Source organism: Neolamprologus brichardi, chromosome 15, assembly GCF_056152115.1.
Source record: "Neolamprologus brichardi isolate AB-2024 chromosome 15, ASM5615211v1, whole genome shotgun sequence".
NCBI classification, from domain to species: Eukaryota; Metazoa; Chordata; class Actinopteri; order Cichliformes; family Cichlidae; genus Neolamprologus; species Neolamprologus brichardi.
Window position 1 is genome coordinate 12,762,169 of NC_142118.1, and position 248,116 is coordinate 13,010,284.

The 248,116-nt window shown below is 40.7% G+C and overlaps 9 protein-coding genes across 13 annotated transcripts; 4 read left to right on the plus strand and 5 right to left on the minus strand.

The window, feature by feature from the left end:
- Window positions 1-3,835: 3,835 nt before the first annotated feature.
- On the minus strand, window positions 3,836-9,250 carry mycn (MYCN proto-oncogene, bHLH transcription factor). The gene is made up of 3 exons (XM_006792506.3): window positions 9,105-9,250; window positions 8,047-8,683; window positions 3,836-5,889 (listed from the first exon to the last, which is right to left on the minus strand). Exons 2-3 carry the CDS (start codon window positions 8,660-8,662, stop codon window positions 5,093-5,095), a joined length of 1,413 nt encoding a protein of 470 aa, XP_006792569.1. The 5' UTR covers window positions 8,663-8,683; window positions 9,105-9,250; the 3' UTR covers window positions 3,836-5,092.
- Window positions 9,251-72,132: 62,882 nt separating this feature from the next.
- Window positions 72,133-75,871, minus strand: mrpl19 (mitochondrial ribosomal protein L19). Of its 2 annotated transcripts, none has more exons than XM_006792507.3 (6): window positions 75,454-75,871; window positions 74,319-74,439; window positions 74,081-74,199; window positions 73,847-73,981; window positions 72,956-73,137; window positions 72,133-72,656 (listed from the first exon to the last, which is right to left on the minus strand). In XM_006792507.3, exons 1-6 carry the CDS (start codon window positions 75,632-75,634, stop codon window positions 72,435-72,437), a joined length of 960 nt encoding a protein of 319 aa, XP_006792570.2. In that variant the 5' UTR covers window positions 75,635-75,871; the 3' UTR covers window positions 72,133-72,434. The 2 variants fall into 2 exon arrangements, with proteins under 2 accessions (XP_006792570.2, XP_087708221.1); XM_087852095.1 differs by lacking the exon at window positions 75,454-75,871 and adding an exon at window positions 74,668-74,900.
- On the plus strand, window positions 75,540-152,161 carry eva1aa (eva-1 homolog A, regulator of programmed cell death a). Its single transcript, XM_006792508.3, has 8 exons — window positions 75,540-75,835; window positions 99,168-99,391; window positions 101,253-101,376; window positions 103,652-103,804; window positions 111,288-111,431; window positions 145,223-145,357; window positions 148,730-148,912; window positions 150,163-152,161. Exons 1-8 carry the CDS (start codon window positions 75,727-75,729, stop codon window positions 150,540-150,542), a joined length of 1,452 nt encoding a protein of 483 aa, XP_006792571.2. The 5' UTR covers window positions 75,540-75,726; the 3' UTR covers window positions 150,543-152,161.
- Window positions 152,162-152,802: 641 nt separating this feature from the next.
- Window positions 152,803-158,040, plus strand: efhc1 (EF-hand domain (C-terminal) containing 1). Its single transcript, XM_006792510.2, has 10 exons — window positions 152,803-153,014; window positions 154,481-154,702; window positions 154,786-155,073; window positions 155,179-155,328; window positions 155,548-155,734; window positions 156,026-156,252; window positions 156,791-156,931; window positions 157,199-157,412; window positions 157,615-157,824; window positions 157,900-158,040. The coding sequence occupies exons 1-9, from the start codon at window positions 152,949-152,951 to the stop codon at window positions 157,794-157,796; spliced, it is 1,677 nt and encodes a 558-aa protein (XP_006792573.2). The 5' UTR covers window positions 152,803-152,948; the 3' UTR covers window positions 157,797-157,824; window positions 157,900-158,040.
- Window positions 158,041-158,110: 70 nt separating this feature from the next.
- On the minus strand, window positions 158,111-165,935 carry tram2 (translocation associated membrane protein 2). The gene is made up of 11 exons (XM_006792512.3): window positions 165,734-165,935; window positions 163,507-163,570; window positions 163,197-163,306; window positions 162,097-162,213; window positions 161,903-161,961; window positions 160,911-160,995; window positions 160,659-160,729; window positions 160,118-160,222; window positions 159,677-159,820; window positions 159,193-159,350; window positions 158,111-158,990 (listed from the first exon to the last, which is right to left on the minus strand). Exons 1-11 carry the CDS (start codon window positions 165,851-165,853, stop codon window positions 158,914-158,916), a joined length of 1,110 nt encoding a protein of 369 aa, XP_006792575.1. The 5' UTR covers window positions 165,854-165,935; the 3' UTR covers window positions 158,111-158,913.
- A 3,183-nt stretch (window positions 165,936-169,118) lies between these two features.
- On the minus strand, window positions 169,119-174,794 carry xkr5a (XK related 5a). The gene is made up of 7 exons (XM_006792513.2): window positions 174,546-174,794; window positions 173,289-173,472; window positions 172,910-173,094; window positions 172,603-172,815; window positions 172,113-172,282; window positions 171,774-171,885; window positions 169,119-171,297 (listed from the first exon to the last, which is right to left on the minus strand). Exons 1-7 carry the CDS (start codon window positions 174,676-174,678, stop codon window positions 170,354-170,356), a joined length of 1,941 nt encoding a protein of 646 aa, XP_006792576.1. The 5' UTR covers window positions 174,679-174,794; the 3' UTR covers window positions 169,119-170,353.
- A 1,653-nt stretch (window positions 174,795-176,447) lies between these two features.
- On the minus strand, window positions 176,448-184,995 carry prdm1c (PR domain containing 1c, with ZNF domain). Of its 3 annotated transcripts, XM_035908499.2 has the most exons (8): window positions 184,798-184,995; window positions 182,929-183,180; window positions 181,471-181,590; window positions 180,251-180,503; window positions 177,819-178,834; window positions 177,520-177,648; window positions 177,272-177,332; window positions 176,916-177,132 (listed from the first exon to the last, which is right to left on the minus strand). In XM_035908499.2, exons 1-8 carry the CDS (start codon window positions 184,822-184,824, stop codon window positions 177,023-177,025), a joined length of 1,968 nt encoding a protein of 655 aa, XP_035764392.2. In that variant the 5' UTR covers window positions 184,825-184,995; the 3' UTR covers window positions 176,916-177,022. The 3 variants fall into 3 exon arrangements, with proteins under 3 accessions (XP_006792577.2, XP_035764390.2, XP_035764392.2); XM_006792514.3 differs by having other exon boundaries at window positions 176,448-177,332; XM_035908497.2 differs by lacking the exon at window positions 182,929-183,180 and having other exon boundaries at window positions 176,448-177,332.
- Window positions 184,996-196,696: 11,701 nt separating this feature from the next.
- Window positions 196,697-207,647, plus strand: prep (prolyl endopeptidase). The gene is made up of 14 exons (XM_006792515.3): window positions 196,697-196,904; window positions 197,230-197,304; window positions 198,629-198,762; window positions 198,879-199,009; window positions 199,263-199,472; window positions 201,044-201,165; window positions 201,286-201,391; window positions 201,476-201,667; window positions 201,789-201,986; window positions 202,271-202,374; window positions 203,874-204,105; window positions 204,484-204,615; window positions 204,718-204,874; window positions 206,553-207,647. Exons 1-14 carry the CDS (start codon window positions 196,767-196,769, stop codon window positions 206,845-206,847), a joined length of 2,226 nt encoding a protein of 741 aa, XP_006792578.1. The 5' UTR covers window positions 196,697-196,766; the 3' UTR covers window positions 206,848-207,647.
- Window positions 207,648-210,298: 2,651 nt separating this feature from the next.
- On the plus strand, window positions 210,299-233,733 carry lin28b (lin-28 homolog B (C. elegans)). Of its 2 annotated transcripts, none has more exons than XM_035908501.2 (4): window positions 210,299-210,670; window positions 217,819-218,012; window positions 228,109-228,296; window positions 232,345-233,733. In XM_035908501.2, the coding sequence occupies exons 1-4, from the start codon at window positions 210,475-210,477 to the stop codon at window positions 232,655-232,657; spliced, it is 891 nt and encodes a 296-aa protein (XP_035764394.1). In that variant the 5' UTR covers window positions 210,299-210,474; the 3' UTR covers window positions 232,658-233,733. The 2 variants fall into 2 exon arrangements, with proteins under 2 accessions (XP_035764394.1, XP_006792579.1); XM_006792516.3 differs by lacking the exon at window positions 210,299-210,670 and adding an exon at window positions 216,769-217,048.
- The last annotated feature ends 14,383 nt before the right edge of the window (window positions 233,734-248,116 follow it).

The following is a 248,116-nucleotide window of genomic DNA, read 5'->3' on the forward strand; positions in this document are numbered from 1 at the left end:
TGAAGCCTCTCTCTGGGTTATCAGTCATCCCTGTTTCATGAGAATGATGTTGATCTTACATTTGCACTCCGACTTAGGAAATGGTACTAAAGGCTGTCGCTACACAGATGAGAACTAAGAGCACCCACTTCAAAGTACACTCCAGGCCAAAAAATGACTCGCTGCTAGGGACATTTCCCCCGGGCCATTCACCCACAAGCTCATCCCAAGCTACACTGGACCCTGTGAAGGTGAGACTGTCACCAGTCCTACAGCAGTTTAACTTAAACTCCCTGCATCTATGTGCATACATCCCACGTTCCATGTTTCCCAAGTCAATCCCGTGCACTTTAGTCCTCTGCCCCCGCCACATACTCTTGTCTTGTATTTGCTTCTCTGTGTTAATAATAAAGCTTGTGAAAACCTTAACACTGTTCCATTTGTGTCTGCACTTGGGTCCACTCCCACATAATGGCCTCCGAGCCCTCTTGACACTAGTAGCTTAATATTCTTTTAAACTTTTAGAAGTTCAGCAGCTGACAGCAAGTTCAGGCTGGTTTGTGGCATTCTTGTGGCTTTAACTGTTAGATGTCATAGAAGCTGAGGCAGTTGGCACAGCTGGCTAATTGTCTGTGGCTCATAACAGTGACTTGAAAGAATTATGTAACTTATGTAAGAGGAAGGCACTTAAATGATCAATACCCCCTAAACAGCTAGATTCAAGATCAATATAGTGTAAGCATTTGCCAGGGGAATGGGTTAATGGAGGAAGTGTATAAATGTCAGCGTAGATACATTACTGAATATATGTGCATTGGATGACTGTTGAAACAAAATTTACTGGCCCGGAGCTGTTTGCGTAATTACTGATGTGGTAAGGCTTTTCCTCTTTGTTTTCTTTCTATTGTTACCACTCTCTCTCTTCCCATCTTGTCTTAATCATTACCTTTTCTTACTTTTTATCGCTCTTTCTTTTTCAGTCTTTCTTAACTGCCCTCCTTCACTTTTGCTTTCTTGTTGTAGGTGCTGTGTTGTGCAGCCAAGGCCGTTTCTTCCTCAGAACGCACTCTTGAAAGGCTATTCATGTATTCTTCAATGACACCCTATTACATTTGTGTGAGAGGCTGTGTGTGTGTGTGTGTGTGTGTGTGTGTGTGTGTGTGCGTGTGTGTGTGTGTGTGTGTGTGTGTGTGTGTGTGTGTGAGAGAGAGAGAGAGAGAGGGAGATGCAGAAAGAAAAATAAAGAGAGAGAAAGGTATTCCAGGGGGGCCATGCTACAGTGCCATCTGTATGCAAATCTCCTCAGACTTTGGTAAACTTTGATCAAACACTCAGGCCTTCTTTTCTCTTGCTGTACTCCCTCCCTCTTTTCCTCCCTCCCTCTCTTGCTTAGCTGTCCACTATGTGTTCTGCAATTACTGTAGCTCCACAGCTCTTTGTCACGGCTGCATATTACTCAGCTAGGGCAATGAGTTCCCTGGAGGAACTGCCTCCACCACGCGCACACATCCATGTTTTCTGCCCCAATACCCCCCCCCACCCCCGATACCCTCCTTGTTTCAGGCTGTACCTACAATAAGCCCAACACACACCATTTCTGAGCACCTGCGACCGTGCTGGACTCCATAACAGATGGTGACACCCCTTCACCCCCACCCCCTGCCCCTTACACGCATGCACGACACACACAGATAAAGGGGCTCTCGCCATACGGAGCTTATTGTGGCACATGTGTGATGGGCATGCCATTGCGCAGAGCTTGGCCACATTTCATGCACACATACACACTTGTGTATGGATACATACGCTATTGTATTCCTACATTTAGGAAGGTTAATATGTTGAACACAGATCTGGTGTCCAACAGCACAATGGAAACGTTGTGGCTAGTCTTAATGGCGGGGGTAATGAAGATCTCAAAGTAGATGACACAAACCCGCAACACGCGACACCATCTCCTGTGTAGCTTTAATGCACATCCATCAATGGGGTCTAAGCCCATTAGAGTTGCATCGTGTGTGTGTGTGTGTGTGTGTGTGCCTGTGTGCGTGTGTCTGAGCAGTTCAGGACAGGCAGTCAGCGGGCAGAGAGATAATGGATATTAATCAGGCAAAAGCCATGGCCATATGTCTGTTTAACGCAGAAGATGGCTACTCCCTTCTAAAACAATTAGCCTCATTTTAGAGAGCAGATAGCTTAGCTGGGAGCGTGAATGGCTGTCTGTTGCTCTGCGTTAGCCCTGTCATGGACTGGTGACATGTCAAGGGTGTACCCTTATTCTCGCCCAAAGTCAGCTGTAATATCCACCCCACTTATGTCAGGTTGGCTAAGTTGTTAAGGGAAAAGGCTGTTAAATTGCAACTGGAACATGTGAGATTCAAGAAGAAGCATGTAAAACAATGCATGAGCATATCCGAGCCAGTCTGTATTGGCAGGGGGTTTGGTGCTGAACACTATGAGGTGAAATTAAAGTTAATCTTACCATCTGAACCAAACAATCTCTCTCTGCTGTGATACGTTGTTTTTCTTTTTACCCCCATTTATTTTTCTGCGTTATTGTCTATGAGCTTGTTTTTATCCTATAACCAGGCAGGATAAGTCATTAGGCAGATGGTAAGGGGAAGTCCCATGAGAGGACACACACATGCACGCACACACAGGGTCTCCTGTCCTGTACGCACACATGTACAGTTAGTATGCACAAAGACACCAGACCCCTGTTATGTAATCCACCAGTGCCACTCCCCCACTGAGAAGCTCAGTGTTGTACTGTCTCAACTCCCAAACAAAGTCATCTGTCTTCATATACCCCTGTCTCTCACATAGGCCTCATACCTTAGGACCATCTTGGTTCTGCAAGTAGCTAAATGACAATTGTGCTTCTGAAAAATTAAACGCCAGAGTGTTCGTTCTAGAAAGGAAGTAATATATCACTTTTGGTGAAAGAGAAACAATCATTGATCATGTTGTCCTATCTATCTTTTTAAAGGGATCACTGCAATTCATCAGCAGTGTGTATTTTATGTTGTATTAGTGCACTTCTCTCTTTCTTATACCCTCTGTGAGCACACTGCTGTGCTAAATGGCTATACAGACCGTGGCAACAGATTTCTCTTTCAGCCATCTCCAGAGAGCGCCTGAACAGACTCGTGAAAGGCGCATATTTGGGCTAAGGCCCAACACAGGATGCACAGAGGGAAGGAGGAGAGAGAAAAAGGGGAAGAGGAGGTGGGGAGGGGCAAAGCCATGTGGCCTATGTTGGTAAACAGTATCCAGCCTTGTCCTGGCATCGTGGCAGGCAGCGCACAACACCGGAGATATCAGGCGCCGGGGCCACACACAGACCACAACAAAAGGTAGACACACATTTGCATTCATACACACACACTCGGGCAGAAATACACAGACTACTAACAGACAAATAAAAGCCTCACTCTCGTGTCTGCCACTCAGCAGCTGCTCCAGTTTCCATAGCAACAGCCTGAACAATGTAGTAGGAAGAGCTGCGCTGGTGAGAGAGGAAAATAGAGAGGTGTGTGTGTCTGTGTGTGTGTGTGTGTGTGTGAACTGAAGTGAGTGAGTGTGTAGGTGTGTGTGTGGGTGGGTGTGAGAGGCTATGCAGGGGGAGGTAGCTGCAGGGTGCGGAGACAGAGAGCATTCAGAAGACACTCGCTTCCTTTGTCAGGATGAGTCTTTGAGAGCAGCACAACAAATACAGAAATGTGGAGGCAAACAGGGAAGTAAACAGATTGAGGCAGATATGAAAGGGTGACGGGGTTTAAAAAAAAATCCACAAAGGCAAAGATGAAGATTTTATGATATCTATTTATTTTTCAAAATGAGGTATTTCAAAGTGCTATGAGTTGCAGCACTAAATGTACATTTTAAATTGAAAAAAAAAAAAACACAAAAAAAACAAACATCTTATATCTGTTTACCCAGTTCTATGCACCCGATAGCAAATATAAACAAAAATAAAGGAAGAAAGAAAAAAAAAGGTCAGGTACATGAGGATAGAACACATTTTCTGTACAAAAGAATTATTTGAGATAGAAGAAAAAATGACGAGATAAAGTGATATCTACCAGGAACTCATTTTCATACGAAAATATAAGTATCAAATTTAGTATGTATCAGGTTCACACTAAAAGCATAAAAGGTGTGTTGAATTAGTAATATAATACAATACAAAGAAAGGGAAGAGAAAAAAAACAATATATTGTTATATTACAAAGTTTCATGACTCTCAAAATTGAGGCCTTACAGTACTTTTAAAGGTATATAAACTTCCAGTCTAAATGTTGGCAGCTTTCTGACATGTATATATATATAAAAAAAGAACAAGGACAAACTGTATTACAAAACAAGGCAGATCTGAGTGTATTTTGTCTGTACACTATTGTTATATACAAAAGTGTCGGCTAGCAAGGTGCGCAGTTATACATCCACTGACTTGGTTTGAGCACCAGTGTGAGAAGAGTGAGGGAAAGAGGACCTGTAGTGGCATTGTTTATGTGACGCCTCAGTCATCAGTCTTTTCAGTTTTGCAGTGGTGAAGGCAAAGTAAGTGTGCACTTCTTCTTGTACATGAACTCTCCAAGCAAAGTGCCCTCCAACACCCGTCCCTGTGGGAATAACTAGATTCCAGGCTGGTGTCACAGTGAGTACAAAAAAAGTACAAATAGAAATTATATTTTTTCAAAAACAGAAGAAGGGAAGACCAAAAAAAGTGTGTCCTCTCTCCTTCCTCATGCTTTTTTGTTTTTCGTGTGTGTGTGTGTGTGTGTGCATTTTTAATCTTTCTTTAATGTGACTGGATTGAAAAAAAGTAAACCCTAAACATTCTTAACGTCAACAAATGTGCAAAAAAAGTGGCGGCAGTGAAAGTCCGAGCATCCCCCCGCCCCCGGCACCCCGCCCCTCCAAGGTGTGTGTTGACATCTGAGCATAAACATCCTCTGAGATGTTGTGTTGGTGTGTGCACGTGTGCAACAGATATGGAGGCCTCTGTGTGCATCTTCTTGTGTATCAGACTTGAGTTGATGCAGAGGGGTGGGGGTGGGGGGGGTCGTCCAGGGTATATTGTGAGTGTTTGTGTTGTAGCAGTTGTCTGTTAGCGAGTCCTTGCGTGCTCCAGCCTGCGCATCAGCTGTTGTCTCCGGACCTGGAGCCTTTCTTTCTCCTGCTGGAGCCTCATCTCTTCCGTCTCTAGCGAGTTCACATATTCGGTGGCCTTCTTAAGGATGAGCACCTTCGCCGCCTTCTCGTTGTGCGCCAGCTCCGGCACGTGGTCGCGCAGCGTCAGGAAGCTGGATCGCAGGTCGTTGCGGCGCTGGCGCTCCAGAATGTTGTGGTTGCGTCGGCGCTCGCTGTCCTCTGAGTCGGAGCTGCCTCTCGGGCTGCTGTCCCCGCTGGAGCTGCGCTTGCTGCGCACCCCTGATGTGCTGGTGACTGAACTGCAGGATGAGGAGGAAGATGAGGAGGATGAAGAGATGGTTCTGGAAGGAAGGCGCGGGGCATCAGACATCTTTTGCTTCTTTGGAGGCGGGGTTGGGTCATCGTCTGAAGCATAGGGTGAGGGGGCTGCGTAGTTATGTTGCTGCTGGTGGACTGAACTTCTCTTCAAGATGAGCTCCTGAGGAGCTCGGCTGACGAATCGACTCACCACACCGGAACCGGACCCTGAGACAATTCCTTTTGCATCTTGACTTTTGGGGTGTACAGAGATGGTGACAGTGCCTGACGCCATGGGTGATGCCTTGGTGATTGTAGAGCGCCTCTTCTCTACTGTGACTACATCAATCTCCTCCTCTTCTTCTTCTTCGTCTTCTTCCTCCTCCTCTTCTTCTTCTTCGTCTTCCTCTTCTTCTTCTTCTTCATCTTCCTCTTCTTCATCTTCGTCTTCCTCTTCTGAGAAAAGAAAACAACGTGAGTGATTAATTGCTCTGACACAGCACTATTCCATCTGTGTGTGCCAGCAAGTGGCAGGTATACATGTGAGCGAGATCAAGGTGTAAGAGAAAGAATGTTGCTCAATACTGTTTGCACAAGCAGAAACCTCTTAATGCTTAGTGTCAGTCATTTGGTAACTAATCTATTCTGCAGGAATTGACACGTTCAGTGTCAGCGCTGAGCAGACAGGCTGGATTTCTGCCTTTCATTCTCCCTCCCTTATTCAAAACTTTCTTAATCTTCTCTGGAGATGAGACAGCTTTAGTCTGGTGCTTTCAGTCTAACGGCACACCTCCACTCACGCTGAAAGTGTGCCAGTAGAATCAGACGCATTAAGAACTTAGGTTTAACTCTGACCTCTGAAGTTAAAAATCTCATTTCCACCTGAGCTCTTGATCTTAATACATGTGCTAATGTTGAGCTGAGCAGGTGACCCTTATCATCCACGGGTGCTTTTGGAGGTGACAAGAAGTGACCGACCAGAAGCAGAGCGTGAGGCCCCATTAAAATGCCTTTGTTATAATGGCTCCCATTATCAGCTCAGGAGCATCTGAGGAGTGTGGCATTTTACAGCTTATGGTAACCCACTTCAGACACTACTGCACCAGAATGTCTGAACACACATGCCGCACACACACACACAGAGTTTATTCCTGTCATCACAACAAAGCTGGGCACAGCTGGCTGGATGAGGGGGTGTCCCTGATTTTGCCACATGTGTGGCTGGGATTTAGCTCTTGTTGTTTGAAATTCAGAATGGAACAACTCTTTAATTGAGGTGGAATGAATATAAAGAGAAGAAAGTCAATTCATGTCTCAGCGGATATTAGTTTCAGTTTGTAAACAGGAAAATGAAGAGGAGCAGTGCCTGACCCTGCTTTTCCTGCGAACAGCTTCTGTTTTTTGTTTGTTTGTTTTTTAAATGGGGGTCCTCACAGTTTATCTTTTAGGGTCAGTTTCCCCTTAATGTAAAAGTGCACAAGGCGTGCTGCACAACGAAGAATGGGTCGCTTCAAACGCCAGAAGCGCAGTGGCGGGCGGCAGTGTGCGCTGGACGGTGGGGCGGCAGGCGATCGGATCACCACCCTTTAAGCTCCAGACCTGGAGGGGCGCCAGGGAGACAGCTGTCGAGATGGAGCGCTTGTTCAAAGCTGTCACCCCCTCCCTCCCACACACACACACGCACACACACGCCTAAAAGAAGCTCTCCTCCGTCCTCTTTTATTCGCTGTAGAGGAGGTGTTTGGCAAGGTTGGCTGAGTCTATCCTCTGTGCCAAGCTGGGGGGCTTTGTACTACAGTTCCACAACGAAAACACGCTGATAAGGGCTGGTGTTTGTTTAGGGAACTTATAAAAGACCGGTGATGGAAGTCTTAGTTTTTAAGTACACATAACATTCATTACCCAATCTAAACACATCTAACATTATGATCCTGACACAAATCCCGTATTTCCGTTTGAGACATTATTTCTTGTTTTCTCTTTCTGAGTATTAATTTTAGATATCCCCTCATCTCGGGCGGCAGTTGGCTCAGACTGTCTGTCTCAGACTGTGGAGTAAGTGTCAGTTTGTCACCCACTGTGCGCAAATTGTCCCTCAATTCATGCGTAATGAAAGCGTTCACGGTACCGTGAACCTGACACTTTATCAGCTCATCGCATTATTAAACACCTTTTCATCTCCTCCCACAACCTGGTCTGACTGTGTGTGTGTGTGTGTGTGTGTGTGTGTGTGTGTGTGTGTGTGTATGTGTGATGTCTTTTTGTTTGGCTCAGATGCCAGCTGAGTTCAGTAAGTCACAGAATTCCCCATTTTACCGCCATCTGCCGGATGGAGACCTTGTTGATTACATAAACCTCGTTCACTGTGTCACTACTCCACTGCGCGATCGTGCGTGTGCGTGCGTGTGTGTGTGTGTTATATCTAACGAGGTAATCCGATTCTAGACCAGTCATATGAACAATCTGCACTCACTCCGATTTGTTAGGGTAGGGGCTTACAACAAAAACAACAGCAACAACAACAACCAACACAACCAACTACTACTACTACTAGTAATAATAATAATAATAATAATAATAATAATAATAATAATAACGTCTTCAAATCCTTACCGGAGTCGCTAGGCGCGCTCCCGTGCACCGTGGATGTTATAATGGTCCCAGATGAGTCCCTGGTGCTGTTTTTCTTGTTGATCGGGAAAGGGAACACTACTGTGGGGTCCACACACTCTGACATCGAGTTGCGGCTCACCACCTCCTGCGCCTTGACGCACACACTCCTGCTGCCTGCTGTCGCCGTGGAAATAGCTTTGCCGAGTTTCTCCGTAACCACCCGTTCCAGCTTTTCCCTGGCAGAAAAGCCACTCCACATACAGTCCTGGATGATGATGCTATTGGGATTAGAATCCAAAGCGGAGCCGAACAGATCGTCGGATGCTCCCCATATATCGTCCCCAGGCAGGAGCAGCAGCTCGGATGCCCAGTCCAGTGGGTCCCCTAACCCGAAGCCAAGGGGGTCTGCTTCCAGCGATGCAGTTGCCGGCTCTCCCGGTAGCGCGGCGCGGCTTGGAGAGAGGGGCGGAGTGGGCAGCAACTCGAATTTCTTCCAGATGTCCTCCCCCGGTGGCGCAGAGTCGGGACCGCAGAAGTAGAAGTCCTCATCCGGATAGAAACACGGTTGTAAGGAGTCAAACTCCAAATCGGAGTTTTTACTTATGATCGCCGGCATTCTATCCCACAATCGAAAAACCTGTGAAGAGACAAAAGCTGATTTAGTCCTCAGTGAAAGAGCGTCTCGTCACATTCCTTCTCTCCTCTATCACACCTGAAAACGGCACTGTAGAAAGAGCATGAGCCAAAGCCCACACACAGACCCATTCTGCTTGACTGAATTCCGCACTAACTCTTCTGTGGGGTTTAAAAACCACAAAAATCTCAGAGGAGAATGTGCGTAAATGTGACCATGACGCACAGGCGGTGCAAAATGACTTTTGACGCACGATTCACTAAAGACCCCCCAAGAAAAACGATTAAGAAACAAAAAGCATGCTTACCAAAAAATAAATCAATCAAATGACAACAATGAAATCGAGCAGACACTATGTTTTGCCTAAAATGGGAGAGAATAATAACATTTGTACGTTAAGCTGCTGAAGTGTGAAGACACTCACCTTGTCCTGGCTTGGGATGATGTACGAAATAAAAATTTCTCGTATCTCGCAGTCAGTAATACAGAGACCAGAATCTGAGCAGTCATCTACTTTGGGAGCAAACACAGTCCTCTGACACACTTTCTGGATGGCCACAGAGTGTTATACACTCAGTAAAGCGCTAGGAAGCTCCTCCCTCTCAAAGCGGGGGTCGGGCTTTCGTTTTGATGGACGCGGGAGACAGGAGCTTTCTTTCAAGGTGAATGGAGAAAACAGCCTAAACATCGTGAGCAAGAACGAAAGCCGGGGGGGATGAAAAAGGGAAAAGGATGCAAAAGAAAAGTGTAAATGAGAGAGTATTCTCATCATGCATTATTGATACAATCAGGCAAACTGTCTTATCTGGTCAATGGGGTGTCATAGGAAACTGAAGCAGAAGCAAGACAAAGTGCAAGCTGGTGCTAGTGAGCTTTACCCCAACTGTTTTATCTCTGTTTATAATTAATTAATTGATTATTAATTGAGTTTTTGAGTTGAGAAAACAAAATAAAACAAAAGAAGAAACATTCTGGGATGAAAGTAACAGAAACCAACATAATACATTATTCTTTTATAAAACGTATTTTAGAACAGGGTAACCCTCAGCTTTATAAATGCAATCCATGTGTTTATGTATTTGTTTAAGTTGTTACGAACACGAGTCAGTAATTCAAAATTATGTTAAGAGATGTTTTCCTACACAGCAAACCCTCCTGGCCCTGTAGCTGTCCTGTAGAGCTCTAAATGTCATCTTCTCTTTTGTCTGTGGACCACCAGCATCTCAGGATGAAAGACAAAGTAGGGCTCACTGCGCCCTCACACGGACACACCCCAAAACAGCAGTGGAAACGCGCTCTAACACGAGCGAGCGAGCAAGACAAAGACATAAAAACACCAGATCGGAGTTTTTTTTTCTCTCCGCCAAAATTAAAGACAGAATGCAAGTCGGGAAAAATACCAAACTTCTCCTGGGTTTGAAGGAGGAGCATTTTCAGGGACAACCGGCTGTGCAGGAGAGATTTCAGCTGTCTCCGGGATAAGACAAAATTCAAGAAGAGCTTGTTACGTAACCCCAAGCAGTGGTTGTAGTTGGAGTCATTCCCATTCCCTTTTTAATGACAGCTTTAGGAAGAATGGCGCATCTGTAATTATGCGCACAGGCACAGGCGTACACACACAGTCCTGATACTGACTTGCAGAGAAAACGTTTACAAAGCAGATTCCGGTTCAACGCCAGCTGTGGGCAGGAAGAGTGACGGCTTCCAGTTATTTTCAGACAAACAATGGAAGATGATAAAAACAGCATTTAATATTTTGAGATTCTATCTTTTTTTTCCTCTTATGAACAATTGATATTAATCATAAATGTGACTGCAATCATATATTTCTTAATGAATTAAAAAAAAAATGATGTTTGAAATTTAGAGCTACCAGACATTTCATAACAGAAAAAGTCAATTTTAGTTTATCAACAAACTTTTTTTTTTTTTGTGAGGGGTTGAGGTTGAGTTCAAAGGACTAAAGCCAGCGAAAAGTGAGAATCTGCAGCTGTTTGGTGTACGGAGTAATAGGGAGTTTCCTGGGACTGCAGCTCCCAGGAACATGGAGAGATGGGGGTTTGGAGTAAGAAACGCCATGAAATCATGGTTCTTGCCAGTTAGATCCTTTTTATTTCTCTCAAACTACTGTTGAGCTTGACCCTTCGGCAGCTTCCTGTACTGTGAAACAGGGCAGCGAGTGGGAGTGAGAACAGAAGGAAAAGGGTTTTTTTGTATTTATTTATTTATTTATTGTCCACTGTGGATCAGTTGAGCACAGGAAGCTGTTTACTGCTCCTATGGACCAAAAAAAAAAAAAACTGTCAAAGAAAAGTAATGCTGGTTTCATGGTGTTATGAAGTGTCTTGGCATAGAGTTAAAACACTTGCTGAACCAGATGAGATGAAGAGATGCACACACACATTTCTTTGCATTGAAATTGCCCAGATGTTCTTAAAATATTATCACCTGCTATTTGAAGTAACACCAGAAAGCTATTCTCATTCCCAGCCTAAATAAGATAAAGAGGCAACTCCAGCTCTTTCCCTGAAGTTGTCAAATGTAAATTAACGTGTTGCTTAATATGTAGCTCACTAGAATCCATAATTACATAGACAAAAAGACAGATTTGCTAGGTGGAATAATGCTGGAGGAATAATGCTTTCCTTGTTTTTATGACAATTTGCATGCCCAGTGCCCCCTCCCAGCATTCACCACTGGACCGGGACATGGATGGTTAAGCAATTAGGCCAGTTTTGATAAAAGATTCATAAGTCACCACAGTGGATAGCACAAATACAAGCATGTTGTGAGTAAATTCTACAGCTTTGACAGGCTGTGTGCAGTCAGAGAGCATTCATACGATATTAATATTTGAATTGTGCGCATCAGAATGTGTGCGTGTGGTGGCTGCGTACGTGTGTGTTGATTCTTACTGATGTCACATATCATTCAGAGCAAACATTCAGTGATGTAGTGGACTTGAAGATATGGTATACGTGATCACATCACCACGACTTGCAAATATTCATAAGCTGTCCACGTTGTATGTTCTCCTTGAGTGTTTTGGAAATGAACTTGTTTACTTCTTTAAAACATCGTATACATGTATGTTAGATGTGTATGATTAAAACACGTGGTTTATTGACTTTAAGTCCTAATTTAAACTAGGCTTCTGTTTTAAATCACTCCTGCCCGATGATATTGAAAATCTGTATGTTTCATATGGGTGTTTCAGCATGTTTTTGCAAGTATCTAAATCTTTAAGGTGTATTTAGAGTCGAGACAGTCGTTTCACAGTGTCATCACCAGAAAATCCTTGTACAAATCCAGCAATTTCAGGTCATAAATTAACCTGTGCTCTGCTCAGTCTGTGTAAGGCATTGAGTCTCTTTTTCTGTAATCGTGTCAGGTCAGGTTGCACAGTGGCAATCCTCTGCTAAAACAAACCAATTCCAAGAAGAGGCTGTATTTGTTCTCGAGCCACACCATTAGATTTCAGCTCCAGCAAGTCCCCCATCCCGTAGACCACACCTAAACAGCAGAGCCTACACACCCACTCCTTCCCCCACCACCTTCACATTTACCTCACCCCCAAGGTAAAATAGGTGGTAACCTTATCCCTAAGGTCCACCTGAGGAAGCAGTGTCTGAGATCTAGTGGCATCTAGTGGTTAGGGTTACAGACTGCAGCCAGAATGCCCTTCGCTTCATGCTCCCCTCACACATGTTTTAAGGAAATTTCACTAAAAATGCACACATACACAAACACACACACAAATGCAGGAGACTCTCTTTAGAGCCAGTGTTTGGTTTGCCCATTTTAGGCTACTGTAGAAACAAAGAGGTGCAAAATGTAGGGATTCAAGTAAAGGGGCCTGCTACATCTGTAGAACTAGAATGGATTGGGTGGAGGAACAGCTGGGGGACGATATGGGTATATCAGTATAACAGTCAACTCCAATAAGGCTGATTTTTTTGAATGCCTTCAGAGTTTGATGACCAACCTGCGAAAACTGTATTTAACAAATAGCAGAAACTCATTTAAAGGTTTTGGCTCTTGATGTAACTCTGAGCTTTGGTGCTTTTTTTTTTTTTTTTTTTTTACAGATTTCTCTTTAGTGTGTGTGTGTGTCCAGAAGTCAGGATGTAAAAAGCAACTTAGCTAAGTCCACAAAAGAAACATAAGGCTGCAGCATGCTCTTTTTCAAATGCCTAGCAGTGAAACAGCCAATCACAGCCATTTACCAATGGTTTGATCTAGGAAAGTACTAACCTCTTTCTTATTGCTTATAGCAATCGATCCCCCTACACAATGCACCTTTAACAGAAACCTTCACAGAAATCCAACCGCTTCAGTCTCATTTGAAGTTACTGATCCACCCTTTTTTTCTTTATTTCTTGGAACTGGTTCAAGAGGACAGTGTAATATATAATTTATGCTTTATGAGTTTTTAATCCTCTTTAGAGTCAAGCTAGCATGCAGTTTAAGGCTAGCCAAATGTCGTGCATGGACACCGTGGTTGATTTTCTGTTAAGGAGCACGCGTGTCTATTCCAAAAGTCCTGAGTGGAATCTGACCGTTCACATGCAGCAGATGATGATTCAGGTTAAAGGAAGCCTTTTATTTTTAATGCTGCCGCCAATTATGACTTCACCAGGATTTTGTAAGACACTTAACTTTGTAAGGGAAAGAAGGAGCGAGTTGCAACAAAGCCCTGAGGAATTTCTATGAGATTTCTATTGCCATTCCTCGGTGAAAAACCCCGCCAAAAACATTTTTCGACCATTAGAAAGCCATGTAAACCAATATGACAGATATGCTTGGAAAAATGTTTGGTTTCCCATGTCTATTTTTGGTCCTTGTTTTCCCATCAGGACTATTTTGGGAAGAATAAACTTGCTGAGGAAGTAGTTTGGCCTTTAGATATTACATTTTGAGAGTGCCAAACGTGTGCCTGTGTGAAGAAGTGTCTTGTTAGATCTTGCCCTCAAACTGTGTCTTAAGTATGCCTACAGGTCTACCTGTGCAATTAAACTCGGCACATCACATGATTCATGAAGCATGTAAACATCACTTTTTCCACTTGAGTAATGCTTCTGAATATTATTTTCAGGTTTTCTACTGCAATCTATTCCACCCAGGTTAATGCTTCCTTTGTCGTGCTCCGAGATCCTTGAAGGTGCGAGAGAATACAACAGCACGCTGACCCCCTGGGAGACATTTCCATGTAAAGTCTAGAAAGCCACAGAAAATATTTTGCAACAGAAAAGCAAATTTGCATGACTATGTTTCAAAAGCAAAGCCATTGTAACTACAGATAGTGTCATCATATCTCAGTGTGCGAAAAGATACAGGTTTACTTGGTTGGCTTCATCGAAGGTTACTGCCAAGGGAGTACAGAAACACATCAACTGTTAGGATCTTTACTTGCCAGTGTCAGCTCAGGAATGCATAAAAAGATGTCATGCAAATGATGAGCAGGCATCCAGCCACAGTGTGGGAGCTTATTCAGAGATAAAGTGATATGAGCATTTACTTTTTTTTTTGTTTGGGTTTTCACCTTTTTTTTTTGATGATGTTAAAGAAAAAGATTTCAAAAGGTGTTTGCACTGAGGAACAACCCCATCGTGAAAGTGGGACTAGATGTTACCTGTATCGTAGATCTCCCGTATCAGGGAGTTGTTTATTTATTCATTAAATTGATCAGTTCTGGTCTTCAACAGTTCCCATAAAGCGTAAAATAGGATGCAGCATTGGGTGTAATTGTCCATCGCTGTTGTGGCATGGATCACATTGCAAGTTATGGATCAAGTCGCGACCGTAAACCAAACTCCAGGCCTCCCAACGATGCACAATTGGAAATCAATATGAGATAAACTAACAGCATGGGTCACGCTAATGTGATCCACTGAGTCTGATCTGCTCTTTTCACAGAGAGGTGGAAAATTTATCCATCACTCCATCACTTGGACACTATCACAGGGAAAACGCGCGCCCACGGCCCCACTGCACCTATTTACAAAAAGCTCGCCAGACACAGCCTGGGAGCAGGGCTTAGCCGTTTAAAGTGGTGAGTGTAAATTCAGTTTTGCCTTGACAGCTTTATAGGCCCATTGTTGCTCTCTTGTGGAAAAAAGGGAGGATTTTGGTGTGTTTGTGGAGCTGTGAATCAGGGGAAGGAAGCCTTATTTAACTGATATTGGTGTGGGTATCAGTCACACGCACACAGAAAAACCACAGACTGTTAAATAAACTCTAGTCTGATAAGAAAAGCCATACAATAAGCAACTCTCCGATGCCTGCTCATTAGAAAGAGAGAATGGCCACCTGACTCAGCAGTGTCTTTCAGCTCGTTGTTGTGTTTTTAGACAGCAGTGTCACTGTTTTAGTTCATTCTGAGCATTCTCATCGGGGTACATTTGGCTGTAGCACGCACCTGTTTTTGAGGAAAGAGCTGGACAAACATGGACCACCAGGTCAGGACAGACACATTTAGAAACTAAGTAGTGAGCTTCCTAGAGACACCCCAATAAATTCCAGTAGAGAATAATCCGTATGTAATGAATATGCAGAAATTTGTAAGATGACAGGATTTGTTTGTGGTTTTTGTTTCTCTTCCAAATACTGTTGACCAATCACATCTGAGCAGTCTTTGGTTGCATGCAATTAAGCAGTCCACGTGAAGAGCAAAAGAGGGAATGCATACAAAAATGCATTCCTAAAACCAGTGACAATCATCTGACAACAATTTAGGTTCTTATTTGTTTCTTTTGCGAATTCATCAGCTTCTTAAAGAGTGTCCAGCAGATTAGACTGGAATGAATCATCAGATGACAAACGTCCGGTTCCCAGATGAGTTGGACAAAATCACACCTCCAATTGAACTGTAATAGCGTTTGCTATCTCCCGAATATGCAAACAGGTAGTTGTTTCAAATATGTTTACCACAAACACTCTCAGTGCGGTGTTTACACCTGCTTTCTGCTTCTCTTACTATTAAAAACGTTAAGGTTGCTGCCAGAATTCAACCCAAAATACCTCAGGTTCACCACTCTCATTTTCATTTTGTGCACATCCTACAAATACAAATATAAACAAATATATCCCACAAGTATAAACTTTCCTTCTTCAGTTTTTTGCAGCAGCAACCACAATAGCCTTGTTCAACGCAGCATTTCAACACAGGCTATCTTAAAACATTAACGGATCTTGTTTTGTGTGCTAACAAATCAGCAGTACACGTGCTGAAAGTGACATTCATGACTGCGGGTGACCTCCAGTGACTGGTTAGTGCAGCTGTTGCTTAGTTTTGATAGCGGGACAGATAACGCATTATGCATTTGTGTAATGATAACATTACCAGCTTGACTGTGACTCAAGATAAACGGTCATGTGGGTTTTGAAGGGGGAAAAGGAGCTAGATAGCTTTACGCTAAATGACTTGTTTATTGATGAACACCGATGGAGACAGCGATATCAAAAGTCTTTGTTTGGATTTGTCTTTACCTCACACATGCAAGCACTGCATGTTCCCTAACACCACCCTCATGTATATGTACAGGTATTAAAATCTTTCACTTCCCCTCCATATTATGTATATTCATAAACAGATAATCTGCACAGTACCAGCTCTTGGCCCCAGTGAACCCGGGAAAGCTCTGATGGAGGTCAATGAGCTCTTTTTAGCATCCTCCCCCTCCTCCTCGGCCCGTCTTTATCTCCTTGCGTTTGTTTTGATCCTCAGGGGTCATTAGCAAGACTAAATGTTTGTCTGCTCACAAAGGGAGATGGTTAATATGTTTCAACGCATCCATTTGTCAGGCTTCTTGCCTCTTGCTGCACACTGTGTGAAAGGAGAGCTTAGCATCTCAACTGGCATTTCAAGACTTGCAAGCATTTCAACACCTCCGGCAGGAGAGGCCCACAGTGCGTCTGCGTGTGCGTTCACATGTGAACATTTGTTTATGCACGTATGTGCGTGTCTAAATACATTCCTCCTCGAGGGTTGGGTTCCCAGCCTCCTAGTCTATATATCACCCTTGAGATCATCAATGTGCAGTTTGAAGAGACTGAAAAAAACTGAGAACTTTTTGCTTCCTGCAGACATGATCCATCCTGTCGGTCTGCTCTAGTCAGATTAGTGTGACTTACGAGAATTAGGAAGGGGTTGAGCAGAAGAGAGAAAATGAAGAAAGGAGAAGAAGAAAGACAAAAAAGAGAAGAGAAGAAAGAAGAATTATTTGCTTGCAAGGCAAGCAAAGGAAACCAATGTAATAAATTTTAAGTGAATGGTTGTGTTGACAGGAAGTAGTGTCGTTAGCACCGTTTTAATGATATCATTGGTGATTTGTTGAACTCTGGCCTGAACAGGAAGTCGGCCGTCCAGAAAAATGTCTGTGCTAGCAACGTCCAGCTATCAGCGGGCAAAGGATCCATTTGTCTCTGCGATGAGTGATTCTTTCCTCCTGTGCTGGACCCTCTGACAGTATTCAGAGCTCATAATTTTAACTACCAAACGTCAGGTCTGTTGAACTGTCACCACACTAAGACAAATAAGGTCCCAAACAAATAAAGCAATTATATAAAATAAATCATGTATTGTCAGAATATTGAACGATACAATATGTTTGGTAGTTTGGTAAAACTGAAAATTAAAACTGCATAATTGAAGCTATAATGAAATGTAGTAGAGATGCACAGTCTGGAAAAACCTATAAATGCAAGAATGTCTAATGATTACATTACATACAGTAACTGGCCACTTCATTAGTTACATCCATTCATCAACTGATTGACAAAATCTTTGAATAAAAAAACGCGTTAGCTATCTAATGCATTGAGGCATGTAGACATGGTCAAGGCAACCTGCTAAAGTTCCAACCGAGGATCAAGATTAGGAAGAAAGGGGAGTTTAGTGACTTTGAATGTGGTATGGTATATGCCAGACAGGCTGCTTCTCTACTAGGATTTTCCCACAAACAACCATCACCAGGATTTACAGAGAATGATCCAAAAAAGAGAAAATATCCAGTGAGTGACAGCTCTCTGGGAAAAAAATGCCTTGTTGGTCCCAGAGGTCCAAGGAGACTGGCCAGACTGCTTCAATCTGATAATAAGGTGACTCATAAAATCCACTTGTTACAACCAAGGATTGCAGAATGCACAGCATGCGAAACCCTGAAGCAGATGTGCTACAGCACCAGAAGATCACACCAGGTGCCATTCCTGCAAGCTAAGAACACAACACTGAGGCTACAATTTACAACAGAAGACAAGAGAAGATTGAAGAAACTTGCCTACTCAGATCAGTCTCAGTTGTGCTGCAATATTTGGATGGTGTGGTGAGGATTTTAAGCAATATTAAAGCTTGTATCCTGCCTTGTCTCAACAGTTCAGCCAGCTAGTGGCAGTGTAATGGCGTGTGGGTATATTTTCTTGGCATATTTTGGGTTCTTTTAGTACCAGCTGAGCACGAGCATTTTTTAAATATCTCAGCCTACCTAACCATGCCCATCCCTTTTTAACCACAGTGTGCCCATCTTTTAATACATACTTTCAGCAGGCTAATGTGCCATGTATTGGACTAAAAACTGGTTGTGCCTAATGTATGAAATACAATAAGAGTAGCATATACCAGTAGCATGTGTACGGTATGGACTAAGCGTGTGTTTAAGCGCCTCGTTGCTAAACGGCAGTTATTTCCTAATGAGATGTAAATGACTGTAGGAGGTGGTCCCCCACTCACTCAGTGGGACGCCTTTCCACTTTTGAAGTCCTGATTTTGGGGGTCTAGGCGTTGTCATAGTGATGCTTCAACTGACGGTCCCCCTGATGGTCTCTAGAGAATTGGCTTTGGTTGGAGTATTGACAGGCATGTGGCAGCCTTGGTTTATTTCTTCTCTTTTCCTCTCCTCCCCTCACTCTCACATCATCCTCCCTTAAGCTTTTAATATGAAAGCATGCCTGGCACACAAAAATGACTGTTGTAAGCAACAAAAAATGTCAATTCCCGTTGGCATTAAACACTTAGATTAAAAATGTGCAATGTATGCAAAGCACATTATATATAGAAGCTTTGTTTGCATGATGTGTTTTGAAGTTTCTGAAGTTTGAAATGAAAGCTGGGGATATAAATACCTCACGTGAGGTAAAAGAACAGAAGAGCATCAGTATGCAGCTTCCAGTTGCACATTTCTTTCGTTCTGTGCATTCAGTGACTTTGAGTCTCCTCACAAAGGACAGTTGCGCTGCAGGAAAATGAACGTAGAGGGCATCAAGTTCAGTTTGACCACCAACAAGGTAATATGCCAGACATACCATGCTGTTCCATCTGTTCATGGTTTAGTGCGCATGGAAATTAAAGGCATGCCACCTGCTGGAATGTAATGCTCATTTGTTTATATGACACATGGATGTTATGCACAGAAATGCACATACTGGAAGAAAAAATGGACAGAAACACACTGTGAGATGAACAAGTGGCAGACATAATCAGAGAAAGAGATAATGGGATGATTAATATTCAAGATTCAGGGACACTGTGTTCCCACTACAACCCACTGACCCACCAGATCGCCCTGTCTTGTCATCATTGATCATCTTTTGCTGTCAATTGATGTGATTGTGTTGGAACGGAAGGTCTTTGTGGATAAATTCCTGACAGGCACCAGTAGCCTACAGGCCTGTGACCTTTATGCCCTCCACAAGGTCAAGAGCCTCACCCTTCCCTTCTAAAAAAAACTTGCTCGACAGCCTTCCCCCCTTCCTCCATCTTTTCCGACTTCCATCATGTGATTCACTAATCAATTAAGCTGCATTTTTGTGTGAGGTCATGCCAACGTTTCCTCCTCCTTTTTCCTCTTTATGTGCCTGTGTTCTTTTTAAGGTATGAAATTAGCAATCTTTTATATATATTCTCTCTCTCTATATATATAAGATCCTGTATAAGATCTGGTGCTTGATTGGATGTTATTGGTATTAGTCATGGTCATGTGACTGTTCTCAGGCGATTTAAGATGATGTTGCCTGGTTTTACCGTCATGCAATGAATCTGCTGTGTGCAAACTATTATTTCTCTGCACCTTTCCCACAGGATGAGGAGGATGTGTGAGGATTGTTTTTTGTTCATTTATTGAATATGCAGAGTATGCTTATCCTCAAATAGAACTTTTTTACTCTCCCAGAGCACTCAAAGCACTTTATACAACATGCCACATTCACACAAGCACTTTCTTCTATGCTTTCTAACTAACATTCAGACTCCGATGGATGCATCGGAGAGCAACTTGGGGTTATTATCTTGCCCAAGGATATTCGGCATGCAGACTGGGGGAGGCAGGGATAAAACCACCAACTTTCAACCAGCAGATGACCTGCTCTACCTCCTGAGCTGCAGCAGAAGGAGTTGAAGAAAGAGTTGTTACAGTATATGGACAAAAGTACTGGGCCACCTATACATTGCACTTACAGAAGCTGCTCAGCCAATCGAAACCCATGCCATGAAGCTCCCAGTTATCATGCAGATGTTAATCCCAACAAAGCATTGGTGACTTTTACACATTATGAGCCTTACCACTCAGTTACACTTTACAATAATACCCCTTACATCATCGAATATTTAGAAGAAATGACATTTAATGACTTGCTGCTGTGGTGGCATCCTATTCATAGTACCACCCGCCTGTGGCAATGGGACTGAAAACACTGGAATTTACCAATTAGCAGCTGTGTCTTACAAGAGGCTTGATAGGACTGTGCCTCTGAAACAATAATGATATGCTGTTAGGTTGCAAACAAATGAGGTAAAAAATAATATAATGCCAGAACTGAAGAATCACCTGGTTCCTTTGAAAAGAGATGTGATAAACTGTTTTAGCTGTATCTTATAATCGGCATCTCTGACTGTTACATTCTTGAACATTACACTTCCATCTTTTCTGACCATACAAACTCACATCCTCCAAGCAGGACCGGTGTGTGTCTGTATGTATGTGTGTGTCCCATAAGATTTCCACGAGGCCACTGAGGCCCATTATCTCACTTAGTAATCACTGTGCTAAATTTAACATGGGGGATAAGGGGAAATCAGGCCCAAATCAAAGGGCCTGTTATCTGCTCAGTGCTTATAGCGCAGATTATGAAACATCACGGTGATCTGATAAACATATGGGCAAAGAGCAGGGCACAAACATCTGCATGCCTGCTGGCCACACAGGAACAGGGAAGACTTTATCCCACTGCAAGCCCCCAGTGAAAAAGAGGAAGCTGGCCAAAAGGGAAGTGTAGACACAATATCAGAATGTGTATGTTTGTGTGTGTGAGAGAGCTAGTTTCTAGTAAACCTCCTGGCAATGACATGCTTGGCAAAGGGTTGAGGAAACAGTCCCTAAGTTACCTTTGGACTGATTGTGTTTGAGTTGCGGAAAGGAGGGAGGGAATGGGTGTTTTTGGTAAATGGGTGGGTGGTGAGGACTTGGATGGAGGAGAACAGGAAGACAGATCGCCTATGGCGAGCAGGACTTCCTGTTAGATCCAGGTCAGTAAGTTGCAGCATGACACTAGGAGGGGAAATGGTCTGTAATCGCAACAATCAACGTGATTAGCGTGAGCAAGCTGCAGTGCCAGACCTCAGTCTGCCACCCAGGTTGTTGCTAGCCTGCAAGCACCCTCAGCATCGCTGCATGGGAATGGACAGGGTGGGAATGCAGGAGACTGGATCCCTTTTCACACCTCAAAGTGTCACAATTTTATAATAATAATGGATTGCATTTATATAGCACTTTTCAAGACCCTCAAAGCGCTGTCCAATTGTACAATTCCACTATTCATTCACACACTGGTGGAGGCAAGCTACAGTTGTAGCGAGGCTGCCATATCGCGCCATCAGCCCCTCTGGCCATCACCACTAGGCGAAGTGTCTTGCCCAAGGACACAACGACCAAGACTGTCCGAGCAGGGGCTCAAACCAGCAACCTTCCGATTACAAGGCGAACGGCCAACTCTTGAGCCACAATTTTATATTTGATCCAGTTAATTTTGATATATTCCAACTGCAATTTTTCAAGCATACCTCAGCAATCTATATGGCATAGATGCATATGCTACCTCCTGTCATCATCACCGATGAGGGCTTTAGTATTCTGGTTTTATACTTCACATTAATTTGTTTTACAGATGGGACGGGTGTGTCTGCCACTGTAATGTCATATCTGCTGCAAGCTTTACAAGAAACATGTATGCATGCGTCTTTTATCTTTTTTTTAAAAAATCTTTCGTCCTCTTCAGTCCCCTCTCCTGTTATTTTCAAAAACACCTAAAAAGTGTTGTCATGTTGAGTATATGTCTCTGTTAGACCTCATTTCAACCTTCTTCCCAGAATGTGTTGCTGCAGATCATAATTCTTGTAATTACTCCAAAAGCTAAAACCCTACAAAAGGTTTTCAGACTTAAAATGAACTAAAACATGCCTCATTCTGAGTGTAAAGACACAAGAAAAAGTCTGTGGCTAAAAAGATGGAGAGATCCCTTATCCCCGAAGCCATTAGTTCAATATTTTGACCTTATTTAGAATATGAATTGTGGGAAAAAAACAACAGCTTCCTCTTTTATGGGGTCAGAAAAGAAACCAGCGCTATGTCAGAAACAAACAGCTTGCTTTTGGGAAAGAAATCCCCAATAGTGTCTACTAGTTGTTTTATGTTACAGCCCACTTTTGAACAACCAAGATCAGGGTTAGGCAAATATATAATGCAATCAAGTGCAAGGACATGAAAGGTCAAGGTGGATAGGTAGAAAAATGTCACAAATCACAAAATTTAGGCCCAAGATATGAAAATAAACATAAAAAACATAAAATGAAAGCTCTTTTGTAGTTAATTAAGAGAACAAGAAAGCAGCCTTGTGCCCTGCTGCATCTAGTGAGTGCTCATTTGTCTGTGACTTAGCATTCCCAGAGTATCCATCTCTTTGTGTCTAAACAGGCTGTCAATCACCACGCTGGCACTTCCTGTTTACCTGTCCCATTGACCTCCTCTTTGGAGAGTCACCGGTGCTGAGTGCTCCAGGCAGCCCTGAGGACATGCACTCACATGGCCAGCTTCAAAGTTAAGGCAAAGTTTACCCAGAGTTGAGCTTCCACAGGCTGCCCCGCTGTTCACTGGGGTTGTGTGCTCAGATAAGAAGGCTGCTTCCTGGTCTAAACATACACAGACAAAGAGAAAACAAAGAAGAAGGACAGGCAGAAAGAAAAAAAGAGGAGGCTTGGAGGCAAACAGCGAAGTCTTATCGCAGGTATCATTTGTTTGAAAAGTGAATCAATAATTTAGAGAGGGCGTGGATGTGTGGATGTTTGGTTTATGACGATATGTTGCCCAAGCTACCAAATGAAACTATAGAATTGATGGGGTGTGGGGGGGTTTGTAGTTTTTCCAATACAAAAATATTTGTACACCCAAGTCATTACATTTTATTTATATAGCACCAAAACTAAACAACAGTCAGCTCAAGGCGCTTTATGTTGTGAGGTAAGGACATCAGAAAATTAAAACACAGTCTTTTAGGTTTTCATTACATTTTTTGCACCGTTTTTTAATGTTGTTTGTTTTTTAAAACTCACACTTTAAATTGTACTCAGGCTTAAGGTTACGGTGAGGCCACTTTGAGTGATGGTTGTATATGAAACTGGCAGCTGTAGCTGCTAGCTAATGCTGTGCCTCACCTCAGCTAATTTTAGTCACTGAACTCCCCCTCTTGCTATGTGGTTAATTATGCTCAGCGTTTCCGAAAAGGTCTTTGTTAAGGTTTTTTGTGAGTGAAATTGAAGTATTTTTTTTGTAGGTCACTTAGGAATAATTAGCATGGGTCTGTGTAGCCTGTGTATGGTCACTTCTGGCTGCAAAATAACAAGATGTGATGGCCACAGTGCTAAACTTAGCTTCAAATAGAGGGATTCGGAAACACCAGTTACCCTCCTGTTGTATTAATTACATGGCTGCAGAAGCAGTGTTTGCTGTGGCATTAAACCATACTATCACAACAGTCATCTGGCCTAAACCACCAGGAATAAAAATATTTAGGAGAAAGCAAATAGCATTATGTAAATGATACACAACAGCAACAAATGATATGAAAAACGGAGACGGACAAATTCGAAAAGTTCCAAATTTAAATTCTTATGAGTATTTTGTAACATCATGAGCAGCTGTGTTTTATTTTGCCTGAGCCGCTCTCATGGATGAACAACATGCCACCATCATGCGGTGTTCTTCATAATTTAGCATTAATTGAGACTTAAACTACAGGAGTTCAGCAGCCCAGCATGTTCCCGTCGTTAGACGCAGTGCTGACCGCACAGTGAACTAGGAATATAATGGCTGTTCTGTTCCTGCCATCTCTCAATGTAATGGTACTGTAAACTAACAACTCAAAAGCCCCTTGAGCCACATTGCCTTGCTGCCGTGGTATTTCTACAACAAATTAGAGAGGCAAACTTAAATATTGGGTCGCCTGTCAGCATGATGGGTGAAAGGAAAAAAGAGGCAATTAAAGGCTAATGTATTTCAATTAGTGGCTAACTTTTAAAGGAAAAGCGGACTTCCGCATAGAACAAGTCCAAACATGGGTCATCAGAGAGTGGGTTGCTTTTGGTGTTTGGGGTTTAGGGGCAGTGTAAGCATCAACAAGGCCATGTAGCTATTAGCAAATGAGAAGTAATGTCCCCTGAATGATGGTGATAATGATGCTGTGGACAAAACATTGGATTTTGATTGGCCCCTCTCTGTGAATAGGTCCCAGTACACACAGGAAGTGCTTGTTTGTTCCAAGCTGCACTATTTCCTGTCGGACTGGCTGTGTGTGTGTGTGTGTGTGTGTGTGTGTGTGTGGGGTGGGGGGGGGGGGGGGTGTTTTCCACTGTGATAATCAGTAGAGGGATATGTGCGTGCATGCACCTTACTTCTCAATTTTCCTTCTTTAGTTGGCGGTTCAAAGAGCCACTCCTCGCCAGGGCGGAAGCTCCTCGCAACCTAGAATGAGATCAGTGTGCATCCAACAAGGGACTTCCTCCCCACACAGGAAGTGGAGGTGCTGCTGAGAGGGAAAGGGCTCTTCCTCTGCCACCCCCGTTCCTCCAAGCCCTGCTCCTCCCTCGTCCTCCTCCATGATCCGTGTTTTGTCTCAGAAATAACATAAAGCATTGCTCATGCTCACTCCCGCTCCCCTTTTTCTGACCAAGCAGGAAGTGCAGCCTGTTATGTTTACATAACAGAGGTCCTCTCTCCCGCCAAAGCCACCCAATGGCCCCTGGGAAACGGGAATCCCCAGACTTCATCTGCTCACATTTGTGAAGTGGACACCCATCACAGATTGACAGAGAAATGTGTCTGCATGTGTATATGGGAGAGAGGCTTCCGGTGGGAGCAAAGAGAGAGAGAACAGAAGAGCATCTGTGCTGATGTTGATGATCCTTTCCTGAGAAGGTTTTTCTTTTACTTAAGTTGACCCCTGCTGCAATGGAAGAAGAACTGGATGTGCTCTTGTTCAAGAGCCCCCCATCATTTCCCATTGTGCCATTTGGCTTTGGCACTTATCTCTTTGCACATGATTCCAATAGTGAAGATTTGCACTCAATGTGCGCTTGAAGCTGGGAGATATGAATGCTATCGGTGATGGATAACACACTATGTCTGCCTTGTTCTGGGGGGAGATGTGAACACTCATGAGGCTCATGTGACTAGCAATGGGTCCACAGAGAGAGGGTCTATCCATCTGAGGCCCCCAGAAAACTGCCCGTTGGCCATTATGGAACAAATGAAGACTTTTGAGTGTGTGGAAGGGAAGTGGATATTTAGTTCACTGGTGGCGGGGCTAGATTAATGTGTTTCTGTCCATGGATTTAAGTGTGTGTAACAAAAGTCTTGATGTGGTGTTACAATCAAATGTTCAGATTATTTTTCTTTCATTATAAATAAATTTGGAAATTTACAATTCCTTTTAAACAGAAACACTTCAGAGAAAAATCTTAAAAATAAGAATACAACAGAGAAAAAAAATGGCAGACGCCTTTGCAAAACAACAAACTTTCTGACTTTTCTTTTTTTACATTTTTGTGTCAACTGCAGAAACAATTGGCCTCATAGAAGAGCAATTTTGGATCCTTGCTCTAAACTGATTTATCTTGTTTTTCAGTCTAATTATCCAGATTCTTTTAACTGTGCAAACTTGCCATAAATCATTCATTTCAGACTAATGAATCCCACCTGTTCATAAAGAGGTGAACGTTTGTGACTCTTGAGTGGTTTAGGCTAGATGAAGTTAGATGTTTTCAAGGCAGGGCAGTGTGTGCCTAATCACCGAGTATTTGGAAATAGTTCAGCTTGTTTCAGGTAATGTTACACTGTCTTCAGACAGCATATAGACTCGGACAGCTGTTGGCGCAGCACAACCAACTGCTGGAATATAGACGCTCCTGCAGATCTATGTGTTTGCTTGAATAAAAGGATTTCCTGTTTTGTTTTGATAAATTGCTGCCAAGTAACTCTATCCCATTTGTTTTTGTTGTTTTGTGGATTCTATTCAGTGCATGTGTTCACGTACTATATCTATGCCCGTGTTTATCCACAGATTTGTTTAGAGTGTGAAATGCTTCTACGCGTCCTGCTGTTGAAGAACTTGTCCTTGGCTCTGCAGATCCACTCACAGAGTGGAGAGTTTGAGTAGCTGCCATGAGGACTTATGGCCTCAGGACCTGTTGGTGGAGGTCAGAGAGTACAAGAGGCGACAGCTGTAGAACTGTTGAGAGCCCGGTGCAGCATGAATACTGCCGGTTACAGCCAGCATCGCACGCACACACGGATACATACACACCCACACACTCAACACACACAGCGATCAGATCCTTATCTAAAAGATACATTGTTTGGAAGTTGCTGGAGGACCGCCTCACAGGATATAGCCCACTGTTAGAAAGTGTGTCTGTGTTTGCGCGTGTGTTACACAGGATTGTATAGGACGTGATCAAAAAAGCTGAGGCCTTTTATTGCAGTTTTTGCTGATCTGCAGCCTGTTTGAATGGATTTCCATGATTTATGTCAGTCTTTGAACTTTTTTGAGTAGTTGATGTGGTCATTCAGTATCCAGGAGCCCCGTTTGTCTTCTATAAGTCAAACTGCTACTATCAAAACTGTAACATATAAAACAGATATAACTACACAGAATTTTCTAAAGTTTTTGGTGCCAGCTAACCCTGCAGGGGTGGAGAGAGTCTCCGTCAGATCCAGGCTCAAGAGGGGGCAGGAAACCGCCGTGGCCAGTTTGGGCTTAAGAGGAAAGAGAAGAATAAAAAGCGGAACACAGAGAGGCCACCAACAATAAAAATAGAAAAAGGAAAACTATGGGAGAAATTGTAGATAATCACCATTAATAGTGGCATGTAAAGGCATCAGTAATGAAAAGAGCTGAGTGAAGAAGTCCTCAGTCCATCACAGAAAACCCCCAGCAGCATGAGTCTATTGCAGTGCAACTAAGATTTGCTCTAGGGTCAGCTGATCCTGTCCTAATGTCACCATATTCAAAACCTGCCTTTTTCAGAGAGGAACGTTTTAAGCCTAAAATTAGAGGCAGTGTCTGTCTCCTGAACCCAACTTGGAACCTGGTTCAACAGAAGAGGAACTAACAGCTGAAGACTCTGCCTCCCATTCTACTTTTAGGTAGTCTAGGAATCTCCGAGAACAAAGTGCTATATTTAGATAAAAGAGTGCTCTGATGTATTTTAGATACGATGGGGTCGCATCAGGACTCTGGACTTTGTATGTGAGGAGAAGAGTTTAAATAGGAATTTAGAATTTAAGAGACACTGAAGAGACACTAAGACAAAGGGCATTTAGTACTTTTGCTGCTGCATATTACGCTAACTGAAAGTATTGCATCATCATATGGACTTAAAATAGTCCAACCTGGAAGTAGTCAAATTAAATATTGTCCCTATAGAGACAAATGAACAGATTAAATAAATAAGGGGGTCTAGCATTCATATTCATGTGGTCACCTAGCAAATGAGCATTGTTTTACTAAATGATTCATATCACCTTTTCTCATTGTTGGAACCAGTCAGTGTTAGTCAGTGTTAAATGAAGCAGTAATGAGCAATCAGCAAGTTAATACATTAAACACAGCAAGCAAGATAATCAAACTGTTAATGGAGGCTTTAAAGCGCCATAATTACCTTTCAATTTCTGAAAGTGTTCTTTTTTAAAAAACAGCTGCTGGAAGCAGCACATTTAGGTTAGCGTTTAGAGTATCGCTTGTTTGAAGCTAATATGAACGGTTGCTTAATTTCTAGAAATTTCTGAATGTAGTGGGATAAAACTGTAAGGGACCTTTCCCCATTGAAGACCAGAAGGTTTTCAACATTTGGCTATATGTTATGGAGTTATTTAGTGGCATTTTTGTAACTTAACTATGACATGGTCATGTGAGCTTCAGACACAGATGTACCTGCCAATCTGCGGATATCAAGACAGCTATTGTTAAAAAATAAAATAAAAAATTGTATTGATATGTGAATTTGAATATTTTGTCACCAAATTGCTATCCAGTAATTTATCCAGTAATTAATTTCAGTTTACTGAAAGACCATTTTGGCCCCTTACATGCAAAGCCCTCTTCTCTCCAGCGGGGAGTTGGATTGCTGACCTGGATGCCCAGAAAGAGGTGTTGCAGCTGGAGCTTTACTCTAGAGAAGATGCTGGTGCTGGTGGGAGCAGCTGTTGTGTGTTAGACTGTCAACACAGTAATGAAAAAGGAGGGGTGGAGGCTGGGGGGGTTAAATCAGGCACAAGGAGTTTTGGTTGAAGTTTGTTCTCATTTTACATTAGTATCTGCTTTGCTTTACTTAAGAAAGTTTGATTACGAGTAACATTAATCCGGCAGAAAAATAATGCCAGACACCCCCAGAGCAGTTTGAGGAGATTGTGTTTGCATAACAATCTTAGTTAGCCACATTTTCGGAGGTTTTTCCGTGTTGAACATCTTACGCCCCAGCCAAGCCCACCGGCATGTCAGAACACTGAAGTCCACATCAAGCCCTTCATCGCCATCATCGTCAGGGTCTTGGATCACTGAACCGCCCCTGTTCCTGTTCTCATGGGAACTTCCCCTCCCTTCAATGAGCTGCCTGGTTCACCTCTCAGCACTGCCTGCTCTAGGGTTAACTCCACAGGTCAAAGGTCACAGGATCACAGGCTCCACAATGCCTCAGATTGTTGATTGTTGATCCTAATGCTGGTGCTGTGAGGAGGGGTAGGATTGTGCGTGCGTGTGTGTGTGTGTGTGCAAGTTTGCATTTGTTTGATTGTGTGTATATGTTTCTATTTGTGCATGTGACACAAGTGCCTCTGTGCATGCGTGTGTGAGCGTGTTAGTTTTTGTGTGTGCATCCGCCGATGTTTGCATGTGTGCAAAAGGAGAAACCTGATTGGCCGGACCACCGTAGCAGATGAAACTTGATGGACTGCAGGCTCCCTAAGCTCCTGTTGATGGGGATTTGGAGGCCTGTCTTTGAGGGGGGAAATTCAATTTCCTCCCCCTGCTCACCAGAACTGTTTGGATAGCTTGGCCTGGGATTGGAGAGGGTGTGTGACACTCCAGATTACCCACTCACTGAGAGGCAGCCGGGAAGGTGGTGTCTGATCTGCAGCATGGCATGACTCAACGCAAGAGGAATGTGGCACAACAGAGAGCTGTCAATCTGTCAGTGTTTTTATTTTTATTTATTTTATCTGTTTCCAAGTGAGCTACAACACATCCTAAGAATTTTCATGTGAATATAAATGCTTTATTTAACAGTGGATCACATGAGTGCAATCTGTATTCAAATTAATCCATTATTGACATCTGCTTTATTGATTGAGCATGATCAATAGTTTTGTTGAAAATAGTTTTGTTAAGAACAGTTTAGTGATAAGTCCCACAGATTAATTATTCTTTCTTCTAGATTGCTACTAACAAAATTGTAAGATATGAACAGGATATAGCTACACAGTTACTGCAACTTTCTACAATTTTTGCATCAGTTTTATGAATGTAAGTCAGCTCAAAAAATAGTTTTTTTTTTTTGTTTTTTAGAGAGAATCCCCATGAACATGCATTTGGCAGGGGTGGAACAGATCTCCAGCAGAACCAAGCTCAAGATGGGCAGGACGCAGGAAGAAAGAAAAGAAGAATATAGAGAGGCTACTTCAAATGAAAAGAGAAAATCACAAACTATAGGAGAACAGAGACAGTTTATATTAAGCGATATATTTAGTAGTGTACATACCTCAGACTTAAAGAAAAACTCTAAAGTATTTGTATGCACTTGCTTTGGTTCTTGTTTTGTTACTTTCTGCTATCCTGTAAGTTCTCTAATAATGCCACACAAAACGTACCTCGAATACAGCCATGCAAAAAAGAAGGTTTTCACAAGACACCCTTACTGCTTCCATAAGAATTTAGAGGGTAAGTAGCGGACAGGTGCTTTTACTCAAATGCACCTGATTAAGTGATCATCAGCGAGTATGACCACCTTTGCAAAAGCGTAACTTTTGACTGTTTGCTGGTCTAAAGCATCGAGGTGTGTGTTAACAAAATGCTACAATCTTCCCAGGAGCAGATACTTCATCTGATTCAACTCCCAACTGTGCAACGCTCTGAGAAATTGCAAAAAGTCCAAGACCTACATCTCATACTCTAAAGGCCTTAGCTAGCATTTAAAATGTGGTTTGTTTGGAAGCATTTGCATCCCTCTAAAAATGCAGCTTAGGTTTGCAAAGTTGGAGCTGAACAAACCTCAAGAGTTCAGGAACAACGTCAAGACCAAAGTGGAGATATCAACACAAACACCTCGCAACAACCGCCAAGCGCGGTGGTGGAGAGGTGATGATTGCGGCTTGTTTTGCAGCCTAAGCCTAGACTTCAGTCTGACTAAAATGTGGTTGGCCCTTAGCACTTTCCCCTATAAAAACAACACTTGATCACCTCCCCTGTACCCTTTATGACAAGCTCTGACTCCTCTGTATATATCAGTAAAGACATGGTTTGATGACCAGTAGAATAAATAGCAGGTTTTTCCAAGGGTAGCCAACTTCCATATTTGCAACAGACTACTTCCTGTGACAATGATGACAGCAGCAGAGAACATTTCCCTAGTTTCAGTAAAATTATTTCATCAGTTCAGAGACGTTTGATGAAAAATGACGCTAAAAGAGTGTCCAGTGCAATTTATTGGTCCTAACCTGTCTGTGTGTGACAAGACGAGAGTGAGAGCAAGCTGTCATTGCAAGCAGTCTTCATGCAGCTAAACCTTTTTTCATTCTTGCTGGTGTTCTGTGCAGGATAACTTATATTGGCTTCTTTTTTGCTTCTTCCACATTCCCATCGCTTCACAAAATTATTGTTGGAAAAAGATTGTATTTTATATAATTGAACAGCTGGGTATAGTAATGCACTGACAAAGCTGTGCTAAATAACCAAACTTTAAATAATGTATTTGCACTTGGTGCAGCTAAAGGAATTTTCTTTAACTGGTCATACTGAACATCTAGTGAGCCTTTTGACTGATAACATGATTTCTATACTGCACCGAGGGACTGCACGGACTATGCATACAAACACACAAACGAGCATAAATACAAACCTATTGGGGATTATGTTCCACCTCATAAGGAATGTCAATTACCTCAGCTTTGCGTTGACTGTTGCTGTTTGTTTGTTTGCCCCCGCTGGAAAGCTGTGATAGAAATCAAGAAGGTGGTGTTGTGCCGATGACACTTGAGCCGTTTGCCTCCTCATTACCTCCGGCCGTCCCTCTCTCACCTAGCCGTAAAATGGAGGAATGTCTTTAAAGCCTCATCCAGTTTTACTGGAGTGCTGACCATTTCATCACATGCAGATGTTGCCATATGTGTTGTTTGCACACAGATGTGTGTGTGTGTGTGTGTGTGTGTGTGTGTGTGTGTGTGTGTGTGTGTGTGTGTGTGTGTGTGTGTGTGTGTGTGTTCCGTGAGGTAGAGAGACCGAAAGGCTTATATGCTCTTCATGGGTCATAGCATGTTACCACTCCTTTTGTTGGATAAGTGTGTTTTGCTTGAAGTCTCAATTTATTGCCAGAACAAGAGGGAAGAGTAAAGAACAGGAAGAATAAAAAAAAAATGGTGGGTTATATTTCAAAACATGCAGTGTCATTAAAAATAAAAATAAAGTCATGGTGAGGAGCAACAATGGAATAAGTAGCAGTGAAGGGATAAAACTTATGTTATAGTCTTTGGTCATTTTATTTTGTTAAATACAGGCACACCAACACACACATTACAAGAAGAAGCACCATGATTGTTTATGTAGTTATTCTAACACATCTTTGAACACGACTCAGCCTGTCAGAGTCAAAGACGAGAGCCGGCATGACTAAGATTATTTCAGTGATTACTGGAATGAAACTTCAGAGATAAAGGGGGGTGGCGAGGAATGTGTGCCTACTGTAAACTGACTCTGTTTTCAGTATACACACTGTAATACCTTAAAAAAGAATAAATCAGACACAAAAATGCCAGTTGTTAAGGTAAAACGGATGAGAAGTCTTTAGTTGGGAAACAAAAAGAGTTCACAAACAGCAGGCTAACTCAGGAGCTTGACGTCTGTATAATACCGCAACAGTTTAAGTTTCAGCTCATGTCAGGTTTAGCAGAATGTAAGTAAGGAAACCAATCAGCAGATTAATTTTCTGTTCATTCATCCTTGTCTCTCTATTGATCTATTGGTATTGTTAAGCACAATACATGAAATACAATTAAAATCTGAATAAATTCAATTAATTCAGACACTAACAAAAATGGTTGAAAACTATTAAAATAATATTTGTTTTACTTGAATATTAGACTGATATCTAATTAACTTGCAAGTATTTTCATAACTCATTATTATTAAAAGGCAAAAAAAAAAGGAAACATTTCTCTTGTTTCAACTCCTCAGATTTACATATTCTCTCATTTTCTCCTTATAACTTCAAGTTTAATGTCTCTCTGAGTGTTGGTCAGGAAAAAGAGACATTTGTGTACCCCTAATTATACAGCAATAAAAAATGCAGTGTCATATCAGGGTGACCAGCCAGATAAGCGTAGTTTGCTTTACACTGGCTTTCCTTTCCTTTCCTTTCCTTTCCTTTCCTTTCCTTTCCTTTCCTTTCCTTTCCTTTCGTGTTCCATCTCATTTCATCTGTACTCATCTGAACAGCTCCTGTAACTAATCAGGTGTAAACCACACGTCTGGGCAGAAACCGGATGCCACTGGTGTTTCAAGTATCCCTCACACTTTGTGACTTCTGCTTCTGTGAGAAGGAGAAGGGGGGAAAAAAGGGGGAGAGAAAAAAAGCGTGTGCAGGTATGAAAGACTTATCAATGTCTTTGATCTGTATTAGTTTATTTGGCTATATATCAGTCAGCCTTCACTAGCCTCCTCTTGTCTTCCGGCCGTGACTTCCTGTTTCAGATTAGTTCACCATCCTGCCCACCTCAGTGTTTCACGATGCAACAGCACTCGGGGATCACAGGTCAGAGGGTAAAGGTCGAGCGAAGAACGTTATAACAATGTCCAGACTTAGAGCAACTGACCAGTGATTTGACGGTAATGAAATGGTTGAAAGGAAACTGTCCGTCAATGGGAAATCTGAAAACAATTTGACTGCATTAAGGCATTTAAAGCGTCTCCACTGATTTCCCCATTGGCTTCTCATCAGTACCCCACGCACACACACACACACACACACATACACACACACACACACACACACACACACACACTGTGTGCAGTCAGCCCTACACAATTATGCATTCACTTGTCTTTTTGCTTCTTCATTTACACATTTGTTTATTCATGTCCTGATTTACTGCCGTCTTTGCTTTGATCCAGCTGTCACCTGCTTTGTGAAAGAGCTTTTTTCCCATGTGTCACTGTGTATGGATGTACATATTTTATATATTGAAGTAGCTTCAATGGTGTAAGGATGTCTTATAGTTAACTGACCTCCACATAACCAGAATCTGCTTCCCCCCTCTAATTTACTCATCTGTCAATTGCCCAATAACACAGAACACATGATTTATAACCAGCTCATTTTCCGGAAATGCAAAAGCTCCTGTAAATCTGCATCTTTACATTTTCGAAAGTGTAGACTAAAGGCTGAGCAGCATACTTTTGGCGCGACGCAACATCTGCCTATTTGCAGAGTATAAAATGTTTATGAACACTTTCTCTAAATGCTGCTCCTGTTGAATATGAAAATATTCCTCTGTTTATGCATCCCCACCCATGTTTAGCATATGTTCATGACTAAACCATTCCACAGCTACCACCAGGGCAGTGTGTAAGCCTCTGTGCTCCATAAACAAGGCCTTTTCTCTGAAACGCCAAACCATTTGCCCTTGGCTGGCTTTAGTGGTTCCCATAAAGGAGCCCGCTGATGCCTCTTTTAATTGCAGCATGTAATCTGACTTAAACACAAGGCTGATAATAGTACTGTCTATGAGGAGGTTAGGATTAGAAAGGCCCCTGATTCCTACCAGCTCTCTTATTATCCTCTCAGCCCTGGCCGCAAGGAACCGAATGGCCGACATGCTTGTTTCAAGCAGTGCCAGTTTCTCTGTGACTCATCTAGGTTGAGAAACATTTGAGGAGAATGGAGCCCCTGTTTTGGTGTGTCAGCGTGCTGCTTGTGGCTCTCTGACAGATTGCCGTGAGACGTGAAGGCGAATCTGCCTCCACGCTGTGCGAGTATGGAAAATACACACATCTTCACCTCAAGTTATGCAGCCTGACCAAACTCTCAGGGAGCTGCTGTAACTGTTCAATTTAGGCTGCATATTTGAGGTCAGTGGAAGTAAAAAAAAAATACACAGTGAGGCATTCTTAAAGGTGGAGATGACATTTTTACTGTCACTGCAGTGCTCGGCATTTCCCAAAGACATCAATATCAAGCTCTATTCTTCAAACATAGAAAAATAGAAGATGTGAATAATCGCATCTCGTATCCTCCTATCATTTGATGTATTACAGGAAAGAACCGAGACGGTTCCTATTACATATTGCTTTGGAACTGCTCCCTGGATTGAGAGGGTGTTTGAGTGAGAGTTCTATATATGGCTGCAAGTATGCTTTATACTGTGTCTAGGACTACTTTTCATTTAATTTTGATTGTGATAAACACAAATATGATAAGAAAATCTATATTAAACATTGTCTGGTTGAAAATTCTGTACCTTTGACCTTTCCTCTGTGACTCCTAACCCTGTCTCCTAGTTTTCCCTCATCTATTTGCATCCTTCTGTCTAAATGACAGAAGGATGCCAAATTGGACACAAAACTGGACTGAAAACCAGTAGCAACAGCACTTATGGAGTAATTAATCCAAATTTTAAATATGGGCTGGGGCTGCATTGCATCCTTGTCAAAATTGATAGAATTATGAACCAGAAAAGTACAGTTTATTAGTCTACCATCCACCATGCATCCACTTTCTGGAATGTTATCTAGTTTTTCAATATGAGAATAATTTTCAACACACTGTCAATATTATAAAACCGTACCTCAAAAGAAAAAAAAAAACACATTAGAAGACTTTGAGTCATGGATTTGCCTCCCCAGACTTCAGACCTTAACAGTGTGGGATCACAATCTTAACAGAAACCAGAACAAAAGATAGCCAACATCCAAAGAAGAGGTTTCAATGTCCTTCAAGAGGGAAAATTACCGTTTTTTTTCCCCCGCACTATAAGGCGCACTTAAAATCCTTTAATTTTCTAAAAAATTGACAGTGCTCCTTATAATCTGGTGCGTCTTATGTATGAATTTTGGTTGTGCTTACTGACCTCAAACTGATTTTATGTGGTACACGGCGCTCCAAAATCTGTCAAAAATGTTTTAGTACGACTTTGGTAAGTTACGAAGCCGCACCGCTTGATGGATAATCGGAGCATTACGGCTACCATAGTCAGGAGCCTCGCGGAGTAATCTGGGTCCAAAACTTCAGGTCCCAAAGTCAAACTTACACTGCAGCATCGCTGAGAGTTAAAAAAAATGTCTAGAAGATTTCATCTTTGATAAAACGATCAGTTTTCCTGCTTTACCAGGTGTAACGAAACGAAAACGAAAGTTTAACATCCAGGCATCCATGAAAACAGAATTTATTAAATTTAACAGAGTTAGAAGTTAGCAGGAAGTTAACGAAAACAGACCCGTTCATCGACAGTGCGCCTTATACTCCTTATGGCCCAAAAAATACGGTATTCTTGAAGACAACTTAAAGAAAAAAGGAGGTCATACCAAAAATTGACTTTCAGCTTATTACAATTGTACAAACTCTATTTTTGTTTTATATAGGCTGTATTATCATCTGTTTTTGCACATTTCAAAAATTGCTGCGCCTATTTCCCATTTTACTAACAAAATATAAATAAATTAATATAAAGAAAAGACTTTTGCACAGTACTGTATTGTAAGCACTCATTTTCTGTAAGTTATTTTAGATAAAAGTAGCAGCTAATCGAATACATGCAAATATTTGTACTCTAATTCCTAAATACTCTTATAGATTTATAGATTAGTTTTTCATGTGCTCAAACACCGATGCACCAGGGAATATTCACCCCAAACTCTCTAATCAATGAACATGTTTAATTCTAATCATCTGCTACAGTCACCCGCCATATTGATTCTCAGTCCCTAGACTCGGAATTGCACCAGCTTTAAAAGAAGCAGACTTTGCACATGCTAGATGTCCACGCTGCCACACTTGTGTATTCAAACACATAGATTGGAGCTGTTTGATGATGGCAGGAGGAACCTTTGTGTTTATTGATCCTCCTTTGTTTGAAGGACAAGGTCAGCGGGTCATCTGTCACAGAGCTGGAGGCGACAGTGACACGCACACACACTTCAAACAGAACTGACAGCCCATACAGCGGACAGACGTATTTGGTTAATGGGGGTCATCGGGGAGTTTAGGTTGTAGTTAGGGCACAGCTAACATTGTTAGACATTTGATCATGTTGGATCGGAGATCACGGAGGTTACAGGAGATAACTCGAACTACAAAGGTTGTCTGTCCTGTCAACAGGTTCCTAGTGATTTCTTCACCTTTTGCATCATCTAGCTTAAACCCTGCAAATGATTAGACTGTGGACGATGTAAGTATCTGGAGTGGTTAAGCTGAATAATCAGTATCTAATAACTGGGGGTGAGTTACACACGACAGCAATCAAGACTCAGTGCACAAATATTTGGGTATTGAAAGAAACTGAGAAGGCCTATTTTAAGTCCACATCACTTTATTCCTGTTATATCAGCACTTGAGCTGAAATGAGAGAGCGCGTTACTTGAGTGTGTTACTGAATGTGAAGCACGCCGCTGACACAGCCTGAGAAGCATTCCTGCTATGCTTTATTCTGTTTCCGCGCCACTACATCCTCACTTTGACATTTGGCTGTGATAAGAGGAAAGCCTTGAATCCCACACATATCCACAGTGAATTCCAACCACTGGATTCTGACTCCACTCCCACACTGCAGCATACAGTAAAACTGCTGCGTAGTCCTTGGACAATGCTCGGATTCAGGCTGTATGCATGAGGCCTTTTCTCATTTCCTATCGCTAGCATCTGCAATGCTAATGACTGGCTGAGTGTGTTTCTCCCTGGCAGAGAGAGGTTGCATTTTCTCTATACAGCCCTGTCTGCAGATTTCTTTTTTTTCTTGCAGATGCGTAGGCAGCACAACTTAAGCTGCATCAAAGCTCTAGACGTCAAAAGAAGCCGTAGGTCTCAGCTGAGCGCAGAATGTTGCACAATCTTGGTAGTGAATTGAAAGATCACTTACAGCACGTCTTTATGGTTGTTCCATTAGATATTCATCGTGCAGAGAAAAGCAGTACAGTTTTCACTGTGTGAGCTGCAGCTGTGGGACACTTTGTTGTACTTTCTCAGATGTGCAGCTTGATTTCCCTTCAGGTTCAGATTCCACCTTGGTATTAAACACCTCCTTGTAAAGCCATAGTCTACTCCCACCACAAGTTCATAGGAACTCCACTGGGTTTACTCAACCTGAGAAAGGTTCCCAATCATTCTTGACCATATCCTCCCCTTCATGCATTCACTTCTCCCATATTTTCAAATGTCTCTCTCCATCTCTCCCTCTAAATGCTCCCCATGTCTCTCTCCACCGCTTTCAGATTTACACACACAATCTGAGCGGACAGGGAGATTTTTTTTCTCCCTTTTTTTTCAGCCCATAGACTTTGTTGTATCAGTGTCAGTTTTGACTTTCCTCCCTCAGTAAGGAGGATTGCTGGTGGCGGAGAGCCGCGCCGGAGGTGACTTCCTGTTTAACAGCTGGGCCCTTGTTCGGCCCAGGCTTCGGCTGCACTATGATAATCTCCCATGAGTCTTTCCACATGGGCAGAGAAGCCGCCGTGTCGCACCACTGTTTTTCCTGCTTTCCAACAAAGAAGAAAAGGTGATTGTGTTAAGACCTCTCAGCCCCTTCTTGGGGTCCAAATGTTTGTGTAGCATGTGTGTCTGTGAGTGAGCTGTGAATCATTTTGCTACCAGGATGAATGCATGAATCAGCCTTTCAGTAAGTATGTAAAACAGTGGCTGGCTGAGGTGTATGGATTTGGAGCATTCAGCTGTCACCAGCTGACCTCACCACAGACACACTTTGTGCTCAGACACAGAGGAAACAGGGCTTCTCTCTATCCCAGTCCCCCCTTTGGAGAACACTTACACCCCAGTTGGTTATCCTTCTGTGCTCTGTGTCCATGTTGGTTGTAGGCAACTACCATCCTTTTAAAAAAATCTTTTTTTCCCAACATTCTCTGCATCCCCCCCTTGCCATGACCTTTGGCCAGTCACAAGCCACGGAGCGCCCCTGGGCACAGGAACTCACCCGCGCAGAGGTCACCTGAGGTCGCTTTACTCTGCCTGGATCCTTGTGTGCACTGATAGGACTTTGATGGCTTATTAGGGAATGTAATGGTAGGTAAAATGGTGGGAGTCCCAGCCTCCGTCACCTGCTGGGAAAGTTGACTATCAAGGCTGTTATTAGAGGAATTACAGAGGAAGTAAGAAAACACAGATCCAGACTTTTCTTAATAATTAAAAGTAAGGATCTGGGTTAGTTTTTAGTCAAAGGATGTTTAGATTTAAATCTCTGCTGGAAAGTAAATCGGCTGTAGTTTTTTGAAGCTGTAGATTTTATTCTTGGATTTATCGTTCCGTTTAATCCAAGTGATACTTTTGGGGTTAATAAATAAGTCCTGTTGTACAAGAAGACACATGCAACCAAAGAGCCACACTGCTGGTTTCACACAGTGCTATTCTGAACTTCATTTCCAACTGAAAGGCAGATGACACACGTGCAGCTATGATTGGACGAGACAGCTGCTCCCAGGATGTACAGAGGGCTTTGACTGGCCTTGGCAGCTGCCCACGCCGAGCTTAGTTTTAGTGCTTGCTAAGTGTGTGTGTGCATTATCAGTGAGGTCACCGTTTTACCATACCGCACTAATGCTTTTGAGCTGATGTTTATCCCGCTAATCAAGTAAAGGCTTTGACTGCTGTGGCCATCACTGAAAGGAGGGTTGTTCAAAAAAGCTGAACTGTGCGTTTGTGTTCAGCACCTGATTTAAACATTAATGAACCGCACTGTGCTCAGTGAGTTTCAATTTGCAGAAGTGCTTGATTTTGATGCGATTTTTCGTTTTCAGTCTAAAAAGTATAATTGTATACTTCAGCATTTTCGAGGGCTCTGCGTCACAAGTCAGGAAAATGTGCTCCAAACAGAGTCCAGCAGCCATCGTAGCTCACTTGCAGAGAAAGAGGTGTTGTGAAACATCCACTTACCAGTTGTCGAGAACAGTGTGCTCACAGTAGATCCCTAAAACACACAGGGAATGTGAGAACTCTGAACAGACGGAACCCCAAGAATGCCAAACATCTACACGCACGCACACACACACACACAGTTATTCTTGATCACAAAGTGATACAACACCAAAAAGTCAACAGCTCCCATCTTTCTTTTTGTCTGTCGTTTGGTTAGAGATGTGACAACAGCTGAAACAGATTACATAATCGTCCCGATGCTGTATTGCAGTGCCACCGCTGCAGAAGGAGAAGTGCCACCGTCGGCCCCACTACAGATGGCAGTCCCGACTGCCCACACCTGTGAATCATTATGATTCAAACTGTTTATTTGGCTTTTCTTAAGTGCTACCAGTGTTTCCTCTGCGCATTTGTGTCCCCCCTCTGAAAAGGAGAGACTCCCACCACCCCACCTAAACAGTATGTCCCTTTGGGCGATGCAAAGTTTCGACATGACCACCAACAAAATAGTCCCAAATTAACCCACAGGACACGCTCCATCTTCCACCCTCACCCCAACCCCCGTCTTTTCCTCGGGCTGTCCACTTCTAGAAATACTCTGGCACTTTAGCACAAATAAAGGAGTAATTCAAACAAGCCCTTGAAAAGAATATGCTGGCCTGTTGTTTGCTTGGGTTTGTTGGGGGGAGTTTCTTTCTTTTCCTTTTTTCAAGGAAAATCTCTCTCTATGCTATTTTTAATTTATTTGTGTGTTTGTTGTTGCCAACACAGAAGAGGAGACTGCTATCTATTAAGTTAAACATTGCTCTCAGTCATCCAAACAGCAGCGTTCAGCGGGTGACTCAAGCCTGTGGTCAAAATTTATGGCTGCACGCTCCAGCTTTAAGTTGGTAGGATGATGCACCCGAAGCTCTGGCCTTGGCTGATGTCGTCCGTGGTGATAAAATGATTTTCCAGCCCCAGCCCTTTTCAGACAGATTTATTTGAGAGTAGAAATTCACCCAGAGTGGTTCAAGAAAAACTGGAGCACTAATGTACCTAAAAACTCCATCTCATTAACAAACAGCGCAGTGCCAGCACCATCCTGCCGGTGCTTGCAGGTGCTAACGAGGTCCACTCAATTTGCTAATGAGATAATAAGCTAGCTAATGAGGCCCTGAAAGAAGGTCATGATGTAATGGAATACCCAGCTCACACCAACACAGCAATATCAAAGATGAACTCTTCTGGGGAATTAAAGAGCTTAAAATGAATACGCACTAAAGTGGTCTATTATAACTCATCCCTGATGGGGATGTTTCTTAATAGGAGCTTCGATAGGAATAGTCGCTAAGAGCTTATGATAATAAAATGGGATAAAACAAGAGGGAGGGGAAATTGCCTAACGTTTGTGTTTGCAAATTGTCTGAGATACTGTGAATGATTAGCTTATACAGATATAAAGGCAGCTGGTTACAAGGAAAATTACAGAATGACAAAATCTTTTTTGTAATCAGTGTGGACCTGACAATAACTGAGCTTATCCATTAATTTTATGACAGTTTCAAACTTGCGTCAAGGTTCTGATGTTGTTTAAATATTTGTCAGTTTTTTTCATAAGCAGCTGGGGGCAAAATATGTGTGTACAATAAAAGTGTTTAGCCCATATTTGTTAGCGGAGTGGGGAGGGGGGGGGGGGGGGGGTGAACCACTAAAAGAAATGTATTAACTTACCACAGTAATTTTGCCACACTCAGGTGATTACTGTATTTCTTCTGCCTATATGTCTGTGTTACCCCATGCTTTCCTTTGCACATAAAAGTGCACACGCACTATATAGCACATATGTTTTTCTGTGAATACATGTGTGAGCAATGTTCTCTTTGATAAATTTTTCTATGATTCAGTGAAAAAATTCCCTGATTGCTGTTGTGCTGCTTTAGAAAACGTAGAAGCTGGAAGCAGACATAATCCTTTGCGCCTCTCGTTGCACTGCCTCCCCATCAAAAGAGCGCTGATTATTTGGAACTCCGCTGGGAAAAGGAATGGAAGATGGGAAGTTGGTATGGAGGAGGCGGAACAGATACGCCCACTTAGAAAAAGGAAAGTAACCAGTGAAGTACGGCTAAATGAAAGAATATGTGCGCTACTGGTCTGCGAGGCAAGCGCAGCATGTACGTAATTAAGAGCACCCTAGATTCCAATCACAGCCCAGGCAAACAGAAAAAAAGTTTAATAAATATTAAACTTTCATAATTCATAAAATTTTGGGGTCTACAAACTTATTTATTTATTCACCTAAAACTTTTCAAGAGCCCAGAAAAGCTGAACTATAAATCTACTAATATATGAGCCTCTACATGTAGGGGAAGCAGCACTATAGATCAATGAGCTGATTCAATAATTTCATGCAAGCAGCCACATCTAGGTACATTTTGCTAACATCTGCATATCCCTTACAAATTAAATGTTTCATTGTAGAATATGCAGCTTGCATTTAATTGCATACTACTCCTTGGATGCTTTTATTAAAGTGCGAGGGAACTGACATTGCATTATTGGATTCTTCACATCGTATAACCACAAAACAGACTTGATGTTGTTTGCCATATTCATAATAATAATAATAATAATAATAATAATAATAATAAAGCCAGATGTCCTGACTCACTGATGGCAAAGCATTCTTAGTGTGACGGTGTGCGTTTGGAAATCCCAAAATAGATTAGGGAGTGTATCCGCACATTCTCTACTCATGTTTTCAATCTTCCTGTCCATTTGTCCATCATGCAGCAGTGTAGCGCTTCCTCTCTGTTTCGCCGCGGTGATGAGTGCAAAGCCAATAAAAAGTCAAACAGGAAGCTGAGCAGAGACTCTCTGATTGTTATTGAGGTGTCTGGACCAGGAGTCCCAATTGCACATCCGCTGTGCTTTTTCCCCTTTTATTAACACACACACACACACACACACACACACACACACACACACACACACACACACACACACACAAAGATAGACAACAGCTAAAACAAAGTAAACAGAGGCGTGGAAATGAACTTGTTCCAGTCGTTATGCAGACGTTCAAGGAGATGGAGCACGCAATCATTTTCAACCAAGTCCCCACGTTGTCGTGCACAAAAATATGCAAACATATATATATATACCCTGTGGGCTCATAATAAGTGTGGAAGTGAGTGGAGGTGACAATACAGAGACAGGAAGACCTAGCTGCTGGATATGTAATGGAAACATCCCAAGTACGAGCCAAGAATTACTGGAACATTAATGTTTTGTTATTTCCTACACAGCATGCTCGAAAGGGTGCGGCGTAGGAATGGCGCATCAAAATCAAGATTAATCACATAGCCAGATTAAATAATGGAAAGGCCTCAAAGGGAACTGCACACAGTAAGTTTAAGTGGTCTTGTGTCCCTGACAGGGTGGGATGTGAAAGGCTGGTGACCCACCAGGAGCCACCCGGTGAAAGGCCAAGGCCTGGGCTGTAACCCTGGAAGGAAGTGTAGGTTCTGCAAAGCATATGAGGGACAGGATGTGTCAGGGAAGTCCCCAATAGATTGTTTCATTTGTCATTATTGTTATTAAGGCTATAACATTGTGTGTTTATCAACTTCTTATATATTCATTTCCATTCTTTAAACAATATATGTTCATACGTATCCCTATGGTAATAAATTAAACTGCAAACTCTTTTAAATATTTTTTTTCTTGTTTTTTTTATTTGATTGGAGATATTTGAACATCCATCTTTACTTTCTATAAAACATTAAGGCTAGGTGAAACTAAGGATGCACTTTTTATTTCTTTTGTTGATGCTATGGAGAATGCCAATATCAACATAGTGTGATATGCATTAAAGAACATTTTTGTACCAACAAGCTGATTTCCAAAGAACTATTTGCATAATGTATCTGGCATGATGCTCAATGGAAACCTAAAAATTTTGAGGAAACTGGAAAAGCATGATGGAGGCTGTGTCATGATTTGGGCTACACGTCAGTCAAAACTGACAAATAACAAATGAAGAAAAGTACGATCACATTTTGATCCACCATGCAATACCATGTAGAAAGCATCTGATTGGCAGTAGCTTTGTTTTCAATGTGACAAGGAGCCCAAACACAATGCCAATGCAGCAAAAGCATACCTGGGAAGGAAAGAAAAATCACAGTGCAACACTAGCAGTCATGGATTGGCCTCCCCAGAGCACAGACCTCCATGTTATTGAGGCAGCAAACATCCAAAGAAGAGTTTTGAATGTTCTTCAACAAGCCCGGAGAACTATTCCTTAAGACTACTCAGGAAAATTACAAGACAGCTTGCCTAAGAGAGTTAAGAAATGTCGCATTTATACCAAATATTGATTTTCAATCTTGTTAGAAGGTTTTTGCACAGTACTATATTCTGTTGAAGTCTACATCGCATACCACTAGCAGAACTTTACATCTCATCATACAGGGAGAGCAAATATATCATAGGGGGTGCAAACAACAAGCTATTTTTGTTTATTTGTAACTTAATTCTGAGTTAACAGTAAAGAAACACATTTTCAAATGAGTCAACCATGATAGAAATACAAGGTCAAGGTCAAGGTAACTTTATTTATACCCATAGGCAAGGTAAATTTGCTTTACAGAAAAAAAAAAATGACAGCATTTGGCATCCCTTTAAAAACACACATACCTAGTAAAGATATAAACCTCACTGTGGCACATATATAGTAATTTTAATATTTCGAATCAAAAACAGTTCTTATTTAATTCAGTGACAGCAACGGGGACAAAGCTATTTTTATAACGCTTTGTCCTGCATCTCGGAAATAGAAACCTCCGTCCTGAGGGAAGAAGCTGAAATTCACCCCTTAGAGGATGGGAACCATTTTTAAGGATTGATAAAGCCATCCTCTGTACCTGCTTAGAGTACAGGGAGGCTAAACAAGACTGTGGCTCACCTATCAGACGACTGGACCATCTCACTATCTGATTTAAAGAGTTTTTCTCTGTGACAGAGGTCTAACCAAACCATGCCACCAAACAAAAGGATAAAGCAGACTCAATAAAAGAACGATAAAACAAGGTTAAAATTTTTTGGTCAATGTGGAAATGAGCAGGTTTCCTAAGACAATAAAGGTGCTGGTGACCCTTTTTACAAACTGATTTGCAATTTTGATCAAAGTTCAGTTTTTCATTGATTATGGTCCCAAGATATTTATATGATTGTACTTGCTCTATTTTCTGACCTTTAATTAAAGTGACTGCGTGCCCATTTTGTTGTTTCCTAAAATCAATCACCATATCTTTTGTTTTAGATACGTTCAGCTGGAGATAAGACTCCTCACACCACTGAACAAAGTCATCAATGACTGGACCGCGGTTAGTTTCACCCTTTCAGTAAGCTGACAATAACAGAGTCATCTGCATATTTAATAATGACCCTGTTTTCATGTCTGCTCTGACACATATTTGTATAGAGAATGAATAATAAGGGTAATAAGATGCACCCTTGAGGAGAACCTGTGGAGGAGAACACTGGGTCCGACAGAATCCCATTTATTCTCACTCTTTGTGACCTGTCAGTTAAAAAATCTAAAATCCAGCCCACCAGGTTTTTCCTGATTCCAAACTGTTCTAAAAGTCTTTTAATTAAAATATGGGGCTGTATTGTATTAAAAGCCGAAGAAAAATCAATGAAAAGAAGTCTTGCAAAAGTCTTTTAATTAAAATATGGGGCTGTATTGTATTAAAAGCCGAAGAAAAATCAATGAAAAGAAGTCTTGCAAAAGTCCCTTTACTCTCTACATGTTTAAGAATCAGATTTAGTAAAGTCAAACGTGCGTCCTCCACTCCTCTATTGGGCCTATATGCAAACTGCATTGGATCCAGCTGATGTTCAGTCTCTTTCATAATCACATTTCTGATGACTTTTTCAAAGACTTTCATTACAACTGAAGTGAGGGCAACAGGCCTGAAGTCGTTTAGAATTTTTGGACGACTAGATTTAGGGACAGGAACCACGACTGCTTCTTTCCAAAGAGAGGGCACATGTTGTGTTTGCAAGGATTTATTAAAAATACTTTCCCTGCTTCTCTAATTCTTTTCTAAATTCTGTGAAATTAAACACTGGGGTGTCCTTAACTCTCTTAATGTTACCTTCGCGTTACCTTAATGACAGCAAAATGTGACGGGGAGAGGGGGTTTCTGAAAAGATCTTTACATATAGGTAAGATTTTGTACATGGAACTGAAGCAAACGCTTACCATATACCTCAGCATTCACTCAGCTGCACTGACATTCCAGCATCAGTCCCATTAGCACCAGAGTGTGTGAAAGCATCTTTTGTATGTTTCTCACTCCCTCATGCTGCTGCACCCTTTTTCACTCTCTCAGTGTGTTGTGGCTCCAATAGCGTGCTTCTCCCTGCTTTTACGCAACATTCAGCGTCACATGCGACCTTGTGCCAGTTTCGCTGCAATGTGCCAACCTTTTAGGCAGCAGTACCATCCCTCCAGCCTACAGTATGGACATATATTGTGCTCTCAACCACATTCAGTTGTGTTTGCTGCTAATTACATGCATATAAATTGCATGTGGGGAGGGTTTGGGGGCTGGGGGGGGGGGGGGGGGGCAAAAGCAATTACTTATTTCCACACTCTCCGGATAATCTGTTCGGTCATACACACCTCTGTACACATGCACACACCCTAATGTGTCTTCATAAGCCAAAAACAAGCCGCTGTTTTATGGCCTCTGGAATATGTTTATATCATAAGTGAGTTTATAGATTTGAGAGCATCATAAAAAGTGAGTGAGTATAGGAGCTGCATGCCAGACCTCAAGCTCGGTATAAACAGCTCAGTGTGTCTTAATTGAAAGTCTCACAGACACACAACTTGTTTTCTCTGGGAATCATCTGGGGAGAGGCTCTGGGGTGTTGCTGGATCAGCAGCTACATGCAAAAGCTTGCGCAAAAAAAAAGGCAGCAATTATGGACAAATGGTTGAGATTTAATTTAGTTTCAGTTCAAATTTCTCACTTCGTTCTCTCATGATGTCAGCCTGTAAAACCCTTGAGAGCGGTGGCTCCAGTGAAATAGGTCACAACATGCAAACTAGAGGTTTGTGTCATAATCAATTGGCCAAAACCGCTGACTCATTCTTTTATAAAAAAAAAGTGATGGTGTAAATTATCGTCTGTGTGATCTGACAAAACCACTCTGCTAACTGAATAAATCAGGTGTAAATAAATGAGGAATGATAATCGGCGACATGTAAACAGGCAGGTCTTGACCCGGTCGTTGATTTTGGAGCACATTCCCATGTTATCCGTGGAACGGCATGACCTGCAATAATAAATGAGCGGAGTTTTCTAATTTGGCTTGGATTCTGTCAAAGGTCAGAGAGCACCGCCTCTGTGCCTTTGAGCCCTTTCTTGGGGGTCAGTGGAGGTGAGGGAATAGCCACAGGCAAGAGCACACAAATGCAAACACTCATGCAAATACATGAATGCACTCTGCTCGTTTCCAGCAAGGTCAACACATAGTTGTTGGTGCTTTCAGTCATTTGAATTCATATGGGCTGGACTTCAGAGGTCATAGCAAGTGTCAGCTTTATTTCTTTTAGTCCGCACTGCTTGGCACTGTACTATAGTTGTATATAAGAAAGTCCAATTCAGACATTGCATCTCTGGACAAAGGCAAGCTGAGCAGATCAAAGCTGTTCCTTTTGCTCTGGGTTTTTTCATTCATGCTCACACAGAAAGGCGGCACCCCTCTTGGCCCTCTGACCCTATGAACTGTGCGTGTACAGAGCCAAGGCGGAACTAAACGGGTGGCTCCGGCGGCGTCATGAGAAGAGTTCGCCGTCATCCATGCAGAATGCGTGTCAGGAGATTGGGTAACTCTGCCAGGGGAATAAAAGGCAGGCAGCACACACTACACACATTGTTGAAACAGAAGACATCTCACTTACACGAGACAAGTTCATAGTGTGTGTGTGTGTGTGTGTGTGTGTGTGATGGGTCCTGTGTGCATAAACGAGGTATCTGCCCATTTGCGTTCATGAGTATTTCCCTATTAGTGTTTATGTATTACTGGGTATATAAAACTGTGTGTGTCTGCGGACATGTCTGTTATTGCGTATGTTCAAGAGATTATCCGTATATACTTCTGTGTAAGGGTGTGGTTATGGCTCTGGTAGTAAGCCATCTACAAGCTAAAAATATTTAGCTGATGCAAATAAGTTCTCATTGCTCAATGAGCCACAGTTAGAGTTGCACTTGTGGGTATGTGCGTCCAAGCGTGTGTGCATCATTTATCATCTGATCTTTGTTTTTCTTCCAAACCGTGTTAGTGTTTACCTGTAGCTCTTATCTGATCTTTGACCACAGGCCAACGCCACAGTAGGATTCTGTTTAATTTATCTGAGAGACAAAGTGCTGGGGACTCACGTGTCCCAGTGGGGACCGAAACAAAGGCAGAAGAGAAGAAAATGTGTCATAGACATCACAGTGAAGTCTACAGACATAGCTGAAACATTCCTGCCTTGAGGAAAAGCTTCTGGTTTGCTAACTATGGCCGGTCATGATGGATGTGACTTTGGCCGTTTCTCTCTGTCTCTCTCTCACTTGTTAATCCAAATCCCAGCATCACCCTGGAATTGCTATCGACTTCCCCACCAGAGCAGAGGCAGCTCAATGCCACTTGAAAATACAGTTTTGCTGCAGTTTGTGACATGCTATGCATTAACCACAGACTATAGAAAAGATGGATGTAGCCACCCTGATAGCCCCTATTAATTTGTCTGCTACCGCTTTGAAGCCCCAAGTCTGGCACCTTGGCTTTCCCCATCTTTCAAAAGAGGGTAGAGGTTCGAGCATGATAAATCAAAACATCCACCAGGACTGTTAGTAGCTGAGGTATGTTGCGGGCAATGCAGGTACCAGTTTTTAATGAAAAGAAAGTGAAGAATAAAAAGAGAAGCTATCGCTCTTTCTGCTGCATCAATACAGCTCTTTTAAAAGTGTGAGTCCAAATGTGATATGCTGTATGAGCACTTAACCAAAAATAAAAGCTCTTTTAATAAATGCATTTAGAGATGTGTTTAGTATCATATTTCATGGTAACCATTAAATTTTTTCCCCTAATATCTTCACATAAAATCAAATGTCATCCATGAAATTCACATCAAAATATATTTGATGTCGCAAACCACTAATTTAAAGATATATGAGATGTAGGGATTATGCTCCCTAGCTGTTTCTGCTCTTTCGTTGTTTAGTTGAAAAGTCTTTGTTCTTTTTTATATCTTCATCATCATCATCATCATCATCATCAATGTCGATACCATGACGTCTAGCCGTATCCTTTTCCTCTGTGCCTCGCAGTGCTAAAAAACAACAGTCATCCAGACAGCGCACACAGTCTGTCCCATTATGGGTTTCCTGACTCACATTCCTGCCAAACGACCCAGCCGACTGATGCCCGGTGCAGGACGTGCATTCCCATCCTCACACTGATCCGCATACATGCTTCAAACCATACCCATACTATGAAAACATCCGGGACCTCAGTGGAACGTCGCCTGGCGACCCCTCATGTCTCTCAACCAGCTGCCTCACATAATCAGGAGCTTTGAGGAGACACCCGGGAACAGCGGCATTCCCCTGGATATCATTCCCATTCTCGCCAGCGTTGCTGTCAGCATGGGTAAAAGGGGCTCAGGTTCGGCTAGAGCTAAAGTAATGGGATGGACAGATGTTTAGATGTGAGGGACCGGGTCTCCCTGGGGACCCTTACAGCAGTACAGTCTGACAGAAAGCAATCAGCTTGATGTCGGGGAACAGAATACTGCACTGTACATTTACAGAAAGAACTGCAATATGAGCCAGGGCAGAGATTAAGATATAGGGATGGATAAGGAGAGAAACTAGCTGAAAAGTGAGCAAAAATAGTGGAGGTATGCAGCCCAAAAAAATGACTGAGCCAGGGACCAAAAACGAAAAGAAAAAAGTAAATATGTAAGAAAACCAGTGGATTTAGCAAAAGAAGGAAATATATAAAAGCAAGCAGCACTGAATTAGGTGCAAACATTTTTGGATAGGCATCTGAGTGAGACTGTGAGTATGACAGAAAGGGGTAGAGTAAATGGGAGTGAGGGAGGGGGGAGCACAGATAAAAATGAGTCATGTTCACAGCAGTGCAGGGGGAAACAGCTGAGAGATTTTGGGGTGCGTCTTTGGCTCTGATCATACTTTTATTTTGGCTGAAGTAAGGTGATACTGAGCAAAAAGGGTCTCTCTCTCCCTCTCCCTCTATCTATTTCTTCCTGCCTCTCTCACCCACACACACACACACACACTCCTTCTCTATTTCTCCCACCCCTCCTCCCATTCGTCCATGCCAAGTTTTTCATCCCGGGAGGTGAAGTGAGTGTTTCCACATGTGGTAGGCCAGTGCTACCAGTTTGGCATGTAACACTGACTCAACACAAAGCCCCCTTATAGAAACACAAGAACAAACAGGAAAGAGGGAATGATTACCTCATAGCACTTCACTTTTAACTTGAAGGCTCGGATTAACAAGAAAAAGAAGCGGTGAGAAGGAGAGCAGAGACAGGTCAGAGTGTCCCTGAATATGCCACAGTAGTTTTAACTCATGTTATCTTAGTGATCCTTTTTTCTTCGGTCCAGACATCCACTTTTTTTTTTTTTAAAAATCTAAAGATATCATCTTTGTTCCTAAGAATCATTAGCGTGACTCAAATAACAGTAATATCAATCCGCTAGCAGCTGCAGTTTAATGAACACTGACAGAAAGGATGCGTGAGGAGTTCAGTTTCTCTTTTCTGTTTGGGACAGCACAGCTTTGTTTAGACCGGTTTGTTTTTTTGACAGTGAGATATTTATTTCCAGTTACTTTGTAATTCTATTGCAAGATGCTTTGTGTGGATTTTGTGCAGTTTTTTTAGAAAAGACATTTTAAGATCTGCTTCAATTTAAAGAAGGAACCAGAAATCCTCTTGTGATGAGATCAAACCAGCCACAATGCCAATAAGTTTTCAGACCACACCCATTGCTTGTCCTCAGCCTTTATTTTGATGGCTTTGTTGTGACACTCTGATGTTGAGAAAATCTGTCCACAGACAGACAAACAGCGTATAAACTCCTGACGAAGCAGACAAAACCATCTTTGTGTTATTCCCCATATAGTTTGTGTCCCCAGCACCACATTTTGCCGAATACACACACACACACGCACGGTCTCATAATGTGAAAACAATAGCTACGCTATCATTGCCGGTAAATATTATATGTTTGCCCACCACTTGAAGGTACGTCATACGTGAGGTTACAAATATATGAAAACGTAAAATGAGTGTGGAACAGGAGGGGCATTGGCGCATCTACCCATCAATTTCTAACTTGGCCTACATTTTCATAACACAGCTGCAGTATTCAAGAGCACCTTTCAGGTAGTTCCTGCAATAGTAGTAGTTTTGAGGACCACATTTTTGCAACATTGACGCACACAAAAAATAACCTTACAAGGTGAAGCCACTACCACACATCCTGATAAAAAACAGAATGTACTGATTTTCTTACTGTGGCGAAATGTCTGCAGCCACTTGTCCTATTTAGAACATGTGTATTTCCTTGAGATGACTTAATATTTTCATGCTTGTTATATTCCATGCATGCTCTTTTGTCAGAATTGGAAGAACAAGAAAAGCTCTCTATAATTCCAGCTTGGAACTCTGCCTTATTTCTTGGTGGCATAGATTCAACAAGACACTGAAAACATTCCTCAGATTTTGGTCCATATTGACACGATAGCGTCAAACAGTTGCTGCAGATTTCCCGGCTGCACATTCATGATGCAAATCTTCTTTTCCATCACATCTCAAAGGTGCTTTATTGAATTGAGATCTATTGCGTGTGGGGGTCATTTGAGTACAGTGACGTCACGATAGTCAAATCAAGAAACCTTTTCGAGTTGATTTGAGCTTTGTGACATGGTACATTATCCCTCTGGTAGCAGCCACCAGAAGACATGCTTCAGTAACAATACTCATTTAAGTTGTGGCTTTTAAACTATTAAATGTGTCAAAAAAAAAATGCCTCACACCATTGCACCAACGCCAGGTGCCTGAACTGTTCACAGAAGGCAAGATGGATTACCCATCATTTTGAATGTCATGTTACAGCAGAAATTAAGACTCATCAGACCAACCAACCATCTGTTGGTCAGTTTTGATGAGCCTTTGTGAACTATAGTTGACAGGAGTGGCACCCAAAATGCTGCTGTAACCTGTCTGCTTCAAGGTTTGAAATGCTGTGCAATCAAAGATGCCTTGGTTGTAATGTGTTACTGTTGTCTTTCTATCAGCTCACAGTACTCTGTCCATTCTTCTCTGATCTGTAGCATCAACAAGACATTTATGCCAGAGAACTGCTGCCCTCTGGTTATTTTCTCTCTTTCAGATCATTCTCTATAAACCCAAGAGATGGTTGTGTGGGAAAATAAACCCATCTGGCACCAGCCACTACTACCATGTTCAGAGTCACTTAAATCACCTTTCTTCCCAATTCTGATGCTCAGTTTGAACTTCAGCAGGTCATCTTTACCTAAATGTGCACTAAGTTGAGTTTGGTGTCCCTGGTGGCCAGAAAGAGTATTTAATCTGGAAACAGGCAAAGCACTTCCAAAGGAGGCATTTAAGTTGCTATAACAGTAATCTGTTAAAGTGTCTGTTCTTCTGTGCAAGAGCCTGACACCTATGCTTTTCCTGTTTAACAAATGTCCACCCTGAAAACTGATAGCATAGCATTTGTATCCTTTCAAATTCAGATAAATGTCTGAGTCAAAGAAGAGACCTGCAGTTTTTTTCACAACATTTTTTTTGCACACAAAATAAATAGTAATGTCACTAGCACTTTTGAATTTTGATCATTTATTGAATAAAGGCTCTTAGGACACTTGGAATGGGACCTGAACGCTGCTATCTGTGATGGAAACTGAGCTTGGTGGAATCGGGGCAGTAGGCCGGGTAGAGGAAGGGATGAAAGAAAGTGAGAGGATAGTGCACAAACACACACACACACACAGTTGCCCGCACACACACTTTTCTCTGTTGTCCATTAGTGCCTGCCACCATCACAGTGGGGGGGCTGTGGCCTCTGCATAGCCTGAGAGTGCTAAAGGCTAATCCTACAGGAATGCTCCAGGAATGTGAAAGTTGAGTCAGGGATCGAACAAGAGAGGGGCGGAGAAGAAGTGGTGGTGGTGGGGGTCAGAAAGAAAAAAAGGGGGGACTTAGAAAAAAGGTTTGCATTCAGAAATAATGAAATGAAAGAGAGAGAAAGAGAAAAGGGGAAGGATGGTGGGAGTGGGGGGCGTTCAGAAAGAGAGGTGCAGAGGAGACGCTGAAAGAAAACAAAAAGAAGAGTCTGATAAAAGAAAAATGACAGTGAAAGGGAACAAAGATAGAAGAGACACAGGTTGGCAGAACGGCTGATTGCAGAGTGTCTGGTTCAAAGATAAACAGAGGGATGCTTTCTTTTTTCATTGAAATAGCTGTTACAGAAACAAGGCCAAGAAAACCTGCTGGATGTTTTTTTAAAGGTGTCTTCTGTCCGTCAGTTAAGCAGATCATTCAGATAGTTTTACTGGAAGTGTGTGAGCTTGTCTTGTCATGAAACAAGAAACGAACTTTGTGCATACTTTCATCACAATGGCAGTTAGGCGTCCACCGTTGCTGCTTAGCTGTCAGGATGAGTTTGTACTTGCTCCCGCTCTTTGCTTCCTGGTTCCTGCGACAAATATGGTTTTTCCAGCGCTTCAGCGTGCTGTGACGTACCTTTACCAGCACAGAATGGAATGTTCTCCCATGGTCTTTGACACCCTCATAGGTATTTCTCCGAAAGGGTGGCAGAGACTTCCCTATAACATTTTTGGCACAGGTCCATTAACAAAGACAAAAAGAAAGTATTTCTTTGTGTACCACATCCATGCTTGATACTGAAAGTAAAATCATAGCATAAAAACAGTAAGAGGACTGTATTAAATATATATATATATATATATATATATATATACATACACATACCTGAAGGGCAGGTGTGCCCAGGTGTGCTTGTGTAGATAAGCATTTGCATAAAAAGAAAAGCTGTCTACACTGCAGTTAGGTGTTTTCTTTGACTGGTCGCTCTTGTGCAACAGTAATTACAGTTAGGGTTACGGTTACAGTTAAAGTTGCTGACAAAACACAGCAGCCAGCACTTGGGAAATGCAGCTGCTTCATTATCTTTATTTGTGTGCATGGGTTTGTGTACATATAAGCAAAAGTGTTTGTGCTGAAAAGAAATAAAAGATGCATTGCTGATAAGACCGTTTAACCATTAATGCTGAATCGCTTTAACATAAACTCTCATATCATACTAAAACTTAAAGTTTTGAACCTCAGCTAATACATACTGACATGTGTAAAAGTTTTGAAGCACCCCTCATTCCTTTATATTTTGTTCCCAAGGTGTCAGACCGTTTCAGTCCAATTTATGTACCTGGACATTTTTAAGACAAATGTTGTGTTTGTTAAGCACTCAACATTATGAAAACTATGAATCACTGACCTATCGATCATTCAAGCATAAAAGGGACTTAACTCAAGCAATGAAGTAGTGTTGTGTCTACACATAATAGTCAACTGAAATTGTATCTTTAGGCAATTTGCTACTAGCAGCCTAACACCAAAAAACACAATTTGTTTCCATCCATCCATCCATCCGCTTCCGCTTATCCTTTTCAGGGTCGCGGGGGGCGCTGGAGCCTATCCCAGCTGTCATAGGGCGAGAGGCAGGGTACACCCTGGACAGGTCGCCAGTCTGTCGCAGGGCCAACACACAGAGACAGACAACCATTCACACTCACATTCACTCGCACATTCACACCTAGTGGCAATTTGGATTTTCCAATTAACCTATCCCCACAAACTGCATGTCTTTGGACGGTGGGAGGAAGCCGGAGTACCCGGAGGGAACCCACGCAAACACGGGGAGAACATGCAAACTCCACACAGAAAGACCCCGGCCTGATGTTGGAATTAAACTCAGGACCTTCTTGCTGTGCGGCAACAGTGCTAACCACCGTGCCACCGTGCTGCCTCAATTTGTTTCCATTTCTTTAATTGAATCTACAAAAAATGCCAAAGACACTACAGGATGACAGGCATAAAATAGTGTTTTGCACCAACAATGTGATTCCCAAAGAGCTCTTACCAAAATCATGGCATACGTTTGAGGAAATTGGACAAGTGGAGGACAAAAGAAGAAGAGGCAAGCCTGAAAACCTTTCTATGGCAGATGCACAGTATCTGAAAGTCATGTTACTAAGAAAGAGGACAAATTCTGCAAAGACCTAACACAGGACCTGAGAGATGGTTGCCCTTCAGCTGTACTGAAAACCAGTGGGAATGACGTGGCTCTGATTTCTTATGACGTGATGAATTCCAATTTTTTCATCATCAGTAGGTATAGATGAGGTCAGGAAAACAGTGCAATAATGAGTGGCTATAGTCATCTGTTTGTTTGTCATCCCTGACATGGTTTGGAGCTGCATAGTCAAAATTGATGTAATTATATGAATGCAAAAAAGTACCATCAAATTTTGACCCAATGTGCAATATAATATGGAAAGTTTCTGACTGGCAACAGATTCCCTCTTTCACCATGAGAATGATCCCAAACAAGCATCCAGTCAGTGGAAACATACCTGGATAGTCATAAGTAGGCCTCCACAGAGCCTGAACCTCAACAAGAGAAAACAGCCAACATCCAAAGAAGAGCTTTGAATGTCATTCAAGAAGTCCGGAGAACTATTCCTGAAGACTACTTAGGGAAATTTCATCAAGGAGAGTCCACTTGGAAGAACTGGACATGATTTATTGAGATAGAGAAATGTATTTGACGATTAGATGGAATCCCAGCAGTGACAGGACTTAGGACAGGACCTGCTGGAGTCTAGGCGCTGGTGATGGTGGTGAAGATGAAGACTGAGGATTGAATAGAGCTCTGGCTGATGTGTCTGAGGTGGAGATGGGGAGGAGGTGGAATGCATACAAGACAGTCTGAAAGGGAGAATGACGGAGAGCAAATATTTAAACCACGCAAAGCGGAGGCTGATTAGCTCAAAGAAGGCTGGCGAGAAGATGATTGGACTAGAGTTGTGATGTCAGTATTGAGACTGACAGCGTGGGAAGCGGTAGACGTGTAAACAGAAAAGTAGCCGAACACCCAGGAACCCAGACATTCCTTAATGAACTTACACATAAGCTTGATTACAAGAAAGCTGTCTGAATGTCTGCTACATAATGCATTGAGAATAATCACGTAAAAATATAGTCTAGTGCATCAGCTTCATGTTATGACTAGTTATGTGTGTCTGTGTGTATTGTAGTAGAAGTTGTCAGGAAGTCCTCTCATCATTAGTCCCTCTGGCTCGGTTTGGTTCTGTGGTCACGGGTTTCCCCCAGAGACAAACTTCTTCAGTTACCCAAGGACAGCCTTCAGACATAAAAACAATACCACAGTGGGAGAAAGAGAGAGTGAGCATTGAGGGTGGGACTGGAGGTGGTAAATGGTGAATGTTTGAAGCCAGTGGAGAGTGAGTGGGAGAGGAAGAGAGCAGATGGAAGCTGAGTGGTGGTGAGAGATTTTAAGAGCCAGGGATATAGAGCAGAGACAATAGGACAGAAAGGGACAGAGTCATGCAGATGGAGGAAGTCCGCTTATAAAAGGTTTCCTGTCTCACTGAGCTTCCCTACTTCTGATGGCTTTTCACTGTGGCCTGCTTGACACCAATTAAACTTAGTCTGGGACTAAGTGACCCCCACCCACCCACGGTGGACACAGGAGACAGACGGCCATGCACTTTGATGGCTTTGAGCTGCATAAGACGGCTTCCTATGTCAGAACACAAACACACTAAACATGCAGACAGCCACCAGCCAGATATTTTTAGATCTTCTGACACTTAAACTTGAACTGAAAACAGATTTTTTTTTTTTTTTTTTGTTTACATAAAAACTACACTGAAAAAAAAAACTCTCAAGGAACAATTAAATCACACAATGGATCATGATGAATGAAATATTCAAGTTACCAACAAGAATTGTGGAATATGTTAAGAACCAAACAACACGAGAACAATCAGTGGAAACCAAAATAATCAACCCTTTTCGGACTGGATTTAAAATCATATCAATAATTAACACTTAAAAGTGAAATCTCAGATTGATCCGGCTTGTGTCATAATACAGCCACGTCCTTCTTATGGCTTCCACGTGCCTGTGTGCATTCCTAACATCGTCTGGGCATGTTCCTGATGAGACAGCAGATGGTGTCCTGGGGGATCTTCTCCCAGACCTGGATTAAAGGAATGAATGAGCATTTTGACAGTCTGTGGTGTTCTTTGGGAGCATGACATGCACTAGTCCCAAAGGTTCTCCATTGGAATCAGGTCTGGGGATCATGAGGGCCAGTCAGTGGCATTACAGCCTTTGTTACTGATGGCATAACACTCACTAGAGTCTTTCTTCTCTACTACATGTGCATAGTATGAACCTGCTCTGATCTGTGAAGAGAACTAGGCACCGGTTCTGCTGTTCACTGATGAATCCCATTCAAGCTGCATGGAGCTGGTCTCTGAGGAGAGGTCCCACTAAAAGGATATCAAGCCCTTATGATACCCTTATGGTCCCTGTTTCTGAATATTTAGTCAGAAACACACACATGAGTAGTTCTCTTCCTGTTCCTCCTCACAGAAGGAAGCAGATACTGATCTCACTGCTGGGGTGATACCCTTCTACAGCTTGTCAAACTTTAAAACACAGCCTATCTTCTGTTATCTTGTCTACACTCTTGAGACTGTGCTGAGAGACACAGCAAACTTTCTTGTGACATCATATAATGATTGTGTCATCCTGTAGAAGCTGAACTACCTGTGAAACCTGAATGGGCTCCCATCTCATGCTACCAGTAGTGAAAACAAAAACGAACAAAAAGCAAAACTCTTCCCAGAGGAATAAGGAGAGAGCAATGGTCAGAAGCCACTACATGCAAAACTATTACCTTTTGGAGAGGTTCTCTTGTTGTTGGCTCTCTAGTGCACTTGTTATCACTGCCATTTGCGCCAAAGCAGGTGAAGTCGAGTTCCAATCGTTTATGCTTTCTATCTGGACAAACTGGGTTCCTTGTAGTTTAACTGACTTTGTGTTAAAGTGTGATGGTCATGTGATCAAATTTTTCATATAAAGTGACAGCAGATGCACATTTTGTCATTGACAAATTGATGTTTAAAGTTCTTTTTAAAGTTCTTTTCAGATATTTTAATATTAAACCTTTGGAGCTTTACATGCCAGTGTTTCATTAACATTTGAGGGTTGGAGAATTTCCACTGAATTTAGCACTGGTCTCTAAAGCAAACCTTTGCAAAAATTGTTTCTTTTTGGCTGGGGGTGGGGGTTTACCACATGAATTAGCCTTTACTTCTAAAACAAGACCACTCCAATCAGTTTCAGAATATAACCTAACACGCCGATACTCCTGCAGCAGAACAACTGCCAGCTTTGCAATTTGCGATTGAACTCAGGAAAGAATTCTCTATTTGTGAGAGCCTGAAGAACCAGAAGGGTTTGGGATAAAGTGTAAAGCATTGCGGAGGAAGATTAGAGAATGGGTGGAGGCCGGGTGAAGGCTGGTTGTAGGCAGGGGTTAGACGAACTGAACACTGGGCCCAAATCCCGGACACAGCATGGCACGCTCCAGGCTTCATCCCGCCCCTCTTCAAAGAACTCTGAAATCTCTCCAGAGCCACTCAGACAAATTACAGTAATAAACAACAAGTCACCCCACCACAACACATACACACCTCCCAGGGGGAAAACTAACAGGCAGGATCCCGTTGCCCTGGCGACTGAACCCTGACCAGCCCGCCCTGCTGCTGACCGTCTGTTTCCAACTTTGTTTGTTTATTTGTTTACTCAAAGACACCAGAGACAGCGGCAGTAAGGAAGGTTATCGTCACAGAGCTTAGATCGAGAGGAACTGGAAAAAATGGAGAACCTCTAATTACATGTGATTTTGTGGGGCTAGAGTATTTGATTAGGAAAGATAAGCTGGACTGTGAGTGGGCTCTAATGACTGACTGGCCTACGGGAAATCTGGGTGTGCTTTGTTCATTTGTCTTCTTACTGTAAGTCACAAGTATCTATAAAAGCTGTAATTGTATTCTCATTTTACACAGCTTGCATAAAGATGAAAGAAAAACCCTTTGTTCTCTCTCATGTCTGTTTTCAAACAAAAGTCCATCTTGATGCTAAGAGATATCTGAAAGCACCTCAGATACACACTGACTCATTCCACCTAGCTACTGGTAAGTATTTTCCAAGAGCTCTGTTTTGGAACTGATCAGTGACTCTTATCTGCTTTTGCAATTTGTCAATAAGAGCCTGTTAACTTGTGTTTTGATAGGGGAGGAGGCTAAAACACATTCTGCGTGTCATCATCCCCACCCATTTTTGTCAGCAGTAAAACCTTGAAATGTATCAAAAGATAAAGAAATTTACCACTCATGTACTTGTCCACAGGTAGAAGTCTTTACCATGCCTCCAAGGCCAACAGCACTCAGAAGGTGTGGAATTTGACAGTAACTCACAGCCTTCTACTGTAGCTCACATTCACATGGAAGCGCTAACAGAAAACCTATGAAGGCTCAGGAGAAGAGTGGGCGATCAATCACAGCTCTCTTCTTTTATCTGGTTTAGCTAAGAGGAAAGCCAGATAAACACTCTCTGCTACGATGTCTCCAAGGTCAATCCCCGTGTGACATTTAAGCCTCACTGGAGATCCACCAGACACCCAGGTGACAGAGGGAGAACAAGATGCACAGGCGGAGAAGAAGAGGCAAGGGCGGATAGGCTGAAAGGCGCAGATCTTAAACGTAAATGTTTAAGTTCAGGAGCTGAGAGGGTGTGTACCTCCCAGAGCTTCTCTCGGGCTTATCAATCACTCTGATATCAGACAGTCATGGAAGGAATGTCAACAGCACTAACCTCTAACCCCATGTGTGAAGGCATTACAGTGGAGCACTGACCCCCAGGCAGGACTGCTCTAATGGAGATTTTATGGATGGTGTTTCACTTTATAGAGACTCAGAGCCTTACAGGGCGGCTCTGGGAGCCAGATGTGTTATATGGACAAAGTGGGTCAATTACTTGAGAATGAAAGAGCACTGGAATGCTTTTCTCAGGTAAAGGCACTAATATGTCAGTTAAATTTTACTCAAAGCAAAGAAGAATACTCACATAAAACAGCAAGTCAGTCTCCCACAAAACACATTTTCATTCGGCTAATTTGCTTGTTGTGTTCACTGTAACAAATTACTGTAAAAATACAGGAAATGTTTAACAGTAATGTGCCGCTGTTTGTGAATATACAGTCATGTGGGGGGAAAAAGGTTTTCACAGAATACCGTGCAGTCCTGTGAAAAACTAAGTGCAACATTACTGCTTCCACAGGCAGACCGTGCAGTGCACAAAGAAACTCTAAAACACATCTCAGACTTTACTGGAATCATTTAGTAAGTTAAATGTCAAAGTTTATTATGGTAAAATTCGTTTATTTTTAAAACTATGGCATCTATGACTTTTTTTGTAAAGGTTACCAGGCGAAAGCCTCTTCTCAGTAAACACACAAAGTAGAATTTGCAATGTTGCATCTGACAAGCCATCTGGACCAATGTTCTTTGAACAGATGAAAGCCCACAGTGGAGCCGTGTGGCCATAATGCACAGTACTTCATTTGGAGAAAACCAAATTTAACATATGAGCGCAAACACCTCATGTAAAATGTCAAGCACGGTGGTGGTGGGGTGATGACTTGGGTTTGTTTTACAGCCAAATGACCCGGGGACCTTGTAGTCACCGCGAACTCCTCTGCATATCAAAGAGTCAAATGTGAAGCCATCTGTCTGACAACTAAACTCAGCTGAAATTTACCTCTCTTAAGAGAGCTGTACACACATGAATACCCACAAAAATCAATAGACTTAGGTAATCTTTTGAAGAAGAGACGGCAATGATACAACTTCAATGATGCAAGATTCTGATAAAGCCATCCAGGAGGTAAATAGTTTCTTTTTCATGACTGTTTTCAGATATTGCAAATACTGACACATTTTATAAAAAAATATTAGCAGCAAGCTACACTACACGATTTGTATAATTTATTATAGTTGTAATGGCTGTATCCGATTTTATTTTATATCACACTTTGATTGTTGCGAATGATGTCATTTCCACTGTTTGTTTGACCAAGAACAATGTGAACGTCGGAACGGGCCACAGTGACCGAGTGCCCTGCAGCAATTTATGACATCCCTCGAGTGTTCATCTTCAGGGTCATTGTTAAACTGTTGAATACAGCAGACTCACCATAACTATGCTGTGGAAGGAAGTTGAGAAATTAAGGAAGCTGATATGTTGTCTGTCATAGTTTAAGAAAAAATGCTTGTAATCTAATGGAATAATTGCCTTTACAACTTGAATTTTTCATATACAACAACAAGCAACATGTTTATACATATACACAAGACAATAATAATGAGAACAATAAGGAAGCTCTGAAAAACTATGAAGGTTATGGTGATAGTGATCAAAGTAATGACGTCAGATGTAGTCATTACTGTGAGAACTCCAACAGCTGTGAAGACGGTGTAGATAAGCGGAGACTAGGCTGATCAACGACATTCTGGTCTCATTGCTCTTCCATTAGTCAAATTTCAGTTTAACCCATAGGGGGCATTAGACTATTTCCTGGGTCAAGACAAAGGAAAGAGTCTAATGTACATTGTTTCTGTGAAAACACCTGTCCCAGTTCAAATCCCTGAACCATAGAAAAGTGACTAATTCACTTCATACTGACTTAATTGACAGGAGGTGACGAAAAGCGGGGCATCTTAATGCGACTGTAACAGTATTTCCAGATTATTTTTTTGTTTCTGCAGATTTTTTTTCAACAACTTCTTCTTCTGGGTTTTGGGTGACAAAGAATAAGAGAACCAAAAAGTAAGTATGGGATTAAAAAAAATGTACATTTTAAAAATTGTTCCAACTCTGTGTGGAAACACTCATGGGAAAACAAGAAAGAAACAGAGATACACAGACAGAAAGTGAAGACAGTGAAAGGAATGATGGTGCAAGACGGAGAGTTAGTGCAAGAGAGTGAGATAAAGGGACAAGAAAAAGGCACAGAGAACGAGAGAGAAGAGAGATCAAATGTCAAGTCCACTGTGGTCCATTTTGCCCGGAGACAGCTGCAGCCACAACTGACAAATCCAGAGGGGCCCCCTTCCTCTATAGGCACCGGGAAAGCACCGGGAATTATCAAGCGTCTCAGCTCTCTCCGCTCCTTAGGGAAGCTTGCTCTCACTCTCTCCCTCCCTGTCTCGCTCTTTAGTTAAAGGAGAAGAGGGTCATGGCCAGTCCCACTTTCAGAGCCTCCACTGATACCCCTGCTCCGCATTAGTTCAGCCAGCTCCCCAGGAATCCTAAAAGAGGGTAAATCCTGAAGATTCAGGGGGCACGGTTCTCTCCCACCCTCCCATGCTTCCTTCTTCTACTTCCATATGTTCTCTCATAATGATTTGTATGCGCGTGTTAAAGGAATGTGGAAGTAAGAGGTGGGGGAAAGTGTGAACAGCTGTGATGAACTGTCGTCTGGGGCATGATAATATACCCATGTCATTAAGGCTGGACATTGCTACAGCTTACATCTGTATGCACGTTTAGGTAGCTTTTAAAACAAGTAGTTCAAAGGAGGCCACAGCTTGGCGATACCCGCTGCGTCCGTTAACTAAGGAGAATAAAATGAAAGTGAAATTAATACAACCTACTGCCAGAGAGAAAGAAAAAAAAAGCAGACTGCGGATATTGGTGTGTTAAAAAGGGGTAATCGGGTGTGTGTGCTGGGAGGAGGAAGGGGGAAGGAGAAGCAGTAGCTACAAGGGTGAGAAAGGTAGGAGGTTTTGATGTTTGGAAAAGGAGTGCAGCAGGGGAGCACATCATAATGTATCTATTGAAGTTCAGAGCTCTGTGTTGGATACAGTACATCTGTACCCCATTTCCCTCTTTTCCCCCAGCTGTGCACTCTCACGTGTACAGGAACAATGAGACCCAGGACCATAAATTCCCTCATTCTGTCTCTCGCTCCGCATAAGTCTCCCCTAGCATCCATGTTTTGCGCTTTTAATCTCTTCCGCTATCCTTTTCCTTCTCTCTTCCGCACCAACAATGACACTCCTATTTTATCCCTTCCTCTCTTTTTGATTTAATGCAGGTGTTGCAAGCTCTTACTGTTAAATTTAACGTCTGCCTCAGATTGCTGAGTTGGCTGCAGCCACTCCTCTCAGGCACAGCTCTGCAAAAAGCTTGAATTAATTGATTTCCTCTCAGTAAGAGGGGTCACGTCTTCTGCTCTGGTTCCTGACATCCCTTACTCTTCCCTCCCCTCACACTCCCCATCTCCTCACCGCCTGACTCTCAGTGTACCATTCTCCCCCCAGTCCCTAAACCCCTACGACCACTCTGCAATGCAGGAGAATGGAAGTATCAGTTGGCCCCGTCAGGTCCGCTGGGGTCTGTGTGCGCGGTAAATGAAATATGGTAGCTGTCGCATTAGGAAATCCATTGAAGTTAATGAGGGCCGGTGTTCTGTGCGGAGCCACATCTGCTGCTGGTTAGGCGCCAACAGACCCCCATCCAGACATTACTATTGGGACCGTGGTGGAGATCAGAGGGATGGGGGTTGATACAGATGGGGAAACTGGACCTGGGGTATTGAGTGGTATTGGCCAGCGGTTGGCTTGGGATAGTGGCTGAATGGCTGAGAGGCCGTGACCTCCAGGTTACTTGTCTGGGTGGCTGGATTGAGCATCGAGTAATGGATACTACATTGTTATCAGAGTGATCAGCTGGCTAAGCTGTAGCAAAACCACGGAAATAGCCATTCCACACCCAACATACAATGTCAAGCCCCCCACAGGTGTGACTTTCTCAGAGTATATGATATTTCACTGCCTACAATTATATAAGCTGGGTTGTTACATTGAAGGTTAAGCAATAAAACAACTAAACTGTCTTACATTATTGCCTGGTAATGAGCTGTGAAGCAGCTATTAGTCATTTGTTACTGTGGGATATTACAGGTTAATGGAGCATAATTTTGACATGGTTGCTCACAACAAAATCTTGAGTCATCCCTTGTTTCTTCACATTTTGCTTCCAAGGAGCCAGACTTTTTAAAATAATTTTTAAGTGGTCTTTAGCTATAGTTTTCCGGGCAATCTGGAGGTCATAGAAGTTTTTCTATGGACAATGAATGGTTTTTCACTCATTTTCAGTCCAGCCCTTGTTCCTGACCATTTCCAAGAAATGTTTTTTTAGTTTGTTAAGTTTCTTTATTAAGCTACTAAACATTGACCTGAGCTATTCAAGCTTAAAAGACACCAAATTCATTGGAATGAACCATTGGTGTGTCTAGAAAAATTGTATCTAAAATTGTATCTATAGCTTTGTAGCAGCCTGACAAAAACACATACATACACAAAGTGATTCTTAAGGAAGGCAAACAGGGAAAAAGATCCAGGTATGCTAAATTACACAAGAATTGGACTGAAAATCAGCAGCCACAGATCTTATAGAGTGATTATAGAGTGAGTATAACATACCTGGATAGAAAAACACACAATGGAACACTATGAGTCATGGACTGGCCTCCCCAGCGCTCAGATCTCAGCATTATTAAAGCACTGTAGGATCATCTCAACAAAAAACAGAACAAAAGTCAGTCTACATCCAAAAAAGAGCTTTAAATCTCCTTCAAGAAACACGCAGAAGTATTCCTGAAGACTACTTGAAGAAATTACAAGAAATGTAGCCAGGCTCAGCTGAAGGAAATAAGGTAGTCATAACAAATATTGACTTTCAAGCTTGTTAGAAGACTGCTTTATATACGGTATTTCGATACATTTTTGTACATGCTTCAATAAAATACCCCACTTATTTTATTTTCATACTTCTTTGTTATTGTTATTGTTTTAAAAAATTCTCAAATATGGACTAAACAATGTATTTATCATTCTATTACCCATTTTCCTAGTAAACTATAAAGAAACGTGGGACTTCTTGAGACTTTTGCAGGGACGCTACACAACAATCAAAGTCTTTACCATGAATTTTAGGATTTATCATACAATCACAATGTACAACAGCTGACCTGCACCCTTAGGTGTGTGGCCTAAAAAGAGAGATAATGACAACCAAACAATAAAGACGAGATAAGTAAGGCTAATGTGACAGAGCTGTCCGCTGCTTAAACAGTAGTCACAGAGCTCAAAGAAGAGAGTTTTGTCAAGGAGTGACAGACGCGGCAGGGTCAAAAGTTTAATGATAGCGTGTGTGTGAAACATGGTGAATGGGCAGTGTATTGACACGCAGACAAACGGTTCAAAGCTGCCTTGAATGGCCGGTCACAGCTCTTTAAGATCAAACTTTGAGTGCCCGACTGATGGGTTTGGGGTTGCCAGTTCAAACGAGGCCTCGAGACTGTGGAATCTGCTCTTTTCTAGAGGATTTTTTTGTTATCGGGTCAAATATTTGCTAATTAGTTTTACTTTACCTGCTCAAAGATCCAGATGGTAGAGGGTTTACTGTATCAGATCAAAGAGTATTTGGTTTTCGCTCACAGAGTTGACATTTAAGCACTCATTCAGTTCTCCAAATAGTTGAATTAAAAAAATGCAAATATTGCTTCACAGTGTTATGTTTTAACATGAGCAGAGATGAAGAGCATGGAGACCTTTGATGTGTTTAATATATATTTACTTACAGCATGTTTTTTATTGCAAAAACACCAATCGAAATACTAGAATCAGACTCTACATACATAAATTGTGTTTTATGTATGCAAATTTGTGATTGATTGATAAAACTGACCTGACATCGCCTAAAGAAAATGACTGAATAGTGATTAAAAAGGGGGTGCATAGTTTATCTCTGGCTATAACAATCAGCAGAAGAATGAAGGTGAAGAAATGGTCTCTTAACCCCTTGTCAAATCACAAAATAACCCACCCATCGTCAGCCATGGCAGGGGGTCAGTACATGCACTGAGGTGTCAGCTCATTTGTCAGCTACAGTTCAGTTCAGGGAGCATCTTCCCTGTGCCATCATCCATCTTTGCTGTGAATTCTGTGTGTGTGTCGGTGGTGTGTGTATGTTTCACGCCATTTGTCAATAGTTCAGAGTGCATCTTCACTCATTCATCTTCAGCAAGCATCTTAAGTGTGCATTCTTTGTGTCCATTAGTGCTCGCCGTGCATAATGGATGAATGGGTTGGGGTCTGTCTTCTTGCCTCAAACTAAATGTACAACTTTCCACAATAGTGTTAAAACAGCCCTTTGATTTGCGAACATCAATGTACACAAACGCTAACTGCTCTAGTTTTATATCAGTGGTAACAGCGATATAACATTGATTTTGATATATGAAATCCTGTCACTGAAAGGGAGGGAAATCGAGAACTTCGATGCCTCTTGAACACCGGTTCCAAGTTTTCCAAAGCATCAGAGATGTACGCGTCTATGCTTATCAGTTCCTTTATCGGTGCCTGTGGCTGCTGCGATTGCATACTTATTGCAAATCAGCAATGTCATGCACGTGTATCATGGTATTGAGGACAAAGCATTGCTTCGCAAAGAAAGATTATAACAGTGCTAGTTGCAATGGCTGTAACACGATTATTTCATATGCATGCTTGAGCTCCGCTGTGCATGATGACATATGTACAAAACTTAACAGCTGAAGGCTCTTTATACATTGAGCTGCCAAATACACGCTCCTACACCAAAAGTTGACTTTTTCTTAGTGTAAAGTCTTTAAACATGCATTTATATGTTAACTTTTATTGCACACTTATACATTTGTTTTATTCAATTGGAAAAAATACTTTTTTCTTAGAGCTTTTTACAACTTTGTTGTTGAGGACATTTATCTTGAGTCTGCTTTAACCTTAGCAAACAGGGTTAGCCATGTTACCTCGCAAGACCTTATATAAATCACTTATTTGTTTGTTAACCTTATTGACCCAGGGCCTCGCAGTGTAGAGCTTGGCTGGGTTTTGTTCTAAATCCTTTGGTTCCCTCCCACATACAAAAGACCAGCATTAAAGGGATGCTGAAGAAAGAAAGACTCTGTGTCTGTCTTTTAGTCTGTGTTTTCATGTATAATACATTGGCAATGCATGAGAAATTATAAGGTCCAGAATGTCATAATCTAAAGCAGTGTGGTGCGTCTGGGAATCGGTGATTATGTGCCTCGGCAGCTCTCTCTCTCTCTATTTATATCAACAGCCTTTCAGCTGCTGCTAGATATGAGTGAAAAAAACGGATCTGACTGCTACCCAGTCCTGTGAATCTGTGTTCTGCCTGCATACTTGGCGTTAGATCAAGGTGAATCAGGCATGAGCAAGGGAATGAGCTAAGTAAAGTAAGACTGTGTTGGTGTGTGTGTGTGTGTGTACACTCTCAGCCCTCATTAGTAAACGCCAGCCTTGCGTTCACAGTATGAACACAGCATTTCTCCCCTTCCCCTTGCTCTCGGCCCCCTTTAAACTAAATGAGGTTAATAAACTCAAGACTTTACTACCATCACCAACGCCATCCCTCCGCCACCTCCTAACTCCTTCTTCCTTCATCTCTACCTCCACCTCTCCCTGCACTCCTGAGCCAGCACTCCTCCACCTCCCTTTTTCCTCCTAAGCCTCCCTCCCTCTTTTATCTCAGCTGAAATGCTTTCTTCCTCTTTTCCTCACCTCTTTTTTATTGTCATTGTTGCGAGGCAAAAGCTCTGGGATTTCCTCCCTCTTTTTCCCAGGACAGAGCTGCAATTACAGCTCAGGAGAGAAGAAGACCAGCTGTGCAGGGGAACCGAACTGAGAGCTGCATACAGGTGTAGCAAGAAGACAAAGGGCGCCTCCCAGAGGGAAGGAAGTCAAACTGCTAATATTTCCGCCCCAGTAAGTTTTCCTCACTTCAAAGCAGAAGCACGCTTTGAGTCAGCGCTCATGACTGTTTTAAAAAAGTACAAGGGCAGGGTTATCATGACCAGAGAGGAAGAAAACTCGTCATGAGGAATATTATTCTGTTATGACCTGGTTCGCGTCCTCAGCAATAAACCACAAGTGAGTACAAGCTAGCTTTGGCAAGAACAAACAGTAATACCAACAAAATGTAAAGAATGCACCAAAGAGCCTTGGGTGCTCCTACCTCGGACTGCATGTTGACAGTGACATCCTAAAAGCAGAAAACACTCAAGATATTGTTGAAAAGGGCACACAACCAACCAAGGTCAAACTCAAGACAGCTGCGTCCTGCATGCATAGACAGGAATGCTGTTCAGGTTGGCAAAAATATCATATGTCAATTCATAAGTGAGTGAATGAAGCATGTATTGTTCATGCTGCTGTTTGAGTTGTTTTCCCTTTCATCTTTATGTTTCTATCCTCAGGACATAAAATCAATGAAGTACAAGTTATACTCCCCGTTTTATTTTCCTGACTTATCATGCCTTCAAAATATTTTGAGTCATGCCAAAAATTATTAGTGTTTTTAAAGAAATGTGCGATTATTTGATATCTGGGGCTGTCTCCAAACAAAAAGTTTAAGTGTTATTTTCAGCTCAGTTCTGGCCACGGTGTTCCTCTGATCATATGACTGAGGGAGACTTTAGTCTGCGGTGTGAAGCTGGAAAACTTCCCTCAGTTTTACTGTTGTGGCCCAGAATGAACCAATAGTACGTTTCTTGTGACTCTCATTATTAATCACGACTTCAAGCCGTCACTAGCATTCCAGGACAATATGATCCTTTTGAAGAAATCTTGAGATGTGTTCACGTATGTCCTTAATTTATTTCCCGGAAAAACCTTAAGCACATACTAAGTATAAAAAATAGCTAGATGTTGGGAGTGTAACTATTGACATTTGCAGAATGGTCCTCAATAAAGTATTTTCAGCAGCCACTTTTAGCAGCACGTTTAACCCTTTCTGCCTTCTGAGCTGCTGTAATTCTTTGTGTCACAGATTCAACAAGCTGCTGGAAACATTCCTCAGGGATCTTGGTTTATGTTGATGTGATAGCATCACACAGTTGCAGCAGATTTGATGGCTTCAGGAATCTTCCAGTCCAACAAAATCTCAAAGCTACTCTATTGCATTCATATCTGTTGACTATATTCAAGAAGATGGGTAAACTAAAAGGATGGACATGGTCAACAACAACACTCGAGTAGGATGTGGCCTAGTAACAAAGCTCACTAGGAGCCCAAATATCCCCCGCACCATTTCACCAAGAGCACCAGCTCATATGTTTTTCCAACCTTTTATTGTCCAGTTTTGGTGATCCTGTGTGAACTGCAGCCTTTTCAGTTTCCTGTTCTTAGGCAAATCCAATTTCTCATGCTTTGGTCTTCGGATGCTTTAGCCCATCTGCTTCAAGGCTCAACGTGTTGTGCACTTGAAGATTTTCTTCATGCCCTAGTCGGAATGAGTAGTTATTTTAGTTACTGTTGCCTTCCTATCAGTTTGAAGCAGTCCAGCCATTTTCCTGTGACCTCTGGCATCAGTGATGCATTTATGCCCTGAGAACTGTTGCTCACGGGATATTTTCTGTTTCAGACCATCCTCTGTAAACCCTAGAGATAATTGTGTGGGAAAATCCCAGGAGATCACTATACACCACATTCAAAGTTTACTTTGAATTTCCTTTCTTTCCCATTCTGTTTGAACTACTCATACTCAGTTTGAACTTCAACATGTTTACATGCCTAAATGCATTATTAATAATTAATCAGTCATTGCCAGCACAGACAATATTTGTACCAGTGGGATCCAGTCATCAGTAGTAAAGGGTCTCTGTGTGATATTTATGGACAAAAAGAAAAATGTAATCCCCCGAGATGAGAAATTTTTATATATTTGCCATCTGACAAGTAGTTCCGATGAAACAGATTGGCCACTGAAATTTCTAATTCCATTCTCCTCCTGCGCTGTATCATCATCCTTCTCCTGGCATTAAATGAATAATCATAAAACTACTGTCCAACACGTTCCATTTGATGGACGCTTTTATCCAAACACTTGTGGGATGAGATACTTGGCCCCAACTGGAAGTGAACCCTTGACCCCAGTAGCACTGCCAGATCCACTCCACACAGGATCACACTATTAAAAAGACTTTGATATGTGCCTGTTCAACTTCAGCTATCAGCTGCTTGCAATGTAATGTTTCCTAACAGCTGTCACACTGTCAGATTGTCTGTGCGTGTGTGTGTGTGTGTGTGAGTGTAACAAAGAGAGTGATAGCAGCAAGAGCACATGTCAGTCCCGTGGGACAGTCGGAGAGGAGCAGACGGTTGTGTCGTTTCACTGGAAACATATGGTGAAACTCAAGTGTGTAATTTACCTAGGACTATGGGTGGCCCCAAGGAGCACATACACACATGTGTAAGCGCACATGCACACAGTGAGAGGGTGTAATTTACCTGGGGCCTATGGGTGGCCCAGTATCCCATTGCACTTGTCATACACACAGACAGCTCAAACACAGTTCACACACGCTGACAGAGATAGAGAGACTGAAACTAATTTCCCCAGGCCTGCAGACAGGAGAATAAGAAATCACACGATGACAGAGATGTTAAGAGATCAGCACTCTGATCCAGTAGAGTGAGACTGTGCTATATTGGCCCAGTGGAAGACATTACCTCAAAATCTCAATCTGTGGGAGTTGCTGCACACCCTCACATCCTCTCCAATTCATCAACCTGCCTGCTTTTCAAGAGCTATCCCACCTTAGAGAGAAAAAGAGATGAAGGTCATGGGAGTACCAGGGAAAGGGAGGAAGACAGATTAGAAGAGCATGTCCCTCCCTACATTCCTACAGTGTGGTGTGTGGCACTGTAACTATCATCAGGCCTCCATCCTTTGCAGTTGGATGTTATTGAGGGGGTGAGGTTATGTCTCCTCAAACCCTTACGCCACACCTCGATTTCACAGCAACCTTGAATGGAGTGTATCCAGTTTCAGCATGAGGATTGACAGACCGGTTGCCCCAGACATTTACAGTTGGCACTGTTTAGAGCGTCTGTCTGTTAGGGAGGGCTGGTATGATAGCCTGTCTGCAAGTTGTATGTGTCTGTGTGTGTGAGCAAGACAGAGACAGAGAGAGAAAAGAAAACTGGTGTTTGATCTTCTTTCCCAGCCAAAGGGCTTTAACTGCACTCCAGGTGCAGCAGTCAACCTGAGGGCAGGGGAGGCACATACAGTTTAAATCACACACACATACGCACACCGGCAACGTTTCCCTAGAGCAGTAACACGGACTGTGTAACTTTGTGGTTTACCAGTTCAGTGGTGTCGCCGTGGAATGCTCCTAACGACTCGGTAATGTGCTGCAACATAAACATTTCTGTTGCCGCCTCCACATGGGAACTTCAGCCTCAAAGAGAAATACCGAAAAAGGTGAAAGGGCCTGCAGGTTCAGTAGGTAGCATAATGACGACACGCAGGACAGGCTCTCGGTCAACTGTATACAGAAGCACATGGAGTTGGTTTTCTTTGCTGCAGGTCACGTCTAATTAGGCAGAGAATAAATTAGCCGGAGTAAACACAGTGTGTACAACACTGCACCGATGTGGAAACCTATTTGGTCAACAGGTGCAGAAGATTTGGCAATTCGACTAAAACAATTACAAAACCATTAACTTTAGCAGATACCCTGTGAATTGCTGTGTATCACAGTTAAAGGCTTTCTTCCACTCCATGACCCTAAATGTAACACGAGTCCTCACTCCCTTTATTCCGCTCTATCTCCACACAGGGAATCTGTGTGGTCCATAATGAGCTCAGCAAACATCTGCTACTCCTGTATTAGAGACCATTTTCTCCACATCTCATCCTGTAATATGGAGAAATTAGAGTGCAGGGACTCATTGAGCATGTTTATACACACACACACACACACACACTCACAGTGAGCAGACATAACATAAGGAGTCCAAGAGTTTTTATACTACCCAACTGACGCTCTAACATACCATCTCAACACCACAATTTTCCATCCACAACAGTAAAACACTACCGGGTGTCTTTGGTGTGTGTGCTCCTTGAATACCAAGGTTCTGGGTTACGGCTGCCAGGTTTAGCCCATAAACCCCTTAGAACATGAACGGATGGAAAAATCGACCCAAAAAAAACCATCTCAGTTAACCTGCTTGTTTGGAATGGTCCTGTCATCATTAGTTTAAATAAAACATTATTTGTTTATTTAGCACAGCAGGGGTTTCTCCTCAAAACAGTGCTGGAGTTATGTAACTGCTAACGGGAGGCGACTTGAGCAGAGAAACACCGCCACCTGGTGTCACAACTCCAAACAAAGAACACAGACCATCCCAAGGCAATGAAATTCAGTTGTAACGCTTACAGGATTAATTAGCTTTATTACAGACGACACTTCATCGCATACTGTGAATGTCACAGCTAAAATCAGTGACACTGGAAGAACTCCTCAGCAAACTGATACGCAGACATGAAGAAGACAATGCTTTTACAAATAGAACATCAATGTCCATATTCACTTCTTGTCAGATAAAGAGGTGTGGCTGTTGTAAACCGCTTGGAATAAGACTTGATTCGTTCCACATCCATGACCGCCTTATCTTCCAATTTTGAAATGTCTGCACTGATGGTAAAAAGAAAAAAAGCTGTTTGTTTCACTTGCTCATCTCCTGCTGGACTTCTTTGATGATTTGCTCCTCCAGTTTGGATGTGTCGTACTCTTTTAGCATGTCATACTCCAGCCACGGCTGTGCCCACTTCTGGGCATGCTCCATCTGTTCTGGGGTCAGGGAGAGGTCGAAGCGGATGCCCTGGATGTTGAACTTAGGCCGTTCCCAGCGTTTAGACCATGGCTTTGGACGCATCCTTACCTTGATCTGGAGGACAGATAAAAACAAGTCATTGTTTTAGGTTCAAAATGCTGCAGTTTTATTCTTGCATCATAGGTCTGTTAAATAAATAGACTGAACTGGACTGGGCTCAACACTTATCAAATCCCACACATTTGGCCTATTTATTTCAGCACTGCTACAAATAAGACCTGTAGTAATATCAGTAATGATAAATGAAGGTTCATCAAAAATATTTAAAAAAACATTTGAGTGTATTAGATGAGTTTGCTTTGGAGAAGCCCAACTTGATCCAGCTGTTTCAGTTCACCTTTAAGTTCTCTCACCTTGTTGACAGTCACCTCTCCAGTAGGTGAGAAAGGCACTGGCTTCATTTCGGGGTCCACAGTGCTGTACTCGGGCAGAGCGTCTCTCAGGTACATCAGATTATCGTCTAGTCTTTTCTCCAGCTTCAGCACCTCAATCTTCTGAATACGAGGGCTGTACAGCTCATAGCAGATCTCCACACCTAGGTCAAAAACACAGGCGTTATCCCTGATCACCTGGCTAAAGAAGGTGTTGCTTATCTGCAACACCTTCTTTATAGATTTACAACCCAAAGAATAAAGCAAAAGCCATCCTAGGCACTCCAAATAAAACCCTGAACATCTTCAGCTCATCCTCTTAACTTTTTATTAGTATTTCAAATCACAGCAGGTCTCAATATCTATCTTGTAAAGCTTCTTTTTAAGTCTCACTTAAAAGTCTAAAAAGTGAGACTAAAAAGGAACTCATATCCACCCTGCTTGCACTCTCTTCTTCATCCCTCTTGTCTGTTGCTTTGGCTGTTTGACCCAAGGTATTTAAACTCATCTATCCTCACTATCTCTCTACCTCACCTTTCCACCAGTCTCCCTCTCATTCACATGTGTATTTTGTCTTGATTCTACAGATTTTCATTCTTCTTCTTTCCAGAGAGCACGTCTCTCTCTTCCACCTGCTCCTTACTCTTACTACAAATCATAATGTCGTCTGCGAACAACACAGTTCACAGAGATTCCTCCCTAATCTCATCTCTCAACAATCTGTGATATAATCCCAGAACACCGCTGTCTTCCTGTCCTTGTGCATGTCCTGGACCATGCTCACATACTTCTCTGCTGCTCCTAATTTCCTCATGCAGTACCACAGATCCTCTGCATTCAGAAGACATTTCTTACAAAACAAACAAACCTCACCTTGGTTATTAATGATGTTCCTCAGTACAAATGTGGCCCCCAGCCCTTTTCCTCCTCTCTGGATGCAGATGCCAACGAAGCGGTTGCTTTTCCCACTGGCATTTGGATCAGCCATAATCACAGCTAGAATACTCCCTGAAACCAACAAAACAGTTATAAATCTCTACATTCAGGTCAAAATATTCAAATGTCTCAACATGCAGTGGTACTACACCTGACAGTTTAGGTTCTTACCAACATAAAATTCAGGAATGTTGAGCACTTTTCTTCTGCGAATCATGTCTTTCCTCTCAATAGAAAACTTTAAAGGATCTATTCTCTGTCTAGGAGGGATAAACTCTGGGCTCAAGAACCTAAGGAAAGAGGAGCAGGGGGGACATGTTACAAAAAAAGTCTTATTTACGCCCTCATACACACTTTACACAATGTCACTGAAATTTTGAGGTGTCTGCTCTGCAAATGAGCCTCATACTTTCGGAGAGATGCCACAGTCTGTGTCTTGTCTACAATGACAGGTTTCGATGGAGGGACGAATTTCGGCGATTCGCTGTCATTCCCAGCAGCACGAAGACACGGAGATGTAGACAGAAACCCTGAAATCGAGAAGAAACTAAGACCGTCTTGTTTCTCATCAGTTAGTTGTAAACATAAGGGTTACGCATGTTATTTTTTGGAGCGGTTGTTTCTAGCGTTAGCTCCGTTAGCTCAGGGTGGACACAAGTACGGCGCGTCCAACGACATGTCAGGAAAATACACAATTATATGATAATACAGGAGATTTTTTTTTTTTTTTTTTTTAAAAAGTAAATCCTTTTACTTACGCTCATTTTGGAGCTGCAAGTTTCGCAGTAACCTCAGTGAGATTATAAATCTGTCTAGCCTTTTAGTGCAGGCTGCCATGATTGACCTTCTGTTGTCGCGTGTGAGACTGTACGGAAGCCGTGTGGGTCAAACGTACTTGAAACGCGAATTCTCCAAGCGGTAATGCGGCAAGTTGCCCACAAGATGGTGAAACTGTTCCTTCATTTGATATCGGTGGGTCCTGACGTGCAATAATAATAATAATAATAATAATAATAATAATAATAATAATAATAATAATATGTTCTGAGATAGTGACGACATTATTAAGGCGCTAAGTGCTTCACGTGCTGACAGTTAGTTTTCTAGCTATTTCAGTTTTTGCTTAAGTAAAACTTTAGCAATAGCAAAATGTGTCCAAAATAGCATGGCACATTGCACACCGTACTGATAAAAATCCCACCTCAGTTATTTTCTATAGAAGTAAGTAAGAAGAGCAGTGGTTAAAAAAAAAAAAAAAAAAAGTCAGAAGTATGTATCATTTGTATGGTCTTTCTCGTTATGTTGGAGCTTCTTGCAACCTATAGGCTGTCGCTATAGTCTGTTATTACTCTGTTTTAAATCGTAATTTATCAGATTGGTCGTTGTAGCTGTCAGATTACGAAAGTAGACGAAAGTAGATATAAAGTGGAAAATAGATATAATATACATAAGTAACATAGACACCTCTGTCAATTAGGACTCAAACATTGCACATTTAAGAAGAAGGAAAAAGACTTCCTAAGCTAACTCTGGCTCTTTGAGACCATGCAGGGGAGCGTCGATCCCGCAGGTGGTGGCCATCCTCCACAACACGCAGTTGGAAGTGTAGTCAGAGAGCTGTGTACGGCTCCAGTCTTGAGTAATCCCAGTCTCAGTCTCACAGCGGTGTGGTGGGAGGCTGAGGAGAAGGCTAGAGACATGGACGCGCACATCTCCTGAATTCATCTCGCAGTCTGAACCTCGATGTTTCCGCTGCTGCTGATGCTGCTGGACTTTCTAATGATTCGGAGACAATTTAAAAACGCGAGGCTTCAAGGATGTTCTTCTCAGATGGGACTCTCTCAGCCGTCAGTTTTACGCTCCTCTTGGGAATAACGTGTCTGACCGTCCTCTGCGATCTCACCGTGGGCTCTCCAGACCTTTCAGGTTGTGGTTTTGTTATTTGTTTTGCAATACACACGAAATACAATCTTGTTTTCTAGACTTTAGAAAGCGGCGCGTTCTTTTCTTAGAACTTGCTTTTATACTGCGTAACTGCACTTGCGCTCATTTGAAACTTGAGCGTGTTGTGTGCAGAGTTTATTTTTGCCCCCTTGGGAAATGAAACACATCACGAATAACTGCTGAGCACGACTGCCACTATAACTGATTTCAGTGCTGTTCTCCTCTCGGGACGACCCGTGCCTGTGGCGTGCTGCAGCATGCACACTCAAGCGTTTGCGCAAACCCACTATAGGGCACGACTTAAACATGCGGAAAACACCCTTATGCTTATCTTTAAGGCCTATTCTGACACAGTTTGACCCACATAAGGCATTTCAAACAGGTTCCCTTTTACTAAACCGATCCGACTGTATGGATTAGTCTGGAGGCTGGTTTATCAGCACAGCATAAACCTGCTACACACACACCCCATTGATGATGCAGTTGAGATAAATGGAATAATGGTTAATATGTTACTGGATGGGAACTGTGGTCTAGGCCAGATGCTGCCCTTCTTTATAGATTTACAACCCCAAGAATAAAGCAAAAGCCGACTACAGAGGAGATTTTATGGCTTTTCTGTACTTCATATAAGCTGCAATCAGCTTCAAAGGTAAAAGTCAATATCAGTGCTTAGACCTCAGGACAGAGTCAGAATTTATACATAAGCCAATGTGATGGAGGCTGTAAGCCTTTGTGTCTGCTCCTAAAAGGTAGTATATTACTGAATTAAATTATTCTGTGTTGCATTAGTCTGTTGAGCTCTGCTGGGCCCAAGGCAAGCCTGCAGGTTTTGTTTATGGTGCCATAAAACAGAAAGGGAGCTTTGTGATGGTGTTAATTGGCCTCTAATGGGTCTAATGATTGGAATCAGCAGACTAACGCTATGGGGAAAGGTGCTAAAGAGCAGATGCATGTAACGCGTCCCCTGTGTATGATTCTGTGTGCATGTGTCCATGTTGCTGCCTAATTAGCTGTGAAAGACCCTGGTCTAGTGAAGGCTGTTAACAAGCTTTCATTTCTGTAATTAACATGTACACACATACATGTGGTGGATGTTAATTTTGTCACAAGTAATAAGACTGAACGGATTACATGGTGGTTGATCAGCCAGCAAGTAAAAACCAAACAAGCAGCTGATTCCATCTCGAGTTCTGCTGCAGGCTTACGCGCAATTATGCAAACATAAACGAAAAGCATGTCCGGCAGAAGTTCATTTGCTGAACTCTCAACTTTGGTGCAAATTCACTTCCTCTTGATTCTGAAACCTGTAATTCCTCTGCCCCCAGTGAGACCACTGACCTCTGATCAATTTTTAGACTCTGCCCCGTAGAGTCATCGTTGCTGACTCCTCAGATGCACAGAAATGCTGACCAGTCTTTACTGTGGATACGATGAGAAAGAGACTTTTTTCAGAATACCTCAGTGACAAAGAAAACCTTCAAGCCTCACATTCTTGACTAGCTGGATTGTTCTTGGACACCGTGCAGACCTTTTTGATTGACAGGTGCTGCCACCCTGCAGGGTGACAGAAGTTTTGATCTACCATCTGTCAATCAGACCTTTATAAGTCAGACGGTTGAACCAATGATGGTGAGCAATCTGCTCACTTCAGTGGACCTCTGTCTCTGCTTTTAATTAATCTTTTCAAGTGACCATTTGTGGCAGTAGAAGTTTATTTCATTTGCATTTGAATTTGTTGTTAACAACTAAATGTAGCCATAGTTTCATATTTCATCAATGGCATTGAGAGCACTGGTGAAATGGAGGAACAAAAACTATGTTGGTGGGTTATTTAATTCTTCTTCTGCCCTGTAATCATTTTCTATTACAGTACAGCAATCTGAGCAGCTAATTAGAGGCACAGAGTGAGCCATGCAACACTTAAGAGCCTATAGGCTAACAATGGTGTCAGCCTAGCTACTTTATCTAAATTGAAAGTTCACAGAATTCAGTGTAAAACCTTGTCTCCCCATCTTTGTTCACGCTATGGACTGAGCACTCAGCTTGTAATGTAGCATCTAACTGCCAAGCCTCTCTTTCCAAAAACGCTTTCTTTGTGCAAATACTAACCACAGTCATTTTAGTGCCCATTTTCTGGAACCTGAGGACCACATGATTACTGGCTGTTATTTCTGTGTTTCTGTCTCGGTGCCATTACCAGCTGACGTAGGACAGATTATCATTTCTGTCAACACGTAGTTGTGATGCTAAAGGAAAGTGATGAATGCCAGGCTGTTTGGAAAAAGGTCAAAACAATAACAGGAATAAAGCTTTTGCTGCAGCCGTGCCTTTTGGCCTGACGGTTGCTCGCTTTATCTGTAAGCACTTCCAGCAAAACACTCGCATACAATAGCGTATGCTTCTTTTAACTGCAGAATGTTCTAGAGCCGCTACCATTGTTAATGAGATTTTACTGATGATGTTGCCAAAGAGTTACAGTCAAGCCACTTTCTTTCTCTTTTTATGTCTTAACCCCCCACCCAGGCATCCCTTATTTAACCTTACTCAAAGGGAAGTGAGGCTGTTGAGGGGCCAAAGGGTCAACTGAGGTCATCCTATAGTAACCATCAGTGTGTGGTTAGAGGGACCTGCCATCCATCTTGTGCTTTGTTCCCCTGTCGAACCTCACCTCACATGTTTTTCAAAGATGAGCAAGGTAGCGAGAAAATCACCGCAGCACTGTGTTTAAGGTCATTTTAAAGGGTCATTTCTGGCTTGTGTGATCCATTCGACTTGCATTTAAGGCTTTTAACTGGGACTCTAACTGTGATGTCGACTTTTAAGTTTGTAATATAACAAATACCTTATTTAACAAGGAGAAAAGAGCAGCCTCTCTTATTAATACATAATTAAAATTGACATTGTAGGCCTACGATCAGTGTGTTGATGTCGTGCGTAAAGCCTTTGGCGCTCAATGCATTTTAGGTGAGAGATTAGTTGAGGACTTTTCTATAGCCAAGTGCTTTAAGCTTCATGTAACTGCAGCCAGCACATACACAGACACACAAATCCAGTGCTGTTAAACTGTTGGTAAGTCTTGGTATGGCTAGCCCTAACCCCAGCTCTGCATACACACTGAAAGCCAATCAAGGTCCCTTAATTCTTAATCTGCTTTGATTTTTTTTAATCGTCCTGGATATGGGTGGCATGCTGAACCCCATGCTCTCCTCTCCTCTCCAAGCCCCTTCCCCCTCTCCATAGGCTCATCATACCTCCACCACCACCGCTTCTCCTCCCCGCCTCTTTGCTGCCTCTACTCCTCCCTAGGGCTTGCCTGATCACTGTTTCTGTGTCTGCTTGTGTGCCAGGTGAGCTCTGTCTAAACAAATCCTGCCTCCCACTTGTTTTGTCTACTGCGGTGGAGGCAGGCGGCTAGGCGGACAGCAAGGACCTGGCATAAGGCCGCTTTTCTCTCGAGCTGAATAGCGAGAGGTTACGCGTCTCTTCAGAAGAATGGTTTCTGTGAACAATTTTCCCAAAGGAGCGACTCGAGTACAGGGAGCTCACGCACGCAAAAGTTTAAACTAAAGTCCTCTCTTGATTTCATCTTTTAAATCCACTTATATGCCGAGTGGTTGAATAGGGATATGACTGGGTTTATAGCACGTTATCACATCTGAATGATGCTTTGAGTCTGCTTATAGGATCCAAATCCTTTTTCAATCTTTTAAAATCACAAGCAAACATTCAAAACTAAAGCTGGTTGTTTTACATTTAGTTTAGGTCCTGACGCAGCTCTGACACAGCAAATTCATATATGAGAAGCATAAAATGTTGGCTGCAAATCAACATATACCACAGTCACGGTTTTAGGGAATAGGAAACTAAAGTGGGTGCAGAAAGCTTGGGGATATAATGTAGATAACTTCTGCCCCTGTATGCATTTATGGCAGAGTGCGTGGGGTGTGTGCGTAATTTAAGATGGAAGTCTGGCCTGGCGCAACATGGATGTGATGAAAGACATGACCTACCATGTAAGTTCCTCCCCCGGGATACAATCAGTACATAAACAAACACACGCATAAGGCAGAGCTTGACATCACACAGGGGAACAACAAAGTGGAGCTGGAGATGAGAGATGGCTGTTTACAACAGGAAGCAAATCTTCTCCTCCGCTAATTTAAGACTGGCATGAGGAAATTAAATTTTACCACATCGCAGTGCAACAAACTGTGAAAACTCTGTTCTGTTTTGCTGTGGCTGTGATTAAAAGTGGCTTGTTGAGATGTAAATAAGATTTTATGCTTTTCTTTTTGCATAAATCAAGTTCCTTATCAGCTTTTTTTTTTAAACCCACAATCCCCTGAAGGTGTTTTCAAATGAAAAGAAAAGACAAAGCAATGAATTAAAATAAAGTGCTGACATGATTAATGTTTCTATGTGTGCTCACAGGACGAATAGCCTTAAAGGTGAGCTTTGCGTTAGTCAAGTATAGGGTTGCAAAGGGGCGGAAAATTTCCGGTAAATTTCCAAAAAGTTTCCGGTAAATTTCCATGGTAAGTTAAGCTTGGGAATTTTGGAAATATTCCATATTGGAAACTTTCCATGGAAATAATGGGAATTATGGAAATTAATGGGAACTAACTGGGAATATATTATTTCCAAGCATAAATATAAACAGAAATCATAAGAAAACCTCCATGCAAAATGTTTTCAACAGATATTTCAACAGATTTATTTGTAAGTACAGTAGAATAGAACACGTTTCAATAACTTGTTTCATGGATGAATAAAAACAGAAATGTTGAGTTCAATATTACCATCCCCTAACCCCGCTCATTCAAAAATGCCCCCTGTCCAAAAATCTCCACAAAGTCCCATTCAAAAGGTTAAATGAAAAATGCCAATTATCCTCCAAAACATCCCATTAAACATGCAAATCTTCCTTCAAGCAATCCTCTTTTCTCATTTTTGCTCAGTCAATAGACTCTTCCTGGACCTCATCATCATCCAACAACATGTCCACTTCCTCAGCATCCAACTCTGAGTCTTCTTCTTCAGTGTCACTTTCCAGCCTTGTTGAGGATGGCTCTGTGTCAGGCTCAAAGAGCCGTAGGTTTGCCCGAATGCCGACCAGCTTTTCCACTCTCACATTTGTGAGCCTGTTGCGAACCTTTGTGTGGGTGTTCCCAAACAGTGACCAGTTGCGCTCGGAGGCGGCTGATGATGGTGGGATTTGGAGGAGGATGGAGGCCACAGGTGCAAGGGCCTCTGATTCACATAGTCCCTTCCACCAGGTGGCTGCAGATATGTGCTGGCATGACTGCCATATTCCATCCCCTTTCCAAAGGCCTTGCTTTGTTCGATACTTTGCCAAACTGCCTAGAACTTTGCCTTTATCGAGACCCAGGTGGTCAGACATGGCTGTAATGACCGCATAGGCACCGTTGATCTCTTCCCCAGAAAGTATGCCCTTGTCATATTTGGGGTCCAGCATGTATGCTGCTGCATGCACTGGCTTCATGCAGAACTCCCTCCGCTGTTCCAATGACTTGACCACAGCCGTTTCCTCTGCTTTCAGTAGTAGGGAAGTGGGCAGAATTGTCTGGATTTCTTCTTTGAGTTCTGCAAAAAGGCACTGGACATCTGACAAGATGGCACCATCCCCCTCTATCTTCGCTATTGCTGCTGCAATAGGTTTGAGGATTTTCTGACTGCTAGATACTCTTTCCCAGAACACATCATCCAAGATGACCTTCTTGATGTCACTGTCGATACCTACAGACTGGGATATGGCCATCTCTTGCAGAGACTCCTTTCCCTCCAGAAGGCTGTCAAACATGATAACAACACCACCCCATCGCGTTATGCTGGGAAGCTTCAGTGTAGTACTCTTGTTCTTTTCCTTTTGCTTTGACAGAAATGTAGCGGAAGTTACTTGTTTGCCTTTAACATATTTCAGAACTTGCTTAGCTCTCTTATTCAGAGTGTCCATTGTTTTTAGTGCCATTATGTCTTTTAGGAGAAGATTTAGTGTATGGGCAGCACAGCCAATAGTAGTTATATGAGGGTAGGTCTCCTCCACATGTGCCCAGGCAACCTTCATGTTGGCTGCGTTGTCAGTGACCAGTGCAAAAACCTTATCTGGTCCAAGGTCATTGATGATCACTTTTAGCTCATCTGCAATGTATTGGCCTGTGTGTCTGTTTTCCTTTGTGTCTACACTCTTGTAGAACACAGGCTGAGGAGTGGTGATTATGTAGTTAATAATTCCTTGTCCCCTGATATTGGACCATCCATCAGAGATGACTGAAATACAGTCAGCTTGGTCAATGGTCTGTTTCACCTTTGCTTGAACTCGACTGAACTCTTCATCCAGCAGATGAGTAGACAATGCATGTCTGGTTGGGGGAATGTATGCTGGTCGGAGAACATTCAAAAATCTCTTCCAGTACACATTGGATGTCAGCATCAGGGGTGAGCCAGTTGCATAGATTGCACGAGCGAAACACTCATCTGCATTTTTCTGGCTAGTGTCATCCATAAAATCAAAGAATCCTCTGATGCCAGAGGGACCAGGAGCTGATGAGGTATCTGACTCTGATACAGCTGAAACAGATTCATTTTCCCCTTGAGTGGAACTCCTGGCTGCTGCATGTGTTGGGCCTTGAGGAATTTTTTTGCACTTTGCAATGTGCTGCTGCATTTTTGTGGCATTCTTCACGTACGTCTTATCACAATACTTACACATATATACAGATTTCCCTTGTACATTAGCTGGTGTAAAATGTCTCCACACATCAGATAGCGCACGTGGCATTTTTCTGTAAAATAAAACAAGAGCTTGTAAAAATGCTAATGCAATGCAAGAGATCGTAATAATACAATTGCAATATGATAATAAACAGATATAAATAGTAAGGCTAGCTAAACAACTGGAATGATCTTCAAAACAAAACAGCCAAATGAGGAAGCTAGCATCTTCTTTATGTTATACTAGCTATGGCTTATTTAGCATCTAACAGATGCTAGCATTTTATTTAGCATCTTATCAGATTGCTATCTACCAGATTAATACATTTTATGTGATATTCACAATTTAAACATTTAATGAATATATTTTCCCATAATATCATCAAAACTTACCTCACTTGTTAGGTCCACAGGCTCAAATGTGTGCCTTCAATACTCTTTGTCCTTCAGGCTCAAAAGTGTGGTCCATGTGTACATGTGATGGAGGCATGCACAGTGCCAGTAGGTGGTATCAATAGCCATGCAGCAAGCATGTGCTCTGTACATGTGATTAAGGAATGGCATGGATATTTAAGTGTATTTGAATTGCATTTGTTTGTTTTTGTTAATATTATGCTAAAATATACTTTGCTCAACTATATTTAAGTTCCCTAAGAAGAGCCAACCTTCAATTTTGAAAATTCCCAGTTTATTCCCATAAATTCCCATAAATTCCCGTTAATTCCCGTTAATTCCCGTTTATTCCCATGGAAAGTTTCCATCTTTGAAAATTCCGGGAATTTTGCAACCCTAGTCAAGTAGTGGCATATGGGCTCATTAACATGATCCAGTAAAAATGAGTTATTGTGTCGTTGCCAAAAGATGCATTGGAAGCGATCGTATCCTGAGTGAGGTAATGTGTAATAAATGTTTTGGCACCTTTTGAGGTAATGTTATGCTAAATTAAGTAGAGGATGGAGTGTTAGTAATGTTGTGGTACCACCCAAAGAACAGACACACAGTAAGCTGCCATCATCAAGCTAGCTATTTTACAGTCATTTTTTTCTGGTGTATCACATGCACACGTAAGACACCTTCCATCTGACCTTTGGTTTGGATGAAGTTGTATTTTTGAAGTGTGTTTAAAGTTGTATTTTGTAGATTGTAGAATGCTTATTCTAGTTTGAGTGTTATGAAATGTGGAGTTTCAATCGTGTCTTAATGTGTGCTCTTCCACGCCTTACCTGCTTTCCTTGATTCAAATAGGCTCAGGCGCATTTGTCTTTTTTAGCTTGTTTTATCTGGGCTAGAGTCATAGGTGTTATATGAACTCTTGCTAGGGTCATCTGGTATAGGACAACTTGAGATGGCGGCTTTCTTAAAACCGATGTGACCCTACCTTTGTAGTGAGTGGCCACACGGTATTTCCTTAATAATATTAAAATACTTTTTTACCCTATTCCTATTAGTTTATCTTAATTGCTAATTTTTAAAGTATAGCCTCAGTACCTTTATAGACTTGCATTCTTGTCTATTAATCTTGAGACAACTTGTCATATCTGAATAATCATCCTGTTGTTTTGTTTGCAACAGTGGTGACGGCATTCTCACCCGGTCTGACTAGAATTAATGATTGCATTTATTCCTGGGCAACCTTTTTTTCTTTTACACAGCAGTAGCACACAATGACATTTTATCTCAGTAATCTGTTTAAAAATTTCACTTGTAGAAAAACATTTGTTTATTATGAATTTTTGCTATTCCAAATTCAGACCAGACATGTGTCTGAGCCTACATGATGTCATATTTGATGGTGAATGAGGACCTTAAATGCAGACTTGCAGGCAGACAGGGATCAAATGAAAACAACCTTTTATTGAAGGTGAAATTGTAATCTTACAAAGTGCAGTAAAATAACAAACCCCATGTGAAAACACAAGAAAGCGAGGGAGACACTGGGAGCTCAGAAACAACGGGACTACAGGAACCACAGAAAACAGTAACCACCGTAAAAAGTATCGGGAACAGTACAGGTACCAGTATGACCTGATAGAGACCTGAGACAAACTGAAGGAATAAATACCTCGACATCTTGGGAACTGCACATATGTAAGCGAAATCTGGATAATGAGACATTTGAAGTGAACTAAGAACAAGGCACAAGGGCACACAACTACAAAAATAACACAGGAAGAAACTAAACAGGAAGACTTACCAATACATGGGGAACACAGGGGAGGCAGGGTATACTGAAAGAAAGAATATTATAAATACAATGGTAACTGGAACAAATGGCACATGGCTGAAAACACAATAAATGAAATAAGAATGAAACTGAAGACAATTAATAATCAGCAGAACTTAGGAAACCTTATTCAGCAGCACAGCGGTGCACACACACAAAAACAGAGAACATATTGGGAGATTTTAGAATTCAGAACTATAGTTTTCCTTTGCTAGAGTTGACACTGACAGTAAGTCATTTACACTGATGCTCAATATCTTGTACGAACTGTGGCTTTCTCCATCACTGTCAATGTTACTGAATGACAATATGATGAATTGCTGAGCGGTGGAGCAGTAATATATAAGGTAGGGCCCCTTGCAGTACAACTACTGTGGCCTAATCACCAGCATGTCCAGACACACATGAGCTTTCCAGAGGATGTGTATCTCCTGCTAATATATTCAGGAGCTCCTCCAACTACAGGATATAACAGTTAAGCAACAATTAATTACAAGATTAACTTCATCAGTGCTTATTCTACCCTTGAGAGTGGGATGTAATTAAGAAAATTTACCTACTCTCTAACTGCTTATCTTTCAAACATCAGATCACACTGAAAGTACATATTCTGCATTTGTCATATGCTCCCAGGAACTTCAAGATATAAAGAGTCCGGAAGGGCTCGGGCTGGTTTTGCAGTTCCTGGGTCCAAACGAGACAGAAGGCAGTTTAGTAAAACACTTTAGAATTTCATATTTGACTTGACATTACCCACATAACACAGCTGGGTTAAAAGCACTGTGCATTATGTTTAGTGGTCACGGGCCTCCTAGTGACAGGAATTATTTTCCTTTTTTCTGTTATACATATAATGGGACATGAATGCTCATATTAATTAATCATTTTAATACAAAAGGACTCGGAATGCTCTAAATGTTCAGTTTCTTTCTGTGTGATGTCGGTGAGAGCAGATATCCTTAGTATGGTCATCTTACACTACTGTCACACTAGGTAAAACTTGTAAATCCCTGCATGAACAAAATAATTGTGCAACGAACTTGCAGTCTTGTTGTCTTTTAAAATGGTTTCTTGTCATTTGCTGTCTTCAAAGGAAATTTGCTGTTTTAAGATGGCAACAAAATGGCACAGCCATCAGTCTGCTTGTGTTTGTGACTCAGTGGGTCAACTTGGCAATTAAATGCAATCTGTTTGTGATAATATGGTGATTAACTGTGATAAACTGGTAAAAATTGTAAATCTGTTGACATCTGTTGCAAATCTTTTGCAATCCACATGCGCAGAGCCAGAAACACGTGGATTTGAAACAGAAATTCCTTCATAATGACGTAGTTGCGGACTTTGACTTTAATAGATAACTGAAGCCCGCAGTGTTAGTTATTCTGTGAATGAAGGGGGCTTAATAACACAAATAATGGTCATACCTTTCCATTTTTGGGCTCTTTGAGTTTTGCAGGTAGATTTGAATAGTGGTGATGAACATCACACGTTTTTTTCTGGGGTCTGAATATAAAGAGCCAAAGCTGTGTGAAAGCAAACTCAGCAAAATACTGTGACGGACTGTTATCTGTATGTTGACTGTGGGCTTATATTGGCTGCTGACGAAAGAAGAAGAAGAAGAAAAACACTATAATTTTACCATGTTGGTGTTGCTTTTTCAAACAACGCCTGTCTCAATCCTGATTTTAGGCTGAACTTCATAATTAAATCCAGGCTGAATTTCAAATTACTAATGTTGGCCGAGAAGGAAGTCTGACTAGCAGCTGAGAATCGAGGTTTTTTATCAGGAGAGAACTTCTCATCCAGTCAGCTGTGAATACTGCACCATAATCGTTATTTTGTATAGATTTCTCTCAGTACGTAAAAACACCCAAATGGCCCAATCAGATGCTGAGCTGGATGGTGTTATAGTAATAACTGTTATTGGGGAGAGAAGAGAGGGTCTAATTCCATTTAGCTGAAAAGATGTATATATACACATTGCAGGTGTGTGTTTCTACTTGCCCTTTCTTGCATTAGGGAGAGTTAGAAGATCCAAAGAAAACACACAGAAACTTGTGAAGAAGATTCTTGAGTGGCACCCTGGCGTTGCTCTATGCAGCTGCACTTACAAAACTATCTACAGATCTCTGTGTCTATTTAAGCTCTAATTAAACAATACATTAACAATAATAATTCATATTTCCAATACAGCCACAGTCTTTTGAGTTGTGTCTTCTGCTGCTACTACATAGGGTTGGACAGTTTAGGTTGAGCTGTAAATAAACAGCAGCATGTGGGGAGGAAAAGGCTGAAGGGTGTTGGCACTGGCTATTATTATGCTCTAAACAAGCAGGAAGACATGCTCACATGCAAAAAGATACAAGACAAAAAAAAAACCTGTCACTCTTTATTATTTCTGTGACTTGAAAAATGTTAGCCGTGCATTGATTGATGATTTGTGCTTGGCTCAAGAGTTGATATCTCGTTCCATCCATCCACCCATGAGCAGGTTGCTATAGTAGAGAAAAGGAAACAATTTGAGCAGCATTTCTTCCTTTTATAGTTTGAAACCCTTGGAGGCTAAGAGAGAGACAGAGGGCACAGAGCGATGGAGAGGTAGAGAGGTGGGGCACCGAAGGGCCAGTCAGAACAAGGAGGCATTGTGTAGCCCCCCAACTGTGTTGGACTGACAGTCTGCATTACAGCACGCTACAGCAGCCTGCTCCCCAAAGCACTGCTAATCTGTTGCTTACTGCCCCTCTGGCCAGTTCAGGTAAAGGGGGAGGGAACGAGAGACGGGAGGAGACAGATTCCACTCGTTTTCCCCTAAGCCAAATAAATTTTTACCACCCAAACCTAGATTGTGTTTGTTGCTCTTTCAGCACAATTTAATCACGATAATAAAAAAAGAAACAAAAATGTGTGTAAAGTACAGACTGGATTTTCTTCAATAGCATTAAATGGCATTTGTAACTGAAGCTCTTTATAACTAAAACAAAGTAGGTTTCACCTTCAGTCTGTCCCTGCAGATCTGTCTGACTTTGTTGTAAAGGGAAAGGGATCTCCTTCCTAAGTGCCAGTGGACATCCTGCAGATGGTTTTTACTTTTGCAGTTCTTCTGAAGTTGTTCTGTTGCTTGTTTTCACAGAACACCCCACCAGATAAGCTTGTTAATTCCCTCCAAAAAGCTCAGCCTTTCAGTGCCCACCCACTCCTATGCTTTTTTCTTTTTTTCCCTTTTTTTAAAGGAAATTTTTTTTTTTTTTGCCAAGCACATGCCTGAACTGTGATAGAGGTATGTGGTCTTGCTGTTAATGCATTAAGACTGACGATTGCTTTTGGAGGGAGTTTTGTGGGCTTTTGAGAAAAATAAAGAAGGTTGAATGTAATGCAGCAATTTGCAGGATTACACCCTGCCAGACAGCCAGGCTGTTTTGATGGTGTTGCAAAAGGGTTTGTTATTTTTAATGCAAGAGTATTTTCAGCTTAGACAGCGTTAGGAAACTAGCTGATGGAAAGAAGGCTTAGAAGGAGAATTTTGACAGTACATTTCATTCTCATTTTAGGATGCCTATTATAACGTACTATCGTTTAAAAGAAATTAAAGGAAAGGAAAAAGTAAAGCTTAATTAACTTCATTAATTTGGCTGCTGTGTTTCAGTTTCTATCTTATTGTGATAACACTGTTTATTGACTCAGTCAGAGCTGAGCTCAATAAATCTTAAGCAGATAACAAAAATATCATTTTGTTGGTAATACCGTAACTGGTTAAAAGTGTAGTTTAAAGTAACATGACATTGTAACTCTTCAGCAGTCTGCACACTATTGTTGCATAGTAAAATTGAAATTGAAAAAATATTTTCTACCATTAGATATATCTCAGGCCGAGCTTTGAAACTACTTGCTTCAAGTTCGGATCAGAAAGGAAATCAGTGGTATCGCGCATCACTAGTAAATTGTACTGGAAAGTGTGTTTTGATCTCATGCATTGAAACCATTTTCTTGCAGATTTTACAAGCAAGCACGTACTGGACTCTTTTGTTTTTTTTTTAGATGTCTAATTTTTTTGTAGCCAAACCTCTTTCATATTATTCAAGTAGCTCTCTTTTTAGGTACTACACAGGCTAACACTCTGCTCTCACTCTCAGACATGCCTGGGCTTGTGTTGTTGTTCTGCAGAAAAACATCACTACATCTTATCATGAGAAGGTTTTTAATAATGCATTAATATATTTTACCTTTGTCATGTATAGTATGATATGTAAAGGCCCCATCCAAGAGACAGTTTTTCTAATTTAAAGAATATATAATGAATAAGACTGAAAAAAATCTTCTTAAACATGACTTTAATGTATGGTTTGATTCTAGAGCTGTTAAAACAAAAATTCTTGCTTTCTATTTCTTTCTTTCTTTCTTTCTTTCTTTCTTTCTTTCTTTCTTTCTTTCTTTCTTTCTTTTAGTTTTTTGGATAACAAAAAAGCTTAATTATGTCCATTACCACGCATTGGCCTACTGATAAAGTTTCCCTGAGGACTCCTAACCTTCTAAGTGTATGCTAATTCAAGTGTTAATATTGACGTTCGTATTTTTGAAGAGCGATAGTTTTGCTGCTCTGTTGAAATTTGGACACGTTTCTTTGAAGTTTCCACACTGTATAGCCAATTGTTACAAATTGTCATAAGTATCTCTGTCTAGCCTTCTCTCTGGCAGTTTAAATGAGTGCAATGAATTGTCTCAGTGGTGACCTCACTGTCAAAAGCTCACTTGTCCAAGCCTCAGGCTACAACTGCTCCAACCAGCAGTCACTTAAATCCAATCTGCTGTAATGATGGTGACTAAGGAAGGATACATCTGTCGTTCACTTTGTGACGATGAAGCTTACACACTGATGCATCTGTCTGGTGATTAGGGATATGCACTCTGACTGCCACCCAACTCTTCCAGACCGTAAAAGTGACCATTAAAATGACAGATCTGCCCTCCTCTGGTTCTGTCTGTCCATATTTTTCTCCATCTGCATGCAAAAGCCAGAGATATTCCCGGAACCCCAGTGCCCCTCACTCCTTCACCCTTCAACCCCATATTTCATCCCACCGTTTAAAAAGAAACACACATGCTCTGAAGCTTGGAGTGGAAGTGTCCTCCTGCCTTGTGCCCTTTGACCCTCTGAGGTCACAAGAAGAGGCACGTGCTGACAGAGGTCATGGGAGTGTCCAGTATTTGGGTTTTGGTGATTCCCTAAGGCAGACTTAGTGGCCACTGTCATGCCGTGAGGACATCCCCAAGCTGGGAGATTTATACCCATTCAGCACCCTCGGGACATCTTTAGACAGCAGACCCACAGGTGGACGTCCTCTGATTGTCTGCAGGGGTCGGCTCTTGTCAACAATCTAAAATATCAAGCGTGACCTCGTTGCTAAGATGACTTTAGCTGTCAGGGCAAGCTCCTCCTGTGCTTTCATATAAAGCAGACTGTCCAGTGTGTTTTTTTTCTTTCCCTTATTGTGATAAACAAGCAAGAAAAAGAAGTTGTTGCAAACCCCTTGTCCCTCCTGGCATGTGCATGACTTAGCATGTGACATTCCTCGCTAGTTCATTCATTTTAGTAGCATTTTATGCACCCCTGGAAGAGTGGGATTCATGCCTCTATTAGAGTTTAAGCGACTTGCAGAGTTTCAGGCCATAAAACGCACACACATCATTATAAGCCTGCCAGTGTGCTGCTTTTGGATTCATACATCATGCTGTGAACAAATAAATGAGCTGTGTTCGGAAAGGCTGGGGGCAGAGCGGGCTGTAGACGTTCGTTTGTTTACTTATACATGAGTCTGTTGGTTTAAATGTGAGTGTGCGTGTGTGCGCGTGTGGCTGCTTGTTTGTGTGTGAAGGTGTTAAAAAGATAAGCCATCACCGGGAGGAGGAAAGGACCAGGAGAACAGAGTGTTTGTGTTTGTGTCTCTGGTTTTAAGCTTCAGCTGCTTGGTTTCTGGTCTCTCTCTCTCTCTCGTTTGAGGGGAGGAAGGGTAGATATGTAAGCAACTCTGATTTTCAAAATAAGGCGACCATTGCCTGAGGGTATTGATACACACCATGAGGCCAACCCGTACTGTTATTTTTAAAAAGTGGGATAAACAAGTTAACACACAGACCTTTTCTTCCCTCTGGATTCTAAACCAGAGAATTTTGTGCACCAGTGAAACTGATCAAAGCACAGGAATTTTTTTGTTTACTTTTTTTTCCACATCTGTCTAAAATGTTAGAATCAATGTTGCATTTACCCATATGCTCACAGTTTTGCCACTGTGTAAAAGACAAGAAAGAAACACACACAAGCATACCCACAGTTGAATGTCATGCTTATAAATCTTAATGCAGCAAAACCCTCTAATATCAGTTTACCCACTCTTTATTTTCTCTCTCCTTAGGTTTTCTTTCTGTTTTTGCCACACGTTCTCCAATTTCATTAGCTATTGTTTGATCAGTCAAACAGCAAAACTAAATGTAGTGCACACAGCGTATGTAAAGTGCATGTCTGTTAACATGCTTAGGAAAGGCAACACTGCACCGGTTAGACCTCAGTCACACAGACCTTGAGACTGGTCGGCGGCCCCTTTGCGACAGCCAGTTGCTAGGGAACAATGGGAGCAGCTGGCTAGTTAAATGTGTTGCAAAGAGGATGTGGCTGCAAAAACCTCTTTGGGATTGGTTTGATTCATAGCAGATTAATTGAGAAATGCATTTTTAAAAATCCAAATCAGAACAGCTTAGCAGTGAGGACTGTACATGGCATGTTTACAAAAGCAGGTTGGCACTTTTCCTTGGCATTATATTTTTGTTGTGCGGATGCCATTAGGTGTGTGTTTTTAGTAGCATCCATGTGAACATTTGCTCATTTATCTAGGTTGTTTTTGATATAATTTAGTAACTTAGTTTGCCTTACCCAGCTGTAGTAGCAGAAGATGGCCTGAAGATGTGATTTACAACTAATGGTTGTTTTACGACTCTGCTTAAAAAGAATTAAAATATGAACTAAAGAATGCAATGTTGTTGTGCATATACATTTTTTTAAAAAATTACTTTGATATTTAAAAAAATGTTGAGATAAGTTAAATATTTTAGCCTTTGAAACTCTACTACGAGTAATCCTTGAAGGGCTTTTCTGAACTGAGGGGTTGCTTGTAGAACAAAGCGACTGGGTGTGCCGCAGTAGTTAGTGAAGGTGTCTATCTACCATTGAAAAAACCTAAAAACTCTTCCAATGGTCATTAAACCAAGTCTTTAACGATATACACTGACGTGACAAGACTCGTCATTAAGGGTACAGGGGTGGTCAATAACTCTTGTCTTTATGGGAGAAAGAATTAAGCAATGTAAACAAACCTGGCAGAGAATCTTACTATAAATCAGATACATTTTCAATAGAATACAATTACAAGACTGGAGATAGTAGGACTTTCTTGAGAATGACCATTGATTTGCGAAAGACTAGAAGTAAAACAACTTAAGTCAAGAATTTGGGGGGTTTGTCTTTAGTTGTTCACAACACAGTTAAAGCAATAATCTGGAGAAATCTTTGTAATCCAAGTAGAAATTGTAACTGTCCTGTGCTCATTTTGCAAATTGTCCATGTTGCATGGTCATAATTCAAGTAGCAGGAAGAGGGGGACTATCTGGGTTGTTGTCAATGCACAGTTTAAAAGTACTCTGTGATGGATTTGATGAGAAATTTGAATGCCAAGTAGTGCATTTAGATCATAAGGCAAGACACTTTATGCACATACATACAGGTTTTCCTGCAGTCCAGACCTGTCACCCCTGCAAGACATTTACTGCATTATGAAATGAAAAGTAGGACAAAATAAATAGTTCGGCAGCTGAAACTTCATATCAATCATTTCACTTTTAAAACAGCAGTTTGTCTCCTTCATATGGCGTATTGTTAAAAGAAGAGGTGATGCAACACAGATATGAGCTCATTCCAACATTTTTGAATATGACTTGAAAAAAAAACACAGCTTCCAACAACCAATGAAAAGGTGTCAATATTTGATCATTTATAGGCTTATCAGTCAAAAAGAAATTCTGTTTCCCAACTATTTTCAAGAGGAGCGGTATTTCAAAGTCATGCTCTGCTCCAGGCCTTTGCATCTCATCTGTCTTTTAGGAAATGTAATTACTACAGGGCCTAAAGCCACCAGCATTGGTCTTTGGACCTCTGCTGCCACATCCTGTGAGTGGTGGCTTTTAGAAGCTCTGTCTTCCTCTCTCCATACAGTTTTCTTCCTCAGCAAAAAAAAAAAGGTCATTGTTTTTTTGTTCTTGTTTATTTAAACCACCATAAAGCATTAAATTATTATGCTCCTTCTCCAGCATTCATCTTATTCTTTGCTTCCCCCCCTCTTCATTCTCTTCTTCCTCTTTTCAAGTACCAGACTTCTCCAGAGCAGTGCTGGAGTGTGGCCCGTGTCTTTGAGGCAAACCTCATCTCTTCCCCGAAATTACCACTTAAAGGGAATTCCTTTTCCAGCAAGCGAGCCTGCAGCCCTCCATCTTTGAACATTTGATGGTTTGATAGCTATAATTTGCTTAAAATAACACCAATAAATTTATGAAGCGGCAAATAAATGCCTAATGCACCAAGATGAAACGCAATACAGCCTTTCATACTGTAGCGCTCGGGAATGTCTTTATTATTTAGTTTCTGTGGAATGTTTTTTTGAGGTCTTGTTACAAATATACTTTATCATATGTGAATGTTCTTGCACGTTTAGTTTATAGTTACAGCCTGTCAATTATCTCTAAAGTACAGTTTAAGCAATCACTTTTGTGGCATTAGGCTAAGCTGTAATCTCACAATTTTATGCAATGTTATACATACTCGCCCAGTACAAGAGGATTTACATTACTGCACAAGCACCATAACACTGACTTAAAGGAGTAAGCAGCTAAAAAAGAAGCAGCATTAATGGTATTATAACACGCTGGGAGCATTTGCAATACTTGTGTCTTTCTTCAGGCCTGGCCAATAGGAAAAAGCGGTGTCTTTCAAAAACAGGGGAAAGCCCTGAGCATTAGTAACTGACAGACTTTGTAGTCGAACCGCTCCCCCTCCCTTTTATTCACCTCCACCTTCCCCTCAGTTCATGTCAGAAGTACCTGTCGTGCTCATTCTTAGCAGACACTGAACACCCCAGCTTAGTGTACCAAAAGTGAATTAGTTAGCTTCCTCTGAGGCTGACCTGAAAGGTGAGACAGGTAAGATTTCAGCTGAGGCTCCAGCTTGTGTGAGAGCACTTTATATAAGCTTTTCATCAGTTTGTACAAGACATGAAGGCAATCTTTTAAGCTTATTTACCCACACCCAGGTGTAAATTAGCAAAGGTATTTGATATGCACTAGTTTGCGTACTAGTACCGATCCCTCGAGAGAACCACTATGCCAGCTGGGGTTTTTGTTATGTGATGTTGACACAACACAGCAGACCACCACTAATCTCCATCATACGTGACCTGCTCCAACCCTGGGTCGGACTTAAGGGTCATCACATGACCAGATATAGGGGGCTAATAACCGCAAGAGCCTCTGTTTTTATGCTTCATGACTGGCTGTGACAGTGGACATTATTTCCTGCTACCGGGATAAATTGCATAATGTGACAAAATCCTATTCGTGTAGGACAATAAAAAGACAGGTGCTGTTAACAAATCCCCGTGTGTACTTGTGCAGGCGTTAAATTAGCCTTTCAATTCAGTTCATGACGAGAGTTGAGCTGTTTTTACACGTGAAGCATCAGAGCCACAGCCTCCTGTCTTTTAATGAGAGAATAAACAAACCAGTAGACATAATAGCGCAGCGCTTTTGTCAAGAGAAAGGGCAGAGAGCTAGTTAAATAGGGAGTCTGCCCCCCACATGAAAAAGAACACAGGGGAAAAGGGAGGAGGAAAGACGCCTGGGTGTTCCTGCAGCATTGTCGAGCCTAATGCCTTTGAGGGACACCTGTCATTGGCTGGGCAGTTCACACAGGTGCCTTAACGCCGTCTGATTTGTTGTCGTTAAAATGAGGCTTCAGTCAACAGGTAATGGAAACAATGATGACGATCTTGAAGAAGAGAGCGAGGCAGAGTGGAGGGAGGGTGTAGTGGCGGAGAAAAAATGGATTCTTTAGAAGGCACCTGAGGGTTTTGTGTGAGATAATCTGTTTGCTTTTTACTCACAGTCCTCCTTTTGTCGGGTGGAGGAAGGCGTATCAATGTGTTTGCGGTGCTCAGACTGTTGCTCAAGGATCGCTCTCTCAAGAAACTCCTCCTGCGAGTGGTCCGTTCAAATTCACTTATCTATCCTCAGTCCCCTCTCATTTACCCCTTTCGTAACCTCGGACGTTTCCATGGCTACACAACCCCAGCCAAGGCCTGGGTAGCTGGAGGGCCGCGCAAAATCGTGGTCTGTCACGGCACTTTGCCAAGAACTAGTTCCTAATAATGTGATACTGTTACACCATCACCCACACCCTGGTTTCAGGAGCCAAACAGCAGGGCTTGTTCCTACCACGTTGTTTGTGTTGACGTTTTGCATGCATGTGTGTCTGTGTGTGTGTGTGTGTGTGTGTGTGTGTATTTATGTGTGTGTGGTCCAACTGCTTGGGGAATGCCAAGTTCCCTCTCACCCTGTGCGGAATGTGGCATGCAAAGCAGACCTGTGTGGTTGTGTGTGTGTGTGTGTGTGTGTGGAAGCAGGAGATTAGAGCTAAGACCAAAGAATTAAAAGAATCAAGGGCAATAATGATGTGAAAAGTGTAATTTATAAAACACACCTAATTCTAATTTATCTGACAGCTGCAGCTACTATCAGCTTTTTCTCTGTGTGTTTTTTAGCCGTTTGGGTCACTGAAAAACTCCTTACACTGTGAAGATTTCATAAACTCTGTTTCTGCATTTGTGTGTGGGCAAAGAAAACAAAGATTTTGTCTTGTAAGTCACAGGTGTGTGCCTTTATCTCCTGTCCTGACATCAGACCGTGCGGTTACTGTTTGTAGGCTTTGTTTGTGGGGGGTTTACACGTGAATGCAGATAGTTTTCAGACTAAAAGCATTAAACGCCCTTTAAAAAAATACAGCCTGAATTCTAGTTCCGGTATAATCCTGTATCAGATCACTATATCTCACCATTTCTCAGCTATTAAATTATTCTACCTATTACCTTACCATTTGTACTATTTGTCTACTTGTAATTTCATGACAATTTGTGACTAATTTCACATATTAATCCATTATGGTTAGCTAACAATTTTGTTTGTATTAGAAAACAATGTAATTCCTTTTCCTCGTTTTCATCAATTGCTAATTTATACTGTTTGCCAACAGTCTGTTATACTCTTTGTGAAAATAATGACAGTTTATAATCCAGATAAGCATTTTAAACTGTTAGCCATGCTAAAGGTATTTTTAATAATTTATTAACTATTTAACCATTATGGTTAGGTAACAGTTTTGTTTGTGGTCTTCGATGACAACTTAACTAGATTATCCATACTTTTATATTAAATCATGCTTATCATACCAAGATAGGGCTGGGCGATATATCGAGTTTTTAAAAAATATCGATATATTTTCATACGAGATATAAGATGTGACAATATCCTTTATATCGATATAGTCTATGTTACGTTATAATTATACTTGTGGAGCCACACGTTTGCCTCTCTTTCGTCCACTTTTGTCTCTACTCAACGTTACTCGGCCTCGCCTCTCCTTCACTGAACACAACTCCCCCTCCTCCCCCATAGCTTCACCTGCAGGCAGCGACAAGATGGACACGGCAAATCTCCGTTAGCGAGTTGTGGGGCTGGACGGCGTCAACGTGTTAGCGAGCTAACCGCGCTAACGAGCTAACCATGCTAACGATATGCAGCCCACAGGGGCTGCACGGCCTAAAATCCTTTCATTTTCTCAAAAGTTGACAGCGCGCCTTATGTATGAATTATGGTTGTGCTTACTGACCGCGAACCAATTTTAGGTGGTACACGGCGCTCAACAATCTGTCAAAAAATGTTTTAGTACGACTTTGGTAAGCTACGGAGCTGCAGCGCTTGATGGATTCTCGGAGCATTACGGCTACTGTAGTCTGGAGCCTCCTTCATGTAATTCAGTTATTCCTTCATGTAAATCTATGCTGTATGTAAATAAAAATGCCTGTGTGACATCTGGGACACAGTGTGACTAAGAACTCTCTTTTTGTTCTTAACTTATGGCTTTAAAAAAATATTGAGATATATATCTTATATCGCCACCCAGCTAAAAAATATTGAGATATGAATTTTGGGTCATATCGCCCAGCCCTATACCAAGAACTATTTTTTTACCTTCATTGTCCCATATATTTAGAAACATTTCCAGCTTTTTATTCAAACGTATTATCTTTTAATATCTTATTCATGAGTTTAGCTAGTTGCTGTATTTCAGTGATATCAATTATAAACTTTTTCCTCAGTCATCTATACCATTAGTGCTTTTTATATATATGTAAAACAAGCTGGGTCTATTTTTGTTCTGTTTTTGCCCATTATCTTTCTTAAGTCCCAAATTTCAACAGCTTATTAACCTAAACTCTGAAAACTCAGATCAGTTCAGTTCTTTTAGTTATTTTAACAGCTGAGTTGATCATTCCACCTATACTCTGGCTAACCATACATAACCTAGCACTTTAGCAATGTCTTAGAGAGCCTCTGAATTATAAATTTAGGCAAAAAGTCCCCCACATGCAAATCCAAATGCTTACGTGCTCATTATTCAGGATGTTTTGTGTTTTTTTCTTTTAACCACAGCCCAACAACTTAGTATCTCATAAAGATAGAATCACCCAAATGCATGCAGGTAATATATACAGCTGTTACAGTAGCAAATTTAAAAGTGATCTATACCATCGCAGTAATATGGCACATCTACCTTTTCTCCTTTATCACATCATAGCCACAGGTGGAAACCGGTTACTGTGAGAAATGGTGGTTTAATAACCATCTCTATTTAGAGTGAGGCTGACCTTTCTACACCCAAGACTGTCTCCTGTTTCTCCTCTGCCTCTTTAACTGTGGCCATGGTGATAAGGGCACAAAGTGTGTGTTTTGTGTGTATGTTCTGCAAGTCCACATCTGCTAATGTGTGTGTTAATGAACGCTGTCTTGGTGTTATTTCCTCTTTTCTACCAAACCCTAACCAAATAAAGGTAATTGAATGAGAGTGCGTCCACTTTGTGTGTGAACATGTGTGACGTTACTCCTCTGTAAACATGTTTGCAGAGCATTAACTGCAGAAAGAAGGCTGAGCTTACGTTGGAATGTGTTTTCTTTTGTTGAAAAGTAGCTCTTTAACATATTTTACTACCTGGATTAACAAAAAGTGGTCGCGTTTCCTTTTAGATATGGCAGACCTTTATAGCTTCAGAGAAAAGAGATTAACTCAGTCCTTAAATTTTGGATTTTACAATTCCAGCCAGTTTTTCAAATGGAAGAAGCAAAGTGTTCTTTGGCAGCCAGCTCATAAATGAGCCAGACGGTCGAGAAAGACATTATATGGCAGCGGCCAAGGGATCAGCTCTCTTCTTTATCTGTTTCCTTCTCACAGACTGGAATGTTAATGGTGGCTTTGTGAGGAGTTCTCTAGAGTGACTGACAGCCGAGTGGCAGCTCTCAAAGACTCTTAATGGAAGAAAGAAACCTTTTCTTTAATTTGAAGCAGCATTTGAGTTCCTTGTTTCATGAAATGGTTATATAACGTGTCTATTCACATGAACTGCCTTGCATAGTGCAAGAAAACATGGTTTCCAGCAAACAAATGAGATGCTAATAGATATCGAACATGTGGAGTTGGACATTAAAGGTTTAAGAATGAGAGACGACAGGTCATTCCAGAAAGACTTTGTTTCAGATTTGTTCTTGGATCAATATTAATCCAGTTCAATTCTGGTGCAGTATCTTTCGATAAAAGAATAAAAGTTTCATGTTTTAAAAATCATCCTTTGCACATGTTTTTATAATATAAAACACAGCAGTTTGTTCTGTAGCGATAACAAAAGGGTTAAAACTTACAGCTGAATAAGATAAATCTTTACTTTCTTTGTTGCTGCACTAGTCAAGGCTTTAAAGTCATCTTTGAGATGGAAGCAGTGATGTAGTTCTTTAAATGAAGGCTAGGCTAACATGGTTACAACTCTCTGCATATGGAAATGGGATGAAATAAGAGATTAAGTAGTGCATCATAAAATTATACAACTCGAGAATGCTTGAAACTGTTAAGTATCAAGAAATTAATTATCAACAGATGGTACTGTTTAATGTGCAATAAATGAATGTCTGCGGTTCTGCTTTCTTGCTTTCTCACAGGCTATCTGTCCAAAGTGTTGAGGAACTACACAGCGAGGGCTTGCGACGGAGACTTCCTGACTGTGCGCTGCCCTTCGCGTGCCACCATCACCATCCAGTCAGCTTTCTATGGAAGAAGAGGTGCTTCTGATCCCCAGCAGTGCCCTCAGACCTACCAGGCCCTCCTAAGCTCTTATAAAGCTCGGGAGGATGATCGATATTGCTCTGTGTCCACTGCACTACAGGTAAATAGCCAGGCTCATTCCTTTTGCGCTATTACATCATCATTATTCACAACTGTATTGAGTTGGTATTTACCAGACTTTTCCTAAGAATAAAGAATCTCCTCCCACATTTGGCATCCCGCCTTCTTTAAGTCACTTCTTAATGGTAAATGGTAAATTTACCATTCACTTCTTAATGCACTGCCTTTCTTTTTTGGGTTGAGAGAAAGTGTTCTGTAAAAGGTTCAAATTAGCCAAGGGTTAAACTCTGGAGAACCAACGATTATGTAATGCTTTGTGGGAACGTTTTCCGGCAAATTACACTCTCTAAAGAGGAAGCAGGCTTGTATGTTCCTGTGACACAAAGCGATTTCATGGGGTCTTTGCTTTAGCATCCTCTCCTAAATTGGGATGCGGCTGGACAAGAAGACCCGCTTTGCAGCACCAACACAAACACACACAAACACATCCTGTTCGGCATTCATTCAGTTGTTTGGTTTATTCTTAGGCTCCCCTGCCTTTTAGCATCAAACACCCTCCGTTTCCATAATAGACAGGGCTGCCATGAATGCACAGACACAGAGGCTGCATTGTGTCAAAGTGAGAGAATGACTGCCGTGCCACCCACATGAGCACCACCTGTTCATGACCTTTGGTTTGCTGGCCTTACAGAAAGAATGCCTCCATCTACTAATGCTTGTTTAGTGATGCCTCAGGTTGACCAAGTGACATTTGTCCTTATCTTTTAACCTAATTATTTTCAAATCCCATTTATACTGATTCATTACTTTTTGTGCAATCAAACTTTACACCATAGAGATTTTGCAAGTAGCAAATATTTAGAATTTTTGCTGTAAAAAGGCAGATTAATCAATTCATTTCTGTCTGCCAGTTACTGAGTTAATAATTGTTTAATTAACATAACATAACTTTCTCACAGTGAAATTTTGGCAATAGCATTCAACAATATCTTTTTTTTTTTAGATTTTCAGTATGTAGTCTGATGGATGTGAAAATTCAGCCTTTGCTGTGTGCTTAATCTGTGATGCTGTGAAAAGACTTTAATTTGTTGCTATGTGGATTAAACGGAGCTGAAGCAGTCTGATAAAAGAGACCAACAATGGCCATCACTTTGCAACACAATTAATTCTTCAGCACGAACAAATGTGGTCGTTTCTCCTAAAGATATCGCTCTTTAAAAAACACAAACTTAAATATAGTTTGTAACAAACAGGATCAAATATTGCATTTACTGCCTGTTTGCAAGCATGGATCAGTACCCAGCCATGTGCATGTTATTAATGTAACAGCTAATTCAATTCAGTGGTTTACTGTGTTTTTTTTGTTTATGTAATACAGTGGACGTACACAGAAGAATAAGACTTCTCATTCAGTGCTTATTGTTTCATTATTTGATTTGGTTTTCTTGTTAGATCTGCTGACAACAAAAAGTATATTTCCAGACGTATTAGTCTTAATTGGCGCCACAGTGAGGACCTTCTTGTCTATTTAGTGTGTTTTTAGGTGGAAGTCCACAAATTACGTCTGTTATCTTATCCTGGCACTATTTCAGTAGTAATTCATGTCTCTTTCTGTGCTTTTTCATAACTAAAGCAACTCTTTTAATATTTAATTTAAGGGAAGCTCTGAACTGAAACCTTTCAGCTATTCCTGTGTGTTGGATTGGTCACTGGGCTTATAGCAGGCTAAAACATGGGAAAACGAAGTGGGTGAACTGATGCCATATACCCTAATAGCTATAAGCAACCTGTTTGAAGTGGTTTTAGGGTTTTTTTTGCTGCTGGTCTCACTATCATTGGCTTATTGTTTTCCCTCTAAACATGCCTTTGTTCTTCTCCTGTTTTGTGTCACTTTGCTTCAGAAAATGCAGGACGAGTGCCAAGACAGAAGGAGCTGTCAAGTCCTTGTCAACAGCCGTGTGTTTGGGACGGACCAGTGTCCTGGGAGCAGTAAATACCTAATTGTCTGGTACAAATGCAGACCGAGTAAGTCCCTCGTCGCCCCGCGTTGTGACAGCGACAAAAATTTCTGTCCCTCCCTGTGCTTGAACCATTCTTTCTTTGTCCCCCCCCCCCCCCCCTCACAACGCCAATACACAATACACAAGGGTGGTGTCAGGCCAAAACCAATCTAGTACACTAACAATCAAAGGAAATCCCAAATCAACCTTTAAAATTGTGTACCAAGGCTCTCCCCTGTAGCCAATTATAAATATCTGAATTTGAAATAGAAATTAGGGCTGAGATATACTTTTTAATATATTACAGGTGATGATTATGCTTTTTTATCATTCTGTGAGGTACATGCTTGTAGAGTAGATGCTCATAATAGGTTTTTCCAACACAGCTGGACTCTTTACTGACTCTTTACTTTATCAAGCATCAGGATGTGGTATGTGTAGCTAACCCAAAAGCCAAAGTGCCATTGTTTGTCATGATAAAGCACTATGTCAATTAGTGGACGTACTATATATTTGAAATCAAGTATATTGACCACAATTGAGGAATAAGGCTAGCTGCACAGGCAATACTGAATCTGTATCAATCAGTACTGGACACTGACAGCCATATGTTATAGCCTCATACTCACCGGATGAAGAGACTATATCTGTTGTGATCGTGGCTGTCTAACCTGTATCTGTTATAAAAAACCTCAGATGGGAGGAACTAGCTAACACCTCTCCAGCTGTGACTGGAGACCTTCTATAATATGTTATAACTATAGATGCCATCTTTCATCTTATTCTTTCTGATTGAACTTAATTCTCTTATTTTCTGTTATTTTTATTGGCATGCATTTCTATTCCTATCTTCGGCACTTTGGTCAGTGGTTGCTGTTTTTAAAGTGTGTTATAAATAAAGTTGGCATGGCTTGGCTTGGATGACATTCATGGTAGCATGCAGTAAGGAGCATTTTGCTGTTTCAGCAGCTTGACCGTTATATGGCAGCCTGTTAATAGTAACGTTTGGTCTTCAACTGGAAAAACATGCTGTGACTTTGCTTATCCCGTTTATATACTTTGCAGCAGGTAGACACATAGCTTCAATGTTGGTCAAAATGTTCTTAAGTATATCTCATTCATATATTGAAGCTGTTTCACTCTAGCCTCACATTTTTGCATTTACTACTGACTAAATTTAAGCTTTTTGTTTCAGATGGAAATCCCAAACAATGCTCTTGAGCATAAGGGGGTCAGACCTGGCAAGAGTACTTAAATGTATTTCTCATGTAACTACTTTTTGTAGGAAATTTTTTTTCTATAATTTTTCTATAAAGTCTACATTAATTTAGGCATCAATATCCGTGTGACTCTCTTGAAATCTCTTCCCTCTGTGCTGCTTCTTTTATCTGAAAAAACACCGCTTTTTGCGTGCCTTGCTGTTTATCCTTGTCCATCGTTCCCCTTGTGAGGAAGTTAAGAGTATCACTCCGGAGGGGAGCCACAGCAGTGCAGTAATCCCACCCTGATTCTAGTATTCATTCGTCGCTCAGTCCTGTGCTGAGCCGAGCCGCACTGAGCAGTGCAAAAGTTCACACAAGAGTGCCCACAACTCAGCATTAATCCACTGATCCCCCCCGCCTTTCCTACTTGTTCCTTTCTCCACTGGACCCCAGGACCAATCAGCAGCTCTTTGTTCACTGTCACTTAACCAATGACTTCTCGGGGGGGAAGAGAGAAAGGCTGCATGGGGTGTTAGTGAGGTGCAACGGGCAGGTGTCACTGCCTCTGAAAAGAGAGGTGGCTAGAGGATGGTGTTAGTGAAGGAGAACAGGGAGGGTCTGAGACAGCACAAGAGTGAGTCCATCACAAAGAAGTATAACAAACTGGTGCTGAACATTTTCTTTGCTTTCTCTCTCACTTTTCTTTTCTGCATTCCTGTTCCACTTCCCACATGGATACAGAAACACTCTGCTGTTGTGTTTTTAGTTGCAGGCCAGTGGAGCTACTTCTTGCTGTCACAGGTCACTTTGGGTGGATGTGTCAGAGGAATGCCTCTGCATGGCTCTACATGTCCACCAATCTGTCCTCCCTCTGTCTCATGCCCATTACTCTGAATGAAAAATGGAGTCTGTGCTCTGCGCATATGATAAACTGCTAAGCAGAGGTTCTAATTTAGTGGTTCTAATTTGTATCTAATCAGCAAATATCCAGGAAATGAAAACTTATATCAAATATTATTAAATATTTTTTTTCACCTTTACAGAATATGTGTTGTTTTTGGTTGACAAGCTTTCTTCTTTCTCTCTCTGTATCCACAGATGAGTATAAGAGTAAGGTGGTCTGTGAGGAAGATAAGATGAGGCTAAGCTGCAAACAGGGAATGCAGATCGCCGTCTACTCCGCCATGTTCGGCCGAACTCTGCAGGGCACCCTCGAGTGTCCCCTTCTCCACAGGAGGTCTCCATCAGTAGGTGAGAAACCTTCTTGTTTTCCTTTTCTGTCACTTCAGGTATGCAGTGTTTAAAAATGTACTTTGCTCTTGAAAGCTGTATTTTTTTGGCAGTTTTTTGAATAGTTCGTGATCATTCAATGACTTCCTTTTTTACGAAGGTGCCTCGATCGTGTGATTGTGTCATGTATTTTCATGAAAGGTGGCACTTTTTGCACATTTGTATCATTCTTCATATAATCAATTTAGGGGTCAGTCCGAGGTCAGGGGAGGAGTAATAAGTAAGGAGTCATAAAACAAGACACTAGCTTGGCATGCAAATCAGGCCTACATGTGTTTGCATGAAGTTAAAAAGAGTCTCCTTGTCGTGCTAATGCTCTTATACATATTAATGAATGGGAAGAGTGCAACTTCAGGTCGCTGTTTTTTTTGCTAAAAGACAAAAATGCCTTGCAGCGAAGACATAATCAAAACATTCAGGTGTCATTACATTGAGCAGATGTGAAAAATGAAAAGGTTTTAATAATGAGCGTTACACGCCTGGACTCGAACTCCAGTGAACCACAAAGAGAACTACAAATACAGTCAGGTTCAAAACACCTGCTGAATCCTCCCTTCATGAAATGTCTTTGACGTGGGCGATATTGCCTTGAGATGCTGTTGTGGTTTGGAAACCTTTATTCCTTCATTTCCTCCACTTTCTTTGACTGAGAGGCTCTAGAGCAAACACTGGTCTGTCACACCCATCCCTGATGTCATCTATTCAAACCTCTTTGCACTTCTTCCACAATCACCGGTTGATAATTTCACTTTTAGAAGCAATTTACCTTTTGTCATTTCATCATCTTGTTCTCGGAGCATTTTGAGATAAAGAAACCCACCACTGAGCATCAGGTAGACACACACTAACGTGCACACATTGCCAGGGGAATGGGGAGGAATGTAGATCAGATGTCCCTGTCATCAAAAGCACTGAGTTTGGACTGTTGAAAAGGAACATATTGAGTTCCCTCCAAGTATGCATGTTTGTTATGTGCATGTGTGAGTGCATGGGATAACCAAATGTACCCCTGGCCTTGTTTAGAGGAATGTTAATGACTTTAAACTTGGATCCGTGGAAAGTATTAGTATTAGTTTAACCACAGGTGCTGTTGTGGTGGCCTTGACCCTTTTGTCAGGTAGTCTTTTCCTCTGTACAAGGAGGAAGCATTGGACCAGACATGTGGCAAGCAGGTGTAGCAGGTGAGACAGGGCTGGTTCGAGATATGGTTTCAGACTCTGGGGTTAAATATAGTAGCTCTGAGTATTGATTAAAAATCTAATTGAAGCAGGGGAGACGTGGTGTTTACTGAAAAATCACATATTCACCATTAGTGTGTTTATGTCGACTGGAGACTCAGACACACACAGACGGCTGTTCGCCCACTTTATAGAATGAGTTTTCCTCTCTCCATCACATACACACATGTGTGTGCATGTAAACACTGCACTCACCCACAACCACCCCATGAGCTGTTCCAGACAGTCTGGTGGTGCTGTGGTGGGATTTCCCCTGTCATCTCTATCTTTAATGTGGCTCTCATGTCACCTGGAGCAGGAAGTGAGGGTGTCTTAAGTGACAGCTTAGACAAACACTGTTAATTATTTCTAAATGCTTTCCCCCTTCTTTTTTTTACCCTCCCGAAGCAGCGTGGAGCCTCAGCTGCATGTGTGTATTTTTGGTTCTGCATGTCTGAATTAATCTTGAGGTTGGCAGTCGCTGTAAACGCAAGTTGGTTTTGTGTCTGTTTTGAATTTAAGTTTCCTTAAATGCGGGTTCAAATGTGCTAAACGGAATAGGTTATGGTAATCTCTCAAACCTTCCTGGCAAAGTTGCAGCCTGAGGTGTGGGATCAACTGCTGAACTCACACAGCTGACTGCACGGCCCAGGTATGCTGTGCATAGTGTAATGTTAAGGAATATTACAGTGCTTTGCTTGTACACTGTTAGATGCAAAAATTTTGACAATTTAACACCAGCCACCTGCCAAATAGACGGACATTTTTTGTGATAACTTGTGCTAGCCGTTGTCTAACAAACAAATGTCTTCTGGAGGTAATTTTCTAGTCAACTTATTTAACTTAATTAGATTTGCCGCAAGGAATTTATGCCATGGAAAACCACTGTCTGCTTTCATTTTGAATACAAAAGTCCTGGAAAAGTATACCAGGAAAAAACAAGTATGTACACAGACATGTACTCACAACACAAGGACTCTTTGATCTTGTCTTCTGGGTGGGAGTGGCGGAGTTGGACGGCTTTTGGCGGCGATGAAGAATCCTCAAAGTAAAGGGGCCTGCTTCAGCCCTCCTCTCTCATCTGCCCCATTACCATGATACATACCTCTTGACATCTAAATAGCCCCCCATGCTTGGCATGCAGGATCTTAGAGTGTGTTTTTTTTTTTCTAAAATAAAAGGAAGGCCACTGTGCTTTCCCTTTTGAGTGTGTGCTTTGAAAACGATGGTTCAGACTTTAGTCTACTTGCAGGTTGGATACTAGATTATTGTGCACAGCTGCACTTCAACTTTAATACTTCCATTTGTGACTGCTTGTTCCATTTTTAGGGTGTGAGATACTTCACTGTAACTCTGTCTGTATTTATTGCAGACACTAATAGATGCAGAGCAGATAAGTCGCATGTTTATGCTGTTTTGGACTTTGCTGATATAGATATAGATGTAGATTTATGTTAAATGTGCAGGTCTGTCTATTTAAATCAGTCCTGAAAGACCTGAGTTGACAGATTTCTGTCAACAAATTGTTACTGGTTGACTGTTTTTCCTAAAGTTTGCAAAAATATCATCAACGACATTTGTATACTGGCTATCATGAATTTCTCAGGCTGCATGTTTTCTATGATAACAAGCTCATGCAGGGTTAAGGTGATAACACACATAGCACACATACCAAATTCTCTGATTTGCTGGAATGATTGTGACATAACTTGCTATCGCCTTACAAACCCACACAAGGAAAATCCTCTGTACAGTACTGTGCAAAAGTCATCAAGCCCTTTGTATTTTACTAAGAATATAAGAAACAATTGGAGTTATTTACGGAAACATGCATAGGAGTACAGCATATGTGGCAAAAATAGAGTTTGTAAAATTCTAATAAGTTTAAAAGTCAGTCAGTATTCGATATGACCACCTGTATTCTTAAACAGAGCCCGAACTCCTTTAGGCAAAATTTCTTGTCATTTCTTTAAATAGTCTTCTGATCGCAGATTCAGCTAAAGTAATGGACACAAACTTTGTGTTTTTGTGACAGGCTGCTTGTAACAAAGTGCCTAAAGATACATTTTAAGTTGTTTGTTAAGTGTGGTTCATCCCTTGAATTAGGTGCCTTTTTTATGCATGAATGATTCAAAGGTTAGTGTTAATTGGCTTAACCAACAAAACAGTCATCTGAAAATGGTCAGGGACGAGGACTGGAATTAAAATGAGCGAAAAAGCAGCCAATGTTTAAAGAAAAACTACTATAGCTAAAGATCACTTCAAAAAAAATCTCAAGTTCCTGCTCCTCGCAAGCAAAAAGCGACGATATGGGGGGTGGCTCAAGACTTATGAAAAGTATTGTTTATGTCTGGCTGTAAAATATGTTTCCAGAGAAGTGAAAGAACATTTTGGGGTAAATGCGTGTGGTGTTACCTTGGGTAAAAGGTTGTCTGTCAATGTATCATTGACATCTACTGAAAGCATTTGGCGTGTGCAGATCCTTTCACCTTATCACCATTACACAAAGAGTTTAAATCCCACAACAATGAGTTAAACCTCCCTATTAAATGATACGTATTGCTGATGAGTCAGAACGAAAGAGGAGTCGAGTGTTTTCCATCCATTGTCTTGAAATTCCAGGAAAGGTGTGCGTGGGTGGAAAACTTGGACTGTTATGGTGGTTGTAGTGACAATTTACTAGGAAAGGTTGCTGTGCTCTTTGCACATGTGTGTTCATTTGTGTGTTTGGACATGTATGTGCTCTGAGGTGTGTTGTGTTTATTTGAAAACACACAGTTGCTGCACACCAACCTCAGAATGTATGACAGTGAAAATGCACTAACCTTACAGGACATCAGGCTTAATACACGTCCTCTGTGATGAGTGAAACTCGAGATGTGGCTTTCTACTGGATAAATTATTATCTTTTTTTTCTTTTAAAACAATTGAATGACATGAAATGCCACATCACACAGCTTTAGGTGGTTTCTCCACCCAGAATCGCCCTTTCGTTGTATTAGGAAATCAGCTCAGTAACTTTTCAAACTGTGTAATTCCTTTTAAGAAAAGTACTTGTAGGTGCTTTTCTGTATGTGACCTCAGTTTATGTTTCCTGCTGTAATTAGTCATCATTGAGAATAAGTGTGTGTTTGTGTGTGTATGCATGTGAGTGTATATCCAGGAAGCTCCTCCCTTTCCTCATATGCTGCTTCTCTTGACTATGGACCTACTCTTCTGAGCTATAGTCCTGTCCTTGTTGGGTGTGTGGAGGATAGAGGGGTGGTGGCCCGAGCTTGGAAAATTGGAGAGGGTAAAGGTTAGAGGTAACAGGGGTTATTCATGCCGTGTGTATGTGTGTGTGTGTGAGAGAGAGGGGAACTGTTGTATGCTTGTCTCTCTGTGTTAAGACCACTAATGAGAGCCAGAGGAGGTCAGGCCCTTGGGAGTGTTCTTTTAAACTACATAGAAATTCTGTGTGTGGCTGAGCTGGTGAACAAAGAATACATGTGTGTCTCCATCCTCTCTATCAGCTCCTGAACCTCTAAGTCCCACCCCATTTTCTGTGAGCTCTGTGCTCAGCTAATCACCCAGTCAGTGAATCTAAGGTGCAGCTAATGGGGGTCTGTCTGTCACTGGACTTGGCTTGTCAGGCCCTCCGGACAGGAAAAAAGAGCGGCAGAGAAAATTAAGGCACATTCGTCAGAGCAGGAGGTTATTGAACTGAATCAGAATCAGAATACTTTATTAAGCCCTAAGGAAGTTATGTAATTATGTAACGGCTGTACTATATATATATATATATATATATTGCTATAAACAGTGATTATAAAATCAACTAGTACAAATGTACATATTATAGAAAAATATAATGTGATTAATAAAGGAAATAAAAGCCAATAGTTACTCCATTGATCTCTGTCATAGACACAGACTGCTTATCAGTTTGTCTTACATAAACAGATAATAAACTGCTAATACGGATAATAAACTTTAACATTAAACGCTTCCTCACCACTTTATTAGGTACACCTTGGTAATACTGGGTTGAACCCCCTTTTGCTCTCAGACCTGTGTTATTTCAGCATAGATCCCTCTGAATTCTGTTTCATATTAACATGATAGCATCACACAGTTGCTGCAGATTTTTTCTGTGATGCAAATCTCTCATTTCACCACATCCCTTTTTGATTGAGAAGTGGGGATTGAGGAGGCCAACTGAGTACATGTTCAAGAAACCAGTTTGAGATGATCTAAGCTTTGAGACGTGGTGAGTTATTCTGCTGGAACCAGCCATATTAAGATGGTTACTGTGCGATCATAAAAGGGATGGATATAGTCAGCAACAATACTCAGGAAGGGTGTGGCATTTAAATGATGCTCAACTTGTACTAAGGGGTCCAAAATGTGCCAAGAAAATATCCCTCACACCATTATGCCACCATCAGCTGGCTGAACCTTAGATACGAGCCAGGGTGAATTCTGACGCACAATCAAATTAAGCACATTCTGACACTTCCTCTGAATGCTGCAGTAGAAATCAAGGCTCATGTGACCGTGCAACTTTTTTCATCTGTTGTGCGGCTGTACTTAGATGTACCTACACGTCAAATGTACTTAATGACTTGTACCATAGTCTTGCTTCTGTCCTGTCCTCAGGATGCAGCTCAACTTGTAAAGTCTGGCACTGCAAATTTAACGGTAAGGTAAGAAAATTAGTAATTTAATAAATCAAAACAAAGTTGAGTTGCCATTTTCATAATTAAAAAAAAAAGATAAACAAATTAAAAAAACAATTTTTTTCTGTAAGTTTAAGACTGATGGCAGAATTAAAATGAACTTTTTTTTTTTTATTTTACATTACTCCACATGTTTTAAGTAACAGCAGGAATTATTTCACCTTTGAGTTATGGTCCTTCATATCCAGTTACTCTCACTGGTTCCCACAGGCTTTCACCTCACTACATCCTGGTTGGGAATTCCACTATGTCAGCTCCAGCTGGGGGTGTACCCGTTTGATCTGTGTCCAATTGAACCAACAGTGATTCAGGCTTACTTCATTGAGAAGCTTAATGCTTTGCATATGCTGGGACCTGTAACCACACAAGATTCATGGAACAGATTTCCCCGCAATTTATTTATATGACATAAACTGTAAATAAATCTCCTGATTATAAGACAGGCCTGCACGGTTACAGGCCATCTAAGGAATTCCCAATTTTGATATTATGCATGACCGCTAGATTACCCTCAAACACTTCCAGGCTATGACATTTAACCTTTGGCCATAATTTGTTGAGGCTTGGTGACACTTGAACCAAGTCTTAGCCAGCATGCCCTCGATAGCTTTTTTCTGCACTTCTCCTTCTGCGTAGGCCACCAAGACAGCCGAGTGTCCATTTTCAAAGGCTCATTTCCTTGTGTTGTTTTTAGGGGTTAGATGGCCCGTGGGGGGCCCGGGAAGCATCCATGTGGAACCAAGGGCCATCAACATTCCCACAAGACCACAACAGGAGTTGATTAGTGCTTCTCACACCTTTATCCTTAGTGTCACTGGAGTCATGTGGAGATATGTAGAATGGGAATTCCACTGGGACTGCACCTTTGAGTACTTTTATATTTCCTTCGCTGTTTAGCTCATTTGCAGATTATTGGCTTAGAAGTGCCGTGTCATCTTCTGCAGCTGTGTTACAATTATGGAATAAAGGAATGAAATCAAAGCCAAAAAACGAGGAGAGGAGTTGGCTGGTGCTTAGCGATGATGTATGAGAGGCGTATCCATTACTTTGACTGGTCTCCATACACAAACACTCACACACCCACATGTATTGGATCAGATATCCTTTAGACAATGTAAGGCCTGCGGAAGGTTCTCTATGTGGGTCTGATGTGGACACAAACTCCATCATGGGATCTGAGATGTGTGTGTATGTGTGTGTCTTTGTGAGTGTCATGTCATCTAAGAACACAGAGCATAAGAAATGTAAATTGATAATAGTTATAGGGGAAGTAGTTTGGACTTTCAGTCCATTTATATAGAAAATATGTTAACAGAAATCTTCATTTTTTAAAAAATGCGTTTGCCTGTATTTTTAACAGAAATCAACATTTTACAATGCTGGTGGAATTTTTCTGTAGACTATAGTTGATGATCCAGTGGAATAGACGTTACTGAGATGTGGGAGGTAACAAGCATGGTTTTACAACAGAGTATTACATATGTTTCCCCATCTCTGTCTTTATTCCAGAGTGCCAGTCGTCCGTGGCTCTGCAGGTTTTGACCAACCGCTGCCAGGGAAAGAAAACCTGTCTCATCCGAGCCTCCACGAGAGAGTTTGGAGATCCGTGTTACGCTGGCACCAGGAAGTACCTCAGCGTCATCTACACCTGTGGTGAGTCCCCAAGAAACCAATACTCGTGGTTTAGTTTTTGCCTGCCACCAGGGGGTGATGTTTGCTAATTTATCAGCTGCACTCCTGCCCATCATGTTGGACCCCAGTTTCAGGATGAGGGGGTTCAGCTGTAGTTGCAGAAATATGATTATCATCTGCGATGATCGTGTTTATGGTGAATAAATATGGGTAACAGGGGGATAATTTGTTAGGCTTATAATTTTTACTTTGAAAGGAAACTGAAACAATAAAATAATTTCTGAAATAGTTTTTTACTGAAATGAGGAAACTATTCAAGGATTTAAATGCTTCTACATGTATTTTCCACCTCAGATCTTTAGTGAAGAAAACTACATTAAGCATTGGATATTGTGTTTAGACCTTATGTCTGTGCGGAAGGATGAGATTAATGATCTTCTTCCTTTATCAGTTCCCCTCCCAAGAGCTAATCTGGACATGTCAAGACTGTAATTAATTAACCACATGCTTTAGACATGCACAAAGTATACATACACAGACAGGAACGGATCAATCAGCACCATGCCCGGGAATCTCTTAAATCCATAAAATCCATTTGCCCAAACACCCAAAGTAACATTCGTTCTGTTTGCCTTGGCATTTCAATCTGAATTCTGAATTTATTTTATAGATTTATCTCTGTGTTTGTTGCATTTTCTGCTGCTTTTCTGCTTCAGGGGATAATCTGTATCTTGATGTTGTGATGAGAGTTTACAGCTTGTTTATAGTCTGGTTTTGGAGAGCCTCCATGCTGAATCTCCAAGAACCGTCAACTGTGAGCTAGCCATTGCAGACAAGAATACGGAGACTGTTCAACTGTGTTTATGGAATCGTTTGGAATGAATCTGTGTCTGACCTCTCTTATCTGTCAGTGATAGCACAGTGTATTATCCTTACAGCTCTGGTGCTGAGTTTGGCTGGTAAATGTGTGAGTGTCTGTAGGGCCTCAGAGACAAATGAGATAGAGGACAGATGTAAGATGCTAACACACACAGAGGGGGATGGGGAAGCGGGAGAGGGAGGTCTTCTGGGCTGCGGTGGGAGTTGAGAGGGTTGAACGTGAGTAAATCAGTATAACTGCAGTAGACATGAAGTCACTGGTTTCTTCAGGCTCTCTCAGAGTGGTAATTTTGGGGGATCCTCTTTCGTTGGTGGTTGAATGTGTGCAGAACTGACCCCATTTTTGTCAGAGTAGGGGATGAAGGCTGTCTGTCCGCTCATGATTGGTGGTATTTATGTGCATGTGTGAGTGTGGTGGTGTGCTTTGTTCCAACTGGCACTGACTGACAAACTGACTGAGAGCACATGATCACCGGAAAGAAATCGCACCTTTAATGCCTTTTCAAATAAATACCTGTTATTAGCAAAGATTTTATTGATCTTAGGTTTATTATAGTTCAGAATTTACTTTTTGCGCTTTTGTTTTAAAATCTACAATGTGTTAGATGTTTAACTTTGAGTATTCAGGTTCGTGATTCTCTATGCCCTGTGTTGAGAACCTTTAATGGACTATAAACTGCTATTTTCATGCTTTTGAAACCCAGACAAGGATTAGGGCCACGGAATAGATGTTTTTGGTCATGACTTTAAAAAAAAAATCCCAGAATTATGACATTTTTTCTAAAATGCAGATTTTTTCACAGTTTTTAGAAACAAAAAGTCAGAATTTCTATACAACCCCAGGGGTGCCCTCTGGAATGCCTTCTGAATAACACAGCAGCAAATGACCTGGAACCTGCCATCAGTCTATCAGTAGATCTCTCTCTCTCTCTCACACACACACACACACACACACACACACACACACACCACTGTCAAGCACCATTTACAACCACTACCCTAGAAGGAAGTCCCTTTAGTTTATGAAAAAAATCCTACAGATTAGTCAGAAATAGATTGTTAGACGTCTGAGGGGAAAAAGTCAGAATTCTCCGTTTCAGTTAAAATTCAGATAAAAAAGAAAAAAAGAAAAGTCATGACACCAAAATCTTTCCTCTGGCCCTCATACCCTTTTGTAGGTACATAACAAGCTTTTATTTATGTATCACATTTAAACCAAAGTTACTTTACATTAAAAAGAGAGAGTAATGAAAACATTCCTGAGATTACTCACATACAATAGCTAGCTGATCCATTGGTTCCTGTGGGTTGTGGGATTGGGGGCTTTTGTGGATCGGACTTGTTTTCGTGCGTCATGCAGATGTTTGATGAGATTGGGATGTAGGGATGCCTTCTTGAACAGTTTTTAGAAGGTGTTGGGATGCACTGAGGGGTCTTCCTGTACAACAGGTCTTAGGGTGCAGGGTAAAGTAACAATCACACCAAGGCCAGGACCCAAAGTGTACATACAGAACTTTGCATTGTAATGACACACTCAGTGTTATTCACTTCACCTGTCAGTATTTTCAATGTTGTAGCTGTACTTGTGTCTACTCTCTCTCTCCCTCGCACACAGACACACACAGTCATCCATCCTTCGTTATCGCCCTCAGCTTGCCTCTGATTTATAATTCCATCAGGGTCCAAGCTCCAGCTTCTTCATCATACAGCCCCAGGGGTGATCTACTCTTTAGGAATTAAACAGCAGCAAATGGCCTGGAACCTGCCACCAGTCTACCAGTAGATCACACACACACTCTGCACAGCCACCACGTCAAGCATCATTTACTCCCCTAGGAGGAAATCCCTAAGCTTTATTTCTTTGTTAAAAATTGCTCCAGGAGTCCAACTGAGTGCAGTTCATTCAACATTTGAATATTTTAAGGAGATGATGTTTAAAATATATGTGTAAGAATGCTTCATGTATTCCAAATTATTCATAGGCTAGGCTTGAAAATATTTGCCTCTCTCCTCCTGAAGATTGATGAATGAGTCCGCTTGGGGCATTTTCTGCAGAAAGCAGAAGTTCCGCTGCGACTGCTTTGAACAATCTTCCTTTATGTCTCATTAGTTACTTTGTCAAGAAGTTTGATGTTGGAATGAAAAACTGCCTTATTCAACAGTTATCTATATGTATATTTAATACAGAGTAGGTGGAAATATTTTGGCAATGTGTAGTTAGAAGAGCTCAGTATACCTGTCCTGCAGCTCTGCAACATAATTCTTCCATCTTGCCAATAACCCTCTTTTTCCAGACAGCCTGAAGGCATCCTGTTTCTGTATGTGCATGTCTTTATACCATCAAACACGGTGTTGTCTTTGAATTGTTGCAAAAACATGATTTATGGACCCCCCATGCTAATCCGATCGTATCTGGAGGAATCTTTCTCTTTCAAGTGTCAAGGGTCTCCCAGTTCCTACCCAGTGCACAGTTATTCTCCTTGCCTGAGAGTTATTAAAGCTTCAGATCTCAAAGGTGTGTTATAATGGGTCACACCGATCAGGCCACACAGCCTCTTTTGAACCATGTAGCACAGGCTTTAGGGGGATAAAAGGTTATGGAAAGCTCGAGGACCAGGTCTAATTGCTGAGTAGGAAACTGATTGATTATGGCATTTAGCTGGTCTGGTCTTCCTGCACTGGGAGCTCTGTGAAAATACCCTGTTCTAACCCTGAGGTTGAAACCACATAATGGACATAGGATCCCTCAAAAATCCTAATGAAAGTATAATGAGTGCATTAATATAGTTTATGTGTTCTTGATATAAAGAACTTCCACCACTTCTCTGGCCTTTGGACCAAACATGGAAGTGAAGTAATGAAGTAGCTAAGTTTATCTCAGTTCATGGCTTAGTATCATTTTCTTAGAGCTGGTCAAAATGTAGATGCTCAGATAAACATTATTTTCTATTTGTTTTCTAATGTAGACTTTGTAAATATTTCACTCAGCGTGGATCCTGCACCAAGGCTGGTGTCCTATCATGCGATTTTAAAAGACAATAAGTAATTTCAGAAGTCTTTGTTTGCTCATGCCCCACCTCTTCACTGACTTTTATGAAATTCAGATGGGTAGTTTTTTGCATAATGTTGCTCATACAAAGGTGCACAGACATGTAAATGGTGCTAAAAACACAAATCGTTTCCTCTTTAGCAGTGAAATAAAAAGTCGAGTAATAAAAGTCGAGTATATGTGGTTTCATAGTGCCCCTCACAGTCAAAAATAAGCCGCCGTGCTGTCTATCACGCCAGTTACATGTGCCAAAAACATGTACACTCCATAGTGATTTTGTAGTTCACTCGTACAATTATTTTGCAGTCTAACTTTATGAACAGCCACAGAATAAAATAAACCAGTGATTATGTTTTCAACATTTGTTTCTTAATCTTTTTTCCTGTAGTATTTGAACTTTAGTGTGATGCGGAAATACAGAGATATATGGAGGTGTGGTCACTGGAGCGCACCGATGGTATTTTTAACGGACAAAGGATGGGCAGTGGAGGCCGTGGCTGCCAGACATAGCTCAGCGGGGGCTGATTTAGATGTAACTGGGGGAAAGAGAGGAAGATAAAGATGTAATTCAGAAACTTGAGGGTTTGAATTCTCCAAGTTGGTTATGTGGACACGAACACTCACGCACACATACGTACAAATACACATGGACATAGATACTTGAGGAACACATGCGACTGCTGGTAGCCACACACTCCTCTGGCTGCCCCACACACATTCATGTCCTGTCAGCAAAGAGACAGAGGTTGATGTTTATTTAGGCTCTCATGCATAGAGCTGCAGTCCAGCCGGGCAGCCAGTAGTTGCTGCTGGCCCCATCATTCCCCCTTAAAGCGTATCCTAGAGCTGTATGACTGGTGGTCATATGTCCCAAAATATACCAAAGTATGGTATTCATCTTTATTCAGCACGTGTAACCTGACATGCATAATAGGGTTGTCAAGACACTAGAATTTCAAACTCAGTACAGTTACCCAGGAAAATACTCAGTCGTTTTCGATTCCACAAGGGGGAAAAAACGTGAAACTTAGAAGTATTTTTCTTTTTTTTGTTTTTAAGTTGTCTTACAAAATAAAGTAACATAGTTGCAAGGTATATATATAAGACTCTCTTAGAAAGTGCAAAGAAGACATCAGTATTTTTAGGCTCTCTGAGATCGTGCTGTGCCTCTAATCACTTGGGACTACATTTCCATTGTTGATCAAATACAGCTGGTAATATGAGCTACCACTATTTCTATTTAGTTGTTGTAGGCTTTTCTTTTCTATCTGGGGCTTTAAGACAAACGTAAAACTTTTAAGATGAATATAATTGCATTATCTTGTTAAACTAACCATGTCTATTAACATTTCAGACGAGCAGGACTGATCATGTTTGCTGCCTAGCTCCACCATTAACACTGTAATTTTATTATTAGCCACAGTGATAACAGCAGGCTAATGTGGCTGTTGGGAAATTGCTAATAGCTAAATGGCTAATGGTAGCATGTGTGCTGGCCAAATTAAGATTAATGATAACTGTGAAATGTAATATTTCAATTCCTCATAAATTGTTATTCAGTGCTGTGAATGTCAGTCATTTCAGCTGCTAGTGAGGGAAGGGGGGATATGGCGAATATGGCGCTGTTGCTATCAATATTGTTTTAAATGACTATCTAATCTCATAGGAATTTTTAATATTGCTTAGTATCTGAGTATTCACCTATATTCTTAATCTTTAGCATCAATAACAGTCTTGCTAGTTTTTTAATTCAGGTGTTTTTCAGGCATCTTAAAAAAAGAAAAAGTCATTTGTAAAATATGATCACGGTGAATGCGATGATCAAAAGATTATTTACTCTTGGCTCATCTGAGTATGAAGGCACACGTTGCTAGGTTTTACTCTTAAGGACTTATTTATACATTTTCTGGAACTAACCATCACCGTTATTTAATCTTCTTTCATCCTGTTTGGTTTTTATTATGAATGACTCAGCATCAGCTTGTGACTTCATTATTAGTCTGAACAAAGGAGCTTTCAGGATACAAAAATGAAAACAAATTTCCTGTAAGCTGGAGTTTTATTATTCCATTTAAGTAGGTTTCATAGTGTGTCCACACTGTATATTCATGGCTTAAGGAAACAAAGAATTCCTTGACTATGTATTCACCTGAATGCACTTCCAGCAGAGGTGTGCTCTGCTACAGCTGGCCTAATGCAAATGTACCAAGTACGGCATCAACAACTTATCCACGACCTAACTCTACCCTTAAATACCTCCTAGGTAACGTCAGACGGCTCTGGCTCTTATTGCACGATTCTGCCATTTTACACCTTATAACTAACCCCACACATTGAGTATTTTATGAGGGTAATACAACCAGTAAACCTGGAAAATGTGATCTGTATTGCGTCTGAGTTTAGTGAGCGCAGAAGTGAGCACGAAGGCCGTAGAGGCAGCTCTAAATGCTCCCCAGCCTCGTAACACAAGCCTGACTCTGCAGAAACCCCGTGATAACTGCTACAATTGGCACACTCATGAACACTGCAGCGAGAAAACACGAAGCACGTGACCTGGCCTGACCTGTGTGGGTGTGTTGCCTTAATAGTAGTTGTTGTGGGTTTAGCCAATAGCCATATATGGCATCGGTTTTGAGTAGTATAACATCATCTTTGCTGACCTTTTTTGTCCCTTCAACACACCACTAATCTACAGTAGCTTGGTGAAGTCACAGGCTAATGTAAAAAGTATTCTTTGGAAGAGGATGAAGAACATGTGAGGAGTTTCTTATAATTTGCTGACACTAGAGCTTGCGGGTTTCATGTTTTGCCAACATGTTCAGTCAGCTGATGTCTGGCTTACACCATGTCTTTCTGACTCACAGCATCTGGTGTCTGCTGTCCCTCTAGAGCACACAAGCATTGAACGATGTATGTGATTTACCAGGTATACAGTACTTTGCAAACGTCTTGAGCTATTGTTCATATCTTTATATTTTGCACTAGCAGCGCAAACATACATGAAAAGACGGTAAGTGAGGCAAAACTGGACTTTTTTTCATTTCGGACAAGCTTGAAAGTCAGTTTGGCACAACCATCTTTATTCTTCAACACAGAACAACCTCTCTTAGGCAGACTTTCTTCTAATGTCTTCAAGTAGTCTTCAGGGCTCCAGACTTTTGGAAGGACATTCCAAGCTCTTGTTTGGATGTCGGCTGCCTTTTGTACCGTTTTCCGCCAAGATGGTCCCACAGCCCTCTGGGGTGGCCAATCCGTGATAGATAAACATATACACACACATCTGAGCACACATGAAGAAAAGGTGTTACATTTTCTGTTAAAGTTCTCATAGCTTCTATGACTTTTCTTCCCCCCTTTTGCCTTTGGTTTCGTTCCCTCTCACCAGTCACAGATGTTTCAACAACTCAAAGAAAACAATCAAGCACTTTCACTGGGTATGTCTGGCACTGTCAGTGTCTTTTGCCTCTTTCCTTTGTCATATTCCCACATTTCTGCCACCCTCATTGCTTTTCAAAGCCTCAAGGCCTCTGTTTTTGGCAGTCGCCACCATAAGCCACCATTTCAAATAAGATGTGACAAGCAAGAGGGGACTCTGACTATGGCATTGCATGCTTATTGGCTAATGTCAACTAATGAACATGCCCTGGATAACCCACCTTTCAGAAATTTAGAATAACCAAAATTTCACCAAAATGAATGACTGAGCCATTAAAGTGTTTAATGGTCAAGCCAGAAGTGCTGTTGTCCTATAGACTTTTCTAGAACCCCCTGGAGGCTATTAAAAAGAATGCAGGTTTAAGGCGCTAGACCTATGTTATGTATGAGGTTACAGAGTGTCTCTTTGTGAAAAAATTGTAACTTCTAAAAGATGGACATCTCATGGAGGTCTGAAAACTGAAGTCAAAGTACAAGGGCCTTCAAAAAAAAAAATACCCTGAAACCCAACTCTACAAAAGTCTGTGAGGAAACAAACCCCATAGACATTCGTATGGTCACTTTTTTTTTGCTATTTTTAAATCTTTCTAATGTGCACTCTCTAAATGACGGTCTTATTTAAAGTCAAATCAACAATGAAGCGGGTGTATTCTTTAGGGCGGGTCCGACTTGTGATTGAGAAGTACCTTTTGAGCCTGTCAAGCACAAACACATTCAGTTTAAAAAAAGAACATGACCACAATGCTTAATTCAAGGTTTCAAGTGTTGGCGGCAACCATCTTTTGTATGCAATCCGTTGAAGAAATATGAATTTTGACTTTGGGAATGCTTGGTTTACGCTATATTCAAAGTATTCAAAAGCAATCAACTGAACTGCCACAAGCTTCAGCTGTAAACATTGTTTTTCTGCCCAGAATATGTCATGTTACCGAAGCTGCATGCCACATAATCAGAATGTGTTTAAAGGAAAAGTCACTTGCTACTTAAACTCTAGAGCCTTTAATTTATCCGATGTAAGATAAAAAGAAAAAACTAAAACAGAGAGAAACAGACTTTTTTTTTTAATTAAAAAGCAAGAACATTAAAGAAAACCATGAATAAACAGGAGTCATTACAGCAACTGATGTGGCACTTATAAAGTGTCTTAAACTAGATATTAAGAAAGCACCCAGTCTGCCAGGCGAAATGCACTTAAGCAAAGCTAAACTTCACTAACCCACAAATTTGCCCGGTTACAGTCAGAAGTGAAAAAGAGCGAAAACGCCTTTGTTCTTTCACTGTGTCGCTTAAAACTGTAAAAAGAAAAAGAATCCATTATGACGCAAAACTTTGTATCTGAGACCAACATCCATGACCGAGGCAAATTAAGAGCATTGTCAGAGCTCAGCCATTATGTTTTTCCCCTCAGTGCTGCAGTGTTTTCTATCCAAAGCTATTCAACGTGGCTGGTACCAAAAAAGCCCCTTAAATTAAAACAGAAGGAGAAAAAAAAAGTAGCAAAGCGGAAGCTGGACTGTGAGCCAGCCAGACGCTTTGATCCCACTACAGACTGCTTAGTAAACATGGCGGGGAAGAAGCAAGATACAGACAGAGATAGCACAGGTGACTTGATAGACCTTACAGTTAGCACTCACTGGGTCAGGTTAACTCTTTTGTAACCTCTGAAGCATTCAACAGCTCTGTTTGCACATGTCTGTATATGCGTAATGATTTGTTAACCCAAACACAAGATAAACCCAAACGGTGATAATACTGTGCATTGTTTCTGTGATGTAGTTTGTAGGGCATTGATTAGGGCCAGAATCAGAGGGAAACATACACATAGTCACTACGTCAGAAAGATTCTTCATGTGAAACAAAGCATTACCTCAGAGGTATGTAAGACTGTATATTAACTGTTTTATTACTAGATTCCAGTAATGATTAATGGTAATCCTTTTCTCTATATAATGTTTTGCCCATTTAGCTTCATTGTTCAGACTTTTACATTACAAGTTTATCCTAAACCAGATTTTTATACCAGTTTCATACAAATTGGTCACATAAAAGTCGTGACTATTTGATTTAGTTATAAAGGGTTTTTCTGATGAGCATTTTGGGGTCTGTCGCTCCGCTGCCACTTATGTCCCTGTAACTGTTCCAGCCCCCAAACATATGAAGCTCTTTCCAGAGTGAAGGAATGTTTTGCATTTAGCTGCGGGCTGTTTACCTCCTTTACAAATGAAGGAAAATCGAAGCATGCAGTGAAGTTAACATTCATACAGTCACACATTTGCATGGATGTAAAGACAAATTCAGATAAAATATACAAAACTGTACACACTAACACAAACGTCTGCCCCCTTCCTGTGGTCGTTTTGCTTGGTGTTCACAAATGAGCAACTGCTTCTTTGTTGGGCTGGAAACTGCAAAATAAGCAAAGCTCCGGATGAGAATTTGCTGCCAACTTTGTCGGCTTCACACACTCGTTAAACGGTGCACACTACTGTTTTCGTGTCATTGTGTGCCCATGGCAAAAACTACTCTCTGCTTTTTCTGTGAGATCCATACTACTTGTTTTCATTTGTGTGAGGAGTGTTGAATCAGATGTGTTGGGGGGGAGCAGGCTAATGCTTTCCAGTCTGTGGCTGGTTTCAGTTTTCTTTCTGTGGTGGACAAAGACAGAAAAGAAGAGAGAGAAGGCAGAATTTTTGTGAACGGAGGGGGCAGTCTTGGGTGGGGGGATTCAAAGAGAGTAATTCCCAGGATATCTTAAGGTGGAAATAAAGTGTAAATTCAAATGTTTACAAGAAACAAATTCAAATTCAAATGTATTTTCTAGTTGATGCAAATTTACTTTCATATTTTTTGGTTTGGTAGTATTTTGAGAATATGATTATCATATCTTGTCAAGTTTTTGTCCAGTACTATGTAAAACTACATCCAAAAGTCTTCAGTCACCCATCATTTCTTTATATTTTCCCTCCAAAGAGCCAGGCTGTCAAGGTCTTTCAAAGTTGCCCTTGGACATTCGTTACTTTTTCCCTCATTTTTTGTCAACAAGGTAATTCCCAAAGAGCTTTTAGCCAAAAACTTGGCATAGTGTTAGCCTGAATAGAAAAACACACAATGGATCGCTGTCAGTCATGGATTGGCCTCCCCAGAGCCTGCATCTCAACGTTACTGGAGCAGTGTAGGATCATCTTGACTTGACAGAGAACAGAACAAAAACAAGCCAACATCCAATGAAGAGCTTTGAATGTCCTTCAAGAAGGACATTAGATTTCTTAAGAAGCAAATGCATGGCCCACAGTTTTTAGAGTTCAAAGATGCACCCAAGGATTTAGAGATATTATTATCAGTTAAGTTTAAAGACAAGTTTTTCTTAAACACACTCATTATATCGGTTTCTGTCAAACGGATCTTTTTTCTAAAGATCGTGAATCTGTTTCTCCTGAGAGGCTATGAATGAGCACAGTGATCTGCTTTCCAAATCTCAGCAACAAGCTGCTTAGTTGGTACAACTTCCTGTCAGCAAACCAAAATAATGGGGAAAAAATGCTTTCATGTTACACAAATGATCAGTATGGACAAACCGCTGACTGCTGACAAATCTATCTTGTCTAATGGAACGTATGATCTTACTGTACAGCCCTGCAGCCGTGCATGTCTGTTTACATGCAGCCTAGAGCCGCATGTTCCATCTCTGGCACACCGCATTTCCAGTTTTCCAGCCTAAGTTGAATGAAATTTTCAGCTTATTCCCCGGAGCCTCACTCGAACCTTTCATTGCTTCTCTTACTTTCTCTCGTTCTCAGACAGCCCTCCTCCTCTCCTGCCTGCTCCTTCCCTCCCCTTTGTACCTCTTCTCTGACTGCTCGCTCACACAGCAGTGGGCTGTGTAGGTGGACACTACACATGTCCCTTGTCTTTCTCTCCTTCCCTCTCTCGCACACACACTCTCTCTCTCCCTCCCTCACCACCTCATTCTCTCTCTTGCTCTCTCCTGCTGTCACATTCCAGTTGTCTAAAGCCAGGTTTAACTTTCTTTCTCACTGAGTGTAGGAAGGAAGGCTAAACCAAAAAGAGCCCAGGCATTAGCAGAGCCTTAGTCTTTCCGGATGAGAAGAAGAAAAGACGAGGAAACTCTCTTCATACTCCATTTGGCTTAAAAAGGGGGAGTCACCCAAAAGAAGCATACCTTCTTAAAGGGGCTATTTTTTTCCTCCCTCCTTCCTTTCTTTGCCTTTTTTGGGCTGTGCTCTCTCATTCTGGTTAGACCCACAGCGGACTATTCACGTGAGCGCTTGTTTTTACGGCAAAGCCAGTTCTAGTTCTTTTGCCGGGACAGAGAGGAGGCGGATTAGGGGGGGGGGAGTGTTTGACAGAGACATACGCTCAAAGAGAAAGCTGCCGCTTGGACCCGCAAAGGATTTTCCGTTCAGCGATGTGTGTGTAAGTGTCACCTGGTCTCCTGTCTGAACACGCTTTTAAATCTCTTCGCTGTACTCTGGCCACTTTTGCCTCAGACTTGGAAACAAGCATGTGATCTGAGATGCAATTTGTAATAGTTAAAGAGTTTTAACCAAAATAAATAGTGGTTATGTTTCACATCCACAGCATATCATGTGTTACATATCCCTTGGACTCCCTGTGGCTTCCAAATCCTCATCTGTGTTAAAGTTTTACATTCTGAACTTCAAATGTTTTATGTCCTTTTGTGTCTGCTTATTTTGCTTTTGCCTTTTGCAAAGTCTTGCTTGCATTGCCTCCAGGAATGTTATTGCTGTTTTAGCTTTTGCAGTTAAGGATTTGAGAATGTATGAAAGGATAAAATAGTGTGAGACTGAGTGTCAAGCATTTGGAACTTAAGACAGCAGTCTGTGAAATGTGAAGAAACAAGTTAGCTAGATTAGATTTGTAGACATAAGCTTAGATAAACATCATAAGATCACTTAGTTATAAAATACGTGTGTCTCACTCGGTACTGGTACCTTTAATAGAGGGACTGAAACTCTGTTTTCAGGTTTTCCTTTTGTGTGTGGGTTTCTATGGACGGTCAGTGTTTTAGTCAATGAACAGGATCTGTTAGCAGTTAGACTCCACTGTAATTAAGCACAGGGTGCATAATACTGTAAAGAAAGTACTGACTTGTTGTTACACATGCCAAAAGGTTACTGCTGACTCAGAGTGGGTAGTGGCATAAACTCCCCAAACATAGGCCACCTTAACTCCAAAACTCTATAAGATCACTTTCTTTCTCATGCATGTAGCTAACAGTTATTTTCCATTTGAAAGATAATTTTTATGTATTAATTAATAAGTTTGGTTAGAGACTGGTTGGCAACAACCAGGCAAACTCAGGTTGCTAGGAAAATGATGTAACCCCAAATGGTTGCCGGGTGGCTGCTGCAGATTTTGGTCTATTGTTGGGTGAAACCAGTCAAGAAAAGTATGTTCTAGCTTCCTTTTGCTGTGGCAGATTGCCGCAGTCACACATAGTTTGCACTGAAGTCACTAATTTGTATGTAAACACTTGCCAACTACTCACAAGCTTTAAAGCTGAAGCCAATAAGTGTTCACACAACATTTACTTTAAAAATAAACCCTCTGCGTTTCTGTTCTATTTCTGTTTCTGTTGCGTCTCACATTTTAGAGTTTCACCAGCAGTTGCAAGTAGCTGGTGAGTGTTTGCTGGCAAGTCAGCTTCTTTCATACAAACTATGCCATCATAATGTACTAGCAAGCAAAGTGATCTCAACAGGGTTTTCAGCACAGCACCAAGTAACTGCCAGCAACCTCCAGCAATTGCTCATCGACTAATGGCAAACAGGGCTTGCCTTGAGGTTATGACTAGATGATGTGTTCAGATCAAATTAAGATAAAGGGACCAAGCTTTAACATTTGTTAACCTATTAACAGCATTTTTTTTAATGATTTTCCTAGAATAAAATTAGGAAAATTGGATCACGTGTTGACTAATTTTCTGCTGATCGTGTAGACGATAAGTCATTTTATCAGTAATCTTTTGTGTATTTCTCCCATAAGTCGGTTTAACTAATAGAAAAACCTGAACCAGTATAGTGAGAGGGCTGGTTGGCTCTCTTATGGTCACTGCAAAAGATTTTTTAAGTGATCTATTTTATCCAGTGATAAAATATTTCCAACCTGATGGAAATTGCTAAGAATTTCTCTATAACGAACCAGGGTCACTGAATGGTATGATAATGACTCAGCAGTCTCCAGCACTATTATAAAGACTCCAACTACTGTAATCCAACACTCACTCCTATGTCATCTAATGACACTTAGTCAGCAACCATTTCACATCATAGTTTACCGCATGGCCGGAAAGAGCTAGCCACAAAAGATACTCCTTTACCTTCTTTTTCAATCATCTTGAAGAACATTAACCAACAACACTTTTAAAAAGGGGGCTAAAAGGCAAAACGGCAGATGGCAAACTTCTCATTAGTTTCCTTAGCACGGAAAATAAAGACACATCGTGTGACAATAGGAACCTGAAAGCAAAGCTGGACCAGAATTTTCAGTCTTGTCACATTTTTCTTACATTTCTTTAATGATAAACTAGAAAACATGTTTAATGTTTAAACCACTGGTACAATTTAAGCAAGTCTTCCTGCATTTCAACCCGTGTGTTTTTACAGAAGCCTGCTTTGAACACAAATGTGGGTTTAACTCCCAGCAGTGCGTGCACAACACCCGAACGCACACGTCACCCTTCAGAAACAGGCCTGAGAAAACCAGCGAGCTGCTAAGAGCACACAATGGTGCAGTCAGTTCCTGGATGCCAAAATGACCAGACTGTTTAGCTGGCTTCCAAATTGTCGGTGTGTGTGTGTGTGTCTGCGTGTTTGTGTATATGTGTTTGTGTGTGTTTTACTGTCTGTTGTGAACACGTGTATGCAGCACTTTTGCGCTCATTCCTCCATGTTTGAACTACTTTAAATGTGTCAGCCTGTGAGTGTGTGCTGTGTCTACACCTCTCCCTGCCAGTCAAGTTTCCCTCTAATTGACGCGTTGCTGTTCCCCCGTAGCGCCAGTTTGCAGTGCCGTCCTGGTCCCTCCCAAACCACAAGGGACTCTTTGTTTGTAATTTATGAATTAGTGTGTGGTTTGGGTTACGAGAAGAGAGGGCAGGCCGGAGGCTAAGGCACAGGAACGGCAGCAGGTCTACTTGATTAGCTCAATGCTAACCCAATTTTGTTTATTATTTCAAATTATTACTTTGGAAGTCCTGCATAGAAAGAAGGAAAGCTCAAGATGACAGTAGACATGATTAATGGAGAAGAAAATGAATGAGCTTCTCTGTCTCTTTCCCTCTGCTTTTCTTTGTGTGTCTTTTGCGCCCACAGATGTGACTTCACGTTTGACAATGCCGTGATAATCTTTTTAAATCTGTGTCCAGCCATCAGATAAGGCTGGCGGCTCAGTTGTAAAAACAGTGCATACATAAAGCCTTCTCTTCATCTTCATAGTTTCATATATACAGCTTCATACTGAGCTGCCTGGAGCACTCTTTCCACCATCCGTTCGCCCCCCCTTGTCTCTTTTTCATCAAGTGGTTATATTTACTTTGTCTAGTCTGAATGGAACCTGGCACAGTATTATGCTTTGGCCTGGTCCTTCTTTTCACAAAATAGCAAAGCCCTTTCCAACCTCATCTTTTTTTTTTTACACTTGATTTGATTTTTATCCCTTTCTCCCTGTTCTCTGTTTTTGAAACTCAGCATGCATTCCTAATGGCTTCAGCTCTCCTAGAGAGATGTTTTCATTTTTTCCCCCCCTTCCTTCCTACTGACCTTCCTTCCTTCCCTCTTTCCTTCCAGGATGAGGCTTGAAAAAAAAAAGTGAAAGACATTTGAAGGGGGGTGAGGAGGTCCTCTGATTGCCAAAGCAGATGCCCCACTCAACCCCAAAACAAAAAAAGTTCCTGACATTCTTCAGCACCAACGTGCAGCTGCTTGCAGGCCAGGCTGGGGTTCTTCTGCCCCCCACATCCCACCCAATACTTCCCTACCAGCATCTTGGTCTATATATCATCATCACGTTAACTGTGTAGCCTTAGCTCAAGCTGCTTCTCACTTTTATTTTCTATTTTTTATTATCTCCAGAGTCCAGAGCATCTGCCATGACTTAACCCATATTTCAAATCTAAATACCGGGGACCCCCACTCTCAAATTTTATGTACTACAGTTTCATTGATAACAAGCTGCCTTTACAAACTAATAATCATGTTAAAGGTTTGATAGTTCTGCTTCCAAAAGGTATAAGAATCCTTTCTTTTGTCTCGGGCCAGTTCTTTGTACTTTGAAATCAGTGGCAGTTGTAGCAGACTTCTTTAGTCTTCTCCTGGGGGAATAGTGTTTTATCACTCCTCTGATGTCCAGGTTATTGCCTGGACTGGTCCAGGATAAAGGGATTTGAGGAGCTCATAGCTTTTGAGAGTAATTTATTTCCCACTGAGATTGTGTGGGTAAGTCCTCGGGATCGTGGCAGAATTAAAAGGTCAACAAGGTGAGAAAGGGGGAAAAAAGCGCCTTAGCCCGGTGCACTTGGGCGCACAGAAGTTAACACTTGAAGATCTGAAACACACCAAGACACTTGCACTTGTAGTCTATTGCCGTGTGAACATGCAGCAATGAGAGTGATGCACTGGTCACGGTGCAAGAGAAACAAAGTAAGATGAGCATTTATTCTATTCCCATTCACTTTTATATTGTTTCCCGTTCATACTAATTGGTGCAGAAAGTGTCAAACTTGCTGATCTAACTAAAGTAACTCTTAACAATGTCATGGCAGAGAAGCTCTTGAAAGAATTAATTCAGCAGAGCTTTTTGCCTTTTAGTTGACCTTTAGCAGGTCACGCTTACCCAAATTAATATACTCTAGAAGGGAATCTGGTAAAGATCAAGGACACTGCACTTCACAGCGAGAATGTGTCCCTAAATATGTTGGCCACGTTCATAGTAGACCGGAGAGATAAAGAGCATTGTACTGTTAGCTTTGTCTACTCATGTCAGTGTTTTACCAATGGTGCAGATGTTTGCTTACTTACCTGTCTGGCCGAGTTTGTGTGTGTGCGTGTATATAAGACGTGGGTCAGCCGGTATCTGCCAATGACTGTGAATGGTTTAACCTGCTTAGAGTAAATGATAGTAAAATGATTGATGATGTTTGACAGTGTAGTTACACTGGGAGAGTGTGAAAAATTAAGTTTGCTTTTACGGCTGCCCAAAGTTTCCAGACACGTTCAAGTTCATGAAAAATGGCTTGAAGTGCTCACCTGTGAGAGTTGGATCTGCTGTATGGAGTAATGTTGCATTAATGCTACTCTTCTCTTCTTTGGAGGCTAGTTTGGAGTAGCATGTGGTGTGTTTTTACAGCTCTTTCTTCGTCTACCCCCCACACCCCCATCCCCAGCTCACCCTGCCTCACCCCACCTCATCCCCATTAAACTCAATTTGTTCTGAGACTTGAAGATCACTTTGAGCCCAGAAGCATGTGCTGCATGAGCAAAGCGATGCAGGGAAATGTATTTTAGAAGGTTTAGTGGTAACATTGTAAAAAAAAAAAAAAAGAAAAGAAAAGAAAAGAATAACTGCTTGAAGATGGGCCAAAGAAAGGCACCATCACAAATGCTTTTTAAACAGGTAATCAAAAATGTAGTTTGAGCGTGTGGTGTGTGCTCTGTAAGGTTTTGCTCACAGTTTGTGAAGTTACAGTACTTCTTATGATCTAACTGTTATATGTTTTAACTTTTATATTGTTTTCTTATATGTTCTTTTCTGTTTTGGGCCTGGTTAAGTCCTTATTAGATGTCAGCAGACTTTCAAAAAGCCCAAACTCTCCTCAGAAATCTACTGAGACCTCCAATAAAGGTTAAAATATGCAGCAGGATTACAGGGAACAGATTTAATGAAGACCCAGCATCTCAGTGAAGAGAATTTAAGATGAAGTTTGTTTTATCTAAACATGTGTTTTAACTCAGGACACATGTGATAGGTTTCAATATACGGTAAACATGTGTTGTGGATTGTGTTGCCTTGGTAGTTTTATCGCTGTTGTAGTTCAGGTTTTAGAAATTAGCAGACATGCTTAATGATGTCTTGAGATTTTACAGCCCAGGGTTTTCAAATGAAGCATTAAATGACTATCTACAGATGTGTTTTAGGTTTTCTTAGACTGGAGAACATCTGCTGCTACGTAAATGTGTGCTTGTAATTTAAGATAACGCCTGAACTTTGGGGCTAAATTTTTATGGTATTTCTGGATAAACTGTAAAATTTGTTGGAAATATTTAACAAGTAACAAAAAATATAATAATGTTGGAGTTATAGTGCATTTTATAATTTTTTTAAAATTAGGTCATCCTGTGTGGGGAATGTTTATACAATCATATTGCATTAGTACGTATTAAAAAGCAAACATTTTTTCTGGCCTTGCATTGAAGTCTATAACTTTTCAGTTTAGCATGATGTTCTCAACCTGACATCAGGACACTATTTATGCCACAAATCTGCTCAGAGGATTGATTGAAAACTCTTTTCAAATAGCATGGACAGCTGTCCTAGTTCTGGCATGAGAGAATTACTGTGATAATTATCTGAAACAATCTGCAGGACACAGAGCTCAAGTAGAAATGCGATGCGTCAAACAGCCGGGGTCAGTCCACTTATCACTTGTCCTGTGTGGAGGGTGGCTCTGCTGTAGACGATATTGACCTTTAATTGTTGTTTTCAGGGTCAAAGGTTATCTCTTATCAGCTGCTGTCACACACAGTATAAGGATATGCTGAAGGAAATAAACTTAACAGAATATGTATAAGGAATTCAGGTGTCGTTACTCTCCAGACGTCCAACTTTTTTTCTGTCTACTGTTTACAGAGCAGTATAATAAATACGTCTGAATCACAGGGTAGTTCAGGTTTTTGCTTTTTATTTTTGTAGTTTGTGTCATCATCATTTTTGTCTATTAACATAATACTGATCAATTTGATCAGAATGAATGCATCAACAACACAAAGCTGGGCTGAGTATAGTGTTAATAAATCCACATGGTAGCCATTGTTGCTTGTGTCCAGATCTGTGGCAGCATTTCTGTTGCACTAGCTTTCAGTATTATTTCAAGAAAAGAAAGTATAGTTTTTACAGCCTCTCCTGCCCACTCCTAAAATAGGCATAATTACACCAGCAATTTAAAAACACCACTGCCTAGTTTTACATGGAGTTACAATACTGGTTACAGTTGGTTCCTCCTTGGGAAGAAAAAGGTGCATTTCTGTTGTTTCTGTTTAATTACTGAGCCTCAGTGGTGTTTTTGACTGTACCAAACAAGCCAGGCTGGTGAAATCCAGTCTTTCGCCTAACCTAGGGTAACCGGTTCCTTGTTTCAGGTAAGTGATGACCATCTAAAGGTGAGAGTGGTGTTGATACCTTCATCCAGTGCTCTGTGAGATGTAGTATTAACTTACACCTTTGGGTGAGTCCTAAGGTTACCATTTCATTCATTTTCTTTATACCATATACCATATATTTAACTTCTGGTGCCTCTTCAAGAATAGATTTTAATCTCAATCACACTTTCATATGAATAAATAAAGGATAATGGGGTTGATTTTAGATGCAACATTTGACAGTAATATTATTGCTTGTAGGCTTAAAATATATTTTCCATATTTGGGACGTATCCCAAAGTCTTTCTTAAATAGCCTACAGGCTCTGAGGCTCAACCTAGCCCAGTACAGTAGAACCATGCTGAGCTGTTATTTAAAAATCTGCCACAGAACGCCAGCACTCTGATCTTGAGCCAGAACCCGCTGATCTACGCTCCAAACACCACCATGGCCTCACTCTTCCTTTTCCTTCCAGCTGAGGATGAAGGGATGATGGAAGGAGAGATGGTGAGAGAAAAAGAGGGAGGGAGGCATTCTGGCCTTCTTTGGCAAGCTTTTTTTCTCCTCTTTTCCCAGCAGCCCATCTGTTTCCTGTCTGCAACATGACACCAGTGCCCGATTAGGTTCTGCTACTCTTGAGGTGTGTGTGTGTGTGCGCGCGTGTGCTATTGGAGGGATTATGATTGGCTGCCATACACCTAGTCATTTATGTTGGTACAAACTGGCCCATGTGGTTGCATGTGATCCAAGTGTGATATAATAGCATCACTAAAAATGTGTGGGAACCTCTGACTTCTGTCACTGAATCGTATTGAGCATGCTCAGTGGCTGATATATTGTGGTAATGCATTATTCTACTCTTTTCACGCTTGTTTTCATTAAAAAGTGAGGATGTTCTTCAGATAAAAATAAAAGTACACTGAGCACTCTGTGCAGAAAAGAAATGCACATTTTAAGCTGTCATTCGGGTATATGCTGTGGCTAAAATGGCTGTTTTCTCAATCTGGTTTGGATCTTGGCTCTTATAACAGTAACAGAGCTGTGTGGATTAGCCGAGATAATCCCCACTCTGTTCTTCTTCACTCTCTATGGCAGCAAAACTGGGAAAGTGAAAATGTATCAAATAGACATCTTGTACATCAGCTCAAAGTACCCTTCTCTTTTTGTTGCACGTCTTTCCCTTTTTCACTGGTTTTTCTCTGTCTAACCCTGTCCGATGGGGATTTTCCACCCCTAGGCCCGCACTGAAAAGCTGGACGCTCCGCTCTCCTACTGTGTTTGTTTTTATTTGACGCACATAAAGACGTCCGTCAGCTAAGGCCAAGCCAGACCTCCAAGTTGTGTTTGGCAAGGCCACAGTGGATGCACTGGATTCAGGGCTCCGTAGGTCTAGTTATAGCCTTCTCCAAACCAGACAGATTGTGGGATGCTCCTTTATATAATCCAAGATTTTGGTAGCTGGGCTAATAGAGGGAAACACTCATCAGGTCTCTGTTGTCATAGTCCTTGACACATTAAAATAGAGTGAAGTACCAATTCAGAAGTGTCAAGAAGTTGATTGACTGTAAAGAAGCCGGTGATCAATTTGGTAAAGCAGTGGAGACAGAAAAGCTCTAGGATGTGTTATGGATAAATGAATGAAATAATGTTCTATTATGTAGATGCAACAGTAAAAAAAAATACATTGAGAGAAACATAAAAATGCATTAAAAATGACAGAGCCTCTTTAAAAATCTTATAGACAGCCACATGTTCTGTGTTTTGATCACATGATTTCTGCTCTGGCAGTGTTAATATGACAGTTGCCCTATAAAGGTCAGGGCTGGTGAGCTCGTGGGTGGTCTTCTACCGCCTAAGAATCCTTTTAAATCTAGACTTTGGCTCCTCATACTGCTGGTAGCTAACGCTACAAGAACATTTAACAAACGTCTACATTAAAATGTCTAAGTCATAAAATGTTACTCAAAAATTGTCAAAAATGTTACAAAAATTTTACTTAAAAATTAAGAAAAAGAAAAAAAAACATTATTACTCACTTTAATGAATTCAGATAAACTCATTAGCATATGCTTACTTACATTTAAGCGATAGTTGAAATCCTTCTCACATCTGCTGGTTAAATGTGCTTACAGAGCGGTGAGAATGTTAGTGTGCTATAAAGACAGGAAACCAGTCAAAATAACTCTTTTGACTCACCTACCTACAAAGCTAACTCATTAGCATAATGTATGAGAAATGATCAGTTTCTTTTCTCTTCTTGCTTTTCTGTCTCTGCTGTTCTTAAAGGTCAACAGCTCAATGTGCTCAAAGGATGTTCTTCATTGTGTGTGTATGAGTTAGTGTTAGGTTTTGACCCATGTGTCAGGATATGTTTGGGTCTCCCTTGTGTTAAATAAGCATCACACCCCCTGCAGAATCCCTGTTTTGTTGATACACGTCTTACTGGTCACCGTGCATTTTCTAACTCTATAAGCCACAGCTGTTGCACTTCTTTTTAGCGGTTCTACAACGTTTTGTTACAGGAAAGATTCATAACACAGTGTGAATTAAAATGCACAGATCTTCTCATCTCTGACAAGGAGCTGAAATATTGTTTTCAGTCCTAGTATTTCGTACTGTAAGTTAGGTCAACTGCTTTTTGCTAGTAACTTTAAAGTCATAACAAAGCTCGTTTTAAAATAAAGACAAAATTGATGTTTCATAACTAATATATTTCCATCCAAATACTGACACAACTTTTTTTAGTAAAAACCTCAGACCCTTTTGGGGAGATGACTGATAAAATAATAATTGTAATAACTTCCCTTTCTTCTCTTTTTTATTAAAGCAGTGAACATCAGTGCCAGAATTTATTGAAACTTAGCTCACCTCCTGCGCATACTGTTCTGGACTTTCTACATTAGCTTACAAGAACTGATGTTTGTGATTTAAAATATGAAGATATCCTCTAGCCCCCAGTGTGTTAGGAGTCTTGCCAACTATTGGCTCTACTGTAGCTATTAAAAATACTAATTTGTCTTTTGGATGACTTACAATGTACCCCATTTTGAAGAAACCAAACCTAGATCCTGCTGTCTGTAATATCTATATTTTAAATCCCTTTTTAATCTAAGTTCTGTTAAGGATATACTGTTTACTACAGAGACACAGTTTCTACCACAGCTCTCTGTCAGAGCAGTTAAACTACTTCTGAGAGTGTTAAATGACCTGCAGTGCCCTTGGGCGCAGGTGATTTCTCTGTTTCAGTATTAAACATCAAGCACTAATTAAGAGGCCACATGGATTTCTGCCTGTATTGGACTCCAATGTCAAATTTGGAACCCCTGTAGTTCATTTTATATCTGTTACATTTAAGACAGATACATTGAAGAGAGTTTTAACATCAGATATCACTTATTCACCATGGTGTCCAGCTTTATTTTTCCTTCAGACCATATGTGGTCAATAAGTTAATTATTTATATGACTAATGAGCTGCCTGAAGGCTATCAGTGAAATAAAAATACAGCTCAGTGAAATAGAGTTCCTAGACGCTGGCCCAGACAATGTACGTCTCTTAATCAGGAATAGTATACACACCCTCTGTTCTATTCCTTTATTTAATTTAATCATTATTTAATCTACTAACTGTTAGATTAAATAACCTTAATCTAAAGGGTATTTTCAATCAGTTCCTGCCCTTCAACGCCCATGTAAAACAGCTCTTTTAACCTACTTTTATTACATCTTAGAAATATTAGTGAATTCAGATCCATATTCTCTATAGTGGAGCTGGAGATTCATTTATGCATTCATTTCATCTTGTATTGACTTCCTCAACTCACTGTCAAAAGCCTGCCATAAGACATATGCGTATACTCTGGCAGTGTCTTTAAATGTACAAATTCTATTCAATGTAGATTCTGTGCTTTAATTCTTGTACTACTCTGAACTCTGTTTCATTTCTTGTGCAGTTTTTGCCCTGTAGAGTTTTTCTGTGTTGTTTTACATTTGTAGTCTTTTATCTTCTGTCCTCTTCAATTCTCTTTGTCATTTTGGTATTCTCGTAAATGCTTTTCTGTAAAGCACTTTGTGACTCCTGTGTGAAATGCTATATAAATAAATGATGCTTGCTAGCTTGACTGTACACTACAGTACAGAGGGGTACTTTGCTTGAATGTACTCAGTAATTTGCCAACTACAAAGGTCAGTGTACATTGCCTCCTAGATAGAACCTTCAGGACCTCCTTCCTCTGTTACTCTGTGTAAACTATTCAGATCCATATTTGTGCTGTAGAATTTAATTGGTATCTCAACAGAGTTTTATATGCATTTACTCTCCTCCACAGGCCTGAATGCACATTTGAATTGTGTGTGCGTTTGTCTTTATAAAGAGTATGTCTAAGAGAGAGAGAGAGAGACAAGGATTGAGCTCCCTTTCATCATCTAAGCACATGCTGGCTACATGCTGGATCTCTAATGTCCGCCAGGCACTTCAACCACGGCAGCAGGTGTTTATTTTAAAGACTGCTGTAAAAGTGTCTCTGGCTGCCTCTGTGTCTGTCACTCCTCTCTCTCTGATGGCCTCTTGTTCTCTGTCTGTCTGCTCTCTCTTACCCCTGAGGCCATGTATATGCATCTGCTTTTAAAGACCATGATCTAGGTTGACACAGGCAAAACGAGTCAGGAGACACACACACAAATACAGGCAGCAACACAAATAGATAACCAACTGTACTCAAAAAGCATCTGCAATGGGGATGGAATGCCAAAGCTTTGAGGCCTCATAGGACACGTTTGCATCAACTGAATTTGAGATTGTATATATAAGAAACCCAATTGGAGTAATGCATGTGCTCCCCTGTGAAAATGCCAAGAAAACTAAAAACAAGCAGATAAATGAGATGTTTTTAGCAGTTCTGCTCATCTTTTCCTATCTCGTCTGTCCTCCCTCCTCTTGATCACAAGCAGCTGTTGAGGGCAGTCTGCGATAGAAGTTGCCTCCTAAAATCTATTTTTGGAACTGATTCTAATAATAGTCCATATTAAAATAGTGCCAAAACTCCTCTTAGGTGGGAGACATTTGGCAAGTGTTTGGATGGGGTATAGAGCCTCTACTTTTTGGTATTAACCAAAATTTGCTAATGTATCTATTTAAAAAGGTGTCCGTAGCCAGTTGTAGACAGTATTTTATGATAGCAACATTTCTAATTCTGTGTCAAACAAAGTGTAATGTTTGAGAACTGCTTTCAAAAAAATTTCAAACAATACCCAGCTCACACCCTGCGTTTTGGTAGTAGACTAAACGAACCGTGTGTAGTGTCATCCATTTGTGTGTGCAGTGTGTATTTGTCATGATAAGACCGATGACGGCTGACCCAGACCTCACTGTTATTATCACTGTGCAGGCCTGACCGCTAATATAGCCCAGCGCTCTGTCAGCACATGGAGAAAAAAAATACGTATTTAAATACACAAGAGCAAGTCAACTCCCACACTTCAATTTAAGCACGATGGTGCTTAAGTTATCATTAGGTTTTTGTCTCTGGAATACAGAAGGCTATTACTTAGTCTGAAAGCTGTCGGTTATGATTCACTCTCACTTTGGGTTTGTGTAATTACCTGACAATGACAGGGCACAGACGCACATATGATAGACAAGTGCTATATGAGGCAGGTGGTAGTGTTTAACCAGAATGATAAAGAGGGAAGAATCAAATCACAGAGCATGTAATGAAACGCAGATGCTGAAACTTTTGTGTTATGCTGTTATGAGTGTGTATTCTATTGTTTAGAACAACGGGCTATAATGTAATTTAGTCCATTCTCGTGTTTACTGAAAAGACTGTGTGTTATACAAAGGTCTTAAACACTGCATTGAACTGTGAGGTTATACTGTCACAGGGTCCTAATGGTCTTTTCTCACAATTGCTACGTTAACTTGCTAAATTGTATAGTTCTTCTACTCTGAAGCTGAAGCTTTGCACTGATTATATACACAAGAAAAGCATTAATCTATTACTCTGTTGAGAAAAAGTGTGAGCACAGTTTGGATTAACAGCAGCACACAATTGGATCATACCTTTAAAGCATTAATGACAGAACCATGCTATCTTTGCACCCACTGCTCTCTGTTTGCTCCTTAGTTTAATGGAGTTCAACGAGACTCATTGAGTGCCGACTTCAGTCAATCTTTGAGAATTCGTCTTTGGTGTGAAGCAGTGTCTTTCTAACTTTTACTGTACGACACTTGCATCTCATCCACTTTTATTATTCCTGATTTTTAAATTGCTTAATTTCAAATTAACCTCTTATGCAGTGTGTCATATATACACTGACCAGACACTTCACTAGGTACATCTTGCTAGAACCAGGTTTGAACACCTTTTGCCTTCAGAACTGACTTCATACTTCATGGCATAGATTCAACAAGATGATAGAAGCATTGCTCATCGATATTTGATAGAATCACAGAGTTGTTGCAGATTTGGACTGAAATCTGGTGACTCTGGAAGCCGTTTCAGTACAGTGAAATCATTGTCATGTACAAGAAACCAGTTTGTTGATTTGAGCTTTGTGACATGGTGCATTATGTTTTTTATGGAAGCATCCAACAGAAGATGGGTACACTCTAGTGTTCAAACAATGCTCAACTGTTATTAAGGGGCGTGCCAAGAAAATATCATCCACATCATTGAACCACCAAAACTGGCTGAATCTGTTGATAGAGCGCAGGACTGATTCATGCTTTCATGTCATTTACACCAACTACATGACCCTACCATCCAAATGTCAGTGCAGAAATCAGACTCATCTCTTCTTGGTCCAATTTTGGACTGGAAAAATGAATTGTAGCTTTAGTTTCCTGGTCTTAGCTGACAAGAGCGGCCCATGGTATAGTGTAGCTCTGTAGCTCATCTGCTTTAAGGTTTCACATGTTGTGTGTTCAGCAATGCTGTGATGAGTGGTTTGAGTTACTGTTGCTTTCCTATCAGATAGAAGCAGTTTGGCCATTCTCCTCTGACCTGGGGCGTCAACAAAGCATTTTTGCACAGAGGAAACCTGCTCACTGGATATTTTCTCTTTTTTGGGCCATTCCCTTTAAACCCTAGAGATGGTTGTATGAGAAAATCCTAGTATATCAGATGAGCCCGTCTGGCACCAACAACAATGGCACATTCAAAGTCTCATAAAACATGTTGCTACGACACTCAGCAGGTTGCCTTGACCTTGTCTACATGCCAAAATTCACTGATTGCCTATTTGTTTTGAGGCGCAGGTGTACCTAATAAAGTGGCTTGTGAGTATCAGTTATAGTGTTACATTTTTATTATATTAGGTCATCCAAAAGCTCAGGCTTAAGGTTGCTCTAAATGCTCTGTTTCAGACAGCTCCACACACCTGCTCCCCAGTCCTTTTGTTTGCAAAGGGGAGCCAATCAGAAGAAAGCTGACTTATATGGAGGGTACCCTTAAATAGAGAGGAGCTCATCGTCATTATCCACTCATTTGTTGTTGATCCTATTATATCACTGACAAAAACGTTGGCTTAGTACTGATGGCATATATTCTGTTAAGGCAGGCTTACAGATCATTCCTCCATGAACAGATGGCAAGGAGGGAGCTGAAGTGGAAAATTAAAGTAATTTAATTGAGCATTTCACGTCAGTATGAATGATATCTTTTTGTCACTTTAGAGCTCAGTCTGTCAGTGCTAATTTAAAGCTTAACGAAGTCTTTTGTTCAGGCGTGCAAGAGACTGAGCGAGAATGAAAGAATGTGGACTGCCAACATGCTTAGTAACTGCCAACCTTTAATAAAGTTGACTAAACTGTACACAAAGACTTACACTGATTCATTTGTATATGACAAAAAATGATAGAAAATGATCATAATTTTTCGTAGTAGCATCACAGTTTATCTTTCATTGAAGTAGCAGGTTCCCAGTAGACTTCATGTTGCCAAGTGTTGATTTTATTAACTGCCTTGCACAGCCAGTTGTTGCTTGCAGCTAAAGATAGCACCATTGTTTAGATCATCCTTGACATATGTTGGAACATGCTTGTTGAAAGCTGTTGCCTTTATTTCTGTCACGTGTGGATTCTAGACGGCACGACTATTTCACAACTATTTTTCCCTCTCTGCTTTGTTTCAGTAACTCACGCCCTCTGTCCTGTATGCAAAAGGACTATGTCATTTGCTGGTCTCATCAGCCCTCTGCACACTAAAAACTCAGTATGCCATTACCTCACAACACTGACATGAAGGAGTGCGTTTAGACGGGTGGCTTGATTTGATGATTCAGCTCTGGTCTCATCCTTGTTTGCCCAGTGGAACATCAGATAATGCTGAGCTTTTGCTGATCTCTAGTGTGGCCCGACTCTCCCACATCCAGCCAATAAAGATTTGGGAGTAGCAGAGTGTTAGGTATGTAAAGAAAATGGGTGGAAGAGATGGTCATTTAAGTACACTTCCAACATTAAAAGTGTGTTCTGGATAGGTGTTATAAATGGAGAAATTTGTCATGTTAACATAGCAGGAGACACAAGTTGGGCTGTCTTTGGTTCATATGTAGGCTGAGTGGATCTGTTCAGTGCCTACTTTTTTATGCATGCTTAAAACTCGGAGTGAGGTCATGGGTGAAGATATAAACTCTAGCATGTGTCTGTGTGGGGTCTGAGGGGATAGCTCCACAGCTGAGTGATTTTCTCACTGATTGTTATGACCCCCATGCGCTGTCAACAGAGCATCTATTTCTATCTCTGAATCTGTGTGGATGATGCCAACTGTGTGTGTGGACTGTTTAAATATCCCACACGGCTGGGATTTGGAAGTTTAACCAATGGTTGTGGTGAAGTGAGAGTGTTCATGTTGAGGTCCCATACACACATGCACACATGCGTCTGTGTGTATGTGTGTTTGCATACATTAGCATTTGTGGGTATCTCACAGCAGAGGGTTGTGTGTTATCCATTAAAGTAAATGGGGAAAAATTCGACGCAGGGTTTGGGGTTTTGAGCTGTTCCACTCTCTCCATTCTGGAATGCATTCCCAACCCACAGTATCCTGACTCTGGATGCTTTTAGACTGCATCACCTTCATAATGGGTCTTACACAGACTGCATACCTGCATTATTGCATATTAGAAAAGCTTCATCAGGACATGGCCTTCGTTTATTTCGAGCTTTAACAATCCACACTGACAAGATAACTTGACGCAACTTTTTGCATTATTCATTTAAGCATCTGAGCCAAAACATAAAGCAGAAAAGGTTTCTCCACCCCTCCGAGATGTGAGGCTTGATTCTCAAATTTTCTCAAAGTTTTTTCAAATTCTTAATCTTGTTTTTTTTTATGTTTTTCTAGGAGAAGGGGAAATACATGCAGTAATTTATTGGAAACATCTGAAAGCATACATGGAAATAAAGTACATAAGGCAAAATTCTAACGAGCTTCCCGAGAGACAATAAAAGCTCTTCTCTGGATGTCGCCTGCCCTTTGTCACATTCTCTATAAAGATGATCCCATACTGCATGATTGATAGTGTTCGACTGTGTGTTTTCCTATGCGCATATGCTTTTACAACAATATGTTTGAGGATGTTTGTCGTGCTCAGAAATTGAGTCATTGCCATTTAGATGCTTTCCAAATGATGCTGCATGTTGGATCAAAATCTGGCAGCACTTTTCAATGAGTTTTGGCAAGATCCCCAAAAGCATTGGCTGAAATTCAGCCCCAAACCATGACAGAGCCTCCAGTGTGTATCTCTTGAGTTAGGTGCCTTTTATGCTTGAATGATTCATAGGTCATGTTAGGTGGCCTTACAAACAAATAAAATACCCAAGTCACATAGAAGGACTAGATTGAAAATGAGTGAAAAAGCAGCCAATGTCCAAAGAAAAACTTTGAAAGACATTTAGAAAGACTCAAGAATTATTGATCAAGACTACTTAAAAAAAAAGTACAAGTATGGCTCCTTGGAAGCACAATAATGACTTTTCAGCACAAAGTAAAGTTTAGCATCTGTAGGTTCTGTATTTTACAGGTGTGGGAGGCAAAAAGTGGTTGTTTTGTGAAAACGAACCTTTTAGCACGTCTTTGTGCTCATGTAGCATAAAAATGTAAATTTACAGCTATCGTGATCTAGAAAGTAAATGTAAGACTTACAGCATGCATCATAAAACAGTCAAGTTGTGTAAATTTGATACCATTTATATTTAATGAACTAAAACCACTGGCATTCTCCTTTATGGATACCACAGTCTCATTGTGCAGTATTTTTGTACACACATGCATGTACACTGCTACTGAACCTAATGGAGTAATATAGGAAATTTGCATTCCTCAAACTCACATAAAAATGGAAGCAGAATCAGGAAAGGTCTTCGGTGTAGACCACCAGTCCCTTGGTAGAGTTCACATTACTGGTGCAAAAGCTGGTCTACTTTGTATCCATAAGACGAGAATGAGTGTGTTAATCATGCTCACCGACACGCGCTCTCAATCATGCAAGCACGGGGATATTTAGAAAAAAAAACATAAATTTTCACAGTGTGAGGTCAAAGTAGTGCAAACATGGCTGTAAGCTTTGTATTACACTTATGCACTTATGTTGTTTTATACCATTCTTATCTGAAAAATGCTAAATCATGCTGCATATTGAATACTGGCAGCCTCCCACACTGCAATTAAATGTGCTCTCTCTCTCTCTCATTCACACACACACACACACACACACACACACACACACACACACACACACACACACACACACACACACACACACACACACACACACACACACTGATACCCAAGCTCAATAAGCTGCTGTCAGCTGGATGGTGTTAGAGTGTTACGCTGTGGGTTGGAGAGAAAGAGCAAAGGGAGGGAGAGGTGGAATGCAATCTCAACACCTTCAGCTTCTGCCCTATTCACCTTGCATGTTATTTTGCAGGAATGCCATTAGCTAAGTGAAAAAATGACTGTGTGTGTGTACGTGTACGGGTTGGTGGATGGCTTCATGAGTATGTGCATGCAGATGTCTGTCTGCATGCCTGCCTGTGTGGGAAGCAGAGACTTGAAAGGACATAATAGAACATTAAAAGCATTTTGTGAATCTGAGTGTCCATAAACATTGAGTTTTTTGAGGCACTGCCTTTATTTGTGTATCAAGTGAAAGTGGAGCCTTAACCAGCACTTTAATGTCGTAGATTAAGTTGGCACTGGCTGTGTGCTGATGAAAACCAGACGTTTTTGCTCAGACTTCCTACACACATGCACACGTGTGCGTGCACATTGTGTCAGTGGACTGGTTCTTTTGAAGAGTCCATTTAAGAAAAATGTATTACCCAATCTGTTATGTGTTTTGCCATCTAACTGTGTTTATTATCCATTATACAAAAGATTAAAGAGTGAAGCTATTTTTGAAATGATAAATATCTCATTTGAAACAAACTCTGGAAGTTTCTGACACGGGAAACGACTCCCATCTCTATGCAGTGTCTCCATGTCTATTTTACAGTTTCTTGCGCTCATTTTTGGGGTCAAATTTTAAGCGGCTGAAGCTGACCAACCATCAAGGATGCCCTTAAACAATACCTCAAACATCTAGTCTTCAGCAGTCTCCCGTATAAACCCATAAAGGCAAAAGTATGTGCAAATTATTGGCCGAGGTCTTTGAGATTTACTATGGTTTAATATTTCATTATATCCCCTCTGGCTTATAGGGCTTTGTCCCAACTGTGTTCTGCAATGGTCAGCATATGGCTCACAAACACAGACACATACAGACATGCACAGACTCTCTGGCCTGCAGAGCCCAGTGAAAACAAAGCTGGGCTCTGCCAGTGTAAACACAGCCCATTGTTAAGGGCACTCTTTCCCACCTCGTATCTTCGCTCCCTGTGGCGATCCAGGGCTCTGAGAGGTACAGTTCTGGGACAGATCCCATGTAGCAGAGTTATATTAAGAAGTTCGAGGACTCATTTGCTCCACATTTATGTGACCATGTCATTATAACGAAGGCTGGAGAGTGTGATTTATGTGCTGGGTTTCACTCCCTTGCACTCCTCTGTCTCTCTTTTACTGATTTAGTTTAAATGCTTGGCTCCTTAAGCGTGGTTTGCGGTCGCTTATTTTGAGGGGTTTTAGCTTTTTGACACTTATTTTTAGAAAGGCAGCAGTCAATATACTATACTATACTGTACCATTTTTTGTTAGCAAATAAAGTGTACAGAAAAACTTGGCAGACTAATGTTTAGGATGATTGATGGACTGTGTGTGCATGTGCATTGGCCAGGTAATGCATCTGATTACATAGTCTTTTGTTAGTGAGGAAAACACATGTTTCACAGTGTGTATAAGCCACATTGTGCCCTCTTCAGCTATGACTCTGGTCCACATGTGCAGCCAATTAGGACCAATCAGAAGCCTATAATAAGGGCGTGGCATGGCACCACAGCAACATGGCAGTGGGGGAGTTGTAAGCCCTGTGATTAGTGTGTCAGACTAATGAGAAGGAACAAGGGAACCTGCCAGGCCAAATCTCACTTCTTAATTTTGCTATTTTTTTTATATCCTCTTAGTTTGACCCAACCAAACCAGGTTAGTTTAGGGTTCTAAGTCTCATTTTTAAAATTCTTTTCTGTTGACAGATCACACACACGAGATAACACAATTATATAAAGTTTTTTACAGATATGAAAATCTTATTTTCACTTTTCTACTCAAGCATTCAAAGTGCTTTAAAGAACATTTTTTATTCATCATTCACACACAAATTTATACAAGTGCTTTCTATCTAACATTCACATATCAGGAGCAGCACTGGTTTCAGTGTTTTGCCCAAGAATATGTAAAAATACAAATATACATGTATGTTTATACAACTGGCGAGAAACTACATTGCTAATGGTCTTCTTTAAACTGAAACAAAGATCAGAAATCATTTACTGGTTGTTACTTGATGTTGAGGAGGTTAAAGTCAGACCTGTTAGATCCAAGTCCTCCAGGAACAAGAGCTGTTGAAACGACTTTAAGTGCAGTCTTTAAACTGCTGTAAGAAAAACATCATTTTCATGTCTATTGCTCTCTCTGTTTAATTGTCAGAAGTTAAAATGGTATTGATTGTACAGGGTGGGCCATTTATATGGATACACCGTAATAACATGGGAATGGTTGGTGATATTAAAGTCCTGTTTGTGGCACATTAGTATATGTGAGGGGGCAAACTCCTCAAGATGGGTGGTGACCATGGTGGCCATTTAGAAGTCGGCCATCTTGGATACAACATTTGTTTTTTAAATAGGAAGAGGGCCATGTGACACATCAAATTTCCCATGTTATTACGGTGTATCCATATAAATGGTCCACCCTGTATATTCTCTTATAATATTTTAGCTTGCACAGTTTTGAAGTCCTTCAGATATTTGAGCCTTCACTGTTTTTAGTGAGTTAATCACTTAACCTCCTGCACAAAGAAATACTTCAGTCTTCTCCACATTCCCGTGTTGTCTCATTCTTCTTTGATGCACGGCACAAAAATCTACCAAGTCAACCTTAAGAAAATGGTTTGCATATTAATTTTGGTCTTAAACACCATAAATGCATCCTGCAAAGTAGAGGCAACATACTGGTTTACTTAAGCAGCCATATATGCTCCATCTTTATTTATTGCTTCTTCAAAGAGAGCTCGTTGTCTGCTTAATTGTCCTGTTGTGGAAGAACAGGTTTAGTAGGAAGATCATGTAACTGTGGCCACCAGCATTTCTTATCAGCCAGTACTGTCCAATATCCGATAAAGGCAAGATGTCACACAGTATAATTACACAAATTGTATCATGTACTCTTTTCATCATTGCCTACAACTGGAAAAATGTGCACAAGCCAAAAGCAGCATCCAGTGCAACGGGGGAGTGTAGCCTGCTCTGCTCCTTCCTGTGCTTTGATTGGCTCTTGGATCACTGCCAAAATACGTCTCTGGTAATTTGATCAGCGTGTTTATCGTCGTCCTTTAAACAAATGCTGAATTTTTACCCCAATTTTCATGTCATAATTTTACTATTAGTACTGATGATCTCCCGTGGGGAAAAGCAGCAGATTTGTCTTTGTGGCCGTTGTTCACAAACAGCAGAATGACCAACAGCTGGACAGACAGTCATCTGTTCAGCTGTGAACTGTCAGCCAGTCTGACAGAGCGGACAAACACGGTGACCGGAGCACGGCTCGGCCTCCGAAACCACATGTGAGCCGGCAGGAATGTATAGTCTAGTAGGTTTGTGTCTGGGTGAAACTTCCTTGACTAACAGGACACTGTTAGGTTGGGGGGTTGTGATGGCGGGGGCAGCGTAACTTTTGGGAACTTGCATGCATGGTCCGGAAGAGTGTGTGAATCATGGCCACAGCGCTGTCTGACACTGTCAGTGACAGCATACTCTTGAGTATGTTTACCTTTGTTTGACTCCTAATGAAATGAATCAGCAGTTGGTGTGAGTCTTAATCCTTATCAACAACAGCAACAGAAACGACAGACTGCACAGCTGTGTGCACTAGAGCAGCGGTCCCCAACCCCCGGGCCTCGGACTGGTACCGGTCCGTGAGTCGTTTGGTACCGGGCCACGAGAGTTGAGGCTCAGGTGTGAAATGTATGGTTTTCAGGGGTTTTATCGGTTTTCAGCGTTATTTTGTTATTGCTTTTATCGTTAACTCGGTTTTCCTGGGTCTTTTCACATGTGTTATGAATAAATCTTCTTTTTTTCGGTACCGGTACTAGTTTTATTTAGTTGTATTTATCCGCGACACCTTAAAGGCCGGTCTGTGAAAATATTGTCGGGCATAAACCGGTCCGTGGCGCAACAAAGGTTGGGGACCGCTGCACTAGAGGGTAGAGAAGAAGATAGTTCTGATTAAAAACTGGTTGCTTTGAAAATATAATCCAGTATATTGCTTTACAAATACTGCATTGCCCTTTACGTCCTTTACCTACAAATACTCTAATACTGCATTGTCTAATTATGCTCTGTTCTCTCTGTCTTTTCCCTAAACACCCCTTCCTTGCTTTACTTCCTTCTCTTTGTAGTCCCAAAGAAGTTGCTCCACGAGCAGGGCCCCAGACCACCAGCCTACCACCCAGCACCCAGCGCCCATGACCCTAACATAGTGGGAGACAGCCCTCCTGAAGGGAGCTCAGTCAAAAGCCCTGACACTGTTCCAGGTGAGACAAATGACAACTATAGTGTATAAGCTCATACACTCTCACCCCCCACCCCCCCATGAAATGTAGTTAACGCTAAACAGGTTTGAGGCCTCTTGAGCATCAGACCTTGATCTAATTCAGGTCTTAAGTCAGAGCGTGGTTGTGTGCGTTTTCAAAGTAACACAAGTTCAACTGTTTCCATATGGATCCTTTCTGATTGATGGTACTCACAACATACTCCTTCCCAACAACCAATGATTGCACTGCATGTACAACAACCTAAGTCAGGCTTTCAAATTCCCAGAGAATGAATGACCAAGAACAATGGAATGAGAGAATGAAAAAGAATAGACGCCAGCAAGAAAGAAACTTAAACAAAGCTTTATTCATGAGTAATGGTGGCCTCCATCCAGCACACTAATTACTCTGCTAGGCTACTGGCACTGTGCTGATTAGGAGGATAGAAGAATGAATGAGCAGTTAAGAGAGGTGGAGGACAGAAGACGTGTGCTGTAGCGCTGACGGTTCCTGACGCACGAATGTCTCCTCCTTATTGCCACGAATGTACGCTTTGCTCACAAATTAACTCTGGAATAACCTTTTTTGTGAGATTGTGTGATAGCAGATAAAACATGGCGAAGAAGAGGTTTTCAAAAGAAATATTCAACCAAATAAAGATGTGATTCACTGTAAATTCAGGTGCCTTGTTCTTCTTACTTTAGCATTTCTCTTTAGTTAATGTTAGACTGCACAAAATGATGGGTATGTTGACATAGATTGAATCTTTTTGCTTGATCACCAAAGGTAGCCGTGCAGACAGCAAAGGCTCCAGGAAGTCACTACCCTCTGCCAAAAAATAGTCCAGGAAGTGACATACCATAAAAATATGGAACGCCAGGACTGCCATAATGAATTAATTAAATACACCATTAAATAATTAATTAAATGTGTCAATAATTAATTAAAATGGGAAATAATTAATTAAATAAATAGTTATGACACATGTAATTAATTAATTATTTATTGACACATTTAATTAATTATTTATGTATTTCACATTTTAATTAATTATTGACACATTTAATTAATTATTTAATGATATATTTATTTATTTCATTTTGGCAGTCCTGGCGTTCCATAGGCGCCAGGACTGCCAAAATGAAATAAATAAATATATCATTAAATAATTAATTAAATGTGTCAATAATTAATTAAAATGTGAAATACATAAATAATTAATTAAATGTGTCAATAAATAATTAATTAAATGTGTCAATAATTAATTAAATGTGTCAATAATTAATTAAAATGTGAAATACATAAATAATTAATTAAATGTGTCAATAATTAATTAATTACATGTGTCATAACTATTTATTTAATTAATTATTTCCCATTTTAATTAATTATTGACACATTTAATTAATTATTTAATGGTGTATTTAATTAATTCATTATGGCAGTCCTGGCGTTCCATATAAAAACACTACTTACTGTATTTACAATATATCACAAGTGAGTACATGCATAATTGAAGAGGCAGATTTGAACTTTTGGACTAATGCACCATTAATAAACTACTTGGATCCATTTGTTTCCCATCATAAGCCAATAAGCATATTTATATTAATCATACATGGATTAATATCAATTTTCTAATCCAATTTTGATTTCTCAGATTTTAAAAGCTTTGTGTGTTGTACTACTGCCTTGATAAATTATGCCTTTTCTATCACTGTTATCATATATTCCTCACTCTGTACACTTATGTGCTTGTTACTATAATTCAGCAAAACTATGTGACGCTTAAGACCATGATATCATAGCTTTTAGAGGAATACCATTATATAAACATTTTGAATGCAGTCTTGTTTATTTCCTATCCTTGCAAAATTGGTTTTATGTGTACAAGTTAAAATAGAGCTTTGTAAACATCATATGGCACAAACACAAACACTGAACTTTTTATTGTCTCCATCTTTGGTTCCAGCTGCTTCTTGATGTGGCGTTGCTGCTGTGCAGTTCACACAGATTACTTGACTTTTCTTTTTCCATTTATTTCATTGAAGTCAAGCTCTTTCTTTGACTCTTCGGTTAGTTTCCCTGTGCATTGCACGACATGATCTTAGGTTGAATTCACTGGGATGTCGTGTTAACACACACCTGAACACGCTGGACCAATGAACTGACAACACTTTTGTTTTTATAGAGGTGCTAACACTTGCTGACTGTCAATTAATGAAGTGCATTTGATTAGCAATATCTGGCTGGTATGTATGCTCTTATTGCCTAAGGAAGTAAGACGGGTGTCTTTAGTTTCCCACAGGAATGCCAGTCCTCTGAACACAAATGTATTGTTTCGTAGAGACAACAGTATAACAACAACGTATTTTATATTTTCATTGATAATGTGACAAAAGTTGTCTGTTTTCTGTGAGTTGAGACAGATTGCGGTTGAACGTTAGCTCATGTGTGCAACATAGCCGTAGGTCCAGGTGGAAGCATTTACCTCATCAGCGAGCACTTCCAGTATAAACTGCATTTATCAGATAAAGAGAGCCCGACGCACCTTAGAGACTCTACAATTAGAGGTCATTCCTGCGTGTGACAAATCACCAGAGTATGCTTACCGTCATTGACAAAAGAAATAAAGCATGTAAAAATGACTATGCAACCACACACAGAGAGAGAGCTCAGGTCACTAAACTAAATGCTTCTGTTTATTTTGACTGTCTGAGGTTTGGTTGCTTTTTTTCAGTGGTGCTAAACTTGCAGTAGTTCCACGCTACCCCATAAACAACTACGTCAGGTAAACTAAAGGCAGCTGTAACATGAGTATGAATCCCCATAATTAATTCATGGTGCTCCTGTTTTCTCTCTCTTTCACACACTCTCTTTGCAGTGAGTGCACAACAAAACCCAGCTGGTAAACACTGAAAGAAGTGAAAAAAAAGAAAAATCTAGAGCAGGAAGTAGTCGTTCCCATCTATAAATAGAAACATTTTTTCTAAGATTTTGGGAAGCTTTTGAAATGTCTCCAGAGTACAAACTTTTCCATGTGGTTCTCTGTTTCTTAATGACCTGAGTCAGAATGAATTACAGAAAAGGATGTCGTGTTATCTTCTGAATCACAAAGCTCCCTGTGAATGTGTACGTGTGTGTGTGTATGTGTGTCTTATGCGTGACGCATCTTTTTAGAAAATTTATGCGATAAAATCTCCCCCAAACCACTGTGAGACTGTAGGCGACTGAGACTGATGTCATTACAATGAATCAGCAACAGCAGATTCTGGATTTACTGTAAAAGCAGCACCATCATAATGTAACTGTATAGCTGCTGTAAACTACTCATTGTGTACTCATGTCCTGTTAATTTACATTTTTTTCCAGAAAGGAAAAAACCCAGGGAGACGAACGCCGACGAGGAAAAGTCTTTTGAAAACGGAAAAGGAGGAGAAGAAAGAGAAGAAAGTCCATTGCGTCCCCCGAACATGAATCCCATCATCAACTCAACATCGAGTGGCAACATGGCCCTCATTAGTAACGCATTGGCGGCCTACACTTACATATCAGGTCGGGTAACATTGTTCTGAAATCTACTGTAACATCACACGTGTAGCGTAATCTCTGGCAGTTAGACTTTTAGAGATCTTAACTGCATCTGCTTAGGGAGTAGCCCCACAGTGTAAAGGTTAATGCATTCACCTTGCAGCCTGGATAAATGGGAGGGGTGCACCAGGAAGGGCATCCGGCGTAAAATCTGTGCCGAATCGAAATATGCAGATCCAACCGCTGTGGCGGCCCCTCGGGAAATAAAGGGGCGGACGAAAGAAACTTGATCTCTTTGGGAAAGAGATACAGTTCCACCGCAGGGATTCTCGTTGCTCTGTTAGCAAACAATAAGGCTAGATCTCTGTGTTCAAGAGCATTATCAGCTCCTGGTTGCTTCTTGGCCCGTGAGATTAGTGACCACGGGATTGCACTTCATGGATTGATGTGTGTAAAATCCCCGTTTCCCATTTCTTGTCACTAATAGGTGGGTAAATGTGGGCGAGAGGATGTAAGCAGAGATAATGTCTCTATACATCACACAGTGTGGGTCACCAGCTCTAAGCAGCTGCTAAAACAGTCACTGAAATAGTTTGCCTGTTTCCTGCTATAAACAGTTTATACATAGTGAAATGTGCAGCACAGAAGGTCAGATAAATACACAAGGCATGCAGTGAACATGAGCTCAGATGGTTACTTAGATCACTTAGCTTTTAGCTTTCTTTAAAGGTTTCCTCAGAACGCAAAAAAGGTTGCATGTTAGGATTTCAAGAAAAATTCTCAACGTCTTAATGGTAAAAGAGAAATGAAATTGATTATATTAATGAACAATAATATAAACAGAAGTGTCTGCAGTTGAGCTGGATGCATTCAGAATGCAAATGCAAAGTACCTGCATGCAAAATGCAAGGAAGACATGAGGGATTCAAAGCTGAAAATGGCATTCATTCACTGAAAAGGGAGAGCTGTTCTCGTCTCGTTCTAATGGAGCTAGAGTCACTTTGGTTTTTTCAGTGATGAAACACAGATCCCACCAGAGCTGTGACATCTGTTGAAGATGAAAACCAGGAGTAGCAGAATCTGTAAGACATCTTAACTAAACCAAGCCACGTGAACACTTGCTGTGCAGACAATGTTCATTACACTGAGTGAAATGCATCTGACTAAACAGGTCAGGAAAAACTAAGAAACCCAGTGAGAAAGACTCAGCTTAGCGTTCGACACATTTTCCTCATAAAGTCAACTAACAATTTCCAATTTCTCTTCTACAACAGATCACCCAGAGAGGGCTGCGCTATTCTTTGTCTGTGGTGTGTGTTTGGGCCTCTTCCTCACCCTCTTCGCCCTGGTAGTACAGATCTCCTGTCGCACCGACTGCCAGCCCCGCCAGCGGCCTCCCGCCAAGAAACGACCGCGTCCTCCCGACTCATCCTCCGATTCCAGCGACTCGGACTCAGACTGGGACACCACCTCAGATCTGTCGGCGCGGAGACACCGGCGCTTTGAGCGTACGCTCAACATGAACGTGTTCACGTCGGCGGAGGAGCTGGAAAGAGCACAGAGGCTTGAGGAAAGGGAGCGAATCATCCGGGAGATCTGGATGAACGGACAGCCGGACATCCCAGGGACACGGAGCCTCAATCGGTATTACTGAGGACTGCAGAGGGACGATTGATAGGTGGCTTACTTGACTCAAACGAAAATTTAGAACACACTTGGGTTGGAGTGGAAAGGGACAAGGCCTCGATGAAGCTTTATAAGCATGAATGCAAAAGCAGCTGGACTCTTACTGATGAGAAAAGTGGAAGGTACTGCAGACTTTTAAAGAAAGTCCTCCTTCTCTGCTGATTTGCATATTCCTCTGGGTATCATAAGCTATTCCCCTTTTGAGTAAAACAATAAGCTCCCTTTCTGTATGGTAAGCTTACCTCTTGGCTGGAGGAAGCAAGAGGTGAAAGGCTGCACTGCCTTGCCCATGACCTCCGCAGGCCTTTTTGAAGTGGGGATTTATGGGTTAGCTGCCTTAGACATACATAGGCCTGCAGAGACTACATGGTGACTGAAGGACCAAGGCCTCAGACAGGTCTGTTTATACAGAACCCTAGGCAGCTGGAAGAGACTGTGACACTTACAGCTTTATGCTCTGTACCCTCCAGTATTCAAGTGTGAACTTTAGCAGAGGGGTAGCATAAAGCAAGTGCACTTGACAATGTAAGATAATCTTTCCACAGTGAATAACCATGCTGCCTTTTGAGCTTTATAAAACCAAAAGATATTTTTGTGGGAATTCATCTCAGCCCTTCTGAAATATATTTTAAAATATTTAATAGTTTATTAATGTTGCGTATTTTTGTTGTCAAGTATGGTTTATTATGAGATATTTTTATACTTGGCGAAGGTTGTCTGGTCTAGCACCTCAGGGATGCAATCCTAGTGTTTCTGTGTTTGGTTGATGTTTTGTTTTTTTTGGCTATTAAGAAGGGGATCGGCCCATTTAAACCGCTGTGCCAGCATTTAAAGAGAAGAACTAGAAAAATCATATAAAGAGCCTCAAAGAGGTTTTAGTGATTTTTAAACCTTATTTTTGATACAGTATATTTAACTCACAGTGCAGTGCCTTTTCCAACTGTTACATCTCTTTGTCAGAAATGAAGCCGATGAGTCTCTCTGTAACTGGTCAAATTATTTATTGATTGGAAATCGTAAATTCATCTCGTTGTATGCATATTCCCTTTGCTGAGGTGGACCATGTGTAAAAGCTGAATGTGTCTGTTAAACATTGCACTTCTCCCCAGATGTAAATGTGCATTACCAGTAAATGCCAATTTCTCTCAGTGACTTTGCTACAAAATATTTTTATGGTCTTGTATCATGACAGATGTGTGAATTTGTGATGGTCTTGCGCCATCCGTGTATTCATTTCAAAGATGCTAAACAGATGCCCGTGGAAACCAGCGCTGCAGAAAGTGGCGAATTATGTCGCCGCTTTAATCTTATAACCAGTTCTGCTCGTGCTTCCCTGACTTCAAGCGTAGAGTTAGTTTTCATAAATCAGTTTGGTATTTTTGTGAGCATAATTAAAGAGTAAACAGGACATATTAAGGTCATTTTCACAACACTCCCTCCACCATACATACACCCTGCACTTCTCCTGTTTTTTTTTTTTGTTTGTTTGTTTGTTTTCTAACAAGGATATTTGTTGTGTTTAACTTTGAATGGGATTAAAATGTGCCAATAACTGGTGATGTGAGAGACCAAAATATGACTCCTGTGCTTGGAATAAACTGTGTTAAAAAAATAACATGTCTTTTTTTTTTCTTTCTGCACTTTCTTCTGAAAAAAACACGCTGCAACTGTGTACACTGACCTATATTTTTGAATTTAAGACTATATTGTGAGTGTCAGGAGAAAGAAGACGCTTTAGCCCAATTCCAGTACTGAGAATACAGGGAGTTCATACATAATACGGATTTACACAAGGAGGTCATAGACAGCATGAAGGAGAACTTGTGAGCCAGCGGCTCACTGGATCTGTAAGATTTGTTATTGAGCGCCACCTTGTGATGAAGATAGATCTCTACAGTGTGTTTTAATGCAGCACATAAGGAGTGAAGTTATGACTGCAAATCACTTTGGCTAGCTATACAAAGTCAGCACAACGATATAGATAAATGCATTTGTTTTAGTGGATATAACAAAAAAAAATACTAAAAAAATACAAATAAAAAAATAGAAATTATAACAACTTAATATCATGTTATTATATTGTATTTTATTTTTACCGTGTTTATTCCTTTGTTTTTGTGTTTGCCGCTGTGAATTTCAGTATTTCCATGGGGTTTTTACCGCGAATTTAAATCTGTTTTAGGAAATATTTGCTTTGTTTCCATTGAGACGCTCCTGTCGTTACCATGGATACCATAAACTTACCACGGTGAGAGCAATTTTACACACCAACGAAACCTGCTGTTAAACCCACAAATTACACAATTACCACTGCTAACATCTTGTGCAGAGGAGGAAATTTTTTTTAAAAAATAAAAAAATATCAAGACTGGAAATGTCTTGTACCGGGAACAGCCACGGACTACCATTTTTACCGGGATATACATTTCGAGATGTGACGGTAAGAGTATGATCAAACAAAACTACAGGGTTTGCTTAGTAGTTTGAAACATTAACGACTGACAGAATTTTATATATATATATATTTTTTTTTTGGGGGGGGGGATATTTGTCGATTATTTTTTAATAATGCAGGTGTCTTCTTACATTCCTCCACTTGTTAGGTTGTGTTGCTAAAGTACTAGCCAGCTCTCGAGTGACCTTTAAAACGTCTCTAAATGTTCTCTAAAGAGACTTTGATAATTATTAGTTATTTTATAAGGTTATTTTATTTTACCAAGCCCTAATAAAAATGAACAGCAATGCTTTGAATCATAATAACACATAATTATTATTATTTCATAAAATTAACTAATTCACTGTTGACAGTTAACACAGTTATTTATTCTTGCTATACTTTAGGGATGTTATTGTTATTTTGTCTTCCTACAGGCACAGCGCTCAATACTTGATCTACAGTACTGTTCAGCAGTCTTGAGCCACCACTCGGAAATGAGAAATGGGTGCAAGAACGTATTGGAACACGTGCAAACATACATGGGAATACAGTACTGAATGCAAAAACAGAGTTTGTACAATTCTAATCACCTTGAAAGTCAATATTTGGTCTGAGCACCTTTATTCTTCAACACAAACAGAACTCTTAGGCAACAATGCTTGTCATTTCTTTAAGTAGTCTTCTTGAATAGTTCCCCAGGCCTCTTGGGCGACATTTAAAAATCTTTGGATTCTAGCTGCCTTTGGTTACATTAACAGGGGTGGTAGCTCAGGAGGGAGAGCAAGTCATCTACTAATTGGACAGTTAGTGGTTTGATCCCTGGCTACAAGTATGGCCAAATATCCTTGGGTGAGATAACTAACCCCAAGTTGCTCTCCAATGTGAGTGATTGGTTTATAGAAAGCACTTGGGTGGATGATGTTGGATTGTAGGGAGTAGAAAAATGCTATTTAAAAAATTACCAGAACACTGAGGTCTGGACTCTGGGGAGGACAGTCTGTCACAGATTGTGCTACCTTGTGTGTTTTTCTATCCAGTTATGCCTTCACCGCATTTTTGGCAAAAAAAAAAAAAAAAAAAAAAAAAAAAAAAATAGGTTTCTGCAATTTTATGGGTTGGTGTCTTTTTTAATGCTTCACTCATTCATAGGTCAATGTCAAGTGGGTTAACAATTAAAGAATTCCTCTAAAAATGGTCAGGAACAAGGACTTGAATTAAAATCCTTGAAAAAGCAGCCAACAGAGCAATGTTAAAAGACCTTGAGAAAGCCTGGAGAATTATTGGTTACTTGGAACAAAATACACACAATGGGTGGCTCAAGACTTGCACAGACTACTGTAACATTGGACAGAACACTCCCATATTGGTATTTAAGTGTAAACTGCATGAATTCGTGATAAGTGCTTCATGTAATTACATTTCCGTCTGTATTTACCTGAGCTAATTTATTTCTTCCTCTGTGTTTGCAGAAGTCAGCCTTCCATCGACCCCAAACTCTGAGCTATAGGAATGGCTATGCTCTGCCCCAACGTCCCACTGTGGGCATTGGCAACGACCCTCTTTTATCAGAGCAGCTCACTCAACAAGAGATTAGTGAGTTAGCCTTCGAGACACCTGACCTTACTTACTGCGCCTTTGGTAAAAGAGTGCATGAAGACTTCATCCCTGCTCATGTGGCCCTTGACAAAAAGGTCTGGTAACACCTATAGTTGTAAAACTCATAAAAACATAAAGGTTCCTCATCTGTTATTCATCACTACCACCTGTCTTGCAGGCGCTGCGCTACTATGGATATTTTATGGAGGCTATCTTGTATTCTCCTGAAGAGCAGCACCGTGTGCGCCCTGTGGTAATTTACTATTACCTAGAGGATGACAGCATTTGCATCATCGAGCCCACAGTAGAGAATTCTGGGATACCACAGGGAAAGCGGATCAAACGCCACCAGTTGCCCAAGAATGAACGTGGAGAGCATTACCATTGGAAAGATCTCAACCTTGGTATGGACCTGGACGTGTATGGGGTCAAATACCGCATCACCCAGTGTGATACCTTTACTAAGGTACAACCTTATGTGTTTGAATGCTGTGGAAATGAAACTATGCATTAGAAGTCTGCTGTTATAAATACACTTCCTGTGTGTTCTGATCTCTCATTCTTCATACAGGAATTCATGGAAAGTGAAGGCATGATTGTAAATGACCCTGAGCCAATGCCAGCGGATCCTTACATCATCCGTCGTGAAAACCCTCCACCGTGTCACACTACACCTTCCACATTTGATAATTTGCACAAGTTGCTCAACATGGACCGCAAGGTGAATGAAATTCAGTCATTTACAAGCTGACTGTGTAACATTTATCACGTTTAGCACTGTCACATCACAGCAACGTCCAAGGTTTGAATCCACCGATCTTGATTTGTGTTAGAGTTCTAATAATTCCTTCATGGGGTATCCCTGCCATAAAATAAATGGCAGATATAATAGAGGCATGCCTGTATTTGTGGTTTCGTTCTTCTACACTTTTTTGGTTAGGTGTTACGCTTCTTCACTCTGTGGGATGATGCTGACTGTCTGCATGGGGAGTCCAGGCCTGTTACCATTCACTATTACCTGGTGGATGATACAGTGGAGATCGCAGAGGTCCACCAACCGAACAGCGGCCGGGATCCCTTCCCCATCCTGATGCGGAGGCAGAGACTACCCAAAAAGATCAAATCAGGTTTGATGCAGTACTGTGCGTTGGTTAAATGTGCATTTAACCGATTTGATTTGATACAGTGCAGTAAAGCGAGTTATGTCATCAGTTATGTTTTTTTTCTTGCCTACTTTATGCATGACATAAACAACTTTATGCAATGATGACAAAAATGATTACATGTTATGTAAAAAGATTAATTACACTGGCTTCTACAAAGTACTCGGTTTTCTAGATACATCAAAAATACACCGAGACTGTGATAATATTTTGTATATTTAATTTTGACATTGTTGTACTCTTGTTTATTTGTAGAGAACTTCCCCAGCGCAGTGATGGAGGTCTCAAAGCAAGAGGTGGATGAGTATTACTCCCCAAAAGACTTCCAGGTGGGTCAAAGGATGAAACTACTGGGGCGCAACTTCCTGCTTTATGACTGTGATGGCTTCACTAAAGAATATTACCAGAAGAACCACCCGGAAATGGAGATGAAGTCCACAGAGATACCAAAGAAGGTTGATATGCTTCAAGACTGGAAGAAGGTAAATTGAACTGTATATTTAACCTATTTTTGTTTTTTTTATGTTGGAACAATTTTAATTTAAACTGAAGCCCATCTTGGAATGGGATTACACCAGACAAAACGATTATAAACTACATCCATCTGTGAATTTGACGTTCATTATGATGTCAGCGATACACCCGCATCTTACACAGTGATGACGCATCATACTGACAGAATCTGTCTACAGATAGTCATATAAACACTTGATAAAGCTCTAAAAACTACCTTTGAGGTAGTTCCTGCTATAGTAAGTGTCTCAAGGACCTAATTTTGCCATGATTGCATACACACAGACAGATTCAGAAGGTAAAAAGCAATTCCAGCCATGCTGTCAGAGCTAATCTGTATCACTGAGGAGGCATGCTTTATACCGCTTTAAGCCAGACCAATTCAAAGTGATAGGAAGGCAATAGTAGCTCAGTTAAGCAGATGGACTACAGCAGCAGAAGTGTATATGTTTTTCTACATTTGTGTCTATTTCCTTCTCTCTTTCTCCATGCTGTCCATGCTTACAGACAGTTCCTCCCTACAATGGTTTTGGTTCACTTGAGGATTCTCTTCAGAATTGTTTGCGTCTGATTCCCGAGCCTCCCAAAGTGAACGTGGTGAAGATGCTAGAGAACGACCATAAAGTGTTGCGCTACAGTGCCAGACTGGTGAGCAACATTTAGCAGAGCATTTGTAGCAGTTCAAAAGAACTTGAAAAGAACTGAATCACTGAAAGTTACCAAAAGTAGACCATTCTAATGAGATTAAAAAAGCCAAGCCTTGCTCCTCATTCTGCAATGGACAAAGTTTGCTCAGAAACACTGATTAGAGACATTTTTACTCCTCAGTAAAGAGTTATTTAAAAAAGGGGTGATTATGCAAAAAGCTATTTTTATTTTTACACCTTGGTTAAGCCCACCTATGTTGCATTCCAGGACTCCCAGAATCCTGAAGATGAAGACCGTCGTTTCATCCTGTCCTACTTCCTGTCCAATGACATGATCAGCATTTTTGAAAAGACCACACGCAACTCTGGTGTCATTGGTGGAAAATTTCTGGAAAAGTCCCGTGTCCCCAAGCCGGGCTCTACTGTAGACAAACCTGTGTACTACTCACCTGCAGACTTCGCTATCGGGGCCACTGTGGAAGGTAACAGCTAAAATCCTATGTTAATCAGGACTGTGAAAACAAACATGCCACTATCCCAACTTCTTTTAAGCGTGTTTCTGACTTAAATTGAAAATGATTATATATGCATTTTTTATACAGTAACATTTCTCAGTTATGACATTTTAAATGTTAGCTTTAGTATAATATCAAGATTATAAAATTTACCTTTGCCCGCTTTCAGTTTTTGGTCACCGCTTTGTGTTGACTGATGCCGACCACTATGTGCTCAAATACTTGGAGTCTAACTGGAGCGACATCACTTCCAAGACGCTGGATTCTTTGCGGCAGAAGCTGGGTGTGGAAATTCTAACTACCCAGCCACCTGACCAAGATGGGAAAGACTATACCAGCCATTTAGACTAAATTATTTGTCAATGATACCTTTGTGCAGGTAGGTATCTCTTTGGAAAAAATAAATGCTAATTAGTTCATGCTCATCCTAATTGCCCCCCCTTCTCATTGTCAGATGAAGCAACAGAGCAGTTTCTTTGATGTGAAGACTTTCCTTATTTCAGAGTTCTTCTTCTGCAATAAATCTACTGTAAATCAAAGCCTTTACTAAAATGTCCTTGACAATTAAACAATAAACATGACACCTTTCAAGTGATACCTTACAGTGAGACAAATGATAAATACAGCGACCTTTTGTTGTTGCTTTAAAATTAACCTTATGGCGTCTCTGATGAGGAGACTTCAAATTTGTCCATTCACACACCATAAATTCCAACAAGTGATTATTCTTTTTTTTTGTAGTTTTTTTTGTTTTAAACACATGTGGTGCATAAAATGTAAACCAGCTGAAAAGACTTCAGATGCAAAACCTACATCAGAAAAAATCTCATTATTTAATAAAGAAATTAAAAACAAAAAAAGGAAAAGAAAAAAAAAAAAAAGAAAACATGAAATAGGTAATATCCAACATACATATTTGTTAAGTGACCAGTGACAGTTGTATGATTTCGACAGTAAGCTCATATCATACTTTATCATCAGTAACGCTTTTCTGCTCCAGCGGACCAGAATAGAAAACAAGCAAAGCCGGCTCAATGGCAAGAGCTGCAATATCTCACAATGCTACAACCAATACAGTACTTGTGTATGAGGACTAATCAACGTGTTCAGCATGGACATACACATTAAAATGTGCCGCACACTGCGTTCACTTTACTTTTGAATTCCCTCTGCATTCAATGGTGTGCTTCAGGGTGGGATCACAGGCTTTGTGGATGTATATATATAAAAAAAAAAAAAAAATACTGATATGATGAGAAGAGAAAATGTCTGTTGGGGCTCAAGGGGTTTCCTTGGATTTCATTTTCCAGCATTCAAGCCTAAGTCTGTAGCGACTGAGTCCCCGTGGCATCTCAGGAAATACACATCCAGAAGCTTGATGACCAGTGGCTATCAGCTTCTCTGCGGTGCTGATGAGAAGCCTTGGCCGGGGCTAAGGTCTCCTGTTTAGGCCAGTCAGTTTGTTATCTTAAGGGGATTTGAGTTTCTTTGTCCGAGGAGAGGCTCCGTTCTCTGCTTTAAGAACTCCATTTTCATGGTGACCAACTGCCAGGCAGAGAAGGGAGAAATCAGTACCTCTGTTAATGCAGCACATGTAAGAATCGGTGTGATAAAGATAAATGAAGAAAGCAGAAATGACAGCAGAGAAGAGACAAATGCTAAGTCTCATTTCCTTTTTCTTTTGCAAGTATTTAACAGGTAATGCACGTGAAATATGAAAGCCAGCAGAGCAGGTGTTTAAACTCACGTGAATCTCTTTTTAGTGGCCTTAGGGGTTGTTTTGCAGCAGACTTCTTGCGAACAGCCTGCTCGTGTCGGAACTCCCTCCAGCGCCTCAGCTGGAAGCGAATAAACTTCCAGAGTAGCCACGATTGAGTTAAACATACCAACAGTAGAACGGTCATCCTGAAAGGGCAAAAGGTAAGAACAAAAACAAGCGTGTGCTCGTAAAAATGGGCGATTGGGTTGCAAAATGTTAAAAAAATATCATGCAAGTGTATGATATTTTTAATAGCCTAAATAAAATATCTAAATTCCTTCTTGGCTCCTATACATCCTCCTCAAAATGAATGATGCAAAACAATACAAAACTGAACACTATAAAGGCACAATGTAATTATACTTTTATGTTGTTTCTGTAGCTCTAAACAGTTCTTGCAGTACCAGAAAATAAATCATTATCCACAGATGTTGGACATTGCTCTTTTTTTTCCCCTCTCAATATAACTCACCTTATCAACACAGTGTTGAAGTTCCCCATCTCCAGGTCCAGCCCCTGATACTCAGAACGAGCCAAACCAAACCCCACTGCCAGGAACATCAGGGTCAGCGTAGACATCCGCGTAAACACGAAGCTGACCGCCCACAGATCAAACCTGGGGGAGGACACACAGCGAGGTTGGGCCCAGAGAAAGGAAAAGGAAAAGAAAAAAAAGGTAGTGGTTATCATAAGAACACTGTAATATTATAATGTACTGTAAAACTATCCGAGTCAAAAGGTGAACAACGCTGAAAACACGTGATGCTGTTGCTTACGAACAAAAACACTGAAGTGTATTTTTAAAAGGTCGCACTGTTGGGCGAGGAACGAGATAGAAGTATTGATCTACTTCTATCTCGTTCCTTTATCAAGTAAAACCTGCTGAAGCCTCTTCGCAGGTAAGATAGCTTACATTTTCTGGTGGTTCTCATCAGTGAAATACAGGAGTCTGGCGATGTGGAAGCCCAACTCTGACACGTACTGCAGGAAGAGGAGTACCAGACCCACACGACTTAAACTAGGCAGGAAAGAGGAGACACAAAGTCGAGAGATTAGGTGATAAAAGGAAATCATCTAAGCAGCCCGAGCATCTTGCAACTTGCAACTCGGGAGTCACCGTGAAGTGCAGCTGGACACTTATTTTGAGCCATTATCTAAAATAACTGAATCACCAGTACAGTTTGATCTGACTTAACCCTGAAATAGTGGTGGTGGTATTTTATTATACCACCACCACTACCTTTATGTTTTTCCCTCACAGATTTCAAATCAAGGTTCTTTGAGTGCCACGTTTCTCCCTGCTGACAAAAGAAACACTAAGTTGAGCAGCACAGTGAAAATTGCTGCTGCAAAGAATTTAAAAGACCTTGAAATAACTCAAATACCAAGCATTTAGTGAGTCTTCTCTACTCACACCTTTGGATTTTACTGGCCAACTTCAAAGGGATTCTTACTTTAACAAATAGGCTGCAGAGATGTGGAGCAAATACAGGCAGATGTACTGGAGCTGGCGAGAAATCTCCTCCTGGAAAACAAACAGCCTTTATTTGCAAATGATTTTAAAGCTTGACACCTTCTACCCCACCCTTCCGTCCTTTTCCAACTTTTTCTAATGCACATGCAGAATATACATGAGCCCAAGTATAAACAGAGCTTATCTAATCACACTTTAGAACTCCTCCAGTTTCAAGGACTCTCCAACTGACCTTGCGGACTTTCTGGAAGTAGAGCTCTGGCAAGGCATGGAGCCAGTAGGCAAGCTGAGTGAGGTAGAAAAACTTCACCTGAAACCTGGACCAGACACACACAGACAGGCATGAGTAAGACAAAGGGAGAAGCACGCATAATCTATATCCTGCCTCACTGATAGTTTCGTCTTAGTCCTAATTATATAATAAAACTATGGTCAAAAAACAAAACAAAACAAAACAAAAACAAGCTTATAGACAGCCAACTTATCGTGTTTCTGCAGCAAAATTGATGATCCTCACTTCTGAAAAAGAAACTCTAAAAGGCTCCTACTTTGCACAAATGCATAATGCAAAACATCCAGTTGTGATAACCACATATACTCAGGGCCCTCTTGATATGATGTTCTTCTGTTTTCCTGGCCACTGTATCTGTGGGCATGGTGTTCACTCTGTGTTGTAACGTCCTGATGACACCCAGTTTGTGCTCCAGTGGATGTTGAGAGTCAAACCTTGGTTTACAGTACACATTTGTATGCTACCATTATCATATTTTAATAATGATTATAGCTAATAACCTCTTATTCTTATTCTCCCTGGTTATTTTGATAAATGCCACCACAAAAAGTCAGGCGGTAGACACTCCAGCAAGTAAAACTGGTTGAAGAATCAGAGTTTAAAAATAATTTTAAATATTAAGTGGGCTTAGATTAAATAGCTTTAATACACTTTATTTATTTAACAGCCAAATAAATATAACGTGATGCACAAACTCATTCTGTCAATTTGCCTTAACCATCTGAAGATCATTTGCACTCGGGTCCATACCCAGGCCAAAAACCCAACCCCAAAATAATCAAAATCTGGCAGCAGCATCAAGATAAGAGTATCAGAAGAGGAAAGGTTATGATAGATTGCTGTATTGGTATTGTGTCTCACTCCTAATAAACATGATATTTGTTAGCTAGTTAGCGTTTTATGGTTAAATTAATATATATAAATATATATACCTGAGATGTACATGAGGATAGTTCTCCCAAAGGGTGCTGGGATGCAGGAGATATCCTTCCTGTGTGAATAAATTAGAACACTGAAAAGTCTTAATACTATTATCTATTAATGTGCGCGTGTGAGCGCCTGTTTTAAGAATATGTGCGGCATTTCCTTCACTAGGAAGTTGTCGCTTGAATGCAGTCTCACTCACTGTAATGAGGATGTAGAAACTCCACACACTAGACACCAAGTGAAACACGCAAAGTTGACCCGACTCATTGAACTTGGTGTTCTTGCTCTTGGAGAGGTGAAGACGTCTGTTCACTTTCTGCAACATGAACCATAACAACAGGACGCGTGAATGAGGTTAGATCCCGGCAATAACGGGTGGCATGTTGACTCTGGCATTTGTCATGCACAAGGAAGTGTTACAGGATTACCGTAAGGAGGACAAAAAAAAAAAAAAAGATAGAAGCTATTTATGGCTGCTACTTTAAACACTTGCCTGAAGAAGTACTCCTTTCTCAACACGCTGGAAACCGTGGTGATGTTGCTAAAATAAAACCCGATCCTTTTCGCTGGCCTATTTCTAAACAATGACCAAATACTAACCTTGCTCTCTTTCTGCCTCCAGTCCACCCCCCGCCATCCCCCCACATCAATCTGTTTAAGCTCTTTTGTTTAAAATATTCATAACTGGCATGTGTGGGTTTTTTTTTTTTTTTCATGTGGTTTGTTTTAAACTGACACACTGAGAGCATTTGGATGCAAACACCATGAGATGAAACAGCACATATCCTGGTTTCAGTATATGGCACGCATCTTCCTCATTATAATATCATGTTTTTGAAACAGTAAAGAGGCTAATACTGTTCACTGAAGGGGTTTTTTAAGCTACGGTAATCAGTTCAAAGCCTGGATGACTACACTAAAAACAGTAATATTCTGATTATTTTAAAGCTTCTCTATGGTCTTGGAAAGATTTATGTAACTTGGTACAACCTGGTCATAACCTGTAGTGTTCTCCTTCATTTAACCAATGTGTAGAATGTGTATATAGTGGTTAATGAATCTTTATGTGGGTTTTATTGGAGCAGTGCTTTTGTGAGAATGGGTACCTTATGACGCTTCCTTTCCAAAAACCTTTCTACTAAATTATTAAAAATTTGCATACCCAGAACAAAAACATTTTCCCTCATTTTAATTACCTACTCATTTTTTAATTTTTTTTTTAAATCTGTCTGCTGGAAATAATCAGCATAAAACCCACCACAAAGCTGAGGCATTGTGAAACAGTAAAAAGACGCTTACATCCAGAAGATATTCCTGCACTACTGCGTGGAGGATGATGGCGATGAAGAAATAGAACAGGATGGTGGCACAGTCCTTCCATCCGTAATGGTACAACGTTACCTCTCCCTCTAAAACACACACAGGAGATATTAGACACACATAGGATGTTATTTATCAGGGGTGTGTGTTAAACATCCTGGAAGAACATCCAGCTTCAATAATACCGTGACGCAGAGGAAAAGGTACGGCAGAAGTGAAACTCCATGAGTCAAAGGTTAATAGAGGCTGAATGAAAATAAGCACGTAATCAGAATCTGGCTCTTCGTACCTGACGATAACGTGGTGACGTTGTACTGAGGCTGAATGAACAGTATGGCCGTCTTTGCTGTTGCCTGGAAATTAGACGAGACGTCAGCAGCAGCATAGTTCAGCGAACCTGCCTGAATGCAACCTCAAGAATGTGGGCTTCCAAGTAGAGCAAACACAAGTCAGTCTTTCCTTCATAAAGGATTTTTGACAACCCCCACCCACATCCCCTTGCAGTGTTGTAACAACTTTTTTTCTTAATCGGGTTGTCATTTACTGAAGTACAATAGCCATATCAGTTTAACATATAGTCAATATGCTATATATATATATATATATATATATATATATATATATATATATAGCAAGTGGGTGTGTGAGATTAAGGAAATAGCCTTATCAGTATAGCAGAGCTGTCAAACAGTCACACATCTGGTGTCATAACTTCCTCATGAGAACTGATTTCTAAGATGTCCTTCTAAAAAAAAAAAAAAATTAAAAAATAGAATGGCAGAGGTTTTTTGTTTTAACCCAGTATAAACCTTATTTCAAAACAAAGCCATACCTGCCTGCAAGCACCTGTTACAGGTTGCTGAGTGTGATCCAGGATCAGATGTGCGTGTGTGTGTGTGTGTGTGTATATATATATATATATATATATATATATATATATATATATATATATATATATATATATATATATATATATATATATATATATATATATATATATATATATATATATATATATACACACACACACACAGATATTTTTCCATAATTGCTCCAACCAATCATCCATTATGCACAGAAAACAAAAATATGTTTTGTTCTGTTTGTTTGTTTTTTTTTTACTTAAAACTTGAATACCCTTGAATGTAATAAGAAAAGGTGAAGAGGGCCAGACCCTCAGGTTTGATTATTCATTGCTCAAGCAATTCAAACTGTTAAAAATGTTTTCTGCTGATTAACAGACTGCATATTAAAAAGATCACAGAGATTGGTGTCCAGTCTTCTCCTTCTCAACCCAGGATGTGAACCACTGCAGTAAACTACCGTTTCCCACATGCTAAATTCTGACCTTAACACATATGATTAAGCAAAGTGAAAAAATGAAACTACAGCCCCCTCCTACCCCTGACCCCAAGAGACCTTGTGGGTCTCCTGATACCAGTTTGGGCGCCACAGTGAAACAAGTCGCCAGTTATTCCCTGTGGATCGAGGCTACTGGTGACATGTCATCAAAATTTAACATAACTGACTACATGTAGAGCACTCTTGTTCTCTTTTTTTCCAGTAATGAAAAAAATAAAGGAAATCCCCTATTTTTTCCCCTATTCGATCAGCTGTGTAATCACAGCCAGGGTTCCGTTTTGAAACTTTACTAAATGTCCAGGCGGTGGCTGCCTGGGAGTGTTTGTGCTCACGCAGAAGGAAGAACTACTACATGAATAATCTATTTAATTATTTCACTAAATGTCAGCGGTGAAATCCCTTCAGGTCAAAGCGTGTTAAGAGCAGCTGACCCCCCCGGGTCACAGCAGCAAATATTGAGACGTGGCAGTTAACTAGTTGCGTCAACACACTGACAAATAGTCAGACAGCTTCCGTTTACGACTTTCAAAATAAAAAGGCTGGCAGCGGAAGTTTGTTGGAACTCATAGGAAGGAAAGTCGTTGCTTTTAATTTGAATACAGGAAAGGCTTTAACACCTATTTTATTTTAGAAATGTCTGGTAACTGACAATTGCAAAAACAATTGCTTGCAAAGAGTTTTTGTTGTAAAAGACACTGTCATGCGATTAAACGGTCATGTAGCTTTGCTACCCAAGTCAAGTGTTTAGGTTTTACCCAGATTCTAGAAACTTAAAGACAAGACAAAGGGAAACTTTCAACATGTAAAGCAATAATACGAAAACGCTGTAGTTTGTGCACAGCTGCTTTTTTAACCCGTTTCCTCCTACCTTAAGAGCAACGCATAGATTGTTACTTTGACTGCGACCAGAGCAACATTTTTTTCCTTCCCCAAACTTGTAAAAATTAAAACACAAAAAAACAGCACGGACGACAAACCCGCGAAACTGATAACAGCTAAATTAACAGACACAATCTTATGAGCAACCGTTTCTACAAAGCGAGAATCGCTTTAAGTGGGATTTCAAGTTAGAGCTTAGTTTTCCGCAGGCTTTGCCATCTTAAAACAGCTGAGGGAGACGAGAGAAGGAAAAAAGGAATGTGAGTTCATCTCACCTCAAACATCAGTCCAATCAGAATGAAAATCACCAAACCGAATACGATGTCAGCATGGTTTTGAATTAAGAACTCCTGGCTGAAGAAAGGATAGCTCTTATTTCTTCGGCGAAATGCCATGTCAACACAATGGACTTTTCCCTTCTGTTTTAAAAATCAGAATTTTTCTGACTACGAAGTTCAGTGAGTTAACTTTCTCGGCGACGTACGCATGCGCGTCGTCTTAAAGGGCCAGAGCCATAAATACCTTCTTTGGGTCGATTTACACAAAAGTTAGATTCAGTCTGCCTTGTCAGACTCAACGTAACCACTTTTACAGCTGCATGCAGAATTGGCATAAAATATTGTGCAAAAGTCTTGAGCTATCCCTGTTTTCTTTGTATTTTGCTTCCAAGGAGCCATATTTATTGCATCATTTGGTAAATGGTAAATGGCCTGTATTTGTATAGCGCTTTACTAGTCCCTAGGGACCCCAAAGCGCTTTACACAACCAGTCATCCACCCATTCACACACACATTCACACACTGATGATGGCAAGCTACATTGTAGCCACAGCCACCCTGGGGCGCACTGATAGAGGCGAGGCTGCCGGACACTGGCGCCACCGGGCCCTCTGACCACCACCAGTAGGCAACGGGTGAAGTGTCTCGCCCAAGGACACAACGACCGAGTCTGTCCAAGCCGGGGCTCAAACCGGCAACCTTCCGATTACAAGGCGAACTCCCAACTCTTGAGCAATAGTTTTTCCGTGTTCTCTGAAGGTCTTTTAAAGTTTTTCACTCATTTTCATTACCAAACTGTTTTCAGAAGAATGTAGATAACAGAAAACTAAGCAAACAACCTAGTTTAAATTGTATCTTTAGGGACTTTGTTACTAGCAGCCTGCGTAATTTGCTCCTTTAGTTTCTTTAGTTAAAATCTAAAAATAAAACATTTAAAGAAAGGCAAAGACAATGTAGTGGACAAAATTGTATTTTTGCAGCAACAATATGATTCCCAAAGCCTTATTAGTGTTGGCTTTGGCACATCTTGATTTATGTGCAGTATGTTCTTAAATAAATCTGAGGACAAATAGAGGACAAAAGAATCTCCAGCAGATGAAGTGTATCTGAATGTTATGCCCTTAAGAGGTGGGGCGGAATTCAACACAGGACTTAAGAGATGAATCAGGCCCTTCAGCAGATCCATCTACAATTCAGTTCAGTTCAGTTGCCTCAAGGCACTTTATATTGTAATTATAAAAAAGACATGCTGTGGAATGGAGCCAGAGATTAATAATAACTATTGATTACATGCAGAGTGGTGTATAAACACATAGTGAGTGAAAAAAAGGTGAGTGAAGAAGAAACACTCATCATGCATTATGTAAAGCCCCTGCAGCTGAGACCTATTGCAGCACAACTAAGGGAGGATTCAGGGTCACCTGATCCAGCCCTAACTATATGCTTGATCAAAAAGGAAAGTTACAAGCCAAATCTTAAAAGTAGAGAGTGTCTTTCTCCCGAATCCAAACTGGAGCTGGTCCCACAGACGAGGAGACTGGAAGCTGAAGGCAGTGCCTTTGCATTCTGCCCCCATTCTACTTTTAACCAAAAGTAAATCAGGAGTCTGAGCGCAAAGTGCTGTGTGGTCTTTAAGATAAAATGGAACCTGATTCTACAAGGTCTTGTATGTGATAAGAAGGATTTTGACTCTGGATTTTGACAGAGAGCCAATGAAAAGAAGTCAGTATGAGAGAAATATGCTCTCTCTCTCTCTCTCTCTCTCTCTCTCTCAAGTCCCTTGCATTACTATTGCTACAGCATTTTTTTTAGGTCACCCTGATAATAATGAATTACAGTAGCCCAGCGTAGAAGTAATAAATGCATGAACTAGTTTTTCAGCATCAGTCTGAGACAGGATGGTTCTAGTTCTAGAGATACTGAGCAAATGGAAATTCTGGTCAACCGTGACTCCGAGTCCTCAGTGTTACTTGAGGCCAATGTTTTGGGTTTTTTCTTTTTGTTTTTTTAACCTTTATTTATACAGGTATGCCCATTGAGATTTGATGTCTCTTTACAAAACACAACTCTTTCGGACAAACACATTAAAATTGCAACAATAAAAGAAACAATAAAAGAAGCAATAAAACGTAATGCCATCTAGAGTAAGCATCATGTTAGGTACCATATTTCAAAGCTTTTTAATGCTGAGTTCAATAACCTCAGTGTTATCTGAATATAGGAACAGGAAATTCAAGGTCATCCAGGTATTTATGTCTTTAAGACTTTCCTGCAGTTTAAGTAATCTATGTGTGTTATCTGGCTTCGTGGATAGATAACGTTGGCTATTATATGCATAGAAGTAAAACATATGCTATGCCTTCTAGTGATACTGCCTACAGAAACATATACGTCATTGTGTAAAGATGACTCTCCATTTACATGAACAAATTGGAGACTATTAGATAGATATGATTCTAACCACTTTAATACCTAAAGCATGCTCTAATCACTGTAATAAAATATTAAGGTCAGCTGTATCGAATGCAGCACTGAGATCTTCCAGGACAAGCACAAAGATGAGGTCCACTGTCAGGGACCATAAGAGCTTTTGTTACCTTCACTAATGCTGTTTTTGTACTGTGATGCATTCTGAAACCTGACTGAAACTCTTCAAATAAACCATTCCTTTCAGTTCGTTGACTCAAGAACTTTTGAGATAAAAGGAAGGTTGGTGATTGGCCTATAATTAGCTAAACAGCTGTGTCGAGGGATGACTTTTTAAATAAAGAATTACTTACTTGAAGCCTACAGCCTACAGTGTCTACAGCCATTTGTAAAACATGGTGGAGGTTCTGTCATGATTTCGGGCTGTATTTTACTCGGTGGTGTTGGAGATCCTGTCAAAAGAATTTTGAACACAGAAAAATACTGATTATGATTTACTATGCAATCCTAGAAAGCATCTGATTGGCAAGAGCTTCATTTTTCAGCATGACAATGATCTCAAACACACTTTCAGTGCAATAAAAGCATAACCGGACAGAAAAAACACAATAAAACAGTAGCAGTGTGGGATCATCTTGACATAAAACGGAACAAAAGGCAGCCAACATCCAAAGAAGAGCTTTGAATGTCCTTCAAGAAGCCTGGAGAATTATTTCTGAAGTCTCCTTCAGGAGCCTAAATTCCAAGAAAGCTTGCCTAAGATAGCTGGCCATCTCAAATGTTAACTTCAAAGGTGATTAGAACTGTAAAAAACGAGTTCTTTCCACACTTTATATACTATATTTCCATGGATGTATGCATGTTTCAATAAATACTAAGTGATGGTTGGGTCAAGACTGCACATAATCGTACTTTGCTCAAAAAAATTAAACACTCGACACATCTTCACTCCACTCACCTAAACATGTACTGTATTTATTGCTTATTCAGAGCCACCAGTGGCTTTACACTTCACAGTTCAAAATGTCATATAGGCAGTCAGCTGGGCATGAGAGAAAACCCAGCATAATTTCACTGCTTTGTTAGTGGACTTTAATCCTGTTACAGAACACAATAAGGGGCAAAGTACATTTGGCCCCTGCCAATAGTAATCAAGAGCACATACAAAAAAAAAAATCACCACAAATATCTCATAAGCATCTTTTCACTTTGTTGCAGAACATATGAAAGCTTTGAGATGTTAGTGCCTGAGACATTGTTTCATTTCCAACAAAACGTAAATTGCAAAAACAGTTCCGCAAATTACATGGTCAACATGTAAATCAACACATCAAACAGTTTCCCTAGGCCGACACACCAGCCCTGCTCAAAGCGATGCCTGTTAACATCATACAAAAGATACACTTTGATTCTCAGATAGGTTCGGTTTTTTGTTTTGTTTTGTTTTTTTTGATAAAAAAAAAGAAGAAGAAAAAAAAATCACAGCATCACAGCAACAGACATATGATACAGTAGATATTTGTGCTTTTAGGAAGCCAAAAGGCTCTGGCTTATAGTGAGATGGTTATGATTCAGAGGTCAGACACTCCGGCCATTGAAAGATACAGGATTAGTTTCTCTATTTTCATAGCTGCTGGCAACTGACATGAGTAACAGCAGCTTTAGTGCGTATTAAAGAGATCATCCCCTTTTTTAAGATCGTGAAGCATCTGCGTACTTGATGATGTTTATTGATACAACTAATGCCTACTTCCTTATTACGTAGTTCCGGTCTTGACCGACCGGTGTTCATTTTGTTGCACAGTATAATTGTTATTATTCTTGAGGCTTAAGTTCACTGTCACCAAAAGAATGAAAATGCCAGCTGAACATCAGGCAGAAGGTGTGTCTGAGCTCTACACACAACCTTTGTGGTAAATGAGCTCTACTGAAGGCTTTACTCTGTGTCCGGCTTTTGGGCAAAGGAATGCTTTTGTAGAAAATCGTTTATGCTTTGAGAGGATTATTCCACAATTGTTGCATACGCCCCACAGTGCACTAAATATATGTGTATAGACAAAAGGAGAAATTACTGCCAGCTTTCTAATTCTACAATGCTGGACTGCTGAAAAAGCACTCCCTTTAAAAGCTGGTGTACTCCTTTAATGTTGGATACGTTTTTACTTCTTCCCTGATTCTGTCACATGTAAGCTAAAAGTTTTCATCCTCATCCCTTCGGGACAATATGAGCTGCTTTCTTGGACCTTTAAGATGAGGGACACTGGAAGGGGAGTCTAACACTCCTGAGTCCAATTTAGGGGTGGAAATATATCGTGGTCCAACCCGGCCCATGAGTCCACGGACGTCTCTGTGAAGGGCTGGATCACTAGGGATTGAGTTGAGGCGAACGCCTTGCTCCAGAGCCCCAAGGTCCCGGTCCAAACGGGGGTTACTGGCGCTGCTTGGAGATTGGGGATCGGCGCTGAAGTATAAGGTTGAACTTGATTCTGTAGGGCAGAAATAGGGCTCTGGGCTGTCTCCAAACATTGATTTACCCTCTGGTGAGCTGCGTTTGAAATCCGATGTGGGCGACTCCATCGGGCTCTCCATCTCCAGACTGTCGTCTTCTTCCGGTTGTTCGGTCGACGTGGGTTCGCTTACGCTCTGGAACTCGTCTTTACAGTCCGAGAGGGGTGCCAGACCTTTCCCCTGAGACTCGGAGGTGGAGACACCCTCACAGCTTCCTCCAGCTGTAATTGTGATGCCCTCGTTACTTTTAAATTCTTGGTTGTACTCCTCTATGTCTAGTATGGCCGCTGCTCCCCCAGCCCCATACGCCCTGTTGATTTTACCAAGATCTCCTGTTTTCAGAGCAAGGCGGATCAAGAGCCAGTGGTGGTGGTAACACGGACAGGAGCTGTTAGGCCTGCCCCCGCAGTTCCCTGGATGCTCCAGCAGAGAACCAGCAACACCTGAGAGGGAGAAGCTGCCATGGTTTTGAATAGAATGAGCTGGCAAACTTTTGTCCCCAAGAGAGAAGGAGGACTCCCCTTGTTCTATGCATGTACTGCCCATGTGGTTGTGGTTTGTTCCCTGGGAGATCTCTGTGGACTTGGGGTGCAGGAACCGGTAGTATAGGACAAGAGAGGTAGCACCTAAGAAGCAAAGGAATAGGAAATATTGATTTTAGTGGCCCAGGTATGTTTTGGCCTTTCACAAGCAATTAGCTGACTGCACAGTCTGAATCACAGAGGGAGGCTGCAGCAGAGATCACAACAGCCACACTGGCTGTTACTATATTAATTCTATCATGCATATCAACCTCACACAAAAAATTCAAGGTTTCACTTATTTTTTGCCATCTTACGATCCCATCTCCACTCTTACGTATTCAGATAAAGAGATTTACAATATCCTGCACAGTAAAATCTCACAAATAAAGAGTATTGCAAGTAGGGCACCGTATCGGTAGCTATGTTTGTTGTACAACAATACCTCTAAGAATTTGTGAATAAACACGGGGGGATTTATCGCTTAGGTATGACAGAAACTAATAAACAGCGTGACATTATTCTAACTATGACTAATGTCCCAATACAAACAGCAAATTCTCTAGAAACGAATGACTCACCGAGGAGAAAGCCACACAGCACAGTGGTGGGAAGGGTCATGCTGTCCCATGATGCTTCGCTCAGGAAGTCAGAGGCGGCCAGCAGCAGAGTGGCGTTCTCTACAAGCATGAACTGAAGAAGGAGAGAAGGTCGCACCATCAGTCATCTGTAGACAGCTTTACGTCACTGTGGGCTTAGCACACAGAGGTGAGGATGACATTGCAAACTTATGCAGCTATATCTGTTTGTCCCTGCTGCCCTGTGAGTAGGCAGATGAGACAAAGCTGCACAAAACAACATAATGAAAACAGAAAAAAAAAAGAAAAGTTGAAGAATAATAACTTTAACTCGTGCCATACTGCATAAAAACTGGCCATGCGGAAGCGCGAGGGTCCATCTTTGACGTTGAGGAAGAGGAAGACGTGGATGAGCCCCATGACGCCATTAAAAGCACGCCAACACCAGGGGCCGGTGCAGATGTCTGGTTGCTGTGATACCAGCCAAAAGGAGGCCGTGAGCCAGTGAAAACCTGAAGGTTAACATAAAAATAGAATAGAAGGTCTACAAGTGCAACGCAGTGTGCAACGCTGATGCAGAGGCGAAACAGAAAACTGGATCAAGAGGACATGTCACAGTGCTCTGAGGATAATTACATAACTCAGTGGTTAAATGTGAGTTAATAGAAAATGTTTTTTAAGCTCAAAGTCATAAAATACATGGAAATCTGTGCGTGTACTAGTCATTGAGTCTCCTGTACCCTTTAATGTAATGTACTAGTTTAATATAACTGTACACTTTCTCCGGCTTTCAAGTGTCTTAACAAAATAAAAGTCGCTTCTCAGTGCTCACCTGCTACTCCACAAACCCACCAATTAAAAACCCTGGCAAAGAATGTGAGGCAGGTCACCCTGGCACCCAGCATGCATGCCCTCCACACCAGCTGGCACAGCAGGGCTGCTGGAGGCATGGCCAGGTGGCCTGGCCTTATCAGACAGCAGGCTCGGCTGTACAGCACCAGGGCCCACGCAATAGACAGCACACACAGGCCACAGCAATACGCCACTGTAGATAAAACATGCATAAAAAAATGTAATATAACAAGTTACAGGCCATAAACATCACACGGATCCCGTGATTCAACTAAACATAAAATTACCTGGTGATGCAATGCCCACATCAGTAGACACCACGATGTACGCCTGCAGCAGGCTCTGAGGCAGCGTGAGGACAAGGGCTTCCAGCAGCCAAAGGGCAGCAACATCTGCCTGCTGCATAACAGCAGCTCCCAGATCAGCCACTGAGTCCTGCATGCGCAGCACAGACCTCATGCAGTCCCACAACCTGCCAAAAGATGGAGACAAAAACCAGAGGAGGCATAAAATATAACCGACTCAGTAAGGTTTCAGAGTGATGTGAATTTTTTTTTGGCCCTTTTTTTGCCTTTAACAAAAACTAAAAATTATTACATTTTATAAACATAGTCTACTTTTGTAATGTATCTACGTAAAGCACATCGAATGGAAAAACAAGCTTACCTTTTGAAGATGCCCAAGTGCAGGATGTGTATAACAGAGAGGTAGCATCGCCTGTCATCACCATCATCATAGTACCACTTCACACTTAGCAGCTGGACTGCTGTCCCCGGTAGAAAGAGGCCAAGTGTGAGGCCTGCCCACTGTGTCTCCTCATTCCAAAGGTAAAACCCTATACAGTAGATCACTGACACACAAACACACACAGATAAAGAACAAACGCCGAGATGCACAATGGTATCAGTATTTTGTGATTCCAGTTATTCAGATTTTAAAGGACACACAGCTCACTAAACCCAGCACTAGTGAGGCCATATTTAAAGCTGCAGAGTCATGAGAAATGCATGCTTCACTAAGTAAATTTAGCTTTAAGAGAAACTCTTCTAATGGGATGGTGCAAGCTCACAAAAAAGACGCCCGAGTCATTCCACACCACTTTAAAACAGCCATTAGCTGTTTCTTAGCTTCACTGGTACAGCTTTATCAATGTGCCACTCTACTGATAATCTAAATAGCCATTCATTTATGCACGCATTCACTTTTTAAATTTTTAATTATGGCAGAATGTCTAATGTGTGAAACTCAGGCACAGTATTTTTATCTTCTGGTAATGGTATACTTGCTGAAGACAAGGGCACACTCTGTACACATCCAGGTATCCTCCTGGTGTCCTGACCTTGCCCGATTGATCTGCACAGTCAGGAAATCATAACGCTGTGCTACACCTTGTTTTCAATACAGATCCTAGATGTGCAAAAAATGACTTGGGAAAAACAAGTGTTTATTATGTTCAATCATATTTTGGGGGAGGTGTAAGGTGGAGAATTATAATTTAAAAGTTGGGCATTATGCGAATATTGATCAGCGACGGCAATTTAGTAACACTTCATTAAAGTCACTAGTTAAACTCAATAACTAATAGGCTGTGTTATCCTGTTTTACGATCACAGGAGGTCTCGGGGGCCCCAGTTTGGCCAACAAAGGTGGACTAACCAACGCCGATATTGGATTGCAGTGCACACGGAATTCAGCTATGTTTTCCCGTTCAGTACTAACGGCTGTGCCATAGCATCTCCCAAATGTGCTTCTTCTACCGTGAAGTGCGGCCGCAGCTGAGACGGGTCCAGCTCGTAGCATCATTTTCAATCACATTACGGCAAAAGAAAAGAAAAAGAAAGCCCAACATCTATTTTCCACGAGGTTGAGTTTCAACATGGCAAGCAAGCTAGCAGCCCGCTAGCGCTTGGAATCCCCACTTACGAGCGCTCCGTTCGGCCACAATAACCAGCCCCGACACGGCGAGCAGGACCGCTTGGCACCACGCTATCCAGCACCCGCTCCGCCGCGCCGCCGACGGTATCCTGCGGGCGACCGCTCCTGCGGCGTTTATCATGATGCGGATAGGTGTGAAGGAGGACACACCGATGACATTATCCTGGGCATCCTTTGGCCCCCGCTTGGTACATCCGCTCTCCTCCTCCTCCTCTTCTTCTTCTTCTCCCGCTGCCTGCCCCCTGTCAAAATATCTGACGTCACAGCACGGTTTAAAGGTGCATCAGTTTAGCGAGCCTCTCCTCCCTCCACCGTGGAAACCTCTTCTGCATCACGGTCTATTTCTTCAAATTTTTTGTAAAGGCGGTGCTGCATCTTACTTGGTAGACTGGTGAACAGCAGACTGATCTGAGCGTGAATTTCCTTGCATGTGGAGGTCGCAGGTCACGGTGAGCGCTGTTTACAGCTGTGGTTCTGGTGCGTTTTTTGTCTGCCATGCCCGACTTTAGAACAATAAATAAAGTTCATCCCCCACATCACACCGGTGCACATCTCTGTGTCCTTTATAATCGGGTTTCAAGGGGCCAAAAGCAGAAAAAGCTCCCATATTATGTGTGTTAACGCTGTCTAGGCCAAATAGTGTTTTCTATTTTGGCACTTGATCATGACTTAACCTTAAGAGTACACCAAATCTGAATGCTTCCGTCTCTCTGGTAGAGTTTAGCCCTAAGATAACGACTTCTGTGGAAGAAGACTGCAGTTGCTATTCATAAGCAGGACTTGTGTTACTTGTTGACTCTGACTTGCTTTATTTATGAATTTATTTATTTTCTACTTTATGTGCATTCATGTTATATTTGTTTTAACAATTTTTGGTCATTTTGAAAAAACAAACCCCAACAGGTTTTAATCTAATGGGGCTTCCTGGTAAAATCAAGTTTTAAATAATAAACACTGAATAAAAAGGAAGATTTAATATCAATTAATTGAAGGTCATGACAACAGCTAGAGTCTTTCTTTAATAGTTCATGCACCACTTACAGTAGTTCTACGCCCCATATTTCGAGGACTGTGTCACGATTGTGTCATTTTGAAAGCCATTAATGACACCTACTTGACCCACCACTTCTTTAATTTACTTTCTTAAATGGAGAAAAGCTCCAGAGCAGTTTACAAGAGCCCCATTACCTCATCATCACTCACATAAATTGGCACTTTTTTAACCTTTTCCACAACTACACTATTTTAGGTTGTAGTAAAAGAACCACAGAAGGATACTGGATAGAAAATCCTGTAATAATTCTTGAGTATAGCAAGTATAGCTCTGTTAATATAGAGATATGGTTGCAGTTTTATTCACAAGCCTGCGCTATACGAATCAGCGTTCATTGTGAATAAAAGTAGTCATCTTAAGTCTGTTTTGTTCTCTTTGTTTGAGTTTTAATTTATTTATATGTCTTACTAAAACTGTGGAGTCACACATTGTGGGTGAAATGTCTGACAACTGCCTAATACCAAAACTCAAATATAGATATACGTGGATAAAATTATTCACAGGATATTGATCATGAAGATAATCTTGTTCAATTTTGTGTGTGTGTGTGTTTTTTTTTCCTTCCATGATGACGGGTTGGTATTTACTGGTTGTGAGTATCCCAAGACTCATAACAGGATGTTTATCTGCAACTCTGATTCAGCACTGTATACTCACCCAGAAGGCAAGTTGAGGTTTCTTTTTGCTGTCATTTCAGTGCTTAACCCACTTACATTATAAAGTCATGCTTGTACAGTAATAGTTACGTGAATCACGGGACACAATTACGCATACATACACAAACAGAAACACTCAGTCTCACGCTAAAAAACACATTTTAAAGCGAACATCTTTGTTATTTTTAATGCATAATCACACGTGTAGTTGTTCCATCAAGACATTCCAGAAATATAAAAATCAAAATATCAAAAAATGTGTTGTTTTTTGTACATTTTAGATTAAAAGTAATTGAATAAATTAACAAAGATCTATATATTTAATAAAAAAAAGTCACTTTTTCCAGGACAGGCTGGTTAAGTCTCGATTTTTCACATGCTGCGGTCTACATAGAGTATAAGCTAGGAAATCCATGCTTGAGATAAGGCTTTACTTCAAATAGGGCAGTAACAGACAGCTGCTGAGTTGACCTGTAAGGATTATATGGATGGATTAGCAGGGCTGTCTTAGGACTCTGATATGCAGCGTGACTCCAGCTTGATGCTGGCTGAATGAAGAGGTACAGGACTGCTGTGATGCAGCTGAACACCCGAGCGCTCTTTTGCTGATTTGTAGTTGGTTCTCTCAGACTCCCCTCTGTCAGCATCCCGGTGGCCCGAGACACGGGTCTCTATCTTCTGTATTAGGTCGGTAACATTCCCCGTGTCCATATCAACCTCTGCAGCCATGGCTTCAAGCTCCTCTGCCGCCTCACTCATGTCAAACCTCTCAATCTCAGAGTTAACTCGACATAGCTCCTCTGACGAGTATCTGTGTGAGGCCAAGGGCAAGAGTGGGCAGAAGCCTTGGAGGTGCACTTGGAGGCTGCAGTAATGGAGATAGGAACAGGAGCAGTGAGGACAGCGGTGTGGTCGCTCGCCAGTGTGGAGGCGCTTGTGGAGTTTGAGGTGGATGAACTGAGTAAAGCGAGCAGGGCAGAGCTTGCAATGGTAAGGCTTCTCACCTGAGTGTAGCCGCTGGTGGGTCTTCAAGTTACTAGTGCTGCTGAATCGCTTGTGGCACACCTATGTAAAAACACAGCAGAGAGGAATCTTTGTATGAGTCTTTATTTTGTTCTTAGTCACATAACCTCTGCGATGTTTCGATGTTTTGTTTCTGACGTACAAACTTTTAGTCCACCTACGTATTTATTATGAGAGTGATATAAGGCGTCTAATGCTTTCCAGCAATTTCCGACAGCTGCAGCCTTACCTTGCATTCATGGGGCTTTTCTCCTGTGTGAACCAGGTAGTGTTTCTGCAAGTGTGCTAGCTGCGTGAAGTTCTTATTGCAGGTCTGACACCTGAAGGGACGCTCCCCGCTGTGTACTCGCAGATGAACCTGAGAAGATGTCGGAGATATGATAATTTATTTGTTATCGATCAAACTCAGGAAATCGGAGGAACCGGTTAATTCAATTATACTACTATATACTATACTCCGGTCACTGTATTCAACTGGTGGTTGTCATTTTCTTTCACACTGCTTTAATGTGTTGAAGAGCAACTAACCTTAAGGTTAGACAGCTGCCCAAAGACCTTTCCACAGATGTTGCATTCATATCGGATCTTTCCATTCTGCCTCATCAGAGGGTAAGACAGGGTCTTGTAGCCAATTGTTTGCCCACTTTGCTTTGTCTTGCTTAGGTCCATTGCATCCTCAGCTTCACTTTGAGTGGCAGAGGTAAAATTGGAAGGGAGGCAGTTTGAGGAGGCTGCCATTCCCTCTTGCGGCGAGCATCCTCCAGGTGCGAGAGACGGCTGTGCTTCACGGATTTTAGTGACCATAGATGAGGCGGTGGATGTGGCAGGCACAGCGAGGCCTGTGTGAACGTTGGTGGGAGGGGAGTGTTTGAAATCTCTGAGGTCGTGTGAGGGTATGCTGAGGTAGGCTCTTCTTTTGGATATGAGGTCCTTGTTGTCTCTGTGCTCACGGATTGGTGAAAGAAAGAGGTCTGGTTTGGAATCAGAAAGTGCACGTGTCAAGTCTTTGCAACCACTGGTTAAAGGCGATTGAAAATGTGCGTAGTTGTGAAAGGGCGATACATGGGGTGAGACTGCCAAGTGAGGTTTCAGTCGATCATGATAGAATGGATATGAATGAGGTAGAAGGCCAAGCGAGTAGTGGGGGAGTAGATAGGGGCCGTGCATTAGAGTAGAATTAGCGATATCGGGCATACGGGGATCTTGGAAAGGCTTTGCTACGGGAGGGCCTTGACTGTGCTGAAAGGCAAAGTGGACATTAGCAGGGACAGGAATGCTTAGTGCTGGCCTTTTGGCAGCTGGAGGGCTACAGGATGGCAGAGGTGGTAGAAATGCATATCTATTAGCATGCATAGATTTGGAGATAGGCTGAGGTGGGTAGACAACACTGGGACATAAAGGAAAATCTGCTGAGACATTTGTCTGAGGCAAAAGACTGTCCACACGTCTGATACAGGTAGAAGGAGATTTGGAGAGGTCGTCTTGTAGGATTTCAGAGACCGTATGACCTCGTTTCCTTGTTGTCTTCTTCGCTGGACTCTGTTCTGTTAGACAGATAAGCAATAGAGAAAGATCGTCAGAGACAGGAAACTCATTTCTTAACATACACTAGATGTAACATTAGTTAGTTCAACTAACTGACACATGCAGCCATACAAGCACATATTCGTCTTATCAAGCACGCGTGTTGTATGTTTTCTTTCTTAATCACTATGCACGTTTGCTTTCAAAAGTACCTACGCTAGCCAAACAATTTACTTTAAACTTCAGGAGATGCACTTTTTTTTTTTATCAGATGCGACTGTTTGAATGTCCCTGACCTTTGCACTCTGTTAAAGTGGACACCAGAAATGAAACAATGGGGATCTGATCATGATACAGATAGCACAGAGAGCAAGAGTCAGTGGATACAGTGTGCTATTTGCATTAGAGGGCTGGGCAGTTGAAGGTGTATTTTCTGTCACAAGCCAGACAGGATACACAGTGTACAGGAGACAAAAAACAACTTGTCATTTGGAAGTGACAAATAAACTACAGCTCCCAAACAGATAGGAATGATTTTATAAATTGGATTGAAAATCTGGATTGAAATCTGCATTTCATCTAGGTAAAAAGGTACTGCTTCACTGACTTTACCACAGAATAAGCAAGGGACTCAAACCGACAACAGAGAGGAAGACCAAATACAGTGGTTTGCATGTACATTTCACCTACTTTTAGACACAATTAACCCACAACCCACACAAACAGCACATCTCTTATCTTTTGTTCACTCCCAGGTTACCCTGCCCCCACTCCGGGGAGGCCAGCTCTCAGCAAACAAACAGCCAACACTGAGTGAGATATCAATCTGTCAGCAGGTCACCTTGTCAGGAAGTTCAAGTAGTCAGTGGAGAAATTCCTACCTCGCTTCCTCCTTAAGAACCAAATAAATAAAGGGAGTCGTGCCAGAGGGCCATCAGCACCTCTAGCGGCCTCTTTTTGTGACTGTGTTTGAATTAGTATTTTTCTGCCTGGTCTTTCTGCTAGCATGCACATTCCTACTGTTTGTGAATGAATGCCAAATGCTGTCTGGCTGAATGAGCTGCCGGCAGCCTTCTATGTGGGAGTTTAAAAGGGAAACTGAAACATTGCTTAAAATCCTGAAATTGGTCTCATCTTACGCCAGTACTGCTGCTGCACCTGGAGACAGCTCTTCTCTGCTTTCAAGTCTCCACTATCCTCCTTTGTCTTCTGCGTCAACAAAGGAGCTATGGGTGTGACGGAGTAAGTTCTTAAACACCTACACAAAGAGTGTGTCAGTCGGCTGGCGTTTTGACTGGGGGCCTTACTTAACAATGACAGAACAAACCAGATACGTCTCGATGCGTGGGCACCGCGTTAGTTTCTGTTGACTTCAGCAGCACTCGGTCCTTGCGCATTCCTAAATTGACAACACACACAAAAACGCACGCACTCACCGTTTTTGTCAATAGCCAGCTGTCCCAGTGGAGGGTAGTTACAACGCTGGGCAAACTCAGAGCAGTACCACACCAGAAGCTCCTGGCCTGGCTGAAGTCGTTTGGTGGTGTAGAAAAAGATGTCCAAGCCACTCTGGCATGCAACCAGGTTCTGCTCTTCCACAGAGCATGCTGGATTGACGTAACGCATCCAGTTGCTCCGCTCTTCATTCAGCCCATCCAGAATGTGGTGTAAGCGCCCCTCTGAGAAGACCTATAGCGTGAGCAGAACAAGAGATCAGAAATAATTCACTTGATTATTAGAAGTGAACCTGAAACCATGAAGTCACAGTTTCCTCGTGCCTTTATGGTAAATGCTGTAATTTCTTTCATGTTGGATAGGCGCAAGTCTTTGCAGCACACAATATGAGTTACAAAGGGAACACTCAAAAACAATTTCTCTATATGACTGGATTGTAGTATTGGGTATACTGTTTCACCCACTCCTTACTCTCACCTGTTACATTCACGGTGAAGTTATTCACCTCCTCCCTTCCTCTGCGATTGTACAAAAGTGTTCTTTCTGTGCTGTTGCTTGAGTGATGGCTGTATTATTAACAAATTGTCAGACTGTTGCAAAATTTTGGTTGGAGTTGCATGATGTCAAGGTTGCTGAGTGTATGCTATAGAATTACTCAGGAGCATGTGTGCAATGGAAGATGCCCTGATGCTGCTGAATGTGTAACATAAACAGTTCTCAGGCTTGAAGCCACTTCCTTGCTTAGTCAGTGTGAGAGTTTGTTAGTTTGGAGAAGTGCGGACATGTGTATGGTGTATTTACTGGCAGTGATACCACTACTGTGAGAAGCGAAGACACAGGAGAACCGCTGCGTCACTGAAACCAAACAGCTGTGTGTGCTTGTGTGTGTGTGAGAGAGAGAGAGAGAGAGAGAAAGACCTCAGACAGAAGCGCACAGAACGGGCAAACACACTGACATATATGGTGCATGCACTTTTGAAAGCTATCAAGTCAAATGGCATTTAAAAACACCAGACCATTGACAAATTTGACTCATACATTGACAGGATGTCAGACGTTGACCACATTTGCTAACTCGTGCCACGACATAGCCAAAGCAGCATCTCCAGTCAGTCAGAGATACAGGATGTGAACAGTTCTGAAAGGCACATCGTTGAATTTAACATTTAAGTTTGCAGAGTCTCACATGAGGCTTGCTTACCCTCCAAAAGTACTTCCTGTCGGCGTCTTTCGGCAGAGTTTCGTTGGTGTAGCTCTCCCCCACCAAAGGGCCAAAACGTGTTCCCTTCGGAATGATCTCCTTAGTCATCACCCCAAGCACCTGTTATACAAAGAGAGCACATAATCGTCAAACAGCAGGTCAGTTAATAAAACCGAAGATCTGAGCGAGCAGTTAAATGCACGTTTAGTTATTAAAACATCCTAAGATAGATGAGATTCTTTGGAATACAGCCTCCAAAGAATCTGGTCAATTCACTGAATATTTTTGTCCCCTGGAGACACTTATGTGGAAAAAAGGGAAAAGGCAATTAAGCAGGTTGTCCTTGTTTTATAATATACAGGCCGAGAGGATTTTCAGAGGCTGTGACTGAATGTTTTCTCTCCTTCACATGTTAAATATTTAATAAGCCAATCGACCAAGTTATCTTTAGTTTCTCTCCCATATTAAAATTTCACTACTAGTCTTGTTCTGCTACTACCAGGTGTGAAACTCAGTCCTCTGTCTCAGTCCTCCAGGGTGGGGAAGAGTGGATAAGGTGTCATGGTCACACCCCAACCAGCACCTTGAGCTCCATGTTCAAAAAGCAAAAGCCCTAAAGCGATGGTAGTGTATTTCTCTTTCATCTTTACACTGCATAGTGTATGTATCTGACCCAACCTCTATAGACTAAGGCCTACAGTTTTGTCTTTAGTTTATCCAGATATTTTTGTCCTTGCATTCAATGACTTTGTCTAAAGGCATCATTTGACTTGCCCTTGTGTCACAGATTACTGTCATGTATTCTGTTCTTTAGCGTCAACCAGACATTACTTATAAGAAGGTCAAAGTGGTAAATGCAGGTATTTTACTGCAGATGTCAGGGATACTCCCTCTGATCTCCCTTCACTACACTTTTTGTAGAGGAAATTTAGTGTTTCCTTTTCATGACTAGTTCTTTGCAGTTAACCTTTTATCATGCATTTACCACACTATATGATTGTCAGTTCCTTATCCACTCACTTATTTATAGATGAGAGGATGGAAATAATTCTCCATGCTAGATGACACATATTTTACCTGGAAGAACATTTAGGGTATTATGTATATTATGGGCTTTTACCTAATGGTGTAATTTTCTGCTGGAACAAAGGGATGGGAATGTAAGATAACTACTAATCATAGAGCCCTCAGGCTGAGTGCCCAGAGGCTTGGCTATTGTGTCTGTGTTTGCTTCAACATACACATAGCAGAGAGGAAAAGCTCAAATTAGACAACAATATGTCAAGTACTTCCCACTGGAGGATAGATGAGAGGATGGAAGGATGTTGGAGTGACGCAAAGAATTGTCATTTACTAAAAACATCACATAGCTGCTTTGATATATTTGGACTGGGACTATTTGTCTTGATAAATGTCTTGCCTGTTTGTAAAAGAACAAACACGGAAGGCCTTGTGTACCTCTGCTGAGTCATGGCAGCGTTTCAGGGCCAGGTTCCTGGGCAACGATCTCTCAGCTCGTGTCTTGCAATTGTTTTCGGACTCGCCTTCCAGAGGTTGGTCCTTCACGATGTAAGTGCAGTTATCCTCAAAGTCTGCCTCGCTCCATGATGTCATATCAACATCGTGTTTTCCTGGCATCGCTGCAGTGGCACCCACAGTTTGAGCTGACTTCTCTGAGGTTAACATGATTGAGGTACATGAAGAGGCGGCCTATGGAAAATAAAGAAAAATGCTCTTAAATCCCTATGATTCTATATCTGATTTTATTATTAAACGCTATTTTTGGTTATACAGGGTGGAAGGCAAACCTTTCTTTCATAAAACAGCAGATGCAGAATCGAGTTGAGTTTTGAATGAATCTAAAAGTAGGTCCCAGATTGTGAAGTGTGATATAGAGAAGGAGGCAGTTGTGATGCTGTAGAGAAACTAACCTTCCCGTCTACTGCCAACACCGGACAAACAAACTTCAAAGTGGAACCTTCAAGTTTGAGGTCCCATCGGCCCCCCCTCTGTCCTTTACATCCTGTGACTCAGAATACAACCCCGGGGCTATAACAGAGGTTCCTGTGCACGTCAGCCCCGAAGCAGGACCACTTTCACAAGGAAACCCGCACTACCAGGGAATCAACCAGACTTCCTCCGAACTGACTGAGACTTGGCTGTCGGCCAGGTCTTAACACACTATAGTGACTATTTACCGTATTAAAAAGCCACAGAAGGGCTGCTAGAGTGAGATATGCCTGATTTCAGTCCACAAAAACCCCATAATATGAAGACACATGTAAAAAAACAAAAACAAAAAAACCACCAATTGATCAAAAGCACAAAAGCAGTACGTCTGCTCATTGATTGCCAGCCCCAAAGTGGCTCCCTTTCCTAAACAACTGCTCTTAATTGTCGAAACGAAGAAAAGAAGTGCCACTCTACTCTCCGTTTCCTTTTCTTTCTGTCCCTTATTTTCACTCTTTCCCTTCTCACGACATTGCGATTGTCAGGCAACTCAGCCGCGACAAAAGATACGGCTCCCAGACCGAAATAAAGAAGAGTGAAAAAGCGGATGGCAGGCTCGTGATTAAAAGGCTACACTCAGATGTGTTGTCTGAGAACTTCTTCCTTTGTAGACTCATCAGTTTGCCTCTGAGATAGTGCTAGATAAGCCTGCTTCTTGCTAATATATGGTAAACACTCATGTGACTTATGTTCCTTAGTGATGAGAGATAAAAAGTCAAGTCAAAACTTCACTCCTGAGGGAATGACTGCAAGGGATAGCAATTCTAAATTCTCCACATTTATGTATAAATAAATCTACAGTCAGTAAGCCGCGATAGAAAGCCCACCGCTCATCTTTTTGTTGTTTTCAGCACTAGTGGTTAGAAACTGTACTCAGTGGCATAGATGCAGCAATAACAAAAGAATGTCAACGTATTCTCAAATGCAAATAAAAGTTCAAAGAGACGAGATTTATATATGATGTTACACCTTATTTTTTTTTCTCTGAAGTGTCACCACAGCTGACTCGGAATGACTGTCACAAGTGTGACAGCTCACTCCGAAACCATTGAACCAAGTGACACAGCAGAAAATATATTTTGAAAAATCAAGACATGAGTCAAGAGCACACAGCTGTGGCTCGGGGGCGACATGTAACGGGCTGTCTCTAGAAAGCACACTTTGAGATTGCACTTCGTGGGAGAGTGTCGTAATGCAGAAAAGAAAAGTCGAGCCAAAAACGTCTAACTCTTCTTAAACATGCTGAAAATATAGAACAATCGATATTATTCCTGTAAAAATTAAGAAGATGATCTGAGACAGATGTTGCAGACTTACTTTAAAGCCTTGTGAGGAGCCACACATAGGTCAGGCTGTCTGTGCCCTTCTTCAGCTTGAGTGTCTAGAAGCAACCAGTGGCTGTTCTCTGCCTCTTGTCTTCTCTTCCTCTCTCTCTCTCTCTCTCTCTCTCTCTGAGCAGACCTCAGTATACTGACTGCGCAACCGAGCAGTCAGTGTATGTGAGTCTTGCTCACATACACCGTGTGTGTGTGTTTGACAGTGTAAGAGAGAGAGAGAGAGAGATACACTCCCTTTCCTCTCATGCTCCCTCCCCCTCTCTCCCCTTTGCCCCATGACTCCTCCTTGGAGTGTGTTTGTGTGTGTGTGCATGTGCATGTGCATGTGTGTGTGTCACACTCTTGCCCCAAGGCAAGAGGCTTTCTCCAGGGAGGCTGTCACACAGCTATGTCCGGATCAAACAAATGCATCTTCATTTTCGGTCTGTTGTGGATTGCAAGACGGCATACCTGTGTTATGTTAGAGAGTCAAGGACGCGCAGAGGCAATTAGATCATTTATTTGTAAACTGTATGTTTAAAGTTAGTCAGATTAGTCGAAATCCACGTAATCGTGTAATAAGGATATCTTACATGAAGAATGTTACAGCAACATAGAGATTTAACAACCTGTAAAACTTCATCGTCTGTAATAGTCTTTTAAACAAAGCAATTGTTCTCTAGGTTCTGTAGCTAAATAAGATCATCAGTTAAAAAAACATACACAATAAATGCACCAAGATGATTTTTATTACATACCAAGAAATTAAAAATCACCAAATAAACAGCTGTAAGTAGAAATATGTCTGCTTTGCTTGGTTGACTCGTTCATATTGATACTTGATGCTTCAGAGCTTTAGATACACAAACCCATGAGATTAATCAAAATTCTTGTTATGGTATTATGTCACTGTAATACTAAGAATGATGAAATAGGTACTTAAACAAATACACAACGACAGTTTCTGGGTTATATTGTGCATACACACCTTATTCGAAATTAAAATGCAAGCTGGTGCAACAAGAAGCAGTGTCACACCTTAGAAATCTTTATAAGCTGCGATAAAGACAAAGAAATGGAAAACTCTTGAGGGTGTGTTCTGGTGCATGTAGATTTGTAATCGGCCACTACACACTACTTCACTGGGGAGGAGGTCCAGAATTTGTTGATGCCCAGGTAAGATTGAGATCTACAGCCCTGTTTTCACCTCCACCTCCGCTCCCTCCTCTTCTTGACTTCTCTCCAAACACAACATTTGATTTGGCCGGCTTCCAGCCAGCTCAGGAACTGTCAGAATTTTCTTTCTCGTCACCCACGCGCTAGACACGCGCCACGCTCTGAACCGTCGCGCCGTACACCTATCTGTAAACTTAATTCCACACAGCACATTAAACATCTACACTGGTCACATTCACTTTCAATTTGGGGAGGTTCATAATGCACTGGCATATGTCAAGTGGATTCTGGCGCTTGTAGACTCTTCTTTGTTTTTGTGGTGTTTTGTCCTTTTCATGCTTCCTGCCCACTCACCACACCTGACCAAGCTACTAATTAGGACTGCTGACATGAGCCACCATGTAATTTAAAATCCACTTCTGTCTCTCACTCTTTCGTTCTCTTTCTTTGCCTTCAGTCATGTCATTCATCACCTTCTATTCAGCTCTCCTCTCCTCCACCTCCTCCTCTTCCTCTCTAATGCCTCTTTATCTGGACCTTCTCTACACTATGTCTATTACTCATAGGTATGTGTGAGTAATTCTCATAATGACAGCATGGACTTCTAGTCTGAGTTGTGTACAGGCCCTGGAGACAAACTTACACGTACGTGTGGAGGTTTTTGAGTATGGTTGTACATATGCCAGTGTAGCTGGTTATAACTTGGTTTAGATCATCTGATAATTGAGATGGCATTCTTAGAATGAAGTCAGTGAGCAGGAAGTGTAATGAAATGTAAGCTGCATACAAGTAGACTAACAATAACAAGATCACTGACTGACTTTAACCGGTTTAGGATGTGCTGTAGGAAGTGAAAGTAGACACGTCATGAACCCAAACCAGGGCAATGAGTATTTTGCTAAAGAACAGCCACCCTTAGATTTACAGTATCACAATAAACGCTGAGCAGACTGGGATTAAAAGTGCTTTCAGGCAGAAAGTGAAGCAAATGTTTTACTTTCATCATTTGCATGAATTTGGCTTTGGCAAACAGAAGTCTGTGTGCCAACTGTACAGGCATTAGCTCTTAGCTAGCTCGCAATGAGCAGCAGGTTTCAATTTGCACCCTCCTGGCAAAACTTGGATCGTTCTGCCTTTGCATTGCCCTTACATGAAATAGCACCAGCTCTAAATTTTGCTTTGCACATTAGATACGTTCAGCTTTTTGTGCTGAAAGGGTTGATTCGACCAAAACAGACCACAGCATCTACCCATTTTTTCACATTTTGAGAACTTTTCTCTTTAATCATCGAATTGATTAAATCTCCTGCGGTACATGTAACAACTATTTTATTATTATAAACCTGCTTTAACACAAGCCAAGAATACCTGTGGGGGAAGGCTCCATTAATGGCATGGGTTGCTCTATAATTTCCATCTGCAATCTGCCTTGGGTTATGTCTCGCAGGAGAACCAAAGGTGACCACTCCTTCCTTGTCACCTCCCGCAAGAATGAGGACAATGCACTTTGGCAGAGATGGCTAAGACTAAGCCCATTTTATAACCCATTACCCCTCAATTGTTCAACAGAGCCTCCACCTCTGGCTTTTTTTCTGAAGTTTTACGGCTGACTCAAGGAGAAATATTTAGAATTTTATCACAGCTATCTTGCTGTCACTGTCCCCTACTCTGACCTATGTCACCCTGCCTTACTGTGGTGTTATCAGCGTGTCAGCCATGACAGCCTCCTCATCCATTTCATGTTACTTTAAGTGATTTCCTTTACCTCGAAATACCCTATACTCTCGACAGCTTGTGGTTGAGGAAACATTTACTCTCACGTGCATTTCATCCGGTCTTTGACAGTCGATTGAGGCAAGATAAGCTACATCTACATGGCGGTGGTAGCAATATGAACGCAATGAATGATTTGGGTTGTATGCACGCCGTCTTTCTCCATCTTTTTTTCTTTCCTCTGATCCATTTCATTTGTTAATCTGAAAAAAACAAAACAAAACCTGACAGCGCTGCACCACAGCCACCACCCACCCAGTCCAGCCATCTCCCTTCAATTGCTGGATGATCTCCTGTTGACAGGCCAAGGGTTATTATCGTGGTTTCAGGGCCAGGAATGCTACTGCACTTCACAGCAGATGTCTTTTCAGATCCTGACAAAGCCACCCACAGAGATGAGGAGAACAGGAAGAAAAAAATGTATCACTGTACTCAGCTGACCCACAAAAGATGTTCTTAACAGGCTGGATAGTTGAAATTATAGGTGTCTGTATGTTCTTATCCTAACTGGCATCAGAATGTCATGCCAGTCTTGTCATGCATATAGCAATCCTTAGTTCTCTGCAAAAACAGTTTTTTTGGGGGTTTTAAAAATTTCGATTCACTGTTTATTTTACTGCACACGCTTCCATACAGCATCACATGAGTTTACAGTAACCTGATGGTTGATAATGGAAACTAACATGCTGCTCTGAGAACCAAAGCATTGTGGTTGACCCCTCAAAGTCCTTCCTGAGTATTTTGTCTGAAATGAGGTGTACTTTTTCTCACTCTTTAGTTGTATCATGCCTCTTTATCACGATTACTAATACTTAGGAAACAGTTTGACTCTCTTTAAGGTCCGACTATTACTCTAAAATAGCCACAGCATTTGTTTCTGATCTAAAAAAAAAAAAAAAGAAAGAAAGAAAGAAAGAAAGAAAGAAAGAAGAAGCAGTTGCTGCATTAAATTTCACTTGAAGCATTGAGTGGGAAAACAAGGGGGGGGGGGGGGGGGGTGCTTACAGACACTAACATCTTTAGATAGACAGTTGTACAAGCAAGGAAGTGTCAGACCCCCAGGAGCCACACCTGCCTGTATCAAAAGCCTTTTCACATTGTTTTGTCTTCCTCTTGATTACTAAGCCAGACTGTAATAATGACCAACAGAGGGGCCTGTCATCCGGGAAGGATGCACACAAACTATTACACATACTCACTCACGCAAACACGCACTCTCTTTTTCAACCTATCTGCCCAACCCCAAAGAAAATGGTATGTAGTCAGAATCTCTTAAATATACACAGTAGTGTTATAAAGTCATGTGAAAAACAGTTTCCACAGGACAGTTTTCACAATCCTCTGAAAAACTTAGTGCGCATCAAGATTCTTTTAGCTAACCACCTTTAGAAGCTATAACTTGAAGTCATCATTTACTGTATGACTGTCAGTACGTCATTCTCTCACATCGCTGGGGAGGAATTTTAGCCCGCTCTTCTTTACAACATTACGTCAATTCATTGAGGTTTGCATTTGTTTATGCACAGCTTTCACCACAGCATATCATTGAGTTTTAGGTCTGGACTTTGACCAAGCCATTGCAACACCTAGGTTATTCTCTTTTTCAGCCACCGTCTTGTAGGTTTGCCACTGTCACTGTCGGACAGATGGCCTCACATTTCACTCTAGAATTTGGCATACAGAGGGGTTCATGACAGTAAGGTTCCCATGTCCTGTGAATCCTTAATAAGCCAAATCCTCAACCCTTCATCACTGTGCTTCACATTTGATAAGAGATGTCTGCGCTGATATCCTGTGTTTGGTTTGGTTTCCACCAATGGTCAAACATATCTACTTTGGTCTGTTCTAGACATTTTTCCAGAATTGGTTTGTACATATGGAACTTTACAAACTTAAGTCATGCTCCAACTTTAGCATTTAGTTTGCTAACTGGGGCCTAAAGAGTCTGAAATCTGACACTTGGGTTTTTTGGGAAATCCACTCCTGGGAAGATTGTAGGATTTTACACCTGAAGTCTCCAAACCAACAAACTACCAAAATGCATGCTTTTATAGTGATGCTCAAACTTTTTGATCATCAAAAAAAAAAAACCACTTGAATTTAAATTTGCAGCAACTGCACGCTATTTACCTTTTTGATTCCTATGGAAGTAGATGATGTGTACAAAGATTTTCACAGGGCTCTAGAGAATCCCATAAAAACTCTCTTTTTGACATGTCTTTATGCGTGTTTGTGTATATATATCTGTTTGTCTTTGTCTATATCTATCATATTTTTTTGTCTCTAAGGAGCAGCCTCCTCATGTTTTTGGATGGCTCTTGAACAAGTAGCCATCCATGAGGCCAACCTGATCCATGCAGTAATTTTTTTAGCCACTTGTAGAATTTCCCCTCACTATTTCTCTCTCATACACCCATACACATACATGCTTAACTTCCTTTTATATTTTGAACAAAGATCCACAGGAAGCCTGACTGTGACCCCTGAGCTGATGCAATGTGCTTAGCTGTATACGTATTCATGCTTACCCCTTGCTTACTTTGTAAGTGCCCTCTTGAGTGAGTGCAATCAGTTTCTTACACAGGAAATAATAATCCTTTGAATCTCACCTTGACAATTCTTTAAATATTAGCAGTGCTGACCAAAATACACTTCTTGTGTGTGATGGTTTTTAAAACAAAGTATCAAATGAAATACCTTCACCAAAGGAGCATCGCTCTCTGAATCACAAAAGAAAATGAGTTTGCAGGCACTTGATGAGCGCTTAAATTGTTTAAATACAGCAAGTGGGTATCTTGAAGTTACTTGAAAACACTGATAACTGTCAATACAAGGAGTGTTAAAATAAGACATAAATGAGTTAATCGAAACAAACCCTAAATATTAACAATATTAGTGAAAAAACAGTTTAAATACAGTGTTATGTTCTTTTATCTTCAGCTAGCTAGCTATAGTTGTATCATTAGGCTAAATCAAGGTAATGTGCCGGATGAGGGTTAAATTGTTAGCAAAATTTAAAAAAAAAAAATCAATACCACATGATGAAAAATGCTGTAATAATATAGGAGGAAGATCAAATAAAAGAAAAAAAATAAAACTAAAAAGACTGCTTTTTTAAGGGGATGGGGAAATGTAAGCAGTGGAGCTTTGTCTGATGCAATAACGTCTCCAACCTGCAAACAGATACTTTATCACTTAACAATTAGGTAACTGATGTTATTTAGGTCTAGATAAGACGGTGAAGTGATCATCTAAGCTAGAAAACTTGGCTAGCAAACTGTATCCGTGCATAACAAATATACACATATCTGCACATTAGTTCCAAGTAACATAGCAAAGAAAAAAATACCTACCAAGATGGAGCACATGTTCTGTGGTTTTTGGTTCCTGTTAAACCACATTTAGCTTCTTCTGCTCTTCTTGTAGCCAGCCCCAAGTGGCCATTTGAGGAACTGCAAAATCTATTGCTTGAGTGCTAGCTTCATTTTTTTAGCCTAACAGTTAGCTTAGATTAGCATAAAGAATGAAACAGAGGAAGTAGAGTGCAGAGACTCAACCAACTACCCCAAAAACAAAACAAAACAAAACAAAAACAATATGCTAGGTCTTCTCTTGACTCAAACAAGAAACACTAATTGTGCAGGCTTGTACTTTATAGTATTTTTCCCTTTGTGCTAGGACCACAGTTTTTCTTATACAAAGCTATCTGTGTAAGTTTGTACAACTTCACTTTCAATGGGCAAACAAGAGAGTGATACTGAGAAATACAAAAAGCAAAAACTTTTTTTTGGCACTGATGAACTCTGTGCTAATGAGAGTGCTGCTATTATTGTAACGTCCTGTTTGAGCAAGTGAGCACAAATGGTGTGATTTCTTTTTTTTGTCACAAAAAGAGGAAGCTTACAGTTATTCAGTGACAACACCAGTGACATCATCGGGTGCCAGCATGTCTGTCGGCACATCTGAGTATGTGCGACAACTTAGAAACCAATGCAAAGACACATGCACACACACACACGCACGCACTTCAGACCAGTCAGACAGCGCTGTCTTCCACCTGTCTCCAGCGTTGCCCGTCCCGGTCATTAAAAGGGTCCCAGAGCCCCACTCTAAGTGCACATGTCAACTGCAAAATTACAGGGCACGCACAAACACATATTTGTTTTGTATTTTGAAAGGGTAATATCTGTCTGCACGCAAGCAATACGTTCATTTTCCTCCTGATAGCTCCTCCTCTTCTCTTTGTGACAAACCCAGAAAACAAAGCAGGTAAGGTTCAAAGACAAAACAAAGGAAAGGAGATAAAGACAGGAGACAGGTCGAGCTGATGGACATATGACATAGGGAAACTTATCATTTCCCTAATGATTCTCTGGTTACTGTGGACTTTACCACAGCGATTACAAACCACTTCTTTAACTGAGGTCGAAGTATCATGACATCTCAGTTTTGTTCTACCACTTAGCTCCCCCTTTTTCTAACTAATAAAGACCACAAAGCCACTGCAGATGCCTGTGATGAAAGCATCGCTGTTTGAAAACATGAGTGCCAGATATTGGCAAGACTTGATTCAGTGTAGCGGGAAGAAGTGCACAGACAAGTTTGACCAGGAGGAAAGACGGAGCATAAAGGAAAACAAATTGCTTCAACTGAAAGATGAAGATCTATTTTCAGACAGTGACATCATCGTTTCTTTTCGCTGGCATTTCTTCTGGGTGCGTGGATACGACAAGGAGCACAAACAAGCAATCAAAAACCCTTGGCACCTGAAAGTTGTGTTGTTTTAAACCTGCCCTTTTATTCTCAGCTCTTTCACCACGTTGCCTTTGGGTAACCTGAGTGCTCTCTTTCCCTTTTCAGCATGATCGGTACAAACAATGGCAAACGTCTTTTCTCCTCGGGGTGATTGACTTGGTCTTATTGCGGTTCTTATTTTATGCTTTTCTGCTGAATGAAATCTCGGCTGTATGTCTGAATAGATGCTGACAGGACCTTATTAGCTGCGTTATTCCGAAATACACAGACGTGAGATCACTAGTGGACAACATTGGGCTTGTTGTCACAGCTCAAACCCAATTTTATAATGGCTGTTTTGTCACTTGTCAACATACGGCATCTTGCCTTAGCCCGAGAGTCAATGAAAATGGCACAGTAGCACGTCTGAACACCATGACAAAGGCATTTAGCGTTTCCTATAATTTTTGCACTGGTCGCATCCTTCTTCCACGTGTGCTGTAATTTCCCTCGGCTGGATACTCAATAACATCCTGTTGTCTGAGGATATCTGGGGGGACAGATTTTACTGACCCCACCACCACCGCATCGTCACACACTGTTATCCCAGCCCTGGCTAATGACAGCCAGCCAGGAAGCTGTCCCCTGTGATCTCTGTGATTAAAAGCATCCTTATTATTGCCTGGGTATTGTTTTGTTGTGCGTGGATCCCTTTGGACTACTGTTATTAAATCGAATTACTGGGACTCGGCTGTGACACCAAGAATCTTCGGGAAACACTTCATAAAAGGAAAATGCACAGTGACAGCATCTGAGATGAAAAATAAAAAAATGTCACAACTAACTGCACTGACTAGATTACATGAAAACTAGTCTCCCTGTCCCATGATAAAACATTACATCAGCAATGTATTTGTTCCCTAGATTTATAGCGTACATAATATTTTGCACAATGTTGATCTTTTAAAGACCTTCTATGACTCTGTGGTGGCATCTGTCATTTTTTACAGTGTTGTATGTTGGAGCAGCAGTTTATCGGCAGCTGAGAGGAAGAGGTTGGATAAACTCATCAGGAAGGCCAGCTCTGTTCTGGGATGCACCCTGGACCCAGTGCAGGTGGTGGGGGACAGAAGGACTCTGCCCAAAATAACATCTCTGATGGACAGAGTCTCCCACCCCATGCATGTAGATGTTGCTGAACTGCAGAGCTCCTTCAGTGACAGACTGCTGCATCCTAGATGCATGAAGGAGCGTTTCCGCAGGTCCTTCCTCCCTGCAGCTGTCAGACTGTACAATCTGAACTGCTCCCAACAAACATAGATGTTTACATCAATGCTGTAACTGCAATACGTTAGTTAATTAACCAATTCGCACTACAACCTGGTTTGCCTCTTACCTGTAACTATTTTTATTTAATTTAATAGCTGTACAGTACTCTCTGTTTATAGTAACCATTGTCCTTAATGTAAATATGTAAGAAAAATTGTGTATGTTTCTGTTCCATGTTCTGTGTACTGTTTGTTAGTATATTTGTCTTTTTGGCTGCTGTTACAACCAAATTTTCCCTTGTGGGACAATTAAAGGATTATTCTATTCTATTCTATTCATCTATTATATCTTACTTTTACTCTTTAACTTAAACCTATTTCTATTTTTTAGTCACTTTTGGCATATATACATTTTTACACTGTCTCACAGCATAAGGCCCTCACTATGTGCTTTGTTGCATTTTTACTTACTTATTTTAACTATGCTGTTTATTTATTGTAGACTGTACTATTTTTATTCATTATCCTGCTGCTGTAGCATGATAATTTCCCTTATGGCATCAATACAGTATCAATCTATCTGTAGATGCTGAAGAAAAGCTTAAAGACAGAGCTGAAGAAGAGATCTACTTACTTACATAGCTCTTATAATGACTAAGCGATGTACAGATTTCACAATCCGTACATCACTTAGATCTGTTTAGCACAGTTCATCTTGGTACATTAAACTGGTTTTTCCAGTCAGGTGCTGATATCAGTGTCATCTCTTCTCCTTAGATGGCCATCATCGGCAGCTTTCTTTATGCTTTACTGATTTGTTCGTTTTCTTTTTGGTTCGCGTTTTAGTCAAGCCTAAACCAAAAAGAGCTTCACACATGCAATGAAATGCAGTGCATCACAGGAGCCAGCATGAGTGGAGGTTTTTTGAATGAGATGACTTTGTGGTAACCTTACACGGTGACACAACAGGTGGTCATCCTTCTTAAACTGCTGCGACAGAGACAGGTGCTTCCGACAATGAGGGTTAGAGTGGGGGTGGGTGGGTTGCGTGGATCTCCGGACAGGCTTTGGACAATGGTGGAAATTGGGCATGGGGGGGGGGGGGGGGGGGGGGGGGGGGTAATTCATGCATGGGCAGCTCCTGGCCCATCCCAGCTCTATGTCAAATATACAAGTGCATGAACCCAACTACTCTATGAGCATAAAATAGTCCGCATTGCAAGGTAAACACCAACATGCTCATTCAAACTGTTGAGTGTTTTTTTTCCTCCTCGGTTTGTCAGGGAAACAGAGGCGTCAGAGGACAATGGCCTGACAATCGGCAAACAGGAAGAGATCCCCTTCGCACAGAAGGGTATTCCAGCTTAAAAAGGGAAGAGGGCTGGAGGTGAGAGGGGCTGTGGGGGTGGGTGAGCGCAGCGACAGCACTTTGACCTCAAAACACCACCACAAACATTTCCGACCTAAAAAAAAAATCCATCTAAAAAGATCATATCTATCCGCCCAGGAACAATGCAACAACCCGAACACAGCAATGACACAACCTGAAATATATCCCGCTCGCAACTACATTTTCTCAACAGAGGAAAAGACAACACAGGTGAAACACTTCTTGCTTTTCCATCACCTGCACTTAGCTTCTCTCATTCTTTACTTTCATTGTAAATTCACCCATGAAAAGATCTCACTGATTAAGAATCTTTTACAGTCTGAACTTTTCAAAGCATTCCACCCGGTTTGACCATGTGACAGCCGGGAAATGCTTCAAGCCAAGTCTAAAAGTAAAAACACTTTCCAATCTCCCTGCAGACATCTGCACGTCTGATCGCCAGCGGTATCCCAACAATGTGTTTCCTTTTTGATGCAAACGCAACTACGTAATTAAAGCTGTCAAAAGCCTCTTATCTGCATACCTCACGAATGACATGAAGTCAAAATGTTGCGTCACAGATAAATAAACTTATATAAAATAAGTCAGATCACTGCTGGAAATACATTTAATTCCATTTAAAAATACACATAATAAGCCAAATAAAACTAAAGCCCATCAGTTCTCTAAGAAACACACTGTATCTTATAATTAATCACTTAGTTCCGCTCATTTCCTCAAGCTATGAGCTGCCTCGGTGAGCCTTATCCTGCGCTATCAGTCATTGTGTAAGAGTAGGTGCCAGAGATAATAATGGTCAAATCAGCGCTGATTGATTAAGCAAGAAGTGGAAGGAAGGGAGGGGACGATGATGAGCAGGAAGCAAAAAGAGTGAAGAGTTGACCGTCCTCTTGTGCTGTCAGATAGATAAGGCTAGTGATGGAGATTCCCAGTGGACTCAGATAACCTTTACCAATAATGTCACTATTTAACAAAGCTGCTCTGTTTAGAGTGGACTGCTAACCTATCAAAAAAGAAAAGAAAAAATAAGATAAACACTGTTTACAGGTCTATACATATTGTGTATTCATTTCTAAATTGAAATGAGTTCTACTGGCATTCCAGCTTTATTAAACTGTATTAGTCTATTTTTGCAAGTAGACTGAATAAAAACTACAAAGATCAATAGCAAACACAGAATTCGAAACTGTAGATGCTGATAAGCATCTGACATTGTTTTGAATTCCTTTTAAATTTACTGTAGCAGTTTTCAAGAAGTGTTTCAAAGCTTAGCTTAGACCTTGCCATTAAACACTTTATGCTTGCATGAATCCCTGGTTTAGATACAGTTAGGTACACTGTGTAGGCCTACAGGGGAAAGTACTGAACCACGTAATCTCAATTTTATTTGTTTTATTGCACGTAATAGACTACATAAATGATTTCACATTAAAACCTTTTAATTGAGGTTATTAAATTCATCTTAAGTGGTTGGTTAAATCAGGTTCCAAGAATCGTCGTCTCGCTATTGGCCAACAGAGGGCGCTGTAAAACATTGGTTGACAGTCAGTGAATTCTCATGAAAGCGCTTGTTGGCTGTGTACAAGCAGCGGTATCTTTTCCACACAAAAGCTTCTGCGGTTTAAGTTTATGTTTTACAGGGCCGCGAGAGTCATTTCAAAAGCACCTTTCCAATCTCTGCGGCAGCTTTTTTGGTTACGAAATTCCCGAAAACTGACGTCCAAAATGTCCTTTCAGTATCCCCAGGCTTACCGCGACGAGTCAGTTGTAAGTAAATGTGGGTTGCTAACTAGCCTAGCGTGCTAATAAGCCGGGATGCTTAATCATCACGCGCTTTCATTCATTGAAAAGAGCGTTCGCTTTGTTAGCATGCTAGTTAGCTTAGCCATCACTGGTAAACCGAGATTGGCTATGTTGACAAAAATGCATGCATTTCAGAGATAGCCATAACTTAACTACAAGTCCAATTTTAGCCTTTCAAGATGCTACCTGATTAACTTTACTAAACACCCTGGGCTTATAACCCCGATAGCTCAACTCTGTTTTGCTTAGCTACTTCACCTTTTAATCATTCCTCTGTGGCTGGTCTCAGGTGGATGACTATCATGGCTGCAAAGTACCTGACCCTTACAGCTGGCTGGAGGACCCTGACAGTGAAAAGACACAGGTAAACTCCCCGTTACCACTCAAATCACCGATAATTCTGTATTTTTTACTGCCATATTTAGTTGTTGTGTCGCGTTTTGTAATTAAGAAATGTGGGCATGTGATTTGATAGTTAAGTGTTGGTATTAAATGTCACAGGCGCATTTAAAGCGTAGCATCTTTTGATTTCTTTCTCTTTTTTTTGCAAATTTGTCATACTTACGTGTTTCAGATGAAGCACCTTTTAATACTAGTATAACCCCAGTACATATAAAATGCTTAGCCTATCAGAGGCATTATATAACAACAATATTGGATTTTCATTTATATATTTCAGTTCTTCCATATTCATTATGGATTTCTGTGGAGAGACACTTGCTTCAAAAGCATAAACTAAGATTAAAAATTGTGTACAATCATTTACGTGTACGTTTTGAGGACACGTTAGCATGCACTGTAATCCGTGCATATCAGAAAATTGGTGCACCGGCGTTGAAGGTTTTGTGAGTGAGAGGGATGTTATTCAGTTATGTCCAATTCGTGAAGCTGAACTTAATAAATTGTGCATAAATAATCACTATTTATTCAGGTTTGGATGTATGCGTTTGTAAAATAGTTTTATGTGTGGTCAAATCGATTTGTATGTGGATTGGAACACGCATCTGTGAGTCCTCAAATGTTACACACAAATTACTGTACACATTTGTAAATCATATTTTTCTCCGTAGGAGTTAGGATGCCAATCGCCTGATCCCTGCTTACCTGTGGCAGTTGTGGCATTGGGGTTAGGGTCAGTTTCGGGGGGTTTTCGGGCCACCAAACGAGTCAGGCGGATATGGCAACTTGGCCTTGCAAGACTACTTTCTAATCCCTTACTCATTACTCGTAGTTGTTTTGTTATATTTTCATGCACAAAGAATCAGTAGTTGTTGGGTCTGTATGTATTTAGTGTCTCTTGGTATATTTTAAACTTAACCTAAATTAACAGACTCCTTCAGTTCAATAGATCATGAGACATGAGAAATGAAAAATATGCAAATGTTTAACAATTAGTATGATCTGAAAACCTAGCTTGTTTGGAGGTTTGGATAGCTTTTTTCCCTTAGTAAAAATAAGATCTTTATTTAAAAACTGTATTTTGTATTTATTCAGGTTATCGTTGATATTAAAGTTTGATCTAAAACATTTAATCATGACAAATATGCCAAAAAAAGAACTCAGGAAGAGGTGGATACTTTTCCCACAGCAAAGATATCTGCTAAAATATTATTTTCTCTTTTGAGCAGTCTGTTGAAATGATAATGGTAAAATGTAAAGCATGGTTGTATTATGCTTTCTTCCGTTAGGCCTTTGTCAGTGCCCAGAACAAGCTCACTTTGCCATTTTTAGAGCACTGTGAGGTGCGAGAGCTGTTCAAAGAGCGCATGACTGAGCTGTATGACTATCCCAAGTATAGCTGTCCCTTCAAGAGAGGAAGCAGGTAAAGCTTGCTGCAACTGATTCCATAATAATATTTTTGATGTTGGATTTCAGCTTTAGTGTTAGATGACAGAGTGATTATGTGACATTCCAGTAGCTTTTCTCTTTGTTTTTTAGGTACTTTCACTTTTACAACACGGGCCTCCAGAACCAGAGTGTGATGTATGTGCAAGAGAACCTAGATGCCGAGCCCACAGTCTTCTTAGATCCAAACACATTTTCTGAGGATGGGACAGTTGCTCTGCGAGGTATCAGCCGTGTACCAGTACCCATTTTACTGATATGAAAAAATATGTTGCCTGCATTTCTGGATTGTGTGCTCTTTTTAATTTTAGTAATACATTTAGTTCAAAATTGCCTTTCAAGTAATAAATTCCTTCACGTGGTAGTTTTTACTCAATTTTGAATAAAAATCTCTACAAATATAGTGTCCTCTCTGATTCTAAATTTTGTTAAGTTTCCTTGTTAACAATCTATTTATGTTTCTTTGATTTCTTCAAGGCTATGCATTCTCTGAGGATGGAGAGTACTTGGCATATGGCACTAGTGCCAGTGGGTCTGACTGGGTGGAGATCCGCTTTCTGCGCGTTGAGGGCGCTGTGCCTTTAGAGGACCGCCTGGAGCGAGTCAAGTTTAGTTGCATGTCCTGGACCCACGATGGGAAGGGGCTTTTTTACAACTCGTATCCTGACCAGGAGGGCAAAAGTGATGGTAAGACTGTGTTGGACAGGATTCAAACATTCTTAAATACTAAACCTTCATTTAGCTGCAGTAGATTACCCTCAAAATATGAAATACTTATAAGATAATTGACATTCTTGGAACTCAGTCTGCTTACCTAGCCTCATGGGACAGGGCTCTCTGCCAGGACAGAAGAAAATGGATTAATGGATATCTGCTTAAGGACTCGCTTTTCTGTGCACTGGCCAGTTACCATTTAAAAAAGCTAATGAAAAGCTAAATTGTCATTAGATAATTGCTAGCGGTTTCAAATTTATATATCTCCAAATGCAGTCTACACAGACTGTTAAACTGCATGCAGCAGCAATGTCTGCTCAAACGTGAGTGGAAAATATTATTATTATTTTTTTTAAAAAACCTTGAATTAAGAATAAAAAAACATATGTTAGCTGTTGAGGAATTACAGACATTTTCATACACAGACCTCCGTTTTCATAGACTGCAATTGCTAACTGACTGACAAGCATTTCAATGGCCAGGTGAGGCCTGTTCCATTGTTATTTCATGACAAATGAGTCAAAGTGCTGATTTTTTTGTAACATTTGTAACAACTTTTCACTGTCGTCATTAGACTAAAAAACTAAAAACCAAAAATAAAGAGATCCGGGAGCTTTAGACAACAAAGTTGGATGATGACAAAATTATTTTCATGGTTTAGAAAAGTTAGTTTACACTAACACGACAAGAACACGACAAATTGTCAAGGTACAGCAGGAAATGCAGCAGTTTGCACTTTGCTATAAAGTGAAAACTGCTCATTACAGTCAAGAACAGGAAAACCAGATTAGATGTTACCAGAAATCATCTAAAAGAATCTGCATTGTTCTGGGAAGGAAATAAAAAAACAAACAAATTTGAACTTTTTACCAGATGATGACAAGAGAAAAGTATGGAGAAGCGTGCCATGTTACCAGTCAGACATGACTTATAATGTCAGTGGAAATGGATCACTGGTGTTTATTAATGATGTAAGTGTTGAAAGAAATAGCAGTATGAGTTGTGAAGGTTTATACTTGCTCAGTTTCAGCCAAATGTTACAAAACTCATAGGACAGTGCTTAAACAGTGCAAATGAATATTATCCCAAAGCATACTGCAAAAGCAACCAAACAGTTACTCAAGGCAAAGAAATTGGATGTTCTTTAGTGGTCAAGTCAGTAAGCTGTTGTCATTCCAATAGAGCAAAGTGCACAAATGCAGAAAGACTCACAAACAAGCACAAGATGAAGGCCTAGCAGAGCATCTCCAGGGAGGTGAAACAAAGCATTTGTTGCTGTTTGTTGGTTTTAGACAGTCAAAGATTGTAAATGGTTTTCATCCATTTTCATCCATGTAAAGTTACGTTTGTATGTCCAATTACTTTTAAGCCACTGTAAATGGACAATGTATTTAATGTCATAAGGCGAAATGTTTGTCATTTGTCAATATTTGTTATTTTCTGTTTATTGTTTTGAAACCTTTTGTTATCTGGTATTATAAAATTTGCACCCACTCGTAACACTCTTCGTCTTTTTGTATTCGATTTTGGTTTTTTGCTTTCAGGCACTGAGACCTCCACTAACCTGCATCAGAAGTTATACTATCATGTTCTGGGGACTCCACAGTCTGAGGATGTCCTATGTGCAGAGTTTCCTGATCACCCCAAATGGATGAGTGGAGCAGAAGTATGTGTGAAGTTGTTTTTTGTTTTTTTTTCCCCTCTAGTGTCATGTCATCAAACTTGGACAGAATGCATGTTTTAGTTGGCATTCAGGTGCAGTTTAATGATTGCAGATGTACTGTAGGTATCAGAAGATGGGCGCTACGTGCTGCTGTCTATCAGAGAAGGTTGTGATCCTGTCAACAGACTGTGGTATTGTGACCTCAAGACCACTCCTCAGGGTATTACAGGTATTCTGTACTTGTATTTTGGTACTTTAAGACACTTACTCGCTTAACAGTTTGATTTTAGAACTGAAATCCTTGTTTGCTCAGGACTTTTGCCATGGGTAAAATTAATCGACAACTTTGATGCCGAGTACGAATACGTGACGAACGAGGGCACATTGTTCACCTTCAAGACCAACTTAGACGCCCCTCGTTACAGACTAATCAACATCGACTTTGCCTCTCCGGAGCAGAGCAGCTGGAAGGAGCTCCTGCCTCAACATGAGAAGGATGTCATTGGTGAGGTTCTGCAACACGTGCATGACCTTTTCCCTATAAAATATGAAGCGTTAGCAGTTTCGCCCTGTCATTAAAGGTACATTTCAATGTCATTCATTCTTTTGCCATGTCTTCCTTGCAGTGTTTGCCACCTGTACATACTCCAGCTATTTGTTCGTGTGCTTCCTCCATGATGTGAAGAATGTGTTGAAAATGTATCGTCTGAGCTCAGGAGAGGAGCTGAGGACCTTCCCTCTTGATGTTGGATCCATAGTAGGGTTCACAGGACGAAAGCGAGACTCTGAAATCTTCTATTATTTCACTTCTTTCCTATCTCCAGGTACTATAATGCAAAAATTATTATTTTTAATTAAAAAAAGCTATTTTGTTTATCAGATGCCTTCGTCTCGCAATTTCTACCTGTGCAAATATTGTTGTTTAAGTGAAATAAGTCAACCTTTATGTTAAGTTTGTATAAATAAGAAACAACAAGTAATGCAATTTTGTTCTAAGTTCCACGTATTATTTCATGACGTAAATTTGTACTGTCTTTAAGAATTCACTGATTGTGAAGTGATTTCAAAATAGTAAAGAAAATGAAACTTTTACTTTCTTTTCATCTAGCCATCATTTACCACTGTGACCTAACCAAGGAGCCCCTGCAGCCCCATATCTTCAGAGAGGTCACTGTCAAAGGCTTCAACCCCTCCGACTACCAGACCACACAGGTAACTAGAGCCTAGACTGGGATTACCAGTGTTTAAATAGGTGTGTTTCATTTCTCTTTAAAAATAGGCTGTGGTAAACACATTTATTAAAAGATATCTTAACAGTTAATTATGCATAAATGCCCAACTTTAACCTAGTTTTTAAAGTACTGACCCAGCATTTATCCAAAATGACAGACATAAACCGGTGGTGTACAGGCCAGTTTGTACTCTGACAAACAAAATGAAGGGTTTTATCAATTGTCTGGCTCCAAAACAGCAAACTGTGGGCAAACTATCGGCTTAGGGTTGTTGTAGAAAAGGTGGGCTAAATCAGGTATTGGTAGCATTTATTAACGGAAGCAGCACTCAAACTGAGCTTTCAAAGTAGGTTTTTTTAACTAGAACTGTACCCTAATAGTCAAATCATCAGATATTTGTTTCTTAGTTTAATTTTGTGATTTTTAGATGTTGTATGTTTGTAAACATGAGGCTATAAACCAAGTCAGCATGGGTGTGTTCACAGTAGTAACTGTCACATGTCAGTTCACCTTGTTATGGCAAATAAGCAACTTTTTCTGACATTTTTTTTTTTAAACTCTTAGCAATTTTCCTTCTTTCAAAAAAATCACCTAGACAAAGGTTTATGGAAAGTACTGCCTCATGACTGTAGTTCTTTCTACCTGCAAGGACACTCAGGGAGTGAGGCACACCTCCATCATCAAATTGAACCAAACAGTTGAGAGTAAAGCCTTGATGATACTTGCTGCCTGGGTCTAAGTAACGTAAATTTGTTTTTAAGATGGTGAACGTGAGTGTACGTGCAGATGTGGTGCTTCTGTGGGCTCCAATGGAGTATGGAGTATTCGGAAGTATAACGGGAAAAATTGCTCGGCCGTCATAGGAGACATGAGCCCTTTCTCTTTAAATGTAGCCAAAGTAACAGCCATTAATTCTGATTTATTTAAAAAAACAAAACAAAAAAAAAGATTGATTGCCAGATGGAGTTGGAAGCTGGTCACCTGTGGAGAGAAATGAAAGAGAAAGAAATTTTACAATTAGTAATAAGATTTGAAGCTTTTGTGTTATGATAGATGTTGTCAGTGTCCCTGGGAAATGATTATGGGCCAGGAATGGATGACCTGACATAGCTGATTTTATATTTAAGTGGTTCAGATTCCTGAGAAACTTGCAGTAAATTGTCCTTTAGATAGTCTAGCCTTGGCCAGACCATGTTTCAAATTGTTTTTACTTCCTCTGTATATATAGTGTCCCAGAGTTAGATATATTTATATACTTCTGCTGAAAACAGCGGCCTCGAAAATAGCTCCGTAAGTGTAAAATGTTCACGATGCAGACAGGATTTTAAAAGAGCTCCTGTGTCTTCTCTTGTCTTCTGACTCAGAAACAAGGATAGATTGGTGATGTAAGCTTTACTGTTCTTTACCTTTTCGTAATTCACTTCCCATCTCCTTTTGTTTCCCTGACAATCATTTTTTTTTTCTCTCTTGTTGTCAAAGATCTTTTTTCCCTCAAAGGATGGCACTCAGATACCCATGTTCATTGTTCACAAGAAGGGCATCAAAATGGACGGCTCCCATCCAGGTTTTTTATATGGCTACGGGGGCTTTAACATCTCCATCACACCAAGCTACAGCGTGTCCAGACTCATCTTTGTCAGACATCTGGGAGGAGTTTTAGCTGTCGCCAACATCAGAGGAGGAGGAGAATATGGGGAGACCTGGCACAAAGGTGAGGACATGTAATTATAAACATGACTACAGAGCTCAATCGCAAGGGCATGTCCAGTTTGCCCTGTTAGAAAACGCCTGTGTTTGTGTGTGTTTGTAGCACATACAGTAGATTGTGTCTTGTCTTTCAATAATGACATCTCTAGTTAAAAGTTTGAAATGAATATATTTGCATATTGATAGAGTTTTCTGTGGCTGAGGAGGCATAAATGTTGTTTTTAAGAATTTCTAACCTGACAAGCATAAAAAAACATTTCAGACACACATTATTATTCAAAGCAGAATAATTTTAGATCTTTTCAAACGTGCCTGGAGGGAATCTTTTAAATATTACCAGCGCAAAGTCCTCATTTACATACTTTGTATTCTTTTTTTCCAGCTGGCATGCTGGCAAATAAACAGAACTGCTTCACAGACTTCCAGTGTGCAGCTGAATATCTAATCAAGGAGGGATACACTTCTCCCTCCAAACTGACTATAAATGGAGGCTCCAATGGTGGCCTGCTTGTAGGTACGTACGCTTCCACTAAAGAACAAGATACACTAAAACAATATAATCGCAGCAAATGGATATAGATGATGATGTTTCTGAATCCTTGGTGTCCTGTCTCAGCGGCCTGTGTAAACGAGCGGCCTGAGCTGTTTGGATGTGCAGTAGCTCAGGTGGGCGTCATGGACATGCTGAAGTTCCACAAGTTCACAATCGGGCACGCCTGGACCACAGACTTTGGCTGTTCAGAAGACAAAGAGCAGTTTGAATGCCTGATCAAGTAGGTGCTCTCTGACCACAGTGTAGATTTTAATGTGAATTATATACTGTAGGGTGCATTTACATCAGCTGCCTTTCTTTATACATTTTAATCTAAGCTTCACTGATTACATTGGCTACATGGACATAAAAAAATATACAGTGCTTGCAGAAGTCTTAGGCTACTCTCACTTTTTGAACCCTAGAATGGTTTCGAACAATAGTTCTCCAGGCTGTGTGAAGGTCTGTCAAAATCTTTCTTTGTCCCTGACCACTAAAAACAAAAAATCATTAATTTGTGTGACTCATTCAAGTACAACAAAGGCACCTAACACAAGGTAAGAACCAGCGTTGTGTCTACACATAACAACCTGGTGAAGAACCAATTTCAAATCTTATCTTTAGACGCTTTGTTTCTAGCAGCCTGTCACAAAAACACAATTTATTCCTATTTCTTTAGTTGGAAAAAAAAATTATGAAGATAACAGTCACACAAAATAGTATTTTTGCACAAACAAGGTGAGTCCCAAGTAGTTATTAGCTGAAAACCTGGCATATTTCAGCATGGTGTGCAGCATGTCCTTAAAATAATTGAGGAAACTGGACAAGTGGAGGACAAAAGAAAAAGTTCCAGGCCTAAAACCTGTCTGCAGCAGATAAAGTGTCTGAATGTCATTTCCTTAAGGGATGGGGATTTAAAAACTCCAGTTGTCAAGAAGCCATTGCTAAGGAAGAGAAACAGGGAGGAGGCTGAGTTATGCCAAATTACACAAAGACTGGATTGAAGATCAGTGGTAACAGGTCTTTATGGTGTGATGAAAATATACAGAGGCTGAGATGTAGTGGTTTCGGGCTACATCTCAGTCAGTGGTGTTGGTGATCTTGTCAAATTTTAAGGAATTATGAATTTGAAAAACGCTGTCGGAATTTAATCCACCAGGCAATACAGTTTGGAAAGCATCTGATTGACAGCAGCTTCATTTTTTTTAGCATTACAATGATCCTCAACACACAGTTAATGCAGTAAAAGCATACACAAATAGAAAAATAAAAATACACCATGAAACACTGTCAGTCATGGATTGGTCTCCCCAGAACCCAGACTTTAGCATTACTGAAGCAGTGGGAGATCATCTTGACAGAGAACAGATCAAAGGGTACCCAACATCCAAAGAAGATCTTTGAAGGATCCCGAGGACATGACAAGAAATCTTTCCTAAGAGAGTTCAGGCTGTGTTGATGAATAAAGGTGGTCATACCAAATATTAACTTTCATGCTTATTAGAATTATACAATGTCAGCTTTTAGCTTGTACACTGTATTCCCTTGTGTTTGTTTGCCCATTTTAATAAATAACTGAAAAACTGTGCGGTAATTTTCTTTGCAAAATATAAAGAAATAAAGATTGGCTCAAGACTCTGGCACAGTACTGTATTTTAATGAAATATCTAATTCCAGGAGTTATCCTTGTGTCTTAATTTGAGAACTGAAGCTCACAAAGAAATTCAGAACAAACAAAATTACCCGACTGTTTCGTTTGTGATGTAGGATAGCAGTGTGAATATTTTAAGGTTAAACAAAATACATTTTTTACTCCAACATTATCATTGCTCTGACATTTTTATAGAGGGAATCTGCTGTTTACTTAATATTTAAATGGTTGCAGTCCTAACAAAGCTCCCATTGGTCCTCTCTCACAGATACTCCCCGCTTCATAACATCTGTGTACCAGAAGGCAATGGGGTCCAGTACCCCGCTGTGCTTTTGCTGACAGGTGACCACGATGACCGGGTAGTGCCTCTGCATTCCCTCAAGTACATCGCCACTCTGCAGCACATTGTAGGTCGCAGCCCCAAGCAGACAAATCCTCTTTTCATCCTTGTGGACACAAAGTCAGGCCACGGTGCTGGAAAGCCCACCAGCAAAGTCATTCAGGAGGTGGCTGACACTTACGCCTTCATCGCTCGCTGTCTCAACATTTCTTGGGTCAAATAACCTGCATCTACCTTTTAAAGTGTGTGGGGTTTCTCTTTTTTTCTTTTTTTAATCCTTTGGTCAAACCATATTTAGAATACCGTTAATACCAGAATACCGTTAATACCAGATGTTGACACATTGTTTATAGCACTGCTAACTTTTCTTTTTTTTTTGTGCTGATCTGTTTTTGTCCCTCCCCCTGTGTGAGCAGATTAGATCACAGAGTCATCAGGCTCTGCCTTGCACACAAATACAAGCCAACATGCATCTCTCACACCTGTTTTGTGTAGTCACAGGGGGCTCTTTTCAAGGATGATGCAGTAATCAGCCAATCAGCCGTTAAAGTCATGAGGTGAAAATAGCAAAAAGTTCATTTCAAGATTGTTCCTGCTCCCTTTGGGTGCTGCAACATGATGTGTGTGTGTAATTTATTTCTGGATTGTGCGCAGAATGGAGTCTATTTGATGTCAGATGAAATCAGTACATATAAATGTTAGTGACAGTATTACACGGATGACGGTACTGCTGGTGGATGAAATGAAAACAAATGCAAAAAAAAATCGGTTGTTTCCATGGGAAAGTGTGTGTGTGTGTGTGTGTGTGTGTGTGTGTGTGTGTGTGTGTGTGTGTGTGTGTGTGTGTGTGTGTGTGTGTGTGTGTGTGTGTGTGTGTGTGTGTGTGTGTGTGTGTAAGTAAGTAAATGTCAGTCCTTACATTAATTTCAGACTGATGATTTCTACCTCTTGACTTGTGCTGATTGTTTTCCTTTTCAAAGGGAACAAAACACAATGCCACAAATACAATAAATAACTTTTTCAACAGTGACTCATCGGGATCTTTTATTATTTGTGTATGTTAACAGCTACGCACCTTCATGTAGTAAATAAAATTACACTAGGGTAACAGCTCAGGATAAAAATATATGAAATTTGATTGTCCAAATTGAGGAATAATTCTCCGATCCAAAGTGGCAAGTTTGAGTGAAACAAATGAAGGCAGTGAGTAAAAAAAATATTTTATTTGAAATAATCTTGGACAAAGACAGAAATATTTTGCTTTCTATTAAAAATATAATGAAATAAGAAGCGAGTCGAGAACCTGGGATATGAATCGGTCTGTTGTTCCCTTTCACAGACAAAGAGCAAGTCAGAGCGTCTAGATCGAATCTTGAGTCCATGTGTGGTCTTCCACCAGGGGGCAGTCACGCTGAAAGTGAACAACGGGTATAGCAGCAAGCACAAAATGAGGGTGGTCTCACAGAGGGAGCCATGAGGATTAATAAACGTACATGTTTCATGTTCAAAAACCTCTCCGATGTCCCACTTTTGGTTTTCATAAGCATAATCAGTCACACCTGAGACTTTTATAATCATCTCAAACACCCCATCATCATCCAGCTGACTTTCTGTGACCGCGCCTTTAGTGAACAATACATTACAAAATAGCAAGAATTTGAGCTTCATGATGACTTTTTCATCATTTATGGGTTATATTTTAATTTTTTTTAAATGTTTAAATGCATATGAGTTAGTATGAAAACATGCACAAATTTCCAAATTTCTTTTATCTAAATTCAAACTGGTGTGCACCGTTACATTACATTTTTCACAACATTCAAATATTCTTCTATTAGAAGTGAAGTTAAAAAAATTAAACAAATTCAAATGCTTTGCAAAAATGTCAGTTTCAGATAAACATAAATCTGAAGACAGAAAAAATGACAGTTTATATGTTTCATTTCTATTATTTTAAACACCCAATAAACATTAACGATGGACATGAAAAAAATCGTGGTTTCAGATTCAGATCATTTTGAATGTAATTGAATGAAACGTGCTCAGTGTTCCAGCAAAACCAAATTACTCGTCATGTTATGAAACTAAAACAGTCGTAAAATCTGACGCCAAGAAGATTCAATTTTTCTTTTAAGTTTTGAGAATGTTTTCTGACACAACACTTCAACACTGACTCGCTTTACTTAAATTACCAAATTATACCGCCTGTCTTAATACTTTAACATCTGTTCCAGCTCCAGCTTCCATTTATCAAAAATGTTAAAAAAATAAATAAATCCCAGTCGTTACAAATAACTTTGTCAGCACTCAATGCCTCATCTAAGGTTTGCCCCCCCCCCCCCCCCCCCCCCCTTTTAATCACCTCCCAGCCAATTTAGATTGAATGCGCACGCGTCCAAATACACCCGCGTGGGAAATCAGAGGATACTGGACCACCAGATGGCGCATAAAACCCCGTGAAATCCTGCTGCCTGCCTACATGTAGACTGGTGTGTCAGTGAACTGATCCTAGTGGTAAACTTCACAAAAGAAAAAAACACCCTCACTGTTTCACTTGTCTGTGCTGAAGCTGGCGGGACATCACACACAAAGAAAGTGGTTTATAGGATTAGCCCATGCATGACCTACATTATAATATTATGTTAAAACATCCTATTATAAGTTGGCTTTAGGTGGAAATAACCATCACATGTGGCAATAATCTTATCAACTTATGTCTAGTGAAAGCGGTGAAAAAGATCCTCATTTCTGATTGGCTGACACATTCGAAGACATTATAACGCGCCCGATGAACACACACCTGTGATTATAAGCATTAACGCTTATAATCACATATAATCATTTAATAGTTGCGAATGTAGCTTATCTATCTATCTATCTATCTATCTATCTATCTATCTATCTATCTATCTATCTATCTATCTATCATTTTTTTTCTCTCTCAGTGTGAGGTACATTAATAATAGTGAAGTTGACTGACTTTATCAAACCGATGGATGGCGCTATTTATTCAATCCCACCCCCCACTTCTCAGTTACCAGTCGCTGATCTGGAACCAGCCCAGATGCGCTATTCAACAAGGATATGAAGCTGAAAGAGTCAACAGCAGACATCAGATCAGTGAGGAAAGTTTGGGGTTGCTGAAGGAGAGGATACATTATAGGCTAATAATAACTTTGGGGTGTCTTCTGTATGATCGCTTCACGGGTGATTGGAGTGAATATTTATGGTAATCTTGTAAGGAAAAGTAATCTGAGTTTACTGAGTGGTGGGTAGGTCTTTTAAACGGGCTGGGTGGGGGATGTTAAGTATGGATCTTCATCAACAAGAGAAAGAGAGGGAGAGAGGTGGGGATGGTTGGGAGCATGTTGGGGGGAGGTCATAGATGCCGCATGGTTAGAAGAGCAGTGATAAAGCTCAGAAGATCTCGCATACCAACGACGCATCTGCATCTTTTCTACTGGAAGACTTGTTTATGGGGAAACCTCACATTTGCAGCCTCACATTTGCAGCTAAAATGCTAGCACTAATTCAATTTTTAGACCTGGCTTGTGGAGGGTAGATATGAGATTGAGCCGTCAGTGTCTTTGAGCTTGAGCAGCCTTTTGTGAGAAGTTGGGAAATGAAGTGAGAGAGAGAAAAATCACCTTTGGAGCAGTTCAGAGGATGTTTTTTTCGGATCTGTGCCACAGCCTCACAGGAATCTGTTGGTTCAGTTTAAAACAAATCAGTCTGTCTCTCACGCTGCTGCAGCTTATGTTACAGAGTCACTATAAAATATTCATCCATGGAAAATCTCTTTGATTCCAGACGGTCACTTGGCTTCATGCGCCATGCAGGTTAAAGTCAGATGAAACATGTAACTCAAACTAGAGCGTCGGGAGACCTGATGTCCAGCAGGCTGATCTCTACTTCACCCTACATTTGCTCTATCAAAGGAACACCGGGAGAAACGCTTGGTCTGCCTGTGCCTTCTCATTCATTCACGGCGAGAGAGGGAGAGAAAAAAGGAAGCATGTCCACTTCCTCCTCTACCTCTTTTACAGGTGAGTGCGCTAAATTTTACCAACATTTTCCCCTATTTCCTCCAGCTTAAATCCACCCTCCTCAAGAAAAGCCTTGATTGAGACTGGCTCACCTATGTGCTGAAACCCCCCCACTACCATTCCCTGACCTGAAATGACCGACGTTACCCACCGTGAAGACTTGATGGATTGGTTCTTTAATCAAACGTAATCAAAACCGATTTGACGCTAAAGATGCGCACAAATGCGCCCAAAAGATTGCTTATCGTTTTGTTTTAAGGGAAATTACGCATTACACAGTTATTTGTATAACTACAACTGGAAGTCTTTAAAGGGAACTATCCCCAATACACGGGGGAAACCGGAAAAACAGCAATTAAACAAACGAGATCCATCATCACGGGATCTCTGTTAACCACTTTAAGCTGTATATTATGATATTTAAGGAGTATTAGCGTTGTTATAGCAGATCTATCGATTACATTGTGGGTGGATGCTCAGCTTCTCTATTTGTTTGACTAAAACTTCAGAAGGTTCAGTGAATCCAGGAGCAAGAAAAAACAGTCATACTGACCCGCTGAAGCCCCGCAGAACAACACGACAAAATAATCCAAAAATAAATTGGAAGAATGCGATATAGATGCGTGGCCCCATTGTGCGCAGTTTTTGGCGCACCAGCGGTACAAGCGCTTCTTCTCTAACCTCCCCCCTCTCCTCGCGCTCTCTGTGACGTCACTGATATTTCATTCAGATATTTTCACCCTGTTTACTCCCGGTGCAGGAGCCTTGGCCGGATGGTTAGACTACCACTACGTGATTTACCGCCCATAAAGTTTACTTTCGTCGCTTTTCTTTCTCTTCCTCCCTCAGAAGTAAACGGGAAATTCATCTCCTGAGACCAAAAGGTAAAACAAAAAAAAAAAAAATGGCTGTTGGAAGTGTATCAAATTGAAAGTCGCCCTAAAATGCCTCCAGTGAACAAATATCCAATCCTAATTTAAATGGAACGGGGCTTTTAAAAAATCGTATTTTACGAACTGAAGCATGAAAAACGAAGGGAAAGTTTTTGAGTTGCCCCTGTGGTCAAGTACGAACCACACAATACGCGTGTGCTTTTCTGTGCTGTGTGAATATTTTTTTTCGTTGACTCTAAATATTTGTTAACGAAATCTGTGAAGAAAGCAGAGGAAAATATTCGATGAATGGATGAGAAAAAAAATATCAATTCTTCTTTGTCTGCAGAGAGTCACCAACATCCAGGGATGGAAATTAAAGTGAGCTGTGCTTCGAATTTGAAACTAGATTTAAAAAAAAAAAAATTAGAAAAAAAACGTCATTTCTTGGCGTGTTTTTTTTTCTTCTCTTAAAACACTCCATAAGCATGTAGTCTTCAGGTCCTAAAAATAACCCTGAGGGGAGATGACCCCGCTCTGCCAACACTGTTTATCCATCCTTGTAAACGATAGGGAAAAGTGAAGGATTGGTAGCTGGAATGCATGAGGTAAACGACAAAAAACAACCCCCTCCTCACAAAAAAAGAAAAAGAGAAAAGAGAGAGGGACTCAATGAACCCTTTGAACTGCATTGACAGCAATGCAGGGTAAAATGCAAGTTTCCTCTGGGAGCCTACTTGGTGAAGAGTGGGGGTTGGGTGAGGTTAGCTGGGGAGAGGGAGTTCAAAGACTGCACAGAAAGTTGGTATTCAAACAACTCAGGAATCTGCATGTGCTCATAAATATATAGTTCATCTAAGACAACTGAAGATCTAAATCGCCACTGCACTGATCTTTCCTTGCAGGCTTAAAAATAAAGAGCAATACAGATTAATTAACATTTGAACAGGTTTTAAAAGATGGCTTATAAAAGACACATTTAAACAGAATATGTACTGGTATGTGACTTCCACTTGGTTTTCACTAAACCCCCAAAACACAATTAAATGAAAAAATTCTCTCTTTATTTAAAAAAGAAAACAAAATGCTCTTAAGATCCTATAGTTTGCAGCTTGGATGCACACATTTCTTTCTACTGATTAGAGCTATTAACTGAGAAAATAAAGCAACAAGAACAATAAATAAAACAAGGCTAATCCATTAAAAATATTACATTTGTTTTATTAAATATATCTATGCAAATCTTATCAATAAGCCAAATAAAACAAACCCAAGACACAGCTTCTCAATTCTACACCTGAAATTATTGCAGGCCTTACAGAGATTCATGTTATGACAGTTTTTTTTCTGCTCTCATGATAAATTTGTACTTGTAGTGCTGAACATCATATATCAACACTACCATATTGAATTGGACTGTACTGAAAAATAAATGAAGCCTCATTTGTATGATGTTGCATTGTCTCACAGAGACTATTGTGACATTCAAATTGGAACAAAAACCTTAGATGCACTTCTCCAGAACAGCTTATTTTTATATGAGGCAAATTTTTACATCACCCCTCTCATCGCTAGTTGTGATGAAAGAATAAAAACTATTCAGCTAATCACACATCTTAAAAATCGGGCAGTTCAACAAAGCGCTCCACAGAACAGGTGAGGATTAGATCGATATAAAGATACAGCATGTATGGAAACAGCTATGGAAATAGAGAGAGTAAAAAGACATACAAATGGGTTAAAGTGTTGCTCCTGCTTTGCATTCAAACAAATAATAAATGAAAAAAAAAATGCAGTTGCTTTGTCTTAAAAATGTATTTTTGTTACATAAGAATTAGCTCTTCAACCTTTTTTTCCCCCCCAAACATTCACATAAAAAGTTTCTTCTTTATCAGTGTCAGTTCTCTTTTTTCACATGTAGGGAGGTACTAAAATTAGATCATATCATAAGAAATGATATTAAACTAAAAAAAACACAAACAGTGATGTCGGTTTTAAAACGAAGGTCATCTGCAAACAAGGAGCTGCTCGGCTCATTTCAGAAACAGATCGTTTGCTAGCAATATTACAGATGTGACACGAAGATCCTTTTGTAGAACTTAATATGTGAAATATTTTCAATGCTCATCTTCATGGATAGAAGTGGAAAAAGTACAGATCCTTATATAAATGTAAATGAGTGTGAAAAATGAATCTTATTCTGTAGCATGACAAAACAACTAGTACAGAGATTGTTACAAGTTTTATGTTCGGCTTAAAAACAATCTTCAAAAAGAAAAGAAAAATATACGTCTTCAAAATATGTCAGTTCGCAGATGTCTTTAAAAAGTCTCAGTTGAAAAGTGTTGTTCTCTTTTTTTTATCGCCACAAATATAATGGAAAGGTTTGAAAGTAAAAGAGGTTTCAAAACAGTCTTATCTTGTTGCATAAGTGCAAACAAAAGGCGTGACTGTGGATCTGTGGCAGCTATAAAACAAACATCTAATGCAAAGAAACACAGTTTTTGAAGTTAGGCCATGTCACTTTTTCAGATGTAGGAACTTTGTTGTTGTTTGTTTTGTTTTGTCATGCTGTCAAATGATGAGAACTTTCTTCTGCTGAAGCTTGAAGGCAACCGATCAAACTGAGAAAAATCTGAATTTTCATAAATCATAAATCTGCATAAAGAGACGTATAAAAGAGATGGACATAGGTTTAAAAACCAGTTGAAAACCAACTATATGTGAAGAATTCGAATTAGTTTATGTCGATTATGAAAACAAACTACTTAGAACATCAGCAAAGCTTTACTTTCACAGGTTTTTCTGTGCCTCTGTACCATTACAATCGCTAAGGCTGTTTCACAAGCATTTCATGAATCAATTTGTTTTTTACAGGTTTAAAGCACACCATAAAATCTTCACTAACAACCATTTTGCTCTTTCAGTTCCCTCTTTTGACCGACAGGCACACCAGAGCCTCCCATATCTAAATCATTCCTTGTCATTCTTTTGCACACTTCGGTAAGCTGCACTGCGGTATTTTCCGCTGACTTGTCCTAATCAGAAAGGTCCTGTCAGGATATGAATGAGTGGATAACATCTGACAGTGGTATCCAATCCTGTGACCCACACAGTAATTCTATGGCTGCTGAGGAGGCCTCCACTACAAGCATCTTCAAAAACAGGCCTTGTGCGCGGGGGCTGGGTTGGACGGATTGGGGGTAGGGGCAAAGCTTGCGAATTCCGGAGGGTGGGCTCTTGAGCGTTGGTGGGTGGAGACAGGCTTGTTGTTGTTTCATTCCTCCAACGTGTTTTTCCTCTTTCCTCATACTCGCGAATAACCCCTCGAGAAACGTCCCACCAAGGCAGAAGTGAGATAAGATGGAAAGTTTCTCAATGGGCTTGTTCTTGTTGTTGATCTGCTCCGTGGGCTATTCTTCTCTTAAGTGATCTATGCTGTTGGATGTAAACCATGTCCAGAATAGGAAGTAAGACGTGTAATGGAATTTAAATGTGCTCAAACTTGATTTAGTCCAGCTTTTGTGTTTGTTTTGTGGTTTTAAACATACTGTGTTTTAACAGTACCATTTAAAAAAAACATATTGAACTGATACAAGCCACCTGTGTTAAAGTTCTCTTTAAGGAAGCTTAGTAATGCCACAAAAATCTCTTTAAGTTTGAATAAAAGTGTTTTGTAAGAAGAAGAAGGACAAACAAGACTTAACAATTTCAGCTCCAAACTTTACTGACAGCTTCATAGCATTTCTAAAAGCATTTCTACCCCCCCCCCCCCCCCAAAAAAAAAATAAAATAAACAAAAAACAAAACAAAAAGAAATGACCCTCCCCCACTCAAAAAGAAAAAGAAACAGACAGAACTAATCTTGGTAAGGAACGTATCCTCATGACAAACGAGGCTCAAGACTTACAAATATCTGCTTTGCTTTCTGTCAGTTTTCCAGTCACATTCCAAAGCTGTGAGTTCAGCTCTCCTCTGGTGCCCACTATGATACTGGGAGGTAACTGGTTGTGGGTTAGGAGCATGAGCACAAACACATGTCCATGCATGAAAGTGGGAAATGATCATTTGCACTGTGTTTTGTAAAATTCACAAGTTCTAGTTTCCAGCAAAACAGGTTTAGGTTTCTTAGCATAGTTGGATGTTATTTCTGTTAAAGCCACAGCTGCATTTCACCCTTTTGAATATACACTGTGTGAAAGTCTGAAGTGAACTGTGCAATGCAAACAAAGGCTGTAATAAGCTTACGTATTTTAATGGTGCTGTGTTTACTTTGTATAAAATGTAGAAAAGTTAACCCTGTCTTGAAAATCTTTTAGAGTTTGGCTTTGGTAATAGTCTGGAGAAGAGATTCAAACAAGCAAACAGTAATAGAAATCGACAAAAAACAAGCAGTAAAATACAATAAATTAAGAAACATTTTTTAGATGAATTTTGTTTGTTAAGTGATGCGTTATGTGTGAATTTTTACCCGTTTAACACCATTTTTGTCACCCTATGGAGGTCTAAACAAACCAACAGTAGACTAACATATTTTAAACATGTATGATTTTCTTTGAATTTACTTAATTTTTATGAGTCAAAATACTCAAAGTAAAAAAACAAACAAAAGCCACACAGGACACACTGCTGTACTTCCACGTGATGATGGGAAGATCTATGAAAACAAGCCTGCAAATCTGTAGGTTAATCAGCTACACCCATTAGGGGTCTAACTTCATCATTTGCTTTTGATTGTAATTGGTTGATTCATTATTTCCTTGTTTTTTTTTTGTGTGTTTTTGCTGTTGTCATGGCCACCCTATTATTCCGCAGAGTTCATTAAAATGTAATTTAATCCCATCCAATCATCTAATCTAATCTCAGTGCATAATAGCTTTATGTAGCTACACCAACCCCTTTTGATACAGGACCTCAACAAAACACATTGCAAGCAGTGCACTGCAGCGCATAGCATATCATATAGCACACGTTACAGCTTGCAGCTTCCCACAGTGGACGTGGGTTGTTTTATGATCTACACAACTATTGGGCGCGTGCTGTTGATGGTTCCGAGACCAGTTTCTCTCTACCCCCCCCCCCCCCCCCCCCAACACACACCCATTTTACTCTTTGAATCTTGGGACAGAAATGAGAAGCAAGAAAGCATGTAATTGACAAAGTCACGTGTTCTCACTACGGGAACGGGCACAGCCAGCTCGAGAGCGAATGAGAGCGAAGACGAGAGCGAGAGAGGGAGTAAGAGAGGCAGCGACCGAGAGAGAGAGAGAGGGGTAGAGCAGTAGGCTACAGAGGTGGTGTGAGTGAGGAAGGGATTGAAGGGAAGAGAGAAAGACATGACAAAAATATCAAAAGGCAGAAAGCACGCCGTACCATGCGAGCTAAACTGGTGACCGATGGGATCGAGGATGTCGGATTAATGGTGACTACCGCAGCCCGTTTTCGCAGAGGAAGCTTCTCTATTGCAACTTGGGCGCAGAGGGTCCGCGGGGAAACATGGCCGAAGGTTATTCTGCAATTATTTTCTATTTTCTGCTCTTAGTTTTTTGTTGTTGTTATATATATATATATATATTTGCTCCACGTGAGCTCGCGCGAGAAGGGAGAAGGAGGCAAGGTGCAGCGTGATTATTGTTCCAAACCTCAATAAAAAAATTCAAAAATAAAAAAATAAAGCCTGAACCGCCACACTGCCGAGCACCACATCTAACCACGTCTGGCAGCATTAAGATAGATCCACTGTTAGAGCGTATATGCTTTTCAAGCCAGTAGTAAAGCTCGAGGAACCATGTGTACACCTGCCCTTTTTTTCCTCCCCTTATAGCATGCAACTCCACATCAGGAGCGGGCTGTAGATGCACGAGAAAAACCCTCCACAAGTTACACCACTGAGCATGCCTGTGCACGAATCAGAGGCATTCATCTGTCATGGAGTAACAACTTTTTCCCCCTTTTTTTGGTTGAGGGAAGGTCCGGTTGACGCACATCGGCTCACAGCACCACGCGTCCCTCTTCGCTTATGTGACATGTGAAAAATAGTATAGGAAATTTCTACCGGCCCTGAACTTCGCATAGCCTGTACTTGAAGTGGAGGGGATTCCCCTCACGCTTCTTGGAGAAGTTTTCTTTATTTCTTGTCTTTTTTTTTTACGCAACAAAGCCCATTAAACTTATATAAACGTGTATGCACGCAGGGCGGTGAGTGTTGAGCGGCGTGTCTGCGAGCACAAACAAAATGTTCTAACTCGCCTCTTGTACTGCCCGCTCGTTCTACAGGAGGGTCGGGTAAAGGTGGCGGAGAAGACCCCGCCAAGTCCGCCGAGCAGGAGGAGGACCGCACTCGACCTCAGGTCCTGTCGGGATCGGGCTTCTGCAAATGGTTCAACGTCCGGATGGGATTTGGATTTATCTCAATGACCAACAGCGAAGGGAGCCCCGTTGACCCCCCTCTGGATGTTTTCGTCCACCAAGTAAGTTGATGAAAACGTACACACAAGCACCGAGGAATACGCGTCTGCGTCGTGGTGATGTGGTGGGCATTGGCCTCATCCGGATTTTCCTTTCTTTGAAAAAAAAAGAAGCGTGGAAAAGCGACGAATGATTGAATACTTTTTATTTCCTCTGCCCAAAAAATGCTACTGTTACCTCAGATCCCATCTTGCTGTCCTCGGGCCCTTTTTAATTCTTCTTCACAGCGATAGTTACACTGTATCATCCGGATGTTTCGCCTTGCCCGACACGTTACTGTGTAACAACATGCTGTCCACATGCTTAAGGGACAGGAAAAACCAAACCAAAAACAAACAAACGACACACACACACACACACACACACACAACACACACACACACACACACACACACACACACACACACACACACAAAGTTTTCCTCTGAGGCCATGCGTTTAGCTCTCCCTTTTCTTTCCTCTGTGAAGGGAAAGGAAAGAAATGTCGTGTGGATATGACACGGTTAGTTTCACACTTGGCCCTGTAATGGACAGCAGAGCTTGCTTGATATCCAGCCAGCTAACATGTCGGAGACCGTGTTTTTTTTTTTTTTTAACTCACTGCTGGGTTCTGTTCTGGGAAGGTGGATTTTTGCCCAGTGCTGTTGTTTGCTTGATGTACTTGAACCGTATGTGCAGTTTATAGAAACATCCTTTTACTTTCATACCGAATGGTGACGTGAAGCCTGTGTGTCCCCCTCCCACTCCCTCCGCGTGTACTGCTGATTTATTGTGCATGGAGTTCATTTCAGAGGCCTTGTTTTTGACTGCTACAGAAAACAAAGAGCAGTGAAGTCCTCCCTTGTTTTAGCTCCTCTTTCCCTCCATTAAATCGCCCTTTTTACGGTCCTATAAAGTGCCTTTAAAATTCTCGAGAAACGACAGATGACGAAGAGAGGCATTTTTGTTGCCATTTCATTTGACACACTCTCTCACTTCATTGTAGAAAAGATGACTCCACTGATTACTATAAGACAAATTAGTAGCACTGGGAAATATGGATTATAGTTGCATAAAGGCATTAGTTTATTTAGGTAAAAAATATATATATAATGTAACTCAAACACTTACAGTATGTTTTTTTTTCCAAGCTTCATGCCAGTCTAAAAATAGAAAGCGGGACCACAGTTTCACATGGTTTGCTATCCAATGTCTTTTTTGAATGGCATTTGAGTGTGTTCTGCACCAGCAAGGTAGTTTCCATCTCTCTGAGCTATGCTGCATTCAGCTCAGTTTATATGGAAAAATAAATAAATAAATACAAATAAAAATAAATAAATATATATGTACATTTCAAATTGTCCGCAGTATTTGATTGACCAAATGTGTTCACTGCCATTGAATTCTGACAGCGGTAAAGCTGGTTGTTTAGTGCATTTAGTTTGGCTATAAGCGTGATAATCGAGAGTTATAAAAATATCTGCATTAAAATCCTGGAGTAAAGTGCAAAAAATATTCAGTGAATAACAACAATATGTTGAGCTTTGCTTCATGTGCATCTCCATATGCACGTAATAATATAGCCTGACATGTATTTCTACATTTCTTTGTTAACATTTACATGTATGAGGATGTTTTCATGCGCTCTTACTGCGGCTGCATGAAACAAGCCCAAGCTCGGGAAAGTGGATGACTACAGCACTATGTTATCAGATTTTGATTGATACGTTCACATTGTGGCTTCATCGACTGAAAGCACTGCATCTGTCCATACACTCCAGACTCCTGTCTTCCCTGCTGCTCAGAGATGTTTTAGGAGTGGATCAGGCCATCAAGGGTGAATAAAGGTGTGCTCTGGGAAACAGTCTTAAGAGCTGAGCAGGAGTCTAACAAAACACTGTGTGTCTCAGTAGTTTGTAGCCTATAAGGCAGAAAAGGCTTGTGCGGTATATTGTTGCTTTACATAGGGAAAATTTTTAGATCCACAATGCAAGAAAGGCTCACTAGGTACTGTGATGATGGCGGTGTATAGATGAAAATGTTTGCAGAGCTGCTCTGTAACAATTCATTTGTCTTTTTCATATTTTGGGAGGGTGGTAGGGACCAAATTGTTCCTAATATAGCTTTTTGTTAAATTATAGCATTCAGTGAATCATATGTTTACACTCGATCATTTGTGTCCCAGTGTTTCTGGCAGCTGTACGCGCTCACAGTGACACGACTGTCATTTAGCACAAAGGGGAAGACATCGTGCATTCATAAACACGCTGTCATAATAAATGCAAACAACCCCGTGATTTCTTTGGAATGATTCACACTCGTGCATTCGTATTAAATCGGTCACTTGTTCTCTCTGATTGTTCCACCCTCTCTGTCTCTCTGCTAGCAGCCTGGAGCCAATTGAATATACTGATGTTATTTCCAGGTTTAAAAGAAATGTTCAAATTTGGAAATATTGAATACAGATCTGGCCTGTTATATCTTAAGTAGACAATTATTTAAAAGTCTTAAAGCCATAATAATTGTTTTAGGATGCATTTTTGTCATTTTTAATCAGTGGCAAGCTCACAATCAAACCAACTGAAAACAAAGGTTATGAATTATTTTACACGTTTGTGGTAAAAGGGTCGTTGTCGAAATAAAACTATCAGAAAGAATGCCGATTTATTCTTGCACAACACTGACCCTATCCGCATGATAAAAGCTGAGGTAAGAAAGATAGGGAGGGGAAGAGGGAGCAGGAGGAAGGGGGGAAGAGAGGAGGAGTTTCCTTAAGAGAGGGAAAGAGGAGGGATGTGGGAAAAAAAAAAGTGTGGGTGAGGGGTGGGGGTGCTGGGCTGGGGACGGCGGTAGTCCAAGAGGAAAACATGAGTGAGAGGTTGGAAAAAGACGAGCGAGTGGTGGAGCGGGAGGTAAAGGAGGGAGGGTGTGATTGCGCTTGTGTGTGTGTGTGAGAGAGAGAGAGTTAGTGTGAGCCCCCCCACCCCCCAGAGCACGAGGCCTCTTCCTGGGAGGCCTCTTCATCACGGCTCCTATCTGATCGCTTCCTTTCGGAAGGTGTGAGAGAGTAATTAAGCATCTTCACTCTCTCCTTAGTGATTCCACTATTACATTATCTCTGTGTGTCAACCACTTCTCTACCTGGGCTGAGTGTTTTTTACTATGTGTGTGTGTCTGTGTGTGTGTGTTTGGGGGGGGGGGGGGGGGGGGGGGTTGTCTCTCCTTGGGCATTCTTTAAAAAGAGGAATTTCTTAAAGACAAAAAGGCAAGAGGGTAGGCGAGGGGTTTAGTGGGTTGGGGGTGCTGCCTGCCCTTTGTCGGTAATCAGTTTGAAATGTTGAACAGTTTGCTGTTGCTATTCTCCTGAAACCCCATGAGTTTATGAATCCCTTACGAATGTGTGTGTGTGAGCACTTCTTACTTTCTGCTTTCGGCCACCAGGTTGTCGATGCCTACGTGTGATCCGTTGTAAAATGTTCTAGGTTTTTGATCATGCATGTGCGCACTCGAGAGAGAGAGAGAGAGTGTGTGTGTGTTTTGTGTAGTGAGGTTAAAGTGGGCCCCTAGTGAGATTAACCTCTGGTCCGTGTCACCGTTTGGCATGCAGGCCCCACCCATCTCTGCCTGCAGATAGCCAGTATCAGGCTTTGTGTCTCCTGCAGCCACACCACTCCACTCACCCACACCACCGCCACCGCCACCCTTCCCGTCTTTACATCAAATAAAGCAAAAGAAGAAGAAAGACAAGTCATGTGACTTCCTTTTGAGGAGCTGGCCGCATATAGCGGATGTTTGATTGGTAATTGGAAGGGTGATGGAGTAGACACAGACGGGCTACAATAAAAAAAGAGCAGCAGTTCCGCTGGTCATGTCAGTATGAGCTGATTAAGGATTTAAGCATTTAATTAATCTATTTTTTTTTAATTACCAGGAATGAAAAATTCCAGGAGGCTCTTTCTAGTTCTTTCTTTAATATTTAATGTTCTTGGCTGCTCAGTTCTTCTATGCAATGCTTGATAGATTTTAAGGGCTACAGTCTGTAATTTGTTTTTATTTATTAGCAGTTTGTTTTTCCATTGATCATTTTGTCCTAAAAATGACAAAGAAAAGCATCAAAAAGGAAAAAAATAATAATCATCAAAGACCTAGTTAATTAATAAAACAACTGTTACATTTCCGAAGGATAGAGAAAAGTTAGATTTAGACACAACATGTGTAAACAGACGTTTAAAAGCTTTTCTTTTGGAGAGATTTTTCTGAAACAGTGTGTGGCATGAGTTTTAATTTGCGATAATCTATAGTCAAATTTCTATTAAAAATTGCTAGAGAGACAGATGAAAGCAATTTATATGTAAAAACACAGTTGTTGCAAAGGCTCAAATAAAAAAAATAAAGATAATGAATTAGATAAAGATTAGAGCTATTATAGTAAATAAAATGTATAAAATCCCTCAATTAAACATCTGACTACATTTATCTCATGTTCATCTCTTTGTATTCATGTTAGAATTCATCAGATCCGAGCTAATAACCAGCACTCATTTTTGTGTCATGTTTGTCACGCATTACATCATCATCTGTCTACTTTGTTAGATTGGGTGAGTTCAGTGCCAAAGCATACAAAGAAAAAAAAAGACAGCTGCTGTTTTTTGCCTCTGTAAATAGATTCAACTGTAAAACCAATTAAATAATGATTGTAACTCAAATTGTATGCACTACCAATGTACACGTGTAAGGTTTGAAAGGTTTGCATTGATCCATCATTTTTCCTAAAAGAAAACGTGAAAAATTCAAACCTTTTAAAAATGATTTCTGTCATTTTAAATTTATGATATATTCCATCATTTGTTCTTCTGTGAAAGTGACACCTCTTTAAATGGCTGGCAGTGAATCTTTGCAGTGACACTGGACTGTTTCTGTTTTGAATGGGTGCAGTTATTAGCAGGCTGTGTGCTTTATCACCAGTCACCTCAGTGAGGTTCATTTCCCCCTCTCATGCTGATAAATGTACCAGGATGATCTAGTGCTTCCTTCCCCAGATCAAATATTTGGCCCAGTCATAATCGGGGGTGTTGGATGTTGTTAATTTGAAGCAGGGGAAACATGAAGGCTTTTAACTGTTTGATGGGGGCTGGGCGAGGTTCAAAGGTCAGAGCCACTAATGACAATGTGTTGAGGAGGGCTGCGGTGTCACCGACATAAGAGCGGCTCTGTTGGTGGTTTTCACTGGCATGTTTGTGTATGTGTGTGTGTGTGTGTGTGTGTGTGTTTCCTCTCCCTTTCTTCTTTGGTTTATATATATCCTGTTGGGTTATGTCCATCTGAGGTGATCTAGCCCAGCTTTATCCACTTAGCATTTCCTGTGTATTAAAAGCTACTCAGTGACACCAAGCCACATGTTGACCACCATCTCCCTCTACTCACTCACCTCTGCACATTCCCGTTCCTCTTAGAAACGAGCACAATGCCCTTCTCCACCTCTGATTTAAGACATCCCATAATTAGCCATTCCATAGCTGGTGGTCGCCTCGGAGAGAGGCTGGTGGAGGATGGTGGCTCTCCTCTCTCTTGCTTCCCCATCCCCTCACATTACAGCTTCCTGTATTGATTGCTGGGTCTGGTGATGACGAGGGCCGGCTGATGAAAAGGAGGGCTATTTCTATCTAGGATGTCAGTGTCGATATTGATCTCGGGCTCTTTCCTACACACACACACACACACACACACACACACACACACACACACATATATATATATGTACGGTAACATGCATGAAGACCTAAAGATATTTATTACACATAAGGAAGCTTGCAAGCATAATCAAGCCCTTTTAGAGTATCTTTCGATCCTTTTGTTGGATAGGTTTCTTCCGTTTAAGGCATGGTGCTGGCTGCTGGTGACTCTTAAGTTTAAGCACAGAGTGGTGGTGTGGTCTTCCCAGCAGGCTGGGGGTGGTGCTACGATGGTTATACCACTGACCTCAGGATTTCTCCTGCTGACCTGTGGGGTTCCTGATCAAATGGTGGTTTTGTTCCTGGCCTCCCCCAATTCCAGCCACTGATGAGGAGTTGCTCCTCCATTGGAGCTGAACAGAATGCGGTGGAGGTAGTTCCATGAACCCCCACCCCCCACCCTTGTCCTCCTCTTCCTCCAGATTCCCACCCATATCCACCTCCCTGTGCTAAGCCACTCCCCCATTTTGTGTTAGAGTCTCTCTTGCTCTCCTTCTCTCTTTTTCGTTCTGCTTGGCATTCTTTCATTCCCTCACCTTAGCCGTGCCCTCTCCTGACCTCTTTGCGTAAACTGAAACGGGTCAGGACACCCGCCAGGTCACTTGAGAGGAGGGGACTCAGGTTGCAGGTTCTGATTTGCGAAGTTTTCTCACACACACACGCTTACACATGCATAGAGCAGCTCGGAGGCACACATGTATATACAGATCCATATGCTGCAGTTTATTACGTAATTGCAGAGACTGAGCTGTTGCGAGTGAACGCGTCAGAACGTATCTGACACAAACATGATGCCATAACCTATATGGAGGAGATTTTAGTGTGTGTGTGTGTCTATGTGTGTTTTCCTGCATTTCTACAGAACAAAAGGGGATGTGTGGTTTCCTCACTGGTGCATTGTGGGAATTGAGTGAGTTGGAGAGGGGGGGGGGGGGGGGGGGGGGGGGGTAGAGTGCTGAGACAAACCACTCAACTTTGACCTGGAGAGACAAGCTGCTTCTGGACTGAAGACAGGAGAGGAAGAGGAAGGGCTCGTGTGCCATAGTCTAGAGACTAGCTGATGTTTATTTATCATTATTCTGAATATATTGTGTTTCATGGGGGATGGGCACAACCTTTTGTTGTCTTTTTACTGATATCTGCTGAACAAATGCCTTTTAGCCATTCAGATGGTCTAATGATGGTAATTATAAAATCAATTGGCGTTTCCATTTGAATGACCAGGGTATAGCTCGGCTGTAGCTTCTCGTTTGGTTGATTCTTTTGCTGGTATGAGCAGAGAACTTTGATAAAAGAATAAGTTAATGAATATGGAATCTTAACATTATTACTATTATTATTTTGTAACATAATGTTCTGAGATTGATCATGAAGCTGCTTGCTTAGTTTGTGACTCTCCTCACCGTCCTTTCTGTGTTACTTCCTTTTTTGCATCTGTGGTGCATAATCTTTCCTCTTGCTCATTTCCATTCCCTGATTCTCATCTATTCCTCAAAGCCAAATCCAATAGCTGAATGGCCAAAATGGATGAGTCTTCCATCACCAATCGACTAGAAGCAGAGTGGCCTTGGCTGTAACTCACTTACTGCAGTGGGGGAATCAAGCAGGACATCAGAGGAAGAATGAATGAGTGAATTTTGGACATTTTGCTTTTAATGCTAAAAACAGGCGATTAATCTCTTTCGAATAAATTGTTGAAATGTTAAAATGTGGGAAAAAAAGAAAGAATTGTTTAAAAAGGTTAAATATGAAGTCACAACTCTTCCGTGTATATATCTATATTTTCTGAGGATTAAACTGAAAACCTATTTATTGTTTTATTATATAAAAAAAGTAAAGCAAAAAAATGTGTATTATTGCTCATTGTGATAGAGGCCTTTGGAATCCAGATTAATAGCTTTTTGGTAAAAGTTTATGTTTCATATGTACTAATTTGTGTTTAATATATATGAAAGAAATCTAAATCCAAAAATCTCTAATGAAAAAAACGATTAAAACGCAGGGAAATAACATAATTATATATCAGCATTGTTGAAGTTTAAGAAATTTGATGGCTTTCTAAAACTTTTTTTGTACTGAACTATAAGTTGTAAAAATACCAATTCAAAAAAAAACAAAAAACTAAAAACAAAAACAAAACAACAACTAATAACCTTTATTATTTGAAACTGAAGTTAGTTTTTTTTCATGATATCAAAGTTTGTCTTCGATATCATTCTTTTAAGGAATAAAGTTCAAGTAAAGGGAGGTAAAGATAAGAAAAGGGAAAATATAAAAAAAATGCAACTTACTTAAATTGTCTAAATTATATATATATAAATTTTTTAAAAATGCATAAAAATTACTTTAAAAACAGAAAAAACGAACATAAACTGACTTATTTAATGTAGAGTGGATATTTTATTTTTTCTTATCTATTTGAAAGTTTTTCTTTAATCCTAAGAAAGTCTTGGCGTGACCCTCATTTACCGAGTATTGTGATATGTTGAGTGTCTTTAGAATACATTTCATTAAGCATTTTTTAAAAGATTTTTGAATAACTGGGTGTTGTAATAATGACAGTTTGTGTTACCTGAATTTTTAAAGGCTAACTAACAGATCCCAAGAAAATGTATTTGATTGCATATTCTTACATTTAGATATTCTTTGTGTTTGCAGTAGGTTTTGAAGTTTTTTCGCTGTGTGAAACAAGGTTAAATGTTTTCCTTTTTTTTTTCATACTTGTTTTCCTGAAGGAAGCAGAGACATATTAAATGTATTTCGTTTCACTTCCATTTAATCCACGTGGTATCCCAGTGGTCATTTATTGTACAGTGGTTTTCACATGGACAATTATCCGAGTGCAGTGAGTTCAAGCACTATTCTTAGTTTGTAATTAATTCCCACATCCTCTGTACGTCTTTCCTCTCTCTTAGGTTTTCATCTCTATCTACAAACCACCTATAGAGCGCCTTCAGCTTCCTGTAACCTCAGTCGTTGCAGAAAAATGCTGCTGTGCACAATTTCTCTCCTTCTTCTATAGTTTCACATCTATATCATCTGATCATTTGTGCCTTTCTCTTCCTTTGTCTCCTACATATCTGACTCTACAGCATGCACTGCTTTTACAGATAGCCTGTGTGTTATTTATAGGTCTTGATGTATAGTAGGTAGTAGGTTTGCTCTGCACACTGCATGCCCATGTGGGCGTGTGTTTACCTATAAGAGCCGCAGGGCTTGCTGCGATTCATGAAGGTCACGGATTCTGTGCCTATCAGCCGTCCGCGCTGTGCGATCAACAAGACATAAATCATTGTCCAGTGGTTATGTAGTAACTAAATCAATATTTCCGATCATGTAGATAAGATGGATGGTGGATGCTTTAAAAAAAAAAAAAGATTGTATAGGTGTAACATTCTTGTCTTTTAAGCCTACAGAAAAGGAAGTGGTGTCTCTGCGAAAAGTAGATAAAGAGAGTAAACCAAGGACATATCATGTGAGATAAGTCGCTCTGTGGAGCAACCTTCACGGCAGTTGGTACAAACCACATATAGTCAATCCACCATGTTTGAAGTAATGTATTTGCCTCTCGATGTTCATTGTCTGCTAATACTTGTTGTGTTCGCTGCATGTGTGTAAAAGCCCACCTTGTGGACTTGCCCGTGTTAATAAAGTAAATGTTGATTCTTGAGCTATGTGGAAATAAAAGGAGTTGATTGGAAAGCTTTTTGTGTGCAGACGTAATAATATATCTGGCAACTGCTCAATGTGTAGATTTAACCTAATGGGTGTGGGCTTGCGTAACATTAATGCTTTATCTTATGCAGACAGAAAGAGGAACTAATCCATTTTCACTGAAAGACTGCATTTTCTGCCTAAGAAGGGGGCTGTCTTTATGTCTAGCTGCATACTGAAGGCTATTAAAGTATAATAGCCTTTGTCAGTTTCCATGAATCATCTGGGGTTAAAAAATATTCAATATAACCAACAAAGGTAAAACACACCCTGATACTGCTGTATAAAAAGCCTTTAAAGCTAACATAATAGAGATCTTTCAGTTGCCTTTAATGAGCTACCTTATTCAGTGACGTGGCTTACTATTATAAAAGAATCAGATTTACATTTTCCTGGAACAGTTTTGCTCTTACAAAATCTAACATCCTACAAATGAACCTTTAAAGATTTATTTTTGTATAGGCTTGAAATTATAATATTTTAACCTAAGGGAAACAAATTCTTTGACATTAAAATTAAAGAAATTTCAACAAACATGAGCCCTAACGTGTTGGATACTCTAGCTTATAACACACAAGGCGTTATCCTACCTACACACTCGTGTGTCTTGCATTTGGCAATAAGCATCTGCCTCTTTTAAAGGGATAATTGCCCTTTTTTATTCTTCCAACAGAGCAAACTAGTGATGGAGGGCTTCCGCAGCTTAAAGGAGGGTGAGCAGGTGGAGTTCACCTATAAGAAGTCCTCTAAGGGCCTAGAGTCTCTGCGGGTGACCGGACCTGGTGGGGGACCCTGTGCAGGCAGTGAGAGGAGACCCAAAGGGAAGGTCCCATTGCAGAAACGCAAACCAAAGGGAGACCGGTAGGTTTTTATTCATTTTTGAAACAAAAAAAAAATGTATGTGTATGTTTTGCGTCTGCATGAATGTAGTCACACATATGCATGGTTTTCCTGAAAATGTGAAATACGTGAATGCGTGTAGGTGCCTGTGGCTAGCTTTGAGAAAGCAAGAATACGCTGTAGCAACAGGAAACATATTCTATATGTACAGCTACCCGCAGTGAGTGGCTTCTGAGTGGGCTGAGATTATAGATTAAATCTATTCAATCTGCCTCGGTACATGCCTGTTGCTATGGTTATTGTGCACCATAATAAGGAATTGAATAGGGCACTTCGCTTGCCATTGCCGCTATTTTAAATCAATTTGCCAGCTTTTACATTAGAGACTATATTAGCATGGGGGTAGATTGGACCTATATGCATCTCAATGCAGCGGTAGCCAAATCAATTGTTTTGTCCTCAGTGGAATCCTGAAGGGAGCTTTGCTAAAATCTGCAGAGGGAGCCATAGGGAGTGCCTTGAAAACGCTAAGCAGAGTCCTCCTGTCCTCCTACTGAAAGAAAGTGCCCTCATTTGATGTGCGGCAAATCCTGCCAGGTAGAGTCTAAGTACTGTATCTGTTGTGGGAAGGTATCACATGATTTCAAGGCTACATTTACATGAGAAAGTGTAGCGCTGGCACCCTTTATGTTGCTGCATCACTGTTGCTTCAGTGCTCCAATGCAGCACTATCGTGTTTTTTTTTTGTTTTTTTTAATAGTGGTAAAGAAAAGCATTTGTTAGAAAGGAAGAAACTGTATCTGACAGAGAAGGCTCCCTGATTGGTTTACACAGCTGAATAATTCAGCTTATTTTGGATAATTGATCCAGTGTTAGGTCAAGTGTCTGTCTTCTGCTAATGTGGTAGCAAGGTGGTTTTGGATTCAGTGATGGCAGGTAGATGTGTGTTTCTGTCTTTGTGAATGCTGGTCAGTGGGAGCAGCTACTGGTGGGTTACGCTGCGGGTTATTCTGCTATGCAACGGATCATTTCTTTCTTTTCTCTAGAGCTGCTCAGATCACGTTCTGTAAAACTGTTCAGTTTAAAAATTGAGTAAACAATTCATCGGTTGTGGAAATAGTGGCTAAAAACTTTAGTGATGACAGCACTGATTTTTTTATCAAACAGAAATTAGCAGAGAAGTCGATGTTTAACAGTAATTGTTGAGAAATGTTCATCAGCTGTTTTCTTTAAACTAATTAAGCACTCATCTGTAACCATTTCCCTGAAAAAAAATTGCCATTAGCATTTAAAGCTCATTAGTCTTAATCTGTGATAAAAACATTCTTCAATATTAAACTTAAAGGACATCCAAATATTTTGAGCTGTTTTGTCTTCATCCAGGTTTTTCCCAGTTTGATATGAAATTTAGTCTATCAATGTTTTCTCTTTGTGTTGCATGCATTTGAATCAAATTAGCTGAGATCAAACTGTGCTTTTATTACACTAAATGAGTGCATGACCTGAGACATACAAGAAAACTGAATTACATGAGTGAATATTTTAAACGTTAAAACCTAAATTCTCCAATAAATTCATGGATTTTCATGCTACCTTGGGATTTGAACTATAATTAGTATATAAATATAATTATTTAATTGCACAAATTAATTTATCAGATCACTGTACTTGTATGAATCCAGGTTTTGAGGACACTTACTAATTACCTCTTAAAACCTACCTTTAAGTCTTTCTTAATTAATGTCACAGCTTTTAGTGAGGTAGCAGTCTTATCTGTAGTCTCTATTATATTCTTTATGGTTTATTTATTGTAGAAAAATAATACTTTTACACAATTAAACATTTAAACAATTAAACAATTAAACATTGCATTATTTTTTTCTTAGTTAATTCAAACAGCAAGTTGTTATTTTATTGGATGCAAAGAACACAGGTTAAGTAAAGATAATTTATCTGGTTGCGTAGAAAAGGCTGTCATGGTTCAATTTCTTATTTAGTGGCAGCAATTTGCAGTTGGGTCTACTTGTCGATTCTTATTTTGTTAATTGGTAATCAAATCGGATGCACCTTAAAATGTGTGCAGTAAGCAGTTATTTCATAATGATAAGCGGTTGAGTTTTGCACTGCTGCAGTAGAAATTTAACACAAACTGATGCATCCAGAATCATTTGTTCTAGACTTCATTGCCCAAGAGATATTAAGCTTTTTACACCAGGACATTATTAAAAACCTGAACGGTGACTTGTATGACATAAAGCCTTAAAAAAAAAAGAAAGAAAATATGACAAAAAATATTTATTATTTAATGCAGTGCAAAGAGAACTGATGGCATCATGACGGGCTAACATTTTGGCCTAATTTCTCTTCAGGCTTTTATTGTTGCCATTTCATTGCTGGTATTCTTTTCAGAGATAATAATATAATGCAGTTTGACATGCCACAGCGGCCACACCACACCAAAATCATATACAACACTCCCATCTAGTGGGGAATTTTAGTTGGAGCCGACATTTCTACTCCGTAGTGCCGATGATGGACAAGAGTGAAATAAAATCTTTATTCTTTTTTTTTAAAAATTCTTCTTCTTCTTCTTCTTATTGTTATTATTATTATAATTACCATGTTAGAAATGATAGTTATTAGTAGGGCCATAATTTGTTGTAGTTTTGCCTTTTTAAATCAATCAAGTGTGTTTTCAGCAGTTTTCAGCTTTAATTCAAGGGGTTCAAAAAAAGTTTGCATTAACTGCTTAAGAATTTCAGTATTTTAATTAAAAATACTCCCATTTGTTATTTAAATTATTATATATAACATGTATTAATTGTTTAAAAATAAAGCATTTTAATGTCCAGGTCAGATCTGTTGCTTCATTATTTCATGACCAATAAAGCAGACATATCTGAAGTTGGTTCCATGTGTTGAATTTATATTTTTCACTGTGATTTTAAATGCGAGGCACAGAGAAATGTCAGTGCAAGTGAGGGACGACATATTAGGTTTAAAAACAAAAATAAATCACAAGTCCCAAATATTCTAAAAACAAATGAAAGCACCGGGCAATTCAGCAACATCAAAAGATCGGAAAAACCAAAGGAGACAACTAATGTGCACAAAGACAGAATTACTTTCATAGTGAAAGAAAACAACCTCACAACATCTAACACTGTGCCGAAGTCTACAATCAAGAGATGCCTTCATGAGGGTAATTACAGAGGCCAGATTAGACATTACAAGAAAACACCTTAACGAGCCTGCAGTTCTAAAAAAAAAAAAAGATTCTTGAAAACAAGACTAGCTTGTGTCATAATGATGGAAAGAGAAACGTATGGAGAAAGGAGAGAACAGCTCATGATATGAAGCATACCATGATCCTTGCCAGACATGAGGAAGGAAATATTATGGCATGAGCATGTATGGCTACCAACCACTAGTGTTTACTGATGATGTGACCACTGATAGAAGTAGCAGGATGAATTGTGACATTTACAGAACTATAGTCTTTGTTTAAAATTAGCCAAATGTTGCTAAACTGATTGGAGAGCGCTTCAAAGTGCAAATGGTTAGCGCTCCATCGAATACTGCAAACCAAGACTTTCCCTATGCTAAGAAATGGCGTATTCTTCAGTGGCCAAGTTAGTCACCTGATCTCAACCTAACTGAACATGCTTTTCACTTACTGAAAACAAACGTGAATGCAGAAAGAGCCGCGAACAAACCTAGCAGAGCATCTCAAGGGAAGACACACAGCCTTTGGTGATGTCATTGAGTTCTAGGCTTCAGGACTGCCATCTGCAAAGGATTGTCAAAAACAGTCCTTCTATTTAAAATTATTCTAGTTTCTCTAATTATCTTTGGGCCTTTGCAAATGGAAGGCTGTAACAACTGCTATAACTCCTATACAGTTGTGTCTTTGTCCAACAAATTATGGATCTAACTGTATTTTAGCCGCAAAGTGCTTGCAGATTCAGAACTACAAAGTCTGTTTTCTGTTTTAAGAAAAAGAAAAGGAAAAGCTAAAAACAAAGATCCTGTTCATGCTTTCTGTTCTTTTCTCCTCTGTCCCCTGCAGCTGTTATAACTGTGGAGGTCTGGATCACCATGCCAAGGAGTGTGGCCTGCCCCCCCAGCCAAAGAAATGCCACTACTGCCAGAGCATCACGCACATGGTGGCTCAGTGTCCCCACAAGGCGCTGGCGCCCGCCACAGGCTCTCAGGACCAACATGCGTCTACCTCGGCCTCTAGCCCAGGGACCGGGCCTTACCTCTCTCTCCCAGAGGAAGAGGAGCGCTCTGGCTCGTCTCCTCTGGAGGGCTCCTCCTCTTCCCCCGAGGAGCCCCATACACAACGTGGCTCTCGGACCCAGAGGTGGAGGAAATCCTGAAATAGTCCATAGGGGTGAATCTTTCACCGCTAGCCTCTGACACCTCATGTCTCCTCTCAATCAAGGTTACCTGAAGCTCCCCTCATCTACCTCACACCTGTGAAAAATGGGAGGTCTTTATTTCTTTACTTTTATTGTTTGTTTTTTTGTTGTTGTTGTTTTTTTTTTTTTTACAATTTCTAACCAGCGCAGCTATGGCAACGATCAGTGGGGTACGTAATGGGCAAGAATGTGTGTGACTGACTTGCAGTCATTTGGTGCAGCTATGGCAACCACGGCTGGAATGGTGACTGCAGGGGATTACTCTTGTTTCAGTCTCTGCAGCACGAGAGTGAGAAAAAAAACAAAAAACACTGTATAAGTCTAGTCTTGATGATTGTTTTTGCCTTTGTACCCTTGGACCTAAGTGTTGGCCATTATGAATGCTTTTTCTCTACACGACTATCTTGCAGATTTAAAGCCACAAAATATCCTGTAGGCCTAATCATTCTGAAAAATCATGATGCATCCTTTTAGCACACACAGTAGCTCATCTTAAGAAGGATTAGAAGAAGACCTCAAGACCCTCTAAGCGATAATCCAGACCCGCAGGACCGTTAGCTTGGCTTCTAAAGATCTTTAGGGAAACTTTATGGATCCCAGAGGGAATTTTTTTTAAAAAAGACAGCCAGCTGCTAGATCACACTCTATACTTCTTAAACACTCACATACATACATGCATACCTCTTATATGATATAGACCGGACCAACTGATTGTCAGACGTCAAACATGTGCAAGGCTGAGAGAAAGCGCGTGTCCTGTGCGTGTTACGCATGCTCGAACAGAAAGCAAAACTGTCAGACTGAAGCACCTCTTCCTCAGGTGTGAGTCAACATTATTAACCCTTATGTTTCCTATTATCATAGATAGACACAGTCTATATAAGACATCATATAATCCATCTAGATCATAGTTTAGATTCAAAGTAATGAATTGATCATTAGATTTCCATTTTGGTTGTGGCATAATTAGTTGAAAATAACATTACAGTTTATAAATTATAGTATAAGTCATTAATATATATATATATATATATATGTATATATATATATATATGTATATATATATATATATATGTATATATATATATATATATATATATATATATATATATATATATATATATATATATATATATATATATATATATATATATAAAGTCACAAGATATAATTAAAATTCTATTAACTTTAAGTAATGCATTTATAAGGAATTAGCTCTGATCTATAGGTGTATATTGCATGGGATGCTTTGTTGGTGTGTGAAAACTCTCTCTCTATTTAACCATTTGGATTCATGACAAATCAAACTGAAGTTTAAAAAAACCCCAAACTCCATATTTTCCCATATTTGCTAAATCAGATTCTCAGAAATCGCCTTTGATACAGCACAAAAGCTCACCGTTTTGTTACAGGTGTAGTACCAGACCATTGTACTATCTTTGTATCTTATTTATTTAATACCTCACTAACTATCCTTCTTGAAAAATGAATGTCAAGCTGTTTGCTCTCCCAGCCGTGTTACAGTAAGATTGAACCACCTGTTCCTCTTCCATCTGTGCCTACCATTTGTTAGCCAGCACCAGCCAGGTTAATGCGCAGTCCTCTTTGGGATGAGGTGACATCACTGCTGCTGCTGCTGCTGCTTCAAACTCACTGAAACAAAAAAAAGGAGAGAGAGAGAGAGAGAGAGAGAGAGAGAGAGAGAGAGAGAATAAGAGTGCTGCTTTTGGTATAACTTGAATCCCAAGCATGGCTTTAGTGGCACTTATTTGTGACCTAACAACTCTTCTCTGACCATACTGAATGTGAAAAGAGCTTATCTGAAGTCGACTCCTCACACAATTCAAGTTGAGTCGCTTTGGAGTTGTATCTTAATGTTCTGACAAATCAAATAACTTTGTACGATTATATCAAACTAGCGTGTGTGTTTTTAAAAGCTCTAAGTAGACAAGCAACTTTTTTTGGTATATTTCCATACCAAAGAGTGTGGCTTTATTTTGTTTTTGAAGGCATTTAATGTTAAGACTTGCTGAAGTGCTTGCTATCCTCGCTCTTTCAAATAAGAGGAACTTATTGCTGAAAGCGCATTAGAGCAGTTGTTGTTGTTGTTTTATTTTATTTTTTTAATTTAATGTACAGTGTATTTGAATGTGTGCGTGCGTTAAAGATCAAATCTCAACAATGCAGCATGACAGAGATAAAAAAAAAAGAAGAAGTGAATGACCAAACCACAGAAGGAGCACAGCCCATGCTCGAAACTCTATGGAAACATCTTTTTATATGATGTATTTTTACATTTTTACACACAATTTCTCTCAGGATGATGAACTGTTCTCAGGGAATTAACCAAAAAAGTGTATTTTATTCTTTTGGGAATCATCCACTGACTTTCTCAACAAACTCTGTTAAGCAATGACGAAGAAACATATGTAACCGATTGATGTACTTTTAGCAACTACCTCTTGAGTTATACATAGCTGTGCATTTCTTTTTGTTTGTATATACATAATTTTATTTTATTTCTTTTTTTTTTATTTTTTGATGACCTCAACTTTAGATCTCTGTTATACTGAGGTGTTGTGCAAGACGTTCCCTAATGTTGCCACAGACTTCCTGGTCTTCCTTCCCAGTTTTAATGAGTTTTTCTATTACTGCAAAAGTTTTTTTTTTTGTTTACAGCAAAAGGCTACCTCATAAACACTGTTCCTCCACAAACTCCTTACCTCCTCCCAAGTCCTCTACCTCCTCCATGCAGTTTTTTTTTTCTTAGTTAAAATGCCACTTGTCGCACTAGAGTCACACAGCATTTTCGGCAAATCAGCCCTAGCGGCACATCACTTGTGACTCCAAATATATTATCCTACAATCAAAGCCCTTTTCCTGACGCCTTTACACATGTCGTCAGATTGGGCATTTTGTCTCACGCATCCAGGGTGAAGTTTTTCTGCCAGATCTGTGTGCAAACAGCCAGAGAGTTTACCTCAGTTTGTTGGACTGGCTATAGAGGTGTTTAATAGCAAAATATATTTCACTGTCTCTGTAAAAACCCCATCAACTGTTGTTTTTTTGTTTGGTTGTATTTCGTCATAACCATTTTGGAAACCACTTGATGATTGTTTTAAGAAGGTAAAGGATTGTACTCAAACAAGGAGTGCCTAGTTTTCTTTTTGTGTACGTTTGACCTAAAACCAAATAGATAACACCTTATTTTGGGGCTTCACAGCAATGAGGTCATGGCTTTGGTTAGCCATTTTTACAGCCCAATCAGAAGTTGTGTGTTATCATGTCCTTTTTGCAAATTGCTTTTGTGGTATAGAGTGGCGGGTAACAGTTAAGATAAAAAATTGTTGATTTTTTTTTTTGGTAATGGTGAAATTTCATTTATGACAAGGAAAAAAAATGTTTGTTTTCTGTACCTAACCCTTGAGGGTTTAAGACTGATGTTTCAAATAACTGCAGTATTATAGTTCATACTCATCTGAGGGAATCACTATGTTGCAGTGGGCCTACATAGTTATTATCAAAATGCATAACCCTGGAATAATATAGTGATATTATTGTTGTTATTAGCTTTGTGTTTTCTTCCAATCAATGTAACTACTGATTATTCTCTTGTGTACTGTTCAGTATTTGACACAGCCAACAAACCCTTTTCTATGAGAGGCAAATCTTGCTGCGGTAGTAATAATCAAATGGCTGTTTGAAGGTTTGTCAAGGCTGCATCGAGAAAAACAATTTGTTAAGTGGTATAATAAACCCTCTTCCATTTTAAATCATGTGAACATTTAAACAAAAGCAAGAAAGGCTTCCATGCAATCATCAAAAACACTAGACAGTTAGTACCTGGAAGGTGCTTAGTTTGAGTAACATGGTTTTATCAGATGCAGTTTTATACCACAGAGGAAAGTGAAAACCATAATAAAGGAATTTTGTAATAAATCTGACAGATCACATTATAATTTGAATGTAAATCCATCTCAAAGTTGCCCAAGTGTGCCCCACAGTGGCGGAAGTAAATAACACAAATGTCACATGAGTAGCATGTGTCCTTAATGGCTTGTACAGAAGGCTAATATGGTGATAACAAAGATTAACATGTTAAATAAGGATTCTGGGAGCTGAAGGAAAAATTGTTGCCTTAAATCTTTATGGTTACATTTTTTTTTTGCCTTAAGTCAAAACAACTCTGTGGAGACTTCAGTTCAAGTAGCCTATAGTAAAATTGGACTGCTTTACTGTGAAAACTATGAATCTCAAAGTTTTGTTTATCATTCTTGAGAATCCCTAATTTGCTGAGAGCTGTCTAGCTTGCTCAATGAAAGAATAACAAGATCACGTTTGTCCCTTCAATATCTAGTTGTAGCTAGCAAAAAACCCCAATCCTCCTAGCCCAGGGTTAGAGCCAAAGGCTAACTGGGAGTGGCCATGCACAGACTAAAATGGGCCTACCCCTCTGTCCACTTTGCAAAATTAATAGTGAAACCAGTTAGGTTAACACTATTTTGTGTGTGGAGCTGGCCTAGAAAAGCCTATTTCTTAAAATGCCTAACATCTGCTTTCAGCTTTAAGGTACTATACTTTCAAACTAACCCAAATGACTTTTACAGGGGTTTATTAGCTTTTTCCCTTCTTTATTGGAATGTGAAGTTAAAAATTACACAATTTGGAGATTTAATGGCACCTTGCTGCTAATTCAGAACAGAATAGGCCAAGCTAATTCAGTATAATTGAAGAAAAAGTAAAGAGTGATGACATGATAAAATGACTTAAAAGAGACCTCCTTTTACTCACATGGCTATAAGATCGATCTGAAAACCAAGAAGTTTATAGCCTAAACTGCTCCATTAAATCCATACAGCCTAGGCTGCAAGGTGAATTATTATTATGCATCAGAAGTCACTGAAGAAATATTGGATGTATGCCATGATCCTAGGCAGGGAAACCTCAGCAGAAGCCTCTTCTCGTATGGAGGTTACTGATGACAGAATGAAGTTCACATACCTCATGCTGCCTTTGAAGGCTGCTCTGTGCTTTGCCTTGACAGGAGAAACAATGTGCTGTAGGGGAAGATATCATTAACAATGTTTTTTTTTTTACTGAACTGTATCATGTCATACTGACAGATTGAACCACTCAAGGACCTATGAATTCAACCAAGGCAGTTTAATGTAGTTGTACTGATAGCTAATGTAACATTACACATATCTGTTTGTGCTTTTTCATTTTACATCGTGGCCAGGGGAGTCTTCTGTGCTCTTTTCTCTGGAGCACCTAGAGAGCCGTGCACTGATAGCTTTTGAATGGGGAAAAAAATATTTTATGCGCATATCACTCATTATTGTAGCCCCAATATACTGTAAGTGTACTGCCTTTTTTTTTTTTTTATTTCTGTGAATCTTGGATTGGATTTTTAAATATGTCTTAAATGTTTCACTTGATTTGAAAATAAACGTATTATATTGGCATTAAAATATGTATAATTTTTACTTGATACTGTGGTGATTTAATGTTTGAATATTCTTATATGTAAAATCCACACTTACACAGTGAATGAGCTGTGGTGAAAAAGGTAAGTTTAACAAAATAATTTACAAAAACTTCCATTACAAACTAGATAAAATTACAACCCATTATATTTCATACAGGACACTTGTGTTTGTCATACACATACTTTAAAAAAATATATAAAAGATTTTAAATATTCTAACGTAATTATGTTTTCAATTATTTTATGCAAAAAGCAGGCTTTGCCTCACAGCTCCACCACATCTTTACAAAATCTAGCTGTTTTTCACCCACAGAGAGCTCAGCACCAGGGATATGCTAATTGGGTAACTGAGCTACAAACATGGAAAACACAGCCATTTCATTATGTACACCTATTTAACTGCTCAGTAATGCAAACATCCAATCAGCCAGTCACATGGCAGCGCCTCAGTGCTTTTAGGCATGTAGACATGGTCAAGATGACCTGCTGAAGTTCAAACTTTTGAATGGCATCACATCAGAAGGGGGATGAATGTAGATTTAAGTATTTCAGAAAGTGTTGATTCTACTGAGAGTTTTCCACACAACCATCCCCAGGGCTTACCGAGAATGGTCTGACAAAGAGAAAATATCCAGTGAATGTCACTTCTCTGGGTGAAAATGTCATGTTGATGCCCGATTATGACACAGTAGCTCAAAAATCACTCATTACAACATGTTGAACCTTGAAGCAGATGGGCTACAGCAGTAGAGGAGCACACCAGGTGCTTATCCTGTCAGTTAGAAACAGGAAACTGACGCTCACTAAAATTAGACAATAGAAGATTAGAAAAACATTTCCTGGACTGATGGGCCTCAATTTCCACTGCGATAATTAGATGATAGGCCAAACTTTAGGTGTAGACAACATGAAAGTAGTGATGCATGCTATCTTGTAAACCAGCCAGTGGTGTAATGGTGTGGGGGATACTTTTTGGGGCCCTTAGTACAACCTGAATATTGTTTAAACACCATAACCTACATACATAACCTAAACCTGACATCTTCTGATGGCTACTACCAGTTGGATAACGTGCCATTTCAGAAAGCTCAAATGACCTCAGACTAGTTTCTTGAACATGATATAAAGAACTTAAATGGCCTCCAGAGGCACCAGTTAGTCTAGTAGAGCTGGCGATGTGGGGGATTCACAACATGAATGTTCAGCCAGCAAATCTATAGCAACTGTGTGATGCTGTCATGTCAACATGGATAAAAAAAAATTAAGGAGTGTTTTCAGCACCTTGTTGGACCTATGGTATGAAGATTTAAGATTTAATACCTAATGGTGTACCTAAGGAAGTGGTTGATGATAGTATATTTGGCTAGGCTGATAAGTAAACCCACGTGAAGGTAACAGCTGTGTTCATCAGAAAAAACAAGAACAGAACAGAATCTGCTACTTTTAAAGCCTGATCCAAATTAAGTATCGCATATCAGGATACCTCTGATTGTACTTCCCTGATTTTTGATCTTTGTATGTTAAAGGAAAAATTTCAACCGGATATGTATTAAACAGCAAATGTAATATTATTACGATCAAGTCAACCGTCAGCTAGCTTACTGAGTGAACTGGTAGCTTCTCAATCCCAACAAGTAGTTCGTGCTTCTCTGTAGACTTTATACATTGGTTCTAAAATAATTACTAGAAAATGTATTTAATTTTGAAAGCTTTATGACATTTCCACTGCTTGCCTTTGCCACGGTCCCTCAGTTCTCTCCACGCTGTCTCACTTTTTCTTTCTCCCTCTCCTCCTTAGTGTGCTATCTTTCTTTTCCGCTGTCTGTGTGTGGTTGGATTTTACCTGTGTTCAGGGGCGTGACTCATTCAGGCTTCACGCGCCCGGAAGTGATCCTAGCACTTGTTCCTGATAAGCTCGTTACCACCTCTTCTTAAGGTAGTGCTTCAGTTTTCTTTGAAAAGTTGAATTAACTTGGTTAGTAAAGTCTGGCTGCTTGATTTCATGTGAATTTTTTACCCAGTGTTTCCATCTGCACAGTATTCCCAAGTGTACTGTTCGTTTGGTGTGTGGTGAACTGAAACTTGAGTTTTTTCGAGAATATTTTATATCTGTGGAGTTCCCTGCCTTCTCGAACTTCCTTAACAGCGGCTTTGTGTTTGGATTCTGACTGTCTGCAAATACACCCGTTGAACTTTTTAAGTCAGAGTCCTGCATTGTTTTCTACAGTCATGCAGGACCGGATGGCTGTTGTCTACATGGCTCACTCTTATACCCGATACCGATGCGTTGCAAGTCACGTGTTTTTATGTTGTATGGTGTGACGATTCATGTGCTTTTGTGCTGAGGTCAAACTGCTCTTCTGTCAGGAGCTCAGACTGGGTAGAGTTTTTTTTTCTTCTCCTCTCCCCTCATGTATTGTGTATTTCATTGTTTTTTCTTACCATCCTACCTCTCTCTGACCTGTCTTCCAAATGGGATCTTTGTTTAATATATGTATGGTCGGAAGGGGTCCCATTTCACTGCAGGTAACATGTACGTGTAACATTGCAAGTGAAAATTAAAGGCATAATCAGTCAATAATTGGTTTGCATTCATCCTGCCAATTTTAAACCAGACCAAATACATTAGTTTAACTTTGGATGATATGGGTGAATGCTAGAAAAAATGAGTGACAACATAAAAGATACAAGCAGCCACACTGCTGAATACTATGTAGCTAAACATAATCCAGGGTAAGCTGGTGTCCAGTAAGGTTATAGAGAAATAAAAAGTGGTTATGAGGCCAAAGCATTTTAAAAGTAAACGATCTTTCTATATCTCCATAAGTTAATTAATGAAATACAGTGTTGTGTGTAATAATGTGTATGTCTCCAACAATTCTGAAAACCATTTAGGTCTTTTTAATGCAGGATGATGAAATGAAAAAATGCCCACAATCTACAAATCAGAGGTTAGCTGCTTTTGGATTGTTTTGTAAATTGAAAATCTTAGGTTTTGGATTAAAAAGCTGGATGGATGACAGTATGTCATGGCTATTTTGTCTTAAGTTTTCGCATTAGAATAGAATAGAGACAGCAGTACTGTGTTGTTGTGTTTAAAGGGGCCTCAAATGTATGCCACAAGAATAACAAGAAGCTAGCCTTTATTGGCTGCTAGCAAAAATATCATAGGATGAACTGAGTCCAAAAATAAAACACAAAACCAAATTCTAATTAACACAATTGACACAGAGCACACAATGGAAGCATAATACATTTCTTGACAATGGACAATGGGAAGATGAGACCATATCAACTGACTGAGGAATAGGAACAGAAAGGGTGTGGTACACAAAGCCACAAACCAGACGGAGACAATTACACAGACAGGAAGTAAAAACTGAAACCAAAAACTGAATCTGAACCAAAGCTCAAATAAAAGCCAAGAATCTAAAACCTAAACACAGGAATAGTAAAGCAATCCAAACAGGCAACAAAGCTTCAATAAAAACTGAACAGTAACCAAATAATACCACAAGAACTAAGGTTAAACATTACTGGAGTGAGCATAAAATCAAAATAGGAATCCAAACTTGAGATGCAAACCAAAGATTTCAGGTGTTAGATCAATAGAAACCAAAGGGAACCCTGGGGACTGTGACCAATAATGTACAATAGAAAGACTGGCTATCCATTTAGAGGAGGGGAATAGAAAATAAGATGACATGCTCAATAACTAGCTAGATATTCTACAGTTATAGCACATGATGCAGTAAAGAGGAGAAATTAATAATGCACAACAAGGTTTGGGATGGACCAGAGGTTAACACTGTTATCTCACAGCAAGAAGATCCTGGGGTTGAATCCACTGGGCTGCAACCAAGCATTTGCAGCAATGAGTCTTTTACATCGCTGTAGAGGAATTCTGGCACACTCTTCTTTGCGGAATTGTTTTAAGTCAGCCACATTACAGGGTTTCCCAGCATAAATGGCCTGTTCAAGGTCATGTGAAAGCAACAGGATTCAGAGGTCGCCTTTTGTGTTTTGGATCGTTGTCCTGCTGCATAACCTGAGTCTGCTTGAGCTTCAGGATACAAACATTCTCTCTCAGGATTTTCTGGTAGATGACAGAATTCATGGTTCCATCAATTACTGCAAGTCGCCCAGGGTCCCGATGCAGCAAAGCAGCTCCAGACCATCACATTTACCTCCACCATGTTTAACTGCAGTTTATGAAATAGTGTGATACTTTTACATGAATGTAATAGGACTCAAACCTTCCAAAAAGTTAAACTTTTGTCTCCTCAGTCCTCAGAATATTTTTCCCCAAATCTTGTGGATCATCAAGATGCTTTTTGGCAGTTGTGAAATGAGCCTTTGTGTTGGTTTTGGTCAGCATGGTTTTCTCCTTGGAGATCTCCCTTCGATGCTATTTTTGCCTAGTCTTCCTTACTGTTAACTCATGAACATGGTCCTTCGCTAAGGAAAGGGAGGTCTGCAGTTCTTTAGATGTCGTTCTGAGTTCTTTTGTTACCATCTGGCTGAGTCGTTGATGTGCTCTTGGAGTGATTTTAGGTGTGGCTAATGAAATTGAAATCAACTTTTCAAAAGAATGTGTTAATCACAGTTAACTTGTGAACAAAAAAACAAAATTTAAATGTAAAAACTGCATTATATATTTAATTTGGTTATAATGATGTCAAATATTCAAACAACTAAGAAATCAGGAAGAGTGCAAATGCCTTTTCACAGCACTCTAGGTTAGTCTAACTGATGGGTTTGAATGGATGTCTATGTGTTAGCCTGGTGACCTGTCCAGAGGATACTGTGCATCTCACCTTATAATCGTTGGGATAGGCTCCAGCCTTAGCGTGATCCTGAACTGTATATATGGGCAATGGATGGTCTGGAAATAATTAATAATAATAATAAATATAATAATGATAATAAAAGTCAACAGGAGTTGAGGATAATTAATTGGTAGTGAAAGAACATATTATATGCACCTCTTAAAAGTGAGTTCCTGCACTGCTTGTGTGCTCTTACAAGCTTTTTTCCCCCATCCACTTTCTTACTTCCTAAAATTTTTGACCTTGAATAAAGTCACTCGTTTATAGTTCTTCCCTTATCTGACAGGAGAAACATTTAAGAGCCATAAATCACAGATTGCACAAGGCACTGAAAGTGAGGGTCAGTGATGACAAAGTTTTATGTGAAAGAAAATGAGTTTCTTTATTCTACCAGTTCACCTAGGCGTCCACAAGGGGGCAACCCAGCGCTGCTGTATCCTTGTTCCCCCTCAGGCCTGAAGGACAGCCAAAGCAGATTAATCACCTCAACACATCTGACTCACCAAAGAGACTGGTGTTTCTTCACAGCCCTCTCTCTATTCTGCTGCTCTTCTTTAATGGTCTCGCGCCTTGCTTTTTTATAACCATCCGTCTCATTCGCTTTCTCTCTACTAAGCACATCCAGGCTTGAGGGGGTCCATTAAATGAATTGTCTTTGTTTACAGTTTCTCTTTGTTACCACCATCATTTTCCTACACAGCTCCCCTTTTTCAAACACTATCTCTAGAGATGGCTTTGTCAAGGTCAGCTATTTTTATGGCGTGCGATACTGGAGGTATCACGGCAAGGCGATGATAAGACGAAGAAGAAGCCAGGGGAGCAAGGATAGAGCGAACCAAAGGATAAATACTGCTGGGCCTTTGCTGCAGACACTATAGCGAATGTTTTCAGGATGTCAGATGCAGTATGCAGGTCGAAGAGAGGAGAAGAGTACATATCTTGTCTGTCTTTCTCTCTATTCCTCATTCTTAAACTGCATGTTGACCTTTGTAGTACTGCCTCCAGGCTGTATGCTTTAACCTTTCCAGTTAGATAGAGGGGGCTACTACATTGGGAATACAAGATAAATCACAACTGCTGTCTGTTAATGCAACAGACAACAATACACACTTGCACACAGGCACTGTTGAAACCTTTGTCCCTTTTCACAAAGTCCTCCTTGTCCCTACACACACATACACACACACAGACACACAGACACACACCACACACAGCTGGTAATTCCTCCATGAAGATGTTCACAGCATCAGTGCTCTGGACTATTACATCTACAAGCACACCCTAAATTATTCATCCTTTATTAAAATGCACTATGAGTAATGATAGCTATGAGTGTGTTTTTTGGGTATTCTTTTTACTGAGTAAAACACAAGGGTCATTAGAAGTCATTTCTGGTCAATTTTGTATGATCAACCATGCTCCAGAGAAAGACAAAAAAAAAGAAAAGAAAAAAAAAATCCCATTTACTTTCTGTGCATTGGGAATTCATGTTGAAAGAGATCAAAGGGGACAGACAAAGAGATGAGAGAATCGACATCTTCTCGTCTCCATTTGGCTCCCTATGAGAGGAGGAAAATTACTTTAAAGCCGCTGCCTTGATGAAAGAAAAAGACGTTATGCCTGATGTATTCCTCCAGAGGTGGAATCAACAGTATGAATTACTCAAAGGCAGAGAAAAAGAGGGGGGAGTTGGGGGGACATTTGTCTGAGAGAACCTAATGGGGGATTTTGGAGAGGAATGAAAGTACTATTTGACAGCAGCGAACAAAACATGATTCCCCCGTCAGGAGATGTGACTGGTTCAACACTCGACACTGTTATTTCCGGGTGCGTGCATAAAAATGCAGCAGATGTCATCAGATAGAGAGCTCATTTGCAGTATCAATCTAGGGATTTTATCAGACCGAGCGCCATCAACGCATCCATCACAAAGTGTGATTTGGTGGTACATTCAGCCACAGCTCCCCTCTGCCCCCACACCACATTCCCCAACCCCACCTTCCCCCCCGTTTTTTCCTGTAGAAGAGGTCACGAAGAGGAAGTAACCTCCAAACGTCCCATTAGTTTCTCTCACCCTTTCTCGAGCAGGCAACCAGCACTGTCATTTTTCTGACAGAGCTGTCAAAGCATCTAGCCCACCATCCCAGTTACAGATAAAGCAAATAGAAATGAAAACATTGTCAGGGAAAAGACTCATGGGGTAACAGAGATGCCAGGAGCAGGGTGAATCACTTAGCAAGCTGTGCTCCTCCATTCTGCAGCTGCCACCCACCGCAACACATCTGCCACTGGGAAAAAAACACTCAGATAGAAAACCGCATCCAAACGAATTGCTACATGACACAAAAGATCACTTCTTTAAATTGAAATTCATTTGGAGTCAAAACGGGGTTCATCCCCCCAGGGCGCACGTGTGTGACTGCAGAAACCCACACACAGGTGGCAAAAGTGGAGACGACATACAAACACACACTTTCTCACAAAGAAAATACACTTCTTTTTTTTTTTAAGGCAAGAGCATTCTTTGTGTGAGGCTAGTGGGTCTTCCAGCTCGCTGCCCAGGTGCTGTCTCTGGGCAGACACATGCCACTGGCTGGTCTTAATGCACATCAAATATCACTTTTCTACCAACAACGCCTGCCCAACTCTAGCTGCTGCAATTCCCCTTTTATTACGTTTCCCAGGATTTCATATTGTACATGCTGAACTCCACAGAAAGGAGTCAAAGCTCATTTCTAGACCTGAAATGGAATCATTCACTGCAGACCAAATATTGCAACAAAAATTGCCACTAGCTTTGTTGATATGAGTCACATGGTAACAAATCATTAAATTACTTACACAGATGGAGAACGAGGGATGATTTGACATCGGGGGAAAGGGAAATAAAACGATGTGAAATGATTGATTTTTTTGGGGGTATTTTTTCACATGAGAGCAGCATTAAATGTTGATTCATTTTTACTTTAAACATTCGCACAAAGACCCTATTGTTGGAGCTTTGTGAGGCAGACGCAGCGGCACTTGGAGCTCAGTGCAAACATGTTTAGCACTTTCACCAACATTTTATCTTCACTCATAAGCACTCAACACAAAGTACAGCCAAGACTCATGAGGATGCTTTTAGTTTTGCAGGTATTTGGTCTTTAAAGTAGGTCAGAGCTCTACCCAGTAGTGTGGAGAAATGAAAAGTAAAGTATATACAAAAGTCTGGAGTGAAGCATAAATGTGGTGCCAAATATTATGGAAATCCATGGAACATGCACTCACCAGACACTTGATCAGTTAACCCAACTAGTACCAAGTTGATTCCCCTTTTGTTTTCAGAACTGCTTTAATGCTTTGTGCAGATTCTACAAGGTGCTGGAAATTTCCCTCAGATATTTTGGGCAGTATTGATGTGTTAGCATCACACAGTTGCAGCAGATTTGTCGGCTGCACATCAATGATGCAAATCTCCTGTTCCACCGCATCCCAAAGGTGCTTTGCTGGCTTGAGATCTGGTGACTGTCGATGGCATTTGAGTACAGCGAACTGATTGTCAAACCAGTTTAAGATTATTTGAGCTCTGGGACATGGTGCATTATCTTGCTGGAAGCAATCATGAGAAAATGGGCACACTGTGGCCGTAAAAGGATGGACATGGTCAGCAACAATGCCCAAGTAGACTGTGGTTTTTAAACAATGTTCGGGATATACTAAAGGGACCAAAGTCTGTCAAGAAAATATCTCCCATTAGACCAACAGCAGCCTAAACAATTGATACAAGGCAGAATGGATCGATGCTTTAAGGTTGTTTACTCATCAGACGAGGCAACATTTTTCCAGTCTTCTATTGTCCAATTCTGGTGAATTGTAGCCTCAGTTTCCTGTTCTTAGCTGACAGGATTGGCCCCCAGTGTGGTCTTCGACATTCAGAGATGCATACCTTGATTATAATGAGTGGTTGCCTTCTTATGAGGTCGAAGCAGTCTCGCCATTCCTCCCTGACCAACAAAGCATTTTACACCCACAGAAGTGCCACTCGCTATTTTCTCTTTTTCAGACTATTCTCCGTAAAACCTAGAGGTGGTTATGTGGGAAAATCCCAGTAGATCAGCAGTTTCGGAAATACTCAGCTCATCTGGCAACAACAACCATGTCACATTCAGAGTTACTAAAATCTCATTTCTTCCCTATTCTAATGGTTGATTTGAACTTTAGCAGGTCATCATGAGTATGCGTACATTCCTAAATGTATTAAACTGCTGCCATATGATGGGCTGGTTAGATAGTTGCATTAGCAAGCAGTGACCGGTGAGTGTATATCATAACCACAAATGTTAAACCTGTGGTGGCACTTGAGGAAAAAAAATCATCTGGGAGCCATGATGAGAAGTCCATATTTACAGACGAACCATGTAACAGTTGATGAGGTATTTAAATCTGGACCGACTAGGCTGTCTGACAACACTACCACCCCTGGAGCCGCTCTCTAATTAGCTAATAAAACTATGAATGCTTTACTACTGCATTACCCTAGTGAAAACTGCTTTAGAAAAATCTCATTTTAACATGATGCAATGCTATTTTTGGCTCGTACCATTGCACACAGTTGCCTAATGCACCCATGCTCAGTGTAAACAATATATTTAATTATCTCTCTGACAGAGGGCATATTCCGAACTTCTTGTTGCCCCACGCCCACCATATGTAATAACTTTACACGTACATGTGCTGCTAGTTAAAAAAAAAAAAAAAAAAAAATCAATGTAGATTTTTAATGATTCCTAATCTGGGATCCTGAATTATTAAAAATCACTTGGAAATGAGGTGAAGAATATCCCCTACCTTAAAAAACCTTCCTTGGCAGGCTCTGTTAGCTCATAATATCTGCACGACAAACCAAAGTCACATTCAGAAAGCAATTTTCTGTTCACAATGCAATCTTGGCCATTAATTGGCTAATGAACAAGATGTTATTCAAGGATACCTTTCCAATGAGCACTTAGGAAAAGGAGGAAAGGACTTAATATGATGGAATAAGTGTGACAGACTAAATGGTTCGTGCTGAATGCATTGATGCATGCTCTGACCTTCCCTGTCAATCTGGAGGGCAGA

What these genes read in the sequence shown, in the direction of transcription:
- mycn (XM_006792506.3), bottom strand. Translation starts at nt 8,662, where the DNA reads ATGCCGGCGATCATAAGTAAAAACTCCGATTTGGAGTTTGACTCCTTA. An exon ending in GAGCGCGCCTAGCGACTCCG is followed by an intron (nt 5,890 to 8,046) that starts GTAAGGATTTGA and finishes TTCTTTTCTCAG; the next exon opens with AAGAGGAAGACGAAGATGAA.
- mrpl19 (XM_006792507.3), bottom strand. Translation starts at nt 75,634, where the DNA reads ATGAATTCAGGAGATGTGCGCGTCCATGTCTCTAGCCTTCTCCTCAGC. An exon ending in ACTGTGGCATCTCTCCGAAA is followed by an intron (nt 74,200 to 74,318) that starts GTATGAGGCTCA and finishes CTCTTTCCTTAG; the next exon opens with GTTCTTGAGCCCAGAGTTTA. An exon ending in GAGAGGTGACTGTCAACAAG is followed by an intron (nt 72,657 to 72,955) that starts GTGAGAGAACTT and finishes TCTGTCCTCCAG; the next exon opens with ATCAAGGTAAGGATGCGTCC.
- eva1aa (XM_006792508.3), top strand. Translation starts at nt 75,727, where the DNA reads ATGTTCTTCTCAGATGGGACTCTCTCAGCCGTCAGTTTTACGCTCCTC. An exon ending in CTGTGTCCACTGCACTACAG is followed by an intron (nt 99,392 to 101,252) that starts GTAAATAGCCAG and finishes ACTTTGCTTCAG; the next exon opens with AAAATGCAGGACGAGTGCCA. An exon ending in CAGGAGGTCTCCATCAGTAG is followed by an intron (nt 103,805 to 111,287) that starts GTGAGAAACCTT and finishes TCTTTATTCCAG; the next exon opens with AGTGCCAGTCGTCCGTGGCT.
- efhc1 (XM_006792510.2), top strand. Translation starts at nt 152,949, where the DNA reads ATGTCTTGTACCGGGAACAGCCACGGACTACCATTTTTACCGGGATAT. An exon ending in ATACATTTCGAGATGTGACG is followed by an intron (nt 153,015 to 154,480) that starts GTAAGAGTATGA and finishes CTGTGTTTGCAG; the next exon opens with AAGTCAGCCTTCCATCGACC. An exon ending in TGCGCTACAGTGCCAGACTG is followed by an intron (nt 156,932 to 157,198) that starts GTGAGCAACATT and finishes GTTGCATTCCAG; the next exon opens with GACTCCCAGAATCCTGAAGA.
- tram2 (XM_006792512.3), bottom strand. Translation starts at nt 165,853, where the DNA reads ATGGCATTTCGCCGAAGAAATAAGAGCTATCCTTTCTTCAGCCAGGAG. An exon ending in TGCAGGAATATCTTCTGGAT is followed by an intron (nt 162,214 to 163,196) that starts GTAAGCGTCTTT and finishes TTCATGTTGCAG; the next exon opens with AAAGTGAACAGACGTCTTCA. An exon ending in TATCCTCATGTACATCTCAG is followed by an intron (nt 160,996 to 161,902) that starts GTATATATATTT and finishes TGTCTGGTCCAG; the next exon opens with GTTTCAGGTGAAGTTTTTCT.
- xkr5a (XM_006792513.2), bottom strand. Translation starts at nt 174,678, where the DNA reads ATGATAAACGCCGCAGGAGCGGTCGCCCGCAGGATACCGTCGGCGGCG. An exon ending in TGTGGCCGAACGGAGCGCTC is followed by an intron (nt 173,473 to 174,545) that starts GTAAGTGGGGAT and finishes TTTGTGTGTCAG; the next exon opens with TGATCTACTGTATAGGGTTT. An exon ending in CACTTGGGCATCTTCAAAAG is followed by an intron (nt 173,095 to 173,288) that starts GTAAGCTTGTTT and finishes ATCTTTTGGCAG; the next exon opens with GTTGTGGGACTGCATGAGGT.
- prdm1c (XM_006792514.3), bottom strand. Translation starts at nt 184,824, where the DNA reads ATGTGTGGCTCCTCACAAGGCTTTAAA. An exon ending in GCTCCTCACAAGGCTTTAAA is followed by an intron (nt 183,181 to 184,797) that starts GTAAGTCTGCAA and finishes TATTTTCCATAG; the next exon opens with GCCGCCTCTTCATGTACCTC. An exon ending in GCTGCCATGACTCAGCAGAG is followed by an intron (nt 181,591 to 182,928) that starts GTACACAAGGCC and finishes TTTGTATAACAG; the next exon opens with GTGCTTGGGGTGATGACTAA.
- prep (XM_006792515.3), top strand. Translation starts at nt 196,767, where the DNA reads ATGTTTTACAGGGCCGCGAGAGTCATTTCAAAAGCACCTTTCCAATCT. An exon ending in CACTTCTTTCCTATCTCCAG is followed by an intron (nt 201,987 to 202,270) that starts GTACTATAATGC and finishes CTTTTCATCTAG; the next exon opens with CCATCATTTACCACTGTGAC. An exon ending in CAATGGTGGCCTGCTTGTAG is followed by an intron (nt 204,616 to 204,717) that starts GTACGTACGCTT and finishes GTCCTGTCTCAG; the next exon opens with CGGCCTGTGTAAACGAGCGG.
- lin28b (XM_035908501.2), top strand. Translation starts at nt 210,475, where the DNA reads ATGAAACATGTAACTCAAACTAGAGCGTCGGGAGACCTGATGTCCAGC. An exon ending in CTCCTCTACCTCTTTTACAG is followed by an intron (nt 210,671 to 217,818) that starts GTGAGTGCGCTA and finishes CTCGTTCTACAG; the next exon opens with GAGGGTCGGGTAAAGGTGGC. An exon ending in TGGATGTTTTCGTCCACCAA is followed by an intron (nt 218,013 to 228,108) that starts GTAAGTTGATGA and finishes TTCTTCCAACAG; the next exon opens with AGCAAACTAGTGATGGAGGG.